The sequence below is a fragment of the Lissotriton vulgaris genome, chromosome 5 (assembly GCF_964263255.1).
Source record: "Lissotriton vulgaris chromosome 5, aLisVul1.2, whole genome shotgun sequence".
NCBI classification, from domain to species: Eukaryota; Metazoa; Chordata; class Amphibia; order Caudata; family Salamandridae; genus Lissotriton; species Lissotriton vulgaris.
Window position 1 is genome coordinate 12,902,750 of NC_141693.1, and position 288,358 is coordinate 13,191,107.

The 288,358-nt window shown below is 46.0% G+C and overlaps 2 protein-coding genes and 1 non-coding gene across 3 annotated transcripts; 1 reads left to right on the top strand and 2 right to left on the bottom strand.

Moving 5' to 3' along the window:
- Positions 1-59,620: 59,620 nt before the first annotated feature.
- On the top strand, positions 59,621-168,535 carry LOC147709994 (major histocompatibility complex class I-related protein 1-like). The gene is made up of 5 exons (XM_086919302.1): positions 59,621-59,666; positions 61,884-62,147; positions 89,140-89,337; positions 122,812-123,087; positions 164,513-168,535. Exons 1-5 carry the CDS (start codon positions 59,621-59,623, stop codon positions 164,689-164,691), a joined length of 963 nt encoding a protein of 320 aa, XP_086775428.1. The 3' UTR covers positions 164,692-168,535.
- Positions 168,536-189,036: 20,501 nt separating this feature from the next.
- Positions 189,037-223,931, bottom strand: LOC147709995 (uncharacterized). Its single transcript, XM_086919917.1, has 3 exons — positions 223,747-223,931; positions 201,592-201,903; positions 189,037-189,232 (listed from the first exon to the last, which is right to left on the bottom strand). The coding sequence occupies exons 1-3, from the start codon at positions 223,817-223,819 to the stop codon at positions 189,228-189,230; spliced, it is 390 nt and encodes a 129-aa protein (XP_086776043.1). The 5' UTR covers positions 223,820-223,931; the 3' UTR covers positions 189,037-189,227.
- On the bottom strand, positions 198,042-198,148 carry LOC147709996 (U6 spliceosomal RNA). The gene has a single exon (XR_015296230.1). It is a non-coding gene; the product is annotated as a U6 spliceosomal RNA (small nuclear RNA).
- Positions 223,932-288,358: the final 64,427 nt, after the last annotated feature.

The following is a 288,358-nucleotide window of genomic DNA, read 5'->3' on the forward strand; positions in this document are numbered from 1 at the left end:
ACCTACTGCAGCTTCACTATTCTCAAAGTAAGTGAGTGTCGTTTGTGGACCTGACTGCATTAGAAAACAATGTGATATGTTACCTTCCTAAACAGCTTGACGGAGGCCCCTGAGGGGCGGTGTGATGGCCATGGACTCGGAGAAGACGCTTGGCTCCGACACCCTCCCCAAGTCTTATAGCACTGGTGTAGCCTGAGATCGCCCCCGACATAGGCGGCCGGCTCCCGGGGTCCGGCGGAACTTTTTGCCTTTTGATGACTCTTCAATTCTGGACCTTGTCCCACAATCCGTTTGACCTGAAGACAAGCTGTAGTGGGGCGCCCCTTTATCGTTTTAGTTGCCATTCCGCCCGCTTTAGCTACTCTGTGCCTCTTCCGCCATTCAGCTGTTTACCGCCCGCTCTTGCGACTACAGCGTCTCGCTCACCATGTAGTTGAGATGCGCCTGCTCTTGCGGTGCAGCGATAGGCGGCTGCCACAGGACTCTCAAAATGGCGGCCGGCTCTTCGGTTTTGGGCCTGGTCCACTAAAATGGCCCTGGGACACCTTGGAACTCGGACGCTTGTCTGCTAGGGCTTGGGTCCCATTCTCGAAAAGCGTCCCCTCAGCCGTGAAGATTCTACAAAAGTCTTGGGGGCCTCCGACTCCCGCAGGCTTCTGGTGGGGAGCGGCTGCCATGATTGCTCGTGGAATGGCCACGACGGAGCTACGAGATGGTAGTGGTCTCATGCTGACGCCAGCTTTAGTCTGAAACATCCAGAAACACTATAGACTACCAATTCGATCAGTTCCGGTAGCGCCCCAACATGACCCGGAAGAGAAGAACTTGCCCTCCCCTCTTTGACTGATGGTTCTTGTTGCCTGTCCCCTCTGTTGTCATTTAACAGAACTTTTTGGACTGCTGAAAGGGGTTGTGTTCTGAACGCTGGTTGGTGGAGACATTTAGACTATATTCTTGACCTACGTTGTCGCGTAATGCGTTTTATGACACGCCGCGTTAGCGCACCCGGAAGTGATCCGAGGCGCGGCGCGCAGCGCGTAACTTAAGCATAACAGGTCATGTGACTTGTTAATAAAACTTTTCATTGGTTCATTTTACTTTTGTTAATTTAATGATGAAAAGCTTGGTCATATGACCTAAAAATTACGCTTTTTATTATTTTCGAACAATATTTTTTTTTCAAACATATGTTATAATATTCCAGGCTAATGTACTTTCCCGGAAAATTTACAACTGTCTTGCAAGTAAAATATATTCCTTTTTCGAGAAAAAGGGCGTTTCTTCCTTCCATGACGGAGCCGTTGAGTAAAAGAGATTCGGCCTGCTGTCTTAGTCGCCGATACGCCTGATTATCAGATTCTTATCGATCACTTTATGTTGCAGACATGAAAAACACAACTGCCCTTGACCATTTATCTTTACTGCGTTCCTACATATTATACCTTTTATCCGTCATGTAATTGGACTGCTTTATTTCACTTGCCTTTTACTGATTCGAAAACAGTCACTAAAAGTAAAAACTTTACAAATGTAAATACTACTACCGTGTTTTGTTTTAAAAACCTTTATTGTGAAAATGTCAGTATACAAATACGGGCCTATAACCACGTGGGCCGGCCACGGAGCAAACTGAAATCGTATATGATGAGGAGACATTTACATTGTAGAAGAACGTAACGAGCGGGCCATTAGGTGACAAGAACAAAGGTGTCTAACAGTTGCGGAATCGGTGGACGTACATTTTGTAATTAAAATACGACAGTGCCACTTACAATAACATTTTCTAGATATACATTTGCGGGCAAGGAGTTACGAGTCCCATTTATACCGGCGCCATTTTGGGCGAGGCCGGGCAGGTCCAAGATATAGTCAAAATGTCTCCACCAACCATCGGCCAGACCAGAACCCCTTTCGGCCCTTTATGCTACAAGATGGTGTCTTCCATTCAGAAAATATTGGTGGCAGCATTTTGAAAGGAAACAGAAACAGCCGTTCTCCTAGTGAGTTTCACATTGTTACATTTAGGAAGAATGTTGAAGAGTAGTATGTGGAAAATCTGAAGCCATTTTTCTACAAACTCTCAATCAGACTTGGATGGAAAAAAAAAACCTGAAGAATGTACAAACTGAAAACCAATTTTTGTCTGTATAGCACCAACAGTAACGCTTGAGTCAGCTTTGTGTCAAGCCGCCATTTTCATTCAATCAATAGCGTCCCCCTGCACACATTCAGGGACCTGGTCGTGTCTTCAGATGAAACACATTGTAGGAAAAGAAGCAGAAAGGAAAAGGAAAAAAGTTCCGCCGGACCTAGTGAAGCTGCAGCAGGTGCAAATAAGCTTCAGACAGTCTTACAAGCACTGCTCAGAACTCTCAACTGAGGCACTCAACATCCAGGACTTGCCATTCGGATCTTGGTGCCTTGTGCTGGTTCCGACCTATTCACACATCGGTCCACTATTGACATCACCTCATAAGCCAACGGGGCACCCCACGCCGACTTTCGGCGCAGCATTGTAGGATGGCCACACCAGTGCGGCAACTTGCTGGACACAACATCGGGCCATCCAGATCTCGGCGCGTTCGACTCACTGTACCGCAACAGTGACCGCAACTCAGCTGGACACGCCGTCTTTCGGCGCAGCATTGTAGGATGGCCACACCAGTGCGGCAATTTGCTGGACACCACCTCGGTGCCATCCGGATCTCGGCGCGTTCGAGTCACTGTACCGCAACAGTGACCGCAATTCAGCTGGACACGCCGTCTTTCGGCGCAGCATTGTAGGATGGCCACACCAGTGCGGCAATTTGCTGGACACCACCTCGGTGCCATCCGGATCTCGGCGCGTTCGAGTCACTGTACCGCAACAGTGACCGCAATTCAGCTGGACACGCCGTCTTTCGGCGCAGCATTGTAGGATGGCCACACCAGTGCGGCAATTTGCTGGACACCACCTCGGTGCCATCCGGATCTCGGCGCGTTCGAGTCACTGTACCGCAACAGTGACCGCAACTCAGCTGGACACGCCGTCTTTCGCCGCAGCATTGTAGGATGGCCACACCAGTGCGGCAATTTGCTGGACACCACCTCGGTACCATCCGGATCTCGGCCCGTTGTGCTGCCTTCGGCCTATTCGCACATCGGTCCGCTACTGACGCCGCCTCACGTGCCAACGGATTTTCTACGCTTTTTGTAGCCCTATGCCGCATAACAGGTCATGTGACTTGTTTATAAAACTTTTCATTGGTTCATTTTACTTTTGGTTTCCTAAAGATGGAAGGCTTGGTCATATGACCTAAAAATAACACTTTTCATTGGTTTAGAACATTTTTTTTTCCCAAACGATGAAAGCCCCACCTTGTTTCTGGATCATTCAGACTGAAGCTGGCGTCAGCATGAGAGCACCAGCATCTCGTGGCTCCGTCGTGGTCATTCCGCGAGCAATCATGGCAGCCGCTCCCCACCGGAAGCCTGCGGGAGTCGGGGGCCCCCAAGACTTTTATACAATCTTCACGGCTGAGGGGACGCTTTTCGAGAATGGAGCCCAAGCCCTAGCAGGCAAGCGTCCGAGTTCCAAAGTGTCCCAGGACCATTTCAGTGGACCAGGCCTAAAACCGAGGAGCTGTCCGCCATTTTAAGAGCCATGTGGCAGCCGCCTATCGCTGCACTGCAAGAGTGGGAGCGACTCAACAACATGGTGAGCGAGACGCTGTGGCCGCAAGAGCGAGCGCAACTCAGCTAGATGGCCGCCACCTGGGGAGGCCCGTTCACGCCGGCTCCCCCACGCCCCCCCCCGGGCCGCCGCACGCCAATTTTAGGAGCAGCATTGTAGGATACCAAAACCAGTGCGGCAGTTTACTGGACATCACCTGGGTGCCTGTCGTACATGTTGTGTCAGCCATGTGACACTGGACACAGACCGCTACTGACGAGGCCTCCCCCCGCACCACCCGGGACGCCCCACGCTGTTTTTCTGTGCTGCATTGTAGGATCCCTAAACCAGTGCAGCACCCAGGCGACATCACCTGGGTGCCGTCCAGAACTCTGCACGTTGTGCTGCCTTGGGACTATTCGCACAACAGACCGCTACTGACGAGGCCTCCCCCCGCCCCACCCGGGACGCCCCACGCCAATTTTCGGAGCAGCATTGTAGGATCCCTAAACCAGTGCGGCACCCAGGCGACATCACCTGGGTGCCGTCCAGAACTCTGCACGTTGTGCTGCCTTGGGACTATTCGCACAAAAGACAGCTTCTAACCATTGTTGCTTTTTGTATTGAGAAATGTTTAAATGTTTTTAGTTTTTGTTCCGTTCGTTAAAGTTAGTAGTTAATAAAGTTTTATAACCTTACTTTGTTGGAGTGTTATCTATTTTTTTAAAAACGGGTGAATGGGGCCTTGAATCGGGTTATTGTCATGTGTGGGCTTTGGAAGTGTGCTGCTGCAGGATCGGACATTTCAAACTCAAATGCACGTTCTTTTTCTTACCTTTCCGAAGCATGGAGCGCAATAGCAGGCAGAGAAAGGGTGATGCACGTGTTGAACACTACCTGACCTGGCAAGTTGCTGGCAGTGCCCCCCCGCCCGCTCCTGAAAGAGGGCACACACACACCGCCGCCCCGAGTACTTCACAAATCTTTAAAAGACCATGCGCTTGTTCATGAGGCTTAAATGGTTTATCACCTCTTCTAGAACCCCTGCATCGACCCTCTGACGTTTCATGGAAAAATTACCATGTAACACAATACCAAGCCCTGTCAGCTGAAACCCCCAAGGAATCGTGGGGCATATTATCAAGGGGGTTTATCTCCGCTTTTTTGGCTTTAAAAGCCATGAAAGCGGAGATAAAATTATTTCCCTATTACCAAGCTGTCGCTAACACCAGTTAGTGACAGCTAAAAGGAGATAGCGACCATCTTGGGCCCCGCTTTGCATGTCAGTGATACTTATCACTAATGACATGCAAAGTGGCGTGCCAAGATGTTAGCGACTGGAAACAGTCCCTAACATCGCTACCTTCTATTACCAACTTTTGGAGATATTCGCGCTAAGCGCGAATATCTCCAAAATCTAACACCTGCCCTGAGCAGTTCTTAGCCATGTTATCCAATGGGAGGTGGATAACATGGCTAAGAGCATTAGATCGATAATACATGAATATCGCTGACTTTTCACCTGCCCTGAGCAGTTCTTAGCCATGTTATCCAATGGGAGGTGGATAACATGGCTAAGAGCATTAGATCGATAATACATGAATATCGCTGACTTTTCTGCGATAATAGCAAGGTTTATCTGCGATAAAAATCGCCGATGTGCGGCGATAATTTTTTTCTCTAAACAAGTTAGAGACAAAAATTATCGCTAGTTGTTCGTAATATGCCCCCGGGTTTTTGCTTGCAGAAATCGGGAGGCGGGAGACTAGCACTGAAATCAGTAGTCACACGCCTGAATCAGGAGGATTGGCATGTCTGAATTCTCTACAGCTGGGGCCATAAACTACATCCGCAGGGTTAGGTGATAGCCTGGGACCAGCCTGGCATCTAAAATGGCTGCCGTGCACGACAAAATTGTGGCATTCGAAAAAAGGCAAGATGGCGCAGCCGCTGGAAGAGATGTATCAACATATATCAGCCTCCTCAGCCACCCTCAGGAAACATAGGGGATTAGGATACGTCTCCCGCACCCCCTTATACCTAGTACTTTAATTAACGAAGCACAAAATGGCGAATTCCCGTTTCGCTACCAGTTTGCGGCCCAGTTCGCGGCCCGTGAAGCGCTTCTACCGTGAAAAATCATTTTTTTTTTATTTTCCCCACGGGACCCTTTAATAACCCCAACAACATTCCTAGGGGGTCAAGAGGGGGATACCTTGCCCCCTTTCATTAAATTCCCCCTTAGTTTTTCACCTTTTCTTCTCTCTCGATCCTACCGAGAGACAAGATGGCGGCCGCTCCGGACTGTCACGCAGCAAAAAAAAAAAAAGCTCACGCACAGCCGCTGGAAGAGATGTATCAACATATATCAGCCTCCTCAGCCACCCTCAGGAAACATAGGGGATTAGGATACGTCTCCCGCACCCACTTATAACTAGTAATTTAATTAACGAAGCACAAAATGGCGAATTCCCGTTTCGCTACCAGTTCGCGGCCGCGCTTCTACCGTGAAAAATCATTTTTTTTTTATTTTCCCCACGGGACCCTTTAATAACCCCAACAACATTCCTAGGGGGTCAAGAGGGGGATACCTTGCCCCCTTTCATTAAATTCCCCTTTCGTTTTCCACCTCTTCTTCTCTCTCGATCCTACCGAGAGACAAGATGGCGTCCGCTCCGGACTGTTTAGAATGTTGACAGACACCGGAGAGCCAATCAGCTTTCTGCGCGCAAAGTTCCGATAAGCGAAAAGTAAGCGGACCGGATCGCTGCCCAGAGCGCTGTTACAGATATATATCTTGGTTTGAACGTTAATTTCTCAAAAACTACTGGAGCACATATATTGAGACCTAGCAAAGGCACATCGGGCTAACAGTCCCTACAATTTTGCCAAGTTTCGTGCAAATCCATTCAGCCGTTCGAGCTAAAAGTGAGTCCAACCGCCCTATGGAAAACTCAATGCAAAAAACGCGTTTTGGGACCCCCCTTTTTTCTCAGCCCCCCCTTGACGAAACCCCACCAAATTTTCAGGGGCTGCTCAGAAACAAAATGTGCTATTTTCCTGAAAATTTCAGCCGATTCCGTCCACAAACGCCAAAGTTATTAGACATAGAATTTTCAAAAGTCCCATAGAGAAAAAATTCTAACTATATATACCTACTGGCGATAGCCAGTAGGTAATATATATATATATATATATATATATATATATATATATATATATATATATATATATATATATATATATATATATATATATATATATATATATATATATATATATATATATATATATACACATATATATATATATATATATATATATACATGTTTTGCTTCCCGTACCCATCCCTGTGATACCTGTTGAGTGGAAATGAGCTGTCCGGTTCTCTCCAGTACGGATTATCTGCCCTGTGTCCACGAGTAGTCAGGTTCCCTGTTGCTCAGTATAACTCTATTTATAACACAGGACGGATGTTTTGAGTATGAGTCTCTCTTCGATCCTGGTTAATGTTGAAAGACAGTCAGGTTCCCTGTTGTCTTTCATGGTTTATATGACACTCATCTGTTCATAGCACTTTATATGTATAATAGGATTATTTATTTGCATATTTATGTGTTGTGTATTTTGAATTTTCTTATATTGTGCCATCCCCAATTTTATATCCGGGGTTGATATATCTTCTCTTCACGTTTTTTACACTTTTATCACTATTTAATGTTTGTATTATAGACTGTTATGTTCTTTTTGGATGTGTTTTTTATGAATTTCATGGTTTTAAGATTGCACTTTTTAGACAGAAAAAAATAATATAGTTCCTGATTTTATCATGGGTAATAATAATGTTTTTCCATATTTCAGTGCTTTATGTACATAATACCATGAACTTGATATGCTTAATCTAGTTGAACAGACAGTATGCACTTTATTCTTAGCCTCCTTTGCACACTAGGCATGGTTTGTCCTAGCATGTTTGTGGTTGTTAGTTATATGGCTCTGCCATGCCAATACTTCTCTGTCAAAGGTTGATTCCTTTGTAATGATTAGGTATATATTGGCCACCCTAAGATTTTTTACTATCTCTTTACGATTAATTTGACTGCTCTATTCTGTAGCTGTGAATACTTGCTATCTGGATTCATCCAGTTATAACTCCTTCCTTTGGACAAATGTCCTCAGAATATGTATTTTTTTTGTGTGTATAATAATTTTAAAAGGATTCTAAATATTGCTTTTAGATCTTTGTTACACATTGCGCATTGATGCAGGAATTGTAAATATTCACAGTGACAGTTCAACATACCTGTAGATATATATGTTTTTGAGATAGTCTGTTTTCCATTGTGATGCGAGTCACGTGACTCACTGGGAAACAGAATGGTGGGCGGAGCACTTTAAGCACTTTATAAGCACTATCATTGCACTTTTGCCTTGCATGTGAACAAGGGCTGTTTAGCTCGAAACGCGTCATGTCTGGTTACTCACAGAATAATCTGGAACAATAAATCTTTTTCCTGAATGCTGTGGTCTGTCTCCTGCTTCGCCGTTCCTGCTGGTTCGGAGGTGGTTCTTCAGGAGTGACTGTCGATATATATATATATATATATATATATATATATATATATATATATATATATATATATATATATATATATTACCTACTGGCGGTCGCCAGTAGGTAGTTATGGTTAGGATCTACTTTCCATAGGAAATCCGCAACATTCTATTGGGAATAACTTTGGCGCCGGTGGACGAATCTTCGCGAATTTCTCAAAGTAGGGGGCCCGCTTCGCTTCGCTCCGCTCCGCTCCGCTCCTTTCCTGAAAATGTGGGGGGGATTCGTCAAGCGGGGGCCGAGATAAAAGGGGGTCCCAAAACGTGTTTTCTCCATGTTAATTTCCATAGGGCGGTCGAACTCACTTTTAGCCCGAACGGCTGAATGGATTTCCACCAAACTTGGCAAAATTGTAGGGACTGGTAGCCCGATGTGCCTTTGCTATGTTTCAAGATATATGCTCTAGTGGTTTTTACGAAAATTAACTTTGAAAAAATATATATCGGGCTACATTGGGCTATATATATGTTAGAGCCCAAATGTAGCCCAATGTAGCCCAATGTAGCCCAAAGATGGCCACCAGAGACAAAAAAAAACAAATGTAGCCCAAATATCAGCCAGATGTAGCCCAACTATAGCCCAATGACAGAATGTCCCAGAGTGTTCTAAAGAACAACTAGAGCGCTAACAGTCTTTCTTATAAAGTGAGACTTATAGTTAGGAATTAGCATTTACAAAACCTTTGAAATTCACTGAAAAAACCATAGGTTTCACACCAGTTATAGTTAGGAATTAGCATTTAAAAAACCTAAGAAATTCACTGAAAAAAACATAGGTTTCACACCATTTATAGTTAGGAATTAGCATTTACAAAACCTATTAAATTCACTGAAAAAACCATAGGTTTCTCACCAGTTATAGTTACCTGGAAATTTTACTGACATAAAACTATTAAAATTCCCACATTATAGTTAGTTGGACTCGCTATAACTTGCGCGCCTGCAATGCACTGCTGATGACGTCACATATTACATCACTCATGACATGGTCAGTGACATCACTCATGACATCACTGATGACACCATCCTTGTGAGAAAGTGACAGATATCCTTTCAGTGTAATGTAACCCTTGAAACACATATTCAAAAATAGAAACTAACATTTTCAAAAAAATGGAGATACCCATACCAGTTACAACAACCAATTCAGTAATTCCACCATCTATATACACATCCACTCATTCACCAACAGTTCTATATAGTCGCTCATACATATACTCACTCATCATATGTAGTGATACACCTATACATCCTGTTAAACACCGATAGTCATCCAAAAGTTACTCACACATGCAAATAAACTATTGAACATCCATTTATTTGCATATACAACTATACACACACTACCACCTTACTTCTAAGTAAACTTACACATACTTACTCACTTAAACAATCACTTATGGAAACACATACTTATTTAAACAGGAACTCTTACAATCTCTCACTCTCTCATATACTCACTTATATACATCAATACTCACATATACTAGATTAAAACATATCTTGTTACTGATAAAGACACTAGTGAGACAGTCATTCACTCACTAACACACACATATACACACTCATCCACCCATACAGTCCTGCACATATGCTGTCTTCAAAACACATACAAACAGTGAGTCAGTCACCAACCCATGCAGTCACTTATACACAAAGTGAAACACTCATACATATATTACAATATTTAAAAGTTACTCGCTAATATATGTATTCACTAAGATACACTTAATAAGGCAGTTAACCAATCAATTCTTTTTTTAAAAAAACATCAATTTACACACTTATTTAACCATTTATTCTTCCATCGTCCTTTACAAATACATATATAAAACATATTTATTTTTCTGAAAGACACACATTCACTGGATGGTGTCATCAGTGATGTCATGAGTGATGTCACTGACCATGTCATGAGTGATGTAATATGTGACGTCATCAGCAGTGGATTGCAGGCGCGCAAGTTATAGTGAGTCCAACTAACTATAACGTGGGAATTTCAATGGTTTTATGTCAGTAAATTTTCCAGGTAACTATAACTGGTGTGAAACCTATGGTTTTTTCAGGGAATATATATATATATATATTCCTCCCGAATGCCCTGAGCTCAGAGACGCCACTCCACAGAGGAACAGGAAACTCCTTTTATTAATTCAAACTGCCTCACTTTCCAAATGATTCGTTTATCCCTCACGCGTTTCAATGCACCTTCATCTTAATCATAAGGCAGGGAAAGTCACAAAACACGGAACGGACTACAAACATATTTTGACCGTGTTCAATTGTAACCACCTTCCAATCTGTGGCATTCTGGGTATTGTAGTCCCAATTGCTACCCTCCGGTGGGGTCCGTGTAATTGTCCTTGTTTTTAAACCCCCAAATGTTTTCCTCAATGTTTCTGGCCCTCCAGTGGGCTCCAGGAAAATGCTCCGGTTTTTAATGACAAATCCCTCTGTGCTGAAAGGTGGCTGTCGTCTTTTGAACAGCCACACAGACCTGTCTGCTTCATCAGGCGGTGCAATCTCCCACGGCCGAGGCCGCCGTGTCCAAACATTTCTCCCGAATGCAGCTGAGCTCAGAGACGCCACTCCACAGAGGAACAGGAAACTCCTTTTATTAATTCAAACCGGCTCACATTCCAACTGATTCGTTTGTCCCATACGTGTTTCAATGCACCTGCATCTTAATCATAGCGCGGGGAAAGTCACAAAACACGGAACGGACTACAAACATATTTTGGCCCTGTTCAATTGTAACCACCTTCCAATCCGTGGTATTCTGGGTATTGTAGTCCCAATTGCTACCCTCCGGTGCGGTCCGTGTAATTGTCCTTGTTTTTAAACCCCCAAATGTTTTCCTCAATGTTTCTGGCCCTCCAGTGGGCTCCAGGAAAATGCTCCGGTTTTTAATGACAAATCCCTCTGTGCTGAAAGGTGGCTGTCGTCTTTTGAACAGCCACACAGACCTTAATTCACGATGGGATAAGGTATATTGAATATACAAAACAATGTATCAAACACTGTTGTAGGTTGTGTAGTGCCCCAAGGAAGGCGAGGGGAGGGAAGTGGTGATAAAGTGATGATGTGACGATGAAAGGTATTGGTGACAGTAAAATCAGTCAATTAGCAACACTATATTGACAATTTGATACAAAACAAAATGACCCAAAATTCGGCGTTTAAATGAAGGCAGCATACTTCACAAAATACAATCAATGTTATAATGGTGGCGTGAAGTTGACACAAGGAAGGTGGTTGTCGACGTTTCGACCCTCTAATCAACGCAGGGGTTAGTCGTGCCCTTGCTGTGGGGTCTTCTTCAGGACCAGAAAGGAAGGGGCAGGCAACTTAATTAAAGTGTATAAATGGAAATATTATTATTCAAGGGGGTATTATTCTTCCCTAGGTGGGACCAATATAGTTACACAATGGTTAATTAGAAGATAATCGCTGTCTATATATATTAATTACTCCACAGACGTGGACGTGTGGTGCCATAATAGAACATGGTTAGTGTGGCACATTGGTACAATTAAAGAATGAAAAAATCGATATACATCCACATGCGTTCTAGAAATAGTGACCGGAGCGTTATGATCAGAAAACTGGCACGTGGAGAGGTGGGGGTCACCTTCAAGATCAAGACATAGAGTAGTTATTTTAGAGTGTTAAAGGGACAGGCGATGTCATCACGCAGGGTTGTAGTGCGTGTCTGTAACGAAACACGTAAAATACAAATTACATGGGCCGTGTGCGATGTGGAAGTCACATCGGCAATAGGTGAAACAGGCTTACCTGCTATGTGAATTTTCAAGGCGCTAGTTGACAAGGATGTAAAGGGGCCAGTCGAACAATCGTGCCTGAAAATAAACAGGCAAACTAATTACTGTGTGTTATTACAAGTAGAAAAACACAGAAAACTGTGCAACCTTAACATAATTGCATAATGTCAAGGGCTTACCGTCGGTAATGCGGTATCAGAACATATCCGCCTCTGAATCGCGGGTAATGTAACTCCGTAATTCTGTTAGGGAAAAAGTGCGGGAAACTGTCATAACTGTCCATGAGTGAAACTCAACTTAGGTTATGGAGGGATACAGCTGGTGGCGGGGGGATACCACTGGTGGCATTGGTGGGGGTTGACTACTCACTCGTGCCGAATGAATCGGGACTGGAAACGCCACGCGAACTCTCAGTATCGAGCCCAACTTCCTGATAGTAAAATTACCTAGGCAACGGTACCACGTGACGCTGGGCACGCGTATGGAACTAGAGGAAAGACTCAGATTGTTCTCTAGTCCCTGAGGGTTATTGGAGTAGGACTGTGCACGATATGGGCACAAGCTAACTCGATACACATAATAGTGTGTCAGGACATATTGCAGTGTAAATCTTAAATAATATGCCATAAAGAAATTATAAAATTTTTATATATGGTACATCATAATATGAACAGTACAGTATCAGTATTGCGAAGCAAATCAGCCAGTATACACTGTATAGGAATTCTGCATGTCGTGACCTCATCAGAAATGGAATTCCACCTCAGCAGAACATTACATAGTCAGTATACAACACCGTATGTAATACATGATGTAAATAAAGACACAAAAGTATGGCGTACCTCCCGAGCATGGGGTAAAGGCCAAATCACTGGTTATGACACAGTTATGGTTACTTTGGCGTACCTCTCATATGAGGGTAAAGGCCAGTAAAGTTGATGCCAATAGATGTATGAAACCAAGCTGTTATCAAAATTAAATCTGAGCTACTCTCTGTACAGCTGGAAATAAAAAATAACGAGCCGTCACATCAATTAGGACATCTATTAGACCCTGTTTTTGGGAACTGGAAGGGAGCTCAGACCCTACCTCCCCTGCCTATACCATGGTCTGTTCACTATATCATCCCTATAATAATCCAACTTGATAGAACTGAGCACTATCCTCTACAATCTCAACGCTACAAACGAAGGAAATGGAAGAATTTCTCGGTGGATTTGTTCATCAAAATTGTTCAGGATGCAGGTCCTCCTAGTGGAACTGATTGTGAGACAGCACATAAGCATTTTCAGAACTGCATCACTGAGGCCCTTGACGCTACAGCCCCAATTCCCACCATGACCAATGCCATGAGAACAAAAAAAACGGCTCCCTGGTTTAGTCAAGAACTTCAAACTATGAAGACGGCTTGTAAAAAACTCGAAAGGGCTTGGCGCCACAAATTTTGCCCAGAAATCAAAGCCCAGTATAAAGCAGCGCAAAGAGAGTATAACAAAAAAATACGCTTATCCAAGGCAGCTCACTACAACAGCCGAATTTTGGAAGCGGAAAACTCCTCTAAGGAGCTTTATCAAATCTATAAAGAAATCTCTCTAATTGACTCTAACCCCTCCTCTCAGAGTGATTCAGTGGAAACTTGTAATAACATTGCCAAATATTTCTCAGGAAAGATCACTAACATTTATGCCAGCTTCTCCACCAATATAAAGTCGGGAATTGAATTTACAGAGAACGAAGACCTCACGCGTACTCTAGTATGTTTATGCTCATTCTCTGTTCCTCCCTCTGAAACACTGGCTAAAATGTGCAAAAGCATTAAATCGGGTTCTCCTCTAGATCCTGCGCCACCTAAAATCCTAGCTGAAACGTTCTCTGTGCTAGAACCCCATTTTAGACACATGCTTCAAGTTTCCTTCTCTACTGCCTGCTTACCCACTGAATGGAAACAAGGTATAGTGCTCCCTATTAAAAAAAAGCCGAATATGAGTCAGGACATATTGGAGAATCTTCGCCCAATCTCTTTGCTACCCTATTTAGCAAAATCAGCTGAGAAAGTTGCGAATGTCCAACTTTTGGCCCATCTCGAAGCCCAAAATGCTTTTCATATATCACAATCTGGCTTCAGATCAAGCTTCTCTACAGAGACAGCTCTCCTGAGAGCTACTGAAACCCTACGGGAGGGAGCTGATGAGGGCAAGACTATGGCTCTCATCATGCTGGACCTCAGTGCCGCGTTTGACACTGTAGCGCATTCCATCCTGCTACAGTGTCTAAACAGAGCGGGGGTCACCAAAAAGGCGCTGGGATGGTTGAAAGCCTTTCTCACCAACAGAGGGACTTTTCTTTTTGACAGTGTGATGCTAGAACAGGGGGTTCCCCAGGGCTCTGCCCTGAGTCCCACCCTGTTTAACTTGTACATGGCTCCCCTGGCAGAAGTGGCTCAATTCTTTCCCTGCCCTATGATTAAGATGCAGGTGCATTGAAACGCGTAAGGGACAAACGAATCAGTTAGAAAGTGAGCCGGTTTGAATTAATAAAAGGAGTTTCCTGTTCCTCTGTGGAGTGGCGTCTCTGAGCTCAGGGGCATTTGGGGGGAATGTTTGGACACGGCGGCCTCGGCCGTGGGAGATTGCACTGCCTGATGAAGCAGACAGATCTGTGTGGCTGTTCAAAAGACAACAGCCACCTTTCAGCACAGAGGGATTTGTCATTAAAAACCGGAGCATTTTCCTGGAGCCCACTGGAGGGCCAGAAACATTGAGGAAAACATTTGGGGGTTTAAAAACAAGGACAATTACACGGACCCCACCGGAGGGTAGCAATTGGGACTACAATACCCAGAATACCACGGAGTGGAAGGTGGTTACAATTGAACAGGGTCAAAATATGTTTGTAGTCCTTCCGTGTGTTGTGACTTTCCCCACCCTATGATTAAGATGCAGGTGCATTGAAACGCGTAAGGGACAAACGAATCAGTTGGAAAGTGAGCCGGTTTGAATTAATAAAAGGAGTTTCCTGTTCCTCTGTGGAGTGGCGTCTCTGAGCTCAGGGGCATTCGGGAGGAATATATATATATATATATATATATCCAACAAACAGGAGAACCCAAAGCGGAGTGAAGCCACACGGAAGTAGTAAGCACCTTTCATTTATTTCACTTTGTGCAAACAGGAAAAAAATTCAAAGCAGCCCCCAAAGTTTATCTTGCGCCAAACGCGTTTCGGGATATTAGAATCCCTTCCTCAGTGGCGTGTCTGTAAAGCAAAGGAAACACTGTTTAAGCATTCACTAAATAGTCAATTGCCGTCGCAAGTGGGCGTGGCCATACACTCTTGCATCCTGGGCATTGAAGTGCAATGCATTCTTTCCCAGTGGGTTAGTTATTTCCTCGCTTTAAATGTCAGCAATTAATTTCCCAAGTGGGGCAGAGGCCCGTTCTGAAAGTCACCTGCTCTGCTTTGCCAGAGTGAACATTAGTGCCGAAGGTCAGCGCAGTCCTGTATCAGTGTCAGAGCTCCAAGCATTACCTGATATGTAATCACCTTGACTTATACTTGCGCGGGAGCAGAGATGATTTCAGGCTCAGGAACTAGATGCTAGTACCCGAATCCCAAGAGACGATGTCGGCAGGTCTATAAGAACCTCCCTACATCATCCTCCGGGAAGGGGGTGTGGATAAAATAACAAACAGAGAAGAGACTGGTCCGGAAAGTTTCCTCAGACAACTTCCTTCAGGATGTCTGCGTATTTGAAACCTGTAAGAGGAGCACACCATTAGTTTTCCCTCCTAAAACTACTCTGACTCTGATATTCTCGGGTTCTACTCTAACTCACTTAATATTTTCCTGGACCTTGCTTCTTTTCTATGGAATATGGTTTTTCTCGTCTAGTTAGTCGTTACTGCATAGGGAGACAATAGCGAATGGGTTAATTCCTTACTAATACTATTCTGTGGTCACCTCTGAACTAATCTCTTCTAAACATACTTACTTGGCTAACTAATCGAGATCGCTGCTTTAGGGGTTCTGTAAAGTTGCTCTGAGTTGGAAACCTGGAACAAGTCTTTACTTATAGATAGTCTTTACACAAGCAATTGACTCTAGGAGGCATGTTCTGGTAATCCTTCTTTTCCCGCTTATTTCATACAAGTTCAGGAAATGGTTTTCTCTTTTCTCTTTTCACTCAATGTTCAAGAAATAGATTTCTCGTTTCTCTTTTCACTCAATGTTCACTCAATGTTCAAGAAATAGATTTCTCGTTGCTCTTTTCACTCAATGTTCACTCAATGTTCAAGAAATAGATTTCTCGTTTCTCTTTTCACACAATGTTCAAGAACTAGGTTTCTCTTTTCCCTTGTCACACAAGTTCAAGAAGTTCGAGTTATGCACTTGACAATATAAACTACGTCACTACGAATATCTTCAGTTTGGCCAAACACTTGCTATTCGACACTTAGCTTTCCGTTGCTGACTGACTCTCTTACACGTTGAAGATCTTCTTCTCCACAGGAAAACACCATTACTCGCTATACTCTTCGACGACTCTTCGGAGGTTCTCTTTACTGCTGGGAAACTTGGACTTGAAAAAGGGCAGGTTATTACGCGTTTGAATTAATACGCCGTAACAACGTTTCCTTGACACTCGCGCTAAACGCAAATGGAGTACTACAACCAGGATACTTAAACTAAGGATTCGAGGAATTCACCAGAGTACGCACACAGGTTCTTCTTCTCTAACGGTTCAGGTGAAGTGCGTAGTTTCTAGAACTTGCGTCCCGCTCATACTCTCCGCACCAAAACGAGGCTAAACGACTAGAGCGTCAACCTCACAGCACCACGGCACAGCGGCAGCCATTTTGTCTCTCCAGAATCGGACCCTCTCCGACCATGATGAATATGCGTACCTTCGGGCTTCGCTTTGGGTCGAGGTTGAACCACACATCAGCGAATCCACATGACGGGTTCTGACAGTACCCCCCAACAAGGCAGGCTCCTTCCCTCTGGGCTTGGAAGGGTAGCGTTGATGGAAGGAATGAACCAATCTGGGAGCGTGAACATCTTCTTCCAGTTCCCATGATCGCTCTTCCGGCCCATAACCCCTCCAATCGATGAGGTAGTACAGTTTCCCTTTGGAGATCTTGGAATCCAGAATTTCTTTTACCTCAAACTCTGTTCCCGTCTCCAGGTGAATTGGCTTAGGGGGTGCTTGCATTCTCAGGTCTGCAGAAGTTCTCTTAAGCAAGGAAACATGAAAGACAGGATGAATCTTCAGCTTAGGAGGGAGTGTCAATTGATAGGTGACGGGATTAATTTGCTTCTCCACGGGGTAAGGACCAATAAAGCGTGGTTGAAATTTTCGAATTCCTTTTAGTCTCAGATGTTTTGTGTTCAACCACACCTTATCCCCCACGGACAGTGGAGGACCAGCACGCCGCTTCCTATCCGCATAAATCTTATATCTCCCCTTAGCCTTTTGCAGATTGTCTGTTGCCTTTTGCTGGATTTGACTCATCTGGGACACCAGGTCCTCGACAGCTGGGACTGCAGTTTCCATTTGTCAAATTGATGCATTTGGGTGTCGTCCATAATCCAAGAAGAAGGGGGAGAAACCAGTGGAACTGTTTCTCGCATTGTTATGGGCGAATTCCGCCGACCACAAGTAATCGGCCCACTGAATTTCCTCTTTCAGAAGGAATAGTCGAAGATACTGCTCCAGCTCTTGATTCACCCTCTCTGTTTGCCCATCAGTCTCTGGGTGATAGCTCGTGGAAAACCTAACTTCAGTACCTAGACCTTTCATGAATGCCCTCCAAAAATGAGATACAAACTGGGTACCCCTATCCGAAATGACCACCTTGGGTATGCCATGGATCCTGACTATTTGGGAGCTAAAATGATCTGCTACTTGTTTGGCTGACGGAGTTCCTTTTAATGCTATGAAGTGGGCCATTTTTGAGAAGGCATCTACTACCACTAGAATGGTGTCATAACCTCTGCTCAAGGGTAAATCGGTAATGAGATCAAGAGTCACTGTGTGCCAGGGATAAGGAGGGGTGGGTAGGGGTTGCAGGAGCCCCTTTGGTGCTTGTCGTTCAGATTTTCCCTGAGCGCAGACCTCACAAGCCTTAACATATCTCTCAATATCTGTTGACATTCCAGGCCACCAATAGTGTCTCTTTATCAACTCTTCGGTTTTGTTTTCTCCCTTGTGTCCTGCCAGCTTATCGTCATGACATTCACGCATCACTTGTTGCTGCAATTCCGTTGTAGGCACATACAAGGCCTCCCCTTGATATGGCAACTGACGAACAATCTTCCTGCTAGGATCTTCCTTAACCCAATTTTGCTTAACCTCCGAACTCATACTTTCTGCTATGGCCTCTTGGACATCGATCGAAACTGTGGCCCCAATAAACTTGTTCTCAGGGATGATCGGTTGAACCTCTATGGCCGTTCTCTGAGGGTCGGTGTCCAGTCTGGAAAGCGCATCGGCCTTCCCATTTTGTGCTCCTGGACGAAAGGTAATTACAAAGTCGTAATCTGCAAAGTACAAGGACCATCTGAGTTGCCTTGGCGTGAGTGTTCTGGCGGATTTCAAGAACTTCAGGTTTCGATGATCCGTGAATACTGTGACTTGATGCTGTGTCCCCATCAGATAATGCCGCCACTCTTTGAAGGCATCTTTGATAGCCAGTAGTTCCTTCTCGGTGATAGTGCAGTTGATTTCCGCCGGGGTCAGCTTCCTAGATCGGTAAGCTACTGGATGCAGTTGACCTGTGCTCTTGTGACGCTGCGACAGGACTCCCCCCAACGCCTGGTCTGACGCATCGGTCTCTACATAAAACGGTTCCGATGGATCAGCATGAAGCAGGACTGGTGCAGTAGTAAAGGCTTCTTTTAAGGCTTGGAAGGCCTCTTCGGCTTCTTCCGACCACTCGAACTTCGTTCTTTTCTTCAATAGCCTGGTAAGGGGTAAAATCCTTCCGGAAAACTCTCTAATGAATCGTCTGTAGAAGTTGGCAAACCCAATGAATCTTTGGACCTCTTTCACACTCGTTGGAGATTTACAGGTGGTTACTGCCTCTACCTTCCTCGTGTCCATTAAGATGCCAGACGGGGAAAGGACAAATCCCAAAAATTCGACCTGGGAGACATCGAAAGCACATTTCTCCAGTTTTACGAACAACTTGTTCTCTTGCAGTTTCCTCAAGACTCCTTTCACCTGCTCATGGTGTCTCGTCACATCGGAGGAATAAATCAAGATGTCATCAATGTACACAATGGCACACTGGTCGATGAACTCCTTCAGGACATCATTAATAAAATGCTGGAAGGCAGCTGGGGCATTACATAGCCCATAGGGCATCACTTGGTACTCGAATAGCCCAAATCTAGTCCGAAAGGCCGTCTTCCACTCGTCTCCTTCTCGCATTCTGACTAGGTGGTAGGCCCCTCGCAGATCTAATTTTGAGTAGACTTGAGCTCCTTTGACTTGATCCAATAGTTCCGATATCAAGGGCAGGGGGTATCTGTTATTTTTTGTTATCCTATTGATTGCTCGGTAATCGATGCATGTTCTTAATTCCCCTTCCTTCTTTGGCACGAAAAATAGGGGCGATGAGACGGGTGACTGTGATGGTCGGATGAAACCATTTGCCAAATACTTGTCCAGGTATTCCTTCAGATGTTGGTGTTCTTTCTCGGTTAATGCGTACACTCGACTGCATGGCAAATTGGCTCCAGGTTCTAGATCTATCTTGCAGTCATAGGCTCTGTGTGGAGGTAAAAGCTCGGCTTCCACTTCGTTGAACACGCCTTCGAACTCCTTATACACCTCCGGGATCTGGCGTGTGTCTATGGCACACACAGAGTGCTCCACAAGACTCAAGGCATGAGCTGGGTTTATTTCTTCTCCGCTATTCCTTGGGACAAAACAGTTCTCACAACAGTAGTTTGAGTCCATGAGAACGGTCCTGGAGTTCCAGTCGATCGTAGGGTTATGCTCCGTGAGCCACGGCAATCCAAGAATTAACTGAAACTGTGGAGCGTCGATCAGGTTGAACTGGATCTGTTCAAGATGGCCATCTGCGGTAATCAGTTCCATCACCTCTGTGTGGCTCACGATGGGCCCCGATGATAGGTTAGTTCCGTCCACGGCGCGGACTGGCTCACTCTTCTCTTTCTTTATTGCTCTGATTCCCACCTTGTCCGCAAAACGCAAGTCACAGAAATTTCCCGTCGCTCCAGAGTCTATCATTACGGAGACTTCGGTCAGGACCGTCGATCGGAACATCACTCTCATTGACAGAATCAAATGTGGAGCCGCCGCTTGTAGGGTATTCGCCACATGGTGTTCCTTTGGAGTCTCTTCAGTAATCGCACCCACCCGTTCAACTCCAGCCACGGGTGGTGCCGCTAGTTTTCCTTCGGCTTGAATGTTCCTTTGGGCTTCTTCGGACAGTTTCGGACAAAATGCCCACTCGTACCACAATATATGCACAGGTTATTCGTTCTCCTCCTCTCTCTTTCTTCCTTCGTTAGGGGCCCTCTGATGGTTCCGATTTGCATTGGTTCTACTCCGGAGTTTCCTTCTGAGGTTCGTGTTCCTTCTGGACGCGCTCTGTCAAATCTAGGAACGACCGCTCGGAAATCTTTCTTCTTTTCTCCTCTCCGCTCTCCATGACGAAAATCTATTTCTAGAACTAAATCGATGAGGGCCGATATCTCCGTTGGGCGATTTGGAATTTGGGCTAACACGTCCTTCAGCTCGTCTCTTAACCCACGATAAAACACTGCTGCTCGCTTGCTTTCCGGCCAATCCGTCTCCACCACCAACTTGTTAAACTGCGCCAGATATGCTATTAAGTCTCGATTGCCCTGTCGCAAATCAAGTAATTCGTTGTCCACAACCTGGGAGATCCTCCTGCGATCAAATATTCGAAGAAATTCTTGTTTGAAATTTTCGAAGTTCCTCAACAGCGGGTCTTCTCTGGTGACTAGAGGCATGGACCAGGCCGCCGCGTCCCCGCTCAAATACGAGAGAATGAAGGCTACTTTGGACTGCGTGTCAGGGAAAATGGATGGGCGGCAAAGGAAATGCAAGGAGCATTGTGAGAGAAATATCTGTGCCTTCTGTGGATCCCCACTAAACCTTTCAGGGGCGGCTAGAGGAATAACTGGAGACAGGGAGTGAATGACTTGTGTAGTTGACCTGTTTGTCGCTTCTAACACTGGGTTCATGGCCTCTCGCTCTAAACTACTAGTTCTGTGTAACCTCAGGGCTAACTCGGCTGTCTCCTTTCGGGCGTTAACTACCTCTTGTTTTAAATTCTGATTCTCTTCCCTTACTGCCCCCAGTTCCTTGTGGATTGCGTCTAGGATTGTCCCTAACGATTGAACATCTATTCCTTCGGCCATCTCTGCTCAGGTGCAAGAAATACTTGGGCACTTCACTCTGTCAGAGCTCCAAGCATTACCTGATATGTAATCACCTTGACTTATACTTGCGCGGGAGCAGAGATGATTTCAGGCTCAGGAACTAGATGCTAGTACCCGAATCCCAAGAGACGATGTCGGCAGGTCTATAAGAACCTCCCTACATCATCCTCCGGGAAGGGGGTGTGGACAAAATAACAAACAGAGAAGAGACTGGTCCGGAAAGTTTCCTCAGACAACTTCCTTCAGGATGTCTGCGTATTTGAAACCTGTAAGAGGAGCACACCATTAGTTTTCCCTCCTAAAACTACTCTGACTCTGATATTCTCGGGTTCTACTCTAACTCACTTAATATTTTCCTGGACCTTGCTTCTCTTCTATGGAATATGGTTTTTCTCGTCTAGTTAGTCGTTACTGCATAGGGAGACAATAGCGAATGGGTTAATTCCTTACTAATACTATTCTGTGGTCACCTCTGAACTAATCTCTTCTAAACATACTTACTTGGCTAACTAATCGAGATCGCTGCTTTAGGGGTTCTGTAAAGTTGCTCTGAGTTGGAAACCTGGAACAAGTCTTTACTTATAGATAGTCTTTACACAAGCAATTGACTCTAGGAGGCATGTTCTGGTAATCCTTCTTTTCTCGCTTATTTCATACAAGTTCAGGAAATGGTTTTCTCTTTTCTCTTTTCACTCAATGTTCAAGAAATAGATTTCTCGTTTCTCTTTTCACTCAATGTTCACTCAATGTTCAAGAAATAGATTTCTCGTTTCTCTTTTCACTCAATGTTCACTCAATGTTCAAGAAATAGATTTCTCGTTTCTCTTTTCACACAATGTTCAAGAACTAGGTTTCTCTTTTCCCTTGTCACACAAGTTCAAGAAGTTCGAGTTATGCACTTGACAATATAAACTACGTCACTACGAATATCTTCAGTTTGGCCAAACACTTGTTATTCGACACTTAGCTTTCCGTTGCTGACTGACTCTCTTACACGTTGAAGATCTTCTTCTCCACAGGAAAACACCATTACTCGCTATACTCTTCGACGACTCTTCGGAGGTTCTCTTTACTGCTGGGAAACTTGGACTTGAAAAAGGGCAGGTTATTACGCGTTTGAATTAATACGCCGTAACAACGTTTCCTCGACACTCGCGCTAAACGCAAATGGAGTACTACAACCAGGATACTTAAACTAAGGATTCGAGGAATTCACCAGAGTACGCACACAGGTTCTTCTTCTCTAACGGTTCAGGTGAAGTGCGTAGTTTCTAGAACTTGCGTCCCGCTCATACTCTCCGCACCAAAATGAGGCTAAACGACTAGAGCGTCAACCTCACAGCACCACGGCACCGCGGCAGCCATTTTGTCTCTCCAGAATCGGACCCTCTCCGACCATGATGAATATGCGTACCTTCGGGCTTCGCTTTGGGTCGAGGTTGAACCACACATCAGCGAATCCACATGACGGGTTCTGACAATCAGCGCTGTACTTTCATTCCGTGTGCTGCTAGTATATATATATATATATATATATATATGTATATATATATATATATATATATATATACATATATATATATACATATACATATACATACATATATATATATATATATATATATATATATATATATATATATATATATATATATATATATATATATATATATATATATATATATATATATATATATATATATATATATATATATATATATATATATATATATACTAGCAGCCCGCCCCAGCATTGCCCGGGGCAGAAGGGAGCTGGGGCCAGCATTTCAGGCTTGCGGCCCCTCCTGCCCCGGCCCCCTCCCGCCCAGAGCACTTACATTTTTCACTTTGACTGCACTATAAAGAAAGCTGAAAACGTGACACTTTTGTAATCCCAAACAATAAATCGATCTCCTATTCTGTCACCCTTTAAAAGAGCACCATACCGCCGTGGCGTGGCTCAGTGTTCCTCTCTCGGCTATACCACCGTTAGCCTAGTGAACTTATCAGTTATTTCCCACTCTTCAATGTCTTCCTCGGCTGCCGCTTTCTCACCATTGCAGTACGTCTCTCAGTTGTGCCTCGTTCAGTCCTTTCATTCCCGACCCGACCCGACCCTCCTTGCTAGTGGCCCCATCCCAGTAGCACTTACTCCGGTCGGTAGATTCTTCACTATCAGGCGGGACATGATGCTTTTTACAGGAATCTTGCCTTCTTCCACTACTGTTACAATTCTCTCACGTTGGGTATGGGCGCTGCCATCTTTCCTTCCTCGCCATCACGCACGTTGCGGTCATTGCTAAGTCGTGGCCAGCGCTACGCCACGGCCGGCGCTTCTTTCAGGGGACTACTTTGTTTTTAAAGTTACATTTTTAAATTTACGTTTTATTTTTATTTTATCTAGCCTATGTCCATCTACACACCCTGACAATTTCAAGGATGTATTGGGTGTGTGGATTGGCGCTGTGGTTTACCTGGCCAAAAGGTTTGTGTTCTCTCTTTATAATAGTAGTATAGATACACATATATATATATAAAAAGACTACAGTAATGTCCCATAGTATCAATGGCAAGTGCCCACGTATATCGAGAAAAATCACATGTAGAATGAAAAGTAGATGTTTTAAATCTCTCTGTAAATAAAAGAGTAAAAGGTCATCTCAATGTACTTGTTTCATAAAAAAGACTGCATCCACAAGTCGCATGTTTGCTGGCAAGTGCCCAATATCAAACGAAAGAGTATCAATAACAGTTCTTGACCAAGCCTGGGGTGTTCACAGAAGTGAAAAAAGTGAATGACATACTCTGCTAAGGAGTGCAAAGGTTATACTTTCTTTTCGTCCTTCGCCTATGTTCACAATTAACTTTATTAATGTGGTTTGGTCTTTGGTTTTTTTACATGTGAACAAGCTGAAAGGCGAAACGCGTTGTGTGGAATAAACCTGTGTTCCAGCATTTGTGTCTTTGGACTCATTTCCTGAGAGCGTACTATTGATGTTTGGGAAAAGACTTTGATTTGTGACTACCGGCACGCTCCGCCGGAGTGTACGCCACCCCTCTGTGGGTCCCAGTATCTTGGCAGGAGCCTTTTGTTTGATTCATATACATATAGCGTTGTATCTTCGATACATCGACGATGTTTTCATCATACGGCGCGGTGACACAGCATCCGCACAGTGTTTCGTCGATAGTATCAATAATAACAACCTTAACCTGACTTTTACTTCCCATATACATACCACCCAAATAGAGTTTCTGGATGCCAAGCTTAAAATTGTTCATAACACACTGCAAAGTACTTTACACAGGAAAAACACGGCTGGCAATATTACACTGCACGCCAATAGTTCACATCCCAAGCACCTCATCGCTAGCATACCGTACGGAGAGGTCCTTAGACTTAAGCGTATTTGTAGTGATGAGGATGACTTGTGTGTTGAAGAAATGTGCTCTAGGCTAAGGGTGAGAGGTTATAGCGATAAAATCATCAATGCAGCTATTAACAAAGCAGAAGAACGTCCTAGAAGCAGCTTATTCAAAGATGGGTCCATTCAGTCTACACCTGAAAACACCAACTCTGATAATCCCAGATTAATTTTGACCTATTCACGTCAGGAAAGGATAATCAGAACCATTGTTCAGAAACATTGGCCGATTGTCCTCACTGACAATGTTCTGGGTGAAAGATTATCCATTCCCCCCGCTGTGACTTTCAGAAAGGGAAGATCCATGGGCAATGACCTGGACAAAAACTCTCCAGAGACTAGAAACCCGACAATATGGCTTCAACCAGCAAAGGGTTTTAAAAAATGTACCACATGTCGGGCTTGCAAATTCGGCTGTAACAAGTCAACATAAGAGACCCCTTTTAACACTTCGCCTATATCCATCAAGGAGAATTTTAATTGTAAAAAGGACTTTGCTGTCTACATCCTGACATGCACCTGTGGTTTAAATTATGTGGGAAGCACAAAGCTACAGGTGCATGTCACGATCTTACAACATCTGCGAACCATCCTCCATAATGATGCTGCTTATCCCGTGGCCAGGCATTTTGCCAAGTGCCATAACAGAGATATCAATTGCCTTTCTTATTTTGTTATTGCCGCTGTTCCAAAATCCAAACGCGGCGGTCATAGGGAGAAGAAGTTAAGACAGCTGGAGACCAAGTTTATACTCGAATTAGACAGCAAATGGCCGAGGGATCTCAACAACTCAGAGGATATGTACACATATCTGTAGAAAAATTGTGTAAAAAACTTTGTAAATAGTGGTTTTATATGTCTGTAATTGTACAGTGTATTATAGTAGCGAATTTGCATTTTGTCTTCAGCCCATGTGTATATTTACACATTCTCTCTAATATGCCCACTCTCATGACTCTCCTCTGTCCTAAAAATAGCCTATATTGACTTTTATAACAAGACATATATTCCATGGATTTTTCCATATGTCCTATGGACACTGGTAAATACTGACCTCAATAATGAGCTATATGATAATATATGTTTATGTGTATATAGTAATGTATAGCTATGAATTTTTAACATTGGCTAATTTGTCAATATAAATTGCACGTTGGACACTTTACATCTATTACCTTTTGCACTTTTGCACAAGATTTTTCACTTTACGTAGGTATTTTTTGCACTGCTTATGGTCTAGTAGGACTTATACTATTCTTATATTGAATGCATGAATGCAGAGGTAAATTTACTTGTGATATATATCATTTGGTCAAAGTAGTACTTGTTTAAGGTTTTGTAGTTTGACCCATAGTATAACAACTCTGGGCACAATATTGTAGATACTACATACACGGATTTATCCTGTTACATAAGGGTGTATTTGAATAATGAATATTAACTCGCCTTAAATTTCAATTATAGATCAATGTGTTACAAACTATTAACTTCCATTTTTGTAAATTACCCCGTAAGTTGAATATCTACTCGGTAGTCTTTCTTTCATGCCTATCAATCATTTGACCTGCAGTCCATTCAGTGTAGGGGGTGTGCACATCTGATGTAAAAAAACGTATAAAAAACATAACGGTCGCAATGTTTGCTGAATGTGATCAAGGGCTCTCGAAGCCCGAAACGCGTCGTTGCAGGCTGGTGAAACGCAAATAAAACCAACATCTTGCCTGAATTGTTGTGGTGGTCTGAGTTCCTTCCTCGCCGCACGTCGGAAGTGGTGGGAATTGTGTGGTGCATATATATATATATATATATATATATATATATATATATATATATATATATTCACTGAAAAAACCATAGGTTATAGACCATATATAGTTAGGAATTAGTATTTACAAAACCTTGAAAATTCACTGAAAAAACCATAGGTTATAGACCATATATAGTTAGGGATTAGCATTCACAAAACCTTATTTTACTCGCACAAAACCATTGAAATTCGCATATATAGTTAGTTGCACTAACTATATATCGCGCACCCGCAATCCACTGCTGATGATGTCACATATTACATCATTCATGACATGGTCAGTGACATCACTGATGACATCACTGATGACATCTCAAATGACATCACTGATGATATCACTGATGACAACATCCAGTGACTGTATGTTTCTGTAAATTCCTAACTATATATGCCTATAACCTATGGTTTTTTCAGTGAATTTCATTGATTTTTTAAAAGCTAATATCTATAGCTGTAAAATATATTCTTTATTACGTGACGTATCACGTAGCCACGTGAGACGCCTCATGTCCGTCGCATAACCGTGACGTATCAGCTCTGCAGCGCAAACAAAACCCGTAACGTAAGCGCGCCGGAGCACGCTTACAGATATATATTTTTTTTTAACCTTAATTAGACAAAATCCACACGTGCACATATCTTGAGGCCTTGCAAAGGCACATCAAACAAACAGTCCCTACAATTTTGCCAAGTTTGATGGAAATCTATTCCTTTAAATTTTATTTTACTGTTTCTCTTGGTTTTCCCCTTGTTACGCTTACCGGAACGCTACCGGGTATGCAAACCGGACGCTCCAAAAACACAAGATGGCGGACTCCCGTTACGCTGGCGGTTAGCTGACCGGGAAGCGCCTCTACCGCGGAAAATCGCAATTTTTTTTTTCTTTTGCCCCGCGGGGAACTTTAATAGCCCCCTCATCAATCCTAGGGGGTCAGGAGGGGTCTACCTTACCCCTTTCCTTCATTTACACCTTTTTTTTTCCCACCTCTTGTCTCTCGATCCTACCGAGAGACAAGATGGCGGCCGCTCCGGACTGTTTACAATGTTGACAGCCAATCAGCTTCTCCTCAGACTCCCGTTACGCTGCCTGGTTAGCTGCCCGGTTCGCTGCCCGATTCGCGTACCGGGACGCGTCTCTACGACGAAAAATCGCAAAATTTTCTTTTTTTTTTTTTTGCCCCGCGGGGCACTTTAATATCCCCCTCATCAATCCTAGGGGGTCAGAAGGGGTCTACCTTGCCCCCTTTCCTTCATTTCCCCTTCGTTTTTCACCACCTCTTGTCTCTCGATCCTATCGAGAGACAAGATGGCAGCTGCTCCGGACTGTTTAGAATGTTGACAGACACCGGAGAGCCAATCAGCTTCGCTTCGCAAAGTTCCGTTACGCCAAAAAGTACGCGAACCGGAGCGCTACCCGGGACGCTGTCACAGATATATCTGTTTTTTAAAACGTTAATTTCTCAAAATCCACTGGAGCACATATATTGAGACCCAGCAAAGGCACATCGGGCTAACAGTCCCTACAATTTTGCCAAGTTTCGTGCAAATCCATTCAGCCGTTCGAGCTAAAAGTGAGGCCAAACGCCCTATGGAAAAATGAATGGGAAAAATGCGTTTTGGGACCCCCCTTTTTCTCGGCCCCCCCTTGACAAAACCCCCCCAAATTTTCAGGGGCTGCTCAGAAACGAAATGTGCCATTTTCCTGAAAATTTCAGCCGATTCCGTCCACAAACGCCAAAGTTATTAGACATAGAATTTTCAAAAGTCCCTTAGAGAAAAAATCCTAACTATATATACCTACTGGCTATCGCCAGTAGGTAATATAGGTATATATATATAGGTATATATATATATATATATATATATATATATATATATATCTAACACGTGACTCCTCTGATCTCTCGGTGTCTCGGCAATCACGCAGCACACCAGCAAACAGGAAGGAGACGGACCACAGCACATCAGCAGAGTTGTTTTTATTGAACAACAGAAAGCAGCTACGCGTTTCTGGCAAGTTGTGCCCTTGTTCACGCTGTAAACACATCACCTCCTCAAACGACGAGAGTGAAGAGGCCAAACCAGGGGAGTAGGAGAAGGCAAATTTATTCCCGTGCTGCAGGTAAGGAAAGTTCACATCATCCGTTCACGGCGAATGCATTTCAGCTTCTCTCAAGCCTTCCTCAGCGCCACGGGTATGTGCAGGATAGGAGGCGGCACTTCTCACGCCCCTCCTAATAGGTGTGAGCTCTGCTCCGCCCCTCTGGGTAAGTACCAATGGCAGTTATCCTAGTGCGTCGCTTTATGCACGGCGACTACCAATACCAGGATGCAATGTTCTGAGTCTTGCCTGGTGGATACTGCTCGGGGTCAGAAAGAGCTGTGCTGCTAATGAACCCTCCGAAACCCGATGACACAGGAATGCCACCGTCTCCTCCAGTCCCCGAACCGTTTCAACCTCCTGAACCTGGTGTCAATGAGGCAGGAGCAAGGATGAGAATCATACCTCGCCCAGCATGAAGTCAATGACCCCAAAACTACCAACATATATATATAGGTATATAGGTATATATTTATATATATATATATATATATATATATATATAGGTATATATATATATATATAGGTATATATATATAGGTATACTATATCTAAGTAAGGGGTGATTACACCACCTTACCCAGGCCTTGTGAACAGACCTGTGGTGTCAGTTTGGAGGGCCAGCCAGGGGTGGCAAAATACATGCTGCAGCCCCTGGTAGACCTTGGATGAACCTATGCCCTGGGTTACATATGGTACACTATACAGGGACTCACAAAGGTGACCCAATACCCAATCTGGTATGTTATGTTATAAGGAACTTAAAATGCGCACAACTACTCTAGAGTATCCTGGCGCGATATGGACTTGTGCATGAGAGAAGGAACCTTAAAAGAAAGCCTGATTGAAGAGGTGGGTTTTTCGAAGTTTCTTAAAAACACTTGCGTATTGCGAAGGGCAGCTGAGAGACTGTTCCAGAGTGCTGCTACCTTGACCAAGAGTGACTGGCCCCCAAGTCTGGAACGTCGAAAGCGGGGCTGGCCATCAGACGGTGCGAGGCAGAACGCAAAGAGCGTTGGGGAGTATAGAAGGACACTTGTTTCCTACTATAGGAGGGTCCCGAATCGTGCAGGGCTCTGTGTGCTAATGTAAGGGCCTTAAGCTGCACCCTCTGGGCCACTGGTAGCCTGTGGAGGTCACGGAGGCGTGCCCTTATGCTGTTTCTCTTGGAGATGTTAAATAAATGAGAGTCTGGGCGCCGCATTTTGAATCAGTTGGAGTTTGTTTATTAAGTAGCCTGGAATGCTAGAAAAAAGCGCATTAGCGTAATCTAAGCGGGACAGGATAAGTGCCTGGACCACCATTTCCTTTGCTGGCTGAGGGAGCAGAGGGAAAAAACGACTGAGTGACTTAAGTGTGCCAAAACAGACACCAGTAAGTCTCATGATGTGATCAGAGAATCGGAGATCTTCCCTGAACCAAAGCCCCAAATTTTTAACCGGGCCTCCCTCCGACAGTGGCCGGGGAAAATCCGAGGGCCACAGGGCCTCCACAAAGTTAGGCATGTACCTAAAGTACATGGTAACAATTTAGAGAGAGAACAGCTAGGCTGTGATCCTGATTAGCAGGGCCACAGCCAGACTAAAGTCGAAAAACCAAAGAATCACAAAAAAAAGTGGAGGTAACCATAGGAAGCAGACCCTACTCTCCTACAAGGGGTATGTGCTGGGATTAGTGTTACACTTGGTTAGATGGGTGTGTGCAGGGTTTAGTGTTGCACACGGTTAGAGGGGTGGGTGCGGAAATAGTTTTATACTCGGTTAGAGGGGTGTGTGCGGGGGAATAGTTTTACACACGGTTAGAGGCGTGTGTGCGGGGATTAGTGTTACACACGGTTAGAGGGGTGTGTGTGGGGATTAGTGTTACACACCACTAGAGGGATGTGTGTAGGGATTAATGTTTCACACGGTTAGAGGTGTGCGTGCAGGGATTAGAGTTACACATGGTTAGAGGGGTGTGTGCAGGATTTGTGGAGCAGATTAATTTTAATCTGCTTGGTGCAGGGTCACCACTCTAGCCAAGGGTCCTTATCAAGTGAGGAGGAATCAACAGTGGAGCGAAGTACAAATTCATTTATTAATCATTCATAAATGGGTCTCCGTCCAACGAGCACTATGGAGTTATTCAAGGAGAGAGCACGCTTGAACGATGATTACATGGGTTTTATAGGGAAGATCACAGACAAGGAATGCCCAGAGGTAAATAGAACTTTGAAAGAACACACAAATGAGGTAAGGCAAGAATCAACAGCCTCGGTGTCTTGTGCAATTGCTACGTTTTAAGGCTGAACAAAAAGATATGCTATTCTGAGTAGACTTAACTTGAGGATTTACTATTTGCCTGAAAACCTTTGAGCAAGCTGAATCTGCATGTTTACACAGCCTGCAATGTCCTGCAATGTCCCAACCTGCAATTCTTTACTCATGTTTATACAGATGCGGTGTTAAAAAGAGAGCAAGGCTGAAAGTAGGGCAGGGGTGAAAATGGATGAAGCACAGCTTAATCAAAAAATGAAAGAATCAGATTTTACATTTCCACAGCCCTTCCTTTTTAGCGGCGCTGAATCCATTCTAATAGCTACACGTATTAATTGTGTACATTAATATTCATCAATTCATTTCTCTATTCAATTCATGAACATTAATTGGGGAAGGCTTGATACTGTTACAGGTAGCTATATAAGCTGTACATGTCACAGCGGCATGCTGAACAGCAAGTGAGAAAGATGACTCCTATAATCACTATTCCCGTTAATAATTTCCAGCCCCAAGCAGAAACAATACCTCAAAACCATTCTGACCAAGTCCATGCTCCTTTTTCCTGGCGTATTTCTGCAGGTATTTTGTGAAGGTTTTGTGTGGCTCAATTAACATTAAGGGCATTTTATGTATTTGACGGTGTGAATCCTTAAGAGCGGACAAGCTTAAATGATAATGTTCAGATGCGGTAGAAGTAGGGGGCACTAGGCTTTGAACAGGGTAATATGTTTTATGCCTCAAAAATGGACCAAAAAATCCCAATTCTACCAATAGAAAACATACAAACATCCCTATTTTTCTCTTTCTAATCCAAAACTGTCAGCTTTTAATGGGGGCATTCGGGGCAAGTACTTCTATTCCTCCTAATATTTCAAAAAACACCTTCCCAAAGGGCCTTGATGGCAGATCGACAACTCTACCCATTTCAACCTAATCTATATACAAATACCTATTTCAGAAGAACACCTAACACTATTCCCTATACTGATCTTTTATATGCAACCTGTATGTTTCTTAACCTTCCTTCCTCTTACTGTAGTATTCGTTGTTTGATTGCCAAGGTAACAAAGAGTAGCGTAACGATCAGCCAGAAACAGAGCAATGTATTCTCAATTCTCCCAAAATTCCCTCATTACACTATCAGATAGCATTAAGTTCCCAGTGTCTTTTGCTTCAAAGCCTCACTGGCTAAAATGGTCCCTCCACCCCGGAAGCGCAGCGGACGTGCGCAGCGGGCGCGCCGGCGGCGCGCCGAAGGTCCCGGGGCGAGGCATGCTGCCCGGATCTGCCCTTATTCTCGTTCCAACCTCCTATCATACAATAATGGCCACGGTTACATATCAAGAGACACTCATAATGAAGCTAAGAACTTAGGGATCTTGGTGGACTGCACATGTCCTGGAGAAATGCCTTTTGCACCATGCACTGACCGTTTTAGTCGGGCCAAATCTACTCCCCAACTTCGCTCCATGACCTTCTTCTACTTAAATACCCGTTCTCTTGTTAAACACCAGCAGGATATCTCCCTTTTCTTGATCACAGAGCACCCTGACGTCCTTTTATTAACTGAGACCTGGCTGACTCCAGATTCTGCGCCAGATATAGTAGCTGCACTTCCCCCAAACTACTACATCATCCATGCAGATCGTGCCGATGGCAGGTCTGGCGGGGGGTGCAGCAATTATCCATTCCTCTTTAAAAACAACTACTCTCACCAGTATTAACCTGCCAGACACTGACAACTTAGTCTTAAAGTTCGAAACCACCAACACTACTATGTTGTGTGTTCTCCTGTATAGACCTCCTAACTCTATGCCATCCTTCCCTTTTATGTTTAGTGAACAAATCACCAACCTAGCCATGGAACACACTAAGATCCTTTTGGCAGGTTATTTTAATTACTGGTTCAATGACCCCTAGGAAGGCCCTCAATCCTGTGAGCTCACTGAGCTCCTCACAAACTTGAACCTTTCCCAACAAGTCCTCTCGCCTACCCGCTGTAAAGGCCATATCCTCGACCAGATTTGGTCCAACTTCCCGCTTACCACAACCCCAGTCACCACTCCTTGCCTTTGGTCAAACCATTTTCTCCTCAAGTTTAAACTCACCTGGTCTACCACTGAGCTACCCACTGCTCTGACTTGCTGCAGAGCAAGGAAATGGAAAACACTTGACAAACCAGAATTTATAAAAACACTAAATAATACGGTTCCTTCTCCACATCCTGATATTAATTCTGCCGAATCCAACCTGGCTGGCTGGCTTCAAAATGCTAACGATATCCACGCCCCTTATAAAGATATTAAACTGGCCCGGCGAGCTGACGCTCAGCATTGGTTCTCCCAAGACTTAAAAGCTAAGAAGCTATCTTTGCGCCAACTTGAGCGAAAGTGGCGCCGCTGTTATTCCCCTGACTTAAAATCCGAGTTCATCACGACCAGGAAGGAATACATGAAGGCCATTCTTGTCACTAAATCTGCCTAATTTTTCCTCCCGTATTCTAAACTCAGCAGACAGACCGAAGGACACCTTCTTAATCTTAAATGAGCTGACTGACTTAGACAGCACCCTAAGGTGGCTCCAACTCAGACCTTTTGTGATGCCCTCAACACATACTTCATTGATAAAATCGTGGACATCAAAGAGAGCATTTCTAGTTCCCTTGGTGCTGCTCCATTTGTTTATTACACCTCCACCAATAGGGTCACATTAAATAGGTTTCCTACTATGACCCCTGAGCAATCCTTAGAACTACTGGCAAGAGTCAAATCTGTGGCAGCCGCTGACAAATGTCCCCCTTACATCCTCAAAGAGTGTTTGTCCTCCGTCCCGACGCTGGCCTATACTCTATTGAACACTTCTCTCACATCCGGCTTAGTACCCCTTGCATTTAAGGAGGCAACAGTCATCCCACTCCTGAAGAAACCTGGGGCGGATCCCTCCTGCATGGCAAACTATCGGCCAATCTCTTTGCTCCCTTTTTTAGCTAATGTTTTGGAAACCCATGTTGCGAAACACCTGTCCAATTTCTTGGAGAGCTCAAACTGTCTAGATCCCCATCAGGCAGGCTTTCGCCATGCCCACTCAACAGAGACAGTGGTAGTTGCGGTCCTAGACTCTCTCCATGACTGCACTGACAGACACTCTCCTCAGGCCCTGGTACTCCTAGATTTGTCGGCCGCTTTTGACACGGTCGGCCATGACATATTGATCGACTGTGTCAACCAAGCCGGCATCAGGAGCCTGCAGCCTGTTGGTTGAAGTCCTTTTTGGAGAATCGTTCCCAGTTGGTCCGCCTTGGCACCCTGATTGGCCCTAAACAGTCCATTACCTGTGTAGTCCCTCAGGGCTCATCATTGTCACCCCACCTGTTTAACATTTACATTCTCCCTCTAGTCCAGGCATTAAGAGACATGCAGGTGTCAGTGTTTAACTACGCGGACGACCTGCAATTGCTCTTCACTGTTGACAACTCCACACTCTCCATCTCTCATTTCCAGTCTACCATGCGATTCATCCGAACTTGGATGAATCAAAACTACTTAAAATTAAACCATGGAAAACCGAGCTGGTGCTCACAGGGGATAGTGCTAAATTTTGGGGCACCCATTACTGGCCATCTGACATGGGCAAAGCCCCTACCCCTACTCCTGCTGCAAAGACACTCGGTGTGACCCTGAACAGTGACCTCTCATTGAAAACACAAGGGGGTCAAGTGGTCTCCAAGTGTTTTTTCCAGCTCAGAAAAATCCGAAAGGTGCGACGCTTTTTTACTCCAGAGGCCATGATCCAGGTGGTGATTACCACCGTACTGTCCCACCTGGATTATACAAACTCGATATATCTAGGCTTACCCTCATATCTATTGAAGCGCCTCCAGATGGTCCAGAACCATGCAGCCAGACTGATCACTGCGCAACCTAGATGGCATTCGGCATCCCCCCTGCTCAGGGACCTCCATTGGCTCCCTCTGGCCCAACGTTGTTCCTTCAAAACTGGCTGCATGATCTTTAAATCTCTTCATTGCAAAAGCCCCAAATACATAGATAATCTCATCATCAGGCACACCCCCTCCCGCAATCTGCGTTCTGCTCACCAAGCCCTCCTCCAGACACCTGCCTTCAAACGCAAACGTTGTGGTGGATGCAGATTTGCTGTTCTTGCATCTCACCTATGGAACTCCTTCCCCTTCGATATCAGATCCTGCTCGGATCTCATGTCATTTAGGAAAGCTCTAAAAACATGGCTCTTTAGACAAGCGTATCACTAATTTCCCCTCTTCTCACTGCCCCAGGTTCCGTTCTCTGTCTATCTTTGCGCCAGGAAACCAATCAGTGGCAGCGCCCTCAATAAATACTTTTTAACATAACATAACATAACATTACTGGCAAGCTTATGTACTGGTCTGGACGTTCGCAGTCTTGACCACCGGCATGGGTTGCTACCTCTCCAGAGATAGTTTCTTCAATCAAAGTAGTTATTTTGGCCCTTGGCCGCATTTTGTATCAGGGCTGAACAATGTCAGGATGTTCAAACAGAATCTGTTCATCTGGGTCAGGTATGATGGCAGCAAGTTATTGTTCCAAAGACACCACTTCACCAAGTTTCAAAAGATCACCATCTCCAAAAGGCACTTGATGAGTGATCTGATCATATTCAAAATCAGGTATCCTCTTGTTATCCACTGATCATATGGCAAAGGAAGTAGTGCTTGCTTTTTCCACATTACTGGCATCGATCCAGTGTCTGTGCCCTGCGCACTTAAAAGCAGTCTGGGTGGTGAAGAGAACTTGCACTGGCCTCTGAAACTGTTGGGTAAAGACACACTCTCTAGGGCTCTGCTTGTGACCTGGACCTTTTAGACTGGGAGATAGACTGGCCTTAACTTGTGAATGGATCAAATGCAAATCTTTAGTCAACACAGTAATCAACTAGAAAGGTAAATTCAATGTCAGATTGTCCTTGATCTTGGTACACCCTATACATTTGTTGACCTCCCATACCCATCTCAACTGGTTGCCAGACCTTCAAAGGGCAGATCTGGGGGTGCAAAATATCTTGCTGAAACGGGGTACCTTTTCCTGTGTTATAAGTAAGGCACATCATGTACCTCTTGAAATAGAAATCTGCCACCCTGGGAATCAGATTATTGAACAAAAAAAGGCCTTACTCCGAGTAAGGACAGACACTGAGCACTTAAAAGATTCCCCTTCTTGTAGATCAGCTATACATATTTGTTTTCTTTGCCATTTTGTTCACAGATTCCCCCTGAAGAAGTGCTATGCACGAAATGCATAGGGGATCTATCCATGCTTTGGTGTTAAATATTACGCTTTATTCAAATACTCAACGATATTGGATTTGATGTAAATTGGTGTCACCGATCATATGATTGAATATGACAGATTGTGATAAACAGTGAATAAGAATACGTTTAAAAAAAGAAAAAGCACAAATCCTTCAAAACAGCTGATTGATTTGATGACTGATAATACACACTAAGGTGCAACGAGAGTGCTCAGTGTCTGTCCTTAGTGAAGTAGTGTGGCTCACTGGTTAGAGGCGGCAGACCCAAGAGCAGAGGACGGCCAGGGACCAGGGTTCGATTCCCGGAGCGGCAGGTTTCTGGACCAGGGTCAGCGGACTCGATAATTCTCTCGCCTCGGTGCCCACTCTGATCAGCGATCACACTCGGCAACTCTGGGCATTAGCTTGCCTCATCTTCACTAACGGCCCCACCAGACCGCCGGGGATGCCTGGTCTCACCCTGGAGATACCCATTAAGGGACCATCTCTCAGGGAAGCCAGGAAGGGTTTCGCAGCGGTCGAAGCGCCTTGGGACCCTACGGGTAAGTAGTGCGCTATATAAATGCCTATACATTACATTACATACATTACATTACATTACTTACTCGGAGTAAGGCCTTTTTTTGTTCATCATTTGTACTGCACCTCATGGACTAAGAGGTGATCACCCTGAGCACCTAAAAGAAATACTACCTTTTTCCACCATTTTTATATTTTACATTTGGTCACGCAAGCGAGTGCAGTGATCCTAAAGACGTTTTAATCAGATTATTGAACTATACATCTGACATGGCCACTATTCCATTAGCACTGATGTGGACAGAACTGTGGGCCATGGTAACAATAGCATTCACATAATAATGCGCTTTCCTGACAGATCTATCCAACATCCTGTCATATCCTGACACCCATATCTTTTACAGTGTCCTTTCTCTTCCTCTGTAGCTTCTTCCTGTTTTTCCTTAATGCAATCTAGAGTCAGATTAAACATAGTCACTTATGGTGTGCATCTAACTGTCCCTACAATATACATTAAACTATACTCTAAATAGGCTGATCGTTTAACTGTTTCATTGGCAAAAGTATTTCTCTGTACTACATCATCTTATAATTTTCTTGTGGATAAAACATTTAACAATAGCAACTCTTTATGGTAACATCAAGGAATCCAGTATCTTTACTATTCATTCCCCATACTGTATCGTATTACCATGCAAACTCAAAAAGCCCCCTTTTGTTTTTAAGTCGTCCGAATGAGTGAGCAACTCCAAAGGCATATATATTGATATTTACAGTCAAATCTTTACTTAATTTACAGGCTCTAGTCAAAGCTGTCAGTTCCACAGATTTCTCTGACATTTGTTGTATTTTACATAACTCAACCACAGATTTCAAGGGAGTAACTGTATAGGCGGCTGTACTAGAGCCATCAGGTAGTTTGTAACATGCACCATCCACGGACAGTTCCCCTGGTGGGTCAGATACAGGGGTATGTGTCAGGTCTACCCGTCCCTTAGTCTCCTTCTCAGTAATAAATATGCAAGCATGCTTCTCATCTTATTGGGACTCAGAAAGGGGCAGTACAGTGGCTGGATTTAAAATGTTACAGCATTTCAGAGTGATGCTTGGAGCAAAAAGTTTCAACTCATACCCTGTTAATATCGCACTGGTCAGATGCTGGGTCTGAATTATTCATTTTTAGATATCCACTAAATGTGGTACCAGAACTGTCAAATTGTGACCTTAAATATACATTTCAGGTTGCTTTATCGCAGTGCGGTCCTATGTGGAGGAGAAATGTGCACATGACCTATTCCTTCCTACATGGGACCGTGCCAAGCTGCAATCCTCTTTTACATGCACTAATTTGTAATAATCAGGTTTTCCCTAAAACAGGAGCATTACATAAAGCATGTTTTCCAATTACAAAAAGACAGCTTCAAACTGATTTGTCCAAGGAAGCAGCACGCATACGTGCTTTAATGTTAAAGCAAGCTGGGGTTTTGTAATTAGTGAAACATTTGGTAATAAACACACAGATATTAGATCGAGTCAGTGGTTTCTGCAAATTCTGCACCAATTATATCCTTTGTTGGTGTAGCATCTTACCCCCTTCGACAGGAGGAGACCTTAATAGGTAACCTTCTGTTGACAATACTGTAATTGGAAAAGAGATGCTTTGTCCCAAGGAGGCTAAGTGATGCAATAAATTCACTGTAGTCTGTTTGCAACCTTCTGCTGCATTGCTATGTCTCCAATGAGTGGCTCATGAGCTACCAGTAAATCACCAGGTACCTCTCCTGTGTGTGTGTGTGTGTGTGTGTGTGTGTGTGTGTGAGTAGCTCTCCTGTGTGCAGTCCAACCTGTATTTTAAAAAACAAACCTCATGCATTCAAGACCACATTTCTTTTGTATGTTCACAACACATAAACTGATGTCTACAGAAAAATAATTGACATTTTAAAAATGTACTTACAGCTATTATTTCAGTTGGAGATTTTTTATTACTCATAATTATATCTTGGTGCAAGGGATTATTGCCGCTACTTTTTGTATCTAGTGCCCATGTAATATTTCAGTTCAAATTCTCAAAGCCTCTTTTTTTTTCTTTTCATTACTGCTGGAAACCCTAGCTAATGCACCAATGTGATCACTACTGATACTCTAGGATGGGGTGGTCACTTTTTCATCACTAGTGACTTGTTACAGAAAATGTTGGAGACCCTTGCACTAACATTCAGGTATTGTGAAATAGGGCAATAGCTGCTAAAGTCATGATACAGGAATCAATGGCTACCTGTACATCATCATAAAATCCTCTAGGATTTTTCCGTATGTCTGGTAAGGAAGCTTTTAAAGTGACTACATCCGTCCTTTTCCAGGGCGTATATATCCAATTATACAAAAAAATGGGCTCTAGCATTGGGACTATTAGGGTCATCATTATCTGCATTCCCTCTCTCAGGATTGAACTGTGGCGCATCTTCCCTCATAGGTCTTATTCGGGGAGAGGGAAAGAGTTCATTACGATATCCCATTATCGTTGCTATACCAATATTAACTCTACTTACAGGGATGGCCCCTATCTGACACTGGCGATTAATAGCTCTAAGATCATCTGGGCCATTCTGTCCTGTAGTCATCTCCCATTGAACCATAAATTGATGGGAAGCTTATTTATGAGACAAAGGAGCTCTCCTTCAGAAAAATTCTGTATCTGATACAATCATTTCTTTAACCTCTATTTCTAAATCACTCAACCAACTTAATACCATCAATCTTATTTTGTCCTGACGAAACTGAGGTACAGTAGAATGAAGAATTCAAGGGGTGCAGACAGATACAGGAAGTACCGGATCATCAATCATTTCAGGGGCAGGGGCCAGGGATGGGCGGGTAAGGGATGTACCGGTACTGGTTAGAAAATAGGGAGCTGGGCAACCGCGGGCAAAGGAGGGGGAGCCGTGGGTACATGGGGAACAACATTTGGTGGTCCATGGGGAAGAGGTGTTAAGGGTACATATGGGGCAGAGTCATTCTATCAACAACCCATCAATATCTGAGTCCACGTCTTCTTGGTGGACCTGAACTGCTACGGTTGGTCTAACTATATATTGTTTAGATATTAATAATATATGCTCTCTATGTAAACATTCCTTTTTCTCTTGATGTTCCCTATCCTTCATTTCCTTATACTTCTGATACTCTGTCTTCCTTTCCTGCTTCCTTTGTACCTTCTCTGCCTTGAGCTGCCGCCCCTTCACTTCTTTCCTCCACATACGCAAACTGTCAAACATAGCTGGCTTAACCTTTTTCCTTTTTAAAAAGAAGTGTTTTAAACAATTGTTTCTTTGTTTCTCTAAATACTTGAGTTTGTGAGGGTCCATGGTTCCCTCTAATGGCCAGTGTAACTGGGGATCCCCTTTTGTATATTTGTTCTATAATGTACTGTACATGATGGGACAGATACCATATTTGATGTACATCTCAAAATTCAGTCGGCTGACTTGCTTCCAAAATGCTCTGCTTATTGCAGCAGCAACAACAAAACTTCCAAAGAGTGCGAATCACAGGCATGTTATATAATATTAAAAAAACTTATGAACAGAGAGAAATAAAAAATATTCTCACATTTACCTGTAAGAAAAAATGTTAATCAAAACAAATAGCAAGTCCGAAAACAAAGTCTAAGTTTCATATTTGCCAAGCAGATTCCAACAGATACCAAACAAAGGCCAAGGCAGATACAAAACAAATCCTAAACAAATGAACCAGTTCAATACAGATTTACCTCATATGTAGTCTTCAACTCCCACCTGACGAGCTTCCCTGATCCAAAAATGACCGTCCGAAGGTCCCAGTTAAGTATGGGCGGAAAATCCGTTCCGCTCGCGGATTTTGCGGATTTTCGGTAAATTCGCAATCCGCGAGATTCGCGAATTTCCTGCAAAATCCGCAAATCCGCGAGCAGCGGATTCTATGGCTTGCTCGCACTGTTTGCGTGAGTTCGCGGCTTCCCAGTTTAACTTCGCGGCCCGCGAATAAGCTCTAAATTGCAGAAATACGATCTTAGCAAAACTGAAACTACTTACCAGGTTCAAAAGTTCAAGCTCATCATTAGTAGCCATTTCCTGTAGTGCTTCCTGAGGGGCCCCTCCAGAGTTCAGTTGCCTACTTGCAACTATTATGTGACCCTGCTCTGACCCTCAGAATAGTTACACATATGCCACAAAGGTCCTGAATTACAGCTAAGGGAGACAAGCAGGAGCCAGGCTGGAAGTTCAAATCCAGTGACACATTAATCAGCCCCTAATTCATTATTGTCAGTTGGGGCAGGGCAGGTGTTGTAACTAATTTTGCAACAATGAAAGCACTTAGCAAGTGCAAAAGATCACTAATCAGGAAGCACTAAGGAAGCAGGTGCCAGCTAAAAAAATATTCTATGACACATTAATCAGCCCCAAATTAATTCAGGTCACTTGAGGCAGGGAAGGTGTGCTTTGCTTTGCCACAATAATGTACACTGGACAACCAGAGGGTGCTGTGATGAAACAGAGGGTGGCATGGGTGGGCCAGAGGGTGGCATGAGTAGTCAGAGAGTGGCAGTGGTGACAGAGGGTGGCAGTGATGAAGAAGAGTGTCCCAAACAGGCTGGACACGTAGAAACAACAAGTTCGCAAAACTTGCGACCCGACAGGTAAGTTCGCGTTCGCGAAATTGTACAAAACCCTCGCGAACTGGCAGAAACCAGCGCGAACACAAAAAAAAATCTACAAATTCGTGAGAATTCGCGGATTTTGCGGATTGCAAGTTCGCAAATACGCAAAATTCGCGAACGCGAGATTCGCAAAATTCGCCCATGCTTAGTCCCAGTCAAGGCTAGCAGCCGCCAGGAAGATCAGAGTCGGAGAGCTGAAAAATCACCTTGGACCACGAGCAACTCTAATCTCTTCAGGTGGTGTGCCCCTCAGAAAAGTTCATCTTACTGACCAAATCTCCTCCCCTGGTCCGACTGCAAGCCTTTGATAGGGCCCCACGTTGGGTGCCAATTTGTGGAGCCGATTAATTCTAATCTGCTTGGTGCAGTGTAACCTCTCTAGCCACAGGTATTCATCAAGTAAGGAGGAATCAACAGCGGAGCGAAGTACAAACTCATTTAATAATCATTCAAGAATGGGTCTCCATCCAACGAGCACCATGGAGTTACTCAAGGAGAGAGCATGCTTGAACGATGGTTACATGGGCTTTTATAGGGAAGATTACAGACAAGGAACGCCCAGAGGTAAATAGAACTTTGGAAAGAACACACAAATGAGGTAAAGCAAGAATCAACAGCATCAGAGTCTTGTGCAATTGCTGTGAGAATTTGGCCTGGTATATGCTGCCCACTAGTTATAGTAGGCACCTTGCACCAGTCCAAAATACCCCTGTTGCTGGTAGGCTAAAGACAACCTTTAATGAAAGCTATCCTAGTGGTAGCTGTGGAGAGCAGGCTTCAGGCTAAGTCTTGAAAGAGTGTACAGCAGCTTGTTTTTCCAGTCTATAATTTCTTGAATGACCAAATGAAAGTAGAACCACACCAGGTATATATAAAATAAATGTTTTTATTCTGAAACACTCCCTACTAGTCTCTTTATAAGGCTAGAGGTCAAATCACACAAGTTACACGCATTTAATCAACAATAAATAGCACAATACACAATAGGCTGCAGGGGGAGAGCAAACCATATACTAAGTAAGCGGTATAAGAACCACGACTTGATTAGACACAGGGCCTAGTGCCTTTAGAATCGCTGGGACCCCAAGGAACCACCCAAGGTAGTGACACAGGGGACCCACGGGGGACGTGGGCAGTGTGAAAACACAACCACTAGTTCCGTTCGCTTCTACGAGGAAAGTCGCGGTTGGAATTTTAAAGTTAAAGGACACTTAGGAGAGGACTTGCAGCAAACCCCTTTAGACTTAAGGGGTTCTTGGGCCAACACCCACGGGAGCACCGGAGTACTCGAGTTACCTCACCCGGGAAGCCGGGTTCATAGGTGTCAAATGGTGTTGGGACGCATCGTCGTGTTTCAATGGCGACCTGCTGCAAAGTGCTGCTGCCGGGAAGAGGAGAAGTGTCCGAAGAGATCCAAGCCTGGATTGAAGATGTGAAGAACCTGAAAGCAGAGGGGGCAGAGTCTGGGTCACTAGCCAGTGACCAGGGACACGATAGTTGAATGTCCACTGATGTCAGGTGCTTCAGGTGAGAAGAGGGGAAGCTTGACTCTTCAGCCACGAGGACCAGGATGCATTGTCTGCGGCTGGCAGCATCCATTTTGTGATGCCAGGGCTCTGTTAGCTGGTACCGGTGCTGTCATGTCTCTCCCTCTAGAAGGGTGGGATCAGGGCTTTTAGTGGGATGAAAAAACTGAGGGGTCTCTCAAAGGGGTGTGGTCAATCTAATTGACGGCATGGCTTAAAAACACATAAACTAAAAGTCTGTGTTTAGCACAGTGTGCCGCCCGACTTGTATTTTGCTGTTCTTGTCATTGAGTCCAGATATATGATACAAGTCACATCATACCTACAAGTCAGGACTTTTGGCTTTGTCAATAGTTGCTAGTTGCATAAGATAAGTAAGCAGCAACTATGGCTTGTATATAATATTGAAAAAAACTTCCACTTAAAGCCCTGGTGACACCAAGACAATGTTGCAGCTCCTGAGTTTCAAAAAGAGAAGGGAAATCCAGAGAGAAAATGACTCTCTTTTAAGGATTTCCCTTCCTCTACAGCGCTCACCACACTTGCATTGATGTGCCTACTGTCACTGCAGTCCGGAAAAATAAAAGCGGATCTCGTGTGCCAGGGCACAAAGAGAGCCCGATAGAGACCAGTTTCGAGGCCCCTCTTAAAAAAAACTGCTGGTGCTCAAACCCAGTGAGACCCGGCCCACTTAAAGCCCTCGGTGGGATCATACTCCTACACCAGTTGCTGGTGTGGGTGTATGATTCCAAGGTGTTTGACGCCAAACATGACATGTTTCCGTGCAGCCATCCCAAAGTTAGCATTTACCATGAGGATATATTGCACTTAAGAGCATATGGTCAGGCTGCATCACAGACAACCCCGGAGGATAGATTCCGAAGGCTGCAGAGGGGCTCTGCTCATGCAGGGGCATCCTCTCACAGAAACCAAGCAGCCTGCCTTCAGGATTGATAAGGCCTGCCATAGGGGTGACTGACCTATAATTAAGTAAGGGGTGCATGCACCACCTTACACAGGCTGCTGTAGCAGGCCTGTGATGTCATTTTGGAAGGCTTCCCAGAGGTGGCATAATATAGGCTGCAGCCCCTGGTAGGCCTCTGGGGTACCTATGCCATAGGTACATAGTGTACCATATACTAGGGACTTATAAGGGTACCTCAGAATCCAATCTGCAGTGTACCTAAGGTACATGGAATCCATTTTAAAGAGAACAGATAAACTGGGGCCTTGAATAGCAGGATCCCAGTCCAACTAAGTCGAAAACCAAGTAAACACCAGGCATAAAGTGGGGGCAACCATGCATTCAGATTCCACCTTCCTACAATTGCTACATTTTAAGGCTAAACAAAAAGATATGCTATTCTGAGTAGACGTTACTTGAGTATTAACTATTGCCTGAAAACCTTTGAGCAAGCTCGCTCTGCGTGTTTACACAGCCTACAATGTCCCAACCTGAAATTCTTTACTCATGTTTATACAGATGCGGTGTCAAAAAGAGAGCCAGGCTGAAAGTAGGGCAGGGGTGAAAATGGATGAAGCACAGATTAATCAAAAAATGAAAGAATCAGATTTTACATTTCCACAGGATTAGTGTTTCACATGGTTAGAGGGGTGTGTGCGGGATTAGTGTTGCACACTGTTAGAGGATTGTGTGCAGGGAGTAGTGTTGCACACCGTTAGAGGGGTGTGGGGGATCAGTGTTTCTTTTGATTAATTTTTTATTTTTATTGAAAGTTCTAACAATTCTACACAGTAGTGAACAGAGCTATGTCGTACCTTTGGATTACATTACAGTTTGGGAATCAACACATCACAAAGTCCAATAATCCACAGTGGAACAATTCCCACAGTACATCAGTATCGTTCTCAGCAATTAAACATAGAGGTTAGCGATTTGATTGAAGTATGTCCGGATGTTCACGCAAATAGCTTGTCAGAGGTTCCCAAATGTCTGATGGCCTAGAGGTGGTTGGTAGTTCCTCTGGATACAGCAAAAAGTTATATCTACAATAAATTGCATCTGAAATCCAGCTATTAAGAGTAGGGGACATCGTGATGTCCCAATGTATCGCAACTCTGCGTTTCGCAAGTAAAAACATTATGGATATCAACTTCTTTTTCATTGATCTTGCTGGTAGGTCAAGGCCTAATAAACATAGCTGAGGTGTGCATGGCAATGTACCTGACACAATCATTCCCAAATGGTGAGTCACATCCTCCCAGAATTTCTGTACCTTATAACAACTCCATGCAAGGTGTATAAAGTCTGCCTGGTCAGTTCTGCATCTTTTACAGCGCGCGTTATCGCGTAGTCCGTATTTACACAATTTTGCTGGGGTGTGATACGTTTGATGTAAGTACTTGAAATGAATAATGCAGAGATTGCCATTAGGTGTGAGCAACGTAATAAGTGTGCAACCGGAGACCCAGTCTTCGTCCGTCAGTGTATTGTCTAATAATTTATTCCAATTGTCTTGAGTTTTGTAGGTGTCCGCTCCTATTTCCGTTTGTATCATTTTATATAGTCGTGAAACCACGTTGGAGTGCATGGTTACAGCTATCAACGTCTGCAGTGGTTGAAGGTTAGGGGGTTCCATGGGAAAGCAGGGATACAACTCCCTGACAACCGCTCGTAGCCTATGATAAATAAATCTAAATAGCAGCGATTGGTTTCTTATATATGATAGGTCATCAGGGGTAGTAAAGGTTCCGTTGGGATATGGATCGCCTAGTTGCGTTATGCCCACCTGTTCCGGTAAAATCCTACTATTTTGTTCTTGTGTGACAGAGATAGCCGGTTGGTTTGCTAATGGTAGGTTCGGAGTGTATATAGGAGTCTTGTTCGCTAAATGACTAATGCACGTCCATGCTTGCGATGTTGTACGGATCGTGTTGATTTCCTGCATTTTTACGTGAGACCGTGTATGGAGGGGTATATGTGGTAGCGGTAGCGGATCCGCATCGCCATCCTCCACAGCAAGGTGTTGCAGGTATTTAACTGGGTGATACCAATATTAAGCATATTGTGCCTGAGCGGACAAATAATATAAATAGATATCAGGGACTGTAAATCCACCTGCGGTGTATGGGAGTGTCATGGTTTTTAGACTGATTCGAGCCTGCTTACCAGCCCATATTAATTTGGCGAAGGCTGAGCGTATTCGATTAAAGATTGGGGTGGGTGGCGGTATAGGTACATTAATAAATAAATATAGCAGCTTGGGTAATAGTACCATTTTTATTAACGATATTCGATCTGCTAATGAGAGAGGGAGAGTGATCCACCTATTTATCTGCGCCTCCATGCGATCTACTACAGCACCGTAATTGGATCGGAGAACTATTTTCGCTTCTCGGTGTACCCAGATTCCAAAATATTTGACTGGGTCCATGTGAGAAGTTGGCCTGATATATGATGTTTCCAATTCTGGAACCACCTTGTATCAGTCTAAACAATCCCTTATGGTGTCTGGTTGTAAGTCAACCTTATTAGACAAGCTATCCTAGGGGTAGCATGAACTAAGCAGCCTTAAAGGCTTAACTTAAGAGGTCGTGTTAAGCGAGCTGTTTTACCAATTACAGTCCTGTAATATCAAATGAAAGGACACCACACAAGTATATATTATAAAAATATATGTGTTTATTTCTAAAATAATCCCCAGTACTCTTCATGAGCAAAGGGGCACAAGCGTTAAATCAAAAGCACAGTAGAACATACAAAGTTGCACAATTATGGATGAGGGCAGGTGGCCACTCAAACCATATATTAAGAAAGTAGTATAAGAGATACCAATCGAACAGTGGTTAGGCCTAGGGCCTAGGGAATCGCTGGGAGCAGTCGGGACTAGCAATGCTGAAGTCGGGAAAAGCCCGCGGGATTCGGGTGCAGCACGTAAAGTGCGGCTTGCACCAATGCAATGTCAATGGTGCGTAAAAGTTACACAAAGATAGTTTAAGGAGACTTCCGCTGAACCTACAAGGACAAAACTTTAGACACAGACCCTAGAGGTGTGTACCAGTGTGGGAACACTGGCGTTTCAATGTTACCTCACCCACAGGAAGCGGGTGCATAGGGTCGAAGTGGCGTCGGGTTTCGTCACGCAGGTTTGGGTGCTTGGAGCTGAAGAGGCTGCCGGCGCTGTGAAGGAGAAGTGTCCGGTGTGATACAAGGGTGGATCAGAGTCGTAAAGTACCTGAAAGCAGAGGGGACAGAGTCTGGGTCACTCAGCAGTGACCAGGGTGGAACCAGGACGGAACCAGGCAATGTCGGGCACAATCAGGTGGTTGTCAAAGAGCTTCTCTCCGCTGTCACGTGGGCTCTGGGGCATCTGCGACGTCCAGGAGCAGGTCACGATCTGTCCCACGTAGGCTCTCGTTGTCGGCGCAGTCGGCTTCAAAATTGGAGCAAACAACATTCGGCAAAAGCAATCCATGCAGGGCTGGGAGATTGCTTCTCACTCGGACCAGAAGGGTCAGAGCGGATGCTCCTTTTCACAGGAGCTGGTGTAAGTCTGGAGCAACCAGAATCACAAGTCGGTTTTAGGTTTTTGTCAGCACAGGGGCCACAAGCAAGCTGGCAAGTGACCAGGCCAACGCGTCGAGCCAAGACAAGCAGAAGGGCCCCACGCAGCACTCATCAAGTGTAGAGGGGTGAGCTTCGGTGCAAGAGTGGCTCAGGGTTGGGGCTTCTCAAACTCTGGTGTACAGCTTCGAGGATCACTCGTGGGCTGCATGGTCAGCGTCTCGGGGTCTTTTCAAGATGTGTGTCCCACGCTTCCGGTCGCCTCCACGGGTCTCAGTCTGCAGGGACTGTGGATCGGGCTGTAAGAAGGCAGGCAAGCTTGATCTCGTCGATCTCTGTCGCTCGAGTTCCGGCGGGAATTGCAACAAATCAGATGTCGAGGTGCTGGATGGTACCTGTTTGCACAGGGTGGTCACTCCTTGACCACAAAGGAGATTCTTCAGTCTTCTACTTTGAGTAGGATGTCGAAGGGTCCAGAGTTTCATTTCTTATGTTTCATCAGGATAATCTGAGTTGAATTGGCACTGCTCCCACTCTTATTCGAATCTGGTGGGCTGGATTACCTGCTAGGTCCCCTCCTATGGGTGGGACCCAGGAAGGGGGTGGATACACCCCTTTCCTTTGATCCAGGCCGCGCTGGGACTGGGGCTGGTGTGCCCCAGAACCGGTTTGGCCGGATTATGCAAGGGGCAGCCTTGTGCTCCCCAGGCAGTGTCTGGTTTCTTTCAAACCTCCCTGCTACAATCCACTATCTCCTGTCTGGGGTGGTGTGACACCTCCCTGCGACAGGAAACCCTTTGTCCAGGCCTCCCCTGCTGAGTTTCGGTCGGCAGCAGGAGGTCAGACTTGTGTCTGTGGCAGAAGCATCCATTTTGTGGATCTGAGCCTCTTTTAAAAATCAACCGCGTTTCATCAAAGTAACATGTCTTCTCCCTCTAGAGGGGTGGAATACTATCCCCGTCAACAGAACTGTCGAGGGGATAGTATTCCAATTCGTATGACACTTTATACGACATGTTTTGATAAAGCCAAACCAAAGTTGCTATATAACCGCGAGGATTATAATGCACTTAATAGTATATGGTTTGGCATTATCCCGGAACAGCTTAGGGAATTGGTACCGACAGCTGCAGACAGGCTCAGCTCATGCTAGAGCACCATCTCACATAAAACCAAGCACTCTGCCTCCAGGATTGTTAAGGCCTGCCATAGGAGTGACTGATAGGTATATATGTGTCCAGTTAGGTTTAGATATAGGCATACTATATCTAAGCAAGGGGTGATTACACCACCTTGCCCCAGCTGAGTGATCAGCCAGTTGTGTCAATTTTAGATAGCCAGTCAGGGGTGGCAAAAGATATGCTGCAGCCCCTGGTAGGCCTTGGATGCATCTATACCCTGGGCACCTATAGTGCTCTGTACAGGGGCTGATAAGGTGACCCAAGCCAATCTAGTTATGCACCTAGGGTACATGGAATCCATTTTACAGAGAGAGCAGATAGCCTGGGGCCCTGATTAGCAGGGAACCAGGCCAACTAAGTCGAAAACCAGCTAAACACAAGGCAAACAAATCTGGGGTAACCAAAGTCAGGTAGCCACCTTCCTACAGTCCTCTTGCCAAATAAGGGGAAATTCCAGAGTAGGTGCTTTTGTATTTACTGTTAACGGTATTATTGCTGACTTGTCCCAGTTAATGCGCAATCCTGAGTGGCGCCCAAATTTTATATATTCTCGCAGTAGTGGTGTTAGATTATCTTCTGGGTTACGTAGGTATAGCACCATATCATCTGCGTATAGTGATATGCTAATTAGCCTAAGATGAAACCGCAGTGCTGTGTGTGCATAGTTCTGTCATATTTTGCAAGCCAATGGCTCCAGTGCAATTGAAAAGAGTAGTGGGGACAATGGACAGCCCTGTCTGGTGCCTCGTTTTATTGATATTGCATCTGATATGTGTCTGTATACCTTGATACCGGCAGTGGGTTTAGTGTATAAGAGGGCGATCCAGTTAATAAGCATGGGTGGTAGGCCTATTCTATTTAAAATCGCAAACATGTATGGCCACTCAACAGAATCAAATGTTTTAGCAGCGTCCAGTAGGACCGCCACTGCCTGTAAATCTAGATTCAATTGATGTAATAAGGCAAATATGGTGCACAAATTATGTGAGGTTGATCTTTCTGAAATAAATCCTGATTGATCAGGTAAGACTATAGTGGACATAAGTGGTTGCAGCCTTGTAGCTATTTATTTGCCAATATCTTTACATCGGTATTTATGAGAGAGAGGGGTCTATAGGAGTCCTCCTTGTCTGGTTTTTGTCTGGTTTCAGCAGAGCCACTATTAGCGCCTCCCGTAGCGTTGGTGGAAGCATTTTATTATGATAAGCCTCATTGTACATCTCGAGCATATGCGGGACCAATAGATCTGAATACGTTTTTATAAAACTCTCCAGTGTACCCGTCCGGGCCTGGCGATTTGCAATTGGGTAACTATTTTATAGCTAGGTGTTCTTCCTCCTCCGTTATAGGTGGGGCTAAGTATTCCTTGTGTGAATCTGACAACCATACCAGCGCAATGTCTTCGACAAATTGCAGTATTTCAAAATCTGGTACTGTATGTTGTGTGCTGTAAAAGTTGCTATATGTGTCCACACCGGGTGTCACAATGTACTTGTCCATTACCGTCCACTAGTCGAGTAACAGTGTGCTGCTTATGTTCAATACGTATTTTGCGTGCCAGTATTCGACTTGGTCTACCACTTTTCCCCACCTCACGCACCATATAACGGCGACCAATGTATTTTATTTCATCTTCCGCAAGTTCATTGTATCTGCTGATCTCGTCCCGTATGTCCCCTAGTGTGAGTGCGGTATGAGTGGCCTCATAATCAGCCTCCAGTCTCTTTATTCTATCCTCACAGTTCTTCAATTGAGTTCTAATATCCTTTAGTATCCCAGCGTTTGTACTGATGCAGACATCACGCAGCGTCGCTTTGAATGCCTCCCAAAGCACCCCAGCGCTATTCACTGAATTGCTATTATTCGCAAAGTAGTCTTCTATTGCCTAGTGAATCACTTCTTTGTAAAGGGGATCCAGCAGTGCTGCTGCGTTGTAGAGCCATACAAATGGTGGGGGTGTGTATGTCGGGATCAGTAGAGCTAAGAGGACCAGTTTATGATCCGAGAGGGTCTGAGGGAGATGTTTCACGTCCCTAGTCCAAGTCCGGGCATATTCGGTGAGGAGCCAGTAATCTAGTCTGGACCAACTAAAAACCCATATGGTCGCACACTGCTTCTCCTACCAGCAGGTTTACCCCTGAGCATTATGGTACATGCAGTTTGTTTCAGCGTGTGCGCTTCTAGGAAAATGTTGAGTTTCTCCACCGTTGTGCTGGCCATCCCTGGACACGTGTTTCTAGGTCGTTACCTTTCATCAGCAGGGAATAAGCATGTGTATGGGGCTGCTGCGTAGGCTGCCAAAATTGTTCTCAGGTCTTGATACCTCTCGCGGCGCGCAGGTGCGTAACCATGAGCTCGTCAGCTCGACCGGCTCAAGGGAGCCTTAATTTTACGAAAAGCACACACGCTTCAAAGAAGTGCATTTACCATGATGATCAGGGGTATACCCGCTGGTGGGTGGAGCAGTGTGCGACCTATGGACTTTCACTTAATATGGCTCCCTTGAGCCACACGAGCTGACAAGCTCAGTTTACGCACCTGTGCGCCGTGAGAGGTACCAGACCCGAGAAAACTTGGCAGCCTGCACAGCAAACCCTGAAGAACTGCTTATACACTGCTGATGAAGGATAACAATCCTGAAACACCGGTGTCCAGAGTTGGCCTGCAACTTTGCATTTATACTTGAGATTTTACGAAAAGCACACATGCTTCAAAGAACTGCATTTACCATGATGCTCATGGGGTATACCCGCTGGTGGGTGGAGCAGTGTCGACCTATGGACTTAGTCTGGACCAACTGTTATGGACTGTGGATGAGTGTGTGCTCTCTAATATGTTAGGATTACGCATGCGCCATGCATCGCGCAAGCAAAACTCTGTCATGCCATTTGTTAGAGTAGAGACCGAGCATTTGTGGTATTCCGTGGTATTTTGAGATCTTTCTTTCCCAACGTCCAGTATTATGTTCATGTCACCCCCCATATAAGCTCCAGATGTGGTAAGGTCTGTATAGTAGTGAAAAGTTTCTGAAAAAATGTAGAGTTGTCCGTATTTGGACCATATACATTAACAATACCGACCTTGGTGCCCCGTAGTGTGCCCGTAACAATCACAAACCGCCCCTGCAGGTCAGTGAGTGTTTGCTCTAATAGAAAATGGATGCCCCTCTGTATAAGAGCTGACACACTCCGTGCATATGATGAGTAAGTTGCTGATGCAGAAAGCTCCGCCCACCTGAAGCCCAATTTGTCAGCCTTGCATGGTAGAAGGTGTGTTTCTTGGAGTAGGGCTATATTCACGTGATGTCTATCAAGGTATGCAAATACTTGCCTGATCTTCTTAAGACTGTTTAGGCCTCTAACATTCAAGGTTAAATATCTTATCGGTGTAGGTTTAGTTGCACTATGTGTTACTTGTATCCACAGTTATGCTTAGCTGGTCTGATGTAGCTAAGTTTGGAGATTGTTGTGTTCCACTTGTGTACCAATTTCCCAACAACAGTGTGCATTTATATGTGTAGAAAGCAGTAATCAACAGACATTCGTTCTTCCATATTCCAAAAACTCTGCCTCTCCCACCCCCCCTCCCACATCGCCAACCCAACTATGGCAAAGACAATTCCCATTAACCGCTAACAAATGGCAAAACCCCTCCCTAATTCCCTCCCTGTATTTGTTAAACAAATATAAAGGTTGTGGCATACACAGGGAGGCGGAAGCTACCAGCTAACATCCCCAGCGGTAACAGTGCTGAGGGACCGATCCAACATAACACATTTCTTTTTAAACAAAGTAGGTACGTGTCGCATTTTACTCATGACGTTACAGTTACCTGCCTCGTAAGAGTTCTTATTCTTGATATTTTCTTCAGTATGGCAGTCTGCTACATTAATACATCTAACACTACTTACATTTCTGACTTGATTCCGGACAGTTCTAGATAATTTAGTAAGTAGAGAGAGTTATTAGTAGGAGACCTGCCAGTGAGCACTATATTTAAGCCTGCTTTCTCTTGCGCCTACTTATACAGTCTGGTCATTCTTCAACATCTGAAGTGTGGTCCTGTTCAGCATGTAGACCTCGAATATGCGGATGATGCTGTTGTAGGAATTTGACTACTTCTTTAGGATCCTTTCATATGGTGTCTTTTCCGCCGTCAGTGATCCTCAAATGAGCAGGATAGATCATGGCATAAGAGATGTTGTTCTCCCTCAATTTCTTCTTTACATCCATAAACTTCTTCCGTGCCTCCTGAACTTGTGATGTGAAGTCTGGATACAGAGATCTTGCCATTCCCTCATAATTTAGGTTCCCAAGCTCCCGGGCCCTGCGGAGTGCAGCGTCTCTGTCTCGGTAGTTCAAGATTTTGGCGATTATGGGGCGAGGTCCTGCTCCAGGCGAAGGTCGCGGTGCAAGGGACCTGTGGGCCCGCTCCACTGTGAATACTTCAGAAAAGATATCTCTGCCTAGCATCGTGGTTAATAGCGTCTCGACGTATCTTTCCATATTTCCTGTGTGTGCCGATTCCGCCACTCCCATAATGCATAGGTTACTACGTCGTGATCTGGCTTCCAAATCTTCAGTTTTAGCTAGTAGAGATTGTAGAGTCTTTTCTGCTTTAGTCCGTTTCAGGTCCAGTTGCTGATGTGAGTCTTCCACATCTGATATTCGACGCTCGGCCATGTCTATACGCTCTGTATGTTTATCCAGACGTTCAGACATAGGATCTACTCAGTATGTTAGGGAATCTATTTTCCCGTCTATATTAGATCAAGTGGATTGTATTGTTGCAAACATGGATTGAAAGTCCACTGTCGTGTCTGGTCCCGCTGTGGCTGTAGTAAAGTTCAAAAGTACTTTATTCGGTTCAAAACAGAGAATAACCATGAAAGTAGCATGTAAAATACAGTTTACAATGGGTCAGATGACAATTATTTAAAATCACAGAAAAAAGACATATTAAAAAGCATGAATACAGCATAAGAATTAGTTCATTCGAAGGGTTTTACTACAATTAAAAACCAGTTTAAGAAATTCAGAGAGTGACGCTACCATAAAAACAGTTTCCATTTTTTGAAGCTCTAAAAACACTAGGCGGCATCTATGTACATTTAGATCTTTAAGAATTGGGATGATAAGTTTCCTACGATAGAAAGTATAACATTTACAAAATAATAAAATATGAATATCAGATTGCGTGGACACATCGTCACATGGGCAAGGACACAAGTCTTTCAGCCAACAATTCATCTCCGGGAAAGATAGTAACCTAAAGACAATGTTAAGTCTAAACCGGGTTAAAAGGAAACGTTCATGGATGGACATGTATAAAGATAAGTATGGCTGCAGTTTCTCTCCAGTTATGATCGACTGGTGGGCAAGGACAGTCTTTTTTTTCACCTCCTCTAGTCGTCTTTGTTCCTTGAGATGTTCGATACACAAGTTTTTCAATCCACTTCTCGAAATGTGTACCATAGATAATGGATCCTCAAAGTATTGAATACAGCTCAGTTCTTCAAGAAAATTTCTAACATAACATATCCATTTAAAATTGTTAATATTATCAAGTACTAATACGTCCTTTAAAATAGCCCGGTTGACCACACAGTCATCGGTTGTCTAAACCCTATGCCAAAGAAGAATCGGCTGGATCTTAATTGTGTCAGTGATATACACCAAACCTAATTCAGCGTGACATATAAAAGTTGCAGTACTTTCTGGGATGGACAAAATGTGCCGTAAAAACTTATTTTCCACGGTTTGGATCGAACTGATATTTGAGTAACCCCATAATCCAGAACCGTATGTAGCTACCGCTATACAGGTGGCATTGTAGATGGTTAAGATTTCCCTTATGGGTTTTTCCACAACTTTTTTAGAAGACACTGTAAAGCCATAACAGTTTTAGAAAACAACAGGGTTCTAGCATTAATAGCACTAGTCCATGAGCCACTTTCATGAAACAAGATGCCCAAATACGGGAAAGTAGAGGTCTGCTCTAGGGGTTTGGAATCTATAAAAATAGGCTTCAAATGCCTGCGTGTTCTTGTCCCACAATACATAGAAAATGTCTTGGAGCACTTGATTTTCAAGTCCAAGCTAAGCATGAAACTATTAAAAGAATCAACCAAAGTTTGAAGTGCCATTGGGGTGCGTGCCATCAGTACTGCGTCGTCCGCATACAGTAGTGCAGGGACAGGTCTCCTTCCCACCATAGGCATATCCCTGCCCTCCTGCACGAGGCAATGCTCCAGGCCATTTATGTAAACTAAAAATAAAAAGGGCGCTAAAACGCACCCTTGGCGTACACCACGGCCTATCCCAAAGTGTCTGCTACATTCACCTTCTTTACCGTACCGTACCGTACCGTTGCAGTGGCCCCAGAATATAAATCTCTCAGAAAGCATATAATAGCTTTATCTACCCCCAGTTCAACCATTATTTCCCACAACTTATTATGGGACACACAATCAAAGGCCGACGATAAGTCGACAAAAGTGAAGTATCAGCGTTGTTTTTTAACCCTTATATACTTCTGTTGCAAAATAAATAGGTTTAACCCTTGCTCAACGGCCCCCAAACCCCTTTGAAATCCGTATTGGAAATCACTTATCACCCCATTTTCTTCTGCCCAGCATTGCAACTTAGCTAAAACTACTCTCCCAAGAATTTTTATGGAGGAATCTAATAAAGAAATCGGCCTATAACATGTGCAATTCTGCCTGTCTCCTTTCTTAAAAATCGGAACAATAATTGATGTAAACCAGGTAAACCAGGTAGGGATTAGGCCTTTAGTCAGAGCAACATTAAAAAGCTGGACCAACAGTGGCCCCCATAAATCAGTATTAGCCCTATAAAGGTCAGTTGGTATGCCATCGGGCCCAGCCACCTTGCCCCCTTAGTTGCCTTCAGACTTGCCAGGACTTCGGGGAGGGTCACGACCAAATCTTTTGATAGATTCATATTTTCCAGCATTGGATCAGGGCCTGTATCGAGCGCCAGTTCAGCAGTCATCTAAAGGATGGAGAAATGGGCCACCCATTCATCTTCTGTAATGGCAATTTCCATGCGTGCTTTGTTATCATAAAGGAGCTGAGTATTTATAACCCTCCAGAATGCAGCCTGATCATTAGATTGTGACACCGAACAAAGTTCGTCCCAAGCCTCCCTTTTTATCACATCCTTCCTGGCTTTCAGTACAGTATTGTAGTTCTTCTGTAGTTCTCTGATCAGAGTTACATCCCGTGGTCTCTGATGAATCGCATGTTTAAGATTTATTAAGGCTTTAGTACACTTCTTATCAAACCATTTCTAATTAGTTTTTAGACAATGTTTACGTGTAATCCACAAAACCTCCTTAATTGTAGCAGCAATAATTTTAAAATGCGCTAAAATGTCATTACTCTCTGCATGTTCATCCAAGCAGATCAAAAAGCTATTCATACACTTATTCACCACTTTGGACAGAAAGTCATCCGGGACCACTTTACTCCATTTAAGAGTATAGCCATTTTGGGCACCTAACTGCACATCCTGTGCCATATACTCGGAGCTTGGTACATTTTGGGATGAGACAAATAAGTTCTCCATTTCTACTACCTGTGGGAAGTGATCACTCAGTGCCACGTCCATTAAGCTAGAGGTGGTCAGTCTTCCAGCAGAGCTATTTGTACAAAGGCTAAAATCAATAATAGACGAGGCCCCCCGACCCACAAAAGTTGGAGCAAATGGCGTGGGGAGGTGGGCTATCTCATTCGTAAACCCAAAATCATAATTAAAAATCATCTCATTGACTAGATCTCCAAATAGAGTATGTTCAAAATTAACATCCTGTTCCAACATCAGGCCACATATACCCTTTTGACCCTTTCTACACAATCAGCAGTTAAAATCACCCCCCCCCTAGTATCATTACTTCACCCCTTTTTTATCAATTTCAGATTGTATATCTTCACTAATCATGGCAAGTACTTCCTTTATCATGCTACTAGGTAGGTTATTATAGAAATTTAAAAAGACAATCCTTAGACCCTTCCTTGTATCTATCACTATTTTCTGATAGTAACTGGATCCAGGGGAAAAAGAAATCCTATCATATACTAGCAGGTTAGATATATACGTTGTCAGTCCTCCCTTGGGCCTTCCATGTGAACCTCCCACTGCAGGGGTAAAATAGGTTTTGTAGCCTTTTAAGTGTATCGGTGCAATTGCCCAAGTTTCTTGTAGGGCTAAAATGGCTACGCCAGTAATTACGTCATCCCAGGAAGGATTGCGGATTTTTTATTTAATGCCTGCCACATTCCAATAGACCACCTTACAGAATTCTCTTTTAGGCAACACCTCTACAACAACCCCTACTTGGCCACCCAGCATCCCTTGCGTTAGCATTGGCTCCACTCGAGTTTCAAGTGACACATCATGCCCTGATGAGTTAATCTCCCCCAGGCTTACAGAAATAGGTGACTTAGAGACGTCTACAGCCTCTGGGAGTCAATCCACCATTTCGAGACAGCCAAAACGATTGTAGCATGGAATAGGTGGTGGAGGAAATTGCTGATGTCCAAACCAACCTGGATCGGGCCTTTGCGGAAAGAAATGAGGAATCCTTTCCCTACGTTTCACCACAGTCCACCCATCTTCATTCACCCCTCCCCATTGAGTATTATGCTGGTTCCTGTCATATCCTGCACCATTTCCGCCCCTTGGATAACGGCTGTCCCTAGTCCAGCTCCATCTGTTATCCGGATGTTCCCCGTGGGAGTAGAAATAGGGTAATGCCCTGGCCACAATGGACAGGCCATTGTTTCTCGGGGCCCTCGTTGTGATGTACTCCGCAGTGCGCGGATTTTCAAAAGTTATCACCACACAATCACCCTGTGCCCTTTTTTGTTATACCCAATCCATGGTACCCTTTCTACCATTAAAATATTGCTTTTAATAGCTGGCGGGAGAGGGTAGTTGTTGTTAAGCCAATGGATAGTCTTATTTACAAGTGCCCCATTGGTTTCAGTGGATTGTGCACCCAGTTCTGGGACTCCAGTTAAAACCACGACGTATGGTGATGCTCTTGGAGGTAAATTTATACTTCTACGCACGTCGGGTTTAGCTGGTTGGCCTTTATCAGGTAGTTGGACAGGAGTTTGTGGAGCTGATACTTCCTTGACAGGTGGGGTTGAGCTTTTAGGTGCTGATTGAGTTTTTAATCGCTGTTTATTGGGGAGTTTTCCTTTTTCGGGATTAATTGTACTCGATGGGGTGCTATTTGGGACACCCTTTGCCAATATGGGGCCAGAATTATTAGATGTTGTTACTATAGCTTTGGCCTTGGGCGCGCTTAAGTGGGCTATCCGTTTGTCCAGATTCTCAAACTGCGTGTGAGTGTCTCTCTTTAGGTCTTGAATTTGTTTTTCATTCTCCTTGAGAAGTTCTGTCAGAGAGGTTAATAGAGTTTTCATTAAAGTCTCCAGCATATATAACATTGTACTCTCTTTTCCCCTACTAGTATTAACGCTTTCCTCCGAGGAGCTATCTCTAGTGCTATTGGTGATTAAATTGGCCATTGAGTCATCCAAGATAGTGTCATCTAAAATAGCTAGGGGCAGTATGTTAGGGGGCAGGATGTCTTCTCCCTGTGAATCAGTATCACTGGCATTAGGTATGTTACTTGTATCTTTAGATAGTTCTTTACCATGTCCTTTAATAGGCTTATTTTGGTTAGCTCTTTTTTTTGGAATTGCCCCTTCCTTTGTCCCCTGTAGCACCACATTTTTTATCTTTGGGTGAGGCTGCTATATGGATCAAGACACTAGTTGATGCCTCTGGGGATGGTAAAGTATGCACTAGGGGAGTCTGAGTAAGGTGAAGGGGTTGAGAGGCAGCTGTGCTGGTCACATCCATAGATAATGTATTACTCTCTTGTGTATTAGGGCTCCGTACATTAGCAAAATGTCCCATAGAAGACCGTTTTGCGGCAGCCAAGTCCTGCGATACCCTTCTTTCCATCAAAGAAATCCCCTCGTCTATCAGTGTATTTGTTCTTACAATAAAGTCATCTAGCGTGCCTGTTAGTTTCTTCCCCCCCGCTGCTGCCCTACTTCTTGTCTCACGCATCTCCATACTATTTGTAATGAGTCTTTCGAAATGAACGTCTCTGTAGATGCGGGCGCCTTTGTAAGACAGAAAAACCCTGCTCAGTGAATACAGTGAAGTCAGCAAGATGTATACACACTACCCGCCCACTGACGACTTATGGAGAAGCAAAGTAGCGATTATGAGTACCTCAGCACTTTTAGTCCAGGGTTACTGGCCCAGTCCAGTCTCTTCTGGCCGATGAGGGCCGTAGAGGGCCCGCCCTTTGCCTGGGCTTTGCCCGGTGCTTCCTCGTGCTCCCGCGACGCGGGGATGTATGCCGTTTATATCGCGCCTGGAGCTGTGGGCGTGGTGGAGGTCCGGCCCAGGTGTGCTTGGCCAGAGGGGAGTCTTGGGATTTGCAGTCCCCCTCAGGTATGCTGGTAAAACTTCCAAGCGCCGCTCGCAATGAGGGCGCTGTGCTGGAAGAGAGTTTTCACCCGGTCAAATCCTACTGAAGCTGCGTGCAGTAAAGATGATTGCCCCACGTTTTCCTGCTGCCTCGATACACTTTCCACATCCAACTCTGCGCAGCGGCACCCCTGTGGCTGTAGTATTCACCTGGCTCCGTGCAGACGCTTCAGTGTTCATATCTGGTGCCTTTCGCTTCTGCTCAATGTGCAGTTTGGGTTGAGTTTTGTCTGGCTTTCCCATCACTTAATGACTTACGTAGGGCAGGTGGGGCAGCACCGGCGATGCAACACAGGTAGGTGGGCACTACTCTTTTGTATTCATCTCCTCTGCCTATGCGTTAATAGTCCTTGTTACTGTAGCAATGTAGGGCAGGGCGGCACTGTGGGCCCCTCTTCAGTTCCCCAGCAACAGCCAGTTTCGCAGGCAAGCTGCTCATGGGAAGGTTGCAAAAAGGCTGCAGATGGTGGTGAGAGTGCAGCCGTCGCACAGGGCACCGTAACAGCACAGCTATGCAATCACCAGAGCGCAGCGGGGGCTCAGCGCCTCCTCTACTGTTGCACAGGCCAAGTTTCAGGGTGTAACTATCTCGTCGTGCAGGGGCACAGTCTCAGGCATGTAGATCGATAGTGCTAGTCATCACGTGAGACACTGGGTCATTCAGATGCCTTTATTTCCCCATTACACAGTACGGTGCAGTCAGTATATCCTGCTTCTTGGGCCAGTGTAATTGTCTCATTTAAATTATTATACATATGTCCACCTTGCACGTTGATATAATCTTGTGCCCGGAGTGTTATATGGGCGCTCACCCACCGCCAGCGTTCTCAATCCCCTATCCACGCCGCCGCCCAGAGCCATCCGCGGGACTGCACAGGCCTCCTTTCCCATCACCATGCAACTATAAACCCGATCTCAGGCCGAGCTGAACCAGGCCTAACGCTCCAAAGAGGTAAAGGCAGAAGCACTGGTTTTGGCATCTTTTAATGTACTTATTTATGCATTTTTCTATAGCGCGGACTTTACCCGAAGGCGTCAGAGCGCTTCACAATAGGAACAGAACTTAATTTGTCCCGCCGTATTTCCATCATCTATGCTCTTTCAGAGTAGGCGCAGTGCGTTCAGCTGGGCCCGCAGGTGCAACTCGAGTTCGATCTCCTCCACTGAGATCGAGTCCAGCATCGCACCAGGGTCATTCAGGCCACCGGAGGGCGCTGCATCACCTTTTTTCACCATTACCAGCAAGGAAAAAACACTGAGGCACAGGTTCCCAGAGAATGTGGTGCCGTTTCCCACCCTCATTCCTCAGTCAGATGCTTATATCATTGAATTTCAAAAAACTATCCTATCACTCTACACAGGCTACATCTGTGGGTGGGCGAGCCGCTTGGTGCATCTGTCGTTCCAAAACTGCCAGTTCCGGTGCCTTGCAGCAGTGGTACGATCATCTTGGGGTTCTTGTTACTCGAACTGGTGCAAATTCTGAAAATTTTGTTTATCCTCTTCAAGGCTTGCTAATGCTTGCGAAAAAAGTGTCACTCATAATTGGTTATTTTTCACTGGATGGTGAAAAGGTCCCACAGAGCAATCTAAAACTTTGGCAGCTTTGTTCAATATGGGTTGACTCCAAATCCTCGACCCTCTATTTAGAACCAGACCCTCTAAAGATACGTGGAAACACGTCAGTTATAATATGCAAATTAGCTTACGCCGCACCACTGTCAAATGTCACCAGCCGCCCCTGGTGTACGGGGATTATTGTTGCACACAATTAAAAGGGTGTGGAGGATTAGTGTGTCGGTCCCAGGATGCTTGTTTCTGGTCCATTGAGGACCTGGTTTGTCAGTACGGTCTGGACTGTTTCCACGAGGCACACGATCAAGACTCATTTGCATATGGCCCGGTCTAAACTGGGATGGCGTTGGGAGCAAGAAAACAATGCATTCAACCCAGATCTCTGACTGGGGTGAAAGTTTCATTTGTTCAGAATTCTGTCCATCATTTGTTCTTTTAGCTTTTGTCACCCTAAGTGGAAACGATATGCCCAGACATGGGTCGGGTGCTCACTGTGCCACCGGATTCAAGCTTGCCTGGCTGATGAGGAGTAAATCCCAAAACCGATTCCAGGAAGCTTGTTACTGCTCCAGGGAGGGCCTGGCCTGGCAGTTTGGAATGGACTGTTCCTAAGACTGATTTGCATATGGCTGGGCCAAATTGGGAGTGGTCTGGTGAGCAAACACAACGATGGATTAAACTCAGATTTATGACTGGTGGTGAATGTTTGACTTATTCAGCAATCCATCCATCATTTGTCCTTTTTGCTTTAGTAGGGATTAGTGTTGCTCACGGATAGAGGGGTGGGTGCAATTTCAGTGCAATGAGTTGTGTGTGAGAATTACTGTAATGTGTGGTAAGAGGGATGTGTGGGGGAATTCATGGCACACAGAAGGGAGCTGAGACTGCACGTATTTGTGAGATTAACTAATTGTCTTTCCTCCCATTCTTCCCCCAGGCCCGCACTCTCTCCGCTACCTGTATTCCTTGATGCCGGAGCCCCTCCCCGGAGTCCCCCAGTATTCCGTAGTCGGGTACGTGGATGATGCTCCCATTATTGCTTACAGCAGCGAGAGTCGCAGGGCGGGGCCCCGGGCCCGCTGGATGGAGAAGATCACAGACAAGGACCCACAGTTCTGGCAAAATATTGAACAAGAATTACAAAAAGCGAAGAAGATTCTCCAGGATGGTTTCAAGAGGTTGATGGAACAACAGAACCAGAGTGAGTCACTGGAGGAGGGAGGTTTAGCAATGATGTGGGGCAGTGAGTGAGCAACTGAGGAGGTTTGAGTGACTGAGGGGGTGGCGAGTGGCACAAGGGCATAGAGAGCTGAGAAAGGAGGGAGGGCTGGCTGACGACAAACATGGGCCTTTTTTCTTTTCTTTTTTACATACATGTTCTTCACATTTTCAAAATGTCACTACATTTCAAATGAACATGCAGACACATACTCATGGTTTGTTCATCAATAAAGCAATTTGCAAAGCTTGCAACAGCATCCAGATCAAGCTGGTGTGACCATTGGCAGCTGGCTGGTCCCATTGGTCGTACCTAGATCAACACACCTCTTAGAGTATCTTGTTGTTTCCAGGTTCGCTCAGTGCTTTAAATGGGGAAAAAATAAGTGCAGGTACTCATTTAAATGACCTAGAGGTGTGGCAAGTGGGCGGGGCTATGGGCGGGGCTATGGTCAAGATATGGTGATACACATTGACTTCTACACAGGTTGCAGCACACGTCAAAACACAACAGAAATGCATTTATGTTAACAAAACAGTTTAAATAACTACACAAACTGAAATGCAAACAGGATAATATGTTAAAAATGTCCTTGTTTTGTAATATTTGCAACTTCTAATGTCATACCGTTATTTGTTGTTGTTTGAGACAATGCTATATATCCTCAAGTGTGCACACACACAAAGAAACAAGCAGAGGTACAGAAAAGCGGCTGAGCTAAGGACTACAGAAGCGCTTTGGCTGTCAGACAGCTTCTTCTTTGACATCCTAGTGCTTACCAGCACTAGCAGCCAATGAGCACCTTTTATAAGTACTGGTACTCTCCTACATAATGGCGAAGGGTCGGCATTGACCGTGATAAAAATAAGAAGTGCCAGTACTCAGTACCTGCGAGTACCGGCCCATTTAAAGGACTGCTTCAGCCCTTTGCCCTAAGGCCAGGCTCTTCCTGTCTCCTTCTGGTTCTACTCTCCATTCACGATTAACCTCTCATTTCTACCCAGCCTCTAACCTTCTCTCCCTGGATCTGCCCCTCTTACTGCCACCTCTCACTTCTTTTCTCCACAAGTCTCTTACATTTTGTCACTGTTTTCCCCCACTTGCCTCCTCTTCTCTCCTCCATGATGTACCCATACCCTAAATTTGCCACCTGGCCTGTAATTTGTTGTCCTGTATTTCATTGTTTGTGTTGATAGAGCACGCTTAATGTTGAGGCCTCTATTTTGTAAATATTTTTTCCAGTAAATAAAAGCAGTACAAAACGATTTCCAAGGAGAGAGAAGGAGAGAGAGAGAAGGAGAGAGAGAAGGAAAGAGAGAGAGAGAGAGAGAGAGAGAGAAAGAGAGAGAAGGAGAGAGAAGGAGAGAGACAGAAGGTGAGAGAGAGAAGGTGAGAGAGAGAGAGAAGGAGAGAGAGAGGAGAGAGAGAGAGAGAGAGAGAGAGAGGAGAGAGACAGAAGGTGAGAGAGAGAAGGTGAGAGAGAGAGAAGGAGAGAGAGAGAGAAGGAGAGAGAGAGAGAGAGAGAGAGAAGGAGAGAGAAGGAGAGAGACAGAAGGTGAGAGAGAGAAGGTGTGAGAGAGAGAGAAGAGAGAGAGAGAGAGAGAGAGAGAGAGAGAGAGAGAGAGAGAGAGAGAGAGAGAGAGAGAGAGAGAGAGAGAGAGAGAAGGAGAGAGAAGGAGAGAGACAGAAGGTGAGAGAGAGAAGGTGAGAGAGAGAGAAGGAGAGAGAGAGAAGGAGAGAGAGAGAGAGAGAAGGAAAGCAAAAGAGAGAGAGAGAGAGAGAGAGAGAGAGAGAGAGAGAGAGAGAGAGAGAGAGAGAGAGAGAGAGAGAGAGAGCAGGAGAGAGAGAGAAGGAGAGAGAGTGGGAGAAGGAGAAAGAAAGAGAGAGAGAGAAGGAGAGAGAGAGAAGGACAGAGAAAGAGAGAAGGAGAGAGAGAAGGAGAGAGAGAGGAGAGAGAGAAGGAGAGAGAGAGAGAGAGAAGGAGAGAGAGAGAGAAGGAAAGCGAAAGAGAGTGAGAGAGAGAGAGAGTGTGAAAGAAAGAGAGAGAAAGAGAGAGAGAGAGCGAAGGAGAAGGAGAGAGAGAGAAGGAGAGAGAGAGAAGGAGAGAGAGAGAGAAGGAGAGAGAGAAGGAGAGAGAGAGAGAAGGAGAGAGAGAGGGGAGAAGGAGAAGGAGAGAGAAAGAGAGAGAGAAGGAGAGAGAGAGAAGGAAAGAGAGAGAGAGAAGGAGAGAGAGAGAAGGAGAGAGAGAAGGAGAGAGAGAGAGAGAAGGAGAGAGAGAGAAGGAGAGAGAGAAGGAGAGAGAGAAGGAGAGAAGGAGAGAGCGAGAGAGAAGGAGAAGTAGAGCGAGAGAGAGAGAGAGAGAGACAGAGAGAGAGACAGAGAGAGAGAGAGAGAGAGAGAGAGAGAGAGAGAGAGAGAGAGAGAGAGAGAAAGAGAGAGAGAGAGAGTGTGCACGCTCCCCCACGCCCTGTAAATTCTGCAGGGTGAGCGTTTCAAACTGAATTTCAGGCATGTGGTTCATCAAAAACTAAAGCAATTCCTTCAAGAAATACAGCAGATTTGAATGTGTATTATAATACAATTCCTAAGCACCCATTTCAAAACTAAACGAATAATTGGCATTATATGAAAAAAGTAGCAATTCTAACTCAAGCTGTCACCTCACTTTTTTTACAATCCTCCCTCCCCCTTCCTTCTATGTTATCTCGGGTTGTCACCTGAGCTCATTTCTCGAGTGTTGCAGTGTTCCCTGCAGGGCTACTTTCACACCCATGGATCCGTCGCTGTTGACATGTAAATGCAGCCACACAAAGGAAAGCAGGTCCTGTGCTGGAAAAAACAAACCGAAGAAAACCGGCTTTGGGAAAGATGGACCGGATTACTCACCAGCAGCCCGAGGCCAGGCTATTTCACACACATAACAGGGGACAGAGGGGAGGGGGCGTGGGTGATAAAACACTTTCCTATATAATGGTTGTTTAACACCTAATCAACAGTGCAGGGTCTGCCTTGACCCTGTCCTGTGAATCACGGCCTTAAGCAAGCCCTTCCCAACCCCTACAGTGTGGGGAATTCTAAAGAGCACTACTGAGCGTTAACAGCGTCTCTGTAAAAGTCTCTTTCAGGGGCTCCGTGCGACTGAGAGATCCAAACGCAGAGCGGCATTTGTCCCGCATTGGAGGTAATATCAAACCTTAGCCTCTCATGCCATCAGTCACGGTACCGGTACTCTCACTGACTGAAAAAAAAGTGCCGGTGCTGACGACTCGGAAATTTGGAAGTGCCGGTACTCAGTACCGGTGAGTACCGGCCCATTTAAAGCACTGGGTTCGCTGTAACACTGAACTCAGACAGTTTATATCAGAGAAGAATGTAAATGTAAATGTACATGTATTTATATAGCGCAAATCGCCCACATCGCAGGCATCTATGCGCTTGCTTAGGGAACCCGTCCTGGTATTCCCCCATGAGATACCCCGGCAGGGTATCCACAAGGTGAAAGCCAGGCATCCCGCCGCGAGGGGCTGTTGTGGAGATTAAGCAAGCTATTGCCCAGAGTCGCAGAGTGTGAACCCGTGAGTCGAGTAGGCACCGGAGCGAGAATTATCGAGTTCGTGGAATTATTGAGCCCAACCCCCGTCGGGGCGGGGAATTGAACCCTGGTCCAGGGCCGATCTCAGCTTCCGCGTCTGCCGCCTCTAACCCCTGAGCCACACTTCTCCACAAGAATTCTGCATCCAGTGCACCTCAGACAGTCCATCTCCTTAAGCAGTACAGAGACAGTCTCGATGTCACTGCATCCCAAATGTTGGGCTTAAGACTGGGCCTGTGCAAGTATCTAAATTGGACCGTTGCTTATCTCCCGGATGCGGACAGATCTCTAGGGCTCTTAAGGGCCTTTCTCTGCTCTTCCGTGGACACCTTCCCACTTACCTTTGAGGTGCAGTGACTTAATAAACAGTGTTTTATAGGCATGGTGATTTCTTTACACTGTTACTGATCTTTAGTTTAATCTCGAGCGAGTTGAAATCTGGAAAGGCTCCATCGCTTCAAGGTAAGAACTATAGCAGGTGGCAGCTGCTGATGCCCAGAAATGAGACTCCAATGCAGCCAGTAGCCCTACCGGAGACCCCTCAAGAACGGATCACTGACATAATATGGACTACAAAAATATAGGCTTTAAAATATCGACTCCAAAATATCGACTACAAAAATATTGAATTCCTATCTACAAACAGGTAAGTACAAAAATATCATTTAAAAATATGTACTTTGTCAAAATATCGAATTTATTAAAATTAATGTAAAATTTAAAAAATATTAAAAATAAATAACTAAAATATACTTAAAATACTTAAATAACCTTAAAACTATTAAATAATTAAGTTGTTATAAAAAAATACAATTTTATTTGTTAAAACATATATATATATTAACATAATATTAATAAAAAATATACAATATTATAACCGTAGCATAGCAAGAGTATTAAAATTACTATTCCCACTCCAATTAATGCAACAGTAGGAAAAGCGTTGGATAGCGTAGCGGTAAAAATTACTATTCCGACTCCAAAGAGTTCAAAAGTAGGGAAAGCGTTGGATAGCGTAGGGGTAAAAATTACTATTCCCACTCCAGTGAGTGCAACAGTTGGGAAAGCGTTGGATAGCGTAGGGCTAAAAGTTACTATTCCCACTCCAAAGAGTGCAACAGTAGGGAAAGCGTTGGATAGCGTAGGGCTAACAATTACTATTCACATTCCAGTGAGTGCAAGAGTAGGGAAAGCGTTGGTTAGCGTAGGGGTAAAAATTACTATTCCCACTCCAGTGGGTGCAACAGTAGGGAAAGCGTTGGATAGCGTAGGGGTAAAAATTACTATTCCCACTCCAAAGAGTGCAACAGTAGGGAAAGCGTTGGATTTCATAGGGGTTAAAATTACTATTCCCACTCCAAAGAGTGCAACAGTAGGGAAAGCGTTGGATAGCGTAGAGGTAAAAATTACTATTCCCACTCCAGTGGGTGCAACAGTAGGGAAAGCGTTGGATAGCGTAGGGGTTAAAATTACTATTCCCACTCCAGAAAGTGCAACAGTAGGTAAGGCGTTGGATAGCGTAGAGGTAAAAATTACTATTCCCACTCCAAAGAGTGCAACAGTAGGGAAAGTGTTGGATAGCATAGGGGTTAAATTTACTATTCCCACTCCAAAGAGTGCAACAGTAGGGAAAGCATTGGATAGCGTAGGGGTTAAAATTACTATTCCCACTCCAAAGAGTGCAACAGTAGGGAAAGCGTTGTATAGCGCAGGGGTAAAAATAACTATTCCCACTCCAGAGAGTGCAACAGTAGGGAAAGTAAATACTTAATATATTATTTAAAAAATATAAATTAATATCTATAAAAAATTATTTAAAAGTAATTACCAATTTAATATAATATAATAATTAATCAATTAAAATTACAAATTAAAATTAATTATTACAATTAGTTACCTATTAATACAAATTAATTACAAATTAACAATTAATTAATTAACAATTAAAAATTAATTAACAATTAATTCAAATTAAATACAATTAAATAAATTGAATTATTTAATTAATTATATATAAATTACTTCCCACCCTCTTCCCCTATAAACCCACAACCCGCAACAGGAAATAAATTAGTAAAATTAACATAATTAGCAATTAATCAATTAAATAAAATTAATTGGCAATTAACAATTAATTCATTACCCATAAAAATAATTAACAATTCATTCTAAATAAATACCAATAAATAATTTTACACATTTAATTAATTATAAATAAATTATTTCCCACCCAATTCCCCTATAAACCCACAACCCGCTACAGAAAATAAATTAGTAAAATTAACATAATTAGCAATTAATCAAATAATTAAAATGAATTGCCAATTAAAATTGAATTAATTACCAAATATAAATTAATCAACAATTAATTAAAAATGAATACTAATAAATACATTTACATATTTAATTAAATATAATTAAATTACTTCCCACCCTATTCCCCTATAAACCCACAACCCGCTACAGAATTAAATTACGCAAAAATAAAAAAATCTAAATTCATTAAATAAAATAAATTATAACATAAATACACACTTTGCACACATATAATAACAGAAAAACACTATCAAAAATTCGATATTATTAAAAATTCGATAATTTTAATAACCTATATTATATACTTCGATATTTTAACTTTCTATATTTTTAACATTCAATATAACATTACTTACCTTAAAAACGATATTTTTGATGTCTATATTCTGTTCATTCGATATTTTGTCCATTCTATATTTTAAACTCGATATTATGTCCATTGGATATTTTTTACTCAATATTTTGACTGTTTACCCTCAAGAACATCACATGATTGAGTTGGACAACGTTGCACCGTCTGGCGATCCCATTAGGGAAATTGTGGTGAAGCCCCCCAAAGCTAAGACGTATCTGAAAAAACCCCAATCAGAGTGGGGTTTCCTTCACTGAAAACCTGTCCAAGTTTTCCCCCCCAAAGCTTCATGTCAAACATGAAACGCAGTCATCATAGCTAAGGGTAGATCGATAAGGTCCCGCCTGCCGTAAAGGATATGGAGAGAACTAGCCTGACCCAGAGGACAGATCTGGACTGTCTCAGTCATTTCTGTAAAGCAAAATATATATGTCTCGACCAGATGGACTGCCAAGAGCACATCGGAAACTCTGCCTAATCCAGGCCGACCCTGCAGCATTTGGCCATTGCTACTCCAGGTACCCCACGTCCCTACAAATTAGAGTGTACAAATTAGAGTGTACGAAGCAGCGTGTTTCTCACAGAATCCCTAAGGCGTTTTATAAAGGTACTGAAAGAAAATATACATTTTGGGGGAGACACCATTAAACATGATCACTCTGCCTTTGTGTGTGATGCGGCTTGAGGGCACCATCTACTGGTATCTCATTTGGAGTTGTAATGCAAACCAACCGCACCAGCTCAAGTCGCCCAGTGAAGATGCCAAGGTACCTAAAGACTGTGGCTTCAGTCCTACGTACACTCAAACATCATGCTGCAGAAGGCTCGCCCCTGAACTTTGTAAAGTATTGACTTTGGCCATATCACTTGGAGATCCGAAAATATCCCAACATGTCACAAATGTGAACAACATAGTGCCCTGATTGGGCCAGGCTTGCAAAATAGAGAAGTAAATCCTCTGTGGGTAATTGGTCTAATAGTAAACTGTTAACTTGCACCCTTGCCAGCTGCCTCTCAGAGGAGCCTTGCATATGCCAGGATCATGGGGAAATGTTCATTCTCTGGAGGGCATCAAACAAGTAGATTGATTCTGATGGATACTTCTAACTGCAGATTCCTCAACTTTGGACTATCCTCAGGTGCCAGACCGGATCCAGAAGATTTTCAATGGCATTGTTCCCACACAACAGGCCCTTTAAAGAAGTGATGATGGAGCCACATTTAAGTGCCACCCCTGTGCATTGGCGTCAGTTCTTTTCTCTCCATGCCTTCATACAAAAATCCAAAGTTTGCACACAGCTTTATTTTTCATCAGTTGATGAGCTTTTGGTTAACAAAACTCTCATTTTCCCAGTGTGTATGGCAATCATTTCCCCTCTAAGAATTACAAGGTGTAAGCCTTGCATGGTCTTTTACAATACAATGTCTGTGACAGCCCCCCACAAGGTGTGCCTCATGGAGTTTGGTTACAGGGCATGACTCCAAGTCCCGCAAGGAGTGTAGCCATATAAATCTAAAACATAATATCACTCGATACATGAAAGAAGTCATGGCAGCCTGCTCGAAGTAGAAGGTGCAGACCTGTTCTTGCTTTAAGGACCGTTTCCTGCAATAAGTCTAGATTGTGTCCAAGTCTTATGTAAGTTGAAGCGGAAGCACCAGAAGGCTAAATGGGACTCAGCCCAGTCCCACTACTCTGAGCCTGAGAAGTCTCAAGGACATGAGGTTGCTTCTCGGTCTGTTTCCCAGTCCCGTAAAATAGCCACTTCCACAGGTGATCCTGATGCACTCCAAGTTTTCGGGGTCATCAGCGACAGCGTAACAGATTGGGGCCATTAAAGTGGCCATGTTCCTTTTCTTTTTCTGGCTTCTTCTAGTAGATCCCTGGAGGCCTCCTGTTGGGTTATACCACCGGCAGACCGTCCTTCTGCACCACCCATGCTTCCTACACCCATCTCAGGTTCCGCTCTAACACCAGAACAGGCATCCATTGCAGACACAAAATGCACACTGGTCCATTTGACATTGACTCAGGTCCTAATGCCTCCAGCAACCAGAGGACGACCCGGCCCCAGTAGTTCTTTCTGACTCTGAGCTGAATCTGTTTTTACCCTGATTGAGGTCAAGTCCTGTGGTCGTGTCACCCAGTTCTAGGCCAATCCAGTTCTAAAATTTCTTTGCCTTAAAATGTTTTATGTCTTTGCCTCAGAGCTGCATTCCCAACATTTTCTCATTAGGACTCTGTTCAGAGTCAACCAGCTTTTGGAGATGACAACTGAGATGAGGGCTGTTCCCTCACCGCCCACTATGATAATGCAATTTATACATGGACTTTTAGGAGGCCATTGGTGTGAACTTTACTTGGCACATCAACAGAAGAGTGCTTTGTTTGATTAAGTAATGTGATGAGCAGTGGAACTATGGAAGTCAAAAATAATGTACCAATGTAAGTTTAGCATCCTGGACAAACTTCATCTGAACCTTTAAATCCTTAAACCTTCAGTGAAGCCCTGATTGACACCCTAATGGCACCTGATCTCAGCCTTGTTACTGTTAACCAGTGAACAGGCAGATTGCCATGCACCTCATGCCGGCACCAGGTAACTCGTACTTCTTGAGGCATAACCCTACCCTGGAAGGTCTGATGGTTCAGACTTCCCACATCAGGGTGAGCACCTATTTTTTCCCCCCTGAGTTTCCCCCAAGGCTGATTGTCGAAGATGATCGAAGCATTCGGGATACTGATGTTTATTTCAGCCAGCCTCGCCCTACGGTCAGTCAACTTGTCAGCTTTAGCCAGAGGCTTGCTGGGGAGATATTACCACACTTTATGTGTCTAGTGGGTTGGTGAAAGTGTATGCGGCTGTTCAAGTATTCTGGTCCTGTGTTGTGTAGGGCTTTCTATGAGGGCGTGAGAAATTTGAATTGGGTACGCTTGTGAATGGGGAGCCAGTGAAGCTTCCTGAGGCGTGATGTGATGTGTATGTGACATGGGAGGTCGAATAGAAGTCTTACAATGGCATTCTGGATAGTCTACAATCTGTGTAGAAGTTGTTTGACGATTCCGACGTAAAAGTGTTGTTGTAGTCCAGCCTGCTCATGATGAGTATTTGCTTGACGGTCCTTCTGGTGTTCTGGGGCAACCATTTGAAAATATTTCACAACATAAATGGTAAACAGACAAAATATCGAGTCCAAAATATCGATTGGACATAATATCGAGTTTTAAATATAGATTGGACAAAATATCGAATGGACAGAATGTAGACAGCAAAAATATAGTTTTTAAGGTGAGTAATGAAATATCGAAAGTAAAAAATATAGAAAGTTAAAATATCGAAGTATATATTATAGATTGTTAAAATTATCGATTTTCTAATAATATCAAATTTTTTATAGTGTTTTTTATGTTATTATATGTGTGAAAAGTGTGTATTTATGTTATAAATAATTTAAAAATAATGAATTTTGTGTTTTTTAATTTTTGCGTAATTTAATTCTGTAGCGGGCTGTGGGTTTATAGGGGAATAGGGTGGGAAGTAATTTAATTATAATTAATTAAATATGTAAATTTATTTATTTTTAATAATTTTTAATTAATTGTTATTTAATTTATATTTGGTAATTAATTAAATAATAATTGGCAATTAATTTTAATTAATTGATTAATCGCTAATTATGATAATTTTACTAATTTATTTTCGGTAGTGGGTTGTGGGTTTATAGGGGAATAGGGTGGGAAGTAATTTAATTATAATTAATTAAATATGTAAAATTAATAAATTGTATTTATTTAGAATTAATTGTTAATTAAGTTTTTATGTGTAAATGATAACATTTTATTTTGCCAATTAATTTAATTTAATTGAATAATTGCTAATTATGTTAATTTTACTAATGTATTTTCTGTAGCGGGTTGTGGGTTTATAGGGGAACAGGGTGGGAAGTAATTGATTTATAATTAATAAAATAATAAAAATTATTTAATTGTATTTAATTAGAATTAATTGTTGATTAATTTCTAATTGTCAAATAATTATTTGGTAATTTGTAATTAACTTTTATTAATAGGTAATTATTTGTAATAATTAATGTTAAATACTCATTAATAATATCGAATTTTTGTTTTTCTGTTATTATATGTGTGCAAAGTGTGTATTTATGTTATAATTTATTTTATTTAATGAATTTTGTGGTTTTTCATTTTTGCGTAATTTAATTCTGTAGCGGGCTGTGGGTTTATAGGGGAATAGGGTGGGAAGTAATTTAATTATAATTAATTAAATATGTAAATTAATTTATTTTTAATAATTTTTAATTAATTGTTATTTAATTTATATTTGGTAATTAATTAAATATTAATTGGCAATTAATTTTAATTAATTGATTAATCGCTAATTATGGTAATTTTACTAATTTATTTTCGGTAGCGGGATGTGGGTTTATAGGGGAATAGGGTGGGAAGTAATTTAATTATAATTAATTAAATATGTAAAATTGATAAATTGTATTTATTTAGAATTAATTGTTAATTAAGTTTTTATGTGTAAATGATAACATTTCATTTTGCCAATTAATTTAATTTAATTGAATAATTGCTAATTATGTTAATTTTACTAATGTATTTTCTGTAGCGGGTTGTGGGTTTATAGGGGAATAGGGTGGGAAGTAATTTATTTATAATTAATAAAATAATAAAAATTATTTAATTGTATTTAATTAGAATTATTGTTCATTAATTTCTAATTGTCAAATAATGATTTGGTAATTTGTAATCAATTTTTATTAATAGGTAATTATTTGTAATAATTAATGTTAAATACTCATTTTAATAGGTTAATTATTAAATTATATTAAATTGGTAATAACTTTTAATACATTTTTTATAGATATTTTTTTTTTATAAATAATATATGAAGTATTTACTTTCCCTACTGTTGCACTCTTGGGAGTGGGAATAGTAATTTTTACCCCTACGCTATCCAATGCTTTCCCTACAGTTGCACCCACTGGAGTGGGAATAGTAATTTTTACCCCTACCCTACCTATCCAATGCTTTCCCTACTGTTGCACCCACTGGAGTGGGAATAGTAATTTGTACCCCTACGCTATCCAACGCTTTCCCTACTGTTGCACCCACTGGAGTGGGAGTAGTAATTTTTACCCCTACGCTATCCAATGCTTTCCCTACTGTTGCACCCACTGGAGTGGGAGTAGTAATTTTTACCCCTACGCTATCCAACGCTTTCCCTACTGTTGTAACCACTGGAGTGGGAATAGTACATTTTACCCCTACGCTATCCAACGCTTTCCCTACTGTTGCACCCACTGGAGTGGGAATAGTATTTTTAACCCCTCCGCTATCCAACGCTTTCCCTACTGTTCCACTCTTTGGAGTTGGAATAGTAATGTTTACTCCTACGCTATCCAACGCTTTGTCTACTGTTGCACCCACTGGAGTGGGAATAGTATTTTTTATAATTCTGCTATCATATGGTAATAATATTGGATATTATTTAATTATATAATGTTACTATATATATATATGTTTTAACAAATATGATTGTAAATGTTTTTTTTAAATAATTTTCATTAATTATTTAATTATAAGTTAATTTAATTATTTTTAAGTATATTTTAGTAATAATTTTTAATATTAATTTAATTTAACACTGTTTTTAATAAAGTCGATATTTTTATAAACTATATATTTGTAAACAATATTTTGTACTCAATATTTTTGTACTTACCTGTTTGTAGATACAAACTCGATATTATGTCTGTCGATATTTTTTCCTCGATTTTCTTGCTAGTCGATATTCTGTCCCTCGATATTATTTCAGTGATCCAACATAAATAGGATGTGGAAGCAGGAGGTGATCACTGTGTTGACTTGAGCCATCATGTTGAGCTTGCAGTCTAAGATGATCCCTAGATTCCTTGCGTGGTCTGTGAGTGTGGATGTTGGTTCTTAGCTCTGACAGCCACTAGGAGGAGTCACATGGTGGGGTCTTGTTGCTGAAGACCAGTCCTTCAGTCTTGTCAGAGTTGAGTTTTAGGCAGTTGATTTGCATCCAGTCTGCTACTATGATCATACAGTTGGTGAAGTTGGTTCTGGTGATGATTGTTTTGTAAGGGAGAGGATGAGTTAGGGGTCATTGGCGTAGGAGATGATGGTGAGGTTTTGTTGGCAGATGACATTGGTGAGTGTTGTCATGAGGATGATGAACCTTTGTTGCTCCACAGCGCCGAGACACCTTCGGGTATTTGTCGCGCTATAAAAGTTGCGTAAATAAATAAATAAATAAATGTATATGTTGAAAAGAGTGGGTCTGGGGGTTGATCCTTGTGGGACTCCGTATGTCAGTTTTTTGGTCTCTGATGTGAAGGATGGCAGCCTAACCCTTTGCTTTCTTCTCTCCCAGTGAGGAAGGAACAGATTACTTTGAGAGCATATCCTTGCATGCCAATCTCATGGACGTTTCTTCTTCTTCGATGTTACGAGAGACAGTGTCAAAGGCCATGGATAGGTCAAGCAGGATGAGGGCGGCTGTTTTTCCTTGGTCCAGAATGATTTGAATGTCCTTAGTGGCCAGGATGAGTGCTGTTTTGGTGCTGTGTTTCTTTTTGAATACTGATGGAATGCTGTCTAGAAGATGGTGAAGTTCGATGTGGGTTGTGAGTTGCTTGCTAATGGCCTTATCATTCATTTTGACTGGATATGGGAGCAGGGAGATTGATCAGAAGTTGGTCAGTTGATTGCGGCCAGCTGTGGGCTTCTTCAGAATAGTGTTGATTTCTGCAAGTTTCCATTCATCCGGGAAAGTGGCAGACGTGATGGAGGTGTTGATGTGGACCAGGGTAGTGCTGATTGGTGATGTTTCCACAGTTTAGATGTGGTGTGGACATAGATCCATTGGGGACCCTTAGTGGATGGTCGGCATGACTGTGTCCGTCAATTCTGGTGAGACTTGTCCATTCGGTTAGGTTGCTGCCTTGGTTGGTGGTGGATAGGTTAGAGATAAGTTCTCTGGGGTTGGGTTGATGGGCAAAGTTGCTGTAGATGTTTGCGAATTCGCTGTGGAAAAGTTGGTTAGGTTGTTGCAGAATTGTTGGGAGGCAGTTATGATGTTGACAGTGGCTGAGGGCAAGGTGAAATACTTGACCATCGTGAAGATCTCCATGGAGCTTCCTTCGATGCTGTCCACTAGTGCTTTTTAGGGTTCGCCTGCTGATGCGCTTCTGCGCATTGCTGGCGAAGCTCTATTATGGCTTATCGAGAGTTTAACTACTGGCGATTCACTGGCGATTCCTTGCAGTGCATGTGCTTTTTAGGTCATTGCGCAAGCGCAAGCTCTAAAAAGCGCGTGTACAATGCCACCAGCCGCCTGCCTGCCTCGCATTACCACATCAAAGGCAGCCCAGCCTCCCTCCCACAACTTCTCTAATTATTCACGGCCGGCCGGCCTTACTTTCAGTTTCACCTCCCCCCATGGCCGTGTCTCCTTAGCGTTTCACACGATTTGTGTTTTATAATATAAGCTGCTTTTCACTTGTTAAATAATTGAATTTGATTTACTTTTGAAAGAGATGTGCAGAAGGAGATGTGCAGAGTATCTATGTGTAATCCTATGCCATACACAAACGCGAGGTTGAACTGCTTTATTTTTGTGACTACCTCCTCGTGAGGCTCAAAGGGGAGTCCCCGGATTGGCTGCGCGCGTGTTTTGTGTGGAGGTGTTCTCTTCAAAACATGGCGGTGCTCCTATCACGGGTTCTAAGCAGGCGGGATTGTTTGTCTGCCACTTGCTCGAAGAATTCTTTGGTAGAGCACAGCTGCTGGACCAGAAACTAACATACTCTGAAAGGTTTCTCAGTTTGAGCACATGAGCCGTCTGCCGTCATCTGCGTCAGTGTGTGCTCCCTCGCCCTTCAGTTCAAGCCCTCTAATCTCCCTCTGCACCCCTCGTTCTTCCCAACCAGCGAGTGAGTGCACGTCACTGTCGTTGTTTTGCTTCATTATGTCTTTCTTTTCCTTCGCCTAAAACACAAACTGCTGACTGCCAGCTTCTTTTCCGCCCTCCTCGCTACAGTGTCTGCGCGGAACAAGGGCTTCATTGTGCGTGTTGGTCTGGATGTAGCATTGGGCTCCCAGCGCCACGTTTCTCTTATAATAATTTCATTGTAAAATCGGAACTGGGACGTCGGTTTGGAAAAAAATAATTGGCTGCTATTGAAAACAGCATTTTCCTTGCGAAAAGTTCGAGTGTGTACTCGTATTGAAGGTTTCTAACTGAGCAGCGTCAGGAAGTTAGTTATAGATACAAAGCAACGCACTGCAAAAAGTCTGCATGCGCGCCAGTCACACCGGTTGGACGGTCACGAGACCCACCTTCACCCCTTATGGAACTCTTCCATTTATTGTGTATGTGTGTGTGTATATATAATATGTATGTATATTTTAATGATGTGTCCACATTTTGTACTATTCCTATGTCTGTTTGTCCGGGTTTTTTTGGTTCTGAAAGCTTGTCACCCGAAGCATCTTTCTTTCATGTTTGAAAAAACAGCCCAAAACACTCCTAGCACATGGCTATACATACTACAGGTTTTCAGAGCACCACCAAGTAATAAAACTTGACAAGCTGCTTCCAACGCAACATAACATCGCACTGCGCAACTTTTTCTTTGTATACACAACCCCACACAAGAAGCATGCATATGTGCCAAATCACCAACACCTCTGTATTATTGAAAGGTAATACCTTACAAGCTATTCGTGCTGCCATTGTAAAAAATAAATACACTAAAAATTGGGCGTCTTACTGGCGTCAGCACCACGCATTCATTAAGCACAGAGCTGAACGCCACGCGTTCATTAGACTTGAAAATCGAGGCTGCTAAACTGCAAGTCTCTGACTTTTTTATCCAGTCATGTGTACCTCTGCCATGTGTTCTTTCAGGCCTTTTGTCGCCAGTTGGTTCCTAGTCACCCACCTGGGGTTGCTTGAGTTTTTCCTCCTGTACATCACGTACATACAAAACATGTTGCATTACAAATGCTATAGGTGTCACATTTGAAAAAGTTAAGAGTATTGGTATTGTAAATGACAAAGCTATTAATTTTGCTATTTTCAAGACCAACACATAAAAAAAGTGTCATTTACAAAATCAATAACTCCAACTTTTCTAATGCGAGACCTATTGCATTTCCAATGCTTGTTTTTCTTGGTGTCTCTTACTTGCTGGTGGTAGCTTTTGAGTGCATCCATGTAGGTTGTTCTGTCGGTGGTATTGTGGGTGACTCTCCATTTCCTTTTTAGCTGTTTACATTGTCGTTTGGTGTCTCTTTGGTCTTCTCTGCACCAGCTGGCCTGGTTGTTTGAATTGCTAGGCTTGTTGGGATCGATGGGCGTGAGGGAGTCCACTTAGTTCTTTATCTTCTAAGGAAGAGGTGTAGCGCAGCCGCCAGGGCAACTGACTCCGGAACCCGGGGGCTCACGGTTTGATCGCCGGTGGCAGGTTAGCCCAGCACCATGCCACTCTGGGCAATAGCTTGCTTAATTTTCCCGATGACCCCCTGTGCTTTGACACCTTCGGGTAATTGTTCGCACTTTACAAATACTGGATTTTTTATTTACTTACATCTAGTTGTTGATGTCCTTGTCAAGGTTGTCTGTGGGGCTGGATTGATCGGTGCTGAGGGCGCTGAGCAGCCTGCTTCTATGATTTTGTTCCAGTGGCACCTTGAAATGCTGAGCCTGATCGGAGTGTTAGCCTGTGGTGTGTTGCTTTGGAAGTGGATGATTGAGTGGTTAGAGGCGGCAGACCCGAGAGCAGAGAACGGCCCGGGACCAGGGTTCGATTCCCGGCGCGGCAGGTTTCTGGACCAGGGTCAGCGGACTCGATAATTCTCTCGCCTCGGTGCCCACTCTGATCAGCGATCACACTCGGCAACTCTGGGCATTAGCTTGCCTCATCTTCACTAACGGCCCCACCAGACCGCCGGGGATGCCTGGTCTCACCCTGGAGATACCCATTAAGGGACCATCTCTCAGGGAAGCCAGGAAGGGTTTCGCAGCGGTCGAAGCGCCTTGGGACCCTCCGGGTAAGTAGTGCGCTATATAAATGCCTATACATTTACATACATTTACATACATACATGTGAGCAGCGTGAAGGAGTTGTATTTGACACTGTCGCTTGTGATGAAGATAGGGATCAGTGTTTGTCCTGCGGTGTGTGTAGATTCTGAGACAAGCTGGGTCAGTCCGATGTTGCTCAAGCTTTTGAGGAGTGCTTCCAGTTGAAAGCTGAAGTACTTAGAGGAGAATGTAGTCTCTGGAGTCGATGGTCAGCGGGGCGACAACGGAATTTGCAGCTTGAAATGCAGGTGTTCAATGAATGGGATAGTGTTCTCAGGGGATGTTGTGCATTTGATGGATTCCTTATATACCGAGTCTCCTCCTGGTTTGTGAATGCGGTCCTGTCGAGCGATCTTGTTGCCCGCTGGGATTGCCGTGGTGATATCTGGAGATGATGAGGGGTTGAGCCAAGTCTGTATGATAAAGAGGATGTTGGATGTGTCGCTGCCCAGCAGTTCCAATATTTCAGTTGCATGTTTGCTGAGTGATCATGCGTTGAGTTGCATGCGAGTGGGTGTTGACATGTGCGTTTGCTGCGTCTTGTGTTGTACAGTGGGGCTATTGGAGGCATTGTTGGTGCCTGTGTGGCATGGGTGTTAGGAGGGGGTGTTGAAAGCATACAGTGACCCAATTACTGCAAAAAGATGGCTTACAAATGCTTGACCCAACTGCTTGGCATTCACATTTTTTTAGCAAACTGTGTCTGTAAGAGGTACAACTCAGCAGTGTGACCAGCCTTGGGGTTATCTGTAACTGTTGCTTCTCACAGATGGGTAGGGCAACACACACAGTAATGTAGTCCTTAACCATCCACAACGGTTCTGGGTCACATTCACGTCAGACCTTTTTAAAGATTTTCAGCATGAAACCATTTCAGCCTGCACAGACTTGCCCCATTGGAGTTGACCAAGGACAATTTCCTTCTCATCGGCTGAGACCTCTTCTTCTCAGCCTGATTTCTCATAGAGAAGTTACCTATGAACTTGCAGGAGGTCTGATATACAAGTGATTTACAGACATTGTACAAGACCCTTAATACACTAATGCTTTTGCCACCTTTAGACTCTCAGTGGTCAACTTCCCACCAGTGTTGTAAATTGTTTTTATCCTTCTGCTAAAACAGTGCAGTCATTTCTCAGTTTTATATGCTCATTCATAAATACACTGGTTGATACCATCTCTGAGGCGGACGCAAGACAATCCAGTGAATGGACCAACTAATAGTCTCTCTCTAGGTATAAATAAGCTTGCTGCAAGAAGCTACACATTCTAGAGATTTGGGCCATGTGATTGAGGTTTAACTACCTATAATGGCCCAGGTTTCCCCCCAAAGGGATACTACCTTGCCTTTCAATTGATAAACATATTTGTTTCTAAGCTGTATGCTTGGTGCACAACGCCATAGAGAAGATTGCCCTTCTCTCTCCAGGACAGAGTTCAGGAAGATCACCTCACTCGTTGCCTTCAATCATTCCCTTCAGTAGTTACCTCCTATTAGATGAGTTCATTTGGAAGAAGCCCCTCTAGTGTTTTAGCTGCAAAAGCGTTCATCACCTTTCTTGTAAGTTGAAAGAGGTTGTCTGAGTTTTCCATCAGGAAAGCCTTAAAAGCTGCCATATTCGAGTAATCTGCTAATGGTTGAAGAAAACATTCACAGAAAGTATGTACTGCCAGGAGGCCCACATAGGCAATAGTTTAGTGCTCTTTAATATATTGTAACCGAACATCTGTCAATCCGCCACAAACATTAAAGAAACTAACATACTTATTCTAAAAGATTCCTCCTTCATAACTACCTCAGCCAACAAGAAAGAAGGAACATGTCTGTCCATATCCCACTCTGCCCTTGTGGAATCGTACAAGGTTTTTCATAAGTGCATTAGCACAAAATAAGAAATTGCAAAGAGTAATGTTTATTATGTGGAGCCGAGCCAGAAATGAGGTGATGCGACTAAAGTGAGATGAACCAAGTCCAGGCCATGCTTCTATTCGACTCTTAAGCCAGCTGCGCTCGCAGAATCTCTTCTAGGATTCTGTTATAGCACATGCTCTAGTCTAAGTTTAAATTGGTCAGCTCAGAATCTGTTATGTCACCAGAGGCCAATGGGCAGTTGGGGGTCCCTTGATTACTGTAAGGGTCAGCAGGGTTGACTTCCCCGTGACCAAGTAGTAGTCCAAAGGTAATGAGGCCTAGAAAAAATCAAAGTATAGTTCTGAATCATGGTGTGGACTGTCCCATCCCTCCAATTATTAGCCATCTACTTCATAATGGGTGAAACAAAAACAAACATGCAGAGAGGGGTCTTTCACATGCACTACCTTTGCATGTGGTACTACCAGTCCTTACATACCACAAGAGTAAATAAATTTACATTCCTCATCAACCATAACAAGCAAAAAAACAAAACAATTATTTGACAACCAACTCAACTACAGTCTCATCAATGGCTCTCATCATGTGGGGTGACAGGAGGTCACTGGTTCTATATCACACAAACTCTGAGTCAAATGGAGGTCACAGAGTTGTCTATTAGCCTGTACCTAGTCTGATTGCTTCAATTTTTATGAGGTTTTCCAATGAGGGACTCAGGGCTTGGGATGGGGGAGGACAAGAAGTGGTTGTTTATTTACCCTTGTTTTGGGTCCCTTTTCATCTGGTGGATCTGACTCTGCTTGGATCAGCTGGTGTGTCTGTGTTGGGCCACTCCCTCTGGCATCAGTGCCCCTTTGGCAAATGTCCTCTCCATCCCTTTCAGCCTCAGGTCTCTCTCTGGTAAGTTTGAAGAATGAAATGTTCCTGGTGCCCTCCTCACTGGGCCATGATCATGGTGACCTGTTGCCGCACCACAGATTTTCCTTCAACAGTGCCAAAACCTTCTCCCCGGGTACTTGCCTTTGAAAAACACTTGGTCCCCTATGTGGATGTTCACTACCTGGGCTCTCCAGTGATGACTGTTTGTTTGAACTTCTTTTCCGCAGCACATCTTCCTGATCCAAGGGAGGTGGTGATTGTTAGAACCGGCTGTCTCTAGTTGGCAGAGGTATGCACTTCTGACAAATAGGGACACACCTTTTCTAGTCAGGGCAAGGGGATCACACCCTTTGATAACCCCTGCTCACCCCCTTGGTAGCTTGGCAGAGCAGACAGGCTTATCTCAGAGGCTGTGTGTTAAGCATTTATGACCACATACAGTAATAAATTGAATACACTACAAATGGACACGACACAGTAGTATTATAAAAATAAGGATTTTTATATAAGGCTTAGCACAAGACCAAATAACGACAAAAATATACCACAATCTTAATAAATACTCTTGGAAGGAAAAATAATAGTTCAAGTGTAGTTTCTTCCTAGCACAAAGTCTTTAGTATCAAAAGTAACTCTTCTTCTTTAAAACACAGTTCTTGGCAACAATGTAACCCACACTGGAGTCACACGACGTCAAGGCAAAGTTAATCCAATTGCGCAGTCAGCGTGACAGTACCAGACTGCACGTAGGTCCAGCAATGGCAGACCTGTAGACATACTTTTACCAGGCCGCTCCTGTGGGTGGCACAACATGTGCTGCAGGCCCACGAGCAGCATTTGTATTTACAAGCCCTGGCACTCCTGGTGCACTAGACTAGGGACTGACAGTAAACCAAATAAGCCAAACATGGAATTCAATCAATACAGCAATTTTACATAGGGAGCACTTGCACTGTGGCACTGATCAGCAGTGGCACAGTGCCCAAAGCATTATACTAGCAAAAACATCGTAAACAGTGGAGGCAAACAGAAAAAAATGGAGGAGAGACTCAAGCCAATGATGTGGAGTGAGTGTACTGGTGGTAGTCCCTTAAGAAATTATAGATGGACCATTCTAAAGATTGTTAATCAGAAAGAGAAATTCGTATTACTTTGTTGAGGGTTTGCATGAACCCATCTGCCTCACTGATGGATTGGGGCCAACAGGGAGTTACTTTCTTGTGCCTAACGCTCCATGCTTGTACGTAGGCCTCAAACTCTTGGCTATAAAATGGCAGGCCATTGTCAGAGCAAATTTCTTTTAGCAGCCCCCGGGTTAGTTGGTGTATTAAGACCATCATGTACCTCCTGTCCAGGAGGCACCCAAAGTCTAGACTAGCACAGATCCACAGCTGCCACGGGACTGGTTCAGTGAACACAGGGGCTGGTGGGTCTATAAGCCCTGTTACTTGACATCGGCATGAGTGGACTATGGTCTCTAGCATGTCATCGATCAACTGACATCAAACCTTGCTACTGAAGCGATTTGTTTTGTTTTTTTGTCTTATCTACCCCTTGATGCCTCGTGTGTGCCAGCTGGACCACTTCCTCAGTGAGGTTGCTAGGGATAGCAAGGTGCAGGCCTCTAAGCAGGCATCCTTCAGCATCAGTTGCCATCTTGTAGGGCACTCGATATAGTAAGGTTAACATAAGTCTGGAGAGCCAAGTACTCATTGAGGGTCTCCAATTTCCCAGCCTTTAAGGCCATTAAGGCTAATTGAAGGCTCTTAATGCCTTCTGTGGCTCGGCTGATCATGTCCAGTGACAGAGATAAGAGTTAGAACCGCTCCACCACATACCTTAGATAAGCTACAATGTCTTCAGCTTCAACAACTTCCTCTGGGGTTGCCTCACTTGGTTGCCTGGAGAGGTAATCTGCAGATTTATTTACTCCTAGTGTGCACTCTACTCGACAGTCCTATAGTGGAGCTGAACCATCCACTTTTCTATGCATGGCGAGGGCTTAGACAACATTCCCTTGAACATGGGTACTAATGGTCTGTGGTCAGTGGTCACAGCCAAAGTGGTGTCCATAGACAAAGATGAAAGTGGCGACAGGCCCAGCGGATTGGGATACATTTAGGAGTACATTCGCTCAGTCACCGCCAGGGATCGGCTGACATAGGCCACGGGTGCTAAGTCTCTGTAGGATTGCTGTTGTGATAGAATGAGACCTAGGCCAGTCGGGCTGGCATCAACTGTGTTGTGGGCCTTGAGGCGTTGAGGTATAACGTGGTGGTCGATCTTTTGTTGCTTGGAAGGCCATGACTTTGTCTTCACCCAGTTCCCATAGGGTTGCAGACTTGGTGTGCTTCCTTAACAGTTGCATCCGATAGTGTAGCCGTCACGACCACAGTAATTGACCATACCTAGGAAGCGTCTCACTTCCAAGAATTTAGACGATGCTGGGGCACCCTTAACATCCTTTGCAAGGTCGGGGGCTACGCCATTGGCTGAGAATGTAAATTTGGAGCTAATCCTTTGTGTCAGAAATTCACACTTGTCTTGGTGCAACATAACTCTTGGATCCTGTGTAGTACCCCTCTGAGCATGCACTGGAGATACATAGGTTGAGGCGGCAGTAGCATCGGAACACCACATGCCAAGAATGTTGTGATGTAGCTCGGCTCGGGTGCAGGGTCAGGTTGTGACACCCTGACCTAAGATCAACTTTGGAGAACCAGTTAGTAAAGCTCAACTCCCAAATAAGATCATAGATGATGGGGTGAGTTGGCGCTCATGGTGAATCACTACATTGGGCAGCCTCATGTCAACGCAAATGCAGACTATACTCTGCTGCTTAGATTTCTTCTTCACGACAATTGGGGATACCCATGGGGTCAGCCCGGTGAGTTTTTCAGTGATCCCTGTCTTCTTCAGCTTGTGCAGCTCAGCCTTGACTTTTGACCTAATGTAAAAGGCTATTCTGCGATGTTGGTGGGCTACCAGTTGGATGGACTTGTCGATAAGCAATCGTACCATATTGTCTTTCATGAACGCAAACCCTCCAAATAAGTTCAGGAACTCAGCATGGAGGAAAGCTTGTTCTTCATTATGTGTACCAAATGTAAACTTAACATATTCCAGGGCTACATTAGTGCTGCTGCTGAGTTGCATGCCCTGTCCCTCTTTCATAATGTAAATGGTGGTATCCACCCTTGCACTGCCAAACAAGATCTGGGTCTTGAACCTTTTAAGCATAGGCAGGAGTCGGGTTTGTCCCTACGCGAAGACTCAGATCTTCGCCTGGATCAGTGGGTGCTGTTTTGGTAGGGCCTTGTACATGTCCACCGACATGGAAGCCCCTGTGTCGATGGCAGCTTTGACAGAGTTGTCCCCTACATGTATGCAGTATTGTGACAGTGATCAATGTGTGGCTGTGGCAGTGCAGACTGTGAATAGGGTGTGTAGTACGTGCTCAGTGGATTTGTCATAAATGTCGTCCTGATCCCTCCCCTTCTGTGAGAGTAAAACGGCCTCCTTGGATTTTTTCCAACTGAATTTTATTTATTTGAAACGTTTATACAGCACGAACAAGACCCATACGAGTATCAGAGAGCTGTACAGAATTGCCGAAAACAAGGGTAACCAAAACACAACAGGACAGTGGTTGACGTTACAATAAACGGGGGAAACAGATCCGGTCGTGGGTTGGGGGTATCAGCGGTGCCCTGGAGCACATTAACAATTTAACATAAAATAAATCAAAGCAATGTAATACATTAGGAATCATAATTTTGACAAAGCAAGAACATGAGAACAAGTTGATGCTCTTAACGTTTGTTCAAGAATAGCAGTTTGACAAGTTTCTTGAAAGATGCAGTGGAAGGATTGGATCTGATCTCGGGAGGCAGGGCATTCCAGATTCTTGGAGCAAGACCGGTGAAAGCACAATTGTAAGATCATTTCTTTTTTAATCTTGGCGGTTTTAAAAGTAGGGTGGATGTACTTATTATGTTCCGGCCTGAGCCCGAAAGTTCAAGCTTATTTGCCAGGTTGATCAGGGTGTTGTGATGTATGGCTTTATGGGTCAGGCAGGCTATCTTGAATCGGATTCTGGCTTGGATAGATAGCCAACTTAGTAGCAGAAGGTCAGAGGAGATGTGGCCATGCTTTTTAGAGCCCGTGATGAGTCTGGTAGCTCTGAAGCTAACTTTGGGAAGTCCAGAAAGGGTCACCAGACCATATTCCAGTTTAGAGGTAACCAAGGATTGAACCGCCGGCCTGATGTCTTTGAGGGGGGGGAGGCTTGATTTTCTTAAGGGTGTTAAGTTGAAAGTTGGCTCCCCTGATAGCTGCACTGATGTGCATCTGGAATGTTTTAAGTGTTTGTCCAAGGTGATGCCAAAACATTTGGTGGAGTCTACCACATGAGGGGTGCAGTTCAGAGCAGTGTGTTGTTGAAGTCAGTTCAGGGTAGGAGCCGAGTGATTGGGAGTGGGGGGGGGGAACGCAATCAGATGAAATTCTGTTTTGAGAGTACTTAACAGAAGATGGTTCTGGGCTAACCATTGTTGGGTTTGTGTAAGTGCAGCATTTAGCGTTTTATGTCCTCTTCAGGTACAGATGCGTGTCATCTGCATACATGTGGAACTTAATGGTAGCAAGGTTCAGAATGACAGTAAGTGGTTCCATAAAAAGGCTGAAGAGAGTGGGCGAGAGCGCGGATCCTTGAGGCACTCTGATCTTGACAGGGGTACGGGATACAAGTAAATGGTTAACATTGATCCTTTGTGTGCGGTTATGCAGGAAAGAGGCAAACCAAATTAGGACCGGGCCCGAGAGACCCAGCCTGTGTTGAAGAAAAGCAAGCAGGTATTCATGTTTGATGGTATCAAAGGCTGAGGACAGGTCCAGAAGGATCAGGAGAAAAGGGACATTTTGGTCAAGGGATCTCAAGGCATCATCTACAACGTGAGAGTTGATATTTCTCTATGTGTTTGCAAAGCTGCGAGTGGTCGCATCTTTCGAGCAGCTTAGCTGGTGTCATAAAGCTGGTGATAGTTCGGAAGTTGTTAGGATCCGACAGATCCGCGTTGGGCTTCTTAGGAATGGGAGTAACTTGCCCCACATTGAGGCAATCGGGTATCTTTCCCTGTAACAGGTATTCATGAATGATCCTGGACCAAAGAGGGAGAATGGCTGAATTGAGCTCTTTAAAAAACTTAGCAGGTAAAGGATCACTGATATGGCTGGAGGGTTTAAGGGATGCCATGTTGTGTAGAAGGTCTGACACATCTGGGAGGAGTAATGAATTCCAAGAGGCATTATTTTTGAGAGATCAGCCAAAGGGCAAGGATATTGGCGAGGATTCAGCCAGCTCAGCTGATAATGTGGATAGGTTCGGAGGCCTCTGAGTTGGGGTGACAAGTAGTAGCTCTAGCTCGATTTTTTTTGTTTTTTAGATAAGTGAACTGTGAAATCATCCCCACTAGGAAGCAAGGATACTGGAGTAGAGATTGAGGTGGAAGAATGGTTAGCTTGTTCCTTGATTATTTCAAAGAGTTTCTTGGGTCTATTTTTGGCTCCATCCAGCTGAGCCTTGAAGTGGTCTATTTTAGCCATGCAGATGTGTTTGTTGTAAGTACTTCTCACTTTCCTTAGTTGAGTGAGACTTGTGGTGGAGGGCGTTTTTCTCCAGAGCCTCTCTGTGAGTCTAAAATGAATCCGCTCATCATTTAGGGCACCATGAAACCAAGGTTTGGATTGTTTGGCTGTAATCCTTTTGAGTTGCTTCAGTGCAGTAGTATCAAAAATGTTAAACACAGTGTTAATGTAGTGATCAGAGAGATCGTCATGGTTGGTCATGTTGGGAGGGGGCTGTAGTCTATTTTTGGTGACTAAAGTTAGCAAATTGATGTTGAGGTTTCTCATATTGCGCGTCAGTTGTTTTGCTTTCAGAGGTTGGCCCTGTCTACCCAAGCCCTTTTCCAAGATGAGCAAAGGAATTTGATAATAATCCGACCAGTTACAGGGTAGGATGTCGCTTATGCTAGTTGGATGCTATTGTCTTTGGCAATGATAAAGTCGAGAGTGGCGCCCTTATTGTGGGTAGGACCCTTACAGAGCTGTGAGAGGTTAAGGTCAGAGTGGAAAGCCTTAAAGGAACAAACTAAACGATCATTTGAGTCATTCCAATGTAGGTTAAAGTCTCTGAGGAAGATGTGGCAGAGTTGGCTTAACAATTCCACATCTACACCAGTGAATTTAAAGGGAAAAGCATTGGCCGCACGGCCGTGAAAGTGACGCGCCGCAAAAGTGAAAGTGACCACAGGCGAGATGGCGCCTGTGCTCGGAAGTGCACGCCCGCGCGCATAACCGCAAGCTCTAGGCAACCACAAGCAAAAGCGTGTGGTATCATTTTCTGGAGCCACACACTAAAAGTCTTGCAGAGCAGCACATGTGCTGGCTCAGCGAGCCCTGAAAAGGGAGCGTGCTCATGACTGGTTTGGTCGGCCCACAAACAGTCAGGGCCCACAACAGTGGACAAGCCACTCCAACCCGCCCCCCACCCACCCCTGCCCACGAGCAGGACCTCCCACTCGCCCGCCCCCAACCAGGCACTTCTGCTTTCTCGCACTGCTAGAAGCAGAAAAATAAGATGGTAGCATTACCATTTGATGTTTCTGCTTCTTGCACTGCGAGAAAGCAGTAAGGCAACCCCCCTCTGCCCCAATGGAGGAGCCGCCTCTGACTGGGTTAACATGACAACTGCCTTGACTCTTAGTGCACTAATCCTTTGTTTACAAAGTTTTACTTTTAGTAAGTACTTCTCAGTGCAGCGCTATAATGTGGCCTATTAATGTCAAAGCTTCAAATGTTCTAGAAATACACATTTCTTAATTTTAAAGTGACTTCATCCTATTTCGCATGATGTTTGTTGCATGATTTACTTAGCAAACATTTTCAGGGTTCGGCTTGTGTATGAGCTCCAAGATTTGAGCCAAACCCTTGATCCGGTTCTCCCTGCAAATTTATCGGCTGTCCGCCTCTACTGACAGGTTGTCAGAGTAGCTTAGAGGAGTGCTCCTGCCTCGGTGGAATAGCGGCAGCCCCGAGTAATACATTTCCAGTGGCTAAGTCTAGTTTAGCCTTTATTTGTTTTGTTTTGAGTGTTACTGTCATTGCCAGCCATGGGTCCTCTAGCTGACTGTGGCGTAGAACTCAAGCTGCTCCTCATGGGGTCCCTGTGAAACCAAAAATGGCCTGGAGTGGTTGACGTCACGCGTTGGCAGGGATGTGGCCTGGCAGTTCAGCAGAACTGTTTCTATGTAGGCAAACGAGTGCAGATTTCCATTTCCAGTAGTGGAACAGTGTTTATTATAATTTTTTATTGAAAAACAATGCACTAGAATTATGCCTAAAACAATCACCGGAGGCTGAGATTCATTCAGACATTTACCTATCACTTTTTAGGTCGAGCTTGCCAGACAGCTTGGCTGTCTGGTTACAAAAGACATTGCGGTCTGACCCATATCATAGGGGCTTGCAGCCTGCCTATTCCAAATTTGTGACATGCTGTAGAATTGTTGTGCATACCTCTGGCATAATGATAGCATAAATGTAGAATAATGGCAGCTGCCCCTGCCAAAATGTTGCTCATTTCACACACATTGCGTCCGCATACAAAAGTCATAACACTTTAACGGAGTTTCAATAAGTTATATTGGCTAACTGCTCACCAAGCTACAACTTACAACATTATTATTAAACACATAGGCGAAACCCAATGCTTTTCCAATGCTTGTTTACTTTAACTTTGCCATTTCCCCCTTCTCAGGTCTCCATGTGCTTCAGGTGATACGGGGCTGTGAGCTCCAGGAGGACGGCTCAGGCAGCTTGTTTCATCGATTAGCTTTCGATGGACAGAACCTCACGACAGCCACAGACCCGGCATCAGACACCCAGAAACAGAAAGAGTGCATCGAGAATCTGAAGAACTTTCTGCTGATTGGAGAGGAGAGTCTGCTGAGGACAGGTGAGAGCGGTGCATGCACAGAGCAGCAGAGGCAGGAGCTGTGCATGGACAGGGCAGCAGAGGCAGGAGCTGTGCATGGACAGGGCAGCAGAGGCAGGAGCTGTGCATGGACAGGGCAGCAGAGGCAGGAGCTGTGCATGGACAGGGCAGCAGAGGAAGGAGCTGTGCATTAACAGGGCAGCAGAGGCAGGAGCTGTGCATGGACAGGGCAGCAGAGGCAGGAGCTGTGCATGGACAGGGCAGCAGAGGAAGGAGCTGTGCATTAACAGGGCAGCAGAGGCAGGAGTGTAGTGTAGTTCCTATTTTCCCAATAGGCCCTGCGCATTGGAATAACATAAACAGTAGTATAGACGTAGAAGTGCGGATCTTCCAGGTCTCTACTGACTATGCTAAACTTAATTGGGTTTGTTACCAACTAGCTCAGAGGTCACTGGAAACTTTCTTCTCTGAATAGGAAGTGATCAGCTTCCCTGGTACTTTCTATTAGGGCTTCTGACACTACACTGGCCGGTTCTCCACTGCGATCTCTGTTGCAGTCTTCACAGTTTTTTGCAAAATCATGAATTCCTTCACTCATTTCCGGCCATCAGTACTCTGATTGCAATTCTGTCAGAGAGTCCCTGATTGTTTGGTGTCTCAGACCCAACCCCATATGTGCTTCCTGTAATAGGAAACCTCTCCGTTTCATGTTTGGAATTACCCTATCCCCCACTCCAGGAATTCGAGCAAAAGGAACGGAGTTTGCATCAATTACGTATGCATTATTGAGTGGATAGTTCACGTGTAGTGCTGCACAGTCGCCTTTTACGGACGTTTTTACTGCCAGCATGGTTTCCCCGTCTATGTATTTTTCTGAACGCTTTTTTTGTGGCTACGGAAGTCGGTTTAGTAGCTCCCGCTGTGGCTGTAATAGCAAATGAATTCCCTGCAACGTGAACGCCATCACGTTGAAGACTCTGTGCGTGTATCACGTGAGTCTTTTGTAGTTCTTTCTGTAAAAGAGCTACCTGTTTCCAAAGCAGTTTATGCTTTACTGTGGCACCTGTGTCATCTTTGTAATCATTTTGAACCCAGCTCTGCAACTTATTATTGTAAGAGTTGACGCAAAAATGCGAATCGCACACGATAAGTGTCGGGAATTCACGTTCTGCATTTTCAAGTGCCATCTTTAAAGATCTGATTTCAGCTCTCTGACCCGAACAGTTTCTAACTGATTCAGTTTTTGTTATTTTTGGTCTGAATTTACCGCACAGCCAGCGACCTTTAACAATCGCACAGGCTGCATCGTAGGATTTGTTCTCTACGTTGAAGTGCTGTACAAATCTATCTGTATAGATTATACAGGCGTATTGTGGGAGAGGCAGAAGTTCGATTGGCAGAGGATATTCTTCTTCATAAGTCAAATCATTCAGTTTATTCAAGAGCGGGCCGTGATAGAATTTCACGTCTTCCGCAGCAAGAGAATCTACATACTGTATCCATTTCGGATCCAGTGACACTGTAGGCAGGTTTACTGGGCTGAATAGCACTTCGAAGGCGGATTCCACTGTGATACCAGTGATCCTTCTGCCTTTTGCTACTTCTCGTTCATTAGCTATAGCTGTTTGTACTGCTTTCTCAGTATTTTCGGTGAGACTGAATGTTTTTTCTGCTTGTGTGTACAAGTGAGATTTGTAAGCTATTGGTACCGTTTCTCCCTCACTAGAGGTCAGGTACGTGAATCCGCATCTTCCTGGGATGACTCGGATTACAAGATTGCGTGTGTTGTCACGTGTATCTAATTTTGTTTTTGCTAACATGTCTGTTTGCAATGATCTCAAAATTTCTGTGTGTTTTTGAGTCCAATTGATTTGTTTAAAATCAGCTTTAATTAGTTTGTAGAGAGGTTTCACCCTCTCCGCGTAATTTAGAATGTAAGTTCTTCCGAAATTCAGAAAACCTAGAATCGATTGTAAATTCTTCAGCGTTTTTGGTGCTTGGAGTACAGCGCACTTCTCTAAGAAGTTGTCCGCTAGGCTTTTTCCTTCACTTGATAATTCGTATCCTAAAAATAATACTGTCAGATGGGCAATTCGAGACTTTTTAAAGTTGAATTTGTAATTCTCTGCTGCGAACCCAAGTATAATGGTGTTCACTCTTTTCAAGTGAGTCTCCAAGTCGTCGTCCGTGAGATAGATATCATCTACGTAAGATAATGCCTCATCATCATATATTTGTAGTAACTCTGTTACTCTGGCTGAGAATAGTCCTGGGCTGTTCTTGAATCCCTGTGGGAGCCTACAGAAATTTTTCTGAGACCCCTCTACTGAGAAAGCGGTCAAGTATCTGCTTTCTGGTGCAATGTTTTGACAAAAGAAACCATTAGATATGTCTAATGTCGTTTTATATTTTTTCCTAACTATGTTATTCATTAGTGCAGTACTATGCGAATTCTGTACTGCAAATGTTTTGAAACATGCATTAAGGTGTCTGTAGTCCAAAACTAGACGATATGAATTGTCTGGTTTGGAGACAAGAAACAAAGGATTGTTCATTTGAGAGGTGCATGTTTCAATCACCCCCTGGTATTCAAGTTGATCTAAAATCTCCCTGACTTGTTTTTTAGCTTCTTGCTTAATGGGATACTGCCTTTGGGCAGTCGGTTCATTTTTTAACTGGATTTTGTGAGGAGGAGAGTCCTCATCCCATCCTACATGATTTTTATATAATGCTGGTGCCTGGGCTACTGCCCATTTCCTTTCATATGTATATTTTTTGTGAATCGGAATGTGATTTGAGAAGGCAGGCATAATCATTTCTTCGCCACGAGGGCACTCCCTGACAAACTCTGGGGGCCAATCTTTTTCAGCTAACAGAATGTCAAAGCCTTTTGAGAGTTTATCCCAAAATAGACCCTTTATTTTCCTAGTCTTATCACCCTCTATACGCAGTGTTATTTCGTATATTTTATGGGACTCGCTAAGTCTGGTGTCGGCAGTTTCCACCTGATCGATTTGATTTGATAAAAATTTATATTGCGCAGAACAATAACCCACAGGTATCAAGGCGCCTAACAATAAAATCAAAAGTCTGAACCATTCATCCTTACACATAGGCCTGTAAGAAGAGGTGAGTTTTTAGGGCACTGCGAAATGTCTGTAAAGAAGGCAGGGACCTAAGATCCAAAGGGAGATCATTCCACCGTTTGGGAGCTAGGGTGGAAAAAGCCTTGCCACCCCATTTGGCTCTTCGTATAGGGGGACTGACAGAAGCAATTTCCTGGAGGAACGCAGATTCCTTCCGGGAATGTAGTGGGAGGTGATGGAACCCACTCCAGAGTCACTGTTTTTTGCAATGGCTCTGTATGTCATGCACAGGACCTTGAACCTTACTCGGTATTCTTCGTGTCCACTGTCTCCAGATGACTCATCAGGATCTTGCGGGCTATACTGATTTCTGCTGCACTGTCTAGCATTGTCTGTGCCCACTCCCCGTTTTTCAACGGTGTCCTCAGTATTCTCGGCATGGTTGATTACTCTAATACTGGCTACCTTCTTTTTTGGAAATTGAGATTTTTTACTTTGAGCAGGTTCCTTGTCTTTGGACTTGGTGTGCTCTCTTGGGTCTGACCGTCCTCTTCTTTCCGATTTCTGCGAAAAAGATCGAGAGGGACGTGTATCAATACTTTGATATCTATCAGGCTTCTTCAAATTATCCCTATTTCTAAGGTTATATCTTTTCTCAGAGGGCTCCCTCTGGGAAGACTGGTGTTCTCGAGTCGGAGTTCTTTCCCTCCGTCGAGGAGACCTTCCTCTGGACTGGAAAACTTTTTCCTTGGGAGTGGATTATTTATTTCCATCCCAGCTCTTTTTAGGAGTATTTGAATTATTTTTAATAAATAATTTTTCAGGAATTTCGAGCAGTTGGGGCTTTACTGGTTTTCCACCCAAGCTGTCTCTACCTAATTCTTCATAACATTTCTCTATGATTCTGGCAAGCTCAATTGGTTGATCTGTTATATCTGTTTCCCTCAACTTCTGGCGGATCGCCACAGATGCTGCTTCTCCTTTTATGTTGGCTAATAATATAGCCGAGACCTGCTTGAAGTATTTCAGTAATTTCATACCAAGAGTTAAAGCAGGTTCTGGACCGTATTCATTCTGAATCTGTTTTAGCACTTCTGGTATTACCGCCATGGATGGAACACCATGTGTTTTTGTGTAAATGGAAGCAAAGACTGTACCCCAAGTGTCACAGTCCTCCACGTGTGGTGCGACCCCCATAGGAAGGCAGATGGTCAAGATTCTGTGTTTCTCAATAGGAGTAGTATTCAGAAATACTGCCTCTATTTGAGTAATTTTCTGCGCTAACCAGAAAGGAATTTGTTCCCATTTTATGGGTGTTTTACCAAGACATGATTGTATGTTCTGTGGTGTAATTTTATTTGTGTTCCCCTGATGAGGGGTCAGCTGTGGTACATTAACAGCTGTTTGGACTGTTGCAGTCCGCATTACATATTGGACTAATTGTCTATGTATTTTAATTAATATTTTTAGCTGTGCTAAAAGTTCTTCTCTAGACATTTTTGCAATGTCCGGATGTGGTGTGTAGCTGGCTAGAACCGGCCACGTTGCTCCTGGTCTACCTAGTGGACCGAGCCTGGTAATATGATCATTGTGTTTTAGGGCGCCTTTAAACCAGAGCAGGTGCTCTTGGTATTTTAATGGGATTTCAAACTCCTCGAAAGGAGCGTACTCTTCCGGTGGATCCTCTATTTTCTAATAGTGGAACTCTTGTGTTGCAGCGTTTGCTGCTGGAAATTTTATCCATGAATAGAATACCTCTGTCTGCCGATATTCGTGAGCCTCTATCACGAAGACGACTGTGCCACCTTGCGTGGTCACTCCATTTTCTTTAAGTTTTCACGTTATAGATTTTCTTAAATGTGCCGGGATGATTATCGCACCCGGTTCAGTAGTCCCTGTATTATCGGGAGCCTGCTGAGTCGCATTTACTGCGGCATCATCGGTTCCGTTTTTTTCTACTGACATTTTAGAAATGCAGTTTTCTTGCAGAGCAGGTCTCCAAGGAGACAAAGATTAGGTGCACAATATTTTGGAACACTGTATCCTTCAACGTTGAATAAACCAGAACTTTACATAGGAATCTCTTCCTACTAAGGTCGGGCGGATTTTAACCTTTCACCCACTCTAGACGTCTATTGGAGTATTTACGGGAGAAAGGGGTTTGTGTGAAAAATACACGACTGAGTTACTCTAACGTCTTGTGTTAGTTTTATCGCCTTACCAAACGTTGGGCGCCATGTAGTGTAGTTCCTATTTTCCCAATAGGCCCTGCGCATTGGAATAACATAAACAGTAGTATAGACGTAGAAGTGCGGATCTTCCAGGTCTCCACTGACTATGCTAAACTTAATTGGGTTTGTTACCAACTAGCTCAGAGATCACTGGAAACTTTCTTCTCTGAATAGGAAGTGATCAGCTTCCCTGGTACAGACAAGAAGGGATTCATTTCTCCAACAACCGCATAAACATGACAACTTTGCTCCTTAGAATAAGAGTCAATCTCTAGAGTCGTGTGAAACAATAGACAGTTATTTTACTCAGTCAGTTTTGTGCAGATTACTTTCACCAATATGCAGAGAATAGAGAGACGGGGCGCTTTCAATAAAAAGGTGTTATTTATTGAACAGTCTTTCTTCTCGTGCAAGAGAAATGAATTGCCACAATTGCAAGACTTGTTATTATAAAAAGTGCGTACAGTAAAATGAGGATTGCGAAATAATACTGTAAAAGCATTGATATGGTTTCTTAGCCATACAATGGTTTAAAATGAATACTGAATCGCTGTACCTGTTTGCTGACCTGCTGAGGATTGCTGCCATTCACCCACTTCTTGCGGAACCCGCTTCGCGGGTCCCGCTGCGTTGGAAAGCTTGCCTGCTGCCATCAGAAAGGGGACGCTGAGGGAAGTCTTTGCCGGGGCTGCGAGCGAGTGCGAGTGAGCGCGCTCAACTGGGACTGCATATCCCAGGAGCGCCCGCTGCCTGCCTGATCTGTTCCACCTGGGCCGCTCTCCCCGACCCCTCCCCCCTACACGGAGTCCTTATCATCTGCACCTTTGGACTTGGCGAGTGGGACGCCTCGCTGTACCTGTTTGCTGACCTGCTGAGGATTGCTGCCATTCACCCACTTCTTGCGGAACCCGCTTCGCGGGTCCCGCTGCGTTGGAAAGCTTGCCTGCTGCCATCAGAAAGGGGACGCTGAGGGAAGTCTTTGCCGGGGCTGCGAGCGAGTGCGAGTGAGCGCGCTCAACTGGGACTGCATATCCCAGGAGCGCCCGCTGCCTGCCTGATCTGTTCCACCTGGGCCGCTCTCCCCGACCCCTCCCCCCTACACGGAGTCCTTATCATCTGCACCTTTGGACTTGGCGAGTGGGACGCCTCGCTGTACCTGTTTGCTGACCTGCTGAGGATTGCTGCCATTCACCCACTTCTTGCGGAACCCGCTTCGCGGGTCCCGCTGCGTTGGAAAGCTTGCCTGCTGCCATCAGAAAGGGGACGCTGAGGGAAGTCTTTGCCGGGGCTGCGAGCGAGTGCGAGTGAGCGCGCTCAACTGGGACTGCATATCCCAGGAGCGCCCGCTGCCTGCCTGATCTGTTCCACCTGGGCCGCTCTCCCCGACCCCTCCCCCCTACACGGAGTCCTTATCATCTGCACCTTTGGACTTGGCGAGTGGGACGCCTCGCTGTACCTGTTTGCTGACCTGCTGAGGATTGCTGCCATTCACCCACTTCTTGCGGAACCCGCTTCGCGGGTCCCGCTGCGTTGGAAAGCTTGCCTGCTGCCATCAGAAAGGGGACGCTGAGGGAAGTCTTTGCCGGGGCTGCGAGCGAGTGCGAGTGAGCGCGCTCAACTGGGACTGCATATCCCAGGAGCGCCCGCTGCCTGCCTGATCTGTTCCACCTGGGCCGCTCTCCCCGACCCCTCCCCCCTACACGGAGTCCTTATCATCTGCACCTTTGGACTTGGCGAGTGGGACGCCTCGCTGTACCTGTTTGCTGACCTGCTGAGGATTGCTGCCATTCACCCACTTCTTGCGGAACCCGCTTCGCGGGTCCCGCTGCGTTGGAAAGCTTGCCTGCTGCCATCAGAAAGGGGACGCTGAGGGAAGTCTTTGCCGGGGCTGCGAGCGAGTGCGAGTGAGCGCGCTCAACTGGGACTGCATATCCCAGGAGCGCCCGCTGCCTGCCTGATCTGTTCCACCTGGGCCGCTCTCCCCGACCCCTCCCCCCTACACGGAGTCCTTATCATCTGCACCTTTGGACTTGGCGAGTGGGACGCCTCGCTGTACCTGTTTGCTGACCTGCTGAGGATTGCTGCCATTCACCCACTTCTTGCGGAACCCGCTTCGCGGGTCCCGCTGCGTTGGAAAGCTTGCCTGCTGCCATCAGAAAGGGGACGCTGAGGGAAGTCTTTGCCGGGGCTGCGAGCGAGTGCGAGTAAGCGCGCTCAACTGGGACTGCATATCCCAGGAGCGCCCGCTGCCTGCCTGATCTGTTCCACCTGGGCCGCTCTCCCCGACCCCTCCCCCCTACACGGAGTCCTTATCATCTGCACCTTTGGACTTGGCGAGTGGGACGCCTCGCTGTACCTGTTTGCTGACCTGCTGAGGATTGCTGCCATTCACCCACTTCTTGCCGAACCCGCTTCGCGGGTCCCGCTGCGTTGGAAAGCTTGCCTGCTGCCATCAGAAAGGGGACGCTGAGGGAAGTCTTTGCCGGGGCTGCGAGCGAGTGCGAGTGAGCGCGCTCAACTGGGACTGCATATCCCAGGAGCGCCCGCTGCCTGCCTGATCTGTTCCACCTGGGCCGCTCTCCCCGACCCCTCCCCCCTACACGGAGTCCTTATCATCTGCACCTTTGGACTTGGCGAGTGGGACGCCTCGCTGTACCTGTTTGCTGACCTGCTGAGGATTGCTGCCATTCACCCACTTCTTGCGGAACCCGCTTCGCGGGTCCCGCTGCGTTGGAAAGCTTGCCTGCTGCCATCAGAAAGGGGACGCTGAGGGAAGTCTTTGCCGGGGCTGCGAGCGAGTGCGAGTGAGCGCGCTCAACTGGGACTGCATATCCCAGGAGCGCCCGCTGCCTGCCTGATCTGTTCCACCTGGGCCGCTCTCCCCGACCCCTCCCCCCTACACGGAGTCCTTATCATCTGCACCTTTGGACTTGGCGAGTGGGACGCCTCGCTGTACCTGTTTGCTGACCTGCTGAGGATTGCTGCCATTCACCCACTTCTTGCGGAACCCGCTTCGCGGGTCCCGCTGCGTTGGAAAGCTTGCCTGCTGCCATCAGAAAGGGGAGGCTGAGGGAAGTCTTTGCCGGGGCTGCGAGCGAGTGCGAGTGAGCGCGCTCAACTGGGACTGCATATCCCAGGAGCGCCCGCTGCCTGCCTGATCTGTTCCACCTGGGCCGCTCTCCCCGACCCCTCCCCCCTACACGGAGTCCTTATCATCTGCACCTTTGGACTTGGCGAGTGGGACGCCTCGCTGTACCTGTTTGCTGACCTGCTGAGGATTGCTGCCATTCACCCACTTCTTGCGGAACCCGCTTCGCGGGTCCCGCTGCGTTGGAAAGCTTGCCTGCTGCCATCAGAAAGGGGACGCTGAGGGAAGTCTTTGCCGGGGCTGCGAGCGAGTGCGAGTGAGCGCGCTCAACTGGGACTGCATATCCCAGGAGCGCCCGCTGCCTGCCTGATCTGTTCCACCTGGGCCGCTCTCCCCGACCACTCCCCCCCCTTCACTGATTAGCGACCTCATTCTACATTAAGCCCTTTGTATCCCCGCTGCGCGGGAGCGCGCGGGAGGGCGCCGGGAGAAGCCCGGGACAAGGGCGGGACCGTTTGAGGCCGTTCGAGGCCTGAGCGGACTGGACTGGGCCATCCCTCTAAGCCATTAGATACGGGCTCTATTGTCACCACCAGAAACTATGTCATCCAGGGAGTACAAGGCGAGGGCTGTAAAATCTAAATTAAAAGACGGAACCCTTGATGATTTTATTACCAAAACTCACTCCGCCATAGACAGTGAGATTGCCAAAATGCAACATCGAGTCTCATCTGAGCTGGACGCTGCAAGGAGGCTGTCACAAGAGATAGCCGCGGCAAAAAAATCCTCCCTAGGTGCCTTCGCTTTCGCCAAAACCCCTGACCGCTCTATCGCCCAGCCACTGAGGTTGATTGAAACCATTGTAGATATTCACCAGTCAATTGTCCCCGCTACACCCACACCAAAGGAGACTTTACCATCATCTTTTGTATCCCCTACCACTTCTTCAAAAGTACCTATGTCCGGGGTAATAGAGACAATGAATGAGTGTAAGAAAGATGTGCCGGTGTTGGGTCTAGAACCTATATCTATAGTGCAGGCTGGGGGATTTCCTGAAAATAAACATCAAGGGCCACATACCAAAAGGAAGCGTGGTAACCAAACATCATATGCTAGGAAAAAGGTAAAGGTTGCAAAATCCCAATTATCCACCAATCTGCCTTCTCCGCCTCCAGTGAAAATTACACAACCCTCTGAATTTACTACAGAGGTTGATATGGGTGCGCTAGAGATAATCCAGGACAGGGATAAATTGACAATAGTGAAGGAGAATAACGAAACACCTCTTTGTGTTATAAATGGGGAAGACGTTGAATTTTTGAATGTAGTGTGGGAAACGCTTAAAAAGCTTTTAAATCCCTTTGAGGACAGATTAACACAGATAGGTTCCCAAATCTCCAATATGGAAAAGAACCTTTTACAGTCAGGGAAAAAGCATTCCGGTAAGGAAGATAAGGACCTAATGATCGGTGTCGAGAAACTTATAAAAAGTCTATTGAATCCCCTGATAGAGAAAACCCAAATAATAAATCTAAAATTAGACCAACTGGAGTTCTTAACATCTAAGAATACCGCCCTGTTGGAAAGCCTGGTAGGAAACAAAAAACAACCAGCTACTGCTGCTGGTAAGACAAATAGTGATAATACCAGTGTAGGAAAAAAGGGCCCTAAGCCTAATCAGATACTTCAACCCCTACCTAGCGGTATTACTCCCTGTACCACCCCCTGTTCGGTTCTAACTCCTTTAATAACAATTAAGCAGGGGAACACAGTGGGACAAAAGTCAAGTAACTCGCTGGTGGTAACTACGCCAGTTGTTACATCTGGGCCTGCTCAGATTGATAACAAAGTGAAAGAAACTCCATCGAGTAAAACTCAGGTCCCTAGCAAAACCCCACTACAAGGTAGACAAATCTACGTAAATATACCACCGGAGTCTGCTCCATACATGGCTATTCTAACAGGTGTACCACTAATCCCAGAGAATAAATACGAGAAAAACGAGGACCTCCTGAATAAAACAAAATATTGGCTAAATACAAACAGGCCATTAACTGAGGATACTATTACAAAAATCCTAAGTGTACGGAGGGTTCCCTGGGTTGGACCAAGTAAAAAAGACCTGGAGGGTGACTGCATATTGATAAACTTTAGAGATAACTGGGTCAAGGATATTATTTGCAGCAAGGCTAGGTTTGGGCGGATGGGGGATATCCAGTGCATTGGTCTTGAATATTTCTATCCCAATCTCCATCAGTCCTTCCCTGATCAAAATTCCGCCCGCCAAGGATATGGCATAAATAGTAGACACCAAACGGGGTGGGCACATAATCCAAATATGAATTATGGCCCGCATCGTCCTTATACTCCTTGGCATGAGACAGCTAATCTCATGGGGCCACAAAGTATGGGAAATTTCATACAAGTCCCTTATAACCCGCGAAGATCAAGGTTCATGGGCGCAGAATATCCTGGCTGGTTTCCAAATAACAATAATCACTATAATAATAACATTCTATTGAGGAATCGCTTTGACCCTTTGATGAACCTAGATGAGGTAGATTGACTGCCACCCAGGGTTAAGGTCAGAGAAACATCAATAACTAAGGGTATAAAAGAAGACCAAGGGATATGTATTTATGATGGTAACTTAGTGCGGGATACTCTTGAAGGCGAAAATGCGATTACTGGACACTCTCAGAAGGGGACTGTTGCTGTGCCAAGGGCCAACATAGACAATGGAGTTGGACAGAATATGTTATCATTGCTTAACCCAGACACCACTGCTGTAGGAGATGATCCGGGAAATAGTGATGAAACGCAAGGGCTTTCACCCTCCTTTTCATTGATTTCCTTATTGTCCTGGAACATTTTCGGAATAACAAATAAGCTAGAGGATGAGATTTGGTTAGATTATGTGAAAACTCATGAAATCTTGTGTCTACAAGAGACATGGTCTAGGACCACCTGTGACATCGAGGGCTATCAATCACTTGCTGTCCCGGCTGTCCCATCTACATCGGGAAGGGCCAAAGGTGGAATATTGACTGCATTGTCTTTAAAACTACAGGATCCCAAAATCTCGTCACTGGTAAAAACAAACTGGTATCAAGTGTTGTTGTTGGAATACCTTTTTCCCGAATCTGTGTTATTAATTAATTGGTATTATAATATCTTTAATGGGCATGATACCTCAATAATTCAGGATCTGGAGTATGCTTTGGTCAAAGTTCGTGGTAGGCACCCTTCTTCTCCGCTTATCTGGGTGGGTGATTTTAATTGTACACTTTGTATTCATGCAGGATCGAATGTATGTGGTCTAGAGGATTTGAATGCTCAGCCGCTAAACCATTTTAGGCACACACCGCAGGGGGATGCCCTGAATAATATCATTCTAACTAATGATCTGTGCATAGTAGACCCTTGGTCCCCCCCAGATACCCTGCATTTACCGACCTTTCAGGGCTTAAGGGGTGAAATGAGTACAATTGATTTTGTTTTGGTTACAAGCACCTTCCTAAAGTATGTAGATAAGTTGGAGGTGGTAGCAAATCCCGCCAGTGATCATAATCCTCTAATTTTATCAATCTGGGTTCCGACACATGAACCGCTAAGGTCCTGTGAACAACCCATTCAGTACAACAAAAATCAGGGTGTCACTCTGAAATGGAGGAAGATAAATGTGTCCCAGTTGCAAGATGATATTACTGCAAACTGTAAAACCGAAATAGATACATGTCTAGCAGGATCTGATTCCCATAAAGTCATAGGAAGTTTTGAGAAACTATGTTGCCACATAGGACAGTGCCTAAAAAAGCCTAAAGGGAAAGGTGGTCAAAGGGCCTTTAGGTGGTTTGATTCTGTGTGCTCTGCCACACATAGGTCACTAAAATTAGCTTTGTCCCAAAAGCCAAGAAATAAGGAGCTTGTAAAGATCAGTAGGAAAGCTTATAGAGACGCCATCACAAAAAGAAAGCAGGACCTGAAAGATATGGCATGGGATGACCTTGAAAAGGCAGCAGAACTGAAAGATAGCAGGTTATTCTGGGAGGTCATAAATCGCCCCCTCTTTAAGAGTGATAACAGTGAAGCTATAGTTATGCAGGTTACTGCTGAACAATGGATTCAACACTATAGCAAGATTTTTAATCCTAAATCATATCCAATTATTTCGAGTGTTGAGGAGACAGGGGGCGTGGTGCTACCATCTCCCTCGGCTTTGACCCTCAGCTCATCAATCACATTGACTGAGATTGAGGAAGCCATAGGGAAAGGAGCATCTCTAAAAGCGCCAGGTCCTGACGCTGTCCCCCTCGATCTTTTTAAATCTAATACCAGCCTGTGGGCACCCATTTTATTAAATGTTTTTAAAGCTGTGGTGGTTGGCCGCATTCCTGGCACATGGAAAGAGGCAACCGTTGTGCCAATCTTTAAGAAGGGTAACAGATCTGATCCCCGCTGTTATCGTCCAATTTCTTTAATAGATGCTGCTTGTAAAATCCTTGGCAGAGTTATTCTGGTGAGATTGGAAAGTTGGGCAGATTCTGTTGGTTTGCTAGTCGATTCCCAATATGGTTTCAGGCACGGAAAGGGGACAAATGAGCAGTGTCTCAATTTGGCCCTGATCCTGGGCAAGTATATGAAGGCCAAAAAATCTGCTATTCATTTGGCCTTCATGGACCTGACAAGTGCTTTCGACACAGTCTGCAGGAGTAAGCTGTGGAAGATGATGACTGATATGGGCTTTGAGGAACCCTTGGTGACCTTGCTTCGTAGGTTACATGAAGCTACAAATGTGTCCATCAGATTTGGTCCCGGAGGGGAATTAACGAAACCAATACCTTCCACGGAAGGAGTACGTCAAGGATGCATCTTGGCACCCTTCCTCTTCTTGGTTTACACAAATGGTTTAGAACAATATCTATTAAACCAGGGCTGTGATTTCCCAAAAATTAATGGTAAAAGCATTCCTATGCTTTCATATGCGGACGATACTGTCCTAATGACACTAACAGGCAACAGCATGCAAATGTGTTTAAACGCATTTAACAAATTCATGCTTGATTTAGATCTAAAGGTAAACTTCGAGAAATCCTTTGTAATGTCCTGTGGCCCAAAGGGGCCGTCTACTAGGAAGTTCGAGGTAAACAGCCGCATAATTGGGAAAGTTGATAATTTTAATTATCTTGGTAACCTGTTTGATAATAAATTAAGTTGGACACCGGTAATGAAGGTCCGAGCCCAGAACATGACAAGGGCGATAGAGGGTATCTTCCGCTTCTGTAGTAAATTGGGGCAAAAACACATTATGCATCTCAGAACCCTTTACACCTCAAAGTGCCTATCTGTTGCCACCTATGGGGCAGGGGTGTGGGGGACTGAAATGCCTGCCGCAATACAGGTGGTGGAAAATAACTTTATAAAAAGGGTCTTGGCAGTTCCTAAAAGCACCTCAAACACCTTCTGTCATGATGAAATTGGTATGGTCAGTGTATCTGATATAATCAGTATGTCCCCTTTACTTTTATGGGGTAAAATCTGGCAATCAGAGGACCTGCAATTAACAAAAGAAATTATAACTGATTGCATGGCCTTAGATAACTCTAAGCAGATCCCCTGGTTATCCTATGTTGGTAAAATGCTGAACAAAATCGAACTTGGTTTTTATTTCAACAGCCCTGAGAAAATCAGGGGGAACTATAAACAGGAGATAAAATCAAAGTTCGTGAAGGCAGGTAATCAGTCTCTTATGGATAAAATTGGCACTGGAACTGTGCATGTTTGTAAACCACACCCGCAGTTTTATTTAACATTTATTCTTAATGCGCAATGGCGATTTCTTTTAACACGGTTTAGGCTGGAGACCCTCCACTTTTTACTTGCTTTCCCTAAACAAGGGGGCTGGGCTGAGAGACTGTCCCCTTGTCCTTGTAGTAACAAGGACAGGCAGAGTACCTTACATTTGGTTCTCTTCTGTTCCTTGTATAAAGAGCCAAGACTCCGGTTCATTAGATCTATTTTGAAGGGTAGGCAACCTTGTACTTACAAGGAAGGTTATGAACATTTGTTATCCCTATCTTCTGTGGAAATCTGTTGCGCAATGTTAAATTTTATCAGAATCTCCCTAAAGATCAGAAAGAATTATGGGTAGCTTCACAGGTTAAGAATATTTGTAAAATTTTAAACTGTAATTTTTTGAATTTCTGTCACTGTTATTAGTATGTCTCTTTTAAAACAAACTGTGTTCATAAATTAGTTTTAAATGACTAGCACAAATGTATTTTTATCTGTGGTGTGATGTGATTGTATGTTCAATACTTTTATGATTCATTTTATGTATCGAATAAAGTTTTTGAATACGAATAAAACATATATACAAACATATATACATTAGGCTAACGTACTCAACTGGTGCTTCTAACTACGCCTACCCCAGTGTACCTGACCTAAGCCTAATACTTGGGAGGGGAGGGGAGTAAGTAAGTAGCAGTTTTAGTTAAGTTGGTTTTGCCAAGGTTTGCTTCAAAAATTCTCTCTAAGGGTTTAGTCAACACCATACCTCTGGAATAGAATGTTCGAGGTCTTGTATCTCCTTCCAGGACTCGATATCCCAGTCACTCGCAAGAGTAGGCTGGAAACTCAGATCAAACAAGTGAAATCCTTCTATAGTCTGCGCAATAGAAATTTTTTTGAGCCAGGAGCAATTCCCTAAAGGCATTACTCCGAGAGTGAGCAGGAAAAAACAAAAAATCACACCCAAAGGTTACCTCAAGAACACTTCAGAGAAGGAGGAAAGCAAATTGGAGTCTACACAGAGATCTAAAATAAAAATAAAAGTTACTCCATCTCTAAGGACTTATTTTAAAATTCAGCATCAAGGGCTGAACCCAGAGCCTCTAGCTTCCTCACAAACACAATTCACTTCGGAAGTTCTGAGGGGCGAGAAAGAGGAAGCTATTAAACTTGCAGACGCTCACTCTTTCGAAAAGGAGAACCCACGGACGGTCACTCTCCGAGCCGGAAAAACAAGCTCAGGTAGCGTAAGGAAAGGGAGAAAACCCAGAAACAAGAAAAAGAGCTTAGTAGAAAACAAGAGTTTGGAAGAAATCTGGAAAATCAACGGAAGCAGAACAGAAGAGGGAACTGAAGTTCATATGGCGGAGGGGGGTACTGAGACCTCTGCTGCAGTAGCAGCACATATAACTGCAGAAGTTGAAGACAAAGAAGAAGACGATGCAAGTTCTGTAGGAAACAATAAGGATACTGCAAAAACCCATACAGACGAACTTCTTGAAAAAATATGGACAGAAATGAAAGAGAAATTCTCCATTTCAGAAGCAAAGCAAAACAAAATACAGGAGGTATGCGAGAAATTGGACAGCAAGTTAAATGCACTAGGAGACAGAGTTACGGCAGTGGAGAATGAAGTTGCAGGCTTAGACAAAAGGGTGGAAAAAAACAGGAAGGAAATTAACTCCTTAAGATCAGAAAACAAAACCATGAACGAAAAACTGGAATCCTTGGAGAATCAAGCAAGGAAAAACAACATTAGGATTCTAAATGTGCCGGAGAATCAAGAGGGCAAGGACATTAAAGCATTTGTAGTGGCACTTCTGGTAGAACATTTCCCATGGGCAGATAAAGGGGTACTAGAAGAAGACATACAGAGAGTACATAGAGATCCTTACGGAAAGAACAAAGAAAGAAAAACACCCAGGAAGATCTTAGTCAATTTCAAAACATACATGTTGAAAGACAGGATCTTGGGAGAGGCACTGAGAAAAGGAACTTACAACAAAGATAGTTGGAACTTTAAAATAAGATCTGATATGTCAAAAGCCTCTCAGACCAGACAATGGGAACTGGGAAACCTAATGTCAGAACTGCAGCAATTAGGTGCCACGGTGCAGATGAAATTTCCACCATCATTACGCATTATGTGGAGGAATAAAATGCGTAATCTAAGAGAGCCAGAAGAGGTGAAAAACTTGATAGAGCAAATTAGAGATCAAGTGCGCTCAGAGGAACCCCTGAGTTAAACGATCTTATACAACCTTATACAACCTCAGATAAAGAAGGTATACAAAAAAAGAAAAAAAAAGAGAAATAACGCTAAAGAAAAAATACATATAATCCAAATCTCACTCAAGTGCAAGGTATATAACAAATATGAAGGAGCTTTAAACCAACCAATTAACTCATTTTTTAACTGTATATAGATAAGAATCACGGGGATGGGAACGGGAAGCCAAAAGGGTTATGAAGATAACCGAAGGAGAAGAAGATGGAGGCTTCCCCGGGGAGGGTAACTTTAAAGCACAAACTAGAAAGCATAAAATTACACGGAAAAGGGTGGGGAGCAAAATAGGAAAAAAAAACCAAAAAATTCCTCAACTGCGAAAACTCAGGAAACAAAAACAAATGGGAGTGATACATCACAAGAAATTGCAACACGTGAACAGAATAAATGGGGAGTACAAGTAGGGACGTAAAAATCCTATCCTGGAATGTGAATGGTCTGAGGACAAAAAGTAGGAGGAACAAAATCTTGGAATACATCAGAACTGAAAAAAGTGAGATAATAATACTACAAGAAACTCATCTGTTAAAGGAAGAATGGGACCAAATAATTAAGAACCTATGGTGGGTAGATACTCTTATTTGCACTACACAACAATGCAATATCAAGGGAATCGCGATAATCTTTAAGAAATCCTTAAAAGCAACTGTAACCACCTCAGAAGTGGACAGCAAAGGTAAATGGGCCACAGCTAGCGTTAAAATAGGAAATTCTCCCATCACCATTGCAGGCTACTATGGTCCCAACCTGGATGATGCCGATCCGTTGCGAAAATTATACTCGCAGTTACTACTAGCCACCTCTCACATAATACTGGGAGGTGATTTCAACCTAGTGATGGATTTAAAATTAGACAGATCACCACCAGGTAGACAGACCAATTTGAAAAAAATGAGAGAATGGATTGGGATCTATAAAAGGGATCTTGACCTGGTAGACATCTGGAAAAATAAAGGAGAAAAAACGCACCCGTTCACCTTGTACAACAAAAAACTGGGACATAAATCTAGGATCGACTTCTTTCTGATCAATAACGAACTATCAAAGATAGTGAAAAGAGTATCTCACCTACCAGCTCACTTGTCAGATCATTCGGCAGTACAACTAGAACTACAAATTACAGAAAAAATAACTGAAAGAAGATTCACAGTTGAGAGAGCTTTGCTAGAAGATGAACAATTAATAAGGGATCTGGAAACTGAAACAAATAACTTTTTTGAATTAAACGCATCAGGTACCACAGAACAAATAACTTGGGATACCTTTAAAGCTGTTATAAGGGGCAAACTTCTGAGTCTAGGGGCTCGTAAAAACAAGCAATTAAAATAAGAGATCTCAGATTTGGAAAAAGACATTAACTCCTTAGATATCGCTATATCCACAGAACAAGAGGAGGTAAGGAAACAAGACCTTCTTCAAAAAAAACAGATGCAAAAAGATAAAATCGACCACATTCTGGAAGAAAGATTGAAGAAAAAATGGGATTCCAGCAAACTAGCAAAGCATGAGTTTGGTGAAGGTTGTGGAAAATGGCTGGCATGGAAGCTCAAAACAGATCTAGCCAAAAACAAAGTGAAAAGCATAATTCCGGATGATCAAACTATTCCTAACTCCGATGAAAACATTATCAGTCAAGAATTCTGGAAATTCTTTAAAGAGCTATATACGGAGGATATAAATCCTACAGATCAAAAGATCAACTCCTACCTGGAAGATGCAGCGCTCCCAAAACTTACGGAAAACGAAAGAGAAGCCCTAGACAAAGAAGTCCTAGAAGATGAAGTGGCAGATGCCATTAAAAGTTTGAAAAAAGGAAAAGCAGCAGGGCCTGATGCTCTACCAAACGAATTATACATGAAACTGAAAGATTCCATACTTCCTCATATAACCAAACTAATTAATATAATTCTTACACAACAGAAACCTATACCAGACTCCTGGAACAATGCCATAATTACAATCATCCTGAAACCCGGAAAGAACCCTATCAAATGTGAGTCATATCGTCCAATATCATTGCTGAACGCTGACTATAAAATATTTACAAAAATAATGGCAGCTCGACTAGGGAAAGTATTATCAAAACTGCTGCACCAAGATCAAAAAGGATTTATTAAAGGGAGAAATCTACATGAAGTCACACAAGAGTTACTAACTGCAATAGATATTGCAACAAACGAGAAAACTCCTCTTGCCATACTTACTGTTGATGCCGCAAAGGCTTTCGATAGGGTCAAGTGGACCTTTCTTGAGAAATTTATGGTCAAAAACAACTTAGGGTCACACTTCATCCATATGGTAAACCAAATATATAAGGATCCAAGATCTAAGGTTCTAATAAATGGTAGTCTAACAGAAAACATAAAGATAAGTAGAGGAACGAGGCAGGGTTGTCCACTTTCCCCTCTACTATTCAATTTATACATTGAACCGCTAGCGAATAAGCTAAGAAACAACAAAAAAATATCTCCATTTAAATATGGCATATGGGAGAAGAAAATCGCACTTTATGCGGATGACTTAATGATTTTTACAGATGACTATCTAAAAGCCAAGGATACAATCGAGAAAACTTTAGAAACATTTGGGAAAGTTTCAGGATACCTGGTAAATCAAACGAAAACAGAGATCATGACATGGAACACTACCTTTCAAAGCAACTACATAAAAAATGAAATCAGATACCTAGGAATCCTAGTGAATCATGATATAGAGAAGATTACAAAACGTAATCTGAATAAGGTAGCCGGAGATGTAAGAAAACTGCTCGAGGCATGGGCCTCTTTACCATTGAGCTTGATTGGGAGGTCAAATATAATCAAGATGACCATCTTACCAAAGTTCACTTTCCTATTTAATGCAATACCAATGGAGATTGGAAAAGCGGAACTAGCATGAGCACAGAGAGACATTATAGGTTTCATATGGGCAGCAAAAGGCACGAGGATTGCTTGGAAAAAGATTAGGAGGTGCAAGAAAGATGGAGGGTTGGCCAGCCCAGACTTGGTAGAATACTGCAGAGCCTTTCAAATCAAGAATATCAAAGTACTACTAAAAAGCCATGACAACCACCCAACCTATTTGCAAGTAATCACAAAATCAGATGATCATGCACTGTTTAAGTATGGACACCCCAAGTACTTTAAAAAAATAAAACTTAAGACACTAAGAGATGCAGCAAAGATGTGGGCACAAATTAGAGGTATCCTGAAAATATCGTACTATAGTAAATGGGCCCCTATTTGGGACTCCCCCGGAACCCCAGAATGCCTAAAAGATATTCTCACATTTTCACTAAAAAGAGCCAACGTAAAGTATTGGGGACAAATAATAAATGGTCCGAACCTGAAAACTTGGTCAGAGCTTCAAGAGTTGACAAACAACACACTATCCAAATTCAAATATTACCAAATTCTAAGTTGGTCCAAGACTCTCCCCAGTGTAAATGGTAATGATAATCTGGAAAACGACATGGTTAAAACAACACGAATACCAAAAGAAGTAGCGAAGTGGTACTGGGCCCTGATAACGGCCAACAACATTAACCTTAACATAGAAACGCAAATATGGGGGAAAGACATTTTAACAACGGATCTAGACTTAATTTGGGAAAAATCTGTGGCAAAATGCTGGTCAACTTTGAAATCCGCGGCCTTGAAAAGGAACCATTTGTATACAATTCATCGGGCGTATTGGACACCAAAAAAACTCTCCAAATTAAAAAATGCTGGAATAAAGAAATGTGTAGAGAAAAAAAAACAGACGACATCCACATGTTTAAAAGCTGCCCCCGACTGAAAGAATTTTGGGACCAAGTTGGTAAGACCTTGAGCACTATCCTGTCCAAACAACTAACTGTGAGTATAATTCTTACTCTTTTTGGGATTGTAGATCCAGGAAATGAGGGGGGTTCACTAAGGAGCAGGAAAATCTTCTCTTTGTATTAATAGTTCTTGCAAGGAGGGAAATCTGCATCAAATGGATAGGATCCTCTTGCCCAACTCGTGCAGAATGGCTGAATTCGGCAATAAGAATCAACAAACTTGATAAGATAGGAAATGTAAGTAAGAGATTTAAGTTCTGGGATAGTTTTGAAAGTTTCTTAAACCCCAAATAAGAACTAAACATAAGTCCTATGATTAACGCGATACATCTTCTGGTGGACAAGTACGGTACTTGTCGAGTAGTCAAGTTGGCTAGCTCCCCTCGTTCCAAATCAGAAGCATTGGTATGTAACGAGTAAAGGAAACTCCTCAAAAACCAACAAGAGAAAGATAAAACTACCCAAGACAAGAGAGATCAAGGGGCAGTGTCGGAAAAGAATAAAGAGGCAGACACCTGATACTCCGTAATCATACAGTAATCGCAAGATGAGGACAAAAAAAAAAAGAGTAGGCTGAAAACGCCGGAGCTGGATTTTCTCAGCAGGAGAAAAGACAGCGTCTCTCTCAGCGCGTCGAGGAAGAGGAGGAGGGGCAGGGTCCGCGGGCAGCTTGCATCTGCTGGGCTCTTCAGGGGACAGCTGTTCTGCTCCTATGTGCACCACACCATCGTTCGCTCATTAGCTGCGATAGCAGTAGCGATAGTAGCAGCCGTGTTAGGATCAGCTGCATCAGCCTTTGCTTAAGGCAACGTTGGTAATATTTATATCTGAAAGGTGCCTGGTTTGATGTAAGTTTTTGGACATAAGACGTCAATAAAGATGTCACTAGGAAGTGATCGTCTCTCAGTGCTCATTAGAGTTCTATTACTAATCAAAACATAGCAAGTGGGGCTTTCCCAGGTTGCTGAGTTTTATCTTGTTGAAGAACTCAGAGTGTAATCTAGGAATCTTAGATAGTGGCTTCTGCTGTGTCATTTGCACTAATGAGCTGCAAAGGAAGCTGCAGAGGAAGTGATTCTGAAATGTGGCTCTGAACGTGTGAGGCCAGAGACGAGTTTCTGAATATTGCATTTGATCGGTTATGCCATTATAGGGGAATAAATGGATTATAGCCGTATAGGGGCATAAGGTCACAGTATTGATCAGGGTCCTAGATTAGAACGCGACAGGAGCAGTGCATGGACAGGGCAGCAGAGGCCGGAGCTGTGCACAGACAGGACATCAGAGGGAAGATTTGTGCACCAACAGGGCAGCAGAGACTTGAGCTGTGCACAGACAGGGCAGCAGAGGGAAGAGCTGTGCACAGATCCAAGGTACCCACTGTACCCCCTGCTGCAGTGTATCCTGTAACCCACTTACCCCCTGCTGAACTGTGTCCTGTACCCCACTGTGCCCCCTGCTGCAGTGTGTCCTGTAACCCACTATACCCCGACCTCAGTTTCCTGTAACCACTGTACCCCTTAATGTAGTGTGGCCTGTAACCCACTGTACCTCGTGCAATGGGTCCTGTAACTAACTGCAACCCACCATTGGGGCAGTTCCTTTGTTCGTAGGGCACCCTAGTACTACTCCAGTACTGAGACCAGGCCACCCGCCCTGTCGCTGCCAGCCCCCTCCCCACCACTGTTGATTATCATTATTGCGTTACGTTCTTAGCTCCATACAGAGGAAGCACTGGCGTGCGGTAGCTGAGTCTATTCCGACCATGATGGCGGCCCCGTGCGTGGTTGTATGATAGGACCCACACGTAGAAGAGTGACATTTGGAAAGTATACAATAGAGAGGAAAGACGGATCCAGATGCGAATGAATACGCACCTTAACCAGGTGGTTATAAGAAACAGTGGATGCACCTTTAGTGATTGGTTACCAGCTGCTGCCGGATTGAGTTTGCTTGTTGTTTATCTCCCTGTCCTGAAGAGGCCAGATTTGTTGGAAGGCCGAAATGCGACCGCGTCGACACTTTCCATATGGAGGAGTCCCTGTATAAAATTTGATTTTGGAAATTAATGCCTTATGACACACTTGTTGATTTAGGTTCTGTAAAATTTGTGCACTGAACCAGTGTTGTCTGACTACCTCCCCGTGTACCTCCTAGAGTTAATGGGAGGGCACTTAGCCTTTACTATATTCTTTTTCTAACGGTGAAAAATTATCTACTTTTTTGGTTTTTCCATTTTTGTCTAAAGTGTTTTTGGTGTTGGTTGCGTATATATGGATGTATATAGTGGTGTATGAAGTATTGATACTAAAATATACATATTATTTCTTTTTGTTTGTTTGAAAGAAAAAAGACTATACAAAATAAGATAACAATAATTTATGTGCTGATTACAAAAAATAAAATGTGTAATCATGTCCCCTTGTGCTAGTGATAATATACAAAATGTTTGATTAACTTCACAGTGAACATTTGACATGAAAATAGGTGAATTAATTGTCCCCTATTTTGAGAATAGCCCAGAATCTGATCCTCCTTTTTCCACCATTGTGTTTTTGATTATCATTATTGAAGCAGATGCAACAAAGCTGGATCCCAGGGGGTTGAGGGGCCTTCTTCTTCTCAGTTAGGACTGTCTAAAAGGATCATGGGAGATTTTCCTTTCTAGCATTACGACCGAGGGCACCCTTGCCAAAAAAGGGATACAACATGGGAGCTTTCTTTCCGAACGGGACAGAGAGCCTGTTTCAAGATTGGAGTGATAGTCAGGCTTGATGGGGAAGAGATGAAAGATGCAGAGGATATAACCTGCTACTCAGAACTGTAGTTATCATTAGTACAGGAGGTTTAGTTGTGTTGGGGTCCAAGGGTGTCAGGGGTTCACAAACAAACCAAATTCTTTGGAGCAGTCTTTTTGGGACAATGCAAGTTTTTGTTTGATGCATTTGCTGTTTTAAAGGTCTCATACTTAGTGTGGTTTATGAACTATAGAAAAATATTCCTGAAATCATCTCAAAACCCCGCCTCCTGCACGCAGCCATATCTGTGCTGCTCTCTCAAACCTTGCCATAAAGTTTTGGAGGGGGGCCCGACCTCAAAACATTTTGCTTGGGGGTGGGGGGCTCAGAGCAAAAAAGGTTGAATACCTCTGGACTAGAGAAACGCTGGGTGGTATGAAATATGTGCAGGCATTGTGCTCTCACACAGACATGTGAGGAAAATGTGATTTAATTGCCAAATTTGAGTATTTGCAGGATATTCTGGGTAAGAAAACATTGGAGGATCCACACAAGCTACACCTCCCTGGACTAATGTTTTGTTTTCAGAAACGTTTGGGTTTGGTAGGTATCCCTAGAAGACAGCCGAGCCCGGGAACAAAAACGCAGGTGCCCCCCTTTCAAATCCAGGTTGTTTTGTGATAGATAATTTTGATGTTTCCACAGTATGTTTTGGGCTCTTCCCTGTCGCATGCATGTGGTCAACCACACAGGTGTGGTATCATTTTAATTGGGAGACCTGGAGGAATGCTGGGTGGTAGGAAATTTGTGCCGGCCCAGTGACCCCTCAACTTTTCCACACAGAAATGTGAGGAAAATGTGATTTTGTTTTTAGCCAAATTTGAGGTTTGCAGGGGATTTTGGGCAAGAAAATGTTGGGTGATCCATGCAAACCACACCTCTCTGGACTCCCTTGGTGTGTAGTTTTTAGAAATGTCTGGGTTTGGTAGGTTTTCCTAGGGGGCTGACAAGCCGGGACCAAAAATGCAGGCAACCCCCTTGCAAAAGCAGGTTGTTTTGTGATAATTTTAATTTATCCAGTATTAGGGGTGTCTTTCATAGGTTCACATCCCTGAATCATTCCCCATCGTCGGGATGGAATTCCCCGCTACATAAATAAAGTAATGTCCTATTAGACATATAGAGAAATAGGCCCAAGGGCCTCACACTAGTAACATATCCATGTCCTTTCGTAAAAAGGACTAAACTCTAGAAAAGAGCCAATCAGCTATCACCTCCCTCTAGAACCCTCCTGGAAGGAGCTCCAGTCCCTCAGATTTTCTACTGCACGTCGTGCTAAGGGAGTCTCCTCTGAGCTCTGCTCAGTTTTCTTCTCAACTGGGTTTCCATTGTTCTCTAGTGATATAGTTATATTCTGGACTGTAGTTCCTGACATCTTCATGGCTGAGACACCAAAAAAGGGCCTTTTTAGGCCCTGTGGTTCCTGTGGAAAGAAAAGGCTACATGTAGATGACCAACATCAAGACTGTCTATATTGCCTGTATCCAGACCATTCTTCCAAGGAGTGCAAGGTATGTCATACCTTTCCACTAAAACCCTCAAAGATCGCGAGGGACGCCTCTTAATCAGGCTTCAGAGACTGAAAGATAAGGACCAATCAGAATCTTCTGACGAAAGTGAAGGCTCTTCAGTTTCTTCCAAGTCTTCTAAAAAAAGACCAAGGGTGGCTTCTCCTGGCCCTTCGGCACAGCCTCCTCAAAAGATGACACATAAGAAGTCTTCAGAGGTCCACTCCAAGGCTCTTTCATCGAAGGTGTCCTCTCAGGAAGTCCCCACCTTCAAGAAGCCTACTCTTGTCGACGACATAGTCGACGACGACTTCAGTAATGAGGAGAGCTGTGTCTACAGCATGGTATGTGACTACGTCGACGACTACTGTTTCCACGTCGATGGCAACGTCGTCTTTGACCTCGTCCACGACTACGACCCCATCGTCGACGGCAGGTAAGACCGTGTCGTTGTCGATAAGCATCAAGAAGACACCGTCGACATCGAAGCAACCGTCGACGCTGCGGTCACTGACGACTGGGTCGTCGACGACCTCGCCGACAAAGACAACACCGTCGACGAGGATGCCATCGACGAAGACGCCGTAAACGAGATCTCCAGCGATGACACCAGTATCGACGACGGCCCCGTCGACGATAACCCCGCCGGCTACGACACTCGTCGACGATGATGGATCCAAGTCTGAAGAGCACATATGTGCATCTGAAAATCACGAAAAAGACACCAGCCACCAGCATGTCTTTTTGAAGAGAAGGATTCAGATGAAGGGGACATGTTCCAAACTGCGACAAGCCCCTCTGAGCTTAATGTAAAATATCAGGAGAGCTCAGATGAAAAAGAGGAACAGGAGGAACAATATCATCCACCTCCTCCACCAATGGTTTGCCTTCCAGCCTCTTTGGTCTCGGACTTGCAATACCTCATTACTGATTACAAACACAGGTTTCCAAAGTCACCTACATGTCAACCCTCGGCAGTATCTAATTCACCAAGACCACAGCCTCCACCTTTAAATTTGCAGCCGGATCCGGCCAACTTATCCCATCCTCCGTCTACTGATGAGGACGAGGAAGAAGACCAACATGAAGAGGGAGAGCTTCAAGACACTCAATCTAACCATGGTGAATGGGATGACTATGTCGTTCCCTGCCCTGCTTCTCCAGTACCTGCACAAGCGGACTCACCACCCGAAGACATCGGAGGGTTCCATAATGTCATTGAGAGGGCAGCTCAACGCTTTCAAATTCCCATGGTTTCTCTCCAGCAGGACTGCTTCTTATATGATTTTAAGGAGCCTTTCAAGAAATCAGTGAAGTTGATACCCATAATAGAATACCTGTTTGGACAAGGTGTTAAAATTATGCAAAACCCTTCCTCAGTACCTCCGGTATTACCTCGCTTGGACAAGAAATATAGGGCGCCTGATACTGCGCCAGCTTGTTTAATAGGACATCCTAAGCCGTACTCGGTAATTACACAGGCAGCTCAGAAAAAGTCCAACAATCCTTCTGCCCCATTAATAGCTCCGCCGGATAAAGAAGGCCGAAGGTTAGACAACATTGGAAAGCGTTTTTCATCAATGTCTACACAGTAAAGGCGTCCAATGCCTTGGTGCTTTTGGGGTGTTACAATAGACAGTTATGGGCAGACATAGCCCCATATTTAGCGGCCTTACCTGAGGAATCAAAGGAAGAGGCAAAGAAAATATTATTAGAAAGGGAACGCTCAGCGTCAGAAATAATAGACTGCGCGATGGATATCGCAACGACAGGATTTCGCCAGCTTGCCGTAGCGGCTGTATTGAGACGACAGGGTTGGTTGAAGGCAACTTCCTTTCGTCCTGAGATACAAACAAAAATCTTAGATATGCCTTATGATGGTCAATTTCTCTTTGGGCCGCAGATTGATGAGGCGCTACAGAGTATAAATAAGGACACAGACACTACCAGAGCATTGGGTACTCTCCAATACAAGAGTCTGTCCTTTCGTGGATCAAGAGGGAGAGGACAATCCTCTTATAATGGGGATTATCAATATCGGTCTTCATACTCGTCTGGTCAGCAACATCGGCCACAGTATCAGCAGTGCCAGCAACAGCACCAGCAATCCTCTTATGGCAAATCGTCCTTTCGTGGTAAAGGCCACCGAAAAGGCAATGCTCATAGACAATGACCCTTCACTTCAGCCAGTCTCCAAATCATCTCCATCCTCAAAAATTGGAGGAAAGATCTCCCATTTCCTGAAAAATTGGAAGTAAATTACCACGGACCGTTGGATTCTACAATTAGTTCAATTCGGCCATTCACTGGAATTTGTTGACATACCTCCCCAAATCCCTCCCCGACCTATGCTTCGCAAAAAATCTACGTCTGCTTTTCCGGGAGGTTTCTCTTATGCTCCAAAAAGGGGCGATAGAAAAAGTCCCTCTGTCTCAACGAGGGAAAGGATTTTACTCCCGCTTCTTTCTAATTCAGAAGAAAGAGAAGAAGTGGAGGCCGATTTTAGACCTCAGAGCCCTCAACAAATTCCTAAAGAAGCAGTCGTTTCGTATGGTAACAATCCAGGAGGTCTTGCAGCTTCTAGATGGGGAGGATTACATGGTGTCTCTAGACCTTCAGAATGCTTATTTTCACATCCCGATTCACAGAAATCACAAAAAAATCTTAAAATCTGCTGTAGGGGGCAGACACTTTCAATTTTGCGTCCTGCCTTTCGGGCTCAAGTCTGCACCTCACATTTTTACAAAGTGCCTTTCTCCAGTGGCTGCATATCTCAGACAACAGCACCATCAAGTCTTTCCTTATCTGGACGACTGGCTGATCAAGGCTTCATCCCTAGAAGACACGTCCAGGTCTTACAACGCTTGTCTGCAACTCTTCAATCGTTCAGGACTCACACTCAATCTGGAATTTCTGTGTATTCGCAGAGATTTCTTACAGTTTCGCCGAGATTTGAGTAACGCGATTCAGCAAATTCCGCCCAGCCCTATAAAAAGCTTCCAACGAGCAAACAATCCTTGGTGGCTTGCGTAGCAATCAGCCTTCTTTTCGGGTGAGAGGTCCGTAGCGGGAAATCAAGCCAGTTTCCCTAGTAATCACAACTTGCGACTCCAACGTGCATTCATTCACTCCAAGAGATACGCACAACTTGGTAAGCTAGGTGCCCAGTGAAGCGTTTTCTTTTTTCAGTTCAGTGCTTTGTCGATCATGACACATTTTGGACAATGCAGTGCCCTTGGTCACATGATCGCAATACGGGGTAGTGAAACATTTATTGGATAACAGTCAGTCCTGTCACACCGTGACTGCGGCACTCTGGAAATTGACAAAATACTGTGGCAGGCATAATGAAGGCTACTCGATAGGCTTGATACATGATATTGTTGAAGGCTAAAATAGATACTGCATAAGCTGTATTGTCCTTGTATATACTGCATAAATCTACATGACAATAAGTACCAAATAAATACATATTAAAATACATATGGAGTCTCAGAGTTGTTTTCCAGGGCAAGACAATCGTTTGTGATACCCCACAGGCGGCCTGAACTTGGCTCATGGAGGAGCGCCCCCAAGAGACTTGTCCCAATTCCCCCCCAACCCCCCCGGCCAACGGGAGTCTACACAGCCTCAGCCATCTCTTCCCAAGCCACATCAGCGGCCCACTCGGTCCCGCAAGAAGGGAGACCCGCGGAATGGGGCGTCGCGATCGACTGATGTGGAGTCCAAGTTGCTAATCTCATCTGCACTTCGGGGATCCTTAGAGTACGATGGAGTCTAACCCTAAAGGTCCGCAGTCTTGGAATCACAAAATGATTCTTAAGTTCTACTGCAGCTTCTGACAATAGACTGTCCGTCTTCGCTCAGTTTTGGATTATGGGGTACAGGGGTAGTTTTAGGGTTTAGGGATAGGTATGGGGTTTGGGGTACAGGGGTATTTTTAGGGTTCAGGGATAGGTTTGGGTTTTGAGGTACAGGGAAATTTATAGGGTTCAGGGGTAGGTTTGGGTTTTGGGGTACAGAGGTATTTTTAGGGTTTAGGGATAGGTTTGGGTTTTGGGGTACAGGGTATATTTATAGGGTTAAGATGGGTTAGTGTTTAAGGGTGTTGGGGTATTTTAAGGACTAAGGGTGGGTTATGATTACAGGGTGCAGGGGTATTTAAAGGGAGCAGGGTGGACACCCGGAGCTGGAATGTATAGAACCTGGGAAGAAAAAACAATGAAATATTGGACACAACGCTCGCTTTTTTTTCCCGTAATCCTGCGCCCCGCACACGCCCACGCCCCCAGCACACGCCCATAGCACACAATATGAGACATGGCATGAAGGGCGGAACGTACCACACGCCCCCAGCGTTTGTCACGCCCCCAGCACACGCCCACAGCACAACCCAGAGACGCCCACAAGGGACTACTTTGCTGGCACGGTTCTTTTACCTTTTAAATGTATATGGTGGGCGTCTGCATAGCCTATGTCCTTCTGCTGCAACTGCCCTTCCAACGCTGTATTGGGTGTTGTGATTGGTGCTGTGGTTCCTGAGATTACCCGTCTCAAAGGTTTGGGCTCTCTCTTTATTATATTAGTATAGATAGATATAGATATATATTCACTGCAAAAACCATAGGTTTCAGGCACATTATAGTTAGGAATTAGCATTTAGAAAACCTTAGAAATTCACTGAAAAAAACATAGTTTTAGGGGCATTATAGTTAGTTGGACATTTCACTCGTACAAAACCATTGAAATTCCCCCGTTATAGTTAGTTCAGCTAACTATAACTCGCGCGCCCGCAATGAAACTGCTGATGACGTTGCATATTACATCACTCATGACATGGTCAATGGCATCACTGATGACTTGTGGGACCCCCTTCACAGGCCTAGGGGGTCAGGGTGTTTCTACCCTGCCCCCTTTTCGTGTTGTGCGTGTTCTTTTTTCTGTTTTCTTGTGCCTCCGTTCTACTGAGGCACAAGATGGCTGCCATCACTTCCTAATTAGGAGTGTTGACAGCCAATTAGCATGAAGCTCGTGATCGGGAGGGTGCGCGGACACTGCACAGCCATGGATATCACAACTTTTTACATTTTGATTTGCTCAGCAACTGCTGAACGGATTTACACCATTTAACACAAAGGGTTCTTTCTGAACCAAGGGCTACCTTTTTGCCACATTTGGTGTAATTCCGTTCAGCAGTTTGGGCTGTATCCGTGTCTAAAGTTTCCTATGTGAAATTGCATGGGGAAAACACGTTTTGGGACCCCTTTTTTTTCTCGGCCCCCGCTTGGCGAATCAACCTGAAACTTTCAAGATAGGAGCGGACCGGAGCGTCCCACGAGTTTTGAAAAGTTTGCGAAGATGCGTCAACCGGCGCAAAAGTTATTGGGAATGGAATTTTGCAAATTTCCTATAGAAAATAGGTCCTAACTATAACTACCTACTGGCGACCGCCAGTAGGTAATATATATATAGATTTTATTAACAAGAGATTCCACAAAAATTAAGTGCACTGTTAATAATTGAAAGGTAAAACAGCTGAACCAATGACTCACAGGTCGTGAGATTTGAAGCTGTGACAAGGCACCAACTGCTTTACAGGCCATAGGCATGCTCTCCCCACCCTGATAAGATGGTGCTACCAGGGCGGACTAAACCTCCGCGTAGACTTGGCGAAAGGAGGGAGTTTCTTACATAAAACTTACAGGACAAACAAGGGATCCAGTTGAATTAAAAACACCTTCAGGTACCTCGTTATCACCTTTATTAGCGAGGACCTAATGTACGTTAAAAACAAAAATCATGATAGAAGCTAAAGAGAGTAATATCTCTAATCCATCTTGCAGTAAGCTAACATGTTTCTGCCCACGCAAAGAGCCAAAAAGGTGTGGGGAATTTGTCAGGGATGTCTGATCCCTACAGAAACATTATCATGTGTACCCTATATCCCTACGTGCTAATGTGGGGGAGTACACCTAAGGCGTGCCCAAGCAAGTCTTACCTGGGATACTCCTATGTGCAAATTCCTATGCACCTGAGAAGGGGAAGAGTAATGCAAAGAGACATGTCAAAGAGAATGTATTGGCGTGCAAAGTGCGATTATTTATCCACACTCACACCATGGTGACTTACATGACTCTAGTCACAGGCATCCTTGCATGCTCATAATCATCACCCAAAACGTGTCATAGATAAAGAATATCTTGTGAGTGTGAGTTGGTAATGAAACACAAAATACCTTTCTGGTCAAAGAAAGGGGTAACATTAGCTAATATTAACTATGGTGGGAAATCTTCTGAAGTACATTCAGGGTCTATTTAGCCATAGAGCCATCTTATTAGGATTATAGGATTCTTTAGCCAGCACAGTATGTTAACTAAGATTACTAGTGACCAAAGATTAGGGGATAACAGAGACTCGGTCAGAGGAGGGGTGGCGGCCTTCATAGTCACACACTAACAGAGGGGAGTACATAAAAAGAAAGGACAACATGAAATGAGTAAATGTAAATGTAAAAATCCACGCAGCAATTGGGGGGTGAAATTCGACGTAACACAACCAAAGTAGCCACGGTCTAATAAATCCTAGAGCAACACTTAAGTCAAGAAATTGCAACTCCGTTCAAAAAGAACAGTCTACAGACCTGGAATATCCTTTAAGTAGGACGGATTCCCATCACTCACGGAGGTGACATGCTTCACCATCTGGGTCTCCTCCTGGCGACACATTAGTGGCGCCAAGGGCTACAACTCTTTCAACAAGAAAGGGTAGTTCACAGATGTTTCCACAAATACCTATAGCGCACTAACACGCACAATCAGATCCACTAGATGAGAAGAGGTGTACTGTATTTAAGAGTGATGGACGCAGTGCATATAAGTGAGAAAAGTGAATTAAAGTTGAACAGCAGGAGAGAAAAATCGTTATGGGATCTTCCCTAAAAGAAAACAGTGCAAAGACAGTGTTGACATAATAACTGTCACTCGATGAAAAAAGGTCTACATGTTTCAGCCAATTGGATCCAATTTAATCCTTGGCTTTCTTCAGGACCAAACAGTATATATATTGCTACTGCATTAACTGTGAAATTAGTGATATAAAAACAGGGTTGGAAAAATAGAAACATGTGACCTGAATCAGCAGGACACCTCACCTCACCTTGTCAGAGCCGTCTGACGTGGCCTGAGGTACCGGCGGACAGAGTGGGGCCTCATTTTCCTGGGCTGTCGCCAGATGGGGTGAGGTGTCTTCCTCGTGCCTAACAGATGTTATCAGCACTCCGTGAATTGTAGAGGATTTGGAAACCTGCTGATTCAGGTCACATGGTTGTATTTTTTCCAAACCTGTTTTTATATCACTAATTTCTCAAGTGCTTTTGTCATGTCTGTATGCTTGTGTGACAACTTTTCTATAACAGACCACTCTAGCTGGTCAGCATTGTGGCTTTTCTCAATGTAATCGGAAGTCAGCTTCGTAGCATCCCTTCTGCATCTAATTGTGCTGTAGTGTTCTGAAATACGAATGCACACTGTATGTGTCGACATCCCAATGTACTGTAGTCCACATGGGCACTTGATCACATAGATAACATTTGTGTAGTTGAAGTTAGTTACGCCTTTCTGTCCCCAGTGTTTGCATTCCCAAATCCAGTACTTTCGACTTTTTTGTAAAATGGCACACACTGCAGGATCCACACTGGGAGTGTCTTGAGGGAGGAGGAAGGTTCCACGGTGTGGTCTGTTGGGACCCCGTACATTTAGCTTTTGATCATGTGTGCACAGCCATGTCTCCTATGTTCCTTGCTTTCCTGAAGGAGTACATTGGTCGATCTATGTCCAAACCTCCAGTTTAGAGGATGTTCCAGTTCTTGTTCATCATAGTTTTAAATGGGTTAGACAGGGTGCTAAAGGTGGGGTCACAAATTAAACTGTCCCACGTTTACCGGCCTTCCTCCGGCTCCTCGATTGTCTGGTGGACCGTCCCATGGCACACAAAGCCGCCCGCTTGAAACAGAAGCAAGCCCCGAAGACCTGTAGTACCCCTCCGGCAGCATTCAGGCTGCGCCATCACCTCCACTTGGAATCCAGGCCCCAGATTTGGATCGGAGTAGGTGTACCTTCCTCCTTGGCCTAGCGTCAACTCTCTAGTCTACAGGTGATTCTAGGGTTTCTTCTGGAGTCTCCGCTTCTCTCTTCCACTTTATCGTGCCTCTTTTGGCCTTCTTTGTATTCCGCCTTATCGTCCCGTGTTTTCAGGTCGCTGCGCCACCCGTCTTCCTGAAGTGTCCTCCTTTTTCTTGCTGTTCTCTTTGTTATCAGCTTCATTCAGCTGTTTACCTTCACCGTGGGAGCAGGCCTCATTACCCTGCTTAGTCCGCCTGTTTTATGGACTGTGGTCAGAGGATTAGGCTGCCAAAGGGAGCTCCGACAAATGTCTACGCGGCCATCTTGTTAGGCCACGCCCCCATTTCTGTCGGGTGTTATGAGGAGTAGCCACGTCTTCTGAAATGTAGTAAGATTTGTTGACAAAAGGAGCCCAGAACACCTCAGATTCACCTTCCTGGTTTAGCTACTCAAACCGTCAAGCACAGAACATACAGCCCTGAAGAGTCATGGAACAATAATAAAGGGCATATAATGTAACAGCAGGCACATGAAACTCCCTGAACACTCTGGGTAAGTAAAGGAAGTTACAGTACTATGCACAAGAAGACATTGATGAGTTGCAAGATGCAATGAGTGGGCTACAAATATGACCACTAGTGGTAAATGTGATACCAGGGACCTAGAATAAATAATATGGTAATTGTAGAACTGGTATTACATTAAGTCCTTTTCAATTTTTGAAATTGTTGTATAATTGTAGTTATTGTTTTTTCTTTCAGTTACTCCTCAAACAATGGTTTCACAAAGAAAGAGCAACAATCACACTTTTCTTATCGGTTACGCATATGGATTCTACCCCCGAGAAATCCAGGTGAAGTGGGTCCGGGATGGTGTAGAGATCCCCTGGGAGTCGAAGGAGCTCCTGCCGAACCCTGATGGAACCTATCAGGTCAGGACAAAAGTAGAAGTTCAGGAAGGAGATGATGTGAGGAGTTATGAATACCATGCGATTCACAGCAGCCTGCCAGTGACTGTGATTGCGACTGTGGAGTACAGTAAGTACACGCACTCTCAGGACAGGAGGTAAAGCTTGTATGCGAGGTCGACGGTCACTTGAGCCTACTGAAGATGTGATGGTTTATTGTAAGGGGCTGGATTTCACAAAATGCTGAATAGTTACTATTTAGGTCTTGCCTAGCGTTGTAGTGCAAATGCGCTGCCATCGCTTTGCGAGACATGCAGTATATACAGTAGTGTGGAAACTCCACCCACTCTCTGCCCATTAGCTTTTGTCTTAAATGCTGCCTTCCGATTGGATTGAGGCTTGCTAGTCCCTCATCATTCATCATTTGTTCCCTGGACACTTTGCGGCTGATAATCGTTGCTAAAGTGCATGTGCTCTTTACCTCCAACATGATAGCAATGGGTTTATCCACAGTTTGCATATTAGATTTACTTATAAGGCCCTAGTAGAGTGCACTACATGAGCCTAGGACCTATAAATCAAATGGTACTCATGGGTCTGCAGCTCTGATTGTACCACTTACTTCAGTGGCCCTTTAACGTGTCTAAGGCCTGTTACTGCAGAGCCCGTATGTGCAGTTTTAAACTGCCATTTCGGCATAGCAAGCTAACCTATTTGCCAGGCCGAAACCTTCCTTCTTACTACATACAAGTCATCCCTAAGCTAGGCACTGGACAACCCTTGGGCAGGGTGCAGTGTATTTAAAAACTAGGAAATGACATTTTAAGTTTTGCATGTCCTGATAATAAAAAACTCGTAAATTAATGTTTGTCTACTAAAAGGCCTGCCTCTCCCATAGTATAACATTGGATTACCGTACTACACTTAATAAGTGCTAACTTACAATTGGGAGCAGGTAGATATGATGAGTTGGTGTCTAATGAATTGGAATTTAAAATCCACTTTAATGGTAAAGTCGGATTTTAAATCGCAATTCTGAAAATGACGCTTTTCAATAGTTGGCATTCTCCTGTCTATTTGGTGTCTGCAGCCTGTATCCTGGGTCTCATGTCTGGGTGTAGCTGGCAGTTGGTATTTTGTGTATTCCTCCAAGACAGTGATAAAATAGGTAGCATGGATATTGGCAAGATGGGCTGTCTTTTTCAGGGTGAGAGGGAGGAGAAGTCACCTCCCACACTTTCATATCACAGTGAATGAGCCAGCTCATGTACAAAGGGGTTTCCTAGTTCTTTGTGCCCCAGAAATCTGGCACCAGGACAGGGAAGCAGGACAATCCAGACATCTCTGAGGCATTAAAAGTTTGGAAGTGACCAAACCTCAAAACGTGCACCAGGTATAAATATTGAACCATTAGTCCCAACTCCTCAGACCACTTCCGGACTGGTGCACCTCACAAGAAAGAAGGACTACTGAGCTGTGTGAAGTCTGCTATATTGACCAAGACAGATATGCTACCAAGGACTTCCCACTTCAACCAAGCCTTCTTTAGTCGCGCCCACTTCAACCAAGCCTTCTTTAGTCGCGCTGAATCAAAAGTGCGCCACAGATACCTAATCACCCCTGAGGCGGAAGCCGGGAGATTTTGCTCGTATTACTTTTAAATTACATTGCATTGTACTGCTTTTTAATCCACTGTGCACTCACCTTTGGGCACTTTCCCCCTGAAATCTGCTGACATTTCCTGCACACAGCGGATCTTAGTGATGTTTCGGGTAGGGAAAAACATCGCCGCCATTGCGCGCCAAACCCCCGGGCCACGCCCACTTCCTGAGGCCACGCCCACTTCAACCAAGCATCTTAAGTCGCGCTGAATCACAAGTGCGCCACAGATACCTAATCACTCCTGAGGCGGAAGCCGGGAGATTGTGCTCGTATTACTTTTAAATTACATTGCATTGTACTGCTTTTTAATCCACTGTGCACTCACCTTTGGGCACTTTACCCCATAAATCTGCTGACATTTCCTGCGCACAGCGGATGTTAGCGCTGTTGCGGGTAGGGAAAAACATCGCCGCCATCGCTCTCCAAACCCCCGGGCCACGCCCACTTCCTGAGGCCACGCCTCCCATCTCTCTACATCAATGTGCATTCCCTGGACGCGCAGCGGGCGCGCCATCAGCACGCCGAAGGTGCGCCAAAGGAAAGCCCGTCCGCGCCAGGCCGGGCCCAGGGCCCGAAACCCCTGGAGGTAACAAACCAGCATTAAGGGTCTATGCGGCTGATATGTTACTCTCCCTGCGACGCCCTCTCAAGCAAAACTGTAAGATCCTACCTAACGACAGACACAATTCAATCTCGTTTCCTTCCTGCCACTTTCTACTTGATGTCCCTCAGCTCTGTCGACCCGTTTCCACAGGCCGCAAGCCAGTACACACGTGGCTTCTTGGCAGCCTGAACTGCATATCCCTCAGCAAACACAAAAGAAACATCTATTATCTTCTGTCCGACAACTCACTGGATGCCCTATTCCTCACAGAGACGTGGCTACACGCCAGTTCAGGCCCAGACATCGCCGAAGTCCTTCCGCCAAACTATGCCATTGCCAGAAAAGAACGACCCACGGGAGTGGGGGGTGGCATTGCAGTCATCTTTAAAAAATCGTTGCAATGTACTCTGGAACCGGTTTCCATAAACTCCTGTGAGTCGGCCCTTTTTAAACTTCAACTCCACCCGAACTTTACCTTCACGGGCCTCCTGATCTACTGACCACCTGGCCCTATTTAACCCTGGGCCACTCAACTTGTAGAGTGGACCGCTTTGGTCCGGGTAAACTACAGCAATTTATCCATTATAGGAGACCTAAATATACACTTTGACGACCCACTGAACAAACCTGGCAGAAATTTAATCCATGACCTTGCTGCCATGAATCTTACTTTATGGAACTCGGGAGCTACACACAAAGGAGGTCACCTTTTGGATCCGATTTTTTCCAGCCTTCCCCTGTCACACTGCCATCCAGCCCTGCCCCTGCACTGGTCAGACCACTTCCTAATTAATTTTAGCGTGTCTAACCCAATGGCTTCTAGCCCTTCTAGCAGGACAGGACAGTCCGGTAATAGGAATTGGAAGAAACTGGACATAAATCACTTCATGTCCGTCCTAGACTCTGCACCTTTGGGTGAAATGTTCGTAACTGAGGACATAAAGATTGTAGCCACTAACATTAACAAATGGCTTTTAGGAGCCTTGGACACTTGCCTTCCCTTGGCTCGCAAAAAATGTATAAACCACAACTCTCCTGCGTTATGGTACAACGAGGAATTGAAGGCAGCGAAATCCAAGTGCAAGCGTTTGGAACGCCTTTGGAGGAAAGACTACTCCCCTGCAGCCAGCTCGACCTACAGAAACAAACTCAAGCTTTACCACAAAGCCTGCACCACGGCCAGAGCCAACTACGTGGCGAAATCTATTTTGGAACCCACAAACAAATCTAAAATACTGTTCAATCTCGTAAAAGAGCTAGCGGGCTCAAACACATCAGCCAAACCCCTTCCATTGAATAATGTTCAATGTGAAGAATTGGCGCAGTTCTTCACAAAGAAGATTGAGACCATCTACCAGGACATTGTAAAACAGCACCTGACACAAGAAGCGACGGATCTGGATCTCGGTTCGAAGGAGGAGGCAATCCCCCCTCCGCCAAACCTGTCCTACGAGCCACTAACATCCTGGCCCGGGTTAAATGTTCATGGTCTCCAAGACATCTTAGGGAAAGTAAAATCTGGCTCTCCCAGCGACCCCCTCCCGATTTCCGTACTCAGACTCTTGGACATCCCACAACTCTCCGTTATCTGCCAAACTCTGAATCTATCCCTCTCCACTGCAAAGGTCCCAGCCATGTGGAAACATGCCATGGTTTCACCTCTGCTCAAGAAACCATCGGCAGATCCGAAAATCCTGGCCAATTTCCGCCCAATATCCCTCCTACCCGCCTTCTCCAAAGTCTTGGAGAAACATGTACACGGACATCTTGCCAGGTTTACGGAGGTAAATTACGCACTTCACCCCTCCCAATCGGGTTTCCGTCCAGGTTATTCGACTGAGATGACACTGCTTGGAGTGATGGAAAATCTTCGCCTCCTGGTCGACAGAGGAGATTCCGCTGCGCTGATTTTACTTGACCTCAGCTCAGCGTTCGACACCATCTCCCATAACATTCTGCTAAATTCGCTCTCCACCATGGGCATCAGAGGCAAAGCATTGGACTGGATATCATCTTTCCTGACTCTCAGGACATTTCAAATCACCTCCAGTACCGCGGCCTCAAATGTCCATCCATCCCCCTATGGAGTCCCTCAGGGCTCGGTGTTGAGCCCCCTGCCTTTTAACCTATACGTAACCCCGCTCGCCCAGATCGCCGAAGCAGTAGGTCTAAACATGTTTACCTACGCCGACGATTCACAGATCTTATTCTCACTCTCCAATGGAGAGCATGACTCCTCCTCCCTCATGCAGTCAGACCTTAGGAACATTGCCACTTGGATGAGTGACAATATGCTTAAACTAAATGGTAGCAAAACGGAGGTTTTAATACTGGGCCCAAACCAAAATCTCTGGAACCCAAGACACTGGCCATCTGAAATGGGCTCCCTACCCATCCCGTCGCAACAAGTACGCAACCTAGGCATTATCATTGACAACGGCCTAACTATGGAGCCACAAGTCACTAACCTTACATCCACCTGTTTCACCATCCTGAGGTGGCTCAGGAAAATCATTTGGATGTTACCGGCGACACTCAAAAGTCTGTGGTCAACGCATTAATCACCTCCCGTTTAGACTACGGAAATGTTCTCTACTTAGGGTCATCACAGGCAGTCATGCAACGCCTGCAACTGGTGCAGAACGCCACAGCTAGACTGCTCTGCAAGTGCAACAGAAGGGACCGTATGTCCGGTCATATTAAGGCACTCCACTGGCTACGAATTGACAAAAGGGTCAAATTCAAAACACTTAGCATGATGCACAGAATTAAATGGGGCAATGCCCCCAGATACCTACAAGCCCTCGTGCAAACCTACACGCTGGCTCGTTGCCTGAGATCCTCATCTCAAGGCCTTTTCTGTGTGCCCAAAGTGCGCCGAGCGAGGATGGGGGGTAGATCTTTCTCCCTACTGGGCCCCAAGCTCTGGAACTCCCTCCCTCAGCACCTTCGCTTGGAAACACGCTACATCCATTCTGCAAAGCCATTAAGACCTGGCTTTTTAACCAGTAGCTTGCTCCTGTCTCTTCCCTGAGTCATTCGCTCTGCTCATGTGGTCATGTATCTCTTAGCACCGGGAAACCCTTTTTGGGTAGCTGTCGCGCTTTAAAAGCCCAACAAATAAATAATAAATAAATAAATAAATAAGGACGGCTACTGCCCAAAGCTTGTTTTGCTGCACCAGGACTCTTCTACTGCTGTTCCTGCTCTGCTGACACCAGCCTGCATGTGTGTTCCAGGACTCCACAAGAATCTCCAAGGGTTAGTCAGCTGACAACCTGTTCTGAAGCCACAGAGACTCAACAGTCTACGTAGTGCAGCTCGTTTCACAGTGTCATATAGGAACCGCTGCTGTGTGACACATCCCCATCTCAGGGCCTCGTTTTGCAGCTGCTGCTTATCTGAACCACAGCTGAGCAACTCATCCTTGACACAGGACTTCACATCACAGCACCTTGCTCATTGGAACTGCTGCTGCATGACCCATCCCAACGCAAGCTTCACATCGGAACCAGTGCTGTTTGACGTATCCCTGCCGTAGGGCTTCACAACGCCACCGCTTCAGCAATGCCACTGCATCGTTTCAGCAACAGTTGCTGCACAACGCATATCCGACGAGGGACCTTGCATTGCTCCACAACCAGGTTTGAGGTTCTTGCAGGCCTAAGTTGGCCCTTGTATCCAGGCCCTTGTATCCTGCCCACGCTCATCGCAATCAGCTTGAACTTGTGACTTTGTCTCAGTGCGGCACAATCCGAGAACCTAGCTCTCGTTTCTTCTAAGTGCTTAATTTTACCAAAACCTTTTTTAAGGTCTCAGGTTCTACTAATTGCATTTTTGCTTTTAAGGTCTTGAATTATTATTAAAACTTTATCTATTTTTCTAAAATGGGTGTGGACTTTTCCTGTGGTGTGCATACATTTTTTTACTGTTTTGAGCGCTGCATGAATATTTTACAGATTGACTTTAAGTTAAGCCTGACCACTTGAGCCCAGCTACCAGGGGCTTAAGCGCAGGTTATTTTGTGGTTTTCTTCTGCTCCCCTGACTTGGATTGTAGTTGTTGCTTGAGTAGGGTTTTACCCCCAACCAATAGTTGTTGCTTGAGTAGGGTTTTACCCCCAACCAATAACCCAATTTCTAACACTTGTTAAGCAAGGATATCGCAACAATCAAAGTATCTGATCAGGAACAAAAAGTTTGGTCAATAATAGACTTTGGGACAAACATACATAAAAACGTTGTGCTTGCAGTAGTTCCTTCAGGACATGGAAAGACTACCTATCCAGTCTGTGGGGAATCCTAACCCAAGCCAATAATGGTAAACAATAATGGTTCCTGAGGTGAACAAGCGGTCTTGCCAGCTTCATCACAATGGTGCGAGGAGCTGTCATCTTTCTTTATTGAAAAAATACAGAACATCCAGGATAGCCATGGACAGGTTCCCCGGTGCTGAGGGATTTCCCCCCCGCTGCCTTCTTTAGCTCCTACTTCATCAGCTCCTCCATTTATGAATTTTCTCCCCATAGCTAGGGCAGCTACGTTGGCCATTCTTAAATCGCTCAAGTCGGGCTCTCCTACAGACCCATGTACAGCTACAGTTCTGGCTGGGGTTGCGGAGGTGTTTTACCCAGAGGTAAATATGATTATTAATTTATCTTTACAGACTGCTACTGTACCTCTGAATTGGAAACTGGCCAAGCTTTTGCTACTTTAAAAAAAGCCTTCTCTGGCTCCCTTCAAACTCACTAGCTATCGCCTATCTCTCTTCTACTGGCATTGACAAAGGTATGTGAAAAAGTGGTCTTTCGACAGCTTGAGGCCTATGTCGAGTCATCTGATGCCCTCCACCCGGCTCAATCCGGTTCTAGGGCTTCATATAGGACAAGGGATTTTCACCAAAGATATTTCCTAAGATTGGTTTAAAATAAGGGCTTATTTTTGCACCGCTGCTCTGTTCCATTTACATATCTGACCCAGCTGCAATATGCCAACCTAACTCTGAAAATACTTCCAAATTAGCCAATGTACTGCATCTGTCTTAGTTTACTCAGATGACCTTGTGTGCCAAGGTGAAATGTTATGTGGTGTGGCTGGGGTCTTACCATGTAATATTCCCACAATACACGGTGGATGATTCTTAGATTCAACAACAATAATCCTTAGCTCAATCAAGGTTGTGTGGCAAAGATCAGTCAGGCAATACTGGAGGAACATGTGTTAAGGATTTTACAGTACCATTAGGGTTCATAAGTAATTGAGACGACTCAAAAGAAATCTGACAAAAATGTATTAAAATAGAGTTATTTTTATATAAATACTACCAGCCCGTCCCGACGTTGTCCGGGTATGAATTGCTGCCGGCCAGTAGTATATTGTTTTGTAGGATTTCGTTTTGATAGCATTTCTCATCTGTGACAGGCCTGTGAAGCGCTCCGACTCACAGTGCACTGCTGATGCACTTAAGAGTGCGCGTTCAGAACTGTGTGAACTCGAGTTTCCCTACTTTATTTTTCCTTGCAAGATTATATAGCGCGAACTCGACAACATGGCATGAGCACAATTTACATTACAGAAGAACACATTCATTTGTGGTAGGCACGGGGAGACAAAGCGATTTGCCTGGAATCACAGGTTGTTGAGCTGATGCCGAGAATCGAACGTAGCTCCCCAGCTCTAAAGTTCGCAATTCTAGAACTTGTGGCGGGAGGTGTGTCTAAAAGTGTATGTCGGTGCTGGCCATCAATGAGAGAGACCTGTGCATTTTTCAAATGGGTGGTGAAAAAATATGAGTATGTTGCTGGAGATGTGGGCCTCCGTGCCACCAATGTACTTACCGGGGGAGGGTAAACACCAATTATTCCGCAACTTTCTTTCCGCATACCATCACTCCGCATACTTTCATTACGAAAGTACCATGACTCCGCAATGCCATGATAATGCATGGCATTACATTTTATATGCTTTTACCACGCATATATTTACAACGAAATTCGTTGTAAATGCATGAATGGTAAAAGCATGTTTTTTTGTAATGTTTGGATAAGGTAAGTATGGGTATAGGGGTATATGTTTTGGGGTACTGTGGTATATGTTTTGGGGTGTTTGGGTATTTTAAGGGTTCAGATATAGTTTTGGGTTATGGGGTACAGGGGTAGTTTTAGGGTTTAGGTATAGGTATGGTTCAAGTTCAAGTTCAGGAATTTGTATAGCGCACTACTCACCCAGAGGGTCTCAAGGCGCTTGGGGGAGGGTGTGTGCATTACTTATCGAATAGCCAGGTTTTAAGTTGCTTTCTGAAGGAAATGTGGTTCTGTGTGAGGCGGAGGTGAGTGGGGAGAGAATTCCAGGTTTTGGCCGCTAAGTAGGAGAAGGATCTTCCTCCCATGGTGGATCTGTGGATGCGCGGAATTGCGGCGAGGGCTTGATTGGAGGATCGTAGTTGGCGGGTGGGTGTGTAGAAGGACAGTCGTGTGTTGAGGCATTCGGGTCCTAGGTTGTAGAGGGCCTTGTGTGCGTGGTTGAGGAGACGGAACGTTATTCTCTTGTTGACGGGAAGCCAGTGGAGGTCTTTCAGGTGACCGGTAATGTGAGCTTGACGAGGGATGTCCAATATGAGTCTGGCTGATGCGTTCTGGATGCGTTGGAGTTTTTTCTGTAGTTTGGCTGTGGTTCCGGCGTAGAGGGTGTTTCCATAGTCCAGTCGGCTAGTGACCAGTGCGTGGGTGACAGTCTTTCTTGTTTCGGTGGGGATCCAACTGAAGATTTTTTTGAGCATGCGAAGTACGTTGAAGCATGAGGATGAGACGGTGTTGACTTGTCTGGTCATTGAGAGGGAGGAGTCTAGGATGAAGCCCAGGTTACTTGCGTGGTCTGTAGGTATGGGTGCTGTACCCAGGGCCGGTGGCCACCATGAGTCGTCCCAGGCAGAAGGGGATGATCCTAGGATGAGGACTTCCGTTTTGTCCGAGTTTAGTTTTTTGGCGGCTGTTCTTCATCCATTCGGCTACTTCTTTCATGCCTTCGTGTAGATTGGTTTTGGCGGTGTTAGGGTCTTTGGTGAGGGAGAGGATCAGCTGGGTGTCGTCAGCATAGGAGATGATGTTGAGGTTGTGTTGTCGCGCGATGGGTGCGAGGGGACTCATGTAAACGTTGAATAGGGTGGGGCTGAGTGATGATCCTTGTGGTACTCCGCAGATGACTTCGGTGGCCTCTGATTTGAATGGGGGGAGGCGGACTCTCTGGTTCTCCCGGCGAGGAACGAGATGATCCAGTCCAAAGCTTTTCCTTGTATGCCAACGTTGCTAAGGCGTTGTATGAGGGTGCTATGACAGACTGTGTCGAAGGCGGCCGAGAGGTCAAGCAGGATGAGGGCAACTGTTTCTCCGTTGTCCAGTAGCGTTCGGATGTCGTCTGTAGCTGCGATGAGGGCGGTTTCGGTGCTGTGTTTGGCTCGGAAGCCGGACTGTGAGGTGTCGAGGGAATTGTTGGATTCAAGGAAGGCGGCGAGCTGACTATTGACGACTTTCTCAATGACTTTGGCAGGGAATGGGAGGAGTGAAATGGGGCGGTAGTTCTTAAGTTCAGATGGGTCTGCTGTGGGTTTCTTCAGAAGGGCGCTGAGTTCGGCGTGTTTCCAGCTTTCTGGGAAGGTAGCGGAGTTGAAGGAGCAGTTGATGACATCACAGAGATGGGGTGCAATGATGGAGTCTGCTTTGTTGAAAATGTGGTGGGAACATGGGTCGGTTGGCGATCCTGAGTGGATGGAGTTCATCAGGCGGATGGTGTCTTCAGTGGTGATTGGGTTCCAGGCGCTAAGGTAGTTAGAGTGCGGTTTTGGTTCGGAGGTGGGTGGAGTGGACTGTTCTTTGGACAGGTTTTCAAAGCTGTTATGTATGTCGACGATTTTGTTGTGGAAGAAAGAGGATAACGAGTCGCAGAGGTCTTGGGAGGGAGTAATGTCGTTTGAGCCGGCGGTGGGGTTGGTAAATTCTTTGACGATGTTGAATAGTTCCTTGCTGTTGTGGGCGCTGTTGTCGAGTCGATCCTTGTATGCTGATTTCTTGGTGGATCGGATCAATTGGTGGTGTTTGCGGGTAGCGGCCTTGAAGGTGGACAGGTTGTTAGTGGTTGGGTTTTTTCTCCAGGTTTTCTCGAGAGTACGGCATAGCTTCTTGGATTTCTTAAGGTCATCGTTGAACCAGGGGGCCTTTTTGCTACCTTGTTTGATCTGGTGGTTTTTCAAGGGTGCTAGTTCGTCAGCGCTGTGGGTGATCCATTGTGTGAGTTTGGTGGCAGCTTGGTTTGGATCCGATGATGGCAGGAGGGTTTTGGTTAAGCGATGTGAAGAGTTGGTCGGTGGTGATTTTGTTCCAATTTCTTCGAGGAACAAGTTGTGGGGGGTTGTGGGTCAAGGTCTTTTTGTAGTTGAAGTGAACGCAGCTGTGGTCCGTCCAATGGAGAGCCGTGGTGTGATCGAAGGAGATGTGCTTGCTGGAGGTGAAGATAGGGTCGAGCGTGTGTCCGGCAAGGTGGGTGGGGGTGTCAACAAGTTGTTTGAGTCCGAGATTGGCCAGGTTGTCCAGAAGGGTGGTGGTGTTGCTGTCGTTTTTCTTTTCCAGGTGGAAGTTGAGGTCTCCCAGTAGGATGTAGTTCTCGGATTTGAGGGCATGTGGGTTGATGAAGTCAGGGATGTCTTCGTTGAATTGTGTGCAGGTTCCTGGTGGTCTATAGATGAGGGTGCCTCTAAGTGTGGTCCTGGGGTCGGTGTGGATCTGGAAGTGGAGGTGTTCGGCGGTAGCGAGGTTATCGTCGAAGCTGGTCGTGATTCGGATGGTGTTCTTATGGACGATGGCGATGCCTCCTCCTGTTTGGTTGGTGCGGTCTTTTCGGATGATCTTGTAAGCGTCCGGGATGGCTATGGCGATGTCGGGCGCTGATGAGGTGTTCATCCAGGTTTCTGTGAGGAAGGCGACGTCCGGTGATGCAGTGTCGAGTAGGTCCCAGAGTTCAGTGGCGTGTCTGTGGACCGAGCAGGTGTTTAGCAGGATGCACTTCAGGTTGTTAGAGTCGGAGCTGTGTTTGGAGTTAGTGGATTTGGTGTGGGTCTTGATGCAGGCGAACTTGCAGGAGTGGCAGGCGAAGGGTCCGTGGGTGTGTCCTGGAGCAGCTTCGCAGCATTGTGGTGTATGTCCGGGGTTAAGGGCAAAGAGGGTGGCGGCGTCATACGTTATGCGGGTGGAGGGGATTTTGCGGGGACCAGGGGGTCGGGCGCGGTCCAGGCGCGGACGGGCGTAGACGGGCTTACCTCTGGCGCACCTTCGGCGCGCATGGGGCGCGTCCGCTGCGCGCAAATGCATCTGTCATAAGTGGAGAAGTGGAGGGGGGGAGGGGCGAGGGAGGATCAGCTGGGAGGCGGGGGCGAGGCGCAGAGGACGGGCTCCGAGGCACAACAACAACAAAATGGCAGCAGCAAAAGTGAAACTAGAGAGAGGCTAGGGCACAAAGACAAATTAAACAGCTTAGACAATCTGTGAAGAAAGCGCTACAAAAATCTATGCACAAGACAAGCAATGCACTTTCCAATCAGAGCAACACAGCGAGCGCTACAACAGGGACTGCGCAAATGAATAACACAGTGCTTGAGTCAGCTAAAGCGCTATAATAATTTCTAGTACTCGGCAATGCTTATCGCACTACAGCGCTATGACAGACAGCAGCCAGCAAATTAAAATGATCAGATGAGAGCAAAGAGCGCAGCCCAACGATACCAAAAGTAGAGCAGGGAGCGTGGGGAGCGACCGCTACTGAGAGCGTCAGGACGGTACAGGGGTATTTTTAGGGTTCAGGGTTAGGTTTGGATTTTGGGGTATAGGGGCATTTTTAGTGTTCAGGGGTAGGTTTGGGTTTTGGGGTACAGGGGTATTTTAAGGGTTCAGGGCTAGGTTTGGGTTTTGGGGTACAGGGTTATTTTTAGGGTTCAGGGCTAGGTTTGGGTTTTGGGTTACAGGGGTATTTTGAGGGTTCAGGGCTTGGCTTGGGTTTTGGGGTACAGGGGTATTTTAGGGTTCAGGGGTAGGTCTGGGTTTTGGGGTACAGGGGTATTTTTAGGGTTTAGGGCTAGGTTTGGGTGTTGGGGTACAGGGGTATTTTTAGGGTTCAGGGGGAGGTTTGGGTTTTGCGGTATAGGTGTATTTATAGGGTTCAGGGCTAGGTTTGGGTATTGGGTTACAGGGGTATTTTTAGGATTTAGGGATACGTTTGGGTTTTGCGGTACAGGGTATATTTATAGGGTTAAGATGGGTTAGTGTTTAAGGGTGTTGGGGTATTTTAAGGAGTAAGGGTGGGTTATGATTATGGGGTGCAGGGGTATTTAAAGGGAGCAGGCAGGAATTAGTTTTTAGGGTGTAAAGGGGAGCACGGGGCAAGCACACCCGGAGCTGGAGTGTACAGAACCTGTGAAGAAAAAACAATGAAATATTGGGCACAACACTTCCCTTTTTGTTCCGTAATCCCGCGCCCCGCACACGCCCACACCCCCAGCACACGCCCACAGCACACGATATGAGACATGGCATGAAGGGCGGAACGTACCACACGCCCCCAGCCTTTGTCACGCCCCCAGCACACGCCCACAGCACAACGCAGACAGGCCCACAAGGGACTACTTTGCTGGCACGGTTCTTTTACCTTTTAAATGTATATGGTGGGCGTCTGCATAGCCTATGTCCTTCTGCAGCAACTGCCCTTTCCAACGGTGTATTGGGTGTTGTGATTGGTGCTGTGGTTCCTGAGATTACCAGCCTCAAAGGTTTGGGCTCTCTCTTTATTATATTAGTATGGATAGACACCAATATGAACTTTTTATCATACATACAACCGGGGTTATGAATTTGTAAAGCTTTACAAATTAGATGCACTTTTCGATGAAACAGGTCCCATTGAAGTGAAGGGGGAAAAACAAAGGTGACAATCGGTCACTTGCAGGTTGAGTTCAAACTAATTGTCTTGTAGATAAGGTCAAGCGGTCTCCACAATCAAGTTCCCACAGTCATTAATTCCTTACCTTGCCCAGGGGGTCCGGGTGCAGGGATGACTTGGCTGTCCTTGGTACTGAAAGGGATCTGTGCAAACTGTCAAACTTGCAGCACTGGAGTACTGCTCTGCCCAAGCAGAGTAGAGTTCTTTGGGGGTCCTAGGACCCAGGTTCAAGAGCTTGCTTTCTTCTGCCTGGCTCGGCGGCTCCGGGTGCAGATGTGGCTTGGCAGCTGTGAATCACCATGGCAGGTTCCACCAAAGATGCTTTGCTGCAACCTGGCGACTCCAACTTCAGGATGCAGGAACACAGCAGCTGGGTCATTGATAACGTCGGCCACTATGAGCTTCTCTCGGGCTGGAGATGTCGTTCAAGGGGTAGATCACCTGACTGGGGATCACCAAGCCTTGGCTGCAGCAAATGTAATCCACGGTTACTTCTGCAGTTGGAGGTCGACAGAAGTGGAGTAGCTGCTTGAAAATTGGTGAAAGCTTGGCTACCTCTCTGGACTTGCAGGACACCACTTCTCTTCAGGCTAACTCTCGACTGGCCTTGGCAGTCTGCTTCGGTTTCTTTTGTCCACTGGAGTCCATCTTGCAGGGAGCATCTAGCTTTTGTCACGGACACCCGTCGAACACACGATTCCAGTATATAGTCTATTCAGAGCACTTAAGTGTCCTCTCTTTGCACTGGGGCAGAGTCCAAGGTCCTGTGTTTGGTGACAGAGTCTTCTTTGTGCTTCTTCTTGGATTCATAGTCAGAGCCAAGGTTCTCATGTTGGCGGAGCCCCCTAAATCCTGGTTTAGTGGGCTCTAGATTGTTAGGGCAGTGGCCAATGGGCTACTGGTCCCTGCGGCTGTAGTGATAACATCCTGTGGTTGTATTTCACCTTTCCCCCCAGAGTAATCTAATTTAGGGTCTTCTAACATATCAGAACCTTTGCTTTGCTGTACGTGTACACCTCCTGCATAACTAATTTTCCCACCTGTCTGGCTGGACAGAGCAGGAATGGCTTTGTCTTCGGGTGGGGGTCAAGGTAATAGCATATCAAGGGCAGTGAAGCATTTGACTTCACCACCTTGATCACTGTAAGCACTATCCATCCTGGGAGGGCAGAGATGCGACTTCATTTCTGCCCAGACCTTTATCCATACTATTATAATAAAGAGAGAGCCCAAACCTTTGAGGCGGGTAATCTCAGGAACCACAGCACCAATCACAACACCCAATACAGCGTTGGAAAGGGCAGTTGCAGCAGAAGGACATAGGCTATGCAGACGCCCACCATATACATTTAAAAGGTAAAAGAACCGTGCCAGCATAGTAGTCCCTTGTGGGCGTGTCTGCGTTGTGCTGTGGGCGTGTGCTGGGGACGTGACAAACGCTGGTGGCGTGTGGTACGTTCCGCCCTTCATGCTATGTCTCATATCGTGTGCTGGGGGCGTGGGCGTGTGCGGGGCGCGGGATTACGGAAAAAAAAGCGAGCGTTGTGCCCAATATTTCATTGTTTTTTCTTCCCAGGCTCTGTACACACCAGCTTTGGGTGTGCTTGCCCCGCGCTCCCCTTTACACCCTAAAAACTAATTCCACCCTGCTCCCTTTAAATACCCCTGCACCCCATAATCATAACCCACCCTTACTCCTTAAAATACCCCAACACCCTTAAACACTAACCCATCTTAACCCTATAAATATACCCTGTACCGCAAAACCCAAACGTATCCCTAAACCCTAAAAATACACCTGTACCCCAATACCCAAACCTAGCCCTGAACCCTATAAATACCCCTATACCGCAAAACCCGAACCTACCCCTGAACCCTAAAAATACCCCTGTACCCCAAAACCCAAACCTAGCCCTGAACCCTAAAAATACCCCTGTACCCCAAAACCCAGACCTACCCCTGAACCCTAAAATACCCCTGTACCCCAAAACCCAAACCTAGCCCTGAACCCTCAAAATACCCCTGTAACCCAAAACCCAAACCTACCCCTGAACCCTAAAAATACCCCTGTACCCCAAACCTAGCCCTGAACCCTAAAAATAACCCTGCACCCCAAAACCCAAACCTACCTCTGAACCCTAAAATACCCCTGTACCCCAAAACCCAAACCTAGCCCTGAACCCTAAAAATACCCCTGTACCCCAAAATCTAAACCTAGCCCTGAACCCTTAAAATACCCCTGTACCCCAAAACCCAAACCTAGCCCTAAACCCTAAAAATACCTCTATACCCCAAAACCATACCTATACCTAAACCCTAAAACTACCCCTGTACCCCATAACCCAAAACTATATCTGAACCCTTAAAATACCCAAACACCCCAAAACATATACCTCAGTACCCCAAAACATGTACCCCTATACCCATACTTACCTTATCCAAACATTAAAAAAAAAACATGCTTTTACCATTCATGCATTTACAACGAATTTCGTTGTAAATGTATGCGTGGTAAAAGCATATAAAATGTAATGCCATGCGTTATAATGGCACTGCGGAGTCATGGTACTTTCGTAATGAAAGTATGCGGAGTGATGGTATGCGGAAAGAAAGTTGCGGAATAATGGGTGTTTACCCTCCCCCGGTAAGTACATTGGTGGCATGGCGGCCCACATCTCCAGCAACATACTCATATTTTTTCACCATCGATTTGAAAAATGCACAGGTCTCTCTCATTGATGGCCAGCACTGACATACACTTTTAGACACACCTCCCGCCACAAGTTCTAGAATTGCGAACTTTAGAGCTGGGGAGCTACGTTCGAATTTCAGCATCAGCTCAACATCCTATGATTTCAGGCAAATCGCTTTGTCTCCCCGTGCCTACCACAAATGAATGTGTTCTTCTGTAGTGTAAATTGTGCTCATGCCATGTTGTCGAGTTCGCGCTATATAATATTGCAAGGAAAAATAAAGTAGGGAAACTCGGGTTCACACACTACTGAACGCGCACTCTTAATTGCATCAGCAGTGCACTGTGAAGCGGAGCGTTTCACTGGCCTGTCACAGATAAGAAATGCTATCAAAACGAAATCCTACAAAACAATATACTACTGGCCGGCAGCAGTTCATACCCGGACAACGTCGGGACGGGCTGCTGGTCCACCTATAAACATATATCTGCACCTTTACTATAATGCACTCAACCTCCTGTGCTTAAAAGGACAACCTTACTTATATTAGGCAGTGGTGGGTCTCTGTAGCTCATGGTGTTTGCAGAGTCACCCTTGAGCAGAAAGGCTGCTCTTGCAGGGCCACAATGGCAGATCTGCACACATACGTTTACTTGGGTCACACAAGGAGGCACAATCCATCGCTTAATTTGAGGCCGTGGTTTCCGGTGCTCGGCACTGGCACTTCACTCTTAGCACTGGTGATACTTAGTCTGCCACATGGTGGCTCTGTCTGCATGCATAGCTTTGGGGGCCTTGAATAGTATGACTTGTCACACTTGTAGGAGTGCCAGGGTTAGCAGTTGTGTTGGTGCTGTTGATGGAGCAAGGATTCGCACGTAACGCGATTTGCTCTCTTTCATGAACCTCGCCTAAATCATAACCGTACTAACTCCGATTGTTTGTCATTTTATTTGTATTTCCTCAACACACGGGTGTCCCTAGGAGGCTTGCCTATGTGTTTTTCATCGTAATCACGCTTGCACATTAATAAAATGGCCGCTTTGCAGAAATCCAGTCTGCGCATGCGTCGGTCATACCCATGTGATGTGACGCACTCGCAATCTGGAGGGAAAAGTTCGCTCATGCGCAGTGGTGTTAAAATGGCCGCTTGTCACTAATCATGCTTCATGCTATCTTAAGCCGCTTTTGAATATGCATCTTTTCTGCACTAACTCTTAATGCAATAAGTATTATAAAATAAGGGATTAAGAGTAGTGGGTCATGGTGTACAGTGTATTCATTTTATTTTGTGTTATTAATTTGTTTTCGCTTACTTTTCATGTACCGCGTAAATGAGGGCCTGGACTTAGTGACCAGAACCATATTGAAGCTGACGTATCCCTCATCACGTGACCTAAGATCTGGGACGTGCAGCAATGGAACCTGGCCAGTTGGCTATTGAAAAGGGGACTGACCTTTCCAGACGCACCTTCGCCCTTGAAGACTTGCTATTCTATTCTGAATATGCAACAATGTTGCAAACCTTTTCTTCACTATTGTACTTTCCCACACGTATGCCTGGGAACCCAGATGCTAGGGGGAGGGTAATGTCACGTGAATTATATAAAAAGAATATAGGTGGTACCTATGACCTAACCACCTCCCTTGACCAATCAGAAGATGGGACTTTGTCATTTTGCAACATTTATGGGTGGTCTTGGGGACTTAAAACAGTATATATAGCCTAGCTTAGCTTAGAGAAATTGTCCGACTTGTCCGAGTAGCAGACCTGTCACTGACCATACGAACTCTATAGGTGCCTGATACAGAGTGCTGCGTAGCATTCTGCCTGAAACTTTCCACAAACTCCAAGGGGTGGAAATTAGTCCTAAGTGCTAAAGCGAAGCACTTTGCTGGGAGATTCGAAAACCCAATCGGGGTTATTGGCGGATTCCGTGCAGAAGAGGGGGTAACGCTGGCGTTACATCCGAAGCTGTGAGGGGTTGGTCGTGCCTTGGTGAACCCAGTCCTGACCCAGACCTGAGGGGTATCCTGTCCTGACTGTCCATGAGCTGTACCTGCTCACCTTCTTCGTATTCCTGAATCCTTGAGGGTCCTTGTCCCGTTCTTTCCCAACTGACCCGTGGCCAGGGTTAGTCCTCATTCTCACCTAGGTAAATATTGGCATAGGTGTCTGTCTATACTATACCCTCAACTTTTCCTCCTCTGATTAAAGCAATCTTGCCTGTGATATTCTCCATATCTCCTTTGAATGTAACTTCATGCAATTGATTATTAGTAAATGTTCCACTTTTATCCCTCCTATAGGACATTGTTAAACCCGACTGTTTATCTAGCTTGTTCCACTTATTCCCTTTCCCTTAATATGGTTGCTGTGAAGTTAGTAAAGATAAGCATAAGGTTTAGGAATTAGTATAAAGGTATTAGGCCACACATTAGGTCCTCCTCACGTCCTTGCCCTAGTTTAAACCATATTAGCTTAATTATGATTCATGCCCTATAGTGTTCCCTTTTACTCTATGATACTCACCCTCATACCTAGTTACATTCTGGTTCTGATATTAATCATTGATGTATTACTTTGCATCTGCCTCCTTGTAATGGCATTTTCGTTTTAAACTTATACTATATAAAACCCTTAAAACCATCAAGGTGTCTGTGGTCATTATACTTTAAAGTGATATTAAAGGTATTAAATGAGTAAAGTAGAATTTTCTCCCTTTTAGGAAAACCCTTATCTCCTGTCCACTGCTAGCTCCTGATCCGTCAGGAGTAATGTGCCTGTGGTAAGTCAGGTACATGAATAGTAAGTGGTGTAAGAGTCACCCACTCGATTACTGATAGTAGCGTGGAGAGGTTTTCACCCGGTTCATGCAAAACACTGTCATCATATGCACGCCAGGGCCCAGTGCGTGGAAAATTTGGTAATCTAGTGAGCCGGGTGACCCGCGCGCTCTATCAGTAATTTCTGGTAAGCAGAGGAATGGTTAGGACTAGTAAGATAGGTAGATAAGATAGTTAGAAAATAAACCGTGAAAAATAAATGTGCTGCTAAAATTGTTTTTATTATTGATTGTGTTACTTAATATTTTATTGCGCAACTGTTTTTAATATATTTTAAATGTTTTGAGAAAATTTTATATATATGTATTGCTGCTAAATATTATATGTTTTATTAACCAATTGTATGTGACTGTTGAGTGTTGTCTGGAATCCCCGGGGAATTGTATAACGGATGGTGAGTAGAATCCATCGCGTTCAGAGGTCATTTGTAGGGAGGAAAGGTTAGTGCATGGTTCGAGTGGAACTGGAAGCGCTAATTAGGTCTTTTTCGGAAAACTGTATGAATGATAGTGACGGGACTGCTGATAGAAACCTTGGTCTGATATCACCTAGTAAGGGTCACACTAAGGGAGTAATAGAGTCATCGGAGCTTGTATGATAGCAAAGGGAAACGCTGACGAACCCCAGGCTTAGTATATATCCCGGAAAGAAGTGGATGAGACTGGGTAATAGCAGGTTTTCTAATGCTTGCGTGAGGGTAGGCAAGAGAAGTCTATCCGAAGTGTATGAAAAGTAGACAGAAGTGGTTTACTTGCAGTAAAAGAAGAATTTTCTATCTCTTTAGAACACTCCTACACAATGGCGAATGTTACACGTTGTTGACTAAAATTAATATTAGTACCTTAGAGAGAATACAAAGTTTCCATTACCTTGTAAAGGAGGGAGTCAGTCGAAGGGCTGCTCTGACGTCACTCCGTGCCGTGCTGGGATTGGTTAAACCAGCGGGTGTGTAGTGAAGCCGAAATTGTAAAGGAGGGGTGAGTGCCTGAGCGTGAGAACGCATCTCGCGAAAAGGCCGCACACCCATTGGTCAAGAACTTTTTGCAACCTCTACACTGATTGGTTGTTGCGAAATTGGAGTCGCGCTAGCATTGGAAGCTCAAACGAGGTAGTCAAAATTTTCCGCACCGAGCTTATAGATTGTTACGAGCGGTGTATGTGGTACCCTGATTTTCTGCCTGATCCACGAAATCTAGGGTGTCATAAGGAGTTGATGAGTAGAGGTAGACCTCACAACATGTACGGAGGAAAGAGGAAAATGTCATTTGTCAGCAAAATAAAGAATTTCTTCAAAACTGACAAACCCGTACGAACTAGGGAAGGTGTGATCATTCCTCCGCCAAATACTCCAGCCTCTTTCATGATGTTAGAAAAAGGGTATCATACCTGTGTATGGTTAGAGAACTGGGTAAAGTACACTGCGGAGGATGGAGTTTTAGCCTTTCCCATTGATGGTACTTTTAACGGGAGAGTCCTATTTAACCTGAGGACCCGAATGAATGAATTACATCCCAGACCTAGATTAACCCAGTATGAAGCTTTAGAGGAATGGGAGATTGAGGCTCTAGAGCGAGACAGACCCCGGATGGACAAGGGAGTGACCCGATGGTATCCAAAAATGGTAAAGGAAACCAAGGAGCAGAAATTGAAACAGTGGAGACAAAATATGATGGTAGAAGGGTTATTCCCCATGTTCGGAGCTAGTGAAATGGTGGGAGGGAAGAAATGTACTGAGAAAACCCGACACCTGATGCCCCTGGGTGAATCAGAAGATGAATTTTTAGAGGACTTATTTATGAAAGGTCCCCCGCCTTATAATGAAGAAGCCAGATCTCAGAGCTCAACTACCCCATTGAGACCTTCAGGAAGAAGAAGTACTAGTGAAGCCGATTCTACAGGGATAGAACAGAGAAGAGCGGGAGGAGAAGGATTTGGTAGACCCGATCCCGTGGTCCCGAATTACAACCCTTTTTTGCGAAGAAAGATCAGTTTTGTCCACTCCATCAGCTCCGAATCTATATCCTTCTCTAGTACCCCAAATGATACAGGATCCCCCCATGAATCGAATACTACACGAGCAGGAAAGGGATGCCCTGAGAGGACAGCGAAACGATCTCATACATGCCATAGCTCAGATTAATCCAAATCCTGAAGCCTTGACGATTCCAGTAACCATTGGTCCAGTTTTTCCTCTATATGGGGACAGAATGAATACTCCAAAAACTCCAGTCATAACCCCGATGATACCCCAGCCCAGAAGAGAACCACTCATTATTGATGACCAAGCAAGTGAAAGTGAGTCCATGGTTTCCTTGATGGATCTACCTAATAGGGAACAGGGACCTAGTATGTCTCGAACTGGACCTCAGACTAGGAACAAAGACGTACTAATAGAGTCTTCATCAGGAACTCAAAGAGCGACAGTGGTAACTCCCGAGGAAATAGAAAGGTGGACCCGAGAATTAGAAAAGGGAACCCCTCATCCGAAACCACTAGATATTTATAAGCTAAGAATAGAGCTAGAGGAACTGAGCGCAGGGAATGTGAGTTCAGACCGATTGAATGTCCGGGAAGAAGATGAGTTGTTGTTCATGTGCAAACACCTTACTCGGAACGCAAAATCATACTATGACAAATTAATGGAAACGGCAATATGTATGGGAATAGATATCAGCAGATCCAAGGTCCTACAGAAATCCTACAGGGTAGAATTTTCAGACAAAGATCTAGAAAACCTAAATACCGCAGGGAAGAAGACGCAGATTAAGGAACTGATAAACTTAGCACAGAAATGGGGAGATCTAGACAAGTGGAAAGCCAGGTGGGCAAAGAAAAAGGAGGATAGCAAGGAGCGACCACGGACTGCTGAGTATGTCCTACAAGAAGTGGACAAACCAGAAAAATTATGTCCCATGAGAGAAGTCCCAGGGGGAAAATATGTCCATGTCCCTTGGTCCAGACAAGATATAGTGTCATTTACAAATGACTTCCCTAAATTGAGGGAGAAGCCGGTTGAGTGGTACCGACAGGTTGAACGCTTCATAAAGGTTCAGAAATGTCTCCTGAAAGACCTGGATGGGTTTTTCGACATTGTAGTACCTGTGGACCTATGGACCGAGTGCAAAATCGAAATCGATTGGCCCAATGAGGAGTACGAGAGAGACTCTGTAACTGGAGCTCCTTCAACTGAAGTAATGAGAAAATATAACCAAGTCATACAATACCTAAAGAAAAAGGTACCTGCGAAAGAAACCGATTGGACCCGTATAGATAGAACTACCCAAGAGCGTGATGAATCAGTTCACTCTTTTTATGAAAGGTTACTACAGGTGTTCAAAACTTACAGTGGAATCGATAATGTGGACATGAAGGATATGACCCATTTCAGTTATCGATTCGTGTTAGGATTGAGACCTGAAATATCCCAGTGGATTAGAGATAACAAAATCAGTTGGCAAGGGAAACCCATTGATGATGTTCTTAAATATGCCAAATACTGCGAAGATGAGATCGAGAACAAAAAGAAAGCCCTAAAGGAGAAGGTGATGTGGGCTCAGGTGAAATTAGCTGAACAACAAGAAAAACAGTTAAGTAAAATGACTAATAGTAATAATGCTCCAAATCCAAATACTGGGGGTGGAGGCAGGCCCCGGGTAAAAATGAGTAGGGAAGAGGCTATGGAAAAATTCCCCTGTCACGGATGTGGTCAGATGGGGCATTGGAGAGATAAATGTCCGCACATGCAGGCTGGTAATGCCCCCGTAAATGGTTTAAATCCACAGGTGCAGAAAGAGGGGATCTGAAAGACCCAACAGCAGGTAAATCAACCCCCGGTGCCACGCGCTCCTAGACAGAATTATAGGAATCAGGGTCAACAGAATGAAAGGGTCGAAGTGTGGGAAGGAGAGAATGAAAGAAATGCACCCATTCCACAGTACCTGTTAAATGATACTTTCCTCTGCGATGATCAATACTGACGGGGCCTGAGAGGGGAGGACAAGGAGTGCGTGCTTGGCGCTTCCTTACCGGTAGACCAGACTGGACCATACATTGAAGGAAAGGTTGAAGGGACAGATGTCACCTTTCTGTTGGACACTGGTGCTACCCGTTCCACTGTGAGAACAGTGGACGTTCCTAACCTACCCCTCTCGGGAGATGCTATCCAAGTAGTGGGAGTTTCAAATCAGATAATCAGTACTCCGGTAACTGAGCCTATGGAAATTTCCATAGGGAATTTCAAGGAAATGCACAGATTTGTGGTCTGTGATTCTAGTCCCGTGAACCTATTAGGACGAGATTTGCTGTGCAAAATGCGTTGCACCATCTTTTGCTCACCGAATGGTGTGGAAATTCAGACCCCAGATGAAGATGGCCTGTATAAATTGATGTTACTGAGGCCCGACACAGAAATTAAGCCAATGTCCATTGAAAGTCTACCTGAAGAACTGCAATCGAGCGTAATACCTGAAGTTTGGGATTTTACTGGAAAAGATGTAGGCTTAATGGCAAATGTAGACCCAGTAAAAATAGCTATAAAAGCAAATGCTGTATACCCAAATACCAAACAGTATAAAATGAGTGCAGAAGTGAAAGAAGGAGTTGCAAAGGAATTAAACAGATTGCTCAAAGCAAACATCATTCAGGAAGTGATGAGCAGTCCCTGTAATTCACCCATACTTGGAATTAAGAAGCCTAGCGGAAAATATAGGGTAGTGCAGGACCTGCGCAAGGTAAACCAAATTGTAGTACCTTGCTGTCCAATAGTACCAAACCCTGCAGTGATACTGTACCAGATTCCATGGAATGCGGAATGGTTCACTGTCATTGACCTGTGCCATGCATTCTTTTCCATCCCATTGCATCCAGAAAGCAAATTCCTTTTCAGTTTTGAATTCAACAGCCAGGTCTATGTCTGGAATCGTGTCCCCCAGGGGTACACCGAAAGTCCATCGATTTTCAACCAGATTCTAAAGAAATGCCTTGAATCTTTGGTACTGCCTAAAGAGTCTGTCCTGGTGCAGTACATAGATGACCTGCTGGTGGCATCTAGAAGTCAAGACGACTGTGTCACTGATACCATTGCCTTGCTGAATCACCTAGGAAAGGGAGGACATAAGGTCTCACCAGACAAGCTGCAGTTCTGTAAGAACTCAGTAAAATATCTGGGGCACCAGATAGAGAAAGGGATCCGGAAAGTCACTACCGAAAGAATTAAAATAATTCGAGAAATGTCACTACCAGTAACCCAGAAAGAAGTAAGAATGTTCCTAGGAGTTGTTGGGTACTGCAGACAGTGGATCGTGGGTTTCGCGGCTATAGCTAAACCCTTGATTAACATGACAAAGAAAGGAGCGGAAGACCCAGTTTGCTGGAATGATGAATGCATGACTGCGTGGGTAAAATTGCGAAATTGTCTGTGCACAGCTCCGGCCTTGGGAATGCCTGACTATTCCAAGAACTTTGAACTGTTCTGTGACACGAGAGACAATTGTGCGCTCTCGGTCTTGACCCAGGAACATGGTCTGATTAGACGTCCCGTGGCCTACTTTTCGGCCGCCCTAGATCCAGTGGCTGCTGGATTACCGGGATGCCTGAAAGCAGTAGCTGCTACCTGTACAAGTCTAGAACAGAGTGAGAACATTGTGATGGGACATCCTGTCACTGTATTTGTTCCACATTCAGTTGTGATCTTGCTCACCCGAACCAAGACACAGTATCTCACCCCTAGTCGACTGACTAAGTATGAGAGGATTCTCATTGGTGCAGAAAATGTAGTAATTTCCCGATGTAATATTCTAAACCCTGCCACTTTATTGCCCCTTCCCATTGATGTAGAGGCAGGAGATGAAATTGAACATAGCTGCATAGACTTAACTGAATTTAGCACAAAACCCCGTCCTGATATCAGAGAAGTGGCCTTGGTTGATGAAGACCTCAAAATGTTTGTGGATGGTTCATGCTTGAGACATGAGAATGGAGGTTTGAGTGCTGCCTATGCTGTAGTCACTTTGGAAAGAACCCTGGAAGCTTCCTATCTTTGCGAAGTTAAATCTGCTCAAGTAGCGGAGCTCATCGCTCTAACAAGAGCTTGTAAAATTGGGAAAAACAAAAGAGTAACTGTTTATACTGACAGTCAGTACTGTTATGGGGTTGTTCATGACTTCGGCCAGCTCTGGTTGCAAAGAGAATTCATGACTTCCTCAGGTTCTCCCATCCGAAATGGAAAACCAGTACAAAACTTACTAGAAGCCATCCAATTGCCCAAAGAATTGGCTGTGGTCAAGTGTGCGGCTCACCGATCTGGGAATGACGAGGTGACAGCCGGAAACAGATATGCTGACCAAATTGCCCAGTACTGCGCCCGACACAAAATGTCCCTCCTAATTAAATTATGGGGAGGTGAAAGCAGCTGCCAACTGATGTTGTTTGAAAGATTGGGAACATGGGATGAATTGAGAGAACTACAACAGACAACAGACAGGGAAGAAAGGAACAGGTGGAGGCAGGATGAATGTCGACCAAGGACAGAGGATGGTGTTGTGGTCCACGTGACTGGTATGCCTGTACTACCTGAACGATTGGTTACCGCAATGGCACGGATAATACATGAACCATTACATATTGGGAGGGATGCCATGTGCCGAATGTTTGAAAAGGTGTTCTACAGTCCAAAATTCAGGAGCACAGCAGACAAACTTTGTCAGAGGTGTTTAGTGTGTCAACAGTTCAATGCAGGAAAGAAGACAGTAGTGGAACAAAGTACAATTGGGAGAGCAGAAGGTCCCTTCATTAGGATGCAGGCAGACTTCATAAAACTGCCCCTGTGCAAGGGATATCAATATGTCCTAGTCATAGTTTGCTTGTTTTCCCGGTGGGTGGAGGCCTATCCAACAAAGAAGAATGATGCCCTGACGGTAGCTAAATTGTTACTTAGGGAACTGATGCCCCGCTTTGGAATTCCTGAGACAATTGAAACAGACCAAGGTGGACATTTTTCAAACGAAGTCCTAAAAGAACTCTGCAAAGCATTCAAAATGGAGCAAAGGCTGCACTGTGCCTATCATCCAGAGGCTTCTGGGATAGTCGATCAGATAAACGGCACTCTCAAGTCCAGGCTGGCAAAACTGTGTGACTCCACAAAAATGAATTGGATAGAAGCTTTGCCCATGGTACTGATGAGCTTGAGAAGTATTCCAAACAGAAAGACAGGCCTGAGCCCCCATGAAGTTCTGATAGGAAGAGTGATGCGACAGGCATGGGTACCTGGACACAAACTGCTAAGTATTACTGATGATATGGTGCTAGAATACTGCAGGCAGTTGGGTGACCAAGTGCGTTCTATCTCTCACCAGATTGGAGAGACTGCTGTCGAATGGCCTACAACTCCAGCACACAAGCTGAAACCAGGTGATTGGGTAGTGTTAAAGAAACATACCCGGAAGAGTTGCCTTAAACCGAAGTGGGGCAAGCCTCGACAAGTGATCCTTGTCACCACAACTGCTGTGAAGTGTGCTGGTGTACCAAAGTGGATCCACGCAAGTCACACGAAGAAGGTGACTGGAGAAAACGCGACTGAAGCCGAAGGTAGTCCAGCTGAGGAGACTCCAGAAGAGGGTCCGGATCCCGCTGACATCGAACTACCAGGCACAAGTCAAGAAGTTGAATGGTTTCCTGCTGATGACCAGGTTCTTGATCCAATAAGAACCAGAAAATACTCTTACCTAGGTAGTGAGTGGGACAGTGCAGGTGAGTCAGAACAAGAAGAAGAAGGTCAGATCATCAAAGCCATCATAAAATCTGATCAGGGAATAGGCCAAGTAGGGACAGATCAAGACATCGACACTCCTTTCGAGACAGAGGAGACTGGAAAGGGACAGATAGTAGTCAAAGCAGAAGTTCATGCGGAAGAAAATGAAGAGATCGAAGAGCATGAACAGGATCAGTTAGTAATAGATGAACGTGTTCAGGAAGAAGAGTCCAGTGAATCACTCACAAACGAAGATCAAATACAGTCTACACCTGAACTAGGTCAGCTTAAGGACCAGGCAGAAGAAATAGATGAAAGACCTGGAACTAGTCAGACAGGAAGGGAAAAAGACACTGCTGAAGCAATAGTGCGACAAAGAAGAAAAAGCAAAAGAGTTCACGAGGAAGAGCAAGTTTCCTCGACTACAAAAAGGATCGAAAAGAAGGATGAACCCCGATATGTAAAAAGACTAAGAATAAGAATAAAAACAGTCGAAGAAAAACTGAAAGACCAAAAGAGGGCTGAAAGTGAAAGAAAAGAAGCCCGAGGAAAGTCCATCCGAAAGGGCGGCAGAGTAAAGAAACAGAACAAACTGTATCGGAGCCCTGAGTGGACCTATCTGGTGTTGGAAGAAATTGATGAGCCCGAAGCCTGTGGCAAAAGTGACGAAGAGCAAATTGCTAATCGGAGTTCTGACGAAGACCCTCCTTGAGGTGAAGCAAAGTATAACCTCTGCTGAAAAAAGGAACAAAGAGGGGTTGAGAAAGCCACCTGTAAGATAAAATGTCTGATTCAAATGTCACTGGAAGATCCAGATTTAGCTGTTGCAAAACATGCTGTAAAATATGCATCTGTAGTGTAGTACTAGTGGTAATGATATGGATAGGATTAACAGTGTTTATACCTTTTATGATAAGCAAAGACCCTAACATATATCCTACAGATTTGACGACACAAGACGCAGAAGTTGTAAATACCGAAGAAACACCACGAAGAGTAGAAAGACGTGACAATTCAATGAGGCTGAGACATACACGACCTGACTTAGAAACAGCAGATGGGGGAGAACTACATTATCACGAAATGAAGAACAGGACACACTTAAATGTTTTCGCAAACCTTTTAGTGCACTATGTAGAAGCTATGGAAATAGAAGATTGCTATGTCTGCATGATGCTACCTACTTCTGTAGCTGAAGGCGTGACATACCACCATTTACCCCTGACCTATGGAATTTCCTGTAGTATATTAGCAAGCTTATTCTATAGAAGCACTTTACAGTATTATTTCTCAAACACTGACGTTATCTTTTCAGAACTTCCTATTAGAGGGAATCTGAATCTTGTACATACCCTTGGTGGAGTGACTCGCTACATGGGGGAATATTTCCTGACTATAGGTGACATAGACCTAGATGAAGCTAGAAAAGATAACCTGACTTGTTCCTTACATGCACAAGAGAAAATGTTCTTAAAAATGGCAGAGAAGAGAAGGGAAAAGTTTCAGAAAAAGGCAAATGACGAGAAGGACCGAATCCCTAGATGGGCAGAAAACATGGATAACACCTCTCAAAGCAAAGTTACTTCTGCTCTGTTACTGGATTCTGAACGGAAAGGGAAACTCTGTCTTCATAGGGAAAAGACTGAGTATTATAACAATGTATTCATAGGTTCCAGGGAGTGTGAACATAATTATAAGGTAATTGGTGGTTGGGGTTTCAAAAATGGGTCAGAACCTGTGTTTCCAGGAATTTATTTTATATGTGGAAACAAGGCTTACTTCAAATTGCCAGATCACTGGTATGGAAGCTGCTACTTTGGCATTGTCTTCCCGAAGATATACCATGTGAACAATGAAGCTGCAAGCAATGAAATTACTAATGGCTTAGTGCGTAGAAAACGTGAAAGTGTAGGAGAAATTGTAGGTGATATTTTTAGTGCACTGATACCTGGAATGGGGGTAGTTCTGAATACTCATAGAATCTGCAAATTATCTACAGTAGTGGATCGGTTATCTACTGACACTGCTGCTGGATTTCTGATGATCAATACCGAAATGGTTGCGATCAGATCAATGGTTTTACAGAATCGCCTTGCTCTTGATACCTTATTGGCAAAAGAGGGCGGAGTCTGCAGGATGCTGAGGGCACAACATTGTTGCACTTACATTCCTGATAAAAGTGTCGAAATTAAAAAGTATATAAGAAACATCACTAATTTGGAAAAAGAACTCAAACCATTAGAGGTTGACAGTGCCTGGAAGAGACTGACTGATGGTCTCTCCTCTGTAGGTAGTTGGTTTTCTAACTTAGGTAAAAGTCTTATATGGAAAATACTGATGCCAATAGCTGGAATAGGTTTGATTGTTCTGATTATATTCATCTGTTGCAAATGCCAGAAATGCAGAAAATATATAGTGAATAAAAGAGGAAAACGAAAGGCTGAAGAATTAGAATTAGAAGAATTAAGAAACCAGATATATAAGAAAATAAAGAACAATCATACACACAGAGAGGCGGAGAGAAAGCTCAACAATAAGTTTATTGAGATTGAGATGGATGAATTGGATGAATGAAGTTGGCATCTGTTTTCATGTGTAGTGATGATAGTAAATATCATCAAAGAGGGGATTGATGGAGCAAGGATTCGCACGTAACGCGACTTGCTCTCTTTCATGAACCTCGCCTAAATCATAACCGTACTAACTCCGATTGTTTGTCATTTTATTTGTATTTCCTCAACACACGGGTGTCCCTAGGAGGCTTGCCTATGTGTTTTTCATCGTAATCACGCTTGCACATTAATAAAATGGCCACTTTGCAGAAATCCAGTCTGCGCATGCGTCGGTCATACCCATGTGATGTGACGCACTCGCAATCTGGAGGGAAAAGTTCGCTCATGCGCAGTGGTGTTAAAATGGCCGCTTGTCACTAATCATGCTTCCTTAAGCCGCTTTTGAATATGCATCTTTTCTGCACTAACTCTTAATGCAATAAGTATTATAAAATAAGGGATTAAGAGTAGTGGGTCATGGTGTACAGTGTATTCATTTTATTTTGTGTTATTAATTTGTTTTCGCTTACTTTTCATGTACCGCGTAAATGAGGGCCTGGACTTAGTGACCAGAACCATATTGAAGCTGACGTATCCCTCATCACGTGACCTAAGATCTGGGACGTGCAGCAATGGAACCTGGCCAGTTGGCTATTGAAAAGGGGACTGACCTTTCCAGACGCACCTTCGCCCTTGAAGACTTGCTATTCTATTCTGAATATGCAACAATGTTGCAAACCTTTTCTTCACTATTGTACTTTCCCACACGTATGCCTGGGAACCCAGATGCTAGGGGGAGGGTAATGTCACGTGAATTATATAAAAAGAATATAGGTGGTACCTATGACCTAACCACCTCCCTTGACCAATCAGAAGATGGGACTTTGTCATTTTGCAACATTTATGGGTGGTCTTGGGGACTTAAAACAGTATATATAGCCTAGCTTAGCTTAGAGAAATTGTCCGACTTGTCCGAGTAGCAGACCTGTCACTGACCCTACGAACTCTATAGGTGCCTGATACAGAGTGCTGCGTAGCATTCTGCCTGAAACTTTCCACAAACTCCAAGGGGTGGAAATTAGTCCTAAGTGCTAAAGCGAAGCACTTTGCTGGGAGATTCGAAAACCCAATCGGGGTTATTGGCGGATTCCGTGCAGAAGAGGGGGTAACGCTGGCGTTACATCCGAAGCTGTGAGGGGTTGGTCGTGCCTTGGTGAACCCAGTCCTGACCCAGACCTGAGGGGTATCCTGTCCTGACTGTCCATGAGCTGTACCTGCTCACCTTCTTCGTATTCCTGAATCCTTGAGGGTCCTTGTCCCGTTCTTTCCCAACTGACCCGTGGCCAGGGTTAGTCCTCATTCTCACCTAGGTAAATATTGGCATAGGTGTCTGTCTATACTATACCCTCAACTTTTCCTCCTCTGATTAAAGCAATCTTGCCTGTGATATTCTCCATATCTCCTTTGAATGTAACTTCATGCAATTGATTATTAGTAAATGTTCCACTTTTATCCCTCCTATAGGACATTGTTAAACCCGACTGTTTATCTAGCTTGTTCCACTTATTCCCTTTCCCTTAGTATGGTTGCCGTGAAGTTAGTAAAGATAAGCATAAGGTTTAGGAATTAGTATAAAGGTATTAGGCCACACATTAGGTCCTCCTCACGTCCTTGCCCTAGTTTAAACCATATTAGCTTAATTATGATTCATGCCCTATAGTGTTCCCTTTTACTCTATGATACTCACCCTCATACCTAGTTACATTCTGGTTCTGATATTAATCATTGATGTATTACTTTGCATCTGCCTCCTTGTAATGGCATTTTCGTTTTAAACTTATACTATATAAAACCCTTAAAACCATCAAGGTGTCTGTGGTCATTATACTTTAAAGTGATATTAAAGGTATTAAATGAGTAAAGTAGAATTTTCTCCCTTTTAGGAAAACCCTTATCTCCTGTCCACTGCTAGCTCCTGATCCGTCAGGAGTAATGTGCCTGTGGTAAGTCAGGTACATGAATAGTAAGTGGTGTAAGAGTCACCCACTCGATTACTGATAGTAGCGTGGAGAGGTTTTCACCCGGTTCATGCAAAACACTGTCATCATATGCACGCCAGGGCCCAGTGCGTGGAAAATTTGGTAATCTAGTGAGCCGGGTGACCCGCGCGCTCTATCACTGTCATTGGCAGCGCTGGCAGGGGCAGTGGGTGGTGTAAGCTGCAGTGGCCTCATGAGGGGGCCCGGGCACTGATTGTTTTACAAATTAACCCCTGCACAATACAGTGCTGCAGCCCTGGTGACCTCTTTACCACCCTGGCCCTGGGTACTCCTTGTACCATCTACTAGGGGATTATAAGGGGGCAAAGTACCTTGCCAATTGGGTGTACCAATTTAACATCGCTGTTAGGGGAAACCGCACAAGCACTGGGGCCTGGTGAGCATCGGAGTCAAAAACCAGCATCTAGCAGTCTAAAATGGGGCAAAACGTTGTGGGGGCTTCTGCAAAGAAGCCCAGTTTCTGACACCTTGTCATCCTGTCCCGTACACAGATGGGTCTACAGTGACAGCTGTCGGGCTTCATATCTACATCATTGACAATAACCTTCAGATGAACCTCACGAGGACCGAGGTTCTGTGACTCAACAGTAAAAGGACTAACTTCCATTGGGTCGCAGGTACACATAACAATGCAGTTATCCTGGTATTGTTGTGAATAAAAACCTTAACTCGAACCTGTACATGGAACATCCACCTCACAGAATCTCTACAGCAACAGGTGCAATAAAACGACTCACACGAAAACACAGGGGGGGGGGGGGGCATCATTCCTACCTTAATGGCCGCGAGGCACTGAATTAATTCATGTTGTTACTCAATGTTACCTTGTTTGGAAATCTAAACTATTGGAAAATTGGAATCATTTTTAGTGAGTTCTATCATAAAAGTCCTTAATGTAAGATTTACTTCACAAAGCCGTTTTGCACTTGAACCTGCCGTACACCACTAATGGCAACCAGAAATATGAATCTGCCTACTGGCTGCAGTGTCCCTCAGCCGGGGTCAGCATTTTAAAATCCATTATAAAGACAAACTTGTCAGCCAACATTAGGGAGTGGTGGTGTCTGAACATAACCTAAGCTCAGTTATTATCTTACAACACCCCCGATTTGAAGGAACTATTAAAGATGCCGAGAATAAATCGTAAACAGTTTAAAAATAGGAAAATAAAGCACATTTTTCAAAATGGATTCTGAGAAATATCTAACTCATAAAAACAGTAATTACTCTTATGAAACCTACATTTTGCAACTTCAACCATGTCTGGGCTTCAGAATAATTCATAAGTAAAGAAAGCCTCCCTGAGGCCGAGGGGCATATTTACAAGCCCCTATCGCCACCGGAACATCACTTTTACTGACGTTCCAGTGGCGATAGGGGTTTGGCCTTGTAAATAAGGCCACCATTCATGCTACACTTAGCATGAAAGGGACTTGCGTTCCGCCTCAACGCCCATTGATTTTCACATTTCCCCTTATTTACAAGGGTGATGTAAATATGGGGCAGCGCCAAAATTAAGACCAGGGAAAACCTGGTCTCAACATGGAGGAGAAATGCTTTATTTCTCCCCGTTTTTGCTGTTTCTATGTGGGCTGCATTGGCAGCACAGACAGAAACAGCAAAATGCCATGAATGATTGTTTCTGTGCAGGAAAGTGTCTCTTCCTGCACAGAAACAAGCATTAAAAAATGCAAAATGCAGCACACATAGAAGTTACAAATCGCGATTTGTGATATTTTATGTGCAGGAAGGTTACAATCTTTCCCTCAACGCTGTCTTGCGCTGTGGTGCAAGGGTTCCTGCGATGGTGCTAGGCAGCTTGATTTAGCACCAACGCTAGGGAAAACGCAGGGATTTATTTTTTTATTTTATTTATTTAAAGAGTTTTATATAGCGCTGGCTAGACCTGAAGGTATCAGAGCGCTTTACGTGAAAATCAACAATGTAACAGAAAAAGATCAACAATTACACAATACATCACAAAATAGGCAATACATTGGGAGAGGAGAGAAAGGAGAGAGAAAAGTAGTGGAGGGGGCAGGGGAGGTGAGAAAGGGAGGATAAGGGAGGAGACAACAAGGAGAGACGAAAGGAAGTCTGTCTAAGACCGACTGGCCTATAGCTAAACCAGGTAGCTCCATCGGGCATCAGACAAAATAATTCAGTCTCAGTACATTGAGAGAGAAGAGAAGGAGCGACATAAATAGAGGGAGGATGCGGGAAGAGACGACAGGAGCGACGAAAGGAAGTTTGTCTAAAGACCCACTGTGTAGGTGACGTCCAAGGAGGGAATCCCCGGCCTGTCTCCCCTATAGCTAAACCAGGTTGCTCCATCGGGCATCGGACAAAATAGCTAGATCTCAATTGACGTGGGAAAATTCACAGATAAACAGGGTGGGGACTAAGGGCCAGGACAGGTGAGGGCAAAGGTCGGTAGCATGAAAGTGGAGAAGAGTAGAGCGGAGGGGGATAGGGGGTAGGGGGAGGAGAGAGATAAGGTCAGGAGAGATGCAGGAGGGTTTGCTTCTTAAGCGCTTTTTATTGCGATTGTTTCTGTCGCAATTAGCTCGCGAGGTAGCTCCACTGGGCGTCAGTCAAAAAGGCTGGGTCTCAGCTGTCGATGGAGGGTTCATAGTCAATGAATGGGGCGACCGTCCTGAGGACAGGCAGGGGGGGATTAGTCCTTGATATATATATTTTTTAGTTGGTAAATAATAATCCATGTTCTCCTTGTTTTTGGTTCATGTGTGTATTGTATGTGGTTTTATATAAAACTTATACATTACGTTTCCATCATCAATGGCTCAAGGTAGCTGACCTAGTGCTCCATAAGGAGGCAAAGTACCTTACCAATTGGGTGTACCAATTTAACATCACTGTTAGGGGAAACCGCACAAGCACTGGGGCCTGGTGAGCATCAGAGTCCAAAACCAGCATCTAGCAGTCTAAAATGGGGCAAAAGGTTGTGGGGGCATCTGCAAAGAAGCCCAGTTTCTAACACCTTGTCATCCTATCCCCTACACAGATGGGTTTACAGTGACAGCTGTCGGTCGTCATATCTACAACATCACAATGGATAAACAGGGCTCACACCACAATTAACAATAATTTATTAATAAAAAAATAAAATAAAAAACCTTTTCTGTTTTACCTTCATTGATGACGTATCTAATACGAACCAGAGTCTCTGTTCTTATTCATTACAATTTTGCAGTTCTTACCTATCTATGTGTACCGAGTTAACACACATCTTATGATGCACATTGTTTATAATTAATCGAATGCAGCACTTTTTTCTGCACCTTACAGAATGTTATATTTATTGCGGTGTCCCTGCTAGTCGGTTCACAGTGCTGCACATACAGAGTTGAACCAGTATCAAATTAAAAACAAGGGTGGGGCTATGAGTAGCCTATCAGAGAGAGAGAAAGAAGAAGCGCGGACATTGGTTACAGCCCGGCCGGGGGCTGCTAACATGCCCCACAATTGCGTCATAGATTAATCAGTAACTTTGTTTATCGCTCAATCAAGTCAGATTTGTATAGCCTGACTTATCACCCAAGAGGGTATCCAGGCACTTTGCTGCAGGTATCAGTCGAAGAGTCAGGTCCTGAGTCCCTTCCTGAAGTGGGTCAGCCTGGGTGAGCTGCGGAGGTGGAGGGAAAGGGATTTAGCAGCGAGTTGGGAAAAGGAGCGTCCTGCGGAGCGGCCATGGTAGATGCATGGTGTTGTTGTGTTTCTATCTAGGTCCCTAAATCGATATTCCCGATTTATGCCCTTATGTGGTTATAATAAATAGTATCCTTATAAAGGCATAAGAATCATATCCATATTTAGTAATAGCCCATGCAGTCCAAAGCACGGCAAGGCTACTCCCATAGACTCCTAGAAAGTACAACGCGTTCTTTAAACAAACCAAGCCTCCAGCAGCCCGGGAATCCCCCCCCCTGCTTTTGTTTTGATTTGCACAAGAACTCCTGGAGTCCAGAAAGAACTGTTAGTTCTTAGTGACGTCTTATGTCCAACCTTACGTCAAACCCGGCACCTTTCTGGTATAAATATACCAACGTTGCCTTAAGCAAACACACGGTGGTGTGGAGCAGAGCGGCTTTCTACTTATCCGGAGCGCAGCTGATGCGAGAGCCAGAGGAAGCCGCCCCTCCCCTTTGACGTGCTGGAGAAGTGCCTTTTCTCACGCCGAGAAAATCCAGCTCTGGTGTTCCCAAGTCACCCTCGCGGGTTGCTGGGAGATCGAGTCCTGAGAAGCGAGATACAAGACCTCCTTCATTCTAGAACCAAGGTACGGAGCTGATTAAAACCTTAGATAGAATTCTTGATTCCGAAACTTGGCAAAACTTAACTTAACTTAAAAACTGTAAACTCACTTACTCCTTCCCACGTATTAGGCTTAGGTCAGGTACACTGGGGTAGGCGTATCTAGAAACACCAGTTGAGTTCGTTAGTCAATGTTTTTATGTATGTATATATTTTATCCATTTTAAAGTATCATATGGCTAAGAAACCGTATCAATGCTTTTACAGTATTATTTCATAATACTACTTTTACTGTACGCACTTTACTTTATGATAAGTATTGCAATTGTGGCAATTCATTTCTCTTGCATGAGAAAGAAGACTGCTCAATGAAATAACACCTTTTTTTGAAAACGCCTGTCTCTCTATTTCTCTGCACTCTGGTGAACTTAAGCATGCACGATTGACTGAGTGAAATAGCCGTCTATTGTTTTCACACGACTCTAGAGATACACTCTTTTATCTGAGGGAGCAAAGTTGTCATGTTTATGCGGTTGTCAGAAGCTGAATCCCTTCTTGTCTAAATCAGGGAAGTTAACCCCTCCCTATTCATTCAAGAAAGTTTCTAGTGACCTCTGAGCTAGCTGGCAAACCTAAATTAAGTCTAACATAGTCAGTAGAGACCTAGATGACCTCAGTCCTATGTCTACACTGCTGTTTATGTTATTCCATTGCGCAGAGCCTATTGGGAAAATAGGAACTACACTACATGGCGCAGAACGTTTGGTAAGGCGATAATCTAACGCAAGACACTAGAGTAACTCAGTCGTGCTTTTCACACAGACCCTTTTTTCCCGTAAAAAACTCCAAAAGACGTCTGGAGTGGGTAAAAGGTTAATATCCGCCGGAACTTAGTAGGATGAGAATCCTATGTATTAGTTCTTGGTTTAGTCAACGTTGAAGGATACAGTGTTCCAAAATATTGTGCACCTAATCTTTGTCTCCTTGAAACTTGATCTGCAACAAAAACTTTCAATCAATAAAAATGTCAGACAGTGACGAAGAAAGGGAAAGAATTAGACTAGCAGCTCAACTGATAGCGGACGACACACTAGTCCAAGACAACGACCTCTGATGCAATACTCAGCCCGGTCAATATAAGGAAAACCATAACTATAAAACTTATAGAAAATGGATTAACATCAAGAGGTGGTACAGTCATATTTGTGGTAGAGGCACATGCATTTCGGCAGACAGAAGTATTCTATACCTGGATAAACTTTCCAGTAGCACATTCTGTAACACATGAGTTCACTACTACAAAATAGCGGAAGCTCCAGAGGAATACTCTCCTTTCGAGGAAATTGAAATTCCACTAACATACCAAGAGCACCTGCTCTGGTTTAAAAGCGCCCTAAAACATCGAAATAACATCACCAGGCCGGTCCACTAGGTAGACCAGGAGCCACGGGCCGGTTCTAGCCAATTACGCAACACACCCAGACATTGAAACAATGTCGAGCGAAGAACTCCTAGTTAAACTAAAAGAATTAACAAAGGCATATAGAGAATTATTTCAATTAGCAAGGAACGACATAAAGCACCGCCAGAAATTGAAGGAGACAGATATAACAGACCAACCATTTGAACTTGCTAAAATCATAGAAAAATCCTATGAAGAGCTAGGAAGAGGCAATTTAGGTGGGAAACCGGTAAAACCCCAACTAATTGAAAATCCTGAAAAAACATTTATTAAAAATAATCTAAATACTCCGAAAAAGAGTTGGGAGGGTAATAAATAATCCACTCCCAAGGAAAAACGATTCCAGTCCAGAGGAAGGTCTCCTCAACGGAGAGAAAGATCTCCTGGCCGAGGAGGCAAGTCTCCCCAAAGGGAACCCTCTGAAAAGAGATATAATCTCAGAGATAGGGATAAATTGAGTAAACCAGATAGATATCAAGATATTGATACACGTCCCTCTCGATCCTTCTCACTAAATCTTTCTCGATCTTCCTCACAGAAATCGGAAAGAAGAGGACGGTCAGAACACAAGGAAGAGCATGTCAAGTCCATAGACAAAGATCCTGCTCATCAAAATAAAAAATCACAATTTCCCAGAAAGAAGGTAGCAAGTATTAAAATTAAACATGCCGAGGATTCTGAGGACACAACTGAAAAACGGAGAGTGGGCCCAGACAATGCTAGACAGCGCAGCAGAAGTGACTATAGCTCGCAAGATACTGATGAATCATCTGGAGACAGTGGACACGAATGAATACATTCAGGTGGAAACTGCAGACACAAGAGTTAGTGTGCCCCATAAGCTATATGAAATAACATTACGTATAGAGGGAGATAAAACTAGGAAAATAAAAGGTCTCTTTTGGGAGAAACTTTCAAAAGGCTATGACATCCTGTTAGCTGAAAAAGACTGGCCACCAGAGTTTGTCAGGGAGTGCCCTCATGGCGAAGAAATGATTATGCCTGCCTTCTCAAATCATATCCCTATTCATAAAAAATACACATTTGCAAGAAAATGGGCAGTGGCCCAAGCCCCTGCACTATACAAAAATCATGTAGGATGGGATGAGGAGTCTCCTCCCCGCAAAATCCAGTTAAAAAATCAACCCACTGCACAAAGGCAGTACCCAGTTAAACAAGAAGCTAAAAAGCAAGTCAGGGAGATCTTAGATCAACTTGAATATCAAGGGGTGATTGAAACACGCACCTCACAAATGAACAATCCTTTGTTTCCTGTCTCCAAGCCAGACGATTCATATTGCCTAGTTTTGGTCTACAGACATTTAAACTCCTGTTGCAAAACTTTTGCAGTACAAAACTCACACAGTCCAGCACTAATGAATAACATCGTGCGCAAAAAAATATAAAACGACATTAGATATCTCTAATGGATTCTTCTGTCAAAATATTGCACCTGAAAGCAGGTATTTGACCGCTTTCTCAATAATGGGGTCGCAAAAACAATTTTGCAGACTTCCAGAGGGATTCAAGAATAGCCCAGGATTATTCTCAGCAAGAGTAACAGAGTTACTACAAATATATGATGATGAGGCATTATCATATGTCAATGACATCTATCTCACAGACGATGACCTGGAGACTCACTTGAAGAGAGTGAACACCATAATACTTGGGTTCGCATCAGAAGGTTACAAATTCAACTTTAAAAAGTCAAGAATTGCCCATCTAACTGTCCTGTTTTTAGGATATGAGTTATCAAGTGAAGGCAAGAGCCTTGCAGACAACTTCCTAGAGAAGTGTGCAGTACTCCAAGCACCAAAAACGCTGAAAAAATTTACAATCAATACTAGGCTTCCTGAATTTCGGTAGAACATACATTCTAAATTATGCAGAGAGGGTTAAACCTCTCTATGAATTAATAAGACCTGATTTCAAACCAATAAATTGGACTCATAAACACACTGAAATTTTGAGATCATTACAGACAGACATTCCAGATATTCCCGATTTATGCCGTTATGTGGTTATAATAAATAGTATCCTTATAAAAACATAAGAATCATATCCATATTTAGTAATAGCCCATGCAGTCCAAAGCACGGCAAAGGCTACTCCCATAGAGTCCTAGAAAGTACAACGCGTTCTTTAAACAAACCAAGCCTCCAGCAGCCCGGGAACCCCCCCTGCTTTTGTTTTGATTTGCACAAGAACTCCTGGAGTCCAGAAAGAACTGTTAGTTCTTAGTGATGTCCAGGTGTGGTCAGATGAGGATGAGGACAAGCTCGGTATCGTTGGTGTAGGAGATGATGTTGATGTGTGCCCGTCTGTTTTAGACTCTGATTTTGTATATTTGTCTGGCACTCAGTTCATCGACATCAACCAACAGCCCCTCTAGGGCTCTGAAAAGGCAGCGATGAATGTCCCATCCTACAGTAGGTGCCTAGATCCCTTGTCATCCCTGAGGTTATTAAGAAAATCTACTGGAGACTGACCGACCCTGACATGCACCGGTGGCGTCAGTGTCTCAGGGCGCTTGTGTGGATGCGGCTGCAGTGCCCAGGGGTGAATCATTGTAATCTTTGTGACAAAAACTCTGCAGTTGACGCTTCAGCCAAGTGAGCTGTCACTCCAAGGGCCTGATTCAGAAGGATCATATCTGAGGGACAAAGCCCATTGTGGGCGCAGGTCTTTGTAGAAAGTCATAGACCCAGTGAGTTCCTTGACTTGACCCAAGCGCAGTCCAATTGGAAAATGATTGCTAAAGCGCCACGCAATAGAAAATCGAGGGTTTAGGAGCTATACAACATTTGTGATTGTGTTTAATTCCAGAACATGCTCATTTCCGCTTGGTTTCAGCAGCATATGGGCATATGCCTAGTGCTGGGAAACCTGATGGGTAGCCATGCTGTCTATATATGAAATTAACATAGCATACCATGGGGTCTTTTGTGTGGATCGTATTTTTAGCTATTTTCTTTTGAAACTAAAAGAAAAGCATTGGCACATCCCGGGGCTCTAACTTTCACTACCTCCCCTCCCCAAGACTCTTGTATCTTCCCCACCAGACCGTCAAGCTCATGTCTTGTGTCCTGCACTAGTAGGCACTTGTAGTCTATTTCAGACAGTGTAAACTCCCCTGTTCATAGGGTCCTCTTCCACCTGTGACTAGTGTCCCAGCATATCCTGGTGAGACTGAGAGTAATGCAAGTGCACGCATCATTAAAGTGTGCGTTTGAAATTTGTTTTTACTTAGTCGTGAGCAAATCCACAACAGCCAGCGATAATTATCGCTATGCACGCTTAGCGCGTGGATAATTATCGCAGGCTATCGCTGGATTATATCGCTGAGATAGCGTGCTATCAGCAACGCTTAACACAAATGCGATATATCATCCAGCGATAGTTGCAAAATGTGCGATTATCACTGGAAATCCAGCAATAATCGCACATTGATAGGCGATCTGTTGATTATAGGGCAGGGTGGGTTCATCCGCACAATCCACTTCACATAGGCTATGATAGCGAAGTCAAAAAGAAAGCAGGCGAAAGGAAAGGAGCGATAAGCGCAGTTAGCGCTACTTTTCTTATTGCTATGCAGGTTAGCGAGCATCTTGCTGATAGGAGAAATGTCTGTTAGCCACATTTCTCACGTTATTTTGGTGAGGAACGCCTACTATGTATCTCATTAGCGTTGAGATGCTGGGCATTAAGGAAACAGGCGCTTAGGCATGGATTCACGCTATAGCGTGACCTTGCTGATCATGTGACATAATTATCACCGCTTTTCACCCGAAAATGGACGCTAAAGCGGCGATAATTTTATTGCGGCACCTTGATGATATGCCCCTCGGTTAGTTTGTTTTTGCCATGAATTCATCTACTCCCTTCACCTCAGCGCTGTTTGTGCCCGCCCTGAGTTTACCCTTTGTGGCTCTTGTTCCCCCGCTGACCGGGCAAAGACCTTGGGGCTTCTGAGAGTCTGGAAGTAAAGGGGGTCCGCTTGTAGAGGTCCTTTGGTTCCGGGGGGCTGCTGTGTCCAGAGAGGCTGCTCTGTGTCAGTACTCCGTCCGTGGAATTCTCTGGCACTAGAAATTCCCCCGGGGGGGAGGTGGGGGGGAGCAGCAGGCCGTTCGTCTGGCATGAAGACTTCCCTCTATATTCATTGATTTACTCCTGCTCGTTCTTGCCCCACTTTCATCCGGGGTCCCACAACTGCAGCGAGTCAGTGTGCGCTCTGTTAATGTATGAATGAATAAAATCAAGTAAATAGACCTCAGGGCTTGCTTTATAACCGGACCTGCTGCCCTCTGAGGCTGTAAGTTATGCCTTGTGAATACTGAGTCACAGGAGTCATGAGGCGCCTAGAAGCCCGGCCTGGTACCACCTCTGGATGTTCTGATGAGTGTCTGAACCCTTTTCCTCGTCCCCACCCCCACTCTCTGTCCAAAGGTGGTTTGTCACAGTAATATTATCTGGTAAGTAATATCCTTTGCACTGAGGTTTTATGTTGGGGCAGAACGTGGAGGGTGTGGGGGGGTGTAGTGGAGCCGGTGGGGACAGAGGAGTCTGCTGTGATCCTCAGGGCTTCCCATTAAAGCCGCATATTTCTTCATTTATGCGTGACTCCCCGTTACTACATCCCACACAGTAATATATTTTGTGTTTCTGTTTCAGATCCACCTGGAAGGAGCACGCAGGGTCGGCTGCTGCTGCTGATGGCGTCACTGATGACGCCGGTGCTGGTTGGGGCGGTATTCTTCTGGAAATCTTTAAAGGGCTTTTTCACCACTGGTTGCACAGCACAGAGAAGCAATGAAGACCAGCCCTCTGGTGGAGGGAATGAGAGAGAGTAGATGGAAAATCTGCAAAGGGGCGTTCAACTGTGACACAGCTGGGCCCAGCAAAACCAGAGGAGATGATGGACGGAGTGTTGAACATTGCAAGCACTCACCCCCCGTCAACTGATCTGGGTTTAATCCATCATCATTCTTTAGCTCACTCCGCCACCCCAGTTCAGACATGGCCATATGCAAATCAGTCTGACCCTGTGCCTCATGGGAACAGTCCAGCCCAAACTGCCAAGCTATGTCTTCTCTGAACTGGAAACAAGCAATCCAGGGACCCGGTTCTGGCTAATCGGCCTTCATCAGCAAGGCTAGCTTGAATTCAGTGGCAAAGTGAGCAAGGGACCCACGTCTGGGCATACACTGCCAACTTAGGGCGAACAAAGCAAAACCAAAGGGGATGATGGACAGAGTGTTGTACATTGCAAACACTCACCCCCAGTCAACTGACCTGGGTTTAATCCATCATCATTCTTTAGCTCACTCCGCCACCCCAGTTCAGACATGGCCATTATCAAATCAGTCTGACCCTGTGTCTCATGGGATCAGTCCAGCCCGAACTGCTAAGCCATGTCTTCCCTGCACTGGGAACAAGCATCCTGGGACCAGTTTCTAGCTGATCAGCCGTCATCAGCCAGGCTAACTTGAATCCAGTGGCAAAGTGAGCAAGGGACCCACTTCTGGGCATACCCTGACAACTTAGGGCAAACAAAGCAAAACCAAAAGGGGTGATGGACAGAGTGTTGAACATTGCAAGCACTCACCCCAGTCAACTGATCTGGGCTTAATCCATCATCATTCTTTAGCTCACTCCGCCACCCCAGTTCAGACATGGCCATATGAAAATCAGTTTGACCCTGTGCCTCATGGAAACAGTCCAGCCCGCACTGCCAAGCCATGTCTTCCCTGGACTGGAAACAAGCATCTTGGGACTTTTTCTGGATAATCAGCCGTCTTCAGCCAGGCTAGCTTGAATCCAGTGGCAAAGTGAGCAAGGGACCGACGTCTGGACATACCCTGCCAACTTAGGGCGAATAAAGCAAAACCAAAGGGGATGATGGACGGAGTGTTGAACATTGCAAGCACTCACCCCCAGTTAACTGATCTTGGTTTAATCCATCATCATTCTTTAGCTCACTCCACCACCCCAGTTCAGACATGGCCAAAAGCAAATCAGTCTGACCCTGTGCCTCATGGGAACAGTCCGGCCCGAACTGCCAAGCCTTGGCGTCCCTGGACTGGAAACCAGCATCCTGGGACCGGTTTCTGGTTAATCAGCCGTCATTAGCCAGGCTAGCTTGAATCCAGTGGCAAAGTGAGCAAGGTACCCATGTCTGTGCATACCCTGCCAACTTAGGCCAAACAAAGCAAAACCAAAGGGCTGGGCCCAGCACCGGAAGTGAGGCGGGAAGTAGCCGTGCAAGGGTTCACAGGAAGCATTGAAAATGACTGGATAGAAACAGTTTCATTCAAATCTCAAGGTTCGTTTCGTAGGATCAGTTCCACCTGAAAACTTTCACATAACTATCTGTAAGCCAGCGACCCTCTGCCCCAACCCTTTCTACTCTTGTTAGAATTGTCAGCCCTAGGGTGGTCTTTCCCTATTATTTTCACCCTTGCCTCATTTTTCCCACCCTCTTTTTCGCTGGCCTTAGGTCTCCGGGCGCCTTACCATTGCTAATCAATGCTAAGGTGCAGGTTCTCTCTTCTCCCAACATAACTGCCACAGGCCCCTGCTACTGTGAAGTGGTCTTTTTAGTAGCACCCTAGTTGCCAGGAGCTGGCTGGGACCCTTAAACATTGTTGCAACACCAGCCCGCCTTTTTCTCCCATAGCCAGAGTAGGGAAGCTCCTGGAACCTTCCAGAATTTGGGAGGGGACTGCTTTTTGCCGCCTTAGAGTGTGGTCACCTGACCTGGGCATATATAAAGAAAGGAGGGAAACTTTTTAGTCAGTTGGGGCATCACCGACCTGGGGGAACCTACGCAGTAGACTTAGGCGGTAGGGCCTAGTCAGGAACCTATGCCACTGGGAGTGACAGGGCTGAGGTGCTGCCTTCCAAGCTGAGTGAGGAACACTGAACTAGCCCACTGATCTGGCCCGGCGGGAGGGGAACCCAGGGACCACATGCAGTGACCTGCTGAGACTGTCCTGCCTCCAGCCTCCAACTCATCCCCCCTCCTCTTCAAGCAACTGCCTACAAAGGGGGCGCAGGAACCATCTAGCGCTGAGAGGACCACTTATCTGCGCCCCCCAAGGACTGCTGGGGATCAACTAGGTACTGGGCTGTGCCATCTCTGCCCGCTTGGTCCTAGGCTGTGCCCCTGCGCTGTCTGGCTTCATCTCCCCTGCTAAACTGCTTGGACTGCCGATAAGCGCTCTCCCTCCTTGGCGCTAGAACACTGACCTGCCTGATAGCTGGGACTGCTATATTGCCTGCATTATCTACCCAGCGCTCTCCTACTGTGCCTGTGAGTAGCGCTGTAACCTGCTGCCTGCCCCAAGCGCTATCCCTGTCGAGCGCCGGTCTAATTTGTGCCCCGGCGCGGAGGCCCTTGAGCGCTGTGTCCCCAAAAGCGCCGCCCGACTTACCGCGAAATTGTGGGAGCCCCCGGAGCCTGCCTGTCCCCGCTGTGGCTCCACACTCTGAAAGGCGCCAACATCACCGAAATTTGCCCCTGGCCGCCCCCGGTGCCAGGAGAGGCTCGCTTTCGTGTGGCTCTGGGCCGCGCCCGGTCTGATTGTGCAAGGTCCCGGCACGGCCCCCGAGCCTGGGGAGGCCACCGCAAACGCCGACTAGGCCATGCTGGGCCTGAAGCCACTGCACACCCCTCATGTGACGGGGCGCCCGGCCGCGTCATAGGCCGCACCCCTGCCTCTACTGCAATTGGCCCGCCTGCCTCGCACCTTCGAGACCGGCCTCTGATTGGCCCCACTCAAGAGAAGCCCCGGACCGGCCCGAGACTCGACACGTAGGGGGACCGGGAGGAAGGAGAGCCCCCTCCGACCGACTACACCCTCAGGGCTGGCCCTACCACCAGCGCGGGGCACCGTGAACCTCTACTGTGCCCCGTAGCCGGCCTACAGCCCGAGCAGGCTCGCAAACAGAGGTAACATGCCTGCTGGGAGGGCTTGTGTTCGCCCCCTTTTGTATAAGACTGTTGTTGGGCCCCTTTGGCCCTAATTAGTCGCCCCTGAACTGGGACTGGGCGAGAACCCTCAGGAAGGATTGAGTGACCGCCCCATGAGAGGAGTTAACCCCTGACTAGGGGAAGGGTTATTGCTAATGTGACCGGGTGAATGACATGTTTACTCCTGCGGGTTCAAGGCTTGACCTAGGCCTGATGAAGTGTTTTCCCTGCTACCCTTATGAAATGTTTGCCTTCCATAATGAAATGGTCCTTTATGCCTATTGAGATGCTTTAGTCTCTGATAAGGAGGTGTCACCTGGCCCTCTACCCACAAGGGGCTCCACAGCTGATTAATGGAAAGCTCATCCCAGTTCAGTGAAATTGTTATTCCTGATTAAGGAAATGTTGGATCTTAAGTGCTGAAATGTCATTCCTGCCTAATGAAATGTTCATGCCTGCTAGTGTGATTATTGAAACGTTTATTCTGACTTACTGACCTGGGGATTGAAATGCCCACAGTTATCTCCTAAGTTGCTCCTTGAATGAAATGTTTATGGGGATCTGCTGTATTGATTAAGGAATCACCCCCTTTACTCCTGCAAGGAAATGGTTATAGAAGCATGCTGCATTGTTGATTGAAATGTTCCCTCTGCTCCCCTAATGAAATGCTCTAATGAGCTCTTGATACCTTGAGTGTTGATTGCCCTGATTCTAATTCTAGATAAAGCTTATTGATGTTTAATCAACCTAACTGGTGTGGTGTCCGTCATTGCGTGCGTTTTATTGTCTCAGTGGATGTGTGTGCTGTGTGGTCACTTAACACCTAAGCTTTCGGGTGCCTGCCTGCTTGCGCCAAGCTACCCCCCGGGGTACTGATGACCCCAGTTCCTACAACCCTCTTTAGTGCCACTCCAGACAATGGCCCTCTGATTTAACCCTCTGTGCCCCCTTGAGTGTCTTTTTGAGACAGTGTCCTTCTGACTCAATCCTTTCTACCCCCTCGAGTGCTCTCTTCAGACAGTGGCCCTCTGAGGCAGTCCCCTTCCTGGAGTGGGACAGAGGTGCATTATTTTCTTTGTTACACCCCTTCCTTTTCATCCATCTTGCACTAATCACAAACAGCCACGATGAAGTCCGTTTTTGTCGATTCTCAGGACATTCAAGAACCATTGTTATCCAGCCTGCACGGATTACAGTCGACAAAGGTACAGTCCAAGAGTTTAGACATCAGTAGCTTGTGTGTATCCTGATTCCCCAGCATGCACTGATCACAACCTGCCATGACTGTGCCAGATTGCGTTAATTTCGGAGTGTGCCTCTCCTTGGGAGCAACCCAGATCGTTGATTGAGAGATTGTTGGTATGGAACATGTTGTTCTCAACAAAGCATGAAATCTGGAGAAGGCCTCCCTTTCTATCAGTGGTGCCAGGAATGGGCCATTGAAGCTTGGTCTGTATTTGCCTGGATTAGATGGCTTGAGGTTCGGTTCATTAATGAGGGCTCTGATGAAGGGCGTCCTCATCTTGAATGGAAAGGTTCCAAAAGTCCACGGACTTATTTTAGTATATTTCATGCAATGGATTTTGCACACACTTGTAGGAGAATTATACAGATTTTTTTTTATTTTGCCACGACAGGATCTTTTGATCCAGTTTGGGTCCTTAATTTGGTTAGCTCAGTATCTTCTGTGTTGGATAGCTCTATAAAGCCAGTTAGAGTGTCACTGTTCGTAGGTTGTTTTCTGTTGATCCCTAGCTGGGTTTAATGTTCATTGATTTGTTGCTGAGGTGTTCTTCTAGTTTCTTCAGTGCATCATAGAAAGCTTGTGACTGGTCATATTGAGATAGTCCATGGATTCTATGCAATTCTTTTAAGGGACTTTCTGCATTAGTAACTTGAGTTGAGTGTTTAATTCTGATTACCTACTATAGGGCAATAGACAAATGCTATTGTTCCGGTGTTTGCCTTCAGCATAGTGTACCTTACGAGAAGGCACCTACATCGGTGAAAGGGAAGGACAGATGACTTCCGACAGCAGAGTGAGCCGAGCCTAGCAACAGCTCTCTTGCCGAGCCCAAGAAACAATTTAAAAAAACAAATTGTTTTGGGCCTGCAAAAACCTACACAAGTCTCTTTGACTGAATAGAACTACTTTGTGTGCAGGTGTCCTTGTGAAAGAGCAGAATGCCATCACTCACTGTGAAGTTACCCGATGTGCAGTCAATGGCTGACACACTGATCCATGCTGTACGATGTTCCGGACAACTATACTTGGTGCTGCAAAGCAGCACAGAGCGGAAATTCAAAGAACTAGCCTACCAACTTACCCCAGCAGGTGTCAGCTATTTTAGCCCCATGCTGCAAACAGAAGGTCCGCCAACAGGCACCTGGGAATTGTTTGCTTCGGCTGGGCTTAGTAAACAACTTTGCCATGAGCTGGAAACAGCAAGCACCATCCCTTCTCCTTTTCTAGCTACCAGGTTCAGCTACTATTTTTACGTTTCGACCTGGCGAGGGCACGCAGTGCCCCGCCCAGATCGAAAACTTTTGTCAACAGTATGGATGTTCGGACCGCCTCTGTTTCCCATTGGCTAGCTCCATAAATGGAGGCTAGCCATTCGGAGACAGAGGCTGTCAGTCACGCTTTCTGGTGAAAACGCGATTCGGGGGCGTTTCTGGGTCTTTTTTTAAGCCCCGCCCCTTTTGCCGTGTGTCCCGGGCCGCGCTGTGATTGGCTGCAGGCCCGGGACACCCCCGTGATGTCATTTCCCGGGCCACGCTGTGATTGGCTGCCGGCCCGGGACACCCCCGTGACGTCAGCCAATCACAGCACGGCCCGGGACCTGACTTGTTTATTATTTGTTTTATTGTGTGTTGGCCACGGTGACGCCTTTACTACTTTAATGCAGAATAACGCATTGTTTTTTCAATAGTGGGAAGAAAGTCCCATAAATTAAGCCTTTACGCCTATTACGTCCTCTGCAAGAGCCAGAGTTTTAACATTTGGTCTCGGGTTCGAACCCAGTGAGTCAGCTCGAACCTTCACCATGTTTCCGACGTTTCTAAAACAAGCAAAATTGAGTTCTTTAACAACAAAATGGTTAGCCGCACTTGGATGCTTGTTCTGAGAGAGGGGGTGTCTAAACCGGTCACAATATAGCGCTTTCTCTCTAACTGCAGTCAAAACATGAGGTTTTTAGGAGCTATACCGTCCCCCCACCAGATACCTTCTGGCATTCCTTTCGGACCATTCTGTCTTATGCTCCTCATAATGTATGCCATGTCACAGCTTCTTTAGCGGTATAAATTAAAATTCCAAATGTAGGCTGGTGACAACCAAGTCCATCCATGGGAAGACACCCGCTCACAGAATAAATAGCGGGCACCGATCTGAAGTCATCAGGGCGCTTTACATGAGCACTGCTTGCATCCAAAGTGCACATATGCATTTTTTAGATGCAGGGAGGTTAAGTAATCTGCAGATAATTACCCCATGTTTGAGCCTTCTGGCAGACTCGAACATGGCCCCCCAGCTTTAACATCGGCCCTCTAACCGTTAAGCCGCACCCTCTCCAGACAGGGTGTTACCAGTAACTGTGTTTCATTGGTGTATGGCTGTGTCCACAATCACAGCCTGTTGGATGGCGAAAGAATGCACAGGAGCTTCTTTGATGTGCAGAAAAATGTGTTTTTAAAACTGCACTAAGCGCAGAAGGGCGCGTGCGCATAAAACGCCACGTGCACACTATTTCCCCGTTTGATAGACGATTGCTGGGGCCAGAAGTTTCGGGGTCCTGTCGCACCGCGTGGATTGTGTAATAGCACGCCAGGTGTGTCCTTTTAGCGCTCTGAGGGGCAGATTTACTTTGTTATGCACTAATCAGAGATAACATCGCCATAAACAGAGTTCCGGAGGAAGGCGCCATCTTTCCTCCTTGGTTGTGACCTTCCTGGGGAGAGGAGACATAACACAATTAAGGGGATGGGAGGGAGAATCCGTTTTATTAAGCACAAAGGTATTAGGGTTACTTAATGCAGTAATTAAGTTTCATCGACCGCCAGGGCAGGTGAATACAGTGCCGGTTACACCGGACAGCGTGCTCGAGGAGACCCGTGATTGTAGGGCCAGAGGGTCGCAGGGTCAGATGTTACTGTCATTAAAACCTTTTAGATGGAGGTGCATTTATGGGAGTGTACAACAGAGGCAGTCACTGCCCAACCGCGGTAAATCAACGAACTCATAAGCATTCCTGTAGCTAAAAGTCAATTTGCAGCATTTCTGTGGCCGCGCACTCCTGCCCTGCCCATAAGTAAACCCGGAAAAGATCCCTCAAAATGAAGCACGAGGCGCGGCGTCCACGGACACCTGCTTATAAAACAAAAGTCAAGGTTTGTTTACATAGTGTTGGAAAAATGCAAATGCTATCTAGCCATTAAGCGCGGTGTCCCGAAGGGGGTGCCCTGCCGATGAGTGTGGGAGGGTCAAGGGAAAGAGGAAGAGGGCCTGAGTTTTTAGTCTTTGTGGAAGCTAAAAATAGGGTCTCAAAGCACTTCCCCCTCATTCATTTCCCCAATTCAGAGCCTGAATGGGCCTTATCGTCATAATCCATGCGGCTTCGAACAGTCTTTTGGGCTCAACCAGTAAGCTATGTACTTTGAAAATAAACCGGGTCTGAAGCCATCACTCTATCATGCCTGAATGCCAATGTCTAGGCTTCATCTGTGCGTGTTCCTTAGTGTGCTCGAGGCCACTCAGTGGTGTGCAGCACAATACAGAGAAGAACAAGCATTTGCAATGCAATAGGTCTCGCATTTACGTGACTTTGAGCTATTGGCATTGTAAGTGACAATGCCTTTTATTTATGTTTTGGTTTTTCAAACATAAATAAAAGGCATTGTCATTTACAATACCAGTAGCTTAAACTTGCGTAAATGCGAAACCTATTGCATTTCAAATGCTTGTTTGGAATTGACTGCAAAGATTTGAGGCCAAACTGAACGGATTCTTTTGCCATCTCATATGTATTGCATTGTACTCTTTTGCTTCAGTTGCTTTATATTCATCTGTGATCTCCTTGTATTTTTTTTTTGTTTTTATGAATGCACTGTAAATGATTTTATTTTACAAATAAAATTTCAATCATCAAGTCGAAATTACTGTATCTTGCTGTAGTGTGCAGTTTTGTTGCCTTTTACACTCTTGGCCTTCCCAAGCACACATAGAGCCTGCTCCAAGAGACATATGTCTGCCCCCCAGGAGAGACATGCTAATATCTCCCAGGAAGGAGAGCCATAATAATAATAATCCACATTTGTAAAGCACACAATCACCCGTTAGGGTCTTTAGGCGCTGGGGGCCGTCAGGAAGATTAAGCAAGCTATTGCCCAGAGTCACGTGGTGCTGGGCTAATCTGCCACTGGTGCCGGGGATCAGAGATGCCCAGATTGCAGAGTCAGTCGCTCTGGCCGCGTCGCCACACTTCTTCCATGAGGGATTGCAGGCCAAGGAGATGTTGCTGCTAGAGGAAGGCCCTTAGGGGTTAGCCTAAAAAGGTAAATTTCAAAATAGTGCTCATAAAGCGTAAATAGCACATACTGAGAAACAACACGTGTAACAGGCAATTTGTATGGGAGTTTACAGCAGGAGAAAAGGAGGGACTACTAAACAAATTAACGAATGGAAAAAAACATTTTGAAAAGACAGTCAAAGGAGTCAATAAAATGCAAGAGGGGAATAGGCGGAGTTTAAAGCCTATTTTCAGAATACAACACGTCTCGAAAAGACAAAGCAACTGCTGCCTTGGCAAGACCTAAAAACGACTTGATGCCCCATTACCATAACCTAACGGAAACTCAGATGGATTATTTAGTAATCAAGGAAATGCCATAGTTTTGATGGATCTGGTACTCAAGCAGTGGCAAACCATGAAAAACATATGAGAGCAAATGGCGGCCAGAGGCTGACCCAAAACACAGTCAGGCTCTTTGCTTCTTACTGCAATTTTTGAAGAAACAAATACATGAGGTATTACAACATATTAATGCTCCCTGTAACCGGACCTAAAAAGAAAACGATAAATGCATTCACTTTCAATAGAGTTCAATCAGTACCCTTCTTTAGAGAGGTGCAGTTTGCTCAGATATTGTGCTTTAAAAGAAAAGCTACAACTTAGTAATATTTCGTTTTTATATATCATCTCATGCTGCACTTTCTAAGCACTGTAAATAACAGATCTTACTATGACCCAGTTTTTGGTACTCAACTAACCAACTTCGAAAGGATTGAATGCTCGGTCGCTCTTTCTGGGAGTCGAAGCTGTGACCCACAGATCTCTGCATTCATTTGCTGGGGGCCACTGTCTAAATCACTTGAGCCACTCTGCAATTGAAACAGGTAATTAGGTACAAACCAAACACTTCCTAGGCAAAGCCAGTCAATAACAAATGTTAATAACTGGCCCCAATCATCACCAGTTGAGTTAGGTTGGTTTGTAACTGAATAGTGCACCTGGATTTGTCAGCGCATTCCTACCCTGCCTGCGTTCATCTTGTGTGCTTCCACAATCACAGCTCCCAGAAACAATGTGACATAACGGTCGGAGCTGCCTACTTTGGAAGTGGGCAACCGGTTCGAGTCTCGGCGTCGGCTCAATATCCTGTGATTCTGAGCAAATCACCTGATCTCCCTGTGCCTAACAAAAAATGAATGTGTCCAGGTGTAACCTAACTAGTGATCGTGTAAAGCACTCCAATACTTTTAGGTCGAGTACAACTGCTAAATAAATACATAAATAATAATGCACCCATCCGCCAAATTGATGGTCTGAACAGGAAACAAGGCGACGTGGAGTTCTCTAGAGAAACCCTTGGTACATTCCACAGGCACAACATCTATTGCCCTACACCGGGAGGGTGGCAGGCATACTGAGCAGGGTCACCCCCTACCTACCTTCAATATCACCGTTGCCCACCGCCATCTCAGTATATTCTGACCTGATATAGTGATGTGTAGGCCTGCCTAGTAAGAATAAGCTACAAAGTAGGGCTTGATTATGTTCTTTCTGTTTCCGGCTTTATCTTGCTTAACAGCATTACTTGCTGTTTGGCTTTGGCATACTCTTATGCCGTCTTGCATACTAATTTTGCTCGTTTACAGGAATAGTGGCCTATGCTTGAGCGACTCCATTTTTAAGCTGTTGCTATCTTCTGAGCCTTATTAGGTGAGAAGCCATGTTATGCTTTTCACTTGTTTTCTGCACCTCGTAATCTGGTAGAAACCGGTTCTTGTCGGAGGAATGTGCTCACTCTGCCCCAGAGTCGTAACAGACGCTAGGCCAGCCGATGCTGTGGCCTTGGCTGAGAGTGGTACGGAATCTGATGGGAAAAGGAGGCGCGGCTCACAGGAGCCTCGTCCTACGTCTCCACTTGTACTAAAGGGGGTGTCTAAGTCTCGACCACTGAAAGTTCATCACAGTACAGATGTGTAGCTGTGACGGTGGAGCAGAATCCTGATTCGGCTGGAGACACGGACTCCCCTCTGGTGAAGAAGAAGCGAGATGTGTAGATACTTGGTGAGGTGTTCCACTAATTCTTATATTCCTACTGTTCTTGCCTAACTATCCTCTTCTATTTTCAGGTTCTATACATTTATACACATATAAGTTCTATATATGTTTTACTAATTGCGTTTAGCAATTGCTTAGGCGCTAATATGAAGAAGGCCTATTGTGATTTAGGGTCCGATTTAGGTAATCCCAGATTACCGATTCTTAAATACCGAATCATACCGATTCGGTATTTAAGAACTGGCAATCGGGATGTAGGTAATTTTACCGATTTAATTACCGAATCGGTATGATTTGGTAATTACGGAATCAGTATTTACTGATTCGGTAATTGCCATTCATTCCTATGGGCCTGGAGGCCCATAGGAATGAATGTCGATTACCGAATCGGTAAATACCAATTCGGTAATTGGGGAAAACATAGAAGGGTGGCAGGGTGTCACTTTGACACCCTGTTGCACCCCTCAATTGTGCATGGGTGCACATGTTGCAGACATACATGCCCTTAGGGGATGTATGTCTGCAACATGGCACTGTTTTAAAAGCAAAAAAAAATGCTTTTTAAAGGGTTTTCATTATTTACCACCAACTTCTAGTTGGTGGTAAAATAACGAATTCTTAAATCCCTGTAGCACTGATTAGTGTTACCTACATGTCAATATACAGATTCGGTAATTTTACCGATTCTGTATTTTACAGAATCGGTAAAATTACTGAATCTGTATTTTAACATGCCCCTACATCCCAAACTACAAATACTGGTTGGTAACGGCTGAAATCGGCCGTTATCGACCGGTATTTGCCTTTCTACATCTGGCCCTTAGTGTTTTATTTTCATCCTATCATTGTGTAATAAAAGAAACCCCAGAGCATATAATTATTTGTCTTTGTTCCTTGGGATGGGAGGTCAGGACCTTTCTGATCCAAATGCTGTCGCTTTGAAGGATGGTAAGTTTGCCTCCTTGTAGGTAATTGTCGGGGGAAAGTTGTTCCGCTCCCAACCAGGGAAGTGTAAATTCTAATTCTTCCACCCCAAGCCTTGTTAGGAGAAGCATGCATTGAATAAATATGTAGTCCTACCTGGGTAGGTTTGGTTGCGTTGTTATACCTTGTGGCCCTTGGCTTGCGTTTTTGCCAGTGGTATTTTTCATGCTGCGTTGTTGTTGCTTGCGAGCTTCTCGGTAATGGCCATTTTCTAGCTAGTGTTATTATTCCTTCCTCTGGTAGGAATTGTGGAGTATTGTGTCCTTTTGGGTCCCAAGAGGGGATAAGGTCATATGTCCTGATTGTTGGCAGAATATTCAGGCCATTACAGTCACCCCACTGCTCTCCAATGAGTGCAAAAACCAGAAAAATTAAATGACAATAACAAGATGTTATTATCATGTTATTTTTCTGTGTACCCTTAAAGCCAAGTTAGGGCAGGGCTGGGCTCGCCACCGTCAGAGGGAGGAGTGGTTTGCACTCTCTAAGCACGCATGATGGTTTGGCCGGCCCCCTTGGGCCAGTCAAACCTTCATGTGTACTGAGAATGCTCTCCACCTGGCTGTGTGGCACAGCAGGGCGGACAACATGCCCAGCGCCAAGGCACTGCTTGAGAGACGCAACAGGCCTCTCAGATTAATCACAACACTGCAGTTATGTAGCGCCATGATTGGCTGGGAGAGTCTAGGAGCCCGAGTGCTTCTGTTCTGTGCTGCCAGTGCCAAGACTGAGGACGGAGGCGAGGCAGCGGTGTTCACAGGTAAGTTTATTCTTTATTTTTTCATCCCTCACCCTCTCTGCCCACCACCCCCGATCCAAGGCGGCCGCCATTGCCAGCAAAGGCCAGGGCCCAGTGGAGGCAGGTTAAACACTGAACACCATTATTGAGCGCGTGCTGCACTCACCTGGCTAATGATCGCATTCTCCTCGATGCAAGAATGAGGTTTCTAAACACCATTTATTTTTCAAACTATTCCATTCTTTATTTCACACACCTTCAGTTATTTTTTAATTATCACATATTCCAATTCCCTGATTTTTCATATGTTTATAAATGTGACATAGTTACTTTTGAATCCAATGCATTTCGGGCGTACCTAAACAGCCCTTCATCAGGGAACAACACTGAAAAGATGAACAAATAAATAAACATAATGAGCAAATGGCATATAGGTGTATGCTGATGCTTATATCAAACTCAAATGATGTTGTGACCCTTCGACCCCAGCTGCATATAGTATTAGAAAAAACTAAACTGATGTGCCTAGTGTGGTAATCTGGTGCAGATTTCATGTGTCACCTACTTCACCTTTAAAAACCTGTGAATTACATGATACGTCCAAAAAAAGCTCTTACATGTCGCGTTTTGCCAAAATTCAATGCTCGATTCAGTATGAAGGCTGTTAGAAAACATAAAGCGAGCGCATTCTAATTAAGACCAATTCTTAATATCCACTTCTACTAGCATGGTGCTGCAAAAATGTTAAATGAATTCCACAAACTAACCTGATCGTGCTTTAACAGGGACGAATTTCCTCTCTTACTGAGACATTCCGCCAAACGAAGACGCCAAGTACGCTATCATCCTCCATTTTAAATTAGAGACCCGCTGGTAACTTTCAAGATCCCGATCACGTGGTACATAAAACCAGAAGAGTTACTCCGTGCCCGGACGTTCTCTGTAGAACCAGATATTGCATGGTGTGATCTGTGCTATCTCGATCTATTATACCAACAGTAATTAAGTAAACATCCTTTAAGAGGAATTGCAAGTGGGAAATAAAACGAAAGTGATGAGTGAAGAAAGACGATTAAAAATTAACTCTAGGGCTCGAACTCCTGGAACAAAATATACCCTAACCCGCGAGAGTCACAGAGTGCTATGTCTGCAGTGTGATAGGATGTGTGATGATACAAGCAAAACATTTACTCAATGAACATGACAATAAAATAAACAAAAATGATTAAATCGCAAGTTCCACATCCCCGGCCAAGCAAAATAAAAACGTTCATAAGTAACATGATAGTTCCATGCGTTCATTGAGACCATTGGGGTTCTGGGTTGACAGTTTTTGTATCCAAAAGTTCTCTCGTTGCAACAGGTACTTAGTATTGTCTCTTCCTTCTTTTTTCTCCACCGTTTCAAGTATCATGTATTTCAATTGGGAGATGCTATGCTGTTCCTCCATAAAATGTGTTGCCACTGTGGATTTGTTGTTTTTTTGCGTACGTTAGATTTGTGTTCTGTAAGCCTTATTTTTATGCGTCTTTCAGTTTTTCCAATATAAAGTTTCCTACAGGGTCATTTCAGGGCATATATTACATTAGCCGTGTCACATGTTGCGTTGACCTTGAGTTTGATCTCATGTCGTCTCATAGGGTGGTTTATTTTGTTTCCCCTGATAATACTGTTACAATTGCCACAGTTCAAGCATGCTCTTGTGCCTTTGTGTGTTTGGATGTCAGATGGTTTGTTCTTCAGTATTTCTCCACGTTGCGCGCTCGTGTGTAAGCAAACAGGGGTAGAGACTCAAAGGATTTTTGAAAATCTGGTTCCAACTTTAGTATTGTCCAGTTTTTAATGATGATTTTCCTAAACCTTTTGCTTAGTGTAGAAAATTTTGATACAGCTACAATCCTTGTCTCCTCCTTTTTGGTTGTTGCCTTTAATAATTCTCTTCTTTCTATTGCATCAACCTTCTTTCGTGATTCCTATATGATATTTTTGGGATACCCTCAGTTTTCAAAATCTCATTGCCATTTCCTCCATTCTAGATTCCACTTTAGTCCTGTCTGACGTAATTCTTTTAACTCTCGCCATTTGGGAGAAAGGGAGATGTTTCTTAACCGCATGCGCGCTAGCGGGTTTTCCCGCTGTGCGCTGAAATTTGAAAAAACCCACGTTACGTGACAAAGCCAGCTCGTCATGCGCGCAGCGCAGGTAACGCCAATGACGAGCTGGCTTTGTCACCAGCATCGAAGGGGTTAAGATTTGGCTGGTTAAAGCTCAAAAAATGTAGCATATTGTTCCTATCGGTGCTTTTCCTAAATATGTCTGTTTCGAACCCTTTGTCTTTGATTGATACCTTCACATCCAAGAAGGTGACGGTTGTCTCTGATATGTCCCAAGTAAGTTGTATCCGGTCATCTATGTCATTGAATTCGCAGAGGGCAGATTGTAAGTGCTGTTTAGATGATTTCCAGATAATGAATATATCATCTGTGTATCGCACTAAAAGTTTTACATTGTCACACCATTCGATTTTTGAAAAGATGTTGGTTTCTTCATAATCCTGCATGAATATATTAGCGTATACCGGCGCCGCCGAATTTCCCATTGCTGTTCCTGTTAGTTGCTGGTACCATGTATCTTTGTATCGGAAGTAGCTCTGGTAAAGTGTAAACATCATCAATTCCATTAGGAATGTCTGCAAAGAAAGGTCTAAGTCTGTATTGAGTAATGCTTTTTCCACTGATTCGATTCCTAGAGAGTGTGGTATGGATGTGTACAGAGAACGAACGTCTCCTGTGCACAAAATGAGGCTTTCCTCGGGTTCAATTGTGATTGTTTCAAGTTTTAGTAAGAAGTCGGTGGCATGATGACAGATGACAGAGGAAGAACTGTCAAAGACTCTTGAGGACATTAAAGATCAGATGGAGAAACGTACAAGAGACATCAATGAAAGGAAAATTCGTAAATTTAAAAGGGACTGCAGTACAGCGGGGGCTGCAGGGGCCTATGTTGCGCCACTGGTGTAAGGGAAACATATATGGGCTCCCAGATCGAGGCCAGGGTAACCAGTGACTAGAGTAGCAGAGGTTCCACCCATCCTCAGAACATCCACCAATCAGAGGTGTGTGTGTGTGTGTGTAGTAACTCAGTCCATCCTACAGGGGAGAGGCAAAACGTGGAACCGCGAGCAAAGCTACTACTGTGTCCAAAGGTTGAAGTTTATTAGTAGAATACACATTAATGTCCCCTGTGTTCCTGTGTCACTGCACCCACTGCGCTTTCAATGGTGCTTGGGTTTACTTACATTTTTTTTGGAAAGCTATTTGTTTCTATACAAAATACTTTTATACGCTATAAAGTAAAAGCTTGTGAAGGGCAGAAACCTTATTTTCCCCATCAAGGGATAGTCACTGCTGGTCTGTGGGGGCAGAGGCGTTTTAAGGCATGGGCAAAGTGGGCAATTTCCCAGGGCCCCACCTCCCAAAGGGCCCCTTGGAAAAGTGAACTTTCTAGCTCACCTCTGCCTATGTTTGTAACTTACCTTATAACATATAATTGAATATTGTTCGGCAACATAGGGCTTGAAGTAGCAAAAACAGTCAATAAAATGCAAAGTTGTTCCAAACGGGGGCAACCAAAATATTTCTTGCCCGGGGCTCCCAATATCCTTAAGACGACCCAGCGGGGGGAGGTGGAGGCTTGGGGCGTGGGTGGGACCCCAGAGGTGGTTACACACACTTTTATCCGAGCCTCCTGATGCTCCTCATTTCATTTTCTTGAAACTTTCATAGTGGAGGAACAAACTTCTGTTTGTAAGATTGTAAAGGTGATATTTTACAAAACTTTATTATCCTAAAAACGTTATCAGCCATTTGTTGCACTACCCGTTCCAGTTCATAACACTTAAAAACCGTCTCTGTGATAGTGTCTTTATTGTAGATTGTCGTGTTGGTGCCTCTTTTCCCAAAGACTGTTGTATACTTTAGAGATCATTTGATTGATGAATACAGTCCTAATCAAGGCCTGCATAGCCACCCAGAGATCTTACAAAGTGTTTTACTTTCTGCAGAATTGTTATCAGCCCAGGATTAAACTTGCATTTATGTTCTAGAAAGGGTTGGAGCACAGAATGCAGGTGTGTTGGATGGAACTAAATATGGGGAGGCGTTCGGATGAATACGAGGAAAATCAATTATTTTGGTTGAAATGTGTGTCTGGATCTCTAATGAAGGTTTTGTGTGTTGACAAAATATAGCCTTTGACCTGTCCCCTCTTGGGATGCTCGTTTTTACCCTGTGCACTTTTTTTGCCTACCCCGTTGATGCTCGAGGGTCACACCTTTCGCTTGCCACTCTGGGGTGTCCCCTCAGCACCCTCATCAGAAGACTCCAAGAGTTTGGCAAAGTAGGATCCAGTCTCAACTGGATCTATTCCTCACAGAAAGAACCCAAAGGGTCAGGCTGCCACCCTTCACATCAGAATCGAGGAACCTGATACGCGGAGTCCGAGAGGGATCATCCCTCCGCCCCACCTCATTCAATGAAAAACATGCCCATCATTTCCACGGCCAATGACACCCAACTCATTTTCTCCCTGACAGACAAGACAGCCACCGCCAGAACCGACTGCCACAACTGCACGACCATGGGAGCAGACTGGATGAGAACCAACTGCCTGCAGCTCAACTCTGACAAGACAGCCACCGCCAGAACCGACTGCCACAACTGCACGACCATGGGAGCAGACTGAATGAGAACCAACTGCCTACAGCTCAACTCCGATAAGACTGACATACTGGCAGCTGCGGCCGGTAGTGGGAGTACCTGCCGGGCGGGGAGGGGGAGGGGCAGGGTGGGGAGTAGTAATGTATGGATTATGGAGCTTAACAGGTAAGTTAACATATAAATAAATACAATGAATTTCGTTGCGTGCACTGCATCGCATTTGGTGATGCAGTGCACGCAACGCAATTCGTTTTATTTATTTATATGTTTACTTACCTGTTAAGGTCGGTAATCCATACATTACTACCCCCCACCCTGCCCCTCCCTACTGACGTCACTGCCCGGCAGGTACTCCCACTACCGGCCGCGGCTGCATACTGGTCTTCAGCAACAAGATCTCACCATGGCACCTGGTGACCATCGGAGCTAGGCCAACACCCACAGACCAAGCAAGAAATCTATTGATAATTCTAGACGACAAGCTCAACATGACGGCTGAAGTCAATGCAGTGTGAGCTCCTGCTTCCAGATCCATACTCCTGAGGCGAAAAGCCGGGAGCTGCATTTCCTGTTTTAAGCTGTTTTTAACAATTTTTAAAACCCTTTGAGTGTACAGATTTACCTTGTGTGTGAATTTCATTTCCCTGGAGCCTGCTGATTACGAGCAGTGCCCCCTTTCACTCTGTGCAAACGCCCTCTGGCCGCCGCCATTGACGGCGTGCAACGAGGCCACGCCCCCTCGCTGGCCACGCCCCCCTGCCTCCCCACACCATAAACATGTGCCACTGGAGGAAGCGCAGCGGACGAGCGCAGCGGACGAGCGCAGCGGGAGCGCCGTTTGCGCGCTGAAGGCGCGCCTAAGGCAAGCCCGTCTGCGCCCGTCCGCGACAAGACCGCGACAGGCGCAGGAAACTCTGCCCTTTCTTCCTCCCACATTTCTTACCAGCCCAACGACCTCCTTCAACTACAGGTCACTAAGCATTGTTCATGTATACTCGACCCAGCCGCGCTGGCAGGCCCAGTTAGCTGCAAGTTCTGCCACTGGACCACTGGCCAACACACCACCCCCTCAGGCCTCCCAGCCCTCCTTCAAAGGTGGTCTGATCAACGCACGTTCCATATGCAAGCACAATCAAGACATACATGACCTCATCTTGGAGTCCGATTTTGACTGCCTTATGATAACGGAAACATGGCTGACGGTAGACAGTAACCCTGACATTGCTGTCGCCCTACCCCAGGGCTACTCGCTCTTCAGGCAAGATAGAGTTAAAGGCCGAGGCGGAGGTGTCGCAATTATACTCAAAGACACCCTCCCTTGTCATACCTTCAGTTTGGAGCCCTTAAAAAAGACAGAAGGTCTAGGCTTCTCTATTAAACTGAACGAACACACCTCTTTCTCCGGTGGACTTATCTACCGCCCACCCGGTAATGCCACCGAGTTCCTCGACTCCTTGTGCGATTCTTTAGGACAACTTTCACTTAGATACCCATCCTTCACCCTCCTAGGGGATTTTATTCTACATCTTGAATCAAAACCAGATGTACAAACTATTAACTTCGCACAAACCCTTGACATGTTCAATTTTAAGCAACTTGTCACTTCACCCACTCACTCCCTGGGTCACACCCTTGATGGAGTTTGTACAAACTCTTCCTCACTAATCACACTGCCCCCTTTGCCCCAGATCTGGTCTGACCATTCCCTAATCCCATTCCACATTATGAGCACTAATCCGTCTGTCTGCAATAAAGCCAATTCTTACCCCAACAACCACACCAACTGGAAAAAGGTCCAAGATAACATCATCCTTAAACCCCTAATGCAAACTCAAACCCCCATCCTATCTGGCAACGTCGACACCGACGCCGACCTCTTCCACAACTGGATCACACAGGAAATGACTTCCAGAATCCCCCCCTTACGCTCCCGCACCTCCCGGTGTAAAACCAAAACCAATGCCCCTTGGTTCACACCTGAACTAGCCAATGCTCATTTGTTATGCAAAAAGGCAGAACGTAAATGGCGAAAGACATACGAGGTGGTAAATCGTCTTTCCTATATCGCCACAAGGAAAAACTATCTCTCTGAAATCAAAACTGCCAAAAAAAACTACTACGTAAACGCCATCAAAAACTCCTGCCAAAAACAAAAGGCGCTGTTCGCGATAGTAAAATCATTTACGCAGCCCAAGGCACTTCTGCCTGAAATTCCCCCTTCTCAGAAGTTCTGCGACCAAATCTCTGACTACTTTGAGGACAAAATTGCCTCTATTCAAATCAACTTTCCCCCCCCAGCTACTCCTCCTGTGCCCCTTCCACCGGACCCTCAAGGTAGCCCTTTCAGTAGCTTCTCCCCGGTCACATTAGAGCAAACTAGAGAAGCCATTCTGGCTTGCAAATCGGGCTCCCCGTCTGATCCTTGTCCCCCCAAAATACTTCACCAACTAATCGACGTGGTTAACCCGACCATTAACAATCTAATTAACTCATCGCTCAGCACTGGCATAGTACCCAGCCGTTGGAAAAAGGGAATAGTCAAACCCCTTATGAAAAAGGCAAATAAACCCCCGACAGACCTTACCAACCTTCGCCCGATATCGCTGCTCCCGGCCTTGGGAAAAATAACGGAACAACTAGTTCATAGTGAGCTAAAACGCTACCTGGATGACAACAACTTTCTCCACCCCCAACAATCGGGTTTCCGGCCTAAACATTCGACCGAAACCGCACTAATTGAACTGTCTGACACCATAAAAACCCTACAAGATCAGAGGAAAAACTCCATTCTCATCCTTCTCGACCTAACGGCGGCGTTTGACACCATCTCCCACTCCATCCTTATCAGTAGACTTATGGACATTGGCATCTCCGATTCCGCCCTATCCTGGATAAAGTCCTTCTTCTCTGACCGATCTCAAACTGTCGCTCTGGGCCCCTACCACTCCAAAGATAAGCTGGTCCTCTCTGGTGTCCCGCAGGGGTCCATCCTGAGCCCTCTCCTTTTTAACATTTACCTTATCCCCCTTCTGACCCTGATTGAATCATTCGGCATACCTGTCACCTCGTATGCCGATGATACACAACTCATTGTGTCACTAGAGGATAACTCCACTGAAGCAGAACTCAATCTTAAACACTGCTTGACCGAAGTCTTCCGATGGATGGAAAACAATCACTTAAAATGCAACTCGAGTAAAACGGAGATCCTCCCGATCGGAAAAAACACCTTCTGCCCAGCACTCTGGTGGCCAGACAATTCAGTTGCTCCCCCTCAGACAGTGTCATCGGCCAGGAATCTTGGCGTAATCTTTGACTCCGATCTCTCTTTTGATCAGCATGCCAGAACCGTCGCAGGTAAATGCATCGGAATGATCAAATCCCTCCGAAAGTTCTTCGACTTTCTCCCTATCGACGCCAGAAAAACGGTGACAGTGGCACTCATAATCTCACGCCTGGATTATTGTAATGGCCTGCTCGCAGGGGCTAAAAAGAGCACGATTCTGAAACTACAGAGCGTACTACATACAGCCACGCGTTTAGTCCTTGGATTGCCCCGCAGATCTTCCATCACTGCAGCGCTTCGATCCCTCCACTGGCTACCCCTTCACAAAAGAATTCTCTTTAAAATTCTGATCATAGCCTTCCGGGCCTACAACAAAACAGGCCCTAAATACCTTACCAGGCGTTTTCCCCACTACACCCCTAGTCGCCACCTTCGCTCTACCCATGACAATCTCATCCTTTCCTCTAAATACAATTTTAAAACTAAAGGTGGGAAAACCCTCAGTTTCCTTGCCACCAAAGCCTGGAATAAACTGCCTAAACCCCTCAGACAACTAACCCCGGAAAAACCTTTTAGAAAGCTTCTTAAAACCTGGATTTTCACTCTCCCTGACGACTACTCCAAAGCAGCTATCTAATCCTCTTGGACTGGTTTTCACAGGATCTTAAGCGCCAAGATGCTCCCTTCGGAGCGAACGCTGCGCTCTATAAATACCCCGCAAATATCAAATATCAAATATCCTAAACATGCTGCAAAAGATCTTCACCAGGTGGACCATCACTCTAGCTCTTATCACCAGCACTCTCTCCACTGGAATCTCCAAATAACCCCTTCACAGACTCAAGACCATCCAGAATGCCGCAGCCAGACTCATACTAAACCTCCCACTCTGCACTCACCTCACACCGCAGCTGGATCCCCTGTACTGGCTCCACTGGCACTTCTCATGTACAAAAAGTCCTCCACAACACAGGGCCAGAAAACCTGAACACCTACATACACTTTCTCCAACCCATCAGACACCTACACTCAGCCTCACATTCCCTCACACACACTCCTTGCCGAAGCAAACCTGGAGGTCGCTCATTCTCCTATATCACACCTAAAGCATGGAACGAGCTCCCTCAACACCTCAGAGCCCCCGCCTCATTTCCCGAGTTCCGCAATTAGCTAAAGACCTGGTTATTGATATTAGCACCTTGGAATCGCAGGCCCACGCACCTGCCCAAGTGCATGGATGCCCTCTCGGATTATTAGTGCCAGGGCCCAACCTTGAAAACCCTTCATGTCCCCTGTGCTGGTCAGACTCTTGCAGGGCAGGCTTGTTTTAAACACTTTTTCCAAGGCTGTGTTTTTTTGCCCACTCTGTCTAGGTTTCTCCCTCTCTCTTTACATATCCCTCTTCCTGTTTACCCATCCCCCAGATGTCCTTTCCTTTCCTGACTACCTCTCACCCCCTAAACTCGCATTTCTGAACTGAAACACTGTGTCCTTGAGCCTAAATCATTCTTGCCCCCTCTGTTGTCCTGCAATACTTCTTTCTCCACAAGAGGCGCTGTTTCTGCCACAGCCAGGGCTGAAGATGGATTTTCACACACTGTCTCTGAGTGATGTGTCTGCCTTGATTATTTCTTTATTAGTAAGGTTATTTTTTCTGCTTTTCAGACTCCTAATCTCCTGCTACGTGGCACATTCTGTCGAAGGAAAGTTCTGATGTCCTTTTGGAATATGTTCTGACTATAGAAAAACAAAGAGTGCGACCAAAAAAGAATGTCATAATTGATGTGATTTAACATGTCACTTCCTAGACCGCCACCTTCTGGTGGCAAAAGGAGCAAATGTGAGCAACTGGAAATCACTGAACGCCCCCTTTATCACTAACTGGTGAATAATACTCATCTGATGGGCCTGGGTGGAAGGCCAAACCCTACACAGAGACAAGAGTAGGACCCCTCGCACAGAGATGATGGCAGAATCCTGGACCGGCGGTGGGCCACATTGGGAGATTAATTTAGGATCAGATTTCCAAGCCCCCGCGCCACCAGTACGTCACTTTTTGTGCAGTACTGGAGGCGCATTTCACTTCTACATATTTACAAGGAGAGGAAAAGCCCCCCTGAGTGACTTTTCCTCTCATTGTAAATATGGCCCCTTCACGCGCAGAAGGAGACACATCTCCAGATTTACGAGAACTAAATCTTAATCCTAAAGAGGAAAATGCCCATAATGATTGTTATTGTACAGGAAGGTGCCCTTCCTGCGCAAAAACAATCTCCCCACGACGCAGGCACCATTGCACCATGGTGCAAGGGTGCCTGTGCCAGCGCCTGGCAGCAGTTTGTGCACCAGCGCAGGGGGAAGCACATGAATGTGCCATAATATTGTAAATATGTCGCATTTCTGTGCTTTGGAAGTGTCGCAGCGCGGCGCACCCAAAGGGCTTGAGGTGCCGCGCTGCAGCTCTTCCTTTATAGATCTTCCCCTCAGAGACGATACCTCACTCCTTAAACGACTTGCTCCGTCCTTCTGCATTCCACGCCACCCACCACCTGAATTGTATACCCCTACCTCTGACCCCAGTGCCCCTCACTGGCTCGGACTAATATGATTTTCATGTCAACAGGCAACCTGAACTCAACACCCCCTCTGTGATCTTCACTATTTCCCCTACTGGCATTGACCCCCCTCTTCCCACTCGACATTTCCTCACACGGCAACACCCCCCACTTCCCCCAGCCCAAGCTAAGGGTCATCAATCATTCATACTCTGTTTTGTTACTAAAGTCCCCCTATATCACGTGATTTGCATCCCTTGGATACTGCATTACCCTTCTTTTGTCCCATGGCGGGATCCTTAGCTCGGACCCCCTGCTCTCCAAGAGCTCTGATCCTTCCATCCCACCCCCTTTGAAATGACTCACTATCACATTTAGGAACTCAGACCATTTCAAAGACCCGTCACAACCCTGACCAACACGTCCATTGTCCTATGTCTCCACTACAATGAGTGTCCCATCATCCATTGCGACAACTTAGATGATACATATTTGTCTTGCTCTATGGCCATAATCTTATTCCTCTCGCTTTTCTTTGAGGCAATATTTTGTATCGTCTTGTGCTAAATAAAAATCAATAAATATATATATTTTTAAATGTATTCTGTTGCGGTACTCACAAATTGTTTTACAGGTTGAATTTGGAGGGTGGTAGATTTATGTCATGAAGACCAAGCGAGGCAGCAAAACAATGTAACAACGACACTCTATATTTTAAGGAACTCATCAGAGGGCGTTTGATTGAACATTGATCTTTGTTGTTATGCTTAGGACATTAAAAAACAGGGAAGATCACCAACCAGGGCAACACAACACCATAAGGGCGTAAAGACGCTTTACAAGGTAATACTCTCTGATGTAGTCCACTAGGAATTGTAAATAGATACAAAAAGGGGTAAACTGTTACTAAGCTGTTGATTATCCTTTCAAGGGACAGAACACACACAGCAGATCACCATCTGGAGAAGAGCACAAGAAGCAGAAGAGGCAGTCGGGAGGTGCCCGACTACAGGAAGCGACCAAGCCCTGAGGCATAGCAGTGTCTCGCTCTACATTTCACCCCATTCCTGTTTCTCATCTAGGTTGATTCCCATCTCTCACGTGCTGTCTAGTAGTGGTGGGTGGAAAAGTTCTGAGTGGAATTGGGTGGCATCATCTGTTGACTGCAAAGGGAGGTAAGGTAGTACTCTGAGGGGTGAGTCTGGTCCCCCCCTTCAATGAAAACGTAGATTGCATGCCCTCTGACAATCTGTGTTTGGAAGCATTAGAGTGAAAAAAAGCTTATAAAAATAATTGAAACCGGAGCAAGTTAATGTTAGAAGTTAATCAACAATTTTGATTTTATGCAGCCTGGTGTTTATTAAAGAGACAGAAGCTAAGATTATTCAAATCTCCTTTATTGCCAGCTCACAGAAGCAACAATTGAAGAATCTGGAACTTCAATAACATTCCGACGGGTTATAAAATCCTCCAAAACGTAATCTTCTCTCTTCTTTGGCATTGGGAACAAGTTAACTTCTAATATCTTTAACTTCCAAACGAGAGAGTGTTTATCACCAAATAGTTCTTATTCTGAAAAATAAAATCAAAAACAAATGTATTAACATTTGCTCAGCCAGGGAGGGTATCTTTGTGAAGGAAGGGATAATCATAGCCTCCATGTCTTTAATAAAATCCAGATTTTCTGCCCACCAGGCTGTGAAAAATCTACATTTTATGGCATGACACGGAGGCTAATATTACGCAAGTTTAAAGTGCATTTAACACATTGTCAATAGCTCTTGTAACAGGTCTAAAATAACAGCTTTCGCACATACTTTCATTGGACCAATCCACAGCTCTAAGGATATCCTGCAGACCTCCCCCTAGGGAGAAAGCTTTGGAGGCACCCTACGGGAACGTGCACCAAACATAGGAGTGCCTCTACTGACTTCTTTCATTACCTTCTTCACCTTAAACATCTTCTTCCTTAAAGAACGGCCTCACAAGAATTGATGAATGATAACAGGATTTTGCAAGACAGCAACCAGACCGCGAGCTAGGCAGGTAGCAGTGCACTGTTTTTTACATGAGTCTGTCCCCGCATTCACACCACTCTTTACTACATCACGGCCCAGGCAACCTTCACAAAGGCTTTTTTCTGTTTGTTTCTTATAACTCCTTAGTAAACTGTACTTGCTAATTAGTCATAAAGGATAAAAAATGTATACCACATTACTGTCTACATAGTCCTTGTATTGTCTAGGAGCTATTCTTTTACGACCACTCCTACACACCTGTTTTCTCTCATACATCTTCAAACCTGACAGTGTTATACTGCCACCCTTTCTTTTCCCATTTTTCCATTCAATCTCTGCACGTTTCATCTTTGAAAACCCACTTCCTCCATATTTTATTTCCTCTCCCGTATGTTTCAAACCTGCCTCGAACTTCAGCCTCCTAACACTTGACCACATTCCTTATATTGCACCTTTTTCCATCATTGATAATGAAAGAAAGCTTCGGTACCTCTTGCACCTTTTTGGGCTCTGACCATTTTGATTCTCCCTTCCTAGATATTTGAAATTGTCTCACTGTCTCTGACAAAATCCCCAAATTCACTTTTTGAGGAACTCTCCACAGCGTCTCCAATTGCTAATCCATACCACCGCTGCTTCCTTTGCACACCTTCTTTCATCGTTTCTTCATCCACCTTCACCTCTGTGCCCTTATTCAGCCATGCCATGTACATGCTTTCCTGCCCTTCAGTACTTCAGTAACACAAATGGGGGTTGCTCAGTAGTAACATGTGGAGTTGTTCTATAATTCCACACCATTTTTTTTAATTTCCTCTTTCCAATCAAACTCACTCTGTAGGGACAGTTGTGTATTCTCTGCTACCACCCTATTCAATCTTTCAACAAGACCATTTCCCGTGGGAAATATACAGCACTTCTCTTATGCATAATTCCACTTTGTGCCAGATACACTCCTCAAATTCTTTAACTCCAATTTGCAGACTGTTATCTGATATCAACTATTCTGAATATCCTTCTCTTCTGAATATTACTTTGCAGAATTCAATCAACACCTCAGCTTTCACCTCCCTCAGAAATGTGATCTCAGGCCATTTGGAAGAATAATTCATTAATACTATGGCAAATGTCTTCTCTCTGTCCACTATCTCAAATGGTCCAATGACATCTATTCCTACCGTTTGTCATGCATCTTTTGGTAAGTCCATAGCTATTACAGGCATGCCTACTACAGTATGTGACATGGGTAACCCTCTCACCCATCTTTCCATCTCACGATCTACTCCTAGCCACCAAAAATCCAATTGCACTTTACGTTTCATGGCTGACATACCGCCATGACCTTCATGCAAAGCATCTAGTAATTCACCATGCAACTTCCTAGGTACAATAAATTTGTCTCCCCTTCTTAAAAGACCATCCATACAAGATAATTCAGACCAGACATACTTATCACTTGTCAATACATCGTCCTTGTCCTACTGAGTATTCTAACCAATGGGCAAACGTTTAATGATTTCCTGACAAATGTCATCTTTTTCAATTTCAACCTAACATTCTTGTTCTGAAATTGCTTTAAAACTCACATTCTCTATATCAACAATCATCCAATCCTCTTCGATCTCATTAAAATCCCCCTGTAATGATAGCCATGATAAAAAATCAATATTCACTTTTTTTGCACTTTGAATATCTTTCACTGTAAATGTATGCTCTTGTAACCTGAATAAACACTTTGCTATGTGTGGAGTTTCATTTCCTGCACCTTTGGTTGAAAATTCATCGATTAAAGGTTTGTGATCACACAAAAATATCTAAAATGCAGAATGCCCCACCAAACAGGCCAGTATCTGCTTCTTAATAGTTGACTAATGTAACTCAGCTCCCTTCAATGTTTTAGAAGCAAATGCAATTAGTCCTTCATGGCAATTTTGCCTCCTCTGCATAAGTACAGCCCCAAACCATGCATGTCAAGTCAAGTCAAGTCAATAAATTTATATAGCGCGCTACATACCCAGAGGGTCTCAAGGCGCTTGAAGAAGGGAGGGGAATTACTTGTCAAATATCCATGTTTTAAGTTGCTTTCTGAATGCTAGGTGGTTCTGAGTAAGGTGAAGGTGAGTGGGAAGAGAGTTCCAGGTTGTAGCTGCCAGGTAGGAGAAGGATCTACCTCCCATGGTGGTTTTGTTGATGCGAGGTACAGTGGCAAGGGCTTGGTTGGAGGATCGTAGCTGGCGGGAGGGGGTGTAGAAGGACAGTCGTGTGTTGAGGCATTCGGGTCCGATTTCGTAGAGTGCTTTGTGTGCGTGGGTTAGGAGGCGGAAAGTAATCCTTTTATTTACGGGGAGCCAGTGGAGGTTTTTCAGGTGACCAGAGATGTGTTCTTTACGCGGGATGTCTAATATGAGCCTGGCTGAAGCGTTCTGGATGCGTTGGAGTTTTTTCTGGAGTTTTGCGGTGGTACCGGTGTAGAGGGTGTTTCCGTAGTCCAGTCGGCTCGTGACCAGAGCGTGGGTGACCGTTTTTCTGGTTTCGGTGGGGATCCAACGAAATGTTTTTTTGAGCATGCGAAGAATGTTGAAGCAAGATGAAGAAACGGCGTTGACTTGTCTGTTCATCGAGAGTGAGGAATCCAGGATGACGCCCAGGTTCCGTGCGTGGTCCGTCGGGATGGGTGCATTGCAATTATGGGTCGATCTTGGGTGTTAAATGGGAATAACGGTACAGCTTTACTTATGCATTCCTTAATTTCACAAAAGGCGTTTTTGACAAACTGCGAACCTAATGAATGTATTACCTTTTCTCATTATCTCCCTCATTGGTTGTACCTTATCAGTAAAGTGATTTCGACAAATTTCGCATAAAATTCTGCCAAAAATAGGTATGACCACAACTGGTATTTGTCTAATGGACTTAGAGTAGAGCATTTTCAATGGCTTCCCCTAATTTGTACTTAGGCTTAATTCCTTGGGATGAGAGAGTGTGTCTCAAGTACTCTACCTCTTGTACTGCAAATCTACATTTGTGCAATTCTACTGTTCAACCTGCATCATTTAACATTTCCAAACTTGTCTTAAGACTTCATCATGTTCATGTTTGTCACTGCTCCAAAAAATCATCTTGGAAAAATCTCAATTGATGTAATTCTCCCAGCAATTTATACATCAAATGCTAGAACACAGCGTAAGCGGACAACAAACCAAAAGGCATCCTGATAAAACAATATGCTCATTCAGGTGTAACAAATTAGGTTAAATGGTGAAAATCATTGTGCAACAATACGTGCTGGTAAGCACTGGACTAGTCATTTGTCGAGAAATACTGTCTACTTGTTACGCCAGACTTTAATTCTTCCATATTTGGCAAATGATGTTGATCAACCCAAATGTTGTTATTTAAATCCCTCAAGACTACGCACATCCTAATTATTCCATTCAGCCTGCGTACTATAACAATAGGAATCAACCAATCAGATGATTCAATTGATTTAATAATGTGATTTTTACACAATCTTTGCAGTTCATCCCACAATGAAGCTCTCAAAGCCAAAGGCACACTTCTCACCTTGTGCACTACAGGGGTAACATTTTCTTTCAAAAAAATCTTATGTACAATTCTTTTTAAACAACCTAGTTCCTGTCCAAAATGTATAGGAAATTCACATGCCCATGTAGTCACAAGATGATTCTCTGTAAGTAATACCTGTTCTTTTCCATTGGAATCTAACTGTATTCCTAGTGCATGCTGATCCCTCCATCCTAGTAATAACCTTCCTTTTTCTACTACATACACCGTACATACTCTACGCCTATCCTTGAATCCAACCTTAGCTTGGAAACATCCTATGATAGGTAACTTGCCCCCGCAGTACCCTTCAGGTTCAATGTAAGTCTTGTTTAGACTCACACAACCTAGTTTTTCCCAAATCTCCTTGTTGATCAATGTATACGGAGGACACGAAGCAGCACACATCCATATATCCATTCCACAAATATTCACCTGACATTTGGGAAGACAGTATTTGTCGTTAGCTCTCGACAATTCCCACTTACAGAATTGTGCAACATTAAAACGTCCACATCATCTTCAGAGTCTGATGACTTTTCCTCGCATTGCCCACAATTGCTAACTTGATTTATTATATTGACAGAATTTGACTTGTTTCCACCTCCACGTTTACTTATTGTCACCTCCACGTTTACTTATTCTCACAAAGTGTTCTTCTTTTTGACATTCATAACAATTTACCCTTATAGCTGGACAATTGCTGGATGTAGCAATGTGTTTAACGCTTCCATATCTATAAAATGTTTTCTTATTGGAAGAGGATGAGACCAGCCCGATACAACATGGTTCGTGATGTTTCTAAGAGGCCTTGCATCACTTCATATTGGGCATCGACAGTAATTACAACAAAACGAATGGAAGAAAAATTGCAGTGGAAATGGAGATTTGTGTCATTGCAGTTGTAGGGTAGTGTCTTATTACTTACCGGTAATCTTCATTACCCCGATTAGGGTCCTCCCCGTCCCAGTCCTTACCACGTGAGGCAGTCCTGCCTCCACCCAGCCAATCAAAACGCCAAAAATCCAAAGGTCGAAGGTGACATAGGCCCCTCCCACCCACCGCCATGCCTGTTATCAACAAGACTCAGACACAAACACAGCGGGAGGGAGGGAGGGAGGGAAGAGGACTGGGACGGGGAGGACCCTAATCGGGGTAATGAAGATTACCGGTAAGTAATAAGACATTACCCCCTCATGGGTCCTCCCCGTCCCAGTCCTTACCACGTGAGGAACTCACAAGCAGAGAACCAAGAAGAAAAAATGCAGGACACCAGGGATCCATGCAAAAGTACAAAACTTGAAACAATAAAGCATCGACGAACAGCAGCATACAAGACGCCAACAGAAATCGACAGAAGAGGCAAGAAAAACAACAAGCCGAGAAAGTCGCACAAAAGTGCGACGGGACCGCCAAAAGGCCGCCCCACAAAGCACCAGGATAGAGATCCCGCCCCATCAGCACAGGAAGCAGACACAGAACCCACAGGAGACAAACAGGGCAGGAGAAACCCGAGACTGTAGTGAACAATGGAGGCAAAACAGAAGAGCCCCGCGAACACCCAAAGAAGGGGAACAGGAGAAACCCCCACAGCAGGCAAAACAGGAAGCAACATCTCCAGCTGCAAAAGGAAACACGAAGAAACAGGCAGAAAAGCCCGAAGAAGAAACGAGCACAGGAGAGCCCGGACAACGAAGCAAAAGCTCCGAAGAAGCCGACCCACCAAAGCGCAACAACCAACGAGGAAGTCCCAAGGCCCCGACAAGCACAAACCGTCATCAACGAGCAGACAAAGCGGAAGGGGAAAAATCCCAACAACAAACCCAAGCTGGAGAAACCAGCACAGAAACAGGAACCCCAGCAGGGATTCCGACCAAGAGAAGAGCACCAGGAAACAAAAGTGCATCACAGCTCCAAAGAGAGGAAGGCCAACGCGACCAACACATGCCACAGGCCACCACAGAAGAACAGCCCAAAGACGCTAAAGACAGCCGCTCAAGAGACAGGCAGTCAGAAGCAAGTGCCAAAGACAGGGCAAAGACAGCTGCGGACCCAGAAGCAGAGTCGGAGGCAAGGGCGGCTGGCCAAACCCGACTCCCACCAGCAACAGCAGGAGCGGAAACCAAAAACAGCAAGGCCAACCCAACAACACCGACACCCCCCAAACCTCCGCAGAGCGCCCGGGAGGAGAAAAACGGGAGGGAAGGCATACAGAAAACCCGAAGGCCAAGGAAACGAGAGAGCAACCCCCGAGGACAGACCACCCCGGAACAAAAACCGGGGGAGAAGAGCAACAGGAGGGGAAGCAAAAATGACCAAACCAAGAGTCCCAAACCAAAGACAAAAGGACCTGGAACAGAGGAACAGACAGAGGGAATGCTACACGAAGCAGCAAGACATCCCAGCGCAGGGCCATTCCAAGCACCAGCGCACAGTCCCAAGCACCCACGCAATGTCCTGACAAAAGGACATGTCCCGTCGAAACGAGCACCAGACAGCACCAAACAGAGGACGGCAGGAAGCGGCCCAAGCCACCAAAAGAAGGCACAACTAGAGTACCATTCCATTAAAGAAACCAACCGCCGTAACAGGGATGCCGCTCAAGACCCTCTGAAAGACAACAGAGAAGTCGCCGCCCAGACACAAGACAGGGAAGCCCGCAGGAACAGAGACACGTATCGGAACCCCCCAAGAAGGCCCAAACAACAACGAGCCCCCGGAGCGCCAGCCCGAACAACAGACAAGCCGGCCACCAAGGACCCCAACGGGGCCCCCAACCCAAGGACAGGCAACCAAGGACAACAAGAGGAGAGAGGAAAGCAGAAATGCACCCCCCACACCAGGTCAGGAGAGCAAAGCCACCAGACCAGGGGAGAGAGGAACCAGAGCCCCGTAACCAGCAAGAAAAAGGACCCACCAAGTCATCAGAAGAAACACCAAGGACACGAGGTGCACAAGAGCCCAAGGAACCACAGCCGAGGAGGCAACCACCATCCGCCGGACACAAAACCAACCCCGAGCCGGGGCAGGAGGGAGACCCAGTAGGACCCGCAGAAGATCCAACAGGACAGAGAACAGATCCGGATATATGAAATGCCACATGAAATGCGTGTCATCCCAGTGCAGGGGCCATGTCAACCCCCTCCAGCAACGCTCAACAGAAAGCAAACGAGCCGCTGAAGCGAGCACTGAGAAACAGCCCCCCGCAAAGCGTCAAACCGGTCCCGAGGAACTGAAGCCCCCGAACAAGAATCAGACTAGGAACGGCCAGACCCAAAACGACCCCAGAAACCGGAACCAGGCCAGCAAACCCCCACAGCAGGAGCCAGCGCCGTGGAAAAAACCAGAGGAGCATGAGAGAGACCAAAAGGAAACACCTGAAAACAGGAAACGGAACTCAACCACCGCAAACCTCTGAGCAGCCGGATGGAGGGGAACGAGAAAAACAGGCGACTCCCACACCTAGGGAAGCCAAAATTACCCACCAAGAAGAGGGGAAAACCAGGCTGCAAGGGGCACAACCGAAAGGGACACAGCCACACCAACCCGACCAAAGCCCCGGGAGGCAGAACCGAACAGAAAGACCAACGGGAGCCAGGACCTGGAACAGAGAGAAAGAGGACCCCCGGCCCCACTCCATCACCGAAACCAGCACCACAGAGAGTAGTGACAAAAAATAGGCCGACGCCAAAGAAGATGGCAGAACACACCACAGTGCCAACGGACACGAAGCGACCGTGAAAACAGCCTAAAAGGGGGACGGCCCGGAATGGAAACCGGCAACCAAGAATGACGACCAACAGGAATCACCATTCTCAAAGCAGACCGGACCAATGACACCAAAGGAGACAGGTGACCCACAAGCAGGTCAACACCAGGAGCGGAACACATAACCTGAAGAGGAAGAGATGCAACCACCAGGCCACGGAGACTCCTCCTGGGCACAACATATCCGACTGACATTCAGGGGCAGCAGCAGGCGCCGCAGAGGCAGGGAGCCAAACGTAGTGCAAAAAATGCAGGCATAGGACCAAGGCACCAGGGGAATGGCAAATCACCAAAACGCAGGCCAGAGAGAAATCTCACAAGCCCCCGCCGCCCCGGTAGCCGAAGACAAGGCCCAACCATCCGGGACCGGAAGGAGGGACCCCTAAGAAAAGAACTTGCGAAGCACAGACCGAAAAAGAGCAAGCACACACCCCAAAAAGGAGAAGCAGCATACGAACTCTTGAGAGCGGAATCCACCAACCGCCCAACCCGGACCTCTAGGGAAGAAGTGACAAAGACTGCCAGGCGAAATCGTGTCCCCAGAAAAAGAGGAACACCCCGCATGGCAATGCCAAGCCACACCGCAGCCAGTACAGCCAACAGGACAGCACGAAATGGCCGGTAAAAAAAGGGAATAAACCCCGCCTGAGCAAATGAATCAGGGAGAAAGACCCAGCAACAAAACGCCAGAAATCTCATGGACCATCCCCGAATATATACCCCAACAGGGAAAAAACGTCCACGATCCCACCAACAAGAGATGATGGCATAGCCGCATGCACCAGCAGCGCAGACAGTGCAAAACAGTCCAAGAAAAACTGCAAAAGATGCTACGTGGACAAAGAGAATGCAAATTTCCAAAGCACAGCACGAAAATGAACATCCCAAGTCACATAGACAGCATTTGCAGGACTTGAACCCTCAGCACATGATAGCCTGTGACACCAGAGGCATATGACATACCAATGAGCAACAGCTCTGTGGATGCACCGGAGAGGAAGTCCCCTCAAACATGGTGAGCAAAGGAGTAAACCCCATACACGGAAAGCTTCACGAATTTGCATGTCATCCTTGTGCAGGGGCCATGCTAATCTTCTCTGTATCGTTCCAAGCCTAGAAAATGTGCTGCCGAAGCGAGCACCAGGAAAACACCCAACACACCAATAAAGGAAGTGCCCAGCAACCTCCAGGAAACACTGCCCCAAACAGTAATCTCTATGTGAGAACAGAAAATAAACAAAAAAGGGCAGCCCTGCAGTCTCCACCCACAGCCACATATGAAGAACATGGCCGCAGGGGCCGGCCGCTGCACTAAAGCACCAGCGCCGGAACGACCTGGGGCCAGAACACAAGGAGGGCTCCCCGCCCCAGCCCAGCACATGAACGGGGAGCATCCTGACCCCAGAACAGGAGCGTGGCCGGCCGGAGGACCGGAGCGGCCACGCCGGTAAAAACATGAAAAGACCATAAACAGAAGCATTTAAAAATGCAAAAGAAACACTCACGGCACCGCCAAACCATCCAGAAGTAAACAGGAACAGAGGCAGGAACCGGGAGCACCAGCGTTCCGACAGCCGTCGGAACAGAAAAAAAACAGGCATGGCGGTGGGTGGGAGGGGCTTATGTCACCTTCGACCTTTGGATTTCTGGCGTTTTGATTGGCTGGGTGGAGGCAGGACTGCCTCACGTGGTAAGGACTGGGACGGGGAGGACCCATGAGGGGGTAGTGTAAGACTGTCGGGGTCAGCAAATACGTCGGGGCACCGTTGGCAGTGTAATTTTGTACAGTGAGAGTGCCGACACGGAGAAACCCTTGGTAGTGGGGTTTGAAAACAGATGGCACAAAGGCAGCTAGATTGCACAAAGGCAGCTGGGATATTGCCAGGTGCCAGGTTTACTGACGTGCGTTCGAACTCAGAATCAGTTGCAGGGCTGCACCAGCTCGTGGGCAATTTCAAGGGAGACCCCTGCGGCGAGTCAGAGGTGTGTTGAAAGCGCTGGCGGGCATTGGTCATTGCACAGGAGGCTGCTGTGGTGAGTCGAACGTGAACACAGGGGAACACGAGTGTAATCAGCGGTCGAGACTGGGGAAGGGTCTACAATTGAAAATACAATAGAGTTTTGGAAGCTCACAGGATGGTGGTTTGTTCCTGCTGTCTGGGAGGTGCAACAGGAGCAATATGGTAGAAACTGAAACAAGCTGTTTTAAGTGAAGATAACATACCTGTACATGCACCCTATGTAAGTGACCCTGAAACACCTGTACATGCTCTGTTTGTAAGTGAAGATGAAACACACCTATACATGCACTGTGTGTAAGTGAAGATGACATACCTGTAAATGCCCTGTGTGTATGTGAAGATGATATACCTGAACGTGTCAAGTGCGTAAGTGTTGTTGCCATAAATGCACAAGCCCTGTGTGTAAGTGACCCTCACATACCTGTACATACCTCGTGTGTAAGTAAGCCTGACCTACCTATACATGCCCTGTGTGTAAGTGAAGATGACATACCTGTATATGCCCAGTATGTAAGTGACCCTGACATACCTGAACACGTCCTGTGTGTAAGTGACCCTGACATACCTGTGCATGTCCTGTGCGTAAGTGAACCTGACACACCTGTACATGTCCTGTGTGTAAGTGACCCTGACATACATGTACAAGCCCTGTGTGTAAGTGACTGACATACCTCTGCAAGCCCTGTGTGTAAGTGACCCTGGCATACCTGTACATGCCTTGTGTGTGTAAGTTAACCTGGCCTACCTGTACGTGCCCTATGTGTAAGTGACCCTGACATACCTGTAGATTCCCTGTGTGTAAGTGACCCTGACATACCTGTACATTCCCTGTGTGTAAGTGACCCTGACATACCTATACCTGCCCTGTGTGTAAGTGACCCTGACATACCTGAACACATCCTGTGTGTAAGTGACCCTGACATACCTGAACACGTCCTGTGTGTAAGTGACCCTGACATACCTGTGCATGTCCTGTGCGTAAGTGAACCTGACACACCTGTACATGTCCTGTGTGTAAGTGACCCTGACATACATGTACAAGCCCTGTGTGTAAGTGACTGACATACCTGTGCAAGCCCTGTGTGTAAGTGACCCTGGCATACCTGTACATGCCTTGTGTGTGTAAGTTAACCTGACCTGCCTGTACGTGCCCTATGTGTAAGTGACCCTGACATACCTGTACATTCCCTGTGTGTAAGTGACCCTGACATACCTATACCTGCCCTGTGTGTAAGTGACCCTGACATACCTGTGCATGTCCTCTGTGTAAGTGACCCTGACATACCTATACCTGCCCTGTGTGTAAGTGACCCTGACATACCTGAACACGTCCTGTGTGTAAGTGAAGATGACACCTGTACCTGTCTGGTGTTTAAGTGACCCTGGCTTACCTGTACATGCTGTGTTTGTAAGTGAAGATCACATACCTGTTCATGCCCTGTGTGTAAGTGAAGATCACATACCTGTACCTGCCCTGCGTGTAAGTGAAGATGATATATCGTTACATGTCCTGTGTGTAAGTTAAGATGACACCTGTACCTGCCCTGCGTTTAAGTGACCTTGGCTTACCTGTACATGCCGAGTTTGTAAGTGAAGATCACATACCTGTACATGCCCTACGTGTAAGTGAAGATGATATACCTGAAGACATCAAGTGTGTCAGTGATGCTGCCATACATGCACAAGCCCTGTGTGTAAGCGACCCTCACATACCTGTACATACCTCGTGTGTAAGTGTACTTTACCTACGTATACATGCCCTGTGTGGAAGTGACCCTGACATACCTGTACATGGCCAGTGTGTAAGTGACTCTGACATACCTGTGCATGTCCTGTCTGTAAGTGACCCTGACATACCAATGCAACCCCTGTATGTAAGTGACCCTGACACACATGTACATGTCCTGTGCTTAAGTGACCATGATATACCAGTCCAAGCCCTGTGTATAAGTGACTCTGACATACCTATGCATGCCCTGTATTAAGTGACCTTGACACACCTGTACATGTCCTGTGTGTAAGTGACCCTGACACACCTGTTCATGCCCTGTGAGTAAGTGAAGATGACACACCTGTACATAACTTGCATGCAAGTGAAGATGACATACCTGTACACGCCCTGTGAGTAAGTGCAGATGACACACCTGTATATGCCCTGTAAGTAAGTGAAGATGACGCACCTGTACAAGCCCTTGTGTGAAAGTGACCCTGACATACCTTTACATGCCTTGTGCGTAAGGGACCCTGACACACCTGTAAATGCCCTGTAAGTAAGTGAAGATGACATACCTGTACATGCCCCATGTGTAAGTGACCCTGACACACCTGGACAAGCCCTCTGTGTAAGTGACCCTGGCACACCTGTGCATTCCCTATGTGTAAGCGACCCTGACATACCTATACATACCCTGTGTAAGTGACCCTGTACCTGTACATGCCTTGTGAGTAAGTGCGGATGACATACCTGTACATGCCCCGCATGTAAGTGAGGCTGACACACCTGCACATGCCTTGGGTGTACATGAACCTTGCCCTCTCTGCTGCCACAGAGACACAAACTCACCAGTGAAGATGAGCGCGACCACAAGCACCGGCTCCGACGAGCTGTTGCAGAGGGTGTAGAGCCCTTCATCACTCCTTTTTGCGTCATCAATGACGATGCTGCCGTCATACAGGTTCTTCCGGACCCGATCCCCAAGTGCAGTGCTTTGCGCCCAGACGTCCCCCTGCACCAGGGTAATGATGGGGTCTCCGGTGCAGCTGGGGGCGGGGCCCCCAACCCGCATCACCGTGGCTGACGTCAGGCTCAAGGTTGGAATGAAGAAGGGAGCCCCCTCGGGGATGTGCACCGGACGAAATGCAGGAAACGGAGCACCTTTTGAGGGAACCGAAACAAAACATCTTTATTAGGTAAAGAACAGTGAAAGTAAAGAGCTGCCTATGTGTTTGGAAATGAAGCGAAAAGTGGGGTTGACTTCAGAGCGCTACAATGATGAGATAGAGATGGTGGGTGGGGGGGATGGAGGTGGAGGGGGCTTCATGGTTCCTGGGAGTAGGGGGGGGGCAGAAGGCCAAGGACGCGCCGCTTACATGCAAAATCAAAACTGACCCAGTGATGAGCAGGGGCTCTGGAAGTATTACAATAAATAGAACAAACTATTCAAGAATTCAATAACAACAGTAAACTAAACTACTAAACTACTGTGGAAGTTATTCCACAATTTAATCATTTATGTGCATTCAATTTCGTTTCAACATTTGAATTCATATATGTGCGTAATATGAAGTTATTGCATTTAAGACAGAATCATTCTTGTGTGTTTTCCTGGCTTAGGCTATGCTAGGTCTCAGTTAGGCCTCAACTCTGTAGTTATAAAATGGCTGCCGGATTCGAGTGCCCAATGTATTTAATGGAGAGCTCGCTGGAGGAAGCCTTCTGTTACTTTCCATGGTTCTTCCTGCGAGCACACTCTAAGCTGAGCCGGACAGGCGCTAGCAGGCACCAGGCATTTCCCCAGTGGGCCGCCAGGGTGGGGTCTGATTTTGGGCCCCCAGTGATCCGTTTGGTTACAGGGCAGTTTTTGCAGCATAGCTGCAATATCAGCCCCAGTAACAAAATCGTCCGAAACCAGCCCTGGCAAACTGCTCAGCCGCACCCTCAACCCGCCCGGGGGCCAGTCGAGCACTTTGCCAGGGCAGGTTTTGGTTCCCAGTCCGGCCCTGGTTATAAACCCCTGAATGGGGGGGGAAGGGGCGGGGGGGGGGGCTACTAAACATCGAGGGATTCTGCTGCTGATTTTCAGATGATTTATTTCACAGTTTAGGCATAGTTTGTTTATCTGATCTAATGATAGCTGTATTTGTTCTAATTTTAACAGCCTTCCTGGCTTTTGGTTTTCAGTGACTGATTGATGTATTGAACTGACCAAGCTAAAGTTCCCTCTGTATTGTACTTTACAATGACTTATAAACCTGTTAATATAGAAAACGTTGATGCTGTTATAAAAAACGATTGTTAGACTTGGCACCATTAGCGTGAGTCTCCCTTCCACTTTTTGCTGTTGCCTCATCTGTTTTTGCTGGTCTAGATGCTTTGGGCACTTTGTCACTGCTGTTCAGTGCCAAAGTGCAAGTGCTCCCTATTGTAAATTGTTATTATGGATTAGTAATTCCATGATTAGTTATTTGATTTACCTGTCAGTCCCTAGTACAGTGCACCATGTGTGCCCAGGGCCTGTAAATCAAATGTAAAATGTGGCTCAGGCCTGCCATTGCAGAGCCTGTGTGCAGTCTAAGACTGCCATGTCGACTTGGCAAGTGCACACACTTGCCAGTCCCTAAACCTTCCCTTTTCTGCATGTTAGTCACCCCTAAGGTAGGCCCAAGTTACACCTGTGGGCAGCGTGTATTGTATGTGAAAGGTAGGACATGCCCTGATGAGTGTGGCATGTCCTGAGAGTGAAATACTGCCAATTTCATTTTTCACTATTGCAAGGGTATCTGTTCCCTTAGGCCAGAATGGGCAGTTTGTTTATAACATCTTATAAACATAACTGACCCAGGGAACAAGATAGGAAAATAAAGTTTAGTTTGCCTGAGCTCTGAATGTTACTGTGCATCTTTTAGTGTGGGTGACTTTAACATTCTGTGTTTGAAAATACCACTTTTAGAAAGTAGGTATATTATTGCCTAACCATCCAGTATGCGTCTGCTAGGTTTGTGTCTTACATGTCTGTCTTGTGAGTGACAGGTGATGGGAGAGGGCTGCGGCTCCAGCAGTCTGAAGATTCAGGGCTGGGCTGAATAGGACCTGGATTGAATTTCGAGTAGGGGAGGAGATATTCTTTCACCTGCCTAGGCCAGGTCTGCTTTTAACACTGCTGTCTCCACCTCCTGCCATGAAGCTGCACCAGTGAGGAGTTAACTGGTTTTGGCAGGGTACAGACACTATCTGCCTTCAGACACAAATGATTTTTGCACATAAAAAGGGTGACCCAGACCCCAGAATTTTAGATTACTTCTGGGAAATCAAGAGGAACCTTCACCAAGGTGAAGAAACGGAGAAGCTGAAGGAGGATTACTGCCCCTGTGCTGTTTGCTGTTTGGGTTGTCCTGCAGTTGTTGCTTGCTGCCAAGGAAAGGAGAAAAAGGACTTTGCTGTTTGCTTTTCAACCTGCTTGAAGAAAAGATCTCAAAGGGCTTGAAACTGAGCTTGTCTCCTGTCTGAAGGCTCAGGGACATTAAGACTACCACAAGCTCCCCTGAATTTCCTTGCTTGGAATTCCAAACTGCAAAGAGGTGCCTGCAGCTGTTTAGGACCTCTAGAGACTGTTGATGGGAGCTGGAAGGTCGATGCAACGAGGAAGAAGCATTTAGCATCAGCACCGATTCCCGACGCATCACCCAGTCACGGAGAAGACGCGTGCCGCTTCCGCACCTGGTCCCGATGCTAGACCGAGCCCCGGAGAAGAAGCGCGCTGCATCCGCACTGGATCTGTCAAGTCGCCTAGAAGATCGTCGCAGCACCTGTCGTGCAGGGGCAAACGTTCACGTATCATCCAGATTGTCTTATCGCATCAGGCCACTATTTAGTCGCATCGCACCAGATCGTCGCCACGCATCGAGGCGAAATCTTGTCGCATTGTAACCGGAACGCAGTAAGAAACTGACGCATCCCCTCCTCTCCGGTAAGGAACTGACGCATCGCCTCCCCTGCGCTGCAGAAAGGAACAGGTGCCCTGCCTCCACCGAAGCAAGGAGCTGAAACTTCGCTTTACCTGTGATCCTTTTGTTTGTTTTGCGTGACGCATCTAAGGTACTTTGTTGGAAAAGTGTTGCATTTACAACTTGCTTTGAACTGAACTATTTCTACCATTGAAGAGCCTATTTTTGGTACTGTATTGGGGATTTTTGCCATTTGGTCTTGTTTAGATAAAGATACTTATTTGTCTAAAGTGGTGTGGTGTCCATTTGTAGTGTTCTTACTGTGTCACTGATTGTGTTGACAAATGCGTTACACACTGACCCTGAGATAAGCCTGTCTGCTCATGCCAAACTACCAAGGGGGTGAGCAGGGGTATTTTAGGAGTGTATCCCCCTTTCACTGACTAGAAGCAAGGGTCCCTATCTGGACAAAGGTGCAAACCATTGCCAACTAGAGACACCCATTTCTAACAACGATACATTCATTCATGTGAACAAAATTGAGTCTTTATTAACGAGTGTGCCAGCTGTGAACTCATTTTCCACCCCCACACACAAAGACGTAGTCAGGCAGGCATTGATGCCAAGACCCAAGGTTATTGATTGATAGGCCACAGGTGGGGTGGCCCGTAACACAGATGGTAGGCTTTTTCCGCTGAGCGTGACACAAATGGTACCCTTGACCCCTTGGTGTGATACAGGGTGTGAGTCAGATGTCAGGGAAAAAGATATCAACCTGGAAAGCTAGGTGTACCTTGGGTGTGGCCAGGGGGGACCGGTGGTTCCTGAGTTATTTTTTTTTCACATCTGTTACCATTTCCTTTGTCCCGGAGCAGATATTGACAGACTATCAGGCTCACGTAGTACTGTGCCCTGCGCAGAGCTTTCCTTGTTTACAGGATAGCATGTGCTAGGAGAGGGCTAAGACATTTTTTGACAAAGCAATCATTTTTTCTGTCACCTTTGTTAAGTTGGTGTAATATACATTTGATGTTATGGTGCTACCATTTATTGCAAACTGCATTTGTACAAGAGTTGATTAGAGACTGTCCTAAAAATTGTATTTTAACGTCTATGTCTCAATACTTCATGGGGGGGCTGAAATTTCTTTCAAACCATATTTCATGCGAAAAGTTGATATCGTTCAGATACTGTTTTTTCGTAAGTTGCTCTTTTTACCTATATTGCAACCCTTCATATGCATTTTCTTCTGTGTTTTTTTCTGTGCATTGTATTCTGTGTGAGTTGTTAGTTGAATTGTTTGATGCATCTGTGAATAGCGTTGAGCTCATAGCACGTACAATTGTAAGAATGCACCACGTACATTTTTCACTATAATTAGAACAAACAAAAATCCCCCAAAATAGCTAAGTAATATTTTGTGTATAAAACCACTAGAGTTATCATGGATTCCAAGATTAAAACACATGAAAACCTGGTTCCCCACACAGGTAAAGAAACGTTATAGGTTTTGTCAAAAATGGCACTCGCATACAAAGGCACACAGATTTCCCTGGGCCAAGGAGGGAACATTTGACACTAATGTAATAGAACATATTAAATGACACATAAAAACTAAATATCCAGGTCAAAAGAGAGATAGGAGAGAGGCACTACTAGAGTTATGGGCCATCTTTGAAGAGGCCCAGAGTGATAACCCTATAATACCAACAGCAAGTAATGCGTCAGCACCACCCCCACCACATGCAGGAATGGAGGCGCTCACACCAGCTCCACCCCCATTCGGATATTCCAATCCACCAATAGTAGGAGCCGATGGCCTCGCCAGTAAAAGACTGACAGTTAGGCCCAAGGACGAGGAACCAGAAAAGCCAGTAAGTCCAGAGACTTCCAGCACAGCCCAAGACCCTTGGGAAAGTCCCAAAAGCTTACCTCCCCTCACTACCATGCCCAGCACATAGGACCTCAACCTCAAACCAAGCATGCACCTCCACTGGTTCAGGCGAGCATACACCGCTGACAGGGAGGTTTGTGAAGGTTCTAGATAGCAATTCAGCGAGTGGGGGTGAGGAAGGGAATTTCACTCCCCTGGAAACTGATGACGACGGTGAGGCTACAGGATTTACCAAGGCAGCTGAGGAGTTTGAAGGCAAAGTACTCCCAAAAAGAACAGCGCCTGGCTCAAAGACAAGGAGGCAAACCAGCCAGGGTGAGAAAGAAAGGTGTGAGCTAAGGTTAGAGTGAAAAAGAGCCCGCACCCAGGAAGTGCACAAGAAAACAGGCTTTTAGCAGAGATCAGAGCCTCACCAATCGGTCGACAAAGGAGAGGGACCGGCCAGGAAATACAAGAGAAAGGCAGCCTGGTACTAACCCATTCAAGATGCAGGAAGAATAAGATGGCGCCCATGCGTGCACTCTAGGGGAGCTGCGTTGAGGATATGCGCTGCTTCACCTGTGCACACAACATTGACAAGTTAACCCAGAGGGAGATAATAGCAAGAGAGGAGGTGAGATCTTTGCACTTCCGCTCTGCCACCTATTAGCCTACAGGACTGAGGAAAGAGACCAATATGACAGACCTTGGCCAAAGGAAGGCTCATTTGAGCCAGAGGACACGGCTATAGCGGAGGACTTGCTTCAACATGGAGGAGGAAACCCCTAGTGAAACTTCCCCTACATGCAGGAATGCCTAAAGAGATGGAACTCCATGTTAGAGTCACCTGAAATAAGAATGTACCCGCTACTACAGAGGGGCACGGCGGGGATCATGTGTTTGTCATGGGATCTGATGGATAACGAGGGGTTAAGGACAAAGTTGCCGTTTTGGCTGGATGTAGCAGGGACATGGATTTCATGCTTCAAAGAGAACACTACTGGAATCTACCTAGCAATAGGTGATATTAAAAGTCTGCTAAGTAGCCATATCAGAGAACAGACTAACACAGTTTTCACCCAAGCTCGCATCCAAGCAATTATGCTAACAACACTGAGTAAGACAGGCCGCATTTAATTCATTCAGACACGAATAAGGACGGCCCTGAAAGATGTTCCCTGAATGCCCTGATGTGGAGGGGTTAATGGCAAAGACTATGATGCCAGGGGAGAGTATAATTGATTTCTTGAATAGACTGAGGGAACGACGGGGACAAGAGACAGGACAGACCTGGACCGATACGGGCCCACGAGTTGCATTCGTTTACAATATTCTTAAAAAGGGGTTACTGCTGGACATGGCCCTTTTTAGGGAATTTCTCTAAAACTTGAAGGGGCCTATTAGCAATAAATGGCGATTTTTATCGCTAAATGTGGTTATCGACTTTTTTTTATCGCTGGCTATCGCTGGATATTTTAGCTGAGAAAACATTCTATTAGCAACGTTTTTCTCCATTGTGCTAAAATATCCAGCGATAGCGGCAAAATGCGAGATTATCGCTGGCAATCCAGCGATATTCAAACATTACCGCCAATGGGGGCTTAATCTGATAATCCACCCCCCATTGCCTATACAGGTAAATCAACTTTTTAGCAGGCGTTAGTTTATAGCGATAATCTACTTAGCGCGATTTTTTTTCTCGCTTCGCCTGCCTTGCTAATAGGCAATAGCTGTGTTAGCGACTGTTTTCAGTCGCCAGTAGTTTGGGTGTGCCTACTTTGCATGTCATTAGCGATAAATATCGCTGACCTGCAAAGTGGGCCCCAAACCTGTAGCTATCGCCTAAAAGCTGTCGCTAACTGCTGTTAGCAACAGCTTGCTAATAAGCCGACAAAAATATTGCCGCTTTAGCTGGAAAAAGTCCAGCTAAAGCGGCGATATTGCCCTTGCTAATATGCCCCCAAGTTTTTTTTCCTCCTGTTTTTTTTAATTCTTTTTTGTGGCCTTAGGACTCTCTGCACGTTCCCTCTGTAACGCTCCCTTCCTTCACATGCTAGGTAGTGATGTTTACTTGATCGGTTTAGGTGAGGTACCTGTGAGTGCCCTGTAAAAAGTTACACCACGTACCCGGGGCATGTACTGCTGTGGCTAATAGTGGGATGCAGCACTGATTGTGCCACCCACCAGAATAGACTGTCAAACATGTATCAAACATGTACCAGGCATGCCACTGCAGGCCAGTGGGTGTTCAGTGGTGTTTATGATCAGGGTGGCATCTTTCACTCCTTTGCCATCCCTGAGTAGGACTTCCTCTACCATGAGATCACCCCAGGGTAAGCCCTGAGGGACGGAGCAAGTGGCAGGTGAACGGTCGGGCAGGTACACATGGGTGTTCCATGCCCAGGTAGTGAATAACGCCATGTGGGTTTTCCCTACTTAGGACGTCGGCACTTCCCATGAGACAGCACTGGGGTTTTGCTGATTCTCTTTTATTTAGTGGTCTTAGGGCTTAAGGCACTTTGCCACTGAAAATGCAGTATGAACGTGTGTGTGCCCTTCCTACACATGTTAGGAAGTCATGCTTACTGCTGCTTTTAGACATGTCTCAAGCCTACAATTGCCCACCTGTGTGTGTTCACCTGCACCTATGATTTTTTTAAACCTCTTTTTATTGCAAAAAAACAACTTACACATCACATTAGGCCACATTGACATTACACCAATAAGTATCATTTTTCTTCTTGTAACAAGGCATATATTTGAGTATTTCTCACTGGTACTGTATCGATAACTTACACTCCCTTGAGCAAGCATTTTATTCCTCATCTTCATCAAATATTGAAGATCTGCTCTGGGCGATCTTCATTAGATCACCACTCGAAAAGTCTTGAAGGATGAAGCAAGTGGTGTAAGAAAGGCAGGGCAGGTACTTGTATGTTCCTTGCCCAGGTCGGGAAAATACCCATGTGTGTTTTCACTACCTGTGAGCATTTCTCTTCCCTTAGGTCAACATGAGGGAATGGTTGAAGTTACTTCAGGCTGCTATAGGCTTACAGTGGATCAGCCTCATAATATTTCCTATCTTTGGATTCACAACGACAACTCCTCTTGTGTGGTAAAGGTAAATTTGTCACTAGTATCTTAGAAATACTACTTCTGGAAAGTGGGCATCTCTCTGCTCTAAAACTCTTTGTGTGCCTTTTAGTTGGCTCCAGACCAAACCCGAGGCTGGGGGAGCATGTCTGTGCATTCCCCAGGGACAGCTATGAGCATTGGGCATGGAACTGGAAAGACAGGCCTCTGCCACTTGATGGCCTGGCTGGATAGATTGGAGGGAGAGGTCTTGACACTTGGCCTCTGGAGCCAGATCATGTCCTCACTAAAGATTAGGATCTGCATTCCAAGGCCTCAAGGCAGACAGGACTGAAATTCAGGGGACACATCTGTGGTTCAAAGGTAAACCCTCTGAACCGCCCGTCCCTTCAAAGGCACACTACAGTATGACTACTGGTGCCATGTGTCTTCAGGGCAGAAACACACTTGAATGTGGGACCGGAGATCCTGGAACTACGTGGTGCACACGCCAGAGGAACCTGTTGTTCACAAGGAGGATTACTGCCATTGGAAGGGACTGTGTACCCTCCCTGAATAATGGCAAGAAAGACAAGAAAACAAAAGTAGCCTTCACTGCAAAGTCTGTAAAGTGAGCCTGATGTGTTTGGGTGTGAATAAAACCAATCTGGCCACTTTGCAACCACTCTGTCTTGCTTTATTTAGTTGTGTATTTACTTTTCATATTTAAAACCCTTTATTTCTCCCCAACCCCAGGCTTCACTTTGGAATAGAAAAATGTCAGAAAAAGGGCATTTTCTGCAAGAGTGTTTTTCTTTTTTGGATCCATTTCACAGGGAAGCAACTAAATGAAAAAAGGAAAGAGAGGTTGTGAACCATTTCTTTAAATCACGGTTTTCAGTATGTGAGGAGCAAGACAGAAAGAGAGGGAATAATAGGAAGAGAGAGGGGGCAGCTGCCATTACAGAAAAGAAGAGGACATTGTCCATGTCTTCGCTGGGCAGTAAGGAAGAGACAGAGTCCTTTTCCTTTTCTCTCCACCCGCCCGTCCACAAAGGTCCACGAATGTTCAAGAAAGCAAGCCAAGCCTTATCTTAAGGCTTTGGCTATTTCTGCCGTCCTGGGACACAGTTTTGAAAAGAAAATGTAGGGGAACGGAATCTTTTTAATAACAGAAGTAGGGGCACGCCGTGCCTTTCCGATCCCGCACACTGCAACCACTGTGTGCAGCACTTAAAGGGCCATGCTGCTTACCGTGTACCCTCAGAGCACTTCATGAGGTGAGCGGTGCTCTGAGGTGCTATAGAGAGTCTCGCCTCACACGGATCGCATGAGATGTGCCCTTGGGGGTGCCCTCCCAATGAGGGTCCGATCTAGGTCTCTCTAGGTTACCCTCACCCATGGGACCCTCTCACTCACCCCGGGGTCTCCCTCCCCACCCTGCGTCCCTCACAATATCCCTCTGGATCCCTCACACTCATCCAGCACCCCCTCACACTTACCTGAGGTCTCCCTCCTCCATCCAAGGTCCTGTCTGGGTCCCCTCACACTCACCAGTTTCTCCCCTCACACTGCCCCGGGATTCCCCTCACACTCACCAGGGGTCCCCTCACAATCACCAGCGATCCCTTCACACTCACGGGCCACACTTTATTCACCCGAGTGTCCCTCATACTCACCCGCGGCTCCCTCACATTCACGGGCCCCCCTTCATTCACACGAGGGCCCCTCACACTCACGGGCCCCCTTTCATTCACACGAGGGCTTCTCACACTCACAGGCCCCCTTTCATTCACACGAGGGCTTCTCACACTCACAGGCCCCCCTTCATTCACACAAGGGCCCCTCACACTCACCAGGGAGTCCCCTCATGTTCACCTTGAGCTCCCCTCATACTCACCCGTGGGACCCTCACATTTACTTCTTGTTCCTCACACTCAGCCGGGGCTCTCCACACTCACTAGGGATCCCTTCACACTCCCGGGCCCCCTTCATTCACCTGTGCGTCCCTCACATTCACCCGAGCACCCCTCACACTCACCCGGAGTCCTCTCACATTCACCTTGAGCTCCCCTCATACTCACCCGTGGGTCCCTCATACTCACCCGTGGGTCCCTCACATTCACTCGGGGTCCCTCACACTCAGCCAGGACTCTCCACTCACTAGGGATCCCTTCACACTCACGGGCCCCCTTCATTCACCCGAGCGTCCCTCACTTTCACACGAGAGCCCCTCACACTCACCCGTGGGTCCCTCACATTGCCTCGGGTCCTTCACACTCCCCTCGTGGGTCCCTCACATTCACTCAGGGTCCTCACACTCACCCGTGGGTCCCTCACATTCACTCGGGGTCCCTCACACTCAGCCAGGACTCTCCACTCACTAGGGATCCCTTCACACTCACGGGCCCCCTTCATTCACCCGAGTGTCCCTCACATTCACACGAGGGCCCCTCACACTCACCCGTGGGTCCCTCACATTGCCTCGGGTACTTCACACTCCCCTCGTGGGTCCCTCACATTCACTCAGGGTCCTCACACTCACCCGTGGGTCCCTCACATTCACCTTGAGCTCCCCTCATACTCACCCGTGGGTCCCTCATACTCACCCGTGGGTCCCTCACATTCACTCGGGGTCCCTCACACTCATCCAGGACTCTCCACTCACTAGGGATCCCTTCACACTCACGGGCCCCCTTCATTCACCCGAGCGTCCCTCACATTCACACGAGGGCCCCTCACACTCACCCGTGGGTCCCTCACATTGCCTCGGGTACTTCACACTCCCCTCGTGGGTCCCTCACATTCACTCAGGGTCCTCACACTCACCCGTGGGTCCCTCACATTCACTCGGGTTCCCTCACACTCAGCCGGGGCTCTCCACACTCAATGGGGATCCCTCACTCTCACCAGGGGCTCCCCGACCAGTCACACTCAGGTCCTTCCTCTCACAGTCATACGGTTGTCCCTTTACAGTCACCAAGGGTCCCCTCATCCTCATTCGGCGGACCCCGGGGCTCCCCCTATAGGAGCCTGAGGCAATGAGGCAGCGCAGGAGGTTCATGTCGGCGGGGCTGGGGAAGCATCAGTCCACCTTCGCCGCTGGGATTCTCGTCCACCCTGCTCAGAGCCCTTATACAGGACGGAGAGACTGACAGAACCCTCCCACAGGACGGACAGTGCCATGAGCGGTGGATGCCTTGGGCCTGGACCCTCACACAGGACGGACAGACTGACAGAGGCGCTCACAGTATTGACAGAACCCGCCCACACGCAGGACAGACTGACTGTGCCCTCAAATAGGATGGACAGACTGACAGAGCCCAACAGGATGAACTGCGCCCCTACACAGGATGGACAGACTGACAGACCCCTCCCACAGGACGGACAGTGCCCTGACTGGTGGACGGTTTGGGGCTGGGCCCTCAGTATCCCCCCCTACCCCCCAGTGACACAAGAAAACCTGTGTAAGAACTGTACCAGGGAGAAGGTCATGTGCCGACAAAACAGGGGGAGGGGGGACAGATGGGGGGAGAAAGTGAAACAAGGAAGAAACCTTCCTCATACCAGGGTGATTCTTTTGCACCAATATAGCCTCGCACAACCGGTTCATCTGGAAATGCGGAGGGGCCCGGGGCCGGCATTGGCTTTAACTGATGACAGAGTTATTCTTACAAAAGCCTGTGAAGGAGTTTCCAGCCGAGCTGTGATGTGTTTGCTTTTAAAAAACAGTTAGAAAAAAATGTCTCTACGTAAGTCTCAATATTACTAAAAAGCATTAGAAGTGCGTGGTTTGCTGGACAAATAAAAGAGTAATGAAACAACGGAGCATAAACTGGGGAGGTTTCCAAAAAAATGAAACGGTGAGACAACGTCCCCTCGGATATTTTTGCTGTGTGTGATAATAATGAAGTGTTTGTAACTTCTTCGGCCAATGCTTACTGCACCAAATATGTTTTATCATTTATGATGCAAGCAACTGTGCATGCGCACTATGAAAATGTATATTTATCACTGCACGTTACAGCACAACATTACAGTGCGTTTATTTGAAGCGAAGTTTTCTTAACTTGAACGTTGGAACAGTTATTAACCTCCCTCCTGACAGCCCCAGGACTGCACCCTGCGAACCAATCATTCGGCGTCTCACATCTTGGCCAATATCATTCGATCTGGAAGGCGGAACATTAAAGGCCTTTAAAGCACTTACAAGCGAGGTTATTGCACAGGTGGCACCTCGAACTTGATCGTGCTCCTAGATGACATTATTATAATTAAATAATACCCAATAATCAGTATTATAATTAATTGGATACATGAAGTGAATACCTTTGATTTCGAATACATAATTCAGTCAGGCGGAAAAGCCGTGATTTAAACCCAGGTTTCCTGGTCACACGTTCTGCAATGACTACATCAGTTGCATTTTCACGACCCCCTTTAACACCAGAGGACTGTGCTTTAGCAGAATGTTTTCAGATGAATAGTGCGATGTGTTAAAGAAACATCGATACATCGCACAGAATATCTTATAAGATGCAAAAGGTGCACAGTGCAGGTAAGGGAAGGCAGGCGCCGTATGCTGATATCGCTGGCTTTCTCAGATTAAACAGAGCGATTCAACCCGGCGGTCAAAGGGCGTTCAGAAAAGTGTGGGTGCAGTGATTCGAAGTGCAAAGGGGGCGGACCAGTGAGCATTTAGGGAGAGACAAAGATATAGTTAAAAAAGAAAATATTCTGTCATTATTTTGTTAATCTCTAACCATGACGTAAGTGTATATAAAATAATGCACACCTTAAATGAAAAATAAATGAAGTGGAAAATGTAGTACTTTATGTTACCATAGCTGACCCCTAGGGGGCGCCAAAACCACCGAGGGGAATTGGGAGAATGGAATCCTGATCTGAGCCTGAGGAAAAATCTCGATAAAAAAAGACCACAGGAATCACCTTCAGACGCCCAGGAGAGGAGGGGGTGGAATGAGAGGGGTTTGCCTTGTGTAGGGTCGGGCCTTAGGCCCTCATACTGTTGCTCAATGAGACACAAGACACACTGCATACATGGTGCAACTGGGCCAGAGCACGTGCGCTCGGCCTCTTTTATTAGTACTGTGTCACATGACCTGTGACATCAGTGGTGGGTGGGTGTTCAGTGTAGTTACAGGCTCAGCACTAGACTGCTGACTTATGCTGGGCATTACATCCCTCCCCAAATTGGTTAAAAATTAACCCAAACAGAAAAAGTCCAAAAACCTGTGGGGGAAAGAAAACACAGAAAACAACATTGGACTTGCACTTTCAAAACGAGTCTCTTTGGCTGCTTGCAAGCCGCAGGCAGTATAGTTCTTGAATTTTGGATTAACAGTTCTTGGTGGCACGATTCGCAGTTGTTCGGCGGGTTCATTCTTTCTCTGTCGGCTGTTCATAGCCCTGCCTTTTGCTTTGCTCTCTTGGTGATGACTAGTTAAAGAGAAATGGATGACATGGTTGTTGTTTGTCTTCCGGCTTCTTTTCTCCATGCTGGTTGCGTGATGTTTCCAGGCAGGCTTCAGTGTGTTTCTTGGCAGGTGAATAGAGTAGGTGCGAACATCCCTCTCACTAGGATGCCCCTCTCGCCAGTTTTCTTCTGCCACAAGATATCCGGGAGGACCTCTTTGCCAGGTTTCCACTGGACTGGTGTTTTTGGTCGCGTTGCTCTACCATAGCCTTCGGGCCGTGAGCAGGGCGCTCCATGAGCCTCACCGTCGTGTCCTAGTTCCACCTGAAGGTTGAGTTGTCGACTCTTTTCATTGCTCTCGAGGCTTTCATCTTCTTGGGTCCTGCAGACGTGCTACTATAGATCTGTCTCCCGTGCGGGACTTGCTGCCACCAGAGTCCCTTGAGGCTCTGATACTGGTTTGCCACGGGCTGGTGGTAGTCTCGCCATCCAATCTTCCGCTCAAACCCCAGAGGTAGATGTCGCCAACAGTCTAGCTTGCTCTCTCCTGCGATCGCCATGTGGATGGATGGCTCGTAGGTGGTTCTCTCTGTTCTGCGCTGCCGGTGCGCTTGCCAGGCTTGTCTTCCATCGCACTCAGGTGTTCCAGTGCCTGTCACCTTGCTTCTTTCCGCAGGGCGGCTTCTTCTTGCAGTGGCAGCGTGCCATTCCGACTTCTCTTTTCTTCTTTTCTTAGTGGCGGTGGCCACTCTGTTCTTTCTTCCTTCTTCTTAACCTGACAGTCGTGCCACTCTGATTACTTCTTCCTTATTCTCTTCTTCTCGCGACGTACCCTGGTCCCCTCTTCTTCATCTTCTCTGGCCATGCTTCCCTATGCAGCGCGCGCACTCCACACAGGTCTGCCTGGTCCTGTCCTAGTCCTAGGACACTGTCTTCTTGTCACTGAACTCCCAGGGTTGGCGTCGCGACCTTCACCTCTTCTTTCAGTCGCATCTATCATTTGTGAAATTGAAGTTCTTTGGTCCATGTTCGCGAACCGCGCCTTGGCTGGACTTTAGGTGAAGTTTGTTGATCCATGTTCCTGGACCGCGCCTTGGCTGAACTTCTTGGACCTTTGTGCTGGTCCCTTTTGCCGAGGTCTGGCAGGTAGGCTTCGTGGTGCTGAGCTTCTTGGACCTAGTGCTGGTCCCTTCTGCCGATGTCCGGCAGGTAGGATTCGCGGTGCTGAGCTTCTTGGACCTCGTGTTGGTCCCTTCTGCCGATGTCCGGCAGGTAGGATTCATGGTGCAGAGGTTCTTGGACTTCGTGCTGGTCCCTTCTGCCGATGTCCAGCAGGTAGGCTTCGTGGTGCTTGGTGACCATGCTGAGTGGTCATGTTGCTGTTGTGTGGATTCTTCAATGCTACGGGTTGACTGCGCAACCATTTTCATCTCTGTTTGATTGCTTTGGTGCGCAACTGGGTGCGCTCTTCGTATCTTCTTTGTGACTTGCTGCTTTGGGCTAGTGCTGGCCGCACTGCTGCGCATTTGCGTCATGCGCTTTCGCACTTCCTGGTGCTGGGTTCCAGAATCATTGTCAGTTCGTGTGGTGGTGTTCTTACTTTCGCCTTTGTGCTGCAGCGATGGCCTGTGGCCACCAGGTATCGCTGTCTTCTCTTCTGGCGCGGCGTCGGTGCTTCCGAAGTGTTGCTTCTGGAGGGTTGCGTCACCACCCCATTGGCCTTTTTCTGGTCTTGCTGCTTCTGCGTGGTCGGTTGCGATTCTTTGGAACTTCTCTTGGCGCACTTGTGGCGTGCTTGTGGGTGTCTTCAGAGGAGTTCTTGCACTCCTGTTTCTGTGGTGCACTCTCGCGCCGTCGCGTTTTTCTTCTCAGGCTGTGTGATGAGCTTGGTACGTTCTTTCTTCTCGTGCTGGGCTGCTGCTGTATTTTCCTTACTTGTCGTAGGCTTGTTTCACCTTGTGGCCTTTGGGTTTGCTGCCAGTGTATTTTCGTGTGTCTTGCGTGGAGTTGTTGCTCTCCTGACGCGCTTCTGGGGCTTCTGGCGCGTTCCTGGGATTCCGTTGCGTTCTTGCGCTTCTGGCGCGCTCCTGCGCTGCCGTCTTTTGAATCTGTAGTCCGCGTTGCTGTGCATTTACCTTCCTGCACGCCTGACGCTTCCCTGCGCCTTTTCACGCAGTGTCATATGTGCAGGCCTTGCTGCTACTCCAGTTCCTTTGTGCTGTTGCGCAGCTACTTGGTGTGGGGTTCTTGAGTGTTCCTCACTTGTCCAGTGGTGCTCTTCGGCGCTTTCCTGCGCACTCCTCCAGTGTCCTGGGTGCAATCCTTGCAGCCTCCTTGTGCTTCTCTTTTCTTTGTGCACTGTAGTGCTTGTGTAGAGGTGCCTTGGTTTTCTTGCTGTAGGGCACAGCAGCCTGGGACTGTCTCTGCTTGATTGCCCCTGAGCTCCTTAGTTTATTGTTCCCAGTGTCTCAGTTCTGTGGCAGCTTCCTTTACTTTTAGGGGTGCAGTTGCGAAGATGGCCACTAGATGGCAGTTGTGCTTACTTTTCCAGTGCTGTGCTCGGCTCGTTCCTCACTGAGTTTTTCAATGCCTTTCACTTTCTTTGGAGGAGTGCCGGTGCGGGCTCCTCGTGGACTGGGCTCCTTATTATCTTTTTCCCCCAGGGCAAGGGCACTCATAGCCTGGTAGGTGCTTCCTCGTATGTTTCCACTGTTTGATGTTGACAGGCTGCGTCATATGCCTGTTTGTGCAACACACGCTCAGGTGCTCTGCTGCATATCATTCACATGCACTGCCGCGCTTCTAGAGGCCAGAGCAGCCTCACCAATGCTGCCGGCCCCAGCTCCTGTGTTTTTGCGCTTGAGGCCCTGTGATTAGCATTTCCTCTGGGCTGAATTCCTCACCTTCGGTGCTCCGATCGGCCCCAGCAGCTTGCAGACGCTGTGGGCCTTACTTCTCCTTTAACGCCCGACGGCAACCTGTGTCTTCAGTTCCCTGAAGGCTGCCGGGGCTGTCACGGTGTATTTTGCTCCTCTCCTGCGGTTTTCTTTGCTTTGGCAGCGGCCGCGCTGGGACCACAGAGCGGGTTGTGACTGCTAGCTACGTGCGGTGCTGGGTGCGGGGTACGAACACCGGCAGCTTTCACTCCACGGCTAGTCTCCCGGCCGATCTCTTCAACCCTTTCGTGCCCCTCGCAGCTGGCCTCATTCCTCACAGGCTGCGCAGGGGGGGCACAGAGCTCGCTGTCCCCTCGCGGGTGGGCTCCGCTCTCTTTAAACTGTGCACGGCAGCTCTCCACACGCTGCGGGCTCATTCACGCTGCCGCAGCTTCAGTCAAACGCTGCGAGGCGGGGCATGGGTCGCTGCAGGCAGGCCGCGGGTAGGCTCCGCTGGCCTTGCTTCACTTGGGGGTAATATCTGACGCCGCTCACTCTGTTTGGGGCAAAGTTAGTGTTCATAGTTTATAGCGGGTGGGCTCCGCTTTATACGTGTCCCGGGCGGCGCTAGCAGGCGGCCGCCATTAGTATCGTTGTCACCGTTGCGGGTGGGCTCCGCTTTCGGTGCTGGTCACGGGCTCACCTTAGGCCGACGGGCCTGTTCAACCACGCGGGTGGGCTCCGCGTAGGTTTACCCGTGGTTGCCGCGTCTGTGGGGCATCCAGTTTCGGCTCGGTGGCTGCCGATGCAGATGGGCTCTGCACGGCTCTCTCTTCACCCCAGGCAGGGGGGCTCAGTCACGGCCGACGCGGGTGGGCTCCGGTCGGTTCGCTCTTCACTCTCTGGGGGTCACTTCATGCTTCAGGCAGGCCCGGGGCTTGGTACACGCCCTCCAGGCCTCTCGACAGCCGGCGCTGCTCAGGGGGTGTGGTGTGCCTTTGCTGCAGGCAGCTCTCTTCCCCTTTTCCCTGAAGTTTTCTTTCAGCTGTGGCACGCTGGGCACAGCTCCACCCTCGTCGCCATTGTAGGGTCGGGCCTTAGGCCCTCATACTGTTACTCTTATGCTGGGCATTACACCTTGGAGTGAAATCATGTGTCTGGGGTCACCCTTGCCTTATCCTGTTCCGCATGTTGAAGCGAGCGGAAGAAAGACTCCGCTGTCACTACATCAGAGAAGAGGCGTGCTGGCAGTTTTGGCGGGAGAGGGATACACAGGCAGGTTGCGGAGCTTGAGCTGTCTGAACAAACTCTGGCCGACTTTAGGAACCCAAGAATGAATCTATCACGCACGGTCCACGCACCTTCCAGCACACGCACCTCCCAGCACACGCACCGCCCAGCACACGCACCTCTCAGCACACGAACCTCTCAGCACACGCACCTCCCAGCATACGCACCTCGAAGGCACACGCACCTCCCAGCACACGCACCTCCCAGCACACGCACCTCCCACCACACGCACCTCTCAGCACACGCACCGCCCATGTACACGCACCTCCCAGCACACGCACCTCCCAGCACACGCACCGCCCAGCACACGCACCTCTCAGCACACGCACCTCTCAGACCTCTCAGCACACGCACCTCCCAGCACACGCACCTCCCACCACACGCACCTCTCAGCACACGCACCGCCCATGTACACGCACCTCTCAGCACACGCACCTCCCAGCACACGCACCGCCCAGCACACGCACCTCTCAGCACACGCACTTCCCAGCACACGCACCTCTCAGTCCACGCACCTCTCAGTCCACACACCTCCCAGCACACGCACCTCCCAGCACACGCACCTCTCAGTCCACGCACCTCTCAGCACACGCACCGCCCAGCACACGCACCTCTCAGCACACGCACCTCCCAGCACACGCACCGCCCAGCACACGCACCTCTCAGCACACGCACCTCTCAGACCTCTCAGCACACGCACCTCTCAGCACACGCACCTCCCAGCACACGCACCGCCCAGCACACGCACCTCTCAGCACACGCACCTCTCAGCACACGCATCTCTCAGTCCACGCACCTCTCAGCACACGCACCGCCCAGCACACGCACCTCTCAGCACACGCACCTCCCAGCACACGCACCGCCCAGCACACGCACCTCTCAGCACACGCACCTCTCAGACCTCTCAGCACACGCACCTCTCAGCACACGCACCTCCCAGCACACGCACCGCCCAGCACACGCACCTCTCAGCACACGCACCTCCCAGCACACGCACCGCCCAGCACACGCACCTCTCAGCACACGCACCTCTCAGACCTCTCAGCACACGCACCTCTCAGCACACGCACCTCCCAGCACACGCACCGCCCAGCACACGCACCTCTCAGCACACGCACCTCTCAGCACACGCATCTCTCAGTCCACGCACCTCTCAGTCCACGCACCTCCCAGCACACGCACCGCCCAGCACACGCACCTCTCAGCAGCACACGCACCTCCCAGCACACGCACCGCCCAGCACACGCACCTCTCAGCACATGCACCTCTCAGCACACGCACCTCTCAGCACACGCACCTCTCAGTCCACGCCCCTCTCAGCACCGCTCGAGCTGCAGAACAAGAACCGAAGCCTTTGTTTATTGGTAACGACACGAACAACAAAGGAAGCAGCAATGTTTTATTAACACAGAACGGCCTTGGCCAGGATGACTGCATTTTCAGCCCTAACATACTGCCTTTGACGCCAGATGACTTGTAAAATCGCTTGATAAAGCTACATTTTGAATTTTAAGTTGCTATCTTTTCTTAATTCTTTTTTTCTGTTAGGAGGGTGGTGGTTAATTTATTGTCTAGCTGCTTTTTATCAGTTTTCATTCATTATTCTGCAGTTGTGTAATTACCCCTAATACAATAAACGCGTTCATTCATTCATTCAGTTGAAACATCAATTGCAGAGAATGTTCATTAGGGTTCCTTGACGGTCACTTCCTCCCAGGAGTCTCCCTGCCCGTGTAGTGTTTCTACAGACACCAAAGATGCCCGGACTCGCCCCCTCACTTCTCCGTAGTAGGAATGAGCCTACAACTACAAGGCGAGCCTTCTTGGCGCTAGCAGCATCACTCCAGCAGTAACTGCTGGGGTCGGACTGGCCTGTGTGCTGATCACGCAGTGCCGATGGGCCGCTCTGATAGGTCAGTTTATGGCTGGGTTTTCGAGGTTTGTGGGCCTGGGTTATGCTCTGCTGGGCTGAGCTGTTTTTTGCTGTTCATTTCCTTGATATCACCACAGACATTGCCTCACCGGCACCCCTGCATGCTCACTTCCTGTTTGAGGTATCTTTACAAGTTACAAACTGCTCTATGTGGAAATGTGGGGCATTTTTATTTTTAGCTCTCTGATTCGCTGATGGGGGCCACTTTTATTGTTGGACCTGCGCCTAGTCTCTGTTCCAATCCGACCATGGTGGCCGAGCTACTTCAAGACCAAGGGTCTGCGGAATGTGGGGTTCAGGCACCCCAGGGAGCCCCCATCCCTCCATGACCCCAAGAAAGTGCCTGCGTTTACCAGCGGCTGCTGGGCTCGGGACACACCGACCCCTCCTGACAGACAGCACAGGAGGGCTCCCGCTCCCATTCACCCCTTCCTGTTCCCTCTTCATCCCATGTATGTCCGCGTGCGCGCTGCTCTCCACATGCACCTCACCCACCCTCGGCACCCTCGGAGCGCCTCATGAGGGGGGCAGTGCTTTGAGGCGCAGAGGGGGCTCCTCCGTCGTCGTCCCACTTAAACCCCCCCAGAGCTCAGAGATTAAAAATAAAACAGTAGTTCATTGCCATGTTATTTTTCATCCCTCAGCCTCAGGATGGGGGCGGGGCCGCAGCTGACTGACAGCCACAGGGAAGAGGGTGCGCTGTCTAATACACTGTTTAAAGTGTGCATGTCTCTTTGGCCGGCTGTCTTGCAGAGGTGCGCTGTCTAATGCACTGTTTAAAGTGTGCATGTCTCTTTGGCCGGCTGTCTTGCAGAGGGTGCGCTGTCTAAGGCACTGTTTAAAGTGTGCATGTCTCTTTGGCCGGCTCTTGCAGAGGGTGCACTGTCTAATGCACTGTTTAAAATGTGCATGTCTCTTTGGCCGGCTGTCTTGCAGAGGGTGCGCTGTCTAATGCACTGTTTAAAGTGTGCATGTCTCTTTGGCCAGCTGTCTTGTAGAGGGTGCGCTGTCTAATGCACTGTTTAAAGTGTGCATGTCTCTTTGGCCGGCTGTCTTGTGTCTCTTTGGCCGGCTGTCTTGCAGAGGGTGCGCTGTCTAATGCACTATTTAAAGTGTGCATGTCTCTTTGGCCGGCTGTCTTGCAGAGGGTGCGCTGTCTAATGCACTGTTTAAAGTGTGCATGTCTCTTTGGCCGGCTGTCTTGCAGAGGGTGCGCTGTCTAATGCACTGTTTAAAGTGTGCATGTCTCTTTGGCCGGCTGTCTTGCAGAGGGTGCGCTGGCTAATGCACTGTTTAAAGTGTGCATGTCTCTTTGGCCGGCTGTCTTACAGAGGGTGCGCTGTCTAATGCACTGTTTAAAGTGTGCATGTCTCTTTGGCCAGCTGTCTTGTAGAGGGTGCGCTGTCTAATGCACTGTTTAAAGTGTGCATGTCTCTTTGGCCGGCTGTCTTGCAGAGGGTGCGCTGTCTAATGCACTATTTAAAGTGTGCATGTCTCTTTGGCCGGCTGTCTTGCAGAGGGTGCGCTGTCTAATGCACTGTTTAAAGTGTACATGTCTCTTTGGCCGGCTGTCTTGCAGAGGGTGTGCAGTCGAATGCACTGTTTAAAGTGTGCATGTCTCTTTGGCCAGCTGTCTTGCAGAGGGTGCGCTGTCTAATGCACTGTTTAAAGTGTGCATGTCTCTTTGGCCGGCTGTCTTGCAGAGGGTGCGCTGTCTAATGCACTATTTAAAGTGTGCATGTCTCTTTGGCCAGCTGTCTTGTAGAGGGTGCGCTGTCTAATGCACTGTTTAAAGTGTGCATGTCTCTTTGGCCGGCTGTCTTGCAGAGGGTGCGCTGTCTAATGCACTATTTAAAGTGTGCATGTCTCTTTGGCCGGCTGTCTTGCAGAGGGTGCGCTGTCTAATGCACTGTTTAAAGTGTACATGTCTCTTTGGCCGGCTGTCTTGCAGAGGGTGTGCAGTCTAATGCACTGTTTAAAGTGTGCATGTCTCTTTGGCCGGCTGTCTTGCGATGGTCAGTCACACATGCGCATTTTAAACCTCTCGACCCAGCTTAAGATAGCTAGGCTGAGAGTAAGTGCCGGCCTCCAGTGCTCTGTGGAGAGCCAAGTGACGCCGCTCCCTTCAATCAGGGCGCTGCTCCCATGCTGCATGGGAGCAGCCCCAGGATTGGGCAAGGGAGTTACAGCATCCAGTTGATTGCCTGCAAAGAAGAGATCAGGGGTGAGGACGTCACGTTAGATACGCTAACATTTTAAAAAAACAATATTTAGCGGGCACATGCCACTCCCCCTCCCCATAGATGCCAGTCGCCACTCAGGCGCTATATTAGGGTCTCTCCTCCGACAGAGCATGAAAGTGATGCAGAGGGGGGAGGCCTCCCTTCTTCCATGCAGGGTCCGGTCTGAGGCCCCCAAACTCATCAGGGGACTCCCTCCCACTCTCTGGCCCCTCCATGATCCCTGACACTCCCCGGGGATCACCCTCCCTCTCAGGGCCTAATGTGAACCCCCACACTTACCGGGGATGGCTTCCTCCCTCCCAGTGTCCCTTCAGGGTCCGTGATACTCACCCAGGAGCCCCTGGGTCCCTCCCCACAGGAGGCTGAGACAGGAGAGCAGCAGGAGGCAACGCAGGAGGGTCATGTCGGCGGGGCTGGGGCGGCGTCACTCAGCTGCAGTGCTGGGGGGGCTCCTCTGACTCCACGCTTCTTGTCTGGCTGTCGGATAGTGTCTGGGCTCAGGTTATACAGGACGGACAGAGGGTGGAGACTGGACAGGTAACTGCTCTGCCGGCTCTGACTCCGCCCACCTGTTCTCTTACCTGCCTATTTTCAGACCTACCTGTTCTGGACGGTACACATGCTCCTCTTACCCCCTTTGGCACTGACATACAAGTCCCTGTAAACCAGACTAACAGGCCTCAAAAAGCTGCATTCTGCGGCACAGACTCGTCTTACAAGCTGTCACTCTTGCACCTTCAGGAGCCCTAAGGGCTGAGCAGCTAGGGGGGGAGAAACTGGCTCATTACATGAAAACCTGTCTGACAAGTGGTGACAAACTACCTATCCTTGAACCTTCTGAAGCGCTGAGCCCGCGCGGCTGAGAAAACTTTCCTATCTTTAGACACATACGTGAAACACCTGTAAAGAAACAAGGCTTTGTGCATAAACCTAATGCAGGTCTCTGCATAATGTAAGCAACCTGCAATGCAAATCTGCGGCTCATCATTCTGAAGACAGAAAGGGGGCTAGAGACACTATTGGCTTTAAGGAGGGTGACCACCGGACACAGAGGCAAATTCTGGGAAGGACTATAAAAAATTTCAGGACAAAGGGTCAACATTCAGGACAAAAGGTCAATTTTACAGATTCATCCAAAGAGAGGCCATCACCCAAAACTTTATCAGTGCATTTTTATTTTATTTTCTAGATACCACTATATATATATTCACTATGGTTTTTAGGTCTCGCCTGGCATTAGCAACGCACATGCGCTACACTCGCCATGCGAGGACTTCTTGGAATCAATACTATTGCAGAAGTCGTGTCGATGATCCGCCTGCAATTTTGATTTGTGTGCGTCGTTTTGCGTCAAGGATGATACAAAGCACAGTGTAATGATTGCACTGAGGGTTGCCACCCTGTCCACTTTTGGCCCCGCCCACCAGGATTGGATTGTTTACTTGCAGAGGGACACAGCCTCCTTCAATTTTTGTAACTTACATGCGCGGTCTGCTTTTATTATCGCAATAGTTTTTTTTTGTTTGGTAACTTAATGCGCAGTCCGCTTTTATTTTCGGGACCGCGAGCACTATATATTCTTATTGCTTTTCTTTTAATATGGGAGAACTGTTACTCGAGTGCCGGTGCATTCAAGTTGGGGTTGGAGGTTGCGTCTGTCAGAGATCGTGGCATTTCACGTGTGTGTTTTAATTATTTTGTGCTCTTCACGGGAGCAGTATCAAAAGATGGCAAAGAACTACTACCCCTTTAGTACACCGAGCATCGACAGATAGTCTAATCTAGCATCTGCCAAAGACAGACCGCCTAATCTGACATTTTTCCATGACAGACCGTCTAATTGGGCATCTGTTTACTTCCGACACTGACAAATCTCGCAGTCGTTGCAGCAGCTCTACGGGTGGGGGCGTTGTTGGGTAAAAGGCACTTCTGCAGAGACAGCATTATCTGGAAGAGATGGCATTTTAGGAGACTTTGTTTTTCAGAGAAAAGGGTGGCCACAGGTCCACATGCACCAGTCAGTTCTAACTCTACACCTGTGGCACAAGCGCCACAAGAGCTTAAACCCAGCACTTGCAGGCGTGTGAGCCCAGCTACTCAAGAGCTCGGTGATTTGCTATCTAACTTTTTTGAAGAGAAGGTAAATAATATTTTAACAAATATCCCCCCAACCCAGAGCCAACCTGGCTGTCTTCCTGATCTTAGTTTACCTTCATCGAATGCCATTCATCATTTGGAAACTTTTGCTCCTTGTATTTCGGAGCAAACCCAGAGGCTGTTAGAAACGGACAAGTCAGGGTCACCATTCGACCTGTGTCCTCCCAGCATTATGGCGAGTCTCTCCCATTCAAAAGCCCCCAAAATTACATCCCTTTTTAATCCCCCCTTAGACTCAGCACCAGTTCCTGTCAACTAGAAAACTGCATTAACCTCCCCCATTTTCACAAAACCCAATGTCGACCCAAATAATACTTCAAATTGTGGTCCTATCTCACTTCTCTCTCCTCTGAGAATACTTTCAGAAACAACTCCCAACTTTGGTGGAGGACCACAGTCTCCTCGATCCATCCCAGTCCGGCTTCAGAACGGAGACCATCAGACAATCTCTGGACCATCTCTGGATGCAGGGATGCTGCAGCCTTGGATAAGGTCTCCCATGACATCCTAATTCTATGGCTGCACGACTCTGCAGTCTTTGGTGAGGCACTCCTATGTTTGTTGAAAGACCGTACACAGGTTATTCTACTGAAGCCCTATATATCTCGTACCATGCCTGTCGGGAAAAGTGTTCCGCAGGGGTCCATACTGAGCCCCACTTTATTTAATACCTATGTTGCCCCTGTGGCACAAATCATTAAGACATGTGGATTTGAGAGTGTATCTCATGCTGATGACACGCAGTTGGCATCGCCCTTGTTCCCGATCCGAATGGGGTGAAAACACATTTTTCTGACTGCATGAGGAAGATTGCCTCTTGTATGACTAACAACTGCTTGCAACTAAATGGAGAAAAAATGAAATACTTCTATTTGGGAAAGCCCAACACCTGTGGAAGTCTGACTGGTGGCCACCAGACCTGGGACTTGCCCTTTCTCCAAAACTAGCAGTTAAAAATCTCAGTGTTAAGTTAGACACCTCTCTATCCAAGAAAGAACACATCTCAACCCTACGTGGAACCTGTTTTGCCACCATGCGGTTATTGAAAAAGCATTCCCTTGACCCCCTACCTCCAGGACAATCCCAGTTCAAGCATTAGTCATGAGTTGTCTTGACTGTGGAAATGCTTTACTCCTAGGTGCAAATGGAGCATTACTGCTCAAATTGCAGGTGGAGCAGAATACTGCGCCAGTCTTGTGTGCCACCTTCCGCCTGGCGCTGCCTCTGCTCCTACTCTACTCCCTGCTTTGGCTTCCTATTAGGAAGAGACTCAACTTAGTCATTGATCTCGAGACAGAGACAGGCGCCCACACTCTCATACTCATATATCGGCCCCCCACCCCATGCCCACGTTCCCCATTTCTTTAAGTGAACAGATGGCATACTTGATGTTGCATCACACCAGAGTCGCTCTCTTCGGGGACTTTAATTATTGGTTTAACGATGCCCGAGCTGGACCGCATGCTACAGAACTATTAGAAGCCTTATCCAGCCTCAACCTGGCCCAACAAGTCTTTGCACCTACTCATATCAAGGGTCACATTCTTGACCATATCTGGACACACGGTCTAGCACTAGCCAGCCCAGTTATCTCCCCCTGCATCTGGTCGGACCATCATCTGATCGAGGTCACCATCACAGTCAGAGGTAGGGCCAAAGCCCCCACTCTGGCAGGCGGGCTGTCTCGCAAATGGAGCTCCTATGACTCCCAAGGCTTCTTGGATTTCCTGACCAACACTCCTCCCACCATTTATCCCGACTCAAGTATCGACTCGATGGAGGGAGAAATTGCCAATTGGCTGCAGGCAGCCAGCGACCGGTTTGCCCCCCTCACCAAATTTGCGCGTACCAGGCACGGCAACTCGCAAAGATGGTTCTCAAGTGACCTCAAGGAACAGAAACTGAAGCTCCGCCAGCTTGAACGGAATTGGAGACGTGACTACTCCAACTCCGTCAGACTGCTATATGTAGCGGCCCGTAAAAATTATAAAGGCGCGATATCCAGGGCCAAATCCGTACACGTCTCTGACAGGATCCTCTCAGCCCACAATAAATCAAAAGAAAATTTAAAAATAATGAATGATCTCACTACTGATGATAGAACTCTTCCCACTCAGACTCCCACACAAGAGACCTGCAATGCACTAAATACCTTCTTCATGGAGAAAATTGTGGACATCAAGAACACTATCCCCCCCCCCCACGCCTAGCGGGTCGCCGGATTCCTCTCCCCTTAACCCTCTGTCCTTGACTCATTTCCCTGCCCTCATCCCAGTACCCTCTCTGAGCTTTCAACCCACATCAAGTCGGGGTCCCCCAACGATCGCTGCCCCCCTATGTCCTTAGGGATGTCTGCCTCTCCCTACCAGACAGCATTCTCCCCTTCTTGAATGCCTCCCTCAGCACCGGCACGGTCCCCAGCGCCTTCAAGGAGGCTATACTAGTCCCCCTCTAAAAAAAAACGGGAGCAGGCCCTGCCATCCTTTCCAATTACCGCCCTATCTCCCTCTTGCCTTACTTGTCCAAAATCCTTGAGGCTCATGTAACTACCTGCCTCTCAAAATTTATTGAGAGCTCCAGCTATCTGGAACCCAATCAAGCTGGCTTTAGGCCGGCTCACTCCACTGAGACCGTCATCTTGGCACTGATGGACGCCCTGAGGGGGAACGCAGACAGAGGAGCCCCGCAGGCACTTGTGCTCCTGGACCTGTCGGCCGCGTTCGACACGGTGGACCATAACATCCTTCTCCACCGTCATGAGCAGGCCGGCATCCGGGGCCCTGCCCTCGAGTGGATTAAGTCCTTCCTCTCGGGCAGAGCACAGGCGGTTCGCTTGGGCCCCTTCACTGTGTCCAAGGCATCGACACTATGTGGAGTCCCTCAGGGATCTTCCCTTTCACCCCTACTATTCAACTTGTACCTCCGCCCGCTAATTCACTCGCTAAAGAGGTGGAAGATTACTGACTTCAATTACGCTGATGATTTGTAGATCCTCTTTCCCCTGGATCTCCCCGACGCCGCATCCGTACTCCAAGCAGTGATGCTCTACGTACAGCAGTGGATGAATCAGAATCAATTAAAGCTTAACCCAGGGAAAACGGAGCTCATCCTGCCAGGTAACAGCTTGGCCCACTGGGGCCCTCAGTTCTGGCCAAGTGAGTTGGGTCCGTCCCCTGCACCTTCTAGCTTGGTAAAGAGCCTTAGGGTGATTATTGACTCATACCTCTCCCTCAAAACCCAGGTGGGGGCAGTGGTCTCATCCAGCATGTTCCAGCTGCGAAAAATCCGAAATATTTCACATCTGCTGTCGCACGCGGCGCTGGTACAAGTTGTGATCTCGCTGGTACTATCCCGCCCCGATTTCTCCAATTCCCTCTATCTAGGTCTACCACAAGTGTTGCTTCGCCGCCTCCTAATCGTGCAAAATCAGGCAGCTAGACTTATCCACAAAACCCCAAAGTGGCAATCTGCAAGGCCCGCGCAAATTGCACTGGCTACCAATCGAACAAAGGCCAGCCTTTAAGATCGGCTGCCTAATCTTAAAAGCCCTTCATGGCAACAGCCCAGACTTCTTGAAAGCCCTCATCCTGAAGCACCTCCCGGTTCGCAACCTCCGGTCGGCTCACCTTCACTTGTTGGCCGTCCCCACCGTCAGACTGAAAAAACTTGGTGGACGCAGATTTACCCATCTGGCATCAAAACTATGGAATCCCCTCCCTCTGTCCATCAAGACTTGTGGCTCCCTGCTTAGCTTCAGAAAGACCTTAAAAACCTGGCTCTTCTCCACCACCGGTTAGCCTGCCTCGCTGCAACCTCTGTACTTTCCCAGCGCCAGGTGTCAGTGCGCTTTATAAGTTCTGCTTAAGATAAGATAAGATAAGATAAGATAAGATAAGGTAAGATCTTCAGGATATATTGCCTTACTCATAAATCCTTGAAAGGTAACGCCCAACTCTACTCACAGCAGAGACTTGGATACGATCTCCCTACTACACTGCTGAGATCCCCAAAAAAGCCTCACTTAAAATCTCATGGATTTGTACCTCCAGATTTGGTGGGGTCAGTCTCCTATGAGCCCCCCTCTACTGGAATAAACTTCCACTACAAATGTGTTTGTGTACGGAGTGGGGAAAGATTAAAATCTTCTAAAAACGTGGTTGTTTTGTTTAGCTGCTCTGAACCTATACTTCAGCAAAGCACCAAAATATTCCTTCGGGCAGGGCTGGCGCTAGGCATGGATAGTGTGGGCAGCTGCCCAGGGCCTGGCGCTCAGCTCAATAACAGGGGCCCCGCTTTCACACTTTCACAGTCATCTCGTCTACTCCCCCAGGTCCCCCTCCCAAACCAGATCAAATGGCTTATGTATTCATGAGCGATGTGTCTTGACCTCTCTGGTCAGGGCATGGTGGCATTCCTGGGAGTGAAAGGTGGGGGGAGGGTACACAAGGGGTAGAGGACGTGAGAGCAGCAAAGTCAGCAATGATGTCGTCTCTCAGGGACGAGGGTGGGGCAGCACCTCAGTTTAAAACCTGTGGCAAATAACTGGTCTGCCCTTTGTGTATTCCGTTTCCAGGCGACAGAAGGCTCTTTTGTTTCCACAACAAGCCGGACATTAACAGGTAGAGACAGGTTGATGAGGAGAGGAGGGAGCATCCAGCTCAGACTGCCACCGTAGGGCAGTGTTTAGTAAAGTGTCTCCCTACCATTTTGAGGCACAGAGGAGGCGGTCCTTTCCCTGGGCCTCGAAGCAGTGAATCAGGCTGCAAAGTTAGGTGTGGGGCCCTTTTCACTGGGACTTGTGACATTATCTAGTGCTGTGAAGTCCAGAGCAGGTGGGCCTCACAGCTCTCCATCAATCAGGCTGCAAGGTCCATATGTGGGGCCCATCGCAGGGCTTTGTGGGCAGGGATGGTAGTTTGTGGTGGAAGGCAAAAGGGGAGTACTGTAGCTAGACAATGCTTAACACATAATCGTTCAATACACCTCCAATCGGTCCCACTCTAATGCACTCTAATCCACGCCAATGCACCTCTCCTCACCTCACACCAATCCACCTCACACCAATCAAAAACGATCTGCCCCACACCAATCTACAACAATGTGCCCCACACCAATCTACCCAGTCCAATCTGCCCCACACCAATATACCCACTCCAATTTGCCCCACAACAATTCAAAACAATCTCACCCATTCAATCCAAAACAATTTGCCCCACCCCACTCCAAAAACAATCTGCCCCACTCCAATTTGCCCGCTCTGACCCAAAACAATATGCCCCACTTCAATTCAAAACATTCTGCTGGCTCCAACCCAAAACAATCTGCCCCACTCCAATCAGCATCAATCCACACCAACCTTCCCCACTCCAATCTGCACCACTCCTGTCTGCCCCACTCCAGTCCAAAACAATCCACCCACTCCATTCAACCCCACTCCAATCCACTCCACCTCACCCCTATCCAAGCCACCTCACCCCAATCCAGTTCACTCCACCCCAATCCAATTCACCTCTATCCCATCAACCCCACTCCTTCCAATCCATCCCACTGCAATTCAGTCTACTCTACTGCAATCCACCCACCGCAATCCAATCCACCTCAATCCATTCCACCCCACCTCACTACATTCCACCCCACTCTAGTCCACCCCACCCCACTCCACTCCACTCCAGTCCACCCCACTCCTGTTCACTCCAATCCCCCTACCCTAATCCAGTCCTCCCTCCTGTCTAATCCACCACATTCAGTCCACCCCACTTCAATCCACCCCACTGCAGTTCATTCCACTCCACTTTACTCCAATCCACACCAATTTAATCCACCACAAAACCAGCTCAATCCAAACTACCCACTCCTATCCTCCTAACCTCACCTCAACTCAATCCATCCTACCCCCTCCCCAATCCATCTCACTTCATTCCAATCCACCCCATTCCAATCCCCACAAAATCTTCCCCACAACAATCTGCCCCTCCACTCCAAAACAATATCACCCACTCTATCCAAAACAATCTGCCCCACTCCAATCCAAAACAATCTGCCCCACTCCAATCCAAAACAATCTGCTCCACTCAATCCAAAACAATTTGCCCCACAACAATTCAAAACAATCTCACCCACTCAATTCAAAACAATTTGCCCCACCCAATCCATAACAATCTGCCCACTTCAATCCAAAACAGTCTGCCCCACTCCAATTTGCCCCGCACCAACCCAAAACAATATGCCGCACTCAATCCAAAACAATCGGCCCCACTCCAATCCAAACCAATCTGCTCCACCTCAGTCCAAAACAGTCTACCGGTTCCAACCCAAAACAATCTGCCCCACTCCAATCCAAAACAATTGTCCCCACTCCAATCAGCACCAATCCACAACAACTTTCCCCACTCCAATCTGCACCACTCTTGTCTGCCCCACTCCAGTCCAAAACAATCCTTCCGCTCCGTTCAACCCCACTCCAATCCACTTCACCTCACCCCTATCCAACCCACCTCACCCCAATCCAGTTCACTCCACCCCAATCCAATTCACCTCAATCTAATCAACCCCACTCAATCCAATCCATCCCACTGCAATTCAATATATTCTACTCCAATCCACCCACCCCAATCCAATTCACCCGTATCCATTCCACCCCACCTCACTACATTCCACCCCACTCTAGTCCACCCCACTCCACTCCAGTCCACCCCACTCCTCTTCACTCCAACCCCCCCCACCCCAATCCAGTCCTTTCTCCTGTCTAATCAACCACATTCAGTCCACCCCACTCCAATCCACCCCACTCCACTGCAGTTCATTCCACTCCACTTTACTCCAATCCACCCAACTCTACCCCATTCCAATCTGCCCCAGTTCAGACCAACCCACTTATTCCAATCCCTCCAGCCCACCAAATTCCAATCCACCCCACCCCAAACAAATCCGATACACCCTACTCCAATCTGCCTCACCCCATTTCAATCCATCCCACTCCAATCCACCCCACCCACCCAGTCCATCTCATCCACTCACTCCAAGTCTCTCTACCCCAATTCAACCCAATCCACCCAATTCTACTCCAGTCCAATACACCCACTACCTCAGTCCACCCAACCCACTCCAATCCACCCCACTCTAATCTACGACACTCCACTCTATGACTCTGCACTTGATAACAATGCATTCTGTGACATTCTCTGCCACTGAACCACTGAACTCTACTCCCCTCTACTCAACTGTATGACACTCTACACCCCCTATTCCACTCTACAACTACTACTATAAAAAATACAGTCTATAACACTCTACTCCTATCACTCCACCCAAGGACACTCCATGCCACTAACTTTTAACCATGCTGAACAGCAGCCACACTGGTGTACAACACGGCAACTCAACATTGTCAAAGCCAATATTTCTTATAAGCGAGACCTATTGGCTTTGCCAATGCTTGTTAATGGTGATGTTATTCTGAGCTTTTGCCTATGATATTTAGCATGAAAAGAGACACACAACACATTCAATCAATCAATCATTTGTAGAGAGCGCTACTCACACGTGAGGTTCTCAAGGTGTGGGGAGGGGAGCAGTTACTGATCGAACAGCCAGGTCTTGAGGACTCCTCAGAAGGTCAGTAGGTCCTGGGTCCGTCGTAGTTGGACGGGGAGGGTGTTCCATGTCCTGGTGGCGAGGTGGGAGAAGGATCTGTCACCAGTTGTTATTCAGTGGATGCGTGGGGCGGTGGCGAGGGCGAGCTCAGTGGAGCGGAGCTGGCGGTTGGGGGTGTGAAAGGTGAGGCGCTTGTTGAGGTATGCTGGTTCGGCATCATGGAGTGCTCTGTGATCGTGGGTCAGGAGCTTAAAGGTGGTCCTCTTGTTGACGGGAAGCCAAGGCAGGTCTCTCAAGTGGGCTGTTATGTGGCTGTGGCAGGGGATGTTGAGGATGAGGCGTGCGGAGGCGTTTTGTATGCGTTGGAGTCTCTTCTGGAGTTTGGCCGTGGTTCCTGCATAGAGGGCGTTGCCGTAGTCCAGCCTGCTGGTGACGAGGGCCTGGGTGATCGCCCTTCTGGTTTCGGTGGGGATCCATCTGTAGATCTTGTGAAGCATACGGAGGGTGTTGAAGCAGGAGGAGTAGACCGCGTTTACTTGTTGGGTCATTGACAGAGAAGAGTCCAGGATGAACCCCAGGTTGCGTGCGTGGTCGGTGGGTGTCGGCGCAGTTCCCAGCGATGCTGGCCACCAGGAGTCAACCCAGGTGGAAGGGGTGGAGCCAAGGATGAGGACCTACGTCTTGTCCGAGTTCAGTTTCAGGCGAATGCTCTTCATCCATTCAGCAACGGCCTTCATCCCTGCGTGGAAGTTGGTTTTGTCGGTGGCGGGTCTTTGGTGAGGGAGAGGATCAGCTGGGTGTCGTCGGCGTAGGAGACTATGTTGAGGTCTTGGTAACAGACGATGTCGGCAAGCGGTGTCATGTAGACGTTGAAGAGGGTGAGGCTGAGGGATGATCCTTGGGGTACTCCGGAGGTGATCTTGGTGTCTTCAGATCGGAATGGAGGAAGGAGGACTCTCTGGGTTCTGTCGGTGAGGAAGGAGGTGATCCAGTCCAGGGTTTTGTTGCGGATCTCTGCATTGTGAATCCTTGTGTGCAGGGTGCGGTGGCAGACGGTGTCGAAGGAGGCCGAGAGGTCTAGGAGGCTGAGGGCCACGCTTTTGTCGTTGTCCAGATATTAGCGCATTAGTGAAACACACAATACACATGTGGTGGTGTAACAAAGGTATTTTTAGCTGTCATTTGAATTATCACGTACATATACAGGTGTTTCAGTCCACTTTTTCTAAGGAGTTATTATTGTACTATTTAATGACCCTCAGATAATGGATCTTGGAAGGACGATTGTGCCATGCATAGATTAAAACTGCTGATCTACAGTTATACAACCAGGGTGCAACTCACAAAACTATTCTGCTATCAACTGTGAACAAACTGATGCCTTTGCTTACCTCCTCTCCATGCTTTGTTTGTCAACAGATTTACTCTCCAATCTTAGGCCCCAGTTATTAGTCTCAACACACAATGATAAAGGCCCTGCATGTATTTAGCCTTGTTTGTTGCATGTACTGAGCACAAATACACTTTACGGAGGGTTCAGAAAGAAGATGGACATTGTGCAAGGGGTTCCTATTGGCCCTGCATGTAAAGGTGTATCCATAATATGGCACTGAAGCTCACTGACTCATTCCTTAAGCCCCATCTTCATACTTTGGTTTTGGTGCATTGGCACGATGGCAGCCCTTTGGAGCTTTCCTTTTCACAGGTTTATCCTTGAGAAACATAATTTGTAGTGTTGCAAAAAGCATACGTTACTGGTACCCAGTTACAGGATATGTTAATCGTAGGCTGGACAGCCTGTTAAGGGAGCAATTAAATAAGTACACTTATGAAATTCTACATGAAAGATCAGAGGTCTGAACTTCGTGCCAACCCTATGTCAGCTAGCCTGCTCGAGGTTGCACATTGATCACAATAGAAATCACGTTACCCCCACCAAGCAGCCTTATAGATTAATATGCAATGCTGTGTAACCCACAGAAGCAATTTGGAAGCATTTCTAATTCGTTTGAATGGGGTTTTAGCTTTTCAAGTGTCTTACTTGGATGTGTCCAATTAAGATATTGGATGGTACATCAGCATTTGTTTAGCGCTTACTACCCATATGTGAGGCGCTGAAGCACTTACCAACATGGATAGCAAGCTACAACATGTAGTTGGGAGTGTGTGGTTAGAAGGGTGTTTTGTTGTTTTGAGCTTATGTGTAATGTTTTTTATGTCTTGCGTGATGGGAAACGAGGTACAGCTTACGTTATGGGAAGCAGCACAAGGGGGTGAGATGGGTGAGGGTATGTGAGAGGGAGACTCACAAACTGCAGGGCCGGCCTTAGGCATGTGCAAGCTGTGCACCTGCACAGGGCCACCAAACCCCAGGGGCCACCACGCCAATATATATCCTTAATATAATAATCCTCTGAGGATGGATACATATTTGCATGGCGGCCCCTGGCAGGGATTTGGCGGCCTCCGGCTCTGTTCCACTTCCAAACACCCTGACCCCCCTTTTCATTGGCCTCCGCACTCGGCCCTGCCCGGACCCCCTCTTCCGGGGCCCCCTACCTACGCTCCCTGCCCAGGGCCGCCATGAGCCTAGAGCCGCCCCTGCAAACTGTAATTATAATTACGAATTCCCAGCTTACCCACAGTGATAGTGGAATGGTGTGTGCCTGTACCCCAAAAAGGGAGATAATCACAGAAGGCCCAGTAATCCACATGGCGACATGTGCCTGGAAGAAAAGGCTTACAATTAATAAAAAGATGCCAAAATCGCTAGACTGGTAATTGATGACATAAGCTGTAGCCATGCACTATTTTATGTATTTATTTATTTAGAGGCAGCGATATGGCCTAATGCTAAAGAAAAGTACACCTGATGAAGGAAGAAGGAAGCCGACGAGAAATCAAGGCTGACAGCCTCAGCAGAAACAACACAAACTTTATAACATCCAAATTCCACCTACTTCTACGGGTCCAATGGAAGCCAATACTTTTAGCAGGTCCCCACACTCCTCTCTCAAGCTGCAGAAGGCTGTCAAAAGCCGACAATCCCCAGTCCGACGTGTCTTATTCAGATTGTGGTTTAGACCCCAGCCACACTGGTACCCTGCACATGGAAAGGTGAGTAACAAAGCGCTTGATAGGTTTTTGCCCTGAGAGCACAACAGCAAAATGTGCTGCCTAGTGTTGCCTTGTGGCATCACCCCTCCATGCAAGCCCAATATTTTACTTGGAGTCTCAGGGACCTTTGTTCATTTTAGCTAACATGAGGAAACGTCCTCATGACCTTTAGGAATTTCCTCCCAGAAGTATTCACCTTCATTATTAGTAGCGAATGACATATCAGGGTAAAAAAGACACAATTGAAGAAATAAGACTTACCCTGCTTCCATTATTTTGTCTCGGAGAGCATCATGATGCAGATTTGTATTTCTCATTTTTTCAGTCTTGGCACTGCTCTTATCTGATCCAAGAGTATGCAGTTCCTTTTAAAGACGGTGGAATAAGTGTGTAGGAATACCGTTTATCAGAGGGGGAATATGCTGTAATAGGAGCAAGTGCCCTCACACCTGTATGCGGGTCATGGTTCATCATCGGGCAAGCTCCTTCTCGGGCCAGCACTGCAATGCCCAATGGGCACCCGCAAGAGGGCACTACACAGGAGATCTTTTCATAGAACTGTTGGACCATTATATATAGTAAGGAGCTTATATGCTGAACCTAATGACTCCTCGTCACCCCCATTAGATATAACTACTCTTCTCTAACCCGAGAGCCGTGTGAAAACACTTTTTGTGTGTCTCCACAAGTTAACTTTACTTCTGATCTCCAATGTCTTGTGGAATGTCCTGGTCGGCTCTGAGGATCGTCACCACCTGATCACTGAAGGAGAAGGTAAGTATAACACTCATTTTGTTACCTTATATTATTTCTATGTTAGTTATGAATGAGCTTTCTGATAACCTGTTATATGTCTGCATTAGGATGTAGGCGATACAGGGCACATTCTACCAATAACTTCCAGATATTACAAAACATAATACGAAGATGGCAATTTGTTTTTTTCACATTCCTGCCCTACCCCATATTTTTCTCAAGTTGGATGACCACATAAAGTTGTGAATATATCGAATAATAGTGTTGTGTGGCAATTTAGATTCCTTATGCATTTTCCCGATTCATGCCCTAATATAGGTACATTTCACATTGTCCTTATATAGGCATAGATATCCAGTCCTTATTTAGGCATAGTCCATGCTAACCAAACACAGGAATGGCTACTTCCACCCGTTCATCTACGTCACAAAGATTTCTTGGAAAACCAGACTTTTAAGCCGTTAGGGACTTGCCCTTGCTTGAATATTGATTTCTCCAAGAACTCATTTATTATGCATGAACATCTATTCCTTAGGGGTTCATCCATGACGTTCATATGCCCGACTTTACATCAAAGCTGGCATTCCTAAACACCTTCAAGGTATAAATATACCTTCACTTGCTATGGCAAAGCACGGTGTGGTTCGGTGCAGTTCGACTACCTACTTGCACGACGCAGCTCGCTACAGCAAGTGCCAAAGGAAGCCAACTCTCCAGCTGACAAATGAGGTTCTACGATTTCCTATTTCGTCCTGTATCTAGCCGCCATTTTGTGTCCTGCCGCCATTTTGTGTTGCCCTCACTCAGGCAACACGGCAAACGATGTGTTTTTGCGTTTCCAGCTCCTACGTGTCCTTTCAGTTAAAAAGTAACTCCATTGCCCTTGTCCACAAAACCCGATGTCATGTCTGGCTGAGTTCGTTAATCCATGTCTGGCTCGATTGATCCCTGTCTCGGCCGACTATTTGCCTTCTCCTATTCTTTCTTTATACTATCTTATCCGACTGGCCTTCGCTATTCTCTCCTTGTATTCTCCTATTAGACATCCATCCTTTGAGGCACACAATTGCTTCCTAATTGAACCCGGAACAGGTAAAACCTGCTCAAGTGTGCACTGTTCCTAATGAACTCACTGTTCACAATTTCTATCACACAATAAATTCCAGTATCAAATTATACTTAAACTAAATATACCACAAACATCACTTTTGTTTGTACTGTTATTTACTTCATTATCTTTTTTTTCAACATTTAGTCATATAACCTGTATTCATACTGATCCTCAGTAGTTCAACATACAATTACAATGACTGTGTTACAATGACTTTCCATATTATTTACACTCATATGCATTTCCTCATTGTATATTTTAACATCATTATTTAACTGCTGAACCACGATTAATTGCTGGCCCAATGCATTTCGGAACCGAGGTTCCTTCCTCAGGGGCTGTGTTCTGTAAATTAAAGAATTACAATTACTGAGCGCATATCACAACCATTGATATTTACAATACATGAATACTAGAGCTTTTTGGAATCTAACAATGCAATTATCAAAGCTTCACTTGCGTTAACGGTATTATGCCTTGATATCTCAGTTTGCAATCTGTCAGTTCATTACTCCAAAAGAACATTAACATGTGCACGGTTCCTCATATTGGATTGTCCTATAAACCTGTAATGCATTATCTTGCCGGTGTCTGTCTAACTCATAATAAACAATCAATAATAGCTTTACAACCATATAAAATGAAATAAACAACCAATCAATAATATTGCATCAAATCAGTATTGTGCTGTATGCTCATTTGACAATGGATACCTACCTAATGTACCCCTCAATTTGCGTAACCTATGACATACGAGGAAGAACCTTTCCTAATTTCATAGCCTCACTGAATATTTAAACAAACATATGCGACTAGCCTTAAAACTCGATAAATTGAACCCCATTAAGATTGTGTTGCTTCATAATAGCTTGCGTTGTCAACTGTTTGTAAAGTGATGACTTACTCTAGTAAAGGAGATACGGCTCGTGTGGCAACCTAATAGCAAGTGCGTTGTAAGAGCCCGGTCGTCAGTTCCTCTTAATGACGTGCTATAAAAATAGACAAGAAGCTGTTATCGCTTACTTATTCAGATGAAATCTAGAGAGACTTGTAACTAATCTTGTTTAATGTGCACTTACTTGTGTGCTGTCGTGTGTTAAAGTGGTGTTAAGCATTCCGCGTCGGAGATCATAAAGGAAGACGTGCATTCGGGTCGGTATTCTACACGTGCTAAATTGAGTAAATAAATGATCGTGTTACTGGCCGCCTGTACATTTTAGTTGTTATTTTATATACCATGCTAAAGATTATTGGCACTTACACGAAAAATCGCTCTGATAAATCTCAGCCGTATGTTCCGTCGTCCTTCGAAAGACAGACGTCTTAATTGCTTGTCGGCTTGTGGAGCATTTAATTAGTTTGTGTTTCCACTAGACTTAGTCATAGGTTATATGACTAAATGTTGAAAAAAAAGATAATGAAGTAAATAACAGTACAAACAAAAGTGATGTTTGTGGTATATTTAGTTTAAGTATAATTTGATACTGGAATTTATTGTGTGATAGAAATTGTGAACAGTGAGTTCATTAGGAACAGTGCACACTTGAGCAGGTTTTACCTGTTCCGGGTTCAATTAGGTATATACCTGTGGAGCCAACACATGTGTTAAGTGTAGCACCCTTGTCAAAAGAGTTAAAGCAGGAAATACTATTTGAGTGCGCCTCTCAACCCCTTGTGGGTATACTTGTGACACAATTGCTTCCTGCCACCTGCAAGAAGGGATTATGGACACCATCACTGATTAATTTGTTGGGAGGGGTAGCACACGGGGTCTGAGAGAGGGGCGTATTTGAGACACCTGATAGCTTGTTTTCCAACTTTTCTCATTGGTTCGTTTTGTATGTGTAAGGAGTGAGATGCTGTAAATATGTTGCTATAAAAGACTGTGCGCCATGGATTGGAGTGGCAGTCTCCTTAGAATCCACCTCGTGTGTAACTTCTGGGACAACTGTGCTTAGCTGCAGCTAATAAACCCGGCTTTTACGCTCAACGGAGTGGCTCGTGTCTCTGTTTTATACAAGGCAGGTGAACTCGGGGATTAAGGCGTGCCCTGCGTTGCCAGGTCCATAAGGCCCGGTTCTCCACACACTGAAAGGAAGCAGTCCTCCTCTGCCGAGATTCCAGCTCCAGTGTTTCTGACTCCCCTTGCGGGTTGTTGGGAAATCGAGTCTGTGAAAGAGATACCAACCTCTCTCATTCTAAGGTATGGACTTGATTAGAACACATTATTTTGTGAGATTGATATTGCTAATATATTAAGTAACCCCCGTAAAAAAAATCAGGATTGGGGGATGTATGCTCTCTTATTGTCACACTTTCCGGATAATATACAGAAAATTACGCAAAAGTGGCAGAATAACCTTAATATTACATCAGAAGAATTTACACTTGCATATGGCCTCTCACAGTCCGTTCTAATGTCAACAAAATTACAGACTCAATTTTATAAGATATATTTTTTCATGTACTATTCTCCGGGCAAAATAGCCAAATGGGGGAGTGGGAGAGGCACATGCTGTTTTAGATGTAATTTACCAAGTGCTGACTGTATACATATATTTTCTGCTTGTGCATGTTTAATCTCTTTGAAATCAAGAATTGAACGTTTTTTATCACTGGTTTTAAATGCAGTAATTACCCTCCCCGATGAAATAGTCATGTTGGGCGTAACGAATCTCACTAATCCGATAATCGGGCGCGAATTAATTTTTATAGCAATGGCTGTACTGAGAATCTGCATAGCCTCTGCCTGGCTCGACCCCATTGCTCCATCATTCCAACAATGGTTTTCAAGGCTGCTAGCCATATTTAACTTAGAGATGGCTATTTACAAGGCAAAAGGCAGGAAACGACGGATAAAGGGGCTCAAAATCTGGCTCCCTCTAAGGGAATGGTCTCAACGCCAAAATTGCAGTTAGTAACATTGCAGCTTATATATCAGAAAATATCTCTGTATATTTAGAACTGAATTATTTGTTTAAGTAATTATGTATACCTTAATTGAAGAGTATAATTTCTTAATGCCTTTTCCATTTCTCTTTTTCTGTTATTTTTCCTTTCCTCTTTCTTTTACAAAAGTATTTTTTCCTTCTCTTTTTACCTTCTAATTTTATATTTATCTTGACTGTCCTGGAGGGGGGAGGGGGGAGGTAAACTGCATGCTTGATGTAAAACCAAATAAAGATATTTTGAAAAAAAAGAAGAACCTAGAGAAATCTTAGGCAACTCTTGGAAAAACGAAACTGATGCTAAAGACCACACTTACTTCTTCCCTCGTACTAGACCTAGGTTAGGTACATTGAGGTAGGCGTATTCTAGAAGCACCAGTTGAGTATTTTAGCCTGCGTTATTTATGAATGTATTTTTATATGTCATATCACTAGACAATGCTATTACAGTATTATTTTATATTACTGTTTACGCTGTACGCATTATACTTTGCATTCTGTCTAACGATTGTAGCAGTTCACCTCTCTTGCATGAGAAAGAAGAATGTTCAATAAACCCTTTTTATTGAAACACCGTCTCTCTATTTTCTCTGCAACTCTGTAGAAACTAACCATGCACGATTGCCTGAGTAAAATACTTATCTATTGTTTCCATGACTCTGAAGATATGTTTTATTCTTGGTGAAACAAAGTTGTCATGTTGATGCGGTCGTCAGAAACTAATCCCTTCTTGTGTATTCCAGAAAGTTTCTAGTGACCTCTGAGCTAGCTGGCACTCACAATTAAGTTTAGTATATTCGATAGCGACATACTGACCTCAGTCCTATGTCAAATCTATAGTGTATATTGTTCCAATGCGCAGAGCCTATTGGGAACATAGGAACTACACTACAATAGGACTATCTTTTTGGGGCGATTGATGGATTTTCATCAGAAGAATGCCATTCTTCCACTCCCACTGTCAACTGGTCTGACACCAAATAAAAAACCTTGGTATGAAAACCCCTTAAATCTGCAGCATACCTTTACTTTAAACACACAGATACTAAACTGTACGTAATGAATCAATACCAGGGAGCCACCCAATGAGAATAACCTAGAACTTTGAAGTTACTCTATTTATGTTTCACTGGAATTGTCTTTTTATGTACTTATCAATTTACTTATCTCCTCATTGTCAGATTGTAATGTTTCCTTTTCTCTGCTAATTATAAGAAATAATTATATTCCTCACATGGTTTACATCCCCTGTGAGGAGAATATAATCATTCTGAATCCTAAATCCGAAAGTTTTTTTTTCTACAGAACTCTGCTGTCCTTGTTTGTTCTAGTCTGATTTATGAAGCTCTCAAAAAGAATAAAAAAGTTATTGGTATCTGAATTTAACTTCATCTCGCTATTTACTGTTGCATAAGTTTTACCTGGGATGCTATTCAATTTATTTTCTGCAATGCTCTCTATTTATTACTATGCACTAATTTGGTAACACACAGTTAACTAGGAGTTCGAATAGCCATCTTTGTGAGACCTGCGTCTAGCTTTCCCTTCCAATGTGACTGTGTAATCCACTAAATACAGTTTAAAAATAGATAGATGTATTTCATTTGATGTATCTTTTAATTCACGTGACTGATCTCAAAACTATGTCTAATCAGCAATGACAAAAATCAATAGTCTTGTGATGTCGGCTTTCTATGATGTCACTTCTTGTGATGTCACATGCAAATAGAGGTGCCTCACATCTTCTCTTTCGCCCAGGTCCCCACGAATCCTAGGAACGTCCGTGCCTTCAGGGATGATTGCCTGTGCTATACCAAGTAATGTTAACATAACATAACATAACTTACCCCTAGTGGTCTGAAAAAACATCGAAGGAAATTGGGAGAATTGATTCATGCTCCTGATCTAAGGGAAATCTTGATAAAAAGACCACAGGAATCATCTTCGGGAGCCCAGGCAAGGTGTGGGTGGAATCCAGAGGGGATGCCTTGGAGTGAAATCATGTGTCCGGGGGTCACCCTTACAATACTTTATCATGTTCGGCACATGTTGGTTGAAAGCAGGCGGAAGAAAGCCTCCATTGTTACTACATCAGAGAAGAGATGTGTTGACAGTTATGGCGGGAGAGGGTTGCACAGGCACGTCATATCGATCATTTACAGTGATCCCAGTGATCCCAGTGTTGCTGTTGCTTTCATGGCCTTCGATCACTCAGCGGTTCTTCCCTTGAATAAAATCTACAATCATGAGATGGAATCGCTGTTATCCTCAGGGCGTTCAACACCGGAGACGTGGAACTTGAACTGTCTGCACAAACTCTTGTTGCTGACTTCAGGCATTCCAATAATGAATCTATGAAGCACATTACACGCACCTCCCAGCACACGCACCTATCGGCACACGCACCTCCCAGCACACGCACCTCTCAGTCCACGCACCTCTCAGCACCGCTCGAGCTGCAGAGCAAGAACCTGAAGCCTTTGTTTATTGGTAACGACACGAACAACAAAGGAAGCAGCAATGTTTCTTTAACGCAGAGCTGCCAGGCCAAATTAACTGCATCTTCAGATCTTACATACTGCCTTTTACTCCAGAATACTTGTGAGAACGCTTGATAAAGCTACATTTTGAATTTTAAGTTGCTATCTTTTCTTAATTCTCTTTTTCTGTTAGGAGGGTGGTGGTTAATTTATTGTCTAGCTGCTTTTTATCATTTTTATTTCATTAATGTGCAGTTGTATAATTGTGAAATCAATAAGGACTAGCCTATTTGTGAATTTGCATTGACTCAGGACTGTAAGACAGGGTACAAACCCTTTTGCTTGTTCATGAAGCCCTCACCCACCAACCTGGTTGGTGGCATGCTTCATCATCGGGTCCACCCAGTGACACCGAGTGTGTCCCGGGTGTGCTTCGACGCCTGAATACAGCGGAGCAGGTATGTTTCTGAGTGTGCAGTGTAGTGACGTGAAGGTGAAAGTTTAAAAGCTATACAGGGATCCAAGTACCTGAGGGTAAATTATATTTTAAAAACTGGGTCAGCATTAAAAAAAGGCTGTTGGATGTTATAGGAGTGTTAATTAGGGTCTCCTACGTCCAGGTCAGGTGTGGTCTACATGTTTTAGCCAGGCCTTTATGATTAAAACTGGCTTTCCTCAGGACCAAAGTGTGTAGGTGCAGACTACTTAATTTTAAGTGATTGTGTAATTTTTGAAAATGTGAAGCACTCGCTAAGGTGCTCTACATGTGTGAGGGGGATTCCCTCTTATAGCGTTAGTTGGCTTGTTGCCAAATTAGCCCCATGTAGTAGTCCGGCAGAGGAGTGGACCGAAACTTTCGGTCAGTGTCTGCGTTGAACCTCTTGTTGTCCCTGCGGCCTCCGTAGGCCGGATTACTTCATGGGGCTAATTTGGCAACAAGTCAACTAATGCTCTAAGAGGGAATCCCCCTCACACACGTAAAGCACCTTAGTGAGTGCTACACATTTTCAAAAATTACACAATCACTTAAAATTAAGTAATCTGCACCTACACACTTTGGTCCTGAGGAAAGCCAGTTTTAATCATAAAGGCCTGGCTGAAACATGTAGACCACACCTGACCTGGATGTAGGAGACCCTAATTAACACTCCTATAACATCCAACAGCCTTTTTTTAATGCTGACCCCGTTTTTAAAATATAATTTACCCTCAGGTACTTGGATCCCTGTATAGCTTTTAAACTTTCACCTTCACGTCACTACACTGCACACTCAGAAACATACCTGCTCCGCTGTATTCAGGCGTCGAAGCACACCCGGGACACACTCGGTGTCACTGGGTGGACCCGATGATGAAGCATGCCACCAACCAGGTTGGTGGGTGAGGGCTTCATGAACAAGCAAAAGGGTTTGTACCCTGTCTTACAGTCCTGAGTCGATGCAAATTCACAAATAGGCTAGTCCTTCTTGATTTCACGTATAAAACCCTCGAGATACGGACTAGCTACCTAGTCCTCTCTCTCTCCTTTGATAGTGATAAATACAGTTCTATAATTGCCCATAATACAATAAACGTATTCAGTCATTCATTCAGTTGGCATATTAATTGCAGACAATGGACATTAGAGGCTGCTTCTGTCAGAGATCGAGGCATTTCACATGTGTAATTTAATTATTCTGTGCTCTTCACGGGGGGCAGTATCAGAATATGGCGAAGAACTACTACGCCTTAAGAATACCGAGCATCGACAGATAGTCTAACCTAGCATATGCCGAAGACAGACCGCCTAATCTGACATTTTTCCACGACAGACCGTCTAATTGGGCATCTGTTTACTTCCAACACTGACAAATCTCGCAGTCGTTGCTGCAGGTCTACGGGTGGCGGCGTTGTTGGGTAAGAGGCACTTCTGCAGAGACGGCATTATCTGGAAGAGATGGCATTTTAGGAGACTTTGTTTTTCAGGGAAAATGGCGGCCACAGGTCTACATGCACCAGTCAGTTCTAACTCTACACCTGGGGCAGAAGCGCCACAAGAGCTTAAACCCAGCACTTGCAGGCGTGTGAGCCCAGCTACTCAAGAGCTCGGTGATTTGCTATCTAACTTTTTTGAAGAGAAGGTAAATAATATTTTAACAAATATCCCCCCAACCCAGAGCCAACCTGGCTGTCTTCCTGATCTTAGTTTACCTTCATCGAATGCCATTCATCATTTGGAAACCTTTGCTCCTTGTATTTTGGAGCAAACCCAGAGGCTGTTAGAAATGGACAAGTCAGGGTCACCTTTCGACCTGTGTCCTCCCAGAATTATGGCGAGTCTCTCCCGTTCAAAAGCCCCCACTATTACATCCCTTTTTAATCCCCCATAAACTCAGCACCAGTTCTTGTCAACTGGAAAACTGCATTAACCTCCCCTATTTTCACAAAACCCAATGCCCACCCAAATAATACTTCAAATTGTGGGCCTATCTCACTTCTCTCTCCTCTGAGAATACTTTCAGAAACAACTCTCACCTTTCGTGGAGGACCATAGTCTCCTCGATCCCTCCCAGTCCGGCTTCAGAACGGAGACCATCAGACTATCTCTGGACCATCTCTGGATGCAGGGATGCTGCAGCCTTCGATACGGTCTCCCATGACATCCTAATTCATAAGGTGCACGACTCTGCAGTCTTTGGTGAGGCACACCTATGGTTTGTGAAGGGCCTACACAGGCGATTCTACTGAAGCCCTATATATCTCGTACCATGCCGGCCGGGAAAAGTGTTCCGCAGGGGTCCATACTGAGCCCCACTTTATTTAATACCTATGTTGCCCCTGTGGCACAAATCATTAAGACATGTGGATTTGAGAGTGTATCTCATGCCGATGACATGCAGTTGGCATCAACTTTGTTCCTGATCTGAATGGGGTGAAAACACATTTTTCTGACTGCATGAGGAAGATTGCCTCTTGGACGATTAACAACTGCTTGCAACTAAATGGAGAAAAAATGAAATACTTCAATTTGGGAAAGCCCAACACCTGTGGAAGTCTGACTGGTGGCCACCAGACCTGGGACTTTCCCCAAAATAAGCAGGTAGAAATATCCGTGTTAAGTTAGACTCCTCTCTATCCATGAAAGAACACATCTCAACCCTAGGTTCAACCTGTTTTGCCACCATGCGGTTATTGAAAAAGTATTCCCTTGCCCCCCCCTCTCCAGGACAATCCCAGTTCAAGCATTAGTCACAGGTTGTCTTGACTTTGGAAATGCTTTACTCCTGGGTGCAAATGAAGCATTACTGTCCGAATTGCAGGTGGTGCAGAATACTGCGCCAGTCTTGTGTGCCACCTTCCGCCTGGCGCTGCCTCTGCTCCTACTCTACTCCCTGATTTGGCTTCCTATTAGGAAGAGGCTCATCTTTAGGATATGTTGCCGTACTCATAAATCCTTGAACGGTAACACCTCAATCTACTCACTGCAGAGACTTGGATACGATCATCCGACTACCCTACTGAGATCTCCAACAAAGCCAAGCCTCATTTCAAATCCCATGGATTTGTACCTCCAGAGTTGGCGGGGCCAGTCTTCTATGAGCCTCCCCTCTACTGGAATAAACTTCCACTACAAATGTGTTCGTATACTGAGTGGGGAAAGATTAAAAACTTCTAAAAACGTGGTTGTTCTATTTAGCTGCTCTGAACCTATACTTCAGCAAAGCACCAAGCTATTCCTTTGGGCAGGGCTGGCGCTAAGCATGGATAGTGTGGGCAGCTGCCCAGGACCTCGCGCTCAGCTCAATAACAGGGGCCCCGCTTTCACACTTTCACAGTCAGCTCGTCTACTCCCCCAGGCCCCCCTCCCCAAGCCGATCACACTGCTAATGTCTATGAGCGATGTGTCTTGACCTCTCTGGTCAGGGCATGGTGGCATTCCTGGGTGTGAAAGGTTGGGGGAGGGTAAACAAGGGGTAAAGGATGTGAGAGCAGCAAAGTTAGCAATCATGTCGGAACTTGTCTGCCCTTTGTGTATTCCGTTTCCAGGCGACAGAAGGCTCTTTTGTTTCCACAACAAGCCGGACATTAACAGGTAGAGACAGGTTGATGAGGAGAGGAGGGAGCATCCAGCTCAGACTGCCACCGTAGGGCAGTGTTTAGTAAAGTGTCTCCCTACCACTTTGAGGCACAGAGGAGGCGGTCCTTTCCCTGGGCCTCGAAGCAGTGAATCAGGCTGCAAAGTTAGGTGTGGGGCCCTTTTCACTGGGACTTGTGACATTATCTAGTGCTGTGAAGTCCAGAGCAGGTGGGCCTCACAGCTCTCCATCAATCAGGCTGCAAGGTCCAGATGTGGGGCCCCGTTGCAGGGCTTTGTGGGCAGGGATGGTGGGGTGTGGTGGAAGGCAGAAGGGAAATGCTGTAGCTAGACAATGCTTAACACATAATTGTTCAGTCCCACTCTTATGCACTCTAATCCACGCCAATCCAACCCTCCTCACCCCACACCAATCCGCCCCACTTCATGCAATCCACCCTACACCAATACAAACCATCCCACTGCACCACACTCCAATCCTCCCACCCCACATTCCAATCTACCCAACTTCAATATGCTCCAATACAATCCAGAACAATCTGTCCACTCCAATCCACGCACTCCACTCTGGCCCACTCCAATCCAAAACAATTTGCCCACTCCAATCTGCCCCACACCGATCCAAAACAATCTGCCCACTCCAATCTCCGCACTCCACTCTGACCGACTCCAATCCAAAACAATTTGTCCCACTCCATTCTGCCCACACCAATCCAAAACAATCTGCCCACTCCAATCTGCCCCACACCAATCTACAACAATGTGCCCACTCCAATCTCCGCACTCCACTCTGGCCCACTCCAATGCAAAACAATTAGTCCCACTCCAATCTGCCCCACACCAATCTGCCCACTCCGATCTGACCTCCACCAATCTAAAACAATCAGCCCCATACCAATATGCTCACTCCAATCTGCCCCACACCAATCTGCCCCACACCAATCCAAAACAATCTGCCCACTCCAATCTGCCCCACACCAATCTACAACAATGTGCCCCACACCAATCTGCCCACTCCTATCTGCTACACACCAATACAAAACAATCAGCCCAACACCAATATGCCCACACCAATCTGCCCACTCCTATCTGCCCCACACCAATCCAAAACAATCTGCCTCACACCAATATGCCCACTCCAATCTGCCCCACACCAATACAAAACAATCAGCCCAACACCAATCTGCCCGCTCCTATCTGCCCTACAACAATCTGCCTAACAGCAATCCAAAACAATCTGCCCCACACCAATCTGCCCACTCCAATCTGCCCCACACCATCCCAAAACAATCTGCCCCACAGCAATCTGCTCCACACCAATCTAAAACAATCCCCCCACATTCCAATCCGCGGCACACTGCAATCCACCCCACACCCCAATCCGCCACACTCCGTCCCAGTTTACCACAATTCACTCCAATCCAATCTACCACACCCCACACCAATTTAATCCAGCCCAAACCAGCTCAATCCAAACCACCCACTCCAATCCTCCTAACCTCTCCTCAAATCAATCCAGCCCACTCCCTCACCAATACATCCCACTTCATTCCAATCCACCCCATTCCAATCCCCCAAAAATCTGCCCCACAACAATCTGCCCCTGCACTGCAAAACAATATCACCCACTCTATCAAAAACGATCTTCCCCACTCCAATCCAAAACAATCTGTCCCACTCAATCCAAAACAATTTGCCCCACCCAAATCCAAAACAATCTGCCCCACTCCAATCCAAAACAATCTGCCCCACTCCAATCCAAAACAATCTGCCCCACTCCAATCCAAAACAATCTTCCCCACTCCATTCTGCACCACTCGTGTCTGCCCCACTCCAGTCCAAAACAATCTGCCCGCTCCGTTCAACCCCACTCCAATCCACTCCACCTCACCAATATCCAACCCACCTCACCCCAATCCAGTTCACTCCACCCCAATTAAATTCACCTCAATCCAATCAACCCTACTCAATCCAATCCATCCCACTGCAATTCAATCTACTCTACTCTAAACCACCCACCCCAATCCATTTCACCCCAATCCATTCCACTCCACCTCACTACATTCCACCCCACTCTAGTCCACCCCACTCCACTCCAGTCCACCCCACTCCTCTTCACTCCAATCCCCCCACCCCAATCCAGTCCTTTCTCTGTCTAATCCGCTACATTCAGTCCACCCCACTCCAATCCACCCCACTCCACTGCAGTTCATTCCACTCCACTTTACTCCAATCCACCCAACTCTACCCCAATCCAATCCGCCGCAGTTCAGACCACCCCACCTATTCCAATCCCTCCAGCCCACCAAACTCCAAACCACCCCACCCCAAACCAGTCCGATACACCTAACTCCAATCCGCCTCACCCCATTTCAATCCATCCCATTCCAATCCACCCCACCCACCCAGTCCATCTTACTCCACTCACTCCAAGTCTCTCTACCCCATTTCAATCAAATCCACCCAAATCTACTCCAGTCCAATACACCCACTACCTCAGTCCACCAGCCCACTCCACCCGATTCCACCCCACTCTAATCTACGACACTCCACTCTATGACTCTGCTCTTGATTTCACTACACTCTAAGACATTCTCTGCCACTGAACCACTGAACTCTACTCCCCTCTACTCAACTGTATGACACCATACACCCCTATTCCAATTTACAACTACTACTCCAACAAATGCAGTCTATAACACTCTACTCCTATCACTCCATCCAAGGACAGTCCATGCCACTAACTTTTAACCATGCAGCAGCCACACTGGTGTACAACACGGCAACTCAACATTGTCAAAGCCAATATTTCTTATAGGCGAGACTTATTGGCTTTGCCAGTGCTTGTTAATGGTGATGTTATTCTGAGCTTTTGCCTATGATATTTAGCATGAAAAGAGGCACACAACACATTCAATCATTTATAGAGAGCGCTACTCACCCGTGAGTGTCTCAAGGCGTGGGGGGGAGCAGCTACTGACCGAACAGCCAGGTCTTGAGGACTCCTCTGAAGGTCAGTAGGTCCTGGGTTTGTCGTAGTTGGGCGGAGAGGGTGTTCCATGTCCTGGCGGCGAGGTGGGAGAAGGATCTGTCACCAGTGGTTGTTCAGTGGATGATTGGGACGGTGGCGAGGGCGAGTTCAGCGGAGAGGAGCTGGAGGTTGAGGGTGTAGAAGGTGAGGCTCTTGTTGAGGTATGCTAGTCCAGCATCATGGAATGCTTTGTGAGCGTGGGTCAGGAGCTTGAAGGTGATCCCCTTGTTGATGGGAAGCCAGTGCAGGTCTCTCAGGTGGGCTGTTATGTGGCTGTGTGCGGGGATGTCGAGGATGAGGCGTGCGGAGGCATTTTGTATGCGTTGGAGTCTCTTCTGGAGTTTGGCCTTGGTTCCTGCATAGAGGGCATTGCCGTAGTCCAGCCTGCTGGTGACGAGGGCCTGGGTGTTTGTCCTTCTAGTTTTGGTGGGGATCCATCTGTAGATCTTGTGAAGCATACGGAGGGTGTTGAAGCAGGAGGAGTAGACAGCATTGACTTGTTGGGTCATTGACAGAGAAGAGTCTAGGATGAACCCCAGGTTGTGTGCGTGGTCGGTGGGTGTTGGTGCAGATCCCAGCGAGGCTGGCCACCAGGAGTCGTCCCAGACGGAAGGGGTGGAGCAGAAGAAGATGATCTACATCTTGTCCGTGTTCAGTTTCAGGTGACTGCTCTTCATCCATTCGGCGACGGCCTTCATCCCTGCGTGGAAGTTGGTTTTGTCGGTGGCGAGTCTATGGTGAGGGAGAGGATCAGCTGGGTGTCGTCGGCGTAGGAGACACTGTTGAGGTCGTGCGAACAGACGATGTTGGCAAGCGGTGTCATGTAAACATTGATGAGGGTCGGCCTGAGGAATGATCCTTGGGGTACGCCGCAGGTGATCTTGGTGGCATCAGATCGGAATGGAAGAATGTGGACTCTCTGGGTTCTGTCGGTGAGGAAGGCGGTGATCCAGTCCAGGGCTTTGTCACGGATCTCAGCGTTGTAGAGGCGTGTGCGCAGGGTGCGCTGGCAGATGGTGTCGAAGGCGGCCGAGAGGTCTAGGAGGATGAGGGCCTGCTTTTCCCGTTGTCCTGATATTAACGCATTGGTGAAACACACAATACCCATGTGGTGTTGTGACAAAGGTATTTTTAGCTGTCATCTGAATTATCACGTACATATACAGGTGTTTCATTCCACTTTTTCCAAGGAGTTACTATTATACTATTTAATAACACTCAGATAATGGATCTTGGAAGGATGATTGTACCAGGCATAGATTTAAACTTCTTATCTGCAGTTATACAACCAGGGTGCAACTCACAAAACTATTCTGCTATCAATTGTGAACAAACTGATGCCTTTGATTACCTCCTCTCCAGGCTTTGTTTGTCAACAGATTTACTATCCAATCCTAGGCCCCAATTATTAGCGTCAACACACAATGATAGAGGCCGGCATGTATTTAGCCTTGTTTGTTGCATGTACTGAGCACAAATCCACTTTACGGAGGGATCAGAAAGAAGATGGACATTGTGCAAGGGGTTCCTATTGGCCTTGCATGTAAAGGTGTATCCATAATATGGCAATGAAGCTCACTGACTCATTCCTTAAGCCCCATCTTCATACTTTGGTTTTGGTGCATTGGCACGATGGCAGCCCTTTGGAGCTTTCCTTTTCACAGGTTTATCCTTCAGAAACGTAATTTGTAGTGTTGCGAAAAGCATACGTTACTGGTACCCACTTTAAGGATATGTTAATCGTAGGCTGGACAGCCTGTTAAGGGAGCAATTAAATAGGTACACTTATGAAATTCTACATGAAAGATCAGAGGTCTGAACTTCGTGCCAACCCTATGTCAGCTAGCCTGCTCGAGGTTGCACATTGATCACAATAGAAATCACGTTACTCCCACCAAGCAGCCTGATAGATTAATATTCAATGCTGTGTAACTCACTGCAGCAATTTGGTAGCATTTCTAATTCGTTTGAATGGGATTTTAGCTTTTCAAGTGTCTTACTTGGATGTGTCCAATTAAGATATTGTATGGTATTGTAGCATTTGTATAGCGCTTACTACCCATATGTGAGGCACCGAAGCACTTACCAACATAGATAGCAAGCTACAACATGTAGTTGGAAGTGTGTGGTTAGAAGGGTGTTGTGTTGTTTTGAGCTTGTGTGTAATGTTTTTTATGTCATGCATGATGGGCAATGAGGTACAGCTTACGTTATAGGAAGCAGCACAGGGGTGAGATGGGTGAGGGTATGTGAGAGGGAGACTCACAAACTGTAATTATAATTACGAATTCCCAGCTTAGCCACAGTGATAGTGGAATGATGTGTGCTTGTACCCCAAAAAGGTTGATAATCACAGAAGGCCCAGTAATCCACATGTCGACATGTGCCTGGAAGAAAGGGCTTACAATGAATAAAAAGATGCCAAAATCGCTAAAATGGTAATTGATGTCATAAGCTTTAGCCATGCACTATTTCATTTATATATTTATTTAGAGGCAGCGATATGGCCTAATGCAAAAAAAAGTACACCTGATGAAGGAAGAAGAAAGCCAAAGAGAAATCAAGGCTGACAACCTCAGCAGAAACAACAAAAAATTTAGAACATCCAAATTCCACCTACGGGCCAAAAGGAAGCCAATACTTTTAGCAGGACTCCAGACACGCCTCTCTCAAGCTGCAGAAGACTGTCAAAGGCAGACAATCACCAGTCAGACGGGTCTTATTCGGATTGTGGTTTAGACCTCAGCCACACTGGTACCCTGCACATGGAAAGGTGAGTAACAAAGCGCTTGATAGGTTTTTGCCCTGAGAGCACAAGAGCAAAATGTGCTGCCTAGTGTTGCCTTGTGGCATCGCCCCTCCATGCAAGCCCAATATATTACTTGGAGTCCCAGGGACCCTTGTTCATTCTAGCTAACATGAGGAAACATCCTCATGACCTTTAGGAATTTGTTCTCCCAGAAATGTTCACCTTCATTATTAGTAGCGAATGACATATCAGGGTAAAAAAGACACAATTTAAGGAATAAGACTTACCCTGCTTCCATTATTTTGTCTAGGAGAGCATCATGACGCAGATTTGTATTTCTCATTTTTTTTCAGTCTTGGCGCTGCTCTTATCTGATCCAACAAGAGTATGCAGTTCCTTTTAAAGACGGTGGAATAAGTGTGTAGGAATACCGTTTGTCAGAGGGGGAATATGCTTTAATAGGAGCAAGTGCCCTCACACACCTGTATGCGGGTCATGGTTCATCATCGGGCAAGCTCCTTCTCGGGCCAACACTGCAATGCCCAATGGGCACCCGCAAGAGGGCACTATACAGGAGATCTTTTCATAGAACTGTTGGACCATTATATAAAGTAAGAAGCTTATATGCTGAACCTATTGACTCCTGGTCACCCCCATTTGATATAACTACTCTTCTCTAACCCGAGAGCCGTGTGAAAACACGTTTTGTGTGTCTCCACAAGTTAACTTTACTTCTGATATCCAATGTCTTGTGGAATATCCTGGTCAGCTCAGAGGATCATCACCACCTGATCATTGAAGGAGAAGGTAAGTATAACACTCATTGTGTTGCCTTGTATTATTTCTCTGTTAGGTATGAATGAGCTTTCTGATAACCTGTTATATGTATAAGTTTGCATTAGGATATAGGCGATACACGGCACATTCTGGCAATAACTTCTAGATATTACAAAACATAATAAGAAGATGGCAATTTTTTTTTTTAGATTCCTGCCCTACCCCATATTTTTCTCAAGTTGGACGACCACATAAAGTTGTGAATATATAGAAGAATAGTGATGTGTGGCAATTTAGATTCCGTATGCATTTTCCTGATTCATGCCGATATATAGGTACAATTCACATTGCCCTTATATAGGCATAGAAATCCAGTCCTTATTTAGGCATAGCCCATGCTACCCAAATACAGGCATGGCTACTTCCACCCGTTCATCTACGTCACAACGATTTCTTGGAAAACCAGACTCTTAAGCCGTTAGGGACTTCCCCTTGCTTGAATATTGATTTCTCCAAGAACTCATTTATTATGCATGAACATCTATTCCTTAGGGGTTCCTTCATGACGTTCATATGCCCGACTTTACATCAAATCTGGCTTTCCTAAACACCTTCAAGGTATAAATATACCTTCACTTGCTATGGCAAAGCACGGTGTGGTTCGGTGCAGTTCGACTGCCTACTTGCACGACGCAGCTCGCTACAGCAAGTGCCAAAGGAAGCCAACTCTCCAGCTGACACACTGAAAGGAAGCTGTTCTCCTCTGCCGAGATTCCAGCTCCTGTGTTTCTGACTCCCCTTGCGGGGTATTGGGAAATCGAGTCTGTGAAAGAGATACCAACCTCTCTCATTCTAAAGTATGGAGTTAGTTAGAACCTAGAGAAATCTTAGGCAACTCTTTGCAAAACGAAACTGATGCTAAGACCACACTTACTTCTTCCCTCGTACTAGACCTAGGTTAGGTACATTGGGGTAGGCATATTCTAGAAGCACCAGTTGAGTATTTTAGCCTGTGTTATTTATGTATGTATTTTTATATGTCATAGCATCAGACAATGCTATTACAGTATTATTTTATATTACTGTTTACGCTGTACGCATTATACTTTGCATTCTGTCTAAAGATTGTAGCAGTTCACCTCTCTTGCACAAGAAAGAAGAATGTTCAATAAACCCTTTTTATTGAAATGCCGTCTCTCTATTTTCTCTGCAACTCTGTTGAAACTAACCATGCACGATTGCCTGAGTAAAATACTTATCTATTGTTTCCATGACTCTGAAGATACGTTTTATTCTTGGTTAAACAAAGTTGTCATGTTGATGCGGTTGTCAGAAACTAATCCCTTCTTGTGTATTCGAGAAAGTTTCTAGTGACCTCTGATCTAGCTGGCACACACAATAAAGTTTAGTATATTCGATAGCGACATACTGACCTCAGCCCTATGTCAAATCTATAGTGTATATTATTCCAATGCGCAGAGCCTATTGGGAATATAGGAACTACACTACAATAGGACTATCTTTTTGGGGCGATTGATGGTTTTTTATCAGAAGAATGCAATTCTGCCACTGCCACTGTCAACTGGTCTGACACCAAATGAAAAACCTTGGTATGAAAACCTCTTAAATCTGATGCATACCTTTATTTTAAACACACAGATACTAAACTGTACGTAATGAATCAATACCAGGGAGCCACCCAAAAAGAATAACCTAGAACCTTGAAGTTACTCTATTTATGTTTCACTGGAATTGTCTTTTTATGTACTTATCAATTTACTTATCTCCTCATTGTCAGATTGTAATGTTTCCTTGTATCTGCTAATTATAAGTAATGTATATATTCCTCACATGGTTTACATCCCCTGTGAGTAGAATATAATCATTCTGAATCCTAAATCCGAAAGTTTCTTTTTCTACAGAACTCTGCTGTCCTTTTTTGTTCTAGTCTGATTTATGAAGCTCTCAAAAAGAATAAAAAAGGTATTGGTATCTGAGTTTAACTTCATCTTGCTATATCCTGTTGCATAAGTTTTACCTGGGATGCTTTTCAATTTATTTTCTGCAATGCTCTCTATTTATTACTATGCACTAATTTGGTAACACACAGTTAACTAGGAGTTTGAGTAGCCATCTTTGTGAGACCTGCGTCTAGCTTTCCCATCCAATGTGACTGTGTAATCCACTAAATACAGTTTAAAAATAGATAGATGTATTGCATTTGATTTATCTTTTAATTCACGGGACTGATCTCAAAACTATGTCTCTTCAGCAATGACAAAGATCAATAGTATTGAGATGTTGGTTTTCTATGATGTCACTCCTTGTGATGTCACATGCAAATTAGAGGGGCCTCACATCTTCCCTTTTGCCCAGGTCCCCACGAATCCTAGGAACGTCCGTGCCTTCAGGGATGATTGCCTGTGCTATACCAATTAATGTTAACATAACATAACTTAACTTGCCCCTAGTGGTCTATAAAAACATCGAAGGAAATTGGGAGAATTGAATCCTGCTCCTGATCTAAGGGAAATCTTGATAAAAAGACTACAGTAATCATCTTCAGGAGCCCAGGCAAGGTGTGGGTGGAATCAGAGGGGGTTGCCTTGGAGTGAAATCATGTGTCCGGGGGTCACCCTTACAATACTATATCATGTTCTGCACATGTTGAGAGCAGGTGGAAGAAAGCCTCCATTGTTACAACATCAGAGATGAGATGTGTTGACAGTTATGGCAGGGAGGGTTGCACAGGCACGTCATATTGATCATATACAGTGATCCCAGTGTTGTTGTATGCTTTCATGGCCTTCGATCACTCAGCGGTTCTTCCCTTGAATAAAATCTACAATCATGAGATGGAATCGCTGTTATCCTCAGGGCGTTCAACACCAGAGACGTGGAACTTGAGCTGCCTGCGCAAACTCTTGTTGCCGACTTTAGGAATTCCAAGAATTAGTCTATGAAGCACATTACACGCACCTCCCAGCACACGCACCTATCGGCACACGCACCTCCCAGCACACGCACCTCTCAGTCCACGCACCTCTCAGCACCGCTCGAGCTGCAGAGCAAGAACCTGAAGCCTTTGTTTATTGGTAACGACACGAACAACAAAGGAAGCAGCGATGTTTCTTTAACGCAGAGCTGCCAGGCCAAATTAACTGCATCTTCAGATCTTACATACTGCCTTTTACTCCAGAATACTTGTGAGAACGCTTGATAAAGCTACATTTTGAATTTTAAGTTGCTATCTTTTCTTAATTCTCTTTTTCTGTTAGGAGGGTGGTGGTTAATTTATTGTCTAGCTGCTTTTTATCATTTTTAATTCATTAATGTGCAGTTGTATAATTGTGAAATCAATAAGGACTAGCCTATTTGTGAATTTGCATAGACTCAGGACTGTAAGACAGGGTACAAACCCTTTTGCTTGTTCATGAAGCCCTCACCCACCAACCTGGTTGGTGGCATGCTTCATCATCGGGTCCACCCAGTGACACCGAGTGTGTCCCGGGTGTGCTTCGACGCCTGAATACAGCGGAGCAGGTATGTTTCTGAGTGTGCAGTGTAGTGACGTGAAGGTGAAAGTTTAAAAGCTATACAGGGATCCAAGTACCTGAGGGTAAATTATATTTTAAAAACTGGGTCAGCATTAAAAAAAGACTGTGGATGTTATAGGAGTGTTAATTAGGGTCTCCTACATCCAGGTCAGGTTGGTCTACATGTTTCAGCCAGGCCTTTATGATTAAAACTGGCTTTCCTCAGGACCAAAGTGTGTAGGTGCAGACTACTTAATTTTAAGTGATTGTGTAATGTTTGAAAATGTGTAGCACTCGCTAAGGTGCTCTACATGTGTAAGGGGAATTCCCTCTTACAGCATTAGTTGGCTTGTTGCCAAATTAGCCCCATGTAGTAGTCCGGCAGAGGAGTGGACCGAAACTTTCGGTCAGTGTCTGCGTTGAACCTCTTGTTGTCCCTGCGGCCTCCGTAGGCCGGATTAGTTCATGGGGCTAATTTGGCAACAAGTCAACTAATGCTCTAAGAGGGAATCCCCCTCACACACGTAAAGCACCTTAGTGAGTGCTACACATTTTCAAAAATTACACAATCACTTAAAATTAAGTAATCTGCACCTACACACTTTGGTCCTGAGGAAAGCCAGTTTTAATCATAAAGGCCTGGCTGAAACATGTAGACCACACCTGACCTGGATGTAGGAGACCCTAATTAACACTCCTATAACATCCAACAGCCTTTTTTTAATGCTAACAGTGACCCAGTTATTGAAATATAATTTACCCTCGGGTGCTGGGATCCCTGTATAGCTTTTAAACTTTCACCTTCACGTCACTACACTGCACACTCACAAACATACCTGCTCCGCTGTATTCAGGCGTCGAAGCACACCCGGGACACACTCTGTGTCACTGGGTGGGCCCAAAGATGAAGCATGCCACCAACCAGGTTGGTGGGTGAGGGCTTCATGAACAAACAAAAGGGTTTGTACCCTGTCTTACAGTCCTGAGTCAATGCAAATTCACAAATAGGCTAGTCCTTCTTGATTTCACATATAAAACCCTCGGGATACGGACTAGCTACCTAGTCCTCTCTCTCTCCTTTGATAGTGATAAATACAGTTGTATAATTGCCCATAATACAATAAACGTATTCAGTCATTCATTCAGTTGGCATATTAATTGCAGACAATGTACATTAGAGGCTGCGTCTGTCAGAGATTGTGGCATTTCACATGTGTAATTTAATTAATCTGTGCTCTTCACGGGGGGGCAGTATCAGAATATGGCGAAGAACTACTACGCCTTAAGAATACCGAGCATCGACAGATAGTCTAACCTAGCATCTGCCGAAGACAGACCGTCTAATCGGGCCTCTTTCCACGACAGACTGTCTAATTGGGCATCTGTTTACTTCCGACACTGACAAATCTCGCTGTCGTTGCTGCAGCTCTACGGGTGGGGGCGTTGTTGGGTAAGAGGCACTTCTGCAGAGACGGCATTATCTGGAAGAGATAGCATTTTAGGAGACTTTGTTTTTCAGGGAAAATGGCGGCCACAGGTCTACATGCACCAGTCAGTTCTAATTCTACACCACGGGCAGAAGCGCCACAAGAGCTTAAACCCCGCACTTGCATGCGTGTGAGCCCAGCTACTCAAGAGCTCGGTGATTTGCTAGCTAACTTTTTTGAAGAGAAGGTAAATAATATTTTAACAAATATCCCCCCAACCCAGAGCCAACCCTGCTGTCTTCCTGATCTTAGTTTACCTTCATCTAATGCCATTCATCATTTGGAAACCTTTGCTCCTTGTATTTTGGAGCAAACCCAGAGGCTGTTAGAAATGGACAAGTCAGGGTCACCTTTCGACCTGTGTCCTCCCAGAATTATGGCGAGTCTCTCCCGTTCAAAAGCCCCCACTATTACATCCTTTTTTAATCCCCCCTTAGACTCAGCACCAGTTCCTGTCAACTGGAAAACTTCAAAACTGCACAAAACCCAATGCCGACCCAAATAATACTTCAAATTGTGGGCCTATCTCACTACTCTCTCCTCAGAGAATACTTTCAGAAACAACTCTCACCTTTCGTGGAGGACTATGAGCTCCTCGATCCCTCCCAGTCCGGCTTCAGAACGGAGACCATCAGACTATCTCTGGACCATCTCTGGATGCAGGGATGCTGCAGCCTTCGATACGGTCTCCCATGACATCCTAATTCATAAGGTGCACGACTCTGCAGTCTTTGGTGAGGCACACCTATGGTTTGTGAAGGGCCTACACAGGCGATTCTACTGAAGCCCTATATATCTCGTACCATGCCTGTCGGGAAAAGTGTTCCGCAGGGGTCCATACTGAGCCCCACTTTATTTAATACCTATGTTGCCCCTGTGGCACAAATCATTAAGACATGTGGATTTGAGTGTATCTCATGCCGATGACACGCAGTTTGCATCAACTTTGTTCCTGATCTGAATGGGGTGAAAACACATTTTTCTGACTGCATGAGGAAGATTGCCTCTTGGACGATTAACAACTGCTTGCAACTAAATGGAGAAAAAATGAAATACTTCAATTTGGGAAAGCCCAACACCTGTGGAAGTCTGACTGGTGGCCACCAGACCTGGGACTTTCCCCAAAATAAGCAGGTAGAAATTTCAGTGTTAAGTTAGTGTGGAACGGACCCTTCCCCTACCTCTATTGGGCGATGGCTCAGTTCCGATTCTCTGGGCTCCGATGATGGTCCCACCGCGTCCCTGGCAACCCGGCATACTCCCCTTTCTCTTTCCATGCAGGGATCGAGTACGAGTGACGGCAACCCGGAAGTACCTTTCGCTGACCCCGGAAGTCCCGCCTATGATCCCGGACCGGAACACGGAAAAGGACGCCGCGGAGAAGGAACAGAGTTCTTGACGGCGGACTCGTGGCAGGAGACAGCATACCAAGAACTGGAGGCGGTGGACGGAGATAGCGGAGACCAAGGAGAAGCGAAGACCAGAGGCGAGGAGGAAGAGATCTGGAGCGAGGACTGGTGGAGTCCCCAGGAGGTGGCTGGAGAGCGGCCGCAACTCGGAGAAGAGTTGCGGCGGGGCATGTGAGTACCCTGTCTCCTGAACTTCAGGTCGACTTGTATCATAGTGTATATAAGCCATCCCCTCACTGTATAGCACTCCTAGGAGCACTGTATATACGCGCACTTCCCGAGCCACTGTACATAGAGAATTCCGCCACCGGACCCCTCACTACTTTCACCCTTTGCCTTTCCCGCTTGTGTTCCCTTCCGTCTTCAACCCTTCCGACCCCTCCTCACTCTCTCCTCTATCCCATCACAAACCGGGTGTTGGTGTCATCGGTCAGTACTCAACGTCGAGGACTAAACTGCCCTGTTTTGTCTCTCTTTAACTCCGAGGGCCACCGGATCCCCAAGTCTGGAAGAAGAAGACGTACCACGCCAGCTCATCGCGGATCACTCCTCCCTGACGACTGCCTTCCAGGACCTTCCCTCTCCAATTCTTTGTTACCTCTACCTCTACAAACTCTATATCTGTGTGTGTTAATAAAAACAGCTAAAGACATAGCTCACTACATACGGCCTCCACGCCTGTTATTCCGGTCCGCCCATACCCAAAGCCCACAGTTAGACTCCTCTCTATCCATGAAAGAACACATCTCAACCCTTGATGGAACCTGTTTTGCCACCATGCGGTTATTGAAAAAGCATTCCCATGCCCCCCCTACCTCCAGGACAATCCCAGTTCAAGCATTAGTCACAGGTTGTCTAGACTTTGGAAATGCTTTACTCCTAGGTGCAAATGAAGCATTACTGTCCGAATTGCAGGTGGTGCAGAATACTGCACCACTCTTGTGTGCCACCTTCCGCCTGGCTCTGCCTCTGCTCCTACACTACTCCCTGCTTTGGCTTCCTATTAGGAAGAGGCTCATCTTTAGGATATGCTGCCGTACTCATAAATCTTTGAATGGTAACAACTCAATCTACTCACTGCAGAGACTTGGATACTATCATCCGACTACCCTACTGAGATCCCCAACAAAGCCAAGCCTCATTTCAAATCCCATGGATTTGTACCTCTAGAGTTGGCGGGACCAGTCTTCTATGAGCCCCCCCTCTACTGGAATAAACTTCCACTACAAATGTGTTCGTATACTGAGTGGGGAAAGAATAAAAACTTCTAAAAACGTGGTTGTTCTATTTAGCTGCTCTGAACCTATACTTCAGCAAAGCACCAAGCTAATCCTTTGGGCAAGGCTGGCGCTAAGCATGGATAGTGTGGGCAGCTGCCCAGGGCCTCGCGCTCATGTCAATAACAGGGGCCCGCTTTCACACTTTCACAGCCAGCTCGTCTACTCCCCCAGGTCCCCCTCCCCAAGCCGATCACACTGCTAATGTCTTTATGAGCGATGTGTCTTGACCTCTCTGGTCGGGCATGGTGGCATTCCAGGGTGTGAAAGGTTGGGGGAGGGTAAACAAGGGGTAGAGGACGTGAGAGCAGCAAAGTTAGCAATCATGTCGGAACTTGTCTGCCCTTTGTGTATTCCGTTTCCAGGCGACAGAAGGCTCTTTTGTTTCCACGACGAGCCGGACATTAACAGGTAGAGACAGGTTGATGAGGAGAGGAGGGAGCATCCAGCTCAGACTGCCACCGTAGGGCAGTGTTTAGTAAAGTGTCTCCCTACCACTTTGAGGCACAGAGGAGGCAGTCCTTTCCCCCTGGGCCTCGAAGCACTGAATCAGGCTGAAAAGTTAGGCGTGGGGCCCTTTTCACTGGGACTTGTGACATTATCTAGTGCTGTGAAGTCCAGGGCAGGTGGGCCTCACAGCTCTCCATCAATCAGGCTGCAAGGTCCAGATGTGGGGCCCCGTTGCAGGGCTTTGTGGGCAGGGATGGTGGGGTGTGGTGGAAAGCTGAAGGGAAATGCTGTAGCTAGACAATGCTTAACACATAATTGTTCAGTCCCACTCTTATGCACTCTAATCCACGCCAATCCAACCCTCCTCACCCCTCACCAATCCGCCCCACTTCATGCAATCCACCCTACACCAATACAAACCATCCCACTGCACCACACTCCAATCCTCCCACCCCACATTCCAATCTACCCAACTTCAATATGCTCCAATACAATCCAGAACAATCTGCCCACTCCAATCTACGCACTCTACTCTGGCCCACTCCAATCCAAAACAATTTGCCCACTCCAATCTGCCCCACACCAATCCAAAACAATCTGCCCACTCCAATCTCCGCACTCCACTCTGACCCACTCCAATCCAAAACAGTTTGTCCCACTCCAATCTGCCCCACACCAATCCAAAACAATCTGCCCACTCCAGTCTGCCCCACACCAATCTACAACAATGTGCCCACTCCAATCTCCGCACTCCACTCTGGCCCACTACAATGCAAAACAATTTGTCCCACTCCAATCTGCCCCACACCAATCCAAAACAATCTGCCCACTCCAATCTGCCCCACACCAATCTACAACAATGTACCCCACACCAATCTGACCACTCCAATCTGACCCCCACCAATCTAAAACAATCAGCCCCATACCAATATGCTCACTCCAATCTGCCCCACACCAATCTGCCCCACACCAATCCAAAACAATCTGCCCACTCCAATCTGCCCCACACCAATCTACAACAATGTGCCCCACACCAATCTGCCCACTCCAATCTGCCCCACACCCATCCAAAACAATCTGCCTCACACCAATATGCCCACTCCAATCTGCCCCACACCAATACAAAACAATCAGCCCAACACCAATCTGCCCGCTCCTATCTGCCCTTCAACAATCTGTCTAACAGCAATCCAAAACAATCTGCCCCACACCAATCTGCCCCACACCAATCTGCCCACTCCAATCTGCCCCACACATCCCAAAACAATCTGCCCCACAGCAATCTGCTCCACACCAATCTAAAACAATTCCCCCACATCCCAATCCGCCCCACACTCCAATCCACCCCACACCCCAATCCGCCACACTCCGTCCCAGTTTACCACAATTCACTCCAATCCAATCTACCACACCCCACACCAATTTAATCCAGCCCAAACCAGCTCAATCCAAAACGCCCACTCCAATCCTCCTAACCTCACCTCAAATCAATCCAGCCCACTCCCTCACCAATACATCCCACTTCATTCCAATCCACCCCATTCCAATCCCCCAAAAATCTGCCCCACAACAATCTGCCCCTGCACTGCAAAACAATATCACCCACTCTATCCAAAACGATCTTCCCCACTCCAATCCAAAACAAGCTGCTCCTCTCCAATCCAAAACAATCTGTCCCACTCAATCCAAAACAATTTGCCCCACCCAAATCCAAAACAATCTGCCCCACTCCAATCCAAAACAATCTGCCCCACTCCAATCCAAAACAATCTGCCCCACTCCAATCCAAAACAATCTTCCCCACTCCATTCTGCACCACTCGTGTCTGCCCCACTCCAGTCCAAAACAATCTGCCTGCACCGTTCAACCCCACTCCAATCCACTCCACCTCACCCCTATCCAACCCACCTCACCCTAATCCAGTTCACTCCACCCCAATTAAATTCACCTCAATCCAATCAACCCTACTCAATCCAATCCATCCCACTGCAATTCAATCTACTCTACTCTAAACCACCCACCCCAATCCATTTCACCCCAATCCATTCCACCCCACCTCACTACATTCCACCCCACTCTAGTCCACCCCACTTCACTCCAGTCCACCCCACTCCTCTTCACTCCAATCCCCCCACCCCAATCCAGTCCTTTCTCCTATCTAATCCGCCACATTCAGTCCACCCCACTCCAATCCACCCCACTCCACTGCAGTTCATTCCACTCCACTTTACTCCAATCCACCCAACTCTACCCCAATCCAATCCGCCGCAGTTCAGACCACCCCACTTATTCCAATCCCTCCAGCCCACCAAACTCCAAACCACCCCACCTCAAACCAGTCCGATACACCTAACTCCAATCCGCCTCACCCCATTTCAATCCATCCCATTCCAATCCACCCCACCCACCCAGTCCACCTTACTCCACTCACTCCAAGTCTCTCTACCCCATTTCAATCAAATCCACCCAAATCTACTCCAGTCCAATGCACCCACTACCTCAGTCCACCCAACCCACTCCACCCAATTCCACCCCACTCTAATCTACGACACTCCACTCTATGACTCTGCTCTTGATTTCACTACACTCTATGACATTCTCTGCCACTGAACCACTGAACTCTACTCCCCTCTACTCAACTGTATGACACTCTACACCCCCTATTCCAATCTACAACTACTACTCCAACAAATACAGTCTATAACACTCTACTTCTATCACTCCACTCAAGGACACTCCATGCCACTAACTTTTAACCATGCAGCAGCCACACTGGTGTACAACACGGCAAATCAACATTGTCAAAGCCAATATTTCTTATAGGCGAGACTTATTGGCTTTGCCAGTGCTTGTTAATGGTGATGTTATTCTGAGCTTTTGCCTATGATATTTAGCATGAAAAGAGGCACACAACACATTAAATCAATCAATCATTTGTAGAGAGTGCTACTCACCCGTGAGGGTCTCAAGGCGTGGGGGGGGGGGAGCAGCTACTGATCGAACAGTCAGGTCTTGAGGACTCCTCTTAAGGTCAGTAGGTCCTGGGTTTGTCGTAGTTGGGCGGAGAGGGTGTTCCATGTCCTGGCGGCGAGGTGGGAGAAGGATCTGTCACCAGTGGTTGTTCAGTGGATGAGTGGGACGGTGGCGAGGGCATCATGGAATGCTTTGTGAGCGTGGGTCAGGAGCTTGAAGGTGATCCCCTTGTTGATGGGAAGCCAGTGCAGATCTCTCAGGTGGGCTGTTATGTGGCTGTGGCAGGGGATGTCGAGGATGAGGCGTGCGGAGGCGTTTTGTATGCGTTAGAGTCTCTTCTGGAGTTTGGCCTTGGTTCCTGCATAGATGGCATTGCCGTAGTCCAGCCTGCTGGTAACGAGGGCCTTGGTGACAGTCCTTCTAGTTTTGGTGGGGATCCATCTGTAGATCTTGTGAAGCATACGGAGGGTGTTGAAGCAGGAGGAGTAGACAGCATTGACTTGTTGGGTCATTGACAGAGAAGAGTCTAGGATGAACCCCAGGTTGTGTGCGTGGTCGGTGGGTGTTGGTGCAGATCCCAGCGAGGCTGGCCACCAGGAGTCGTCCCAGACGGAAGGGGTGGAGCAGAGGAAGATGATCTACATCTTGTCCGAGTTCAGTTTCAGGTGACTGCTCTTCATCCATTCGGTGACGGCCTTCATCCCTGCGTGGAAGTTGGTTTTGTCGGTGGCGAGTCTATGGTGAGGGAGAGGATCAGCTGGGTGTCGTCGGCGTAGGAGACACTGTTGAGGTCGTGCGAACAGACGATGTCGGCAAGCGGTGTCATATAAACATTGATGAGGGTCGGCCTGAGGAATGATCCTTGGGGTACGCCGCAGGTGGCATCAGATCGGAATGGAGGAATGTGGACTCTCTGGGTTCTGTCGGTGAGGAAGGCGGTGATCCAGTCCAGGGCTTTGTCACGGATCTCAGTGTTGTAGAGGCGTGTGCGTATGGGGACGCTGGCAGACGGTGTCGAAGGCGGCCGAGAGGTCTAGGAGGATGAGGGCCTGATTTTCCCGTTGTCCTGATATTAACGCATTGGTGAAACACACAATACCCATGTGGTGGTGTGACAAAGGTATTTTTAGCTGTCATCTGAATTATCACGTACATATACAGGTGTTTCATTCCACTTTTTCCAAGGAGTTACTATTATACTATTTAATAACGCTCAGATAATGGATCTTGGAAGGATGATTGTACCAGGCATAGATTTAAACTAGTGTGGCTCAGGGGTTAGAGGCGGCAGACCTGGAGCTTGAGTTCGGCCCTGGACCAGGGTTCAATTCCCCGCCTCGGCGGGTCTTGGGCTCAATAATTCCACGGACTCGATAATTCTCGCTCCGGTGCCTTCTCGACTCACGGGTTCACACTCTGCGACTCTGGGCAATAGCTTGCTTAATATCCACATCGGCCCCTCGCGGTGGGATGCCTGGCTTTCACCTTGTGGATACCCTGCCAGGGTTATCTCATATGGGAATACCAGGACGGGTTCCCTAAGCAAGCGCGGAGATGCCCCAGGGTAAGTCATGCGCTATATAAGCTTCATACATTTACATACACATTTACATACACATTTATCTGCAGTTATACAACCAGGGTGCAACTCACAAAACTATTCTGCTATCAACTGTGAACAAACTGATGCCTTTGATTACCTCCTCTCCAGGCTTTGTTTGTCAACAGATTTACTATCCAATCCTAGGCCCCAATTATTAGCGTCAACACACAATGATAGAGGCCTGCATGTATTTAGCCTTGTTTGTTGCATGTACTGAGCACACATCCACTTTACGGAGGGATCAGAAAGAAGATGGACATTGTGCAAGGGGTTCCTATTGGCCTTGCATGTAAAGGTGTATCCATAGTATGGCAATGAAGCTCACTGACTCATTCTTTAAGCCCCATCTTCATACTTTGGTTTTGGTGCATTGGCACGATGGCAGCCCTTTGGAGCTTTCCTTTTCACAGGTTTATCCTTGAGAAACGTAATTTGTAGTGTTGCGAAAAGCATACGTTACTGTGGTACCCAGTTTAAAGATATGTTAATCGTAGGCTGGACATCCTGTTAAGGCAGCAATTAAATAGGTACACTTATGAAATTCTACATGAAAGATCAGAGGTCTGAACTTCGTGCCAACCCTATGTCAGCTAGCCTGCTCGAGGTTGCACATTGATCACAATCGAAATCACGTTACTCCCACCAAGCAGCCTGATAGATTAATATTCAATGCTGTGTAACCCACTGCAGCAATTTGGTAGCATTTCTAATTCGTTTGAATGGGATTTTAGCTTTTCAAGTGTCTTACTTGGATGTGTCCAATTAAGATATTGTATGGTATTGTAGCATTTGTATAGCGCTTACTACCCATATGTGAGGCACTGAAGCACTTACCAACATAGATAGCAAGCTACAACATGTAGTTGGAAGTGTGTGGTTAGAAGGGTGTTGTGTTGTTTTGAGCTTGTGTGTAATGTTTTTTATGTCATGCATGATGGGCAATGAGGTACAGCTTAAGTTATAGGAAGCAGCACAGGGGTGAGATGGGTGAGGGTATGGGAGAGGGAGACTCACAAACTGTAATTATAATTACGAATTCCCAGCTTAGCCACAGTGATAGTGGCATGATGTGTGCTTGTACCCCAAAAAGGTTGATAATCACAGAAGGCCCAGTAATCCACATGTCGATATGTGCCTGGAAGAAAGGGCTTACAATGAATAAAAAGATGCCAAAATCGCTAAAATGGTAATTGATGTCATAAGCTGTAGCCATGCACTATTTTATTTATATATTTATTTAGAGGCAGCGATATGGCCTAATGCAAAAAAAAGTACACCCGATAAAGGAAGAAGGAAGCCAAAGAGAAATCAAGGCTGACAACCTCAGCAGAAACAACACAAAATTTAGAACATCCAAATTCCACCTACGGGCCCAATGGAAACCAATACTTTTAGCAGGATTTCACCACGCCTCTCTCAAGCTGCAGAAGGCTGTCAAAAGCAGACAATCAACAGTCAGACGGGTCTTATTCGGAATGTGGTTTAGACCCCAGCCACACTCGTACCCTGCACATGGAAAGGTGAGTAACAAAGCGCTTGATAGGTTTTTGCCCTGAGAGCACAAGAGCAAATTGTGCTGCCTAGTGTTGCCTTGTGGCATCGCCCCTCCATGCAAGCCCAATATATTACTTGGAGTCCCAGGGACCCTTGTTCATTCTAGCTAAAATGAGGAAACATCCTCATGACCTTTAGGACTTTTTTCTCCCAGAAATGTTCACCTTCATTATTAGTAGCGAATGACATATCAGGATAAAAAAGACACAATTTAAGGAATAAGACTTACCCTGCTTCCATTATTTTGTCTAGGAGAGCATCATGACGCAGATTTGTATTTCTCATTTTTTCAGTCTTGGCACTGCTCTTATCTGTTCCAAGAGTATGCAGTTCCTTTTAAAGACGGTGGAATAAGTGTGTAGGAATACCGTTTATCAGAGGGGGAATATGCTGTAATAGGAGCAAGTGCCCTCACACACCTGTATGCGGGTCATGGTTCATCATCGGGCAAGCTCCTTCTCGGGCCAGCACTGCAATGCCCAATGGGCACCCGCAAGAGGGCACTATACAGGAGATCTTTTCATAGAACTGTTGGACCATTATATAAAGTACGAAGCTTATATGCTGAACCTATTGACTCCTGGTCACCCCCATTAGATATAACTACTCTTCTCTAACCCGAGAGCCGTGTGAAAACACTTTTTGTGTGTCTCCACAAGTTAACTTTACTTCTGATATCCAATGTCTTGTGAAATATCCTGTTCAGCTCAGAGGATCATCACCACCTGATCATTGAAGGAGAAGGTAAGTATAACACTCATTGTGTTGCCTTGTATTATTTCTCTGTTAGGTATGAATGAGCTTTCTGATAACCTGTTATATGTATAAGTTTGCATTAGGATATAGGCGATACACGGTACATTCTGGCAATAACTTCTAGATATTACAAAACATAATAAGAAGATGGCAATTTTTTTTTTTTAGATTCCTGCCCTACCCCATATTTTTCTCAAGTTGGACGACCACATAAAGTTGTGAATATATAGAAGAATAGTGTTGTGTGTGGCAATTTAGATTCCGTATGCATTTTCCTGATTCATGCCGATATATAGGTACAATTCACATTGCCCATATATAGGCATAGAAATCCAGTCCTTATTTAGGCATAGCCCATGCTACCCAAATACAGGCATGGCTGCTTCCACCCGTTCATCTACGTCACAACGATTTCTTGGAAAACCAGACTCTTAAGTCGTTAGGGACTTCCCCTTGCTTGAATATTGATTTCTCCAAGAACTCATTTATTATGCATGAACATCTATTCCTAAGGGGTTCATTCATGACGTTCATATGCCCGACTTTACATCAAATCTGGCTTTCCTAAACACCTTCAAGGTGTAAATATACCTTCACTTGCTATGGCAAAGCACGGTGTGGTTCGGTGCAGTTCGACTGCCTACTTGCACGACGCAGCTCGCTACAGCAAGTGCCAAAGGAAGCCAACTCTCCAGCTGACACACTGAAAGGAAACTGTCCTCCTCTGCCGATATTCCAGCTCCTGTGTTTGTGGTAAATTTAATATTACCCAGACATAGTTTCTATACATTAATAAAGAACAAGGATAGCTCATACAATGAGAGGCAGAGTCAGTGGTGTCCGAGTCAAAAGGGCTTTATTACAATGACTCGAGTCACTGGAGAATCGGGTTCCATCACCACTAAGGTACAGGAAGGGTCGTCATCTAACGTTTTATTCACATAACACATTATATATAGTAAAGCCATACAATTGCAATGAATAGAGAAGGCGGAGCGCTCCAGGCGGAGCGAGTGAAAGAGAGAGATAAGAACACATGGGCGTGAAAGAAGGCGTGTAAGGAGGCGTACACGTAGGTGTGCACTTGATGAGTCATAGATGTGTCATAGGTGGGTGGATGCATAGAGGAGGTCTGCAGGGTCAGCAGAAACCTTTACCTTACTTGTTCGCGCAAAACTGGTCATGACGTGAAATTGACGTGTAACTGGGGAGAGCTGGGGGGGAGCTGACTTTAGCACTAGTAGAGGAGTCTGGGATGTCAGAACGACCTGCACCTTTGGCATATCTGATATCTTGTGTTTGGAGGATGTATTGTCTGAAGTAAAGGTCTCTCGAGCAAAAGCTGTTCATCACTAAATGCTAGTGTGTGCATATATTTCTTCGTGCATTACGTGGGGGCCATGGGTCTTCCATGGAAACGCGTTCAGTAAATCACTCACATGGAGACAGAAAGGCTAGGCCCTATGCTCTGCAGGCGGAATATGTTTACCCCTTTCACTAGACTGGAATATGTTTTTTCGGAGCTGAGCAGATAACTGTAGGCAAAATACCGTCTTGGCAGGCAGGCCAGGCACCTCTCGGCTGAGCAGGAAGTGAGGGAGAGGTCAGGGATACATAACTAACCTGCAGCTTTCAGAGAAAAAAGAGGCTCAGAGCCTGAATTCAGGGTCTGGCTCGACTGGGCCACGAAAACGTGTGCTTCTCGACTTTTAAACGTGTGCCATGTAAATGCATTGGCAACGTAGGCCTCAGTGCGGAATGAACGTTTCATTCATGGAAGGCCTAATAACTGACATGCTAATGTTGAACGGAAATGCAGGGGCATTAATATTACAGGCACGGGATGGGAATTACATGATAACATGGACATACATGGGGCATAGGTACATGGATAGGGTGCGAGTGGGGGACACACTGGTCACATAAAATTTTCTGTTTCCTCATTACCTCCTTGTCCCCTACTGTGCCCTTCAGGACACATCTATTTTCATGAGACCGTCTATCTGTTCATATAGCATCATTTGCTCGTCTTTTTTCATTTGTGCACGGGAACGGGAATGTGGACGGGGAATACAGGCAGTGGCACACAAGCCGCAAATCGCCGGGCCACATTGCAGACAGAGACAGCAACTAAATACTATGAGCAGTATTATTCCTAGGAATGACAGTACTGTCCATCCCCATCCAGCTATTACACTCCAGAGCCAGCCGGACCAAGACCATGGGTCCTGATGCATCTCACGGGCTATCTTATGGAGTCTGGTTATTGCTGCATACACTGATGGTGCGTTATTAGGAATAAACACACAACAACTGGAGCCGATCACTCTACAAGCTCCGCCCCTATCGGCCAGGATGACGTCAAGAACAAGGCGGTTCTGAAGAACAACAAGTCTCATAGCAGACTGCTCTTCAGTTAAGTTTCCTAAGGCAAAAGTAGTCTCGTTCACTACTGCTTCCAGTGTTCTTGTTAACCTACGTATTAATTTACTATTTTGGACGGGACCTATGAACCAGAAATATCCTTTAATATAATCCTTATACTGGTCCCACGCTGACTCAGTCTGATCGATAACTGGGGGAATGTCCCTCTTATGTCTAACATGTACGAGTCGCGAATCTCGATGATAATGGGATGGGGCTAGAAAAACAGGTGGCAGTAGGAACGCAATATAACACGTTCCACCCCAGTCTAAGGGCAGACGTACGTAGGCTGTCTGACCGCAAACGAAATAGGAATGACGGGAAGCTTTGAAAGTAGACTTTCCTTTATCATTGAATTCGACCACAGTATTACAATCACTGTGTCCCAAGTGCACTGAACCATTTTTCCTAACGCATAATTCACCTTTCACTGGTAAGACGGTTATAAACGGTGAACCTGTATTGGTCTCGGACTGGACGTTCAGAATCATGAGATTAAGGGAAACATTTCCTAATTCGTACACTTCATTTTCTAGATCTGTTCCTTTCCTTTGGGGAAAACCATCTTTATCGGGAAAACATGCCTTATTCATTACTATATTCAGGTCCCCCCAAATCCATTCACTCTGGGAATCTGTGGACTTTCTGTCTTGTGTTGATGACATTAAGACAAACCAGGCTCCGCACGAACCATTGTGCGAAAACGGATAAGGAAAGAGGGGCAGAACTCCCTTCATTTTCTGATAAGGTGGGAGTCGGCCACATACCCAGCAATTCGTAACATTGCTGGTCTGGTGAGAATGGTGTAACATACGAATAAAAGTATTGTTGCGCAGTGCTAGTCGATATGACAATTCATGGGGTGGCAGGTCACTGAATGTGTGCTCTACAGTATCATTGAAGGAAGAATGTATATGTGAACCAAGAGGAGGAAAGAAAACATGTAGCGTCAAGCTTATACATATAATCGATATACTTAGAAAAAACATAATGATCAGAGTTACTATGCATCTACTGCGTAAGCTTTTGCAGTACTTTTCTTTCATCTTTTTCTGCCTATCTCTCTGTCTATTTGGGTCTACGATCTTATACATGTCAGGAACCTGTCTAACCGCTTCACCCGAGGGGGACTTAAACAATTAAACGCTGTCTGACTTACTAGACCGTAGTTTTTGTCTATATTCTTGTTGCGGAGACTTTTCTAGCAAAGGGAGTTTAGAGTCAATGTTTTCGGGACAGTTCTCAGAGTCCTTTACTGAACCAAGTCCATGGAAACGTTTCACGTGATGGGCATGGAGCCAGCCCTTCCTCCCCTCGACCTTGACGGCGGTCCTCGTTGTGAGAAGAACCAATTTGGGTGCGCGCCAGCTGGGCTCCAGAGGGCTTAAGCGGTCGAAGTTGCGGACGAACACCAGGTCTCCCGGAACAATTGCATGAGTCTTCACCTGGGTGTTGTCGGGGAAGGCAGCTGCAACCTGTGAATGACAAGAAAGGAGTGCAGACATCAAGGAAGCCAGGTAATCTGTCAGCATAGTACTGTCGACATCAGTAATTTTTCTCGGCATAGGCGTACCCCACATATTCGGCGGTCTACCAAAAACCACCTCGTACGGGGATAGTCCGGTTCTGGAATGAGCTCCCATACGCATGTAAAAGAGGGCAACCGGCAAGGCTACCATCCAATCCACGCCTTTTTCTGCACAGACTTTCGCTAACTTGGTTTTGAGTGTCTGATTGTGTCTCTCTACGAGGCCTGCTGCCTCTGGGTGTCGTACGCAATGTAATTTCCACTGGTACCCTAACAGAAGAGATACTTGTTTCATCAGTTCAGAAGAGAATGGCTGCCCATTATCTGAGTATACGACACGGGGCAAGCCGTATCGCGGAAAGAATTCTCGGACCAACTGCTTAGCAGTGGTCACAGCAGTGTAATCTGGGACTGGGTACGCTTCTGTCCATCTGGATAGGGCACATACAACTACGAGGACATACTTGAATCCTCGACATCTGTCCATCTGAATATAATCCATCTGGAGGACTTCAAAAGGGTGGTCAGGAGGATGAAATCCACCTTGTTCCACGGGAATGCCTTTGCCTGGATTGAACTGACAACAGATCATGCAGGTACGCACTCTCTGTTTCGCTGCTGCACGTAAATGCTTGTTGAACCAGATGTTCTGTAAACTGTCTAACATAGCCTTTTCTCCTAAGTGTGCTGGACTATGTGCTGTATTAATGATATCTTGAACCATGGAGTCAGGGAGGAACCACGTGGCTTTGCCCTTTGTCATCCAACCCTGATCTGTCTGAACCCCTCCTTGTTCAATCCATTTCTTGATTTCGTCTGGAGTGGCATGTGTCTGTATGTCAAGTACATCTTGTGAGGGATCCTTGACTGTCATACAATTTGTCAGTGATAATGCTTCTGTCTTTGTCGTGTCAGTTGGAATGCCTGGTTGAGTCTGAGCTGTAAGTTTAGCTGTTCGGTCTGCCAGGTCGTTACCCTGGGAAATGGTGTCTGTGACTTTAGTATGTGCTTTGCATTTCATGATGGCTATGGCTGTAGGTAAGTGTATTGCATCTAACAGGGCTTGAATGAGGGGACCATGCTGAATCTTGGCCCCATGAGAGGTCAGAAAACCTCTCTCCTGCCAGAGGACTCCAAAGTCGTGTACGACTCCGAATGCATACTGTGAATCTGTGTATATGTTTACTAACAGCTATATTGTCACTCCAAGTCTTCATACCTTTAGTTACTTCTTTATCTGGCTGGTCTCGTTCCCTAATCAAACAATTAATCAAAAACTGTAAGAGCATGCGTTGAAGCTCCACTTTTCTATTTGCCATGGCCTCATGTATACTTTCTGGTCCCTCCCCCGTTCTAATGAAATGGTATATTCTGTCTAAATGTTCCTTCATGTCTGGTAAAGTAATCAAATAGTCTGCAACGCGTCTTAAACGTATTGAGTATATGAGCATTGCGCCCTCACCTGGTACTGGATCATATATACAATCGGTAAGGGACTGTCTAAGAGATGCTGGTGTCATTGGTTTTGGCGTGTGTTGTAGTGCTAAATCTCGTAATGTTCGTGATAGTGGTGGTGGGGTGTGCGGTGTGTGTGGTATGTCTCTAGTGGGCCCCCCTCCCGATGCCCCTTGACTTGAGTCGCCTTTCTCTGTCAGTGGCACTACTGGTAATGCGGGTTGATCTTGTGCTACGGGTGGTTGGCGAAAAGGATTGGTAGGGTTGACAGGAGGAGGTAAATCTTCATTTACATACTCCGGAGCAGCGTCGTCTAAATAGGAGGAAAGAAAAATGTCGGCGAAAAGGATTGGTAGGGTTGACAGGAGGAGGTAAATCTTCATTTACATACTCCGGAGCAGCGTCGTCTAAATAGGAGGAAAGAAAAATGTCCCCGGCTGTCTGTTTATGACCATGGACTTTTGTCGGGATCAGTGGTGGTGGCAAGTTAATGGGTACTTCCGGGGTCACTTTAGGTAGGCCCTCAGCGAGGAGGGGATACATGCCTTTAATAAGGGCATTTCTTTGTCTATCAATTTGTTCTGCCTTAACCCGTTCACCTTCTTCTTTTAGTTCTTTTTCTTTGGCTTTTTCTGATGCTTCCCTACTTCTCTCTGCTTTGTGAATTTCTTTCTCTGTTCTTCTATGCGCTTCTTTACGCCACAACTCTATGGCATCTTTCTGGGATTGTCTAGCTTTCTTTTTCCACAGTGCTTCTTCTACTCTCATGATGCAATCAGCATCCCATGTCCCTGAGACAGGCCATCTATATTTCTCTTCCAGATCCTTCGTGTAATCTACCCATAAATCTAAGTACAGTATGGCATCTAGGCCATGTTTTTGGTACATAAAATGTCCAGGAGTGTCCCTAGGCGGGACGGGAACTGCCTCTTCGAGTATCCCTTTCCTGGTCCCTATCTGACGTAATTTCGAAAACAGCGGCATGTTTTGACCTAGCTTGAACGAAAACACAGTAAGTACAATAATAGACTAAGAACAATCATTCATACCACGACATTAAAACATTTGAAACAGATACCAACTAGTACATAAAAAAACACAATCCTAAAATAACCTCGTTTACTGTATGCACTGCTAGAACAGTACAGTCATACCGGTCTCATAAAGAGACACGTCTTTACCGCATCCACCTAAATGGACACGTCTGTACCGGATCTGTGTACCCAGACCCGTCTTGACCGGGCTCACAATAAATGAACCCGTCTATATGCGTTCCCAACAACGGTACTCACCGGGAAGCAAAACTGAAGGCCTCGGGAAACTCGATACTGGACTGGACTGCTACGGCTTCTTGCTGCGCATGCGCCTCGGAACAGGTGGGCCTCGGGATACCTCGGACCTTGCTCTCTCGGCTTGGGCACTGGTCGGGATGGTCCGCAATCCTCACCGCCTCGTGTGGATGCCTGGTCGCAGTCTCCGTCTCCTCCGTGGGCCTGAGGGAGTTGGCAGGAAATCCCGCTGACGTGTACACTAGAAGTCCGTCACGGCTATAGAAGGGGCCAGGGGGCTGCGCTTACATCGCCGGCGCGTGGGGAAGGGGACTAGTCCGTATTCGGGCGCCACATTATGTGGTAAATTTAATATTACCCGGACATAGTTTCTATACATTAATAAAGAATAAGGATAGCTCATACAATGAGAGGCAGAGTCCGTGGTGTCTGAGTCAAAAGGGCTTTATTACAATGACTCGAGTCACTGGAGAATCGGGTTCCATCACCACTAAGGTTCAGGAAGGGTCGTCATCTAACGTTTTATTCACATAACACATTATATATAGTAAAGCCATACAATTGCAATGAATAGAGAAGGCGGAGCGCTCCAGGCGGAGCGAGTGAAAGAGAGAGATAAGAACACATGGGCGTGAAAGAAGGCGTACACGTAGGTGTGCACTTGATGAGTCATAGATGTGTCATAGGTGGGTGGATGCATAGAGGAGGTCTGCAGGGTCAGCAGAAACCTTTACCTTACTTGTTCGCGCAAAACTGGTCATGACGTGAAATTGACGTGTAACTGGGGAGAGCTGGGGGGGAGCTGACTTTAGCACTAGTAGAGGAGTCTGGGATGTCAGAACGACCTGCACCTTTGGCATATCTGATATCTTGTGTTTGGAGGATGTATTGTCTGAAGTAAAGGTCTCTCGAGCAAAAGCTGTTCATCACTAAATGCTAGTGTGTGCATATTTTTCTTCGTGCATTACGTGGGGGCCATGGGTCTTCCATGGAAACGCGTTCAGTAAATCACTCACATGGAGACAGAAAGGCTAGGCCCTATGCTCTGCAGGCGGAATATGTTTACCCCTTTCACTAGAAAGGAATGTGTTTTTTTGGAGCTGAGCAGATAACTGTAGGCAAAATACCGTCTTGGCAGGCAGGCCAGGCACCTCTCGGCTGAGCAGGAAGTGAGGGAGAGGTCAGGGATACATAACTAACCTGCAGCTTTCAGAGCAAAAAGAGGCTCAGAGCCTGAATTCAGGGTCTGGCTCAACTGGGCCACGAAAACGTGTGCTTCTCGACTTTTAAACGTGTACCATGTTCATGCATTGGCAACGTAGGCCTCAGTGCGGAATTAACGTTTCATTCATGGAAGGCCTAATAACTGACATGCTACTGTTGAACGGAAATGCAGGGGCATTATTATTACAGGCACGGGATGGGAATTACATCATAACATGGACATACATGGGGCATAGGTACATGGATAGGGTGCGAGTGCGGGACACACTGGTCACATAACATTTTCTGTTTCCTCATGTTTCTGACTCCCCTTGCGGGGTATTGGGAAATCGAGTCTGTGAAAGAGATACCAACCTCTCTCATTCTAAAGTATGGAGTTAATTAGAACCTAGAGAAATCTTAGGCAACTCTTTGCAGAACGAAACTGATGCTAAGACCACACTTACTTCTTCCCTCGTACTAGACCTAGGTTAGGTACATTGGGGTAGGCATATTCTAGAAGCACCAGTTGAGTATTTTAGCCTGTGTTATTTATGTATGTATTTTTATATGTCATAGCATCAGACAATGCTATTACAGTATTATTTTATATTACTGTTTACGCTATACGCATTATACTTTGCATTCTGTCTAACGATTGTAGCAGTTCACCTCTCTTGCATGAGAAAGAAGAATGTTCAATAAACCCCTTTTATTGAAACGCCGTCTCTCTATTTTCTCTGCAACTCTGTAGAAACGAAGCAAACATGATTGCCTGAGTAAAATAGTTATCTATTGTTTCCATGACTCTGAAGATACGTTTTATTCTTGGTGAAACAAAGTTGTCATGTTTATGCGGTTGTCAGAAACTAATCCCTTCTGTTGTATTCAAGAAGGTTTCTAGTGACCTCTGAGTTAGTCGGCACACACAATTAAGTTTAGTATACTCGATAGCGACATACTGACCTCAGTCCTATGTCAAATCTATAGTGTATATTATTCCAATGCACAGAGCCTATTGGGAATATAGGAACTACAATACAATAGGACTATCTTTTTGGGGCGATTGATGTATTTTCACCAGAAGAATGCCATTCTGCCACTACCACTTTCAACTGGTTTGACATCAAATGAAAAACCTTGGTATGAAAACCCCTTAAATCTGCAGCATACCTTTACTTTAAACACACAGATACTAAACTGTACGTAATGAATCATTACCAGGGAGCCACCCAATGAGAATAACCTAGAACTTTGAAGTTACTCTATTTATGTTTCACTGGAATTGTCTTTTTATGTACTTATCAATTCACTTATCTCCTCATTGTCAGATTGTAATGTTTCCTTGTATCTGCTAATTATAAGTAATGTATATATTCCTCACATGGTTTACATCCCCTGTGAGGAGAATATAATCATTCTGAATCCTAAATCCGAAAGCTTTTTTTCTACAGAACTCTGCTGTCCTTTTTTGTTCTAGTCTGATTTATGAAGCTCTCAAAAAGAATAAAATAGGTATTTGCATCTGAATTCAACTTCATCTTGCTATATCCTGTTGCATAAGTTTTACCTGGGATGCTATTCAATTTATTTTCTGCGATGCTCTCTAGTTATTACTATGCACTAATATGGTAACACACAGTTAACTAGGAGTTAGAATACCCATCTTTGTGAGACCTGCATCTAGCTTTCCCATCCAATGTGACTGTGTAATCCACTTAAAAATAGATAGATTTATTTCATTTGATTTATCTTTTAATTCATGTGACTGATCTCAAAACTATGTCTCTTCAGCAATGACAAAGATCAATAGTCTTGTGATGTTGGTTTTGTATGATGTCACTTCTTGTGATGTCACATGAAAATTAGAGTGGCCTCACATCTTCCCTTTCGCCCAGGTCCCCACGAATCCTAGGAACGTCCGTGCCTTCCGGGATGATTGTCTGCGCTATACCAAGTAATGTTAACATAACATAACTTAACTTGCCCCTAGTGGTCTATAAAAACATCGAAGAAAATTGGGAGAATTGATTCATGCTCCTGACCTAAGGGAAATCTTGATAAAAAGACTACAGTAATCATCTTCGGGAGCCCAGGAGAGGAGGGGGTGGAATCCAGAGGGGTTTGCCGTGGAGTGAAATCATGTGTCCGGGGGTCACCCTTACAATACTATATCATGTTCTGCACATGTTGAGAGCAGGTGGAAGAAAGCCTCCATTGTTACAACATCAGAGAAGAGATGTGTTGACAGTTATGGCGGGGGAGGGTTTCACAGGCACGTCATATCGATCATTTACAGTGATCCCAGTGTTGTTGGATGCTTTCATGGCCTTCGATCACTCAGCGGTTCTTCCCTTGAATAAAATCTACAATCATGAGATGGAATCGCTGTTATTCTCAAGGCGTTCAACACCAGAGACGTGGAACTTGAGCTGTCTGCACAAACTTTTGTTGCTGACTTTAGGAATTCCAAGAATGAATCTATGAAGCACAATATACGCACCTCTCAGCACCGCTCGAGCTGCAGAACAAGAACCCGAAACCTTTGTTTATTGGTAACGACACGAACAACAAAGGAAGCAGCAATGTTTCTTTAACGCAGAGCTGCCAGGCCAAATTAACTGCATCTTCAGATCTTACATACTGCCTTTTACTCCAGAATACTTGTAAGAACGCTTGATAAAGCTACATTTTGAATTTTAAGTTGCTATCTTTTCTTAATTCTCTTTTTCTGTTAGGAGGGTGGTGGTTAATTTATTGTCTAGCTGCTTTTTATCATTTTTAATTCATTAATGTGCAGTTGTATAGTTGTGAAATCAATAAGGACTAGCCTATTTGTGAATTTGCATAGACTCAGGACTGTAAGACAGGGTACAAACCCTTTAGTTTGATCATGAAGCCCTCACCCACCAACCTGGTTGGTGGCATGCTTCATCATCGGGCCCACCCAGTGACACCGAGTGTGTCCCGGGTGTGCTTCGACGCCTGAATACAGCGGAGCAGGTATGTTTCTGAGTGTGCAGTGTAGTGACGTGAAGGTGAAAGTTTAAAAGCTATACAGGGATCCCAGTACCTGAGGGTACATTATATTTTAATAACTGGGTCACTGTTAGCATTAAAAAAAAGGCTGTTGGATGTTATAGGAGTGTTAATTAGGGTCTCCTACATCCAGGTCAGGTTGGTCTACATGTTTCAGCCAGGCCTTTTTTTTTTTTTTTTTTGAGACCAACGGTCCCAGATTTTATTTAATTTCACAAGTAACAAGCCAATAGATCATACAATGTCATATAAACGACAATCATTACCCAGTCAGTAACATTTTCGACATTTCGGTCATATATAGGTGAAAATAAACAGTAGCCAGGGAAGATGCATTAGTCCTCAATTGTCAGTTCCAGGAGAAATCTTGGGTTGCAGTGCCTGCAGCGTATGTCACTGCAGAAGGACCAAAGTGGTCACGATAGCCAACAGCGGTTATTCTAGGCTGCGTTCCCTGGTTGGCACGGATGATGTTAAAGACAGGAATCACATCCCACATTACCATATGAGACACAGGGCTATAGTCGTGTGATCGTGGCAGTATTCAATAAACATTGTAGAGAGGGTAAATGGGGCGGGGGAGATTAACATCATCGTGAGCACAGCAGAAAAAAGCTAACTGCCAATCAAGAGAAATAATAGGGAGATAACGGAAATAGGAGGGAAAACACTTCAACAACAATCGGACTAGTGTTAGCGTGTACAGCAGTGTATCAGTGACCCTAATGGCGTATGTGACGCCATATATGGACTGTGTGGGGGCGGGAATGGTCGTGGATTGAGGATTGCTGCGGCCGTATGGCGATAGGAGGGAATAATAGCAAGCAGACTTTGTTGGGCGTTACCCCGGCGGCCGGGGGGGGGGGATGTGGGGGGAGCGGCATGTCGGGGCGGGGGATGACGGGTCTATCACCGCTCCACGACGAAGCGGTCATGTAATACCAGCCTGGGTACAAGCCTGATGGTATGCAGTCCGGGTAGTGTCCCACTCTTGGGCAATCGGGTACATACGGAGTCCCGCCGTCTCTTCCCTGTGTAAAGTCACGCTCTCTGCACTAGCCCAGTTGGCAAATGAGCGACGCCAGTCCACAGGTCGCGGGGGGGCATTATTCTTCCAGCGTTTCGTGATGAGCCGCTTAGCCGTAATGAGCCCGTGGTCCCAGAAACGTGCCTGTAGTTTGGTCTGCTTGGTCCTCTTGTAGAGTCCCAGTAGGCATACCTCCCACGTCTTGGGAAGGGCGTCGCCCGTGGCTGCCGCTAATGTGTCAGTGACCGCCGACCAGTACACGGTAAGGTGAGGGCAACTCCAGAGTGCGTGTAGCAGATCCGAGTTCGGGAGTCCGCACCTGGGACATGCTGAAGAGGCGAGGCCAAAGTAGCGATTTAGTTTGTCCGGGGACAAATACGCACGGTGTATTATGTAATATTGGATGATCTTAAATCTCGCATTACGAGGAATGTTCCTTGCGCCAGCCAGTACTGCGGCCCATTGTTTTTCCGTCCATTCTCTACCCCGGTCGGCCGTCCATTTCTCTCTCAGTCGTTGGGAGGAGAACTGAGTATGATAGTGCAGCGCCTGTGCCAGCCAGTGCACCAGATGGGAACCATCGCCCATCACATGTAGGTACTGTATGAGCATATGTGTGGTCGGCTCGTGAGTCAGGTCTCCCCATGTCCCCGTCAGCACTCGGAGAAGCCTCGCGTGCGTCAGAAACTGTCCCGCCGGCAGATCTGTGTCGGCGGTCAGAGTCTCGAAGGACAGTAGCTCCCCGTCACTATACAAGTCACCTAGACTGTCCAGGTCCGCCGCAGTCCAACTGCGTAGCACGGTTGAGGACATCACGCCACTCCCCCAGGGGGTCCCCAGCAGCGGCAGGTTCGGGGCATATGGCACCGTGCTTTTGGTGAGTCTGAGGCTTCGCATAAAGCACTGCCTCGCGACAGCTAAAAGGATTTGGTCGGGAGGCCGGCCCCGCGTCAGGGGGTGGAACAGCGTTAGCACCTGAGTTGGGGTCAGGGTAGTGTCTTCCGTGGCCGTGTCCATCAGGTTCCTGCCACTCAGCCAATAGGCAACCCACTGCAGCTGGGCCGCTAGGTAATATAGTTCCTGATTGGGAACCGCCAGGCCTCCAGATTCCGTGGCCGCATAGAGGGTCCTCAATGCCACTCAGGGGTGTCCTTTATTCCAGATCAGGCGTCTGGTGAGGGCTTCCAACCCCTTGAATATGCGTGTCGGTACATACACCGGAAGGTTAGCATAAAAGTAGAGGAGCCGGGGGAGCATTATCATCTTCGTCAGCGCCACTCGAGCTGGCACATTCAGTGGGAGGGAGTTCCAGAATGTGACCTGGGCCGACAGCGAGGAGATGGCTCTCACGAGGTTGCCCTCTAGGAGATCAACGGGGTCTCGATATATGAGGATCCCCAAGTACCGGAATACCGTCGGGTGCCATCGAAGCTCCTCGCCCATCACTCGCACTTCACATTGTGGCATAGCGTCACTGAACGCATAGACCCCTGATTTTGACCAGTTGACACGGAGCCCTGACATGTCCCCGAACACCCGAAAGATGTCCGTGAGTGTCGCAGGTATGCGGGTGAGGTCCCTGATATATAACAGCAAGTCATCGGCATACAGAGACACCGAGTGGGTTCCATCTGCCAGTGGGATGCCCCAGGCTGCTCCGGAGGTCCGGAGCAGTTCTGCCAACGGCTCCATCACGAGCGCGAATATCAGGGGAGAGAGGGGACATCCCTGTCTGGTGCCTCTCCCGATCCTTATTCTGTCGGAGAATAGCCGCCCAGTCCGGACTCGCACCTCGGGCGCCTGTTAGAGGAGCCCCACCATCTGAATATAGGCGTCGCCCAGCTCATACTTTTCGAGCACTTGGAGGAGAAAGGGCCACTCCACCGAGTCAAACACCTTTTCTAGATCAAGTATTATACACCCTGAGCATGGCCAGTTGGAGATCGTGTAGAGTTGGACTCTGAAGAAGCGACGTATGTTGTAAGACGTGCTGCGAGTGGGCACAAAGCCGTTCTGGTCAGAGTGCACCAGTGCGGGAACTAGGGGTGCAAGCCTCCGAGCTAATGTCGCCGCCAAGATCTTGTAGTCTGTGTTAAGGAGCGCTAACGGTCTGTACGATCCTAGCTCGCACGCTTCCCTGCCTGGTTTCAGCAGGGAGATCACATTGGCCTCGTTCAGAGACGCCGGAAGTTCAGCATCTTCAAATGCCGCCTTGTACACTCTTAACAGTTCCGGTATTAGTAACAAGGAATAGGCCTTGTAAAATTCGGCCGGGAGCCCGTCCGGGCCCGGCGCCTTGCCATTAGAGAGGGAAAAAATCACCTCTCGTAACTCCTCACTAGTAAGCTCCGCTCCCAGCTCCGCCTGTTGGGTGCGAGTGGCCGCTGGTAGTTGCAGTGTCGCTAGGTAATCTGCGATCTCCACCTCGGTGGCTCTCAGTCGTGAGCTGTACAAGGACCTGTAATGTGTTGTGAACGCCTCATGTATCAGTTTTTGGGTGAAGACTTCAGTGCCCTGAGTCGTACGGATCGACAGCACCGACGCAGATTGAGTATCTTGACGTATCAGCCATGATAGGAGTCTGCCTGGCTTGTCACCGGCGTTGTGGGTGCGTGTAGAGTGTGCCGCAAAATTAAGGTTCTTCAGCCTCTCCATCAAAAGGGCGTGATCTGCCCTGGCCGCAATCAATTGGGAGTCATCGCCCTCTGCCGCTTCCCGCTCTTTGTCTAGCAAAGTCACTTCCGCTTTCAGCAGATCCCGCTCCACCTGCCCCCGCAGGCCTGCCTGCACACTGAGACAGCTCCCTCGGGTCACTGTCTTAAAGGCGTCCCACTCAATTTTCGGGGATGAGGCAGAGTCGCCATTGTCCTCGAAGTATTGTATTATCCTCCTGGACATCTCCTCTCGGAATGGGGTGTCGAGTAAGAGATCCGGCTGCAGGCGCCATGTGGGCACAGGCGGGCGTAGGCGCTTCCACCCGTAATCTAGAGTGTGTGGGTTGTGGTCTGAGTGTGTCCGCCCCAGGTAGTCGGTGTCTGTTACGTAAGGAATCAAGTCACGGGACATCATATACCTGTCTAATCTGACGTGCGATGAGTGGGCCCCAGAGAAGTAGGAGTATACCCGGGCTTTAGGGTTCCTGACTCGCCAAGCATCCTGCAGGTTCCACTGTGTCGCCCAATCAAGAAGGGCCCTGGAGGTTGCTTGGGCTGGGGCGACAGCTGCCGGAGGAGACGAGCGATCGAGGGAGCCATCTAGCACGCTGTTATAATTGCCACCTAACAATAGGGGCACGTCAGACCAAGGTGCAATCACCGTCGACAGTCTCGCCAGGAACCTCCCCTGTTTGACATTTGGTGCGTAGATGGAGGCTATAACTATCTGTTGCCCGTCTAGTCTGCCCTGTATGAAGACATAACGCCCCTCTGTGTCAATGTTGCTATGTGTCAGTGCAAATGGAACCCCCGGTCGCACCCAGATCAGGGTCCCTCGTGCAAACGCTGAGAAGCTCGTGGCAAATATTTGCCCTCTCCATCTACGGCAAAGTGTGGCAACCTCCATGGCTATCAGGTGGGTCTCCTGCAACAATGCGATCTGTACCTGATGTCTTTTAAGATAGGAGTACACCTGATATCTACGTGAGGGTGTGTGCATGCCCCTGACATTCCAGGTACAAAATTTAACCGTAGTCATCACAGTTTCCACATCGCCCAATTACCCGCACACCCCCCCCCAACCTCCAGCCCGCCCCGGCCACACAAGTACAACAGCAGAAACCGATTACCAGGATTCCAGCCCGCCATCCCGCACAGACACAGGGACGTAAACTGTAACATGTCAGTGCCGACACTAGTCTCAAAAAGAATATTAACAGAACCATAATGCCAAAAGGGCAACAACAAAACGTGTTGTCGCCCAAACGCTCTAATGAGCTCAATCAATCCGTGAGTTCAATGGGGGGGTGACAGAGTGCGCAACACAAGCAATATACGATAGTTCACTAGGCTAAGAGAGCTGTGGTGACTCCCCTCCACGGGCTGTGGGCCAAAGGCCATCAGAAGTCAATGTCAGTGTTCAAATCCAGGGCCAAAGTGTCAACCGCCCCAGAGCCGGGATACTCTGCTCCGGGGGCCCCCTTCTTCACCCCCCGGGGGACACTCACCTCTAGGTGTCCGGCCACCCCTTCAACACAATGTCTCTGGCGTACCGCAGATAGAATATCTCCAACCCCCCCTCCCGGCAGTGGGAGCAACTCAGGGTTCACCAGGGTAGGGGGTGTGGGGGCAGGGCACGGGCCCCGAGGACAGCGCCGATTGTGCTGTCTGAGGTCTTCAGAAGCCCCGGTAGGTTCTCCAAGTGGGTCTTCCAATGTAGTGCACTGCCTCTTGCGCGGCGCCAACCGCTGCGGTCCGCCCAAGAACAGAGTGAGAGAGCTCACTACGCTATCAGGTCCGCCGTTTGGGGTGTGACATCCGGTAGGCCCTCTGTAACTTGTTCATCTGGCAGTCCGTACAAGTATTCGTCATCCTCGCTCCCGCGTGATCTGGGGCTGCCGTTGGAGATCAGGATAGGCGACTGTGATCCACTGAGCTCGGCCGCCATCCGGAGGGCTTCTTGCTGTTCGCTTTGTATTTGTTCTGGCGTGGGGCCCATTTCCGTATCCGCGGTGGACGACCTGGCCGGCGAGGGGTGCCGGTGCCTTCGTCTGCGGGCGCGGCGGTTTCTGCGCGGCTCTGGCGGTGCGGTCCCATGGCCCGTATCGACTCCAGAATCCAACCAGGCCGCAGCTGCCTCAGGAGTGTCAAAGAAATGTGTCTTATCTTGTGCTACCACCCGGAGGCGCGCCGGGAATAGTAACGAGTACTTGAGAGCCAAAAGCCTGAGTCTCTGCTTCACTGCCATGAACGAGTGGCGCTGTCGCTGGACTTGTACCGTGTAGTCGGGGAAGAACATTGCCTTTGCATTGTCCACTTTAATGCCCGACAGTTTCCTGGTTTCGCGTAGGATGGCGTCCCGGTCGCGGTAGTTCAGCACTCGCATAAGCATTGGTCTGGGATTGGAGCCCTCCGGGGGAGGACGGGACGGCACCCGGTGTGCCCTCTCCACTACAAAGTGCGGCGACAGTGTGCCCTCCGGTAACAGTTCTCGAAGCCAGTCCTCCATATGTTCCGCCGCCTCCCTCCGCTCCCAGCGTTCCGGCAGGCCTACTATGCGTACATTGTTCCTCCGGGCCCGTCCTTCCGCATCCTCCGCCCTGTCCTCGAGGAACTCCACTCGATTGAGGAGGTCACGTATGTGCTTATCCGTCTGTACCAACTTGGGCGAGGCCTCCGCCATAGTCTGTTCCAGGACTGAGGTGCGTTCGGAAAGTTTCTTGTGGTCCGCCCTGAGGTGCGTCAAGTCCACTGCCACCTTATCTATCTTGGTCTCCAGTGATGTACGGGTCAACTGCATGGATTCTTCCAAGCGCTCCATGGCCGCCAGCATGGTGTCTAGTTTGGAGGCAGTCTGGTCAGCCTCGAGGTTCTTCAGCATCTTTCCCTTGTTTAGTGCCCCTCCGGTTCCGGTCTTCGCTCCAGTCCCCCCTGACATGGGACTGGTCAGCGCTGCAAGGCAGCCGGGACGGCAGGCCTCCACAACCAATACCGCAGAGTCTTGGGCGCGTTGGTCACGAGGCCAGACACTCCGCGTTGCCCACTCCGGACGGCGTATAGCTGGTGAGGAGATCGCTATTCCGCCAAGGCACCCGGGATCCCGCTCAGCGGCACCGCCCAGGGAGGGCGCAAAGGTTGCGTCGCAGTCGGTGTAGGAGCGCCTGTGTGCCACTGGATGTCACTTCAAATGGCGCAACGGTGACTCTCCTCCTGGTAGGACCGCGTGCAGACTGGCCAGTCCAGGCCACGTGGCCTCTCTGGCTGCCCACGTTCCTCCGGGTTTGGGAGGATCAATCTGTCCAGGTGGCACAGGACAACATCAATTGTGGTGTAGGGCGTCGTGTCCCTCGGCGTGGGGTGAACCACGGGGCGCTGCGCGCGGGTTTGCACATGATCCGCACCCGCGCAGACAAGTCCAGCACCCCCGGCGTGTACTGCGTCACCGTAAGTACGGCGGATTCGCCTTCCAGCAGGGCTGCTCAGGTGTGGCTGCGGTCGCTGCGAAGTGTAGGCCGGGTCCTCGGATATGGGCCAGGTCCGACGCTGGCTGGAGATCACCTCAGGGTAGGGAGGGGACAGGGATCCAGTGCGCTCGATCGCGCCGCCTCCACTGTCAGTTGCAAGGGCTCTCGGGCAGCAGGGGCCCCAATCGGTGTGGTGTGGTCCTCTCCTGAGAACCGCGTGGCCCAGCGGGGTGTCCCTGGCACTGCCGGCTATGCGGGCCGATGCTCCAAGCCGGAGTGGCCGAGGGGGCTGCCTCCGCCACCAGATGCAGGGGCTCCCGAGCAGTGGGGTCGCTGAAGGCACCAGGTGCAGCGGCGCGGGCCCGTCCCGCACCCCGTGCAGACCGGGGGTGGGTGCGCGCGGTGTGGCCTACCTCGATGGGCCGGATCCCCGGGCTCAAGTGAACGGAGCTGCCGGCCGGAAGTGGGCCCTGGCCGGGTAACTGCTGAGGCTTCCGCCGGTCGGAGGGTAGGTATCGCCGATCTCCCCCAAAGACTCACAGGCGGTGGACCAGGCTCGGGGGCACACTCGGTGCGATTTTTTGACAGCTACAGTGAGAAATGCCAGAGAAATGGCCCGCGGTAGGGGAGCTTCACTCGGAGCTCAGCCCAGGCACGTCCGTCTACATCGCGTGCTAAGCTGCGCCCCCTTCAGCCAGGCCTTTATGATTAAAACTTGTACAAAAGGGGGTGGTGATGGACGGAGCATCTGAATCAATCAAACACTCGCACCCAGTCAAAAGATCTGGGTTTAATCCATCACCGTTCTTTCGCCCACTCCGCCACCCCAGTTCAGACATGGCTATATGCAAATCAGTCTGACCCTGTGCCTCATGGGAACAGTCCAGCCCGAACTGCCAAGCCATGCCTTCCCTGGACCGGAAACAAGCTTCCGAGGACCGGTTTCTGGCATTCTGGCCGTCTTCAGCCCGGCTTGCTTGAATCCAGTGGCAAAGTGAGCAAGGGACTCACATCTGAGCA

What these genes read in the sequence shown, in the direction of transcription:
- LOC147709994 (XM_086919302.1), top strand. Translation starts at nt 59,621, where the DNA reads ATGACTTACGTAGGGCAGGTGGGGCAGCACCGGCGATGCAACACAG. An exon ending in GCACCGGCGATGCAACACAG is followed by an intron (nt 59,667 to 61,883) that starts GTAGGTGGGCAC and finishes TTCTTCCCCCAG; the next exon opens with GCCCGCACTCTCTCCGCTAC. An exon ending in GGAGAGTCTGCTGAGGACAG is followed by an intron (nt 89,338 to 122,811) that starts GTGAGAGCGGTG and finishes TTTTTCTTTCAG; the next exon opens with TTACTCCTCAAACAATGGTT.
- LOC147709995 (XM_086919917.1), bottom strand. Translation starts at nt 223,819, where the DNA reads ATGACCCTCCTGCGTTGCCTCCTGCTGCTCTCCTGTCTCAGCCTCCTG. An exon ending in AGGGACCCAGGGGCTCCTGG is followed by an intron (nt 201,904 to 223,746) that starts GTGAGTATCACG and finishes TTCCCTCAAAAG; the next exon opens with GTGCTCCGTTTCCTGCATTT.